The sequence below is a fragment of the Pelophylax lessonae genome (genome assembly GCF_965119305.1).
Source record: "Pelophylax lessonae genome assembly, chromosome: 4".
Lineage (NCBI taxonomy): Eukaryota > Metazoa > Chordata > Amphibia > Anura > Ranidae > Pelophylax > Pelophylax lessonae.
In genome coordinates this window covers 89996974-90285331 of record NC_138771.1, presented here as the reverse complement: position 1 = coordinate 90285331, position 288358 = coordinate 89996974, and the positions used below count along the sequence as shown (strand labels likewise).

The following is a 288358-nucleotide window of genomic DNA, read 5'->3' as shown; positions in this document are numbered from 1 at the left end:
TCTATCGAACAGTGAAGACTGGGGTATCCTCAGATGGTGAATCCTTGGTTTTATGGCTCCCAGTAAGGATGTATTATGAAATAATAAAGGAGATCTCCATAGTGTAAAATTTATTGAATGATAAAAACAATCCACTTACATATAAGAAAATTGCAGTCTGCCCCTAAAATCATGTGGTGAACGCTGCCTTGGCGTGTGTTCCAACCACCAGAAGTGACGTCAGATGCTAGGTTCCTACTTTACGCGTTTCACCCCTCCCACTGGGCTTCAGATGATACCTTCATGATTTTCTTATTTGTAAGTGGATTATTTTTATCATTTAATAAATCTCCAATTTTACACTATGGAGATCTCCTTTATAATTTCATAATACATCCTTACTGGGAGCCATAAAACCAACGATTCACCAGTCTTCATTGTTCGATAGATACATATCCAATTCCGCCAGGAAGGAAGGAATACAAGAACACAGACCCTCCCAATGCTTATATTGCATTAGATGTCCATCTTTCCCATTTATCTGGTGAGTGGGGACACAGGAGGAGAGCACTGAGTGACTCACGAACACTTGGATTCCTAGAACTGGCAGGTCATTGAACTCATTTATTGCATTCACATTTTATCACAAGGACTTTAATGGCACTTTATGAATTTGTATATATTTATTGATATTACTATTTTTGAACGATTTTGATATTCACCAGTACAAATATTGTCACTTTTTACTTGCACTTGGTATTTTATGTATTTATTAGATTGAGGAATTACATTCATATCATATGAGCAGCCGCCTATCACTAAATATGCTTTTTTCCTAAGCGGGGGCACATTCACATTTTTAGCTTACAGACACTTACCATGGGCTGTCCAGGCGTGGGAGGCTTTCCTTCTCCATCACTAGAAGAAATATCATCCGCATCACCAAAAAGATCAGCAGCTTCTTTTTTCTCCCCTATTAAAAGAGAACATTAACTGATCAAAGGGGAATGATCTAGAATTGTGTAAGGGCCTATGTCAGCTGACTTTTATTCACGACAGAACTGCTTCCCTCCCCATACATATTGAAGAATTCCAGGCATGGCTCTATTATACATAGTTGCATTGGACCAGCTTGGATCGATGGAACTTTGTATATACCAAACCTGGCAGATGCACCTGGAAATCACTGAAGCAGACACCGCTATTCCAATGCTCTCACTTGCTTCCGAGTCCCACTCTGAGCGGCTGCACACCTGCTTACTGAACGATGGAGGTTGGCCACTCAGCATGGATGCCATTCTGAGAATGCTTTGCATTTTCTGAATGATTACAAAGCATTTTCTGATTGGACAAGCAGAAATGTGGGGTGGTAATGTCACACTCTTCACCTGGACCAAGAGCACACTTTGCTTTCATTCACAAAATGCAAAGCATTCCCTGGATGGTGCCTGTGCTGAGCTTCTGCATTCAGACTGCATCAGGCCTGCAGCTCAGCAAAGGACCCAGAAGCAAGTGGATATCACTGGAGCAGTAGTGTTTTATTTCAGTGATTTTCAGCTTCCAGGGGAACAAGCCAGGTATGGTATATGCCAGGGCTCGATAATTCCCAGGCGCCACGGTGTCTAGAAATTGCATCCCTGCGTCCAGGCTCCCGGCAGCTGATCCACCGATGGCACAAGGGCTAAGAACTCCCACCGCACCAGACCTGCAGCTCCAGGCGCCGGCTAGACAACTCCCCTCCATCCAGTGGCAGAACTACCAGGGTTGCAATGGTCACACTTGCAACCGTACCCTAGAGTTCTGCCATTGTGGAGGGGGTTCCCCTAAGACAGCTATATCAACTTTCAGCACTGAGCTCAACTTCTGTCAGCTGTGCCTGCCTTCTCCCCCGCCAGGCGCTTCCCTTCTGCCTTTGCATTCCAGTCATTGGTTGCTGGGACCACCGGGTGTGCTAGCAAACAATAAGACGGTGCACACATTGTAGGGGAGGAAAAAAGCCCTAGAGCCGCAGCTGCTCCACCTCCCAGCTCTGCCCCTAAACTCCAGTTCCCAGCTTCAGACACTTACTGGCTTGCAGCAGCTCCCGAGTCCCGCCGGTAAAGCAATTTATTAGCAGGGGCGCTGATATAAGGGGGGCCGTACTGATCTAATGGAGGACTCTAAGGGGCAGGGGCGCTGATATAAGGGGATTGTGCGCTAAAAGGGGTCTCTAAGGGGGGGGGGGGGAGGGTTGCTGACTGCTACTGATAAGAAGTCAGCACTCCTCACCATTAGATCAGAGTCCCCCTATATCAGCATCACCCCTTTAGAGATCTCCCATTATATCAGAGCCACCTTATATTAGCACTCCCCCTTGCAGGCCCCCATTAGATCAGAGTTCCTTTATATTACCCCCCACCCTCATATCAGAGACCCCCTTTAAGGATCAACGGTTGGCCCCGCCAGTCAAAAAACTGGCTCCTAGATTCAAAGCAAAGTTACATAAGTCCAAGCTGGACCAATCTGAGCCGCCTAACACACACACACACACATACACACACAGGTTTCCCCGGGACGAGCGGGGGCGGGAGCGCGTAAAACACAGCCGTCCGTCCTTCTCCCTGCAATGATCACAGAGACTATGCGATCCTGCTATATAGGATCACATGTCTCTATGATCATTTCAAAAGCCCAACCCCCCCCCACAGTTAGAATCACTCCCCTAGGCTTACAATTAACGCCTTGATCACCAAAAGTATTAACCCCTTTCCTGCCAATGGCATTATTACAGTAACAGTGCATATTTTTTAGCACTGATACTGTAGTAATTTCACTGGTCCCCCCAAAAGTGTCAAAAATGTCAGTTAGGGGTCCGATATGTCCGCCGCAATGTCGCAGTCCCGCAAAAAAAAAAAAAAAAAAAAAAACGCAGATCGCCGTCATTACTAAAAAAACAATAAAATGTCGCAGTCCCGCTAAAAATATTGGCGCTAGTAAAAAAAAAAAAAAAAAAGACATAAATCTTTCCCGTAGTTAGTAAACGCAATAACTTTTGTGCAAACCAATCAAAATACGCCTATTGTGATTTTTTTTTTTACCAAAAATATGTAGCAGAAAACAAATTGGCCTAAAATGCTAAAAAAAATTTGATTTTTACATTTTTTTGGGAATGTTATGTAGCAGAATGTGAAAATATTGTTTTTTTTTTTTCAAAATTGTCGCTAATTTTTTTGTTTATAGCGCAAAAAATTAAAAAAAAAAAAAAATCGCAGAGGTGATCGAATACCACCAAAAGAAAGCTCTATTTGTGGGGAAAAAAAAAGGATGTCAATTTTGTTTGGGTACAGCGTCGCACGACCGCGCAATTGTCCGTTAAAGAAACGCAGTGCCGAATTGCAAAATAGGGCTTGGTAATTAAGCAGCAAAATCTTCCGGTCTTAAAGGGGTTAAAGATACAGTGCCGTCAGTGAACACTGTCTCCTAAGGATAGATAGTTTGTTACTGGCAGGATCACTAGGTGAAAAAGTAAAAAAAAAATCCCTCCAGAGCAGTGGGTTCTCAAGTACCCCCAACAGGTCATGTTATCAGGATTAAAGAGGGGCGCCAGACTAAGTGCAGTATTAAAATCAATAGCTTAATAAAAAAATAAAAAAGACAATTGGCAACTCATGTAACCAGCCATCAGCTGCTTCCTGCTTTACTGAACAACACAGCCAGTGCTCGAGGCTGCCACTGCACCAAGACAGCTTGGAGAGGCTCAGAGATCGACAGTTTTATCTATTGTGCCTGTAATACTCATCTATTTCGTGAGTTCTCAATTGTCTATTAAACGATTGATTTTAATCGCTTGCCGACCGCTGCACGACTATTTACTGCGGCAGTCAGCCCCTCACAGGCAGAGCGACGTAGTACTACGTCGCTAGCCTGTGAGGGTCTAGGGAGCGAGCGCGTGTGACCGGCGGACCCGATGTCCGGCGATCGTCGGTGCAGAGGGAGAAAGGCAGGCGGCTGATGTAAACAAGCCGCCTGTCATTCTCCCCTGTGTAGAAACAGTGATCATACGGTTCTACTATGTAGGACCGTTGATCACTGTTCCTACACCTCAAGCCACAGCCAATCACAGTTAGAATCACGCCCCTAGGGACACACATAACCCCTCCCTCTCAAAAAAAGTTAACCCCTTCACTGCCAGTGTAATTTTACAGTAACAGTGCATATGTATAGCACTGATTACTGTAGAAATGTCACTGGTAACCCCAAAAGTGTCAAAAATGTCAGTCAAGGGTCCGATCTGTCCGCCGCAATGTTGCAGTACCGCAAAAAAAAAAAAAAAACGCAGATCGCCGCCATTACGCGTTAAAAAAAAAAAACAACAAAAATGACAAAAATCTTTCCCTTTGTAAGTAAACGCAATAACTTTTGCGCAAACCAATCAAAATACGCTTTTTGTGATTTTTTTTACCAAACATATGTAGCAGAAAACAAATTGGCCGAAAATGTTAAAAAATTTAGATTTTTACTTTTTTTTGGGGGGAAATTTCATATAAAAAATGTGAAAAATATTATTTTTGCAAAATTGACGCTCTTTTTTTGTTTATAGCGCATGATCAAAAACAAAAAAAAAAAAAAATTAGCATCCTTTTATTTATGGACTCTCATCTTGGGACTGATTTATTACATCAGGATGTTCTATTGAGCATGTTATCAGGATACCCCTTACCTTGCACAGGTGCTTTAACCATATCAATTACTGGGCACTTTTACCCCCTTCCTGCCAAGTCCCAATTTTCAGCTTTCAGTGCTGTCGCACTTTGAATGACAATTGCACAGTCCTACAACACTGGACCCAAACTCAATTTTTATCATTTGTTTCACACAACTAGAGCTTTCTGATGCTGGTATTTAATCACCACTGGGGTTTTTTTTTTTTCCCCCATTTCAAAATTTTGCAAATAATTGTTCTTCATAAATTTAGCCCAAATGTATTTTGTTACATTTCTTTGGTGAAAATAACACAAATCAGTGTACATTATTTAGTCTAAGAAATCTAGAGTGTCCACAAACTATGGTATATATCTTGAAATCGATCAATCCAGATGTACTGATGGCCTATCTCATTTTTTTGAGGCCCTAAAATGCTAGGACAGTAAATATACCCCTCAAATTACCCCTTTTTGGAAAGTAGACAGTCCAAGGTATTTCAAAAGAGGCATGGCTGGTTTTTGGAAGTTTTAAGTCACTTCTGGGAAAATTAAGAAAAATAAAAAAAATGTCACCATTTTTTTTTTTTTTTTTTTATACTGTCATCAGTGCAGTACAGCGTTATCATAACTGGTGGGGCATTGATCAGGGACACTGACTGGTGACAGTATAAAAAAAATACATTTTTTTTTTACAATTTTTTTGAACACACTGTGACCAGAGCAATATGTTACCACAGTAACATTGTACTACTCTGGGAAAGCAGTCAGGATTTATTATTTTTTTTATACACGTTTGCTTATAGCCGTGAATTGCATTGCTATAAGCAAGCTAGGGCTGAAACAACTAATCGACTAAATCGATAATAGATAATTACAATCGTTGTCATTATCGATTAGTTGCTCCGTCGATTAGTGGTGCTGCGTTCTGGACTTTCCCCGCCTGTCAGCAAGCTCAGTCTCCTCTGTGAAGCCGCTGGCTGCACTCACTGTCTCTCTCACAGCTCGACACTTCCGTGACCTCCCCCTCCCTCCTCCTTTCCTCTCTGCCCTTCCTCTCCGACTTCTTGCTGACGTCAGTGAGGGAGTCAGTCAGATCGAGGTGAGGGAGAAAAGAGAGAACAGAAGCAGCAGAACTTGAGTGTCGAGCTTAGTGATACAGTGTCCTGTCCATGCAATGCAGCCCGCCAAAAAATATAATAAAAGCTTATCCAGATAAAAGAGTTAATATTCCTTATAAAGTGCAATATTAGAATAGAAAAAAGAGTGATTAAAAACGTCCATATAACACATATAGGTGGTCTTTCTATGCTCCCTATTTCATATCTATGGCTGACAGGGATGTTTTTATTCACTTATTTTTCTATTATAATATTGCACCTTATAAGGAATATTAACTCTTTTATCTAGATAAGCATTTATTATATTATTTACAGTATATAGCAGCTTAATTGAAAAAAAAAAAAAAAAGTTTTGGTATTAGGCTCGGTTCACATTTCTGCAATGTGGGGACGCTGCGAATACGCAGCCTGTTCCCGCATCGCATCCGCACATCTGGCAGTTCACACTGCCATATGCGATACACAGGGGGTGTCAATTAAATGTTAACGACACCCCCAGTTTGATTGCATATCGCAGTGCGATCTGCAAGTTCGCACAGAATCGGATCGCACAAGTGTGAACCACTGTGCGATCCGATTCTGAGGCAGCTCAAAAAAAAGCCTCATGTGCGAGTTTGCGGCGGATGCGCTGCGAATTCAGCCATACAAAGTGTATGGCTGAACTCACATCCGTACATGAAATCGCATGTAATTTAGGAGCAGTGCATTCCGAATTACATGCGATCTCGCAAACCGCACAAGTGTGAACCGGCACTAACACTCTGTTTGTTCATTATTATTTTAAATAAATGAAAAAAAAGGCATATTGAGTTTTTTTATGATTTTATCCGATTAATCGAAAAAATAATCGGCAACTAATCGATTATTAAAATAATCATTAGTTGCAGCCCTAAATTCACTTTACTGAATGAAACTGAATCAGTTTGTTTTGTTGCGATTAGCTGTGATTGGTCAAAGCTATTCACATGGTACAGATGGGCTGTGATTGGCCCTGTCTGTATCATATGATTGAATTGACCAATCACAGCTAGCAACACAATTGTACACAATGGATGGCATGAAAGGAAGCCATCCATGGAGTACAACTAATGTGACCTGCTGTGAATGCTCACAGCGGTCACATGGTACAGGCAGCAAGTCGGTACACCGGGGATCTCCAAACTACGGCCCTCCAGCTGTTGCAGGTACTACACGTCCCATGAGGCATTGTAAAACTCTGACATTCACAGACATGACTAGGCATGATGGGAGTTGTAGTTTCTGAACAACTGGAGGGCCATAATTTTGAGACCACTGCAGTACACTGGTCATCGGCTGGGTCCTGTGGACACAGCTGGTGACCGATCGTGCTGCTACGCGGTCCCGCGATCTGCGCTTTCACATGACGTCCAGTCAGGATGGAAAAGGACCTGCCAGGGCAGGCTGACAATTGACAATACGCTGGGCAGGAAGTGGTTAAATTATTGTCAATGGTTTGGTATTTATGACAGTTCTATGAGGGAAATTTCTAAACATGGCCTGTTGGGGATGGGCTTGCTTGGTCATGCTTTTTAGCTTGTTTTCTGCAGTTGTATCAAGCCTCTATAAACAAATTTTATTAGCTCAATGCTGAATGTTTTATATTCCAATAACTGCAAAAAAATAACAGAATAAAATTAATATATTACATCAGAGGGTCATTTTAAACAAATGCCGACATTTAATCTGAAGCTCATCACCACACCTGGTTTTTAAAAAGAATAAGAGGAATATACCTTTACCACCTTCTGCATCACTATCCTCATCAGAATCCGAAGCTATTGCCTTCTTATGTCTATGTCGAACAATCTCCTCTTCACTGTCACTTCCTTTTCCAGACACTGCAAAGGATACCAAGAAATCGAAAACATAGCTGAATGATCTCAAAGAATTTTACAAACACCGGGACATATGTTCCAATTACAATCAACCCCCCCCCCCCCCCCGAACACTTATACATACTAAGCAGTGTAAGAAAGATGTAAATACTCACCTATATTCAACCTGCTCCAGTGCAGTCATGTGATCCGGCTCCCCTGTGTCAGCCAACTGCACAGGAGAGAAGGGCACGCTGACAACGGATGGGCCATAGTAAGCCTATGAGTGATTACACCACTCCCAGGCATTGCCATGTGCTCTTTCCTCTCCCCTGCAGCCACTGTTGGCTGACACAACGGGGGATCATGTGACCTGAATGGCTGGAAAATAGGTAAGTATATACATCTTTCTACACAGGTTAGGAGGGAGGAGACAGGATTTTTAAGAATAATGGGATTTTTGAATTACTGTAAAATCCATTTCTCTGATGTTCATTGACGGACACAGCTCTTTATCTTTTTGACCATTGGGGCGTCCCAATACAGTGTCAAACATGAGGTGTGGGAACAGCAAAAAAAATTCCCAAGGAATCTTCCGGAAAAGGTTCAATTGAAAAGGAATAAATTGCCAGGACCAAAGAAGCCAGCAAGGAATTAGGTCCTTACTCCTGACTAGGCAGAAAAAAAAATTGAGTGCCTATAGCTTAGAGTGGGAGCCCCATAGGCCCTAGTCAAGCTTTTTCCTACCTAGTGTCCTACTTCTGTAGGGGGCAGTATAACCAAATGGTCAAGAAGATAAGGAGCTGTGTCCATCAATGAACAAAACTGAATTTTTGTAAAATCTTACCTGTAAAATTCCTTTCTCTGAGTCCTCCGACAGTCGTCGCCTCCTCTAAGTCCTCACTCTTGGGTATTGTCTTCCTATCCGTAGGAATAGCTAGGCATATAGACTTAGTCCAAAGACAAAAGGCATTAGCATATACACACCCACGGGGGCTGTCCCATCCGGTCAATACCCCCCCTGCATCACCACTCCCAACTCAGTTTGGTAGCATAGCAGTAGGTAATAAGAACCCCAAAAGAGGGGCGGGGGCGGCGACTGTCGGAGGACTCAGAGAAAGGAATTTTACAGGTAAGATTTTACAAAAATTCCGTTTTCTCTTACGTCCTCCGACAGTCGCCGCCTCCTCTAAGTCCTCACTGTTGGGATGTCCCAAAGCAGTATAGACATGAGGGGTGGGAGACGCAACCGTAGAAAAGGCAACGCAGTACCCACATCAGAGAAAGGAATCTTGCATGCACCGTAAGATAACCAAATGGGCAACAGAAAAAAACAATGCTCAACAGGAGCAACAGCCCAGGAAAGCAAATGCCAGAGTCCAGAACCATTCCCAGATAGGGAAGGCGAAGCGACGGAGACAACGCTGATTTTTGAGCGTTGATGGTCCACCCGAACTCCTGGAGCGTCTGTACCGTGATGGACAGATCGCGCACAAGGTCCTGACTGGCACGCGATCTCAGAAGTAGATCGTCCAGGTACCCCAGGACCGCAATGCCCTGGGCCCGCAGCAGGCCCAGAACCGGTGCCAACACCTTGGTAAACACCCTGGGTGCTGAAGCGAGACCGAACGGTAACGCCACAAACTGGTAGTGGTCCTCTGCGATAGCGAACCGAAGGTACTGCTGATGACCCTCGAAAATGGGGATGTGCAGGTACGCATCCTTCAGATCTATCGAAGCTAGGAACTCTCCCAGACTCAAGGAGGCCACTACCGAACGGAGAGACTCCATTCGAAACTTCCGAACACGCACAAAGCGGTTCAGTGCTTTCAGGTCCAGAATAGGACGCACTTTGCCCTCCTTCCTGGGCACAGTGAACAGATTCGAATAAAACCCCCGAAACCTGTCCCAATGAGGCACCGGTACAATCACCCCCTGAGCAAGCAGGTCCTGCACCGCTCGATGCAAGTTCTGCAAACGCCCCGGAAGCAGATGGAGATTGGAGGGAAAGAATCTGTCCGCCGGCCTGGAAAGGAATTCGATCTTGTAACCTGATCGAACGATTTCCTGGACCCACCTGTCCGAGATCCGGAGCAGCCAAGGCTGGAGGAAACCACGCAAACGTCCCCCCACCCCAGAAACGGGTGAGGGCGCCCTTTCAAGCAGAGGCGGAGTGACCCACCGAGCCGGCATTGCCGGTCTTCTGCTTACCCGCCCAGGGTTTCTTCTGGTTGCCCTGGGCCTTGAAGGGCCTGCCCTTGGATTGGTTCCGAAAGGCACGAAAGATTAGATCTAGACGCAGAACCCCGCTTGCCACGGAACGACTTGTTCTTCGGGTTCTGGGGTAGCATAGTGCTCTTGCCCCCCGTGACGCCTTTTACCAAGGTATCCAACGCCTCGCCAAAAAGGCGAGAGCCAGCATAGGGAAAATCAGCAACAGTTTTCCGCGAGGACTGGTTGGCCGACCAGCTCTTCAGCCATATCAGTCGCCGGTTAAGTACCGCGACACTCGAGAGGCGAGCCACCAAGGGGGCCTCATTCAGGGCTGCATCACACAGATACATGACTCCTTGGTGGATCTGGTCCACCATTTCCAGTCGTGCAGGCGGCACGTCATCAGACACTAGGTTGCTTCTAAACATCTTAATCCAATCAGCCACCGCATGAGCCACCATAACGGACGCGAAAACGGGTTTGAGCAACGAACCCGCCACCGTATAGGAATGGCGGGCTAGAGACTCCAACCGCCGGTCCGTGGGATCCCGGAAAACTGGGGTATCCTCAGTAGGAACCAAGGTAGCCTTGTTCAGCATGGCCACAGTGTGATCTACCTGTGGAGGCACACACCATCGCAATTCCATAGCCGGCGCAAAAGGATAATAGCAATTTGAACCGACTAGGTACCAGGAATGGACGTTTTAATGTGCGCCACATTTCATTAACAGTGTAATGAAATTCAGCAGGGCAGGGAAAAACCTGCACAGACTTGCGGGCCCTGTGCGTCCCAAAAGAGGACACAACGCCCGGAGGACTTGGCTTGTCCTCCAAATGTAAGGTATCCTTAACCAAAATAATCAACTCATCCAAGGTCGCCCGTTCTTCAGGTGACCCTGGGGAGGATGTATCAACACCCTCCACCTCAGCCTCCCCCTCAGACCCTGAAAAGGGCACGCTCGCAGCAGCAGCAACAGCAGCCATATCCCCATCTGAATCAGAAGAGAGAGACAGCCTGGGCCGTTTTCTTGCAGCCCGTTCAGACATCAGCATTTCCAGATTTGCCACTAAAGTCGCAATTACAGCAGCCAGATCAGGTCGCAGCGGGGCCACAGGAGAACTGGGGCCCCCCACTAAAGCTGGAGGAAACTTGCTTTCCTGAGAATCCATGGCTCAAGACGAGAAAAAAACCACAGTGCAAAAAAGTAGTGTACTGTCCTCTTAAATAGCGCTGCGGAGTGCGCAGCCCACCGCTACTGTCACAGCTATGAAGACCCCCAAAAGGAGAAAGAAAACTGAGCCAGAAGCAGTATACAGAAGAAGACAGAGAGATAAACTGCAGAGCCTGCAGATCGTTGTTACCTGTGTCCTAGCTGCCTGAGAGGAAAAGGAAATGCTGCTGGAGGGGGCTGGCTTTAAGCCAGGCCCCAGGGAAAATGGCTGCCCCATAGGGATGCATAGGAGGCTACGCCAAGATGGCCGCCGACATGCGGCCGAACCGATCGTTCTACCGCCCACAAAATGGCGGCGGATGGCGCCAAAATTACCTGTATACTCGCCCCAGAGGGGCCATACACGTGTGCATAGTAAAAACATGGCGGACCGCGCAAATTTACCCCCGCAGCGGTCGCCGCACAACACACAAGTCTGTACCCCCAAACATGCACCAAAGGTGACACAGGGACCCCCAGCAAACATACAGATCTGCACAAAGCGAACCCCGCAGGGATCGCACAGGGAGTCACACAGGCACATACATGGGGACACACAGCAACATAGACTGCCACCCCAGGCAGAGGCCCCCACACAGAAAAGTACTTACCTGTACCCAATGGCGTGGGGGAGCCTCCATGCACGGATAAACCTCTGTCCTCATCTGACAGGGAGTGCCGTGAGCCAGGGACATGACACTGCAGCACCGCAGACGAGTCCTGTGAGGTAGCCACCTCACGGCTGCATCCCTGCAGCGAACAGGGAGGTGTCGTTCTTAATGCCAGAGCGAACCATAGCTGAACGCTCGATGGCGGGCTGGGGGTCCATCTGACCCTCTGTGCCCTGGAGAACCAGGGCGGCCAGTCCGAATCCCAGCACCGCATGATCCATCTTCATCCGAAGAATAAACTAACAGTAAAGCTGACAAAATAAACAGCTAGTAAAGTGAGAGAAAAAACTGACATTTAAAAGAAAATCAAATAAAAGATTTAGGAAGGCTGAGACTGAAGCCCCAGCACAAGATAGCCTGACTATTCCTGACGCTAGGCAAATTAAAACTGAGTTGGGAGTGGTGATGCAGGGGGGGTATTGACCGGATGGGACAGCCCCCGTGGGTGTGTATATGCTAATGCCTTTTGTCTTTGGACTAAGTCTATATGCCTAGCTATTCCTACGGATAGGAAGACAATACCCAACAGTGAGGACTTAGAGGAGGCAGCGACTGTCGGAGGACGTAAGAGAAAGAGAAATTTAGGTCTATCCTGGAATATTACTTTAAAAAGGGAGCTCAGTACAACTAACCTGATTTGTGCTCTTGTTCTTCACCATCAGAATGCTGTAGCTCATCGTCTGATCGATGCCGCTCAATTTGTTCATCATCAGAATGTTGAGGACGTTCATCATCAGAATGTTGAGGACGTTCATCATCAGAATGTTGAGGACGTTCATCATCAGAATGTTGAGGACGTTCATCATCAGAATGTTGAGGACGTTCATCATCAGAATGTTGAGGACGTTCATCATCAGAGTGTCTGTGCTCCTGATCTTCATCATCCGAGTGTTGCTGCTCGTCATCTGATCTCCGTCTCTCCAGTTCATCATCTGAATGTTGGATCTTTAGCTCCTCATCGTCTGATCGTGGATGGTCATCTCCATCAGAGTGCTGCCTCTCATAATCAGAATGTCTGTGTTCATTGTCATCATCTGAGTGCTGCCTGTGATCTTCGCCATCAGAGTGGTGGGTTTCACGGTCTTCTCCATCAGACTGCCTGTCCATCTCATCATCTGATCGAAGGTTACCTTCCTCATCGGAATGTTGGACCTCATCATCGGAGTTCTGCATTTTTTCCTCTTCGTCTGATTGATCACTTTTATCATCCCTGGCCCACTTTTCATCCTCAGAATGGGCTTCTTTTTCTGAGCCCTCAGCATCTGAGTGACGGCTACTGTGATCGGATTTGTGCCCCCCATCTTCATCGTGATAATTTTCAGAACCACTATGCTGTTCAGCATCTGACTGATCGTTTTCCTGATCGGAGTGAACATTACCTTCAGACTGATTATCCGATCTCTCTGAACGATTGTAACTACCACTGTGCTGAGAGCCAGCTTCGTCCTCACTGTCATCCCCAAACAATTCTTTATTGCTGGGTTTCACGGCGGAATGTCCATCGTCATCACTGTCACTTCCAGAGGGATTACTAACCGAGCCAACGTTCCTTGGTTCTGAATCAGAGCCGGACCCAGAATCAGAGTCTGGAATAAAAAAAATAAATAAAAAAATTATACATTTAAATTTTCTAATAAAAATAGGTGATCTAAATGTGTAGTAAATGGTGATCTATAATCTCATAGGAACTCTCATTGCAACCGTTCACAGATAAGCCCAGTACAGCAGACATAATATCAACCAAAAATCTAGAAAAACACAGGATAAAAATTATAAATTGAGTTGCAGTTCAGTGATTAAAATAGGTATTTGATCCCCAAGCAAAACACGACTTAGTACTTGGTGGAGAAACCCTTGTTGGCAAGCACAGAGGTAAGATGTTTACCAGGTTTACACACATCTCAGGAGGGATTTTGGTCTACTATTCTTTATAGATCTTCTCTAAATCCTTAAGGTTTCTTGGCTGTCACTTGGCAGCTCAAAGTTTTCAGCTCCCTTCATAAATGTTCTATGGGATTAATGTCTGGAGACTGGCCGGGCCACTCCAAGACCTTAATGTGCTTCTTCTTGAGCCACTCTTTTGTTGCCTTGGCAGTAGGTTTTGGGTCATTGTCATGCTGAAAGACCCCATCCATGACCCATCTTCAATGTTTTGGCTGAGGGAAGAAGGTTCTCACCCAAGATTTTACAATACATGGCCCCATCCATTAGCCCCCTCAATGCGGCAAAGTCGGTCTGTACCTTTAGCAGAGAAACAGTCCCAAAGCATGTTTCTACCTCCGTGCTTGACTGTAGGGATGGTGTTCTTAGAGTCAGTCAGCACTTTTCTTCCTTCAAACGCGGGGGAATCCCCCTCCTCAAGAAGGCACGTGTACTGTTATGCCAATGAACCTCTAAATGATTTAGAGAAGGATTGGGAGAAAGTGCTGTGGTCAGATGAGACCAAAATTTAGCTCTTTGGTGTTCACTCGACTCACTGCGTTTTGAGGAAGAAAAATGCTGACTATGACCCTAAGAACACCATCCCTGCAGTCCAGCCCAGAGGAGGAAACAATCCTATAGAAAATTTATGGAGGGAGCTGAAACTTCGAGTTGCCAAGAGACCCTAAGGATTTAGAGATCTGTAAAGAAGAGTGGCCCAAAAACCCTCCTGAGATGTGTGCAAACCTGGTAACTAACTACAAGAATCATCTTACCTCTGTGCATGCCAACAAGGGGTTTCTCCACCAAGTACTAAGCCACGGTTTGCTTGGTGATCAAATACTTATTTTACTCACTGAAGTGCAACTAAATTTAAAGCATTTGTTTTGTGTGTTTTTCCTGGATTTTTGGTTGATATTCTGTCTCTATCATTTAAAATACACCTATGGTAAAAAATGTAGACCCTTCATTTCTTTGTAAGTGGGCAAACTTACAAAATCTGTAGGGGATCAAAAAATTACTTTCCCCACTGTATATTTCTTTGGATAATTTGAATGATTATCCCTAAGCAGTGATCAAAAAGCTATAAATAATATACATCTCTCTTCTTTGTATTGATCTTTTCCCAAATAAAAGTGCTACGTGCAAAATGTATTTCTAGGGACCCCTAAATTCATACTACTGCAGGAAGAAACAGTGAGGGACCTTCTCTTTCCACACTGTAATGCATCGCAGTGATATAAACAGCCCATGCAGGGGTTGTAAATGTGCTTACAATCCTAAAACTAAGTATCACTTACTGGTAGCTATTCTTCCTTCACCTGTCTCAATGTGTTAGTTTTAAATTTTTAGGAAAAATGAAGAGGCAAATTAACACCTTATACACTCGCTGTACTTACCTCTGTGGGTGATGAGCTGTGTGTGCCCACACAGCTGGTGTAGTAGCTCAGGGATTTAAAACCCTGCTCTTATTCCTCTTATTATTGTAGGGCTTCCAGGGACAGATCCAAATGGATTCCAAATGGTCAAAGTGGACACATGACCATTCTGATCCATCCCAGAAGCCATAAAGAAGAAGGGGAAGAAGAGGGGGACTTCAAAATCCCCGGACTGCATGAGCAGAGCCAAAAAAGCGCCGGCCCCGCTCGTCACTTCCGGTGCGGGCATGTCATCCCTCCACAGCTTATGGGCATGCCCAGAAGCTGTTTAGAAGGGAATGACGCGCCCGCACCGGAACTGACGTCGGGGCCGGTGCAGGCGCATGGATTCCTGGGAGCGATGATGTTCAGCTCGCAGGAATCAATGCAGAGAGGAAGTGACGTCGCGGGCCGCGGCCGCAGAGGGAGGAAGTGGAAGAAAGGTGAGTATATTTTTCTTCAATAACAAGGTAAGTAAACAAAAAAAAAAATTGTAACTATCCATTTATTTTTCAGGTGACAAAAAGCAAGTGGATGGCCCAAAACCGACTATTTTGTGGCCGGAACTTGGCTTTAAGGAGGAACTTCACACCTATGTATTTTTATTCCTTGGCAATTGTTCCTGTGTGCAAATAAAAAAAAATAAAACACAATAATTACTCGTCAATGGAGTCCAGTGTAGAGCTCCTTGCAGCTCAGTGTTCTTTTTTGTCAATGTGCTCTCACCCCACCATCGTGGCCAAAGACCTTGCAGGTCTCTGCCAGGTCTTTAGGCACTCTTCTCTACTGTCCCTTGGCATCCTCCCATTCAATACAGGCTCTGTGCTGTACTTGATGTCAGTGGTCCTCCCACTGACCGAATGCAGGGGAGAAGAGGCTGCAGAGACCGGTTCTAAGATAGCCATAGATGGATCAATATTTGGCAGGTCCAGCAGAGACTAGCCACATTTTGATCCACGTGTGGCCACTGCAGTTGATCGATTGACTTCTGTTCAGCCGCTCTGTTGGATAAAACCTGCTCGATCACTGCTGCAGTGCTGATCTGTGTATTCTGAGAGAAGTCTCCCTATTGTCAGGCTACAATAGCGCAGCAGAGAGGATTCCCCATGCACCTTGACTTTGTGGATGGGGAAATCAGTTCCACTTTTTTTTTTTCATTAAGCCTACGGGTTGAAAAAAAAAAAAAAAAACTAAACCAAGTACAGCAAACAAGCTTTACAGCCTGAAAGGCGCTTGTTGGAGTGATAGATTCGGTGAGTAAAATTGCTTTCTCTTCCCTAGACCTAAACAAGTATTTAGTGATCACATCAGTGACCCCCGCGATCTGCCATACGGGATCGGATCAGTGACCCCCCCCCCGGGATCTGCCGTACGGGGATCAGATCAGTGACCCCCGGGATCTGCCGTACGGGGATCAGGTCAGTGACCCCCCCGGGATCTGCCGTACGGGGATCAGGTCAGTGACCCCCCCGGGATCTGCCGTACGGGGATCAGGTCAGTGACCCCCCCGGGATCTGCCGTACGGGGATCAGGTCAGTGACCCCCCCGGGATCTGCCGTACGGGGATCAGGTCAGTGACCCCCCCCCCCGGGATCTGCCGTACGGGGATCAGGTCAGTGACCCCCCCCCCCGGGATCTGCCGTACGGGGATCAGGTCAGTGACCCCCCCCCGGGATCTGCCGTACGGGGATCAGGTCAGTGACCCCCCCCCCGGGATCTGCCGTACGGGGATCAGGTCAGTGACCCCCCCCCCGGGATCTGCCGTACGGGGATCAGGTCAGTGACCCCCCCCCCGGGATCTGCCGTACGGGGATCAGGTCAGTGACCCCCCCCCCGGGATCTGCCGTACGGGGATCAGGTCAGTGACCCCCCCCGGGATCTGCCATACGGGGATCAGGTCAGTGACCCCCCCCCCCGGGATCTGCCGTACGGGGATCAGGTCAGTGACCCCCCCCCGGGATCTGCCGTACGGGGATCAGGTCAGTGACCCCCCCCGGGATCTGCCGTACGGGGATCAGGTCAGTGACCCCCCCCCCCCCCGGGATCTGCCGTACTGGGATCAGGTCAGTGACCCCCCCGGGATCTGCCGTACGGGGATCAGGTCAGTGACCACCCCGGGATCTGCCGTACGGGGATCAGGTCAGTGACCACCCCGGGATCTGCCGTACGGGGATCAGGTCAGTGACCCCACAAGATCTGCCGTACGGGGATCAGGTCAGTGACCCCACAAGATCTGCCGTACGGGATCGGATCAGTGACCCCACAAGATCTGCCGTACGGGATCGGATCAGTGACCCCACAAGATCTGCCGTACGGGATCGGATCAGTGACCCCACAAGATCTGCCGTACGGGGATCAGATCAGTGACCCCCCGGGATCTGCCGTACGGGGATCAGATCAGTGACCCCCCGGGATCTGCCGTACGGGGATCAGATCAGTGACCCCACAGGATCTGCCGTACGGGATCGGATCAGTGACCCCACAGGATCTGCCGTACGGGGATCAGATCAGTGACCCCACAGGATCTGCCGTACGGGGATCAGATCAGTGACCCCACAGGATCTGCCGTACGGGGATCAGATCAGTGACCCCACAGGATCTGCCGTACGGGGATCAGATCAGTGACCCCACAGGATCTGCCGTACGGGGATCAGATCAGTGACCCCCACAGGATCTGCCGTACGGGGATCAGATCAGTGACCCCCACAGGATCTGCCGTACGGGGATCAGATCAGTGACCCCACAGGATCTGCCGTACGGGATCGGATCAGTGACCCCACAAGATCTGCCGTACGGGATCAGATCAGTGACCCCCCGGGATCTGCCGTACAGGGATTGGATCAGTCATATGTGATCTGATGCCCCGGAACTGTCTATCCAGCTGGATAAGGATAGATACCCTTCTATCATCCTCCTGTAAATACAAATTGAGGGCAGAGCATGCTGAGAGTTGTGGTTCCATGATGGTTACAGAGTCCCTACAGTGTGATCACAGAGGGACCCACTATGTACTCCCCATGGAAGACAAATACCAACCACACCGCCATGGAGATGTATGAGAGTCCATATCACCTCCCAGCACCACTCACCCTCCGCTTTCTGCTCGGGCTCAGACTCGGCATCACTACCGAACAGACCCTCCAACGCGTCCATGGCCGCTGCCGCAAACCAAAGGAAGCGTCGTAAAAGCGGAAGTAGCTACCCGGAAGTTGGTAGAGGCGGAAGTGTGGATGACACTCCAGAGGATGTGTGTGTCTCCACCAATCAGCTCTGGTATGTCTGTCCGGGAACATTTCTAGGGACTGATCATTTCTGCATAAAATGTGTTTACAGACAAATATTTCCCGATCTATAATACAGGACCAGGGTGTGATCGGTGCTGTACCCCAACTCAACACATGGGGCGATATAATGACCGATTCTCTACCATAGCCGTCATCCCTCTGTCCTTCCATCCCTCTGTCCTTCCATCCCAAATCCCTCTGTCCTTCCATCCCACATCCCTCTGTCCTTCCATCCCAAATCCCTCTGTCCTTCCATCCCAAACCCCTCTGTCCTTCCATCCCACATCCCTCTGTCCTTCCATCCCAAATCCCTCTGTCCTTCCATCCCACATCCCTCTGTCCTTCCATCCCAAATCCCTCTGTCCTTCCATCCCAAACCCCTCTGTCCTTCCATCCCAAATCCCTCTGTCCTTCCATCCCACATCCCTCTGTCCTTCCATCCCAAATCCCTCTGTACTTCCATCCATCTGTCCTTCCATCCCTCATCCCTCTGTCCTTCCATCCCAAATCCCTCTGCCCTTCCCTAATCCCATCTCAAATCCCTCATCCCTCTGCCCTTCCCTACTCCCATCCAAATTCCTCATCCCTCAGCTGTTCCCTACTCCCCTCCCTCATCCCTATATCCTTCCCTACTCCCACCCCTCTGTCCTTCCCTACTCCCATCCTTCATCCCTCTGTCCTTCCCTACTCCCATCCTTCATCCCTCTGTCCTTCCATCCCAAATCCCACATACATCTGTTCTTCCATCCGAAATCCCTCATCCCCCTATCCCTCTCCTTTCATACCTAATCCCTCTGTCCTTCCCTACTCCCACCCCAAATCCCTCATCCCTCTGTCTTTCCATCCCAAATCCCACATACCTCTGTTCTTCCATCCCAAATCCCTCATCCCCATACCCCTATGTCCTTCCATCCCAAATACCCCATCCCCCTATCCCTCTATCCTTCCATCCTAATTCCCTCATCCCCCTCTCTCTCTCTGTCCTTTCATCTTAAATCCCTCATCCCTCTGTCTTTCCATCCCAAATCCCTCATCCCTCTGTCTTTCCATCCCAAATCCCTCATCCCTCTGTCTTTCCATCCCAAATCCCTCATCCCCCTATCCCTCTGTCCTTCTATCCCAAATCCCTCACCCCCCCTGTCCCTGTGTCCTTCCATACTCCAATCCTTCATCCCCCTATCCATCTGTCCCTCCACCCCAGATCCTACATCCCCCTATCCCTCTGTCCTTCCATCCTAAATTCCTCATCCCCCTATCGCTCTGTCCTTTCACCCCAAATCCCTCATCCCCCTATCCCTCTGTCCTTCCATCCTAAATTCCTCATCCCCCTATCGCTCTGTCCTTTCACCCCAAATCCCTCATCCCCCTATCCCTATGTCCTTCCATCCCCCTATCCCTCTGTCCTTCCATCCCAATTCCCTCATCCCCCTCTCTCTCTCCGTTCTTCCATACTCCAATCTCTCATCCCCCTATTCCTCTGTCCCTCCATCCCAATCCCTCATCCCCCTACCCTCTGTCCTTCCCTACTCCCATCCCTCCATCCCAAATCCCTCATCCCTCTGTCCTTGCATTCCAAATCCCTCATCCCCCTATCCCTCTGTCCTTCCATCCCAAATCCGTTATCCCCCTATCCCTCCATCCTTACATCCCAAATCCATCATCCCCTATCTCTCCGTCCTTCCATACTCCAATGCCTCATCCCCCTATCCCTAAGTCCTTCTGTACTCCAATCCCTCATCCCCCTATCCCTCCATCCTTCCATACTCCAATCCCTCATCCCCCTATCCCTCCATACTCCAATCCCTCATCCCCCTATCCCTCCATCCTTCCATACTCCAATCCCTCATCCCACTATCCCTTCGTCCTTCCATACTCCCATCCCAAATCACTCATCCCCCTATCCTTCCATCCTAAATCCCTCATCCTCCCTATCCTTTCATCCCAAATCCCTCACCCTCCTATCCCCCTTTTCCTTCCATCCTAAATCCCTCACCCCCCTATCCCTCTGTCCTTCCATCCCAAATCCCTCACCCCCCTATCCCTCTGTCCTTCCATCCCAAATCCCTCATCCCGCTATCCCTCTGTCCTTCCATCCCAAATCCCTCATCCCCCTATCCCTCTGTCCTTTCATACATCAATGCCTCATCCCCCTATCTCTCTGTCCTTCCATCCCATTTCCCTCATCCTCCTATCCCTCTGTCCTTTCATTCCAAATCCCTCATCCCCCTATCCCTCTGTCCTCCCATCCCAAATCTATCCCTCAATTTCTCATCCATATGTCTCTCTATCATTTATCTCTTTGTCCTTTCATCCCTCAGTCTCTACCTCCCAAAACCCTCCTTTTCCCACCTGTCCTTTATCTCTCTATTCCTCATCCCTCCATCCCAGATCCCTTGTCTCTTATCCCCCCCCCCTCCCTTTGTCCTTCACCTCTTCACCCCCTATCCCTCATTCCTCCTTCTCTCTATCCTTTCATCTTTTTGTCCCTCCGCAACCCCCACGTTTCTCTGTCGTCCTATCCCTTTGTCTCTCCATCCTTTATCTCCTGTTTATCATCCCTCTTTCCCCCAACCCACATTCCTCTGTCCCTCATATCCCCCAATCCCTCATCCCTATGTCTCTCCATTTCTATCCACAAACAAACATAACTAGCTGCAAGAAACATTTGAGGAGGAGTGGTAGAAAAACATCTAAGCACTTCTGCCATTTCTAAGATGTACAGTGTAGTTTCTGGCTGCTGGGACAGGGCCTGGTGTTGATTGCCTTTTGTTTCCTTCAGTTGGGTTTTGCATTCCTATACAAGTTTACACAAATGGAAAAGACACTTAAAACAGGTTGCATACGGGTCAGAAAAAGGTCAGCTGCAGGTCAAATGCACATTTTAAATCTGAATGATTTCAGAAGTATCTAGAATGGATGCCAAACTCATGCCATTGGTACAAGCCCACAATGTAGTGGGTGGCAGAAAACCTCCTGCACATAGTCACATCATCAGTGGCTACCCCTGGGCTAAAGGAGAACTTTGGTTGCAGAAGAGACAGAGAAGATAGGAGCTTTGTGAATAGTATATACAGCTGAAAGAAAAAGTATGTGAACCCTTTGGAATGATATGGATTTCTGCACAAATTGGTCATAAAATGTGATCTGATCATCATCTAAGTCACAACAATAGACAATCACAGTCTGCCTAAACTAATAACACACAAAGAATGAAATGTTTCCATGTTTTTATTGAACACACCATGTAAACATTCACAGTGCAGGTGGAAAAAGTATGTGAACCCCTAGACTAATGACATCTCCAAGAGCTAATTGGAGTGAGATGTCAGCCAACTGGAGTCCAATCAATGAGATGAGATTGGAGGTGTTGGTTACAGCTGCCCTGCCCTATAAAAAACACACACCAGTTCTGGGTTTGCTTTTCACAAGAAGCATTGCCTGATGTGAATGATGCCTCGCACAAAACAGCTCTCAGAAGACCTACGATTAAGAATTGTTGACTTGCATAAAGCTGGAAAGGGTTATAAAAGTATCTCCAAAAGCCTTGCTGTTCATCAGTCCACAGTAAGACAAATTGTCTATAAATGGAGAAAGTTCAGCACTGCTGCTACTCTCCCTAGGAGTGGCCGTCCTGTAAAGATGACTGCAAGAGCACAGAGCAGACTGCTCAATCAGGTGAAGAAGAATCCTAGAGTGTCAGCTAAAGACTTACAAAAGTCACTGGCAAATGCTAACATCCCTGTTAGCAAATCTACAATACGTAAAACACTGAGCAAGAATGGATTTCATGGGAGGATACCACAGAGGAAGCCACTGCTGTCCAAACAAAACATTGCTGCACGTTTACAGTTTGCACAAGAGCACCTGGATGTTCCACAGCAGTACTGGCAAAATATTCTGTGGACAGATGAAACCAAAGTTGAGTTGTTTGGAAGAAACACACAACACTATGTGTGGCAAAAAAGAGGCACAGCACACCAACATCAAAACCTAATCCCAACTGTGAAGTATGGTGGTGGGTGCATCATGGTTTGGGACTGCTTTTCTGCGTCAGGGCCTGGACGGATTGCTATCATCGAAGGAAAAATGAATTCCCAAGTTTATCAAGACATTTTGCAGGAGAACTTAAGGCCATCTGTCTACCAGCTGAAGCTCAACAGAAGATGGGTGTTGCAACAGGACAATGACCCAAAGCATAGAAGTAAATCAACAACAGAATGGCTTAAACAGAAGAAAATACGCCTTCTGAAGTGACCCAGTCAGAGTCCTGACCTCAACCCGATTGAGATGCTGTGGCATGACCTCAAGAAAGCAATTCACACCAGATAGCCCAAAAATATTGCTCGACTGAAACAGTTCTGTAAAGAGGAATGGTCAAGAATTACTCCTGACTGTTGTGCACGTCTGATCTGCAACTACAGGAAACGTTTGGTTGAAGTTATTGCTGCCAAAGGAGGTTTAACCAGTTATTAAATCCAAGGGTTCACATACTTTTTCCACCTGCACTGTGAATGTTTACATGGTGTGTTCAATAAAAACACAGCAACATTTCATTCTTTGTGTGTTATTAGTTTAAGCAGACTGTGATTGTCTATTGTTGTGACTTAGATGATGATCAGATCACATTTTATGACCAATTTGTGCAGAAATCCATATCATTCCAAAGGGTTCACATACTTTTTCTTGCAGCTGTATATATATATATATATATATATATATATATATATATATATATATATACATACATTTTTTTTTTTTGGTGGCACTCACTCCTATTTCCTCATTCCTAACTAGGAGATAATGAAGTACCCTTGGCCATCCGCAGGTCTCTTGCATGCAACATTGCGCACATCCAAAGAGGGTACGGGACCAGTCTCTGTGTTTGGAGAATACCTCAGTGCACATGCAGATGCTTTTTACAACTCTTGGTGCACCATCCTGTACAGCTGCCTCTTCTAATGCATCTCAATGGACAGCTGTGGGTCCCTGGAATGTCATTGTGCAGGCACTTCACACTGTACAGCCAAGTGCATGAGTCCTAAGAGTAGCACTGTGCCAGTGGAAAACAAGCATTGTATCCCTACTAAGGTGTTTTATATTCAATGGTAACTTGCGTTTGCTTTTTTATGTTCTTTCTATAAAACTGTATAGATTTTTCACTAGAAATATACAGGGGGAATTCAATAAGGATTCTGCACCACTTTTCCGGTGTTCATTTTCCTTGTTAATGTCCTACACCTAATTCAAGAAACATCTGCAATGGTTTTTGTTCTGTTTGCAACTCATGCACCAAATTCAGGTAGTTCTGATTTGCTCGACTTCTACATTGTGTCACAACACCTTTACCAATAGTGGGCAAAATAATTATTCAATCCCCTGCAGATTTTGTACGTTTGCCCACTTACAAAGAAATGAAGGGTCTATAATTGTTATCATAGGTGTATTTAAACTAAAGAGAATATCAACCCAAAATCCAGAAAAAATCACGATACAAATGTTATAAATTGAGTTGCAGTTTAGTGAGTAACATAAGTATTTGAACCCCTACCAACCAACAATAATTCTGGCTCCCACAGACTGGCTACAGTATGTGCTACACAGATTATTCCAGACAATTTAAGAAGGTGCTCCGAACGGCAACTAGTTATGTGTATAAAAAACACCTGTCCACAGAATCTCTTCCATTCAAACCTCACCATCATGGGCAAGACCAAAGAGCTGTCAATGGACGTCAGGGACACGATTGTAGACCTGCAAAAGGCTGGAATGGTCTACAAGACCATCAGCAAAAAGCTTGGTGAGAAGAAGACAACTGTTAAAGCGTTTTTTTGCAAATGGAAGAAATCCAAAATAACCATCAATCTCTCTCAGTCGAGCTCCATGCAAGATTTCGCCTCATGGGGTAAGGATGATCCTGAGAAAAGCGAAGGATCAGCCCAGAACTACAAGAAAGGAGCTTATGAATGATCTCAAGGCAGTTGGGACCACAGTCCCCAACAAACCATTGGTAACATAACACGCCACAATGAATTAAATTCTTGACGCAACCGCAAGGTCCCCCTCCTAAAGAAGGCACATGTACAGACTTGTCTGAGGTTTGGCAGTGAACATCTAAATGATTGGGAGGAAGTGCTGTGGTCAGATGAGGGCTAAAATTAGGCTATTTGGCATCGTCCCGACTTGCTGTGTTTGGAGGAAGAAAAATGCTAACTATGACCCTAAGAACACCATCCCTACAGTCAAGCTTGGAGATGGAAACATTATGCTTTGGGGCTGTTTTTCTGCTAAATGTACAGACTGACTTTGACGCATTTAGGGGCAAATGAACGGGGCAATGTATTGTAAAATCTTGGATGAGAACCTTCTTTCCTAAGCCAGAACACTGAAGATGGGTTTTGGATGGGTCTTCCAGCATGACAATGACCCAAAGTATACAGCCAAGGCAACAAAGGAGTAACTCAAGAAGAAGCACATTAAGGTATTGGAGTGGCCTAGTCAGTCTCCAGACCTTAATCCTACAAGAAATGTATGGAGGGAGCTGAAACTTCGAATTGCCAAGCGACAGCTAAGAAACCCTAGGGATTTAGAGAAGATCTGTAAAGAAAATACATACATAGTAGTTGAGGTTGAATAAAGACAAAAGTCCATGTGTAGGCACGCGTGGCTGTAATAATCTCTCATTGTAATGTTCCGGTACCTCTGGTCCATATTTCTCCTCTCTTAATTGCGTCCCATCTTGTATAACAAAGGACGCATATACCTTTAAGACCGGATGACATCACTGCCGAGCGCCGCTATGAGCGGCTATTTCAATCGCCGGTTTGCTCTCACTCATCGCTCGTTCAAACCCACATGTTCATCGCACCTACGCCTGAGAAGTCGGAGCTGCTGACATACCTTCCTTGCTGAACTGAAGCCGGAAACCTCGCTGGTGATCCGTATCTCGCTACGGGATCACCCCTCTCCAATGGACACTGTTATTCCTAAACCTATCTAAGTGATAAGTACCCCGCAGGGGATTCTTGCTAACCAATCTCCTACTGTCATCTACTGCAATTACCAAGACTATCTGTACCTATCTATTCACTATCATCTGCATAAGACTGTTAGCTCTTGGGACTACCTTGAACTATCCTTGCACTAGGTTACTCTGTCTAAGTATACTCCATCTGTGTCCTCTTACCATCTGCACTATACTTGACATCAGAACCTATCTGCTTTACCATCACCTGCAACTCTCCTAATACTACTTCTAGTGCTCACCATACAATAGCCCGTCTCTCATCTATATATCCTCATATACTCTATCCCTCCATTAAACATCTATTAATACATATATAGTATATAACAGGCTGTACACGGTGATGAAGTCCTGAGAGTTGGATATGCTGTTCAACAGATTCTCTACAAGGATACTGAGTGTAATAATTCTGCAGCTGTAAATCCATCCACAACCAAAAACGCATGAACGTTACAGATTGAATGAGCCTTTAAAAAAAATATGGATTCAGCAGAATTATCCACTCATGTACTACAATTAAAACAGCAAGTAGATGCATTGATCCATGCGCTTACAGAGGTAAAAAATGACAATCAAACCTTGAGACAGCAGCTTGGCCGTCTCACACAGCCTCCTGCTGCTCAGCCCCGTGAGCCTAAGATAAACCCTCCTATAGTGTTTTCTGGTAATCGGAGCAAATTCCGTGAATTTAAAAACGCATGTCAATTGTTTTTTTTGTTAAAACCTCTAACCTACACCACTGACCAAATTAAGGTTTGTACCATCATCTCCTATTTAACGGGTGAACCCCGGGCCTGGGCAGATGCTCTCTTTGAAAAGGATGATCCACTCCTTAATTCTTATCCCTTATTTCTAGCACAACTTGCTACTTTATATGAAGACCCCAACAAGCAGAGTACCGCTGACACCCAATTACGGGCCTTAAAACAAGGAAGGAGACCTGTTGAAGATTTCGTGGCGAATTTTAAAAGATGGTGCCCTGATTCAGGGTGGAACGACACATCTTTGCGAACGCAGTTTAGACTCGGCCTATCTGAGGCCGTTAAAGACGAGCTCGCCCGAGTTGATTTACCTGGCACTCTAGAGGGACTGATCCAGACCAGTATCAATATTGACAGACGACTACGAGAAAGAAAGGCTGAGAAGATGGGCTCACCATTTTCCAGTCCTTCTCGGATGTTGCCTGCTGACCCTACTCCTATGGAAGTAGGAATGATACGTCCACCTCTGACCCTTTCTGAACGTGCCAGGAGGAAAACCGAAGATCTTTGCATGTACTGCGCATCCCCGAATCATTTGGTAAACGACTGTCCTCTTGTCCGCAGAAAAGAGGGTGAGTGTTCAAATATCTTGCTAGGGGGACTCACAACTTCCTTTTCTAATCCTTATCTTTTTGTTCAATTAACATTGCAGTGGGACCAAACTAGGATCACCACCAAGGCTATGATTGACACAGGATCTTGTGGAAACTACATTGACATTTGTTTTGTCTCCCTTAATAATATACCTATTGTTTCAAAACCCAAACCTGTCTCTGTTAGTTTTATTAACGGTACCTCTTTATCCTCTGGTCCTATCACCAGTCAGACCCAGGCACTTCTTGTAACTGCTGACGAGTCTCATGTGGAGACCACCACCTTTGATGTATTAACTTCACCACATTTTCCAATCATTTTGGGACTTCCCTGGTTACACATACATCAACCAATCATCGATTGGAAAACAAAAACGTTAGCCTTCTCTTCTCACTATTGTGAGACGACATGTAACCTCCCCACACATGATAGGATCCTGTCTGTACTGCCGGATGACATTATTCCCAAGTGTTATCAAGATTTATCGGAGGTTTTCCTTGAGAAAAACGCTCAAATGCTACCTCCTCATAGGGACTATGATTGTTGTATCGATCTGCTCCCTAATAGCAAGTTGCCTTACGGACATGTATATCCTCTCTCACAGGATGAACTCTCTCACCTTAAGGAGTATCTGGATGAAAACTTGGCAAAAGCAGACATCTCAAGTCTCCCGCAAGTCGCGGGAGACTCCCGCTTTCCGCCCTGAGCTCACGGACACCCGCGAGCTCAGGGCAATATCCCGGCTGTGTGTGTGAGTCAAGTGAGTCAGGTGACTCATCGATGCAGGCAGAAGAGTCAGTGTGTCAGCTGTCAGCAAGCTGAGCCTGCACAGAGAAATCACGTCGGAGAAATAGATCCGGCTCACAGGCGGAGTGATATGAGTCATGCACTCCGCCTGTGGGAGGAGCTGCAGAGAGCAAGCTGCGGCTTTGCTCTCTACTACAGCCACATCTTCTACTCCAGGAGGCATTTTGGCACCAGTGACCAGGCCAGTACCAGCACCAGTGACCAGTACCAGCACCAGTACCAGTGACCAGGCCAGTACCAGCACCAGTGACCAGCACCAGTGACCAGTACCAGTGACCAGCACCAGTGACCAGTACCAGTGACCAGCACCAGTGACCAGTACCAGCACCAGTAAACAGTACCAGCACCAGTGATCAGGCCAGTACCAGCACCAGTGACCAGTACCAGCACCAGTGACCAGGCCAGTACCAGCACCAGTGACCAGCACCAGTGACCAGCACCAGTACCAGTGACCAGGCCAGTACCAGCACCAGTGACCAGCACCAGTGACCAGGCCAGTACCAGTGACCAGTACCAGCACCAGTGACCAGCACCAGTGACCAGGCCAGTACCAGCACCAGTGACCAGTACCAGTGACCAGCACCAGTGACCAGTACCAGCACCAGTAAACAGTACCAGCACCAGTGATCAGGCCAGTACCAGCACCAGTGACCAGTACCAGCACCAGTGACCAGCGACCAGCACCAGTGACCAGCACCAGTACCAGCACCAGTACCAGCATCAGTGACCAGTACCAGCACCAGTGACCAGGCCAGCACCAGTGACCAGGCCAGCACCAGTGACCAGTACCAGCACCAGTGACCAGCACCAGTGACCAGGCCAGTGGCCAGCACCAGTATCAGCACCAGTGACCAGGCCAGTACCAGCACCAATGGCCAGCACCAGTGACCAGGCCAGTACCAGGCCAGTACCAGCACCAGTGATTAGTACCAGCACCAGTGACCAGGCCAGTACCAGCACCAGTAACCAGCACCAGTGACCAGCACCAGCACCAGTGACCAGCACCAGTACCAGAACCAGTGACCAGTACCAGTGACCAGGCCAGTACCAGTGACCAGCACCAGTGACCAGGCCAGTACCAGCACCAGTGACCAGTACCAGCACCAGTGACCAGGCCAGCACCAGTGACCAGTACCAGCGCCAGTGACCAGTACCAGCGCCAGTGACCAGTACCAGCACCAGTGACCAGCACCAGTACCAGTGACCAGTACCAGCACCAGTGACCAGTACCAGCACCAGTGTCCAGGCCAGTACCAGTACGAGCACCAGTGACCAGTACGAGCACCAGTGACCAGGCCAGTACCAGCACCAGTGACCAGGCCAGTACAAGCACCAGTGACCAGTACCAGTGACCGGTACCAGCACCAGTGACCAGTGCCAGCATCAGTGTCCAGCACCAGGTATACTGATTACATTTCATTTTATTATTCTCTGGTAGTGTTAAATTGGAAAGGGGGGGGGTGCGGCGCAGGCGTGCGTGGGGGGGGGGGGGGGCTCACCTCCCTGAAATGACTTTGCCACCTCCCTGAAATGAGTTTTTGCAGGTTGGGATGTCTGCAAAAGGATTCATCCGACCTTCTACTTCCTCCACTGCTGCTGGTCTCTTCTTCGTCTGCAATAAGGACTCTAGCCTTAGGCCTATCATTGATTTCAGACAATTAAATGCCATCACAATAAAGGATCGTTATCCTTTACCTCTTATTCCTGAACTTATCGAACAGGTGCGTGGGGCTTCTTTCTTTTCAAAATTGGACCTAAAAGGGGCATACAATTTAATTCGAATCCGTAAAGGGGATGAATGGAAGACGGCATTCAGAACCAGATACGGACTGTTTGAGTACCTTGTAATGCCATTTGGGCTATGTAATGCCCCCGCAGCCTTCCAACGGTTTATAAACGAGATATTCCGAGACTTGCTTGATGTTTGTGTGGTAGTTTATTTGGACGATATACTTATCTATTCTCATTCCTTACCTGAGCACATAAAACATGTGAGACTTGTGTTGTCAAGACTACTTGCACATAACTTATATGTTAAATCGAAGAAATGTTTGTTTCATAAAGAGGAGGTACTATTCCTGAGATATATTATATCTAAAAGTGGAATCAAAATGGACATGAGCAAAATATCCTGCATTCTGGATTGGCCTGTGCCAACCACTCGCAAAGCATTACAAAGGTTCCTAGGATTCTCTAATTACTATAGGAAATTCATTAAAAACTTCTCTGCGATTGTGAAACCTCTCACACAACTTACAAGCACGAAGAGACCATTTAATTCGACAAAAGAAGCAAATGGAGCATTCTCTCTGCTGAAATCAAGCTTTACTACTGCCCCCATACTATGCCATCCAGACCCATCCCTTCAATACATCTTGGAGGTAGATGCGTCTAATATGGCAGTAGGAGCAGTTCTCTCACAACGACCAACAAACACCTCACCTCTTCACCCAGTTGCTTTCTTTTCAAAGTCATTAAGTAGCCCCGAGGTGAACTACCCAGTAGGTGAGAAGGAGTTATTAGCCATAAAACTGGCATTAGAGAATTGGAGACATTTACTCGAGGGCACTCAATTGCCAATTCTGATATATACTGATCACAAAAACCTCCAATACCTTCAGACTAATAGAACTCTTTCCCACCGGCAGGTACGGTGGTCGTTATTCTTTCTGAGATTTAATTTTTTAGTAACTTACACGCCCGCAGACAAAAATAAAAAAGCGGATGCACTCTCACGACTAGCCGAGAAAAATTGCACTGAGGTTCCCTCAGTTCCTATAATACCACTTGAACGCATTATCGGAGTCGTTCGCTCACTGAAGGAGGAGATTTTGCACAGCATAGGGTTGGCTTCACCTCCACCACAACTAACTACTGACGCAGAAGGCTTCCTCTACTACAACGATAAATTATACATACCCCCTACTATGCGAACCAAGATCTTAGAATTGTCGCATGATGTACCTATGGCAGGACATATGGGTATGACTAAAACTCTCAATCTACTCACTAGGCAATTTTGGTGGCCAGACATGAAGACAACAGTAAAAAAGTTTGTTTCATCTTGTGATATCTGTGCAAGGTCAAAAATTGACAACACGAAACCATCAGGATTACTTTGTAGTTTACCGATACCCCAGGTTCCGTGGGAAGTGGTATCCTTAGACTTCATAGTGGAATTACCACCTTCTAAAGGATTCAACACCATCTTGGTATCAGTGGACCATCTGACCAAGATGGCACATTTCACCCCTATCCGAAAACTACCTTCATCCAAACAAACAGCGGAATTACTTGTGAAACATGTCTTTAAGTTACATGGTATTCCAAAAACACTGCTGTCTGACCGTGGTTCACAATTCATCTCGAAGTTTTGGCTAGCTCTATGTCAGATACTACGAATAGAGCGTAAACTTACTTCTCCCTACCACCCTCAGACCAACGGACAGACAGAGAGAGTTAACCAGTGCATTGAACAGTACCTGCGTTGCTATACTTCGTATCTACAGGACGATTGGGCAGATCTCCTCCCACTGGCGGAATTCGCCTATAACAACGCTACTCATAGCACTACTAAGCAAAGTCCGTTTTACCTGAATTATGGGTTTCATCCCACACTCCTTCCTCCACGTATCTTGCCATCAAGTAATCCAGTAGCATCTGATTATCTTGCCCAGATAAAGGATTCTCTGGGATTACTCAACAATACCATATCTCATGCTCATAGCCAACAAAAAAAATACTACGTCCTCCGTAGGAAACCCTCTCCCCAATATGCCATTGGGGATCTTGTTTGGCTTTCTACAAAAAATCTGAGACTAAAGATCCCTAGTAAAAAACTTGGACCTCTATTTCTGGGACCTTTTCCAATAGAGAAGCTTATTGGAAAAGCTGCAGTACAACTCACATTGCCAGTAGACCTCAAGATACATCCTGTCTTCCATGTGTCTCTACTGAAGCCCCATGTTCCTAACCAAGAAATAAGGCCTACTATCTCACCTCCACCTCCTGTACAAGTGGAAGGTGGAGAAGAATTTGAGATAAAAGAAATTTTGGATTCCCGTTTCAATAGAAGAAGACTTCAGTATCTTGTACGATGGAAGAATTATGGGCCCCAAGATGACACCTGGCTGGATACCTCCGATATACATGCCCCTAGACTGATTCGCAATTTCCACTCGAAATATCCGGAAAAACCAGTTCTAGAGGCCTTCCGGAGCCGGCCTTAAGGGGGGGTACTGTAATGTTCTGGTACCTCTGGTACCCTTGTTTCCATATTTCTCCTCTCTTAATTGCGTCCCATCTTGTATAACAAAGGACGCATATACCTTTAAGACCGGATGACATCACTGCCGAGCGCCGCTATGAGCGGCTATTTCAATCGCCGGTTTGCTCTCACTCATCGTTTGTTCAAACCCACATGTTCATCGCACCTACGCCTGAGAAGTCGGAGCTGCTGACATACCTTCCTTGCTGAACTGAAGCCGGAAACCTCGCTGGTGATCCGTATCTCGCTACGGGATCACCCCTCTCCAATGGACACTGTTATTCCTAAACCTATCTAAGTGATAAGTACCCCGCAGGGGATTCTTGCTAACCAATCTCCTACTGTCATCTACTGCAATTACCAAGACTATCTGTACCTATCTATTCACTATCATCTGCATAAGACTGTTAGCTCTTGGGACTACCTTGAACTATCCTTGCACTAGGTTACTCTGTCTAAGTATACTCCATCTGTGTCCTCTTACCATCTGCACTATACTTGACATCAGAACCTATCTGCTTATCCTCATATACTCTATCCCTCCATTAAACATCTATTAATACATATATAGTATATAACAGGCTGTACACGGTGATGAAGTCCTGAGAGTTGAATATGCTGTTCAACAGATTCTCTACAAGGATACTGAGTGTAATAATTCTGCAGCTGTAAATCCATCCACAACCAAAAACGCATGAACGTTACACTCATACCCCTTAATGTTCTGATCCTTGAGATGTACGTCCAAGAGTCTTTTGAAAGTAGTCATACTTCCTCCAGAAACTACCTCTTGCGGTAGAGAATTCCACAATCTTGTAGCCCTAACAGTAAAGAACCCCCTGCGTTGCCTAAAGTTAAAACGCTTCTCCTCTAATCGCATTGTATGTCCTCGAGTCCTCATGCAATCCTTGCGACTGAATAGCTTTTTTCTATGCTGAGATCACCATTGAGGTATTTATAAATTGCTATCATGTCCCCTCTCATGCGTCCCTTCTTCAGGGAGAATAAATCAAGCGATTGCAGACGCTCTTCATAATTAAGGTCCTCCAATCCCCAAATTAGTTTAGTTGCCCTTCTCCGGACTCTCTCCAGCTGCAACACATCCCTCCTGAGGACTGGCGACCAGAACTGGACAGAATACTCCAGATGCGGTCGGACCAGAGTTTTATAAAGTGGTAGGATTATAGTTTTATCTCTGGAATACATCCCTTTCTTTATGCATACTAATATTCGGCCGGCTTTGGCAGCTGCCGCTTGACATTGCATACTATTGTTTAGTTTATCCTCTACCAAGACTCCCAGATCTTTCTCCATTTTTGGTTCCCCCCCAAAGTGTATGTGCTTTTATGTTTTTAGTCCCCAAGTGCAAAACCTTACACTTCTAGAGATTAAACCTCATTTGCCATGTCGTTGCCCACTCTGTTATTGTGTTCAGGTCATTCTGCAGGATATCTGCCTCATCTGCAGTTATTGCCCTGCCCAATTTTCTGTCATCTGCAAAAACTGATATAGAACTAATGATCCCGTCCTCAATGCTGTTTATGACTCATTAAGGGTTGCTGTAAATCCGTAAGAATCATTAAGGGTTGCTGTAATCCATGGTAATGTTGAAAAGGATTTTTACGGATTTACAGCAACCCTTAATGAGTCCAAGGATTACCATGACCAACATTTCCTGCTTTTTATAGCCACATTGTGGTAAGTAGATCTACAAAGGGAGAAACCCCACAAGCAGCACGGAATAAGCACCAGCACTTTTATAATTTGGAAAAAAGGACTATTATATGGACTTCAGTATAGCACTTTTTTGCACTTGTTTTTTGTGATATTTAACAAGTAATTTTGCACATTTTTTAGCACAGCATAGATATTTGCACTTTATGGAATATTATTTTAATTATTTATTATTCATGCATTAGAGAATTTTATGTTATTTATGCATTTGTTTAATATGTTCCTAAAGCATTCCCATTTTTCCTCCGTGGTCAGTGTTCCTAGGGTTTGGTCCCAGTTTACCCTTTCCATCATTGAGCACAATTTGGAAAAGTTTGCCCTTCTGAAGTTTAGGGTTCCTCTCTTGCCCTGTTATATTGTATTTACGCTAAATGTGATCATCCTGTGATCGCTAGAGCCCAGGTTGCTCTGGACTCCTACCTCCGAGATTAGGTCTGGGTCATTAATGATCAATAGATCCAGCAGTGCATTTTCTCTAGTAGGAGAATCCACCAACTGAGACATGTAGTTGTCCTGTAAGGTTTCCATGAAGAGACGGGCCTTCTGTGAGTGTGTAGTCCCCTCTTCCCAGTCAACGTCGGGATAATTTAAGTCCCCTAATATGATGACTGATCCCAGCTTTGCTGCTTTACCCAACAGTGATATAAATTCCAGCTCCACCTCCTCCCTTTGGTTGGGTGGTCTATAACAAACCCCCACAATTACTTTTCCCTTTTATTTCTTCCCTATGGAGTTCTACCCACACGGATTCTAACTCCATACTCATCCCTTCCATAATATCGCTCCTCTCTATCACCCTTACATTATTCTTGACATAGAGAGATACCCCTCCCCCTCTTTTTCCTACCCAGTCCTTCCGGTACACCGAATACCCTTGGATATTGGCCTGCTAGTCATGTGAGGGGTCGAACCAAGTTTCTGTTATTCCCACAAGGTCAATGTCCTCCTCATGTACTAACATTTCCAACTCATCCATTTTATTGGCTAGGCTCCTGGCATTTGCATATACCCCTCTTAAATTTGTGGAAGTTGGTAGTGAATGGTGCTTATTTTTATTCCTGTTTGGTCTGAGGTTTGCCTGCACAGACCCCCCAATTGACTTTTCGGATCTACTGTCGCTGCTGACCCTAATAATACCTTTAGTCCTTTGCTTCCTCCTGACTGACTCTACTTTTGAGCCCTCCCCCCGTCTCCTAGTTTAAAAGCCCCTCCAAAAGAGCTCTACCGTCCCCATTAAGGTGCAGCCCGTCCTTACTAAAGAGCCGGTAGCCAACTGAGAAGTCAGCCCAGTTCTCCAGGAACCCAAACCCCTCCTTCCTACACCAGTTCCTCAGCCACTTGTTAAGTTCCCTAATCCCTAATAATAGACCAAAATCCCTCCTGAGGTAACCAACCTGGTAACCGACTACAAGAAATGTCTTAAGTACTAAGTCATGTCTTTTGGCTTACAGAGACTGCCTTTGTGAAAGTGTTCAGCTTGCGGTCCAAATATGGCGCACCATGCGCCAAATTCAAGTGTAAGGTACATGAATTTGGCTCACACTGCAGCACTTGTATAAAACATGTGAAACACTTTTACAAAAATCTGTCTGGACCAGTCTTCGTGAATTCCAGGGAGTGGGTTATGTATTTTCTACCAACCCTTGTATGTATCTCTTACCTTGTCTGGTCAGGGGCAGGGCTACTGTTAGAAACAATGGGGCCCCATACAGCCAATGCTTCAGTTATGAATGAACATAGTGATGATCGGTACTGATCAATCATTGTGTTTATTCAGGAAAGGAAGGGGCTAGTAAATATGACATATTTACTGAACCATTTCCCCACTCTCCATCTTGAAGGAAAACTATCTTGTGCTTGCAGCTGCCAGTGAGGAGGAGAGAAGCCTGGCAGCATTGTGGGGGTGGGGGGCACACAGAGGGGCCTGACAGCAGGAAGAATCGTATAGTGCACAGGAAGGGTGAACGGCGTAGCGAGGGGGAGGGCAATTACTGGAATTGCTGCTCTCCTGTCTGGCTCTCTGCAGCAGCTGAAAGCCAACAGGAGGGAGAAGAGAAGAAGCCAGCTTTCAGCTGCTGCAGAGAGAGCCATACAGGGGATCGGTTCCAGTTATTCCCCCCCCTCCCGCATTGACCAGCCACCCTGCCTGCATCCAATTCACCCTGCTGCCTGGGCCCTGTACAGGAGGACCGGTGGTACCCCTTTATCCACAGCCCTGGTCAGAAGAGTTAATACATCTATAGATATGTTTGCAGAAGTGTTGCAGTTGTTAAGACTGGCAGACTGTATAAACATATGTAGCAGGATTTCCAGGCATTGGGCCTGATGTAGGTCTGCCATTGTTACCGGTAGCACTTCCAACACATTTAAGTTGAAAACCCAAGTGTGAGAGCTGAGACAATGACCATTCTGGCATCTTTGGTTTTTTTTTTTTTTTTTTTTTTAATGGGGGTGGGAGAAGGGAATGAGTGGGATACTCCTCTGGCTCAACTAGGTCTAACTGGGACACTTTGTAGGAAAATGCCTGTTAGTGCTGTCCTGATGCCAGCTAAATGCCGACTAACGCTTCCTGGCGCTTGAAAATAATGTTTTGCGGAAATATGCTGAAACTTCGACTTTAACTCCTTGGTTAACTCAGAAGATCCAGGACTGTAGTAACTCTTGCACTCTGCCTAGCTCAAAAGTCCTGCAAATGACTCCCTCCAGCCCTTCACTGACTGAGGTAGCTCCTTGTGCTGCTGCAACCCTTAACACTGTACACTTGACTCTTCAGGGCCCAACCGCTGGTGCCCTCTCTACACTTTCAGGGTCCTCTCACTAGGCAACCCCCTTGACACTTGCTGGTTCCTGGATCTCTGGGACCTTCACTGGAGTGGTCCCCTCTATACTAGGCAGACCCTCAAGGGCAATTCACAGTACTCACAAACTTGGAATGCTTTCCTGGAACTGAACCCCTCAATCTCCACTGGTCCTCGGCACACCGGATCCTCTCTGCAGCTCAGCTCAGCTCTCTCTCTGGATTCGCAGGCAGCCACCCGAGACACCCGATCCTACTGACAGGAGGAGAGACAGCCGTACCCTCCCTCCTGGGACTCTGCTTCCCGCCAAAGAGACTGCGTCATGCGTTCCCCTCAAACTTATACCCACTCCCAGAATCCTCTGCGGTAGAATCTGCCTTCTGGGGTAGATACAGGCATGAATGTGCCTCTGATGGGGTTTCCTCCACTGCCCAATGAGAATCCTCTAATGGAGCCAGTGAGGAGACTCCCCTCTCAGCAGCTACACCTGGGAGACATGACAGCCCAACTGAAAATCCTGGCCCTGCTGTTAGGCAGCCAAGGCCCACTATACTTTTACCTAGCACCTACCTTGTAGGGTGCTACACATGTTACACTTTTACAAAAATGCAAGATACAATAGCTTGCTATGAGCTAGAATAGGGGTCTCCAAACTGTGGCCCGTGGGCCAAATCCAGTTCACTGAAAAATCTTATGTGGCTTTCTGATGAGGACTCTGATGTAAATTGGGACTCTGATGGGCTCAAGTTTATTTGGAATGTATTTGCTTTCTTTTACCAAAGTGTTTTTCTGTCTAAACTCATCTCATGCCAAAAAAAAAAAAACCTCCCAAGCAAAACTTAATTCATTTAAATTTATTCGTTCCTGTATAAAACTGATTTCTGTTGGCCCACGAATATTTGTAAGTTAGTCAATATGGTCCTTGGTCCTTGTACTGAAACATTTGGAGGCCACTGAGCTAGAAAGACAATCCACATGAATGCCTTTTTTCAGTTTTAATTGCTTTTATTAAATGTTTTCTGAAGAAAAAGCAGTAACAATACAGAGCAGAGTGGCGAACAATCCTCACAAAGCTCTCTCTGTACGTACAACAAAGTAGAAAAAAAAAAAGGGAGGGGGGAACCTAAAAGAACCATGACAAATGCCATATACAGTGCCTTGCGAAAGTATTCGGCCCCCTTGAACTTTGCAACATTTCAGGCTTCAAACATAAAGATATAAAACTGTAATTTTTTGTGAAAACTCAACAACAAGTGGGACACAATCATGAAGTGGAACGAAATTTATTGGATATTTCAAACTTTGTTAACAAATAAAAAACTGAAAAATTGGGCGTGCAAAATTATTCACCCCGTTTACTTTCAGTGCAGCAAACTCTCTCCAGAAGTTCAGTAAGGATCTCTGAATGATCCAATGCTGACCTAAATGACTAATGATGATAAATAGAATCCACCTGTGTGTAATCAAGTCTCCGTATAAATGCACCTGCACTGTGATAGTCTCAGAGGTCCGTTTAAAGCGCAGAGAGCATCATGAAGAACAAGGAACACACCAGGCAGGTCCGAGATACTGTTGTGGAGAAGTTTAAAGCCGGATTTGGATACAAAAAGATTTCCCAAGCTTTAAACATCCCAAGGAGCACTGTGCAAGCGATAATATTGAAATGGAAGGAGTATCAGACCACTGCAAATCTACGAAGACCTGGCCGTCCCTCTAAACTTTCAGCTCATACAAGGAGAAGACTGATCAGAGATGCAGCCAAGAGGCCCATGATCACTCTGGATGAACTGCAGAGATCTACAGCTGAGGTGGGAGACTCTGTCCATAGGACAACAATCAGTCGTATACTGCACAAATCTGGCCTTTATGGAAGAGTGGCAAGAAGAAAGCCATTTCTTAAAGATATCCATTAAAAGTGTCATTTAAAGTTTGCCACAAGCCACCTGGGAGACACACTAAACATGTGGAAGAAGGTGCTCTGGTCAGATGAAACCAAAATCGAACTTTTTGGCAACAATGCAAAACGTTATGTTTGGCGTAAAAGCAACACAGCTCATCACCCTGAACACACCATCCCCACTGTAAAACATGGTGGTGGCAGCATCATGGTTTGGGCCTGCTTTTCTTCAGCAGGGACAGGGAAGATGGTTAAAATTAATGAGAAGATGGATGGAGCCAAATACAGGACCATTCTGGAAGAAAACCTGATGGAGTCTGCAAAAGACCTGAGACTGGGACGGAGATTTGTCTTCCAACAAGACAATGATCCAAAACATAAAGCAAAATCTACAATGGAATAGTTCACAAATAAACATATCCAGGTGTTAGAATGGCCAAGTCAAAGTCCAGACCTTAATCCAATTGAGAATCTGTGGAAAGAGCTGAAAACTGCTGTTCACAAACACTCCCCATCCAACCTCACTGAGCTCGAGCTGTTTTGCAAGGAGGAATGGGCAAAAATTTCAGTCTCTCGATGTGCAAAACTGATAGAGACATACCCCAAGCGACTTACAGCTGTAATAGCAGCAAAAGGTGGCGCTACAAAGTATTAACTTAAGGGGGCTGAATAATTTTGCATGCCCAATTTTTCAGTTTTTTATTTGTTAAAAAAGTTTGAAATATCCAATAAATTTTATTCCACTTCATGATTGTGTCCCACTTGTTGTTGATTCTTCACAAAAAATTACAGTTTTATATCTTTATGTTTGAAGCCTGAAATGTGGCAAAAGGTCGCAAAGTTCAAGGGGGCTGAATACTTTCACAAGGCACTGTATGAGCCATATATAGGTCCCATATAACCACAAACAAATAGGGAGATTATACCTGTGATGAATAGCTGCATATCATAGACCAGTAGCACCATTATAAATGGAAGAAAGCCATTGCAAAGTCCACTTATCGGGTCCGCCTTTGGTATACAGAAGGTTCATGAGGTTTAGAACATAAATAATATGTAACCTCTATGAAGTGGTATGCAAAATGGTAGAACATTTAACTTGTGTTATAAGATTTCAAAAGCTCTCCCCATTGTCAAACAGCATTTTAGTCGTTTATGGGGGACACAACTCCCCACAGCTAACAGTATTGGTAACAGGTGAGGAAGGGGAAAGGAGGCGAAGAGGGCACAGTGACATGACTGCGACGAAAGAAAAGAAGTAGAGAGAAAGTAAGGAATAGAGAGAAGGTGAGTCTGTCCGGGGATCTTTCACCAACCATCCTTGTAGTCAGCTCCGTATCTCTGGAGCCAGCAAATAGGCAAGCTAGGGGGAACATATATTTTTTAATGCCTTTTTTTAATTCAAAGAAGGTTTTACTTGGAACTACAGCACGCCAACCATTTGGCGCATGACTGCAACGCAGTCCCATTCACCTCCATGATTGGCAAAGGTGACATGCTGCAAAATTTTTGCGGTGAAGCATCACGCCCGCAGCAATGTGTATAGCACTGTCCGGGTGCAATGCTAACTAGTCAGTGGGCAGCTGGAAAGCAGTAAAAATGCACATCAACTGCCTGGTTTGTTTTATTGCCAGAATCTAGTAGGCCAAGTAATCACCCGGATTCTTCCATCTCCAGATGTACATCCTAGATTCCTAACACTGTTTTTGTCCAGCCAGGACATTCTTCCTGTGGTGTTCTCTGTGTACAAAAGCCATGCCTAATGCCAGCAACATATTTGCAGACCGGGGAAGTTAATAAAGCCTTACTAGTCTAAAGTCGGACAAAAGTAGTGCAGAGACTACTTTGAAGTCGCATAGATATGAATGGTACCCATTGGAAATCATAGGGTACTACTTGTCATGTGACTTTGCAGTCCCAAGTCACACAAGTGTGAAAGGGGCCTAAAGCCCACTCTGGTACAGTGATATGATCAGGCTCCCCTGTGTCCCCTGCGGTGGCTGCAGGGGAGAGCTGACAACTGCTGCAACATGGGAGCCTATGGGTAATTACATTGCTCCTGGCTTTCCCAGCTGTTGTCGGATGCGCTCTTCATTTCCCTGCAGCAGCCACTAGCTGGCAGTGAATCGTGTGACCAGTGCGGGTTGAAAATAGGTGCGTATATGCATCTTTTTGACACAGGTTAGTTAGTATAAGTGTTTTAACATTTCTTTTGATATAAAATGTAAAAAACATTAAAAAAATATATATAAAAATGTAAAAAGATAAAATAAAATAAAAAATATATATATTATTTCATTACCTAATTTGATCACAACTATGTACCTGATAATAGCAGCCTTAGCCGGGACTTCCCGAAATATAGATGCTCTCCTCGGCGTGTTCCCAAGATGGACTACAATAGTACATCCCAATGCATCCGCCATTGGCATGTGTAGCCCTGGTTCACACTAGTGCGGCTTTGAAATCGCGCTACTTCAGCACGATTTCATTGAAGCGTGCATCTTCATTTAACAGGGGTCTAATGCAAGGGGCAATGAAATCTCAAAAACCTAGTGCAGGAACCCTTTTCAAAGTCGCTGCAACTTGAGCAATGATTTTAATGGTTCCATTCCCGGCAATGGGGTGCGACTTGTTATGAGATTTTGAACTGTCAAATCACACCAGTGTGAATCAGGGCTTAAATAATTTACCTATTCATTAAAACTTGATCCAAGTAAAACTACCCACAGGATCCCTAATTAAAAGAGGGGCAAAATAAAGAAGTGGCTCCTTCTGCTGTCTAGTTATCTTTGGTTGAGACCCATGCACATTGTAACAGGCAGGAGCAAAGATCCCTGGGAGTTCTAGGATGGGGAAAGAAGTGCATGGGACTGCAAAATAAGTCTACTGCTCATACTTTGAAAGAAGAAGTGAAGGGGAAAAGAGTCCCATGCGGAGCACATGGAAAAATCATAAAAAAAAAATAAAATGAACAGTATATTATAATCATTTACATATTGTAATGGATTTCAATAAAGTATGCTGATTGAGATGTTATTTTAAAATGGAGCGATTAGTGATACTTTAGGATCTGTGTTTAACATTCTCAAACTGGAGCAAGTCTCCTGCCGCATGCTGTGGTTCCACCAGCTAGACCCTATGGCACACTACTGTGTCTTGTGGTAACCTAGAGAATGGCAGAAACCACAGTGGCAGCCAATGTTGTGGGCAGCAGGAGAGGTGAGGATTAAGACCCCATTCACACTGCCGCGACCAGAAAGTCGCCTCATAAGGGGCGACTTGTTAGCGCGACTTTCAGCGCGACCTGTATGATAGACGACTTTGTACGACTTTGTATTTGGCCAATCAGAATATGATGGTTCTGGGTCATGCTCAATCACACAGAAAAAAGTTCTTAAAAATTTTCGTTTTTGATAGAGAGCCAATTATTGAAAAAAAAAAAAAAAAAAAAAAAAAAAAAAAAGATTTCTTTGGATTTAGTGTCTGGGGGGTCTAAAAAGTGTACCTGTGAAGTTTCAGCTCTGTAGCATGTCCAGATCCATAAAAAAAGATAATTTTTCTTAGAATTTTTAGTAGCACAGGGATGGGGCTCCGCTCCTTTCACACCTGGGCGTTTTTGTTGCAGGCATTTATTGGGCATTTTTTGGCCGTCTTTGGAAGCAGGCATGACATCTGAACTTCTGTATAGGGGTATATATACACACACACACATAATATATATATATATATATATATATATATATATATATATATATATATATATATATACACACATATAGGTGTGAAAGGAGCGGAACCCCATCCCTGCAAATAATTTCATTAGCGCAGGGATGGGGTTCCGCTCCTTTCACACCTATATGTGTGTATGTGTATATATACATATGTGTGTGTGTGTGTGTGTCTGTGTGTATATATATATATATATATATATATATATATATATATATATATATACCCCTACACAGAAGTTCAGATGTCATGCCTGCCTCCAAAGACGCCCAAAAAATGCCGATAAACGCCTGCAACAAAAACGCCCAGGTGGAGCGGAGCCCCATCCCTGCGCTACTAAAAATTCTAAGAAAAATTATCTTTTTTTCTGGTTCAGGACCATTTTAACCACTTTACTACCAGTCACGTAACCTCTACGTCGGCTGACTTTGAGTGGTTATACCGGGATGATGCCTCTAGCTAGAGGCATCATCCCGGTACCGTTGTTTGAAGCCGACGGTCGGCTTTCCGTCGGTAACGATCGATGCGGCTCGGGAGCCGCTCGATCGTTACCCGGGGGGGCGGGAGGGGACGTCCCCCCCCTCCCGCCGCCTTCCGCGGCTTTGCTCGGGGCTACCGTCCCACCGGGAGCCCCGAGCACCCAGCCGGCACGTCCGCTGGCTGGATGGAGTCCCGATGAATGCCGGAAACGGCATCGATCGGGTCTCCGATGACGTAACCCGGAGGCGGCGTCCATGACGTCACGTCCGGGTTACTGTGCTGCAAAAGGCGGCAGATTTGAAAAACGGCTGTATGCAAAAATGCCGTTTTCGGCGTTTTGCATACAGGGAAGTGTAGTGGAGGGGTCTAGGGTCGATCCCTCCATAAAGTGTACCTGTCACGACATATTGCTGTCACCAGGGATGTTTACATTGCTTGTGACAGCAATAAAAGTGATCAGATTTTTTTTTTTTTAAAAAACCTGTAATAAAGTTTAAAAAAAAAGAAAAAATAAATAGGAAAAAAAAAAAAAAAAAAATTTAGCCGTCCCCGTCACCGTTAGCTCGCGCACAAAAAAAAACGTATACGCAAGTCGAGCCGCAAATGAAATCGCTGTTCAAACCACACATGTGAGGTATCGCCGCGATCGCCAGAGCGTGGGCAATAATTAAAAAAAAAGAGCTACACTCTAACTCTAAACTGGTAACCGTTAAATAAATTTAAAGCGTCGCAGATTGAGATCTCTATTGACCGTAGTTTGTCGCCATCCCACGGGGGGGCGCAATTTTAAACCGTAACATGTTTGGTATCTATTTACTCGGCGTGACATCATCTTTCACAATATACAAAAAAAATGGGCTAACTTTACTGTTTAGTATTTTTTAAATGCAGTGAAATGTGATTTTTCAAATTTTTTCCAAAAAAATGGCGTTTTAAAGACCGCTGCGCAAATACCGCGTGACAAAAAATTTTGCAATGACCGACATTTTATTCTCCAGAGTCTTTGCTAAAAAAATATATATAATGTTTGGGGGTTCTAAGTAGTTTTCTAGGAAAAAATACTGGTTTTAACTTGTGAACAAAAAGTGTCCGAAATAGGGCTGGGGCTAAAGTGGTTAATGGAAAGTCGGATCACAAGTCGCTTCAAATAAGATAAAGATGCGACTCCTATTGAAGTCTATGGGACAAGTCGGATACAAGTCACCTCAAAGTAGTACTGGACCCTTTTCTGAAGTCGGAGCGACTTCAGTAGTGCCAATTAAGACGGCACTCATTGATTAACATTGCTTTTGTTATGTCAAGCGACTTGGGACGACTTGAGGGCACACAAGTCACCTCACAAGTCGCGGCAGTGTGAATGGACTCTTAAGATCTTGTATGCAGGAGGCACTCACTAAAATACATACTTGTCCCAACAGCCTAATAAATGGCAACACGTAGCATTTTCTTTTCAGAAGTTCCCATCCTCAGCAGTGAACAGAGCATTTGAGTGCACTCATCTCCTACACATCCTGTCCACTCTACAATATCTCCTATATCTATTCTGCTAGTCTATAGGTTTTACCTTTGGTTCGGAGTATGCCCAGAATTACTAGTCCTTAAGTCCCGGTTCACATATATGCGATGACAGACATTGAATGTGATTCGGAGCACACTGCTCTGCAAATCACATGCGATGTCTGTGCAATGCAAATTCAGCCATACATATTGTATGGCTGAATTTGCATTGCATTCAGACGCTATTCGCACAGAGACCTTTTTTGGGTCTGCACCAGAATCGGATCGCATGGGTGTTCACACCTTTGCGATCCGATTCATGTCTGAACTGACACTTCACACATGCAATATGCAAACTGATCTGGGCGTGTCTTTAAGTTTGTATTGACACCCCCAGCGATTCGCATATGGCAGTGTGAACTGCCTGCGAGTTGAATGCGATGCGGGAACCCGCAGTGGATTTGCAGGGTTCCCGCATGGCATATATGTGAACCGGGTCTAAAGGGTTAGTTCACCTTTTCAGAAAAAATAAATAAAAGGTAAACTAACCCTGTACACCCTCCACTGTACTTACCTGTGTGGGTGATGAACTGTCAGTGCCCCCACAGCTGGTGCAGCAGTCCAGGGTTTTGCAATCTACGCTCTTCTCCCTCTTCTTTCTGCAGCGCTTCCTGGCCAGATAATAGCTATTGCTCTGTGCCGTCGCTGACCTATCAGAATTGTTCTGATCCATGTTGGAGGTGCTGCAGACAAAAGAGCAGGGATTGTAAACCCCCCCAGACCGCTGCACTGGCTGTGTGAGCAATGACAGCTAATTACCAATCAAGGTAAGTACAGAGGGGACTGTATAGTGTTCGCTAAACCCCTGTCAGAATAATAAAAAGGGGAACTAATCTTGACTCTATACTTGAAGTGTTACTAAACCCAGGAGCCTGCATTCACTATATCTGATCTCCCACAGTACACAGAACATGGAAATTAAATTATTTTAGAAAATATAAACTGATAAAATATCTTTCTTTTCCTACATAATGGGACACAGAGCCATAAATCATAACATATGGGTTATATAGCCACCTATAGGTGAAGGACACTGGCAACCAATCAGAATTAATAACCCCCTATATAACCCCTCCCAAGCAGGAAGTACCTCAGTTTTTTCACCAGTGTCTAAAAGGTGAAGGTTGCTGTGGAGAGGTGCTCCACATGTTTATGTTTTAAAGAAGAAGAAAGAATATTATGCTACATACCCCAATCAAAGATCACTGGATCTAAAGGGTTAGCTATCAGATCAATCTAAAACAGTCAATTGACTAAAAAGATGGTACCTGAGCCTCGGGGAGCAGATACGAGATTTTGCCTGTAATGCTGTCCTTTTTAGGCACTAAACCCTGGGATCCGGACCCTTGGAACACCAAACCCCAAAGACTCTCCGTGCAGGGTGCTCTACAGGTCCAAGGCCGTGTCCCCCTCCTATATAGGGAAACCAGTCCTTGAAGGTCTCCAAGACGAAGCTCACCGTGATGGGTGAAGATTGGATTCTTGCTTATAGCAGATTCCTGCGGTGGGACTGGTGAGTTCATTTTAAATATTTACCCAGCAAACAAACCTTAAAGGTAAAAATTGCAGACTGGAAATATTTTATGCACTGTTCCCTTTAATAAGATTACAGAGACTTGTGCCAAGTGTGTTTCTGCTTATGTTTACATCTATTGTAGCAGGTTTGTGAAAAAAGTATGTTAAAGCATGTTGTTATTACACGGTTTCTTACCCTGAGCTGATCACTTCAGTAGTATAAGCTGTGACAAACAAGATTTAGCCTAAGCTGCTTTCACCCCTTTTGTTTGTCGTGTTCGCCCTGGAGCATAAGCGTCCGCATGTTGGTTTCTGCCTTGATCGCTTGTCTATGGCGTAGGTCTATTAGCGCGGGAATCTTGGTCTTTAAGTACAGGCTTACGCCACGTGGTGGGCGTGCTCTAATGCAATTTGGCGTGCACGCGGATGCCACGCAGCATAAAACACATGCATAAATGGACATGTTCTGCAAGGAACTGTCTCCAACACACTAGCCTCAGGCTGAAAGTGAAACAGAGCAGAAGCAGCTGGGTTGCGTGAGTCACTGTGGGTGTATGTTACTGCAACAAACATGTCCTGTATCTGGGGATAATCAGTGCTGTGTGCATTAGGCTGTATAAGCTTAGCACAAGCATTGAGTCCCCTTCAAAGTTAGTACCTCAAGTTTGTCTTGCTATAAAGCAATGTCTGCCCGTAAAAAAGGGCTGGAGGGAGCACAGGTGGGAAGGGCACTATGATGCCACCGTCAGGCCTTGAAGGTCCTAGTCGTACTTCCACTGTGTCTACTCCTCCTGATAAGCCAGAGGCATCTAGCCAATCTGAGCCATTACGGTTGTCAGGCATAGTAGCTATTCCATGTACTTCTGCCACAGCCTATGTTACCAAGGATGATTTGGCATTGGCATTAGCCAGCCTGGAGGATAGGATTGCTAACATGATTGCAACACCACACGGAGTAAAGAAACAGAATAGATCCCCCTCTCCTGAGCCACCCCCTGAATCAGTTCAGGATTGGGCAGAGGATGTGGAAGATGTAGCTGTTGGTGACACTATGGAGGGTCAAGCTGAAGTTTCCACTTCTGGGGAGTCAAGAGTCAGAGGAGTCTCAATCAGCCTCTCAATTCCAGAGATTGTTTATTCAGTCTCTTACTGAGACAGTCCGGTCTGGATATAAATTTCCTCTCCTAGAGACAAATGAAGCCTTTTTTTCCTCTCTAGGCTCATTGCGCCCTCCTCAGAGTCCTCAGACATTTCCCAAACACCCGCTTTTGGAGCAAAAAGTGTATAATGATTGGGATCATCCTGATAGGATTTTTGTTCCTCCTAAAAGGTTCTTATTGTTATATCCTATGGAGGAAAAGTTTACTAAGAAATGGAAAGTTCCCTCTGTGGATGTGTCCATTTCCTCAGTTAACAAGAGTTTAACCTGCCCTGTGGATAATGCACAGGTTTTTAAAGATCCAGCTGATAAAAGGTTGGAGCCTTTATTGAAGGCCTCCTTTGCGGTTGCAGGTTCTGTAGTACCACCAGCAGTAGCGGCCATAGGAGTATGTCAGTTCTTGAAAGACCGCATAAAAGCGAGTGTCCAAGACAGTTCCTTCTCAAGTAGAATGTGGAAGGTCTGTCAGATCTACCTCACACTTTGTGTTTCGCAGTAGATGCTCTTACATGCTCCATAAGACAAATGTCACGGTTTGCTCTGATGACAGTGCACATGCGCAGAATCCTTTGGTTAAAGAGCTGGTCTGTGGAATTACCATGAATAAGATTATTGGCTAAATTCCTCTTTCAGGGAGAACGTCTTTTTGGTGATGATCTTGATAAGTATATGCAAAGGATCTCGGGGGGGGGGGGGGGGGGTAAAGAGTACGTTGCTACCTGTAAAGGAGGAAGAACAGGCGTCCTTCCTTTAAGATCCCCAGCACTCATAATACCAGTGCATCTAACTCCAGGCAGTGGCACCGGCCTCAACCATCTGCATCCGGACCCAAGCCTTCAGGACAAGGTCAGAAAAAGTCCTGGGCCCAGAGATCAGCCAAGTCCTATAAACCCTCTCTGTGAGGGGGCGCCCCCACTCACCTGGGTGGTGGGAAGGTATGGGCCGTTCTCAGGGGTATGGGTGGGGTCCATCCAAGACAACTGGGTTATCTCCACCATTTCACAGGGGTACAAGCTGAAATTTCGGGTGTTCCCGCATCCTTGGTTCATAAGGTCAAGTATACCATCAGATTCCCTAAAAAGAAAGACTCTTTGTCGGGCATTGGACCAGCTGAGAGCTCAAAGAGTGATAACTGTGGTTCCGGAGAACGAAAGGTTCAAGGGTTTTTACTCAAACCTGTTCATAATTCCCAAACCAAGCAGGGATGGGAGACCTATTCTGGATCTCAAAGCTTTAAACCAGTTTCTGAATGTTTGTTCTTTCTGCATGGAGTCAATTCGTTCAGTCATAGCCTCCCTACAGGGAAATGAATTTCTAGCATCCATAGACATCAAGGATGCATATCTTCATGTGCCTATATTTCAGGCCCATCAAAGGTTTCTTTGTTTTGCGATAGGAAACCTTCATTTTTAGCTTGTGGTCCTGTCCTTCGGGTTAGCTACAGCTCCAAGAGTGTTCACAAAGATCCTAGCTCCTGTATTGGCTGTCCTAAGGTTCTGAAGGATATCTGTAATAGGATATCTGGACGATTAAAGGGCAGATTTCAGCTTTATCATTTTTTTTTTCCAGGAACCGATCGATTCCCATTCATTGGTCCAAACCTTCATCCGGGGAATTTTGCGTTTGCTTTCACCTGTGAAGCCACCACTGTGTCCTTGGGACTTGAATTTGTTATTAGCAGTTTTACAACTTTTGATTGCGATAACTTCAGCTAGAAGGGTATCAGAACTAGCAGCTCTTTCCTGTAAAGAGCCATTCTTGATATTTTATCAAGCTAGGGTCATTTTATATCAACACTCAGATTTTTTGGCCAAGGTAGCGTCCACCTTTCATTTAAATAAGGACATTATACTACCTTCTTTTTTTCCAGATCCTCACTCAGAGGAGGAAAAGTTATTGCATTCTCTTGATGTAGTGCGTGCACTTAAGTTTCACTTTATGGGAGACTGCTCAGATTCGGAAGACCGAGAGCTTGTTTGTGCTGCCAGAAGCGCCCAGAAAGGGATTGGCAGCATCTAAGTCTACGATTTCTTGTTGGATTTGTCAGGTTATTACCCAGGCTGATGGTTTAGTAGGAAAGGTTCCACCTTTTCCTGTAAAGGCACATTCTACCAGAGGAGTAGGTGCCTCTTGGGCACATCACCATTGAGCCTCTATGGCTCAGATTTGTAAGGCCGCGACCTGGTCGTCGGTACATACGTTAACTCATTTCTACAGAGTGGATGTTGGGACCCAGGAGGAGTCTGCTTTTGGCCACAGTGTTCTGCAGGCGGCAGTGTAATCCTACTTGTGGGGTCAGACGGTTGTATTTTTTGGTGTCCCCCTCCCCTCAGATGCATTACTTTGGGACATCCCATATGTTAAGATTTATGGCTCGGTGTCCCGTGATGTACGAAAAGAAAAATGGATTTTTAATTCATATTTACCTGTAAAATCCATTTCTTGAAGTACATCACGGGACGCAGAGGTCCCTCCCCTCTTCTATGGGGTCTTTTATCGCTTGCTACAAAACTGGGGTACTTCCTGTGTGGGAGGGGTTATATAGGGGGTCATCAATTCTGATTGGTTGCCAATGTCCTTCACCTATATAGGTGGCTATATAACCCATATGTTATGATTTATGGCTCTGTGTCCCATGATGTACTTCAAGAAATGGATTTTACAGGCAATTATGAATTAAAAATTATTTTTTTCTCATCAGCAGTATATAGCAGTCTTGTGACTTTATCGTGTCTGGTTAAAGCATGTAGGAGGAATTTTAATACACTCTGACTGACCTATGAGGCTGCAGGACCCCTGACCCTCTGTCTTGACAGTGCTGATTGGCCCTGTGCTGATCACCTGCACCCTCCCAAGAAAAAGAAAAAAAAAAGTAAAAGAAAGCGTGACATAAGGAGCCATTAAATTGAGGAGAGCCCAGCCCCGAGTAATGTGGAAAAATATAAAAAGCCCAATCTCACCACCAGGAGAGAGGGGCAAGAAAAAGGTTTGGCCCTCGAAAGAGAAATGGCCCTTTAAAGGACTCCCCCCCCCCCCCCCACATAAATGCAAACTACAAAGTATATTTAAAAATATATATATATATACATAATTTTTATTATTACAAAGATCAATACAATATACTAGCATACATTACACCAAGGGACCAAATAACGCCCCAATAGGAAGATTGAACACACATAAAAAGGACAAATTTTTCACAAATATCTGTGAACTGAAAATAAAAATATTATTTTTAGTTAACCGATAGTTGTGAAATGAATGTGGACAAATAGTCCAAAAGAAGCAGGTCAGATGTGCCGCGAAACATGTCGACAGCAGTTTTGTCCTAATTTCCATTAATAACACAATATGTGTATTCAATCTTCCTATTGGGGCGTTATTTGGCCCCTTGGTGTAATGTATGCTTGTATATTGTATTGATCTTTGTAATAATAAAAATTATTATGTATATATTTTTTTTATACTTTTTAGTTTGCATTTATTTGGGAGTCATCATTTAAAGGCCAATTTCATGCCGAAACCGCTTTCTTGCCCCTCTCTCCTGGTGGTGAGATTGGGGGTTAATATTGTTAGCTGAGCATCTGTAGAGTGACTCCAAAGGCTGTCTTATCAGGGGATGGATTGGGGAGGATCAGAGGAGACAGGATCAAACATCCTTTTTATACAGTGCGAAGAATTAATCCCTTAGGTACCACAGTAAGTATAAGCATGCTTTACTGCATATACATTCTGATTTTACGGTTGTGGGTTTAGTAACACTTTAACGTATGTGTAACCACTTTTTTTTTTTTTATCTTTGGAAAATTATTTTTATGTATTCATGTAGAAAAGAAGGCAAAGCTGGTTTAACACCACCTTTCCCTATGTATTTATACACACACAATACACATATTGAAAAAAAAAAATCTTTATTTATAAATGCTGAAAACAAAAGGGTCATTTGAAGACAAAACGTAGTATATATTTTACATATGATTTTCTTCTACCACAATACAGTGTTTGGCACCCTTTAATGATGTATAAAGTATAACAAAAAATACAGCCAATGTACATAATTTCAGCATCTAAATTAGGAATGATAAAGGAAATAAAATGTTTTTTTTTTTTTTTTTTTGTTTTCTACTCTCATAACTATGAAAGTAAACATGGAGTTCGGACAATGAAATCTAAATGACAGCAATGTTTACTGGGGTTATCCCTTAATTCATGAGCATAGTTAAGACATATTCCTGCTTTTGTACTGTAAAACCGCAGGCAGAAGCGGTTAAGACATAAAATAGCATACCCAGATATATACCTGCCTGGGCCGTGATATTTGGTATATTCTGTTTCCCTGAAGTAAGTAAGCAAAATAGTAAATAGCTCCTTTTTTGTATCTTGTACAAATTAAGACATTTCTGCATAAAGGATTTTATTAAACCGATGGAATTCATCCAATACCTTGTATTACCGAAGAAGCCATCTTGCTGAAGGAGTGCTTTTCATAAAGTCTGCGTTGAGTTTGATAATTAGGAACAAAATCCAGCACTTGAGTATACAAAAATCTAGTTATCACTTCATGTCACCAATCAACAACATGTCCTTAGGACTAAAACATACATAAAAAGTGGATCAGGCACCCATTAAAGTTCAAGTCTCAACTTTTAAATAATGGAGTATAGTGGCTTGCTACAGGAACCAGCTGTAGTTTTTGTTTTCTAAATTAGTCCCTCAAAATTTAATCTAAGCCTGGCCACAGAAACTAGACAATAGTTGGATATCAGAAAATGGGGTAACAGTAGGCCAGGGAAGCACAACTCGACTCCTTAAGAGCCTAAAAACCCTTTAACTTGTGGAGTCGCACCCTACTTAAAGAGGTTGTAAACCTCCAATTTTTTTTTAAAATAAAGAACACCTGAAAGAAAAACACATAATGAGCTAGTATGCATCGCATACTAGCTCATTATGAAATACTTACCTAAGAACGAAGCCCCCGCAGTGCCGACCGCTTACCTGTCCATGGGCGACATGTTCTGTTGCCCTTCTTCTGGGTTTGCGGCATCCGGCCATCTGACTGGCTGGAGCCGCGATGACGTCACTCCCGCGCATGCGCGTGGAAGCCAACGGTAACGGCACGGGGCTCTGAAGGAACGGCACAAGCAGCCGTTCCTTCAGAGCGCATGCGCCAGTGATGTCACTGGCTGCACGCAAAGTAAATATCTCCTAAAGGGTACATGTTTAGGAGATATTTACAGTACCTATAGGTAAGCCTTAATATAGGCTTACCTATACATACAAGTTGTAGAGGAGGGTTTACTTCCTCTTTAATTCACTAATATGTATTAGAGAAAACTCTGTTTGGAACCTGGCTGAGCTGGGCAGCCCTGCATTAATCTGGGAGCAAAAAACAAAAAAAAAATCCAACTCAGACAATCGTAATAGTGTCTGCAGAGGTGATGATTACCTCACAGACTGCCTAGCTGCTTGCTGCTACTAATACAAATTGAAAGTATGAATTGATGGAGTCTAATGGCCACAACAAGGCTCCCCCACAGTGGACTCTATACTACAACTGAATGCTTCCAGTTTAAAATTGCTTGTACATGGAGGTTTTCCATTGTTTCTTTACCAACTATTCAACCTCTTAAATACAGCTGTATGCCACTTACACCAAATAGAGGGATATAGTCTTCAGTGCATATTGTACCCAACCAACTGCACACAATGCATTTTGAGTGCAGGATCTACATTTCTTCCAATGTTTCATACCCAAGCTATCTGTTATGATCAGTCTCAACCTACACACTAGGGTGTGATTGTCATGCAAGGTGTGTATTCTATAACATTTTAAGACAAACTATGTATGGGTACCTTTAGCCAAATGCTAAGATATATATTTATTTTAATCAAAATTACGATAATCTGTCAAGTGAAGGTATCATGGAAAGTTACACCATGCCCACAAAGTTCTGGTTCTATTAGGGAAATGCTTTATATTAATATATATGCCCTTTCTAGGCAAATTTCCTCTAAAGTCACCAATTTATCAAATAAAATAGCAGTGAGATGGACTACTATCGCTATAACAACTCTGACGTAACAGTCTTCACCATTTATTTCATCGATTATATTTTGGGACAGTTGTAAATTCATGACAGGACATAGTATTGAAGTTCCTTGCAACCAAGACATTCCCTTTTTAAAGTCCAGCAAATGATGCTATTAAGCTTCTGTCTCCATACTCCACATCTCTTTACGATGGTCTTCATAACAAAGATTTTTGGATGATAGGTATTCCCATAATTTCATAGGCAAACTTTAAATTGCAAATATCCAATATATGGCTCTTCAGTTCATCATCTAATGAGTTTAAACTATGTTTAATAAAAAAGAAGCAAAGGTTGTCTAATATAGTGAAAAGAATGATCAGATAATGGTTTTGCGGTTTTCCAGTATCTTCCCTTCTTCCCAGCCAGGTCTGAGACTCTGATTGCCCAAACAGAGCTGATATTTTCAGCAATAGGTTGCGCTCTTCAAATAATAAATAAAGCTTACTCGCAGTCCCCTTCCACTCTGCGCTTACGGACTGTAAAGAGAATAGAAAACTTAAATAAATCACATTATTAAAATAGTCTTCAACTAAAGCTCCCCCTGCCTCTATACATTAACAGCATGGCACAGTCCTAACTCCTGAATTACCTTCCCATTGTGGTTAATAATAATAAAAAAACTCCAAACCGCTTTAATAAATAAATCAGTGCAGAAGACTTTCACTAACTAGTTTATACCAGCAGGTGGCGCTGTAGGTGATGAGAAATATCAGCCTCTAGTACCACTGCAACCGTACCCCACTAAAAAGAGGTGTATCAAGGGGATTGAATCTTTATAATTTCTTTTCTATCCACACTCTGATTTTTCTGTATAATTTCCATACCTTTACAGGAGATAGATAAATAACTAAGCTAGCTTATCTACTTGGCCTCCAAAAAAAAAATCCCATTTAATAAATACAGTGGATATGACAACCTCCATATGTATATAGTATTTTAATCATTAGACTATAAACCATAAAGTGTGCCATGCTTCACTGATAACGGGAACTATTTAAACTGGTATACAAAATACACCACATTATTAGCCAAAAAACTGTGTTTTATACCATACTAGTGTTAAATCAAAGTGCAGTTATAGGATGGAAATTAAGAATTAAGAAAAAATATTTATTTGCTCCTCTGCAGATGTTGCAGAAGTTTTCCCACTTACAAAAAAAAAATTAAGGGTCTATAATTTTTATAATGGGTGTATTTTAAATGATAGAGACAGAATATAAACCAAATATCTAGAAAAAAACACCTGGTACAAATGTTATAAATTATTTAGTTGCAGTTCAGTGAGTAAAAGACTTAGTACTTGGTGGAGAAACCCTTGTTGGCAAGCACAGAGGTAAGATGTTTCTTGTATTTCATGATCAGGTTTGCACACATCTCAGGAGGGATTTTGGGATTTTACAGATCTTCTCTAAATCCTTAAGATTTTTTGGCGTTTGGCAACTCAAAGTTTCAGCTCCCTCCATAAATTTTCTATGGGATTAAGGTCTGAAGACTAGCTAGGCCACACCATGGCCTTAAAGTGTCTCTTCTTGAGCCACTCATTTGTTGCCCTGGCAGTATGTTTTGAGTCATGGTCATGCTGAAAGACCCTTCCATGACTCATCTTCAGTGTTCTGGCTCAGGGAAGATTTTACAATACATGGCCCCGTCCATTGGCCCCTCAAGTCAGCCTGTACCTTTAGCAGACAAACAGCCCCAAAGCACAATTTTTCCACCTCCGTGCTTGACTGTAGGGAAAGTGTTCTTAAGGTCATAATCCGCATTTTTCTTCTTCCAAACATGGCAATAAGAGTTATTGCCAATGAGCCCAAATCTTCCTCCTCTCTGGTCCCTCTTCTGTACTTCTGGCCCCTCCCGCCTGTTGAGTGCCCTAACAGCAACCAGCTTGCTATGGGGACACCCGAGCCACAACTTCGTGTGTCCATTAAGACATCAAGTCACAATTCGCCCCGCCCCTTTTCTCTACTTATTGGCTAACTAACTTTGATTAACAGCAGCAGGAGCCAATAGCGCCACACTGCTTTCTCACCCAATGAGGAGGGGAGTCCCGAACAACCGAGTCTCTCGTGCAACATTGCTGGATCGAGATGGGGCTCAGGAAAGTATCAGGGGGGCTGCTGCACACAAAAGGTTTTTTTAAAATCTTAACGCATACAATTAAGATAAAAAAAAACCCTTCTGCCATTACAATCACTTTAGCATTAGTATGATATCAAACACTGTTTTTTGGCTATGAATGTGGCGTATTTCATATAACAATTTAATTTGTTCACGTTATTAATAAAGCACGTCACAATTTATGGTTTATATGATACTGAGACACATGCATATGAAAGTGTGCAGCGTGTGAGCGATTCACAAATAATATTTTGTAGTTGTTTTTATTTACATTTTTTCATAGCTGCTCACAAGGGCTTATTTAGTATTTTTATCATTGCACCATAAATCTGACAGATCACATATGGTAGTAGCATACACGACAACTAGTGTACAAAATGTTGGCTATTAGAATAACAATACAAAAACACACATACAGCAGATCTTAAAATTAGAACTTAAGCCAAAACCCTTTTTTATTTTGACTATAGTAGGAGAGGGTTACAACCCCAGTCAGTTTATTTTTTCCCCTATCTGTGCCCCTTTGGGCTTATTGCCCTTTACTTCCTGTCCCATAGCCAAAACAGGAAATGAGAAAATCTCTCCAAAGGTGAGTGAAATCCATAGTTGTCACCAGAACTCGGGTCCCTATTTGAAGATTTCTCCTCTACTACTGTTCTGGTGACAACTCAGAATTTGGGGTATTATTTCACTTGATAACGGTCTTTAGGACAAACAGAGAGGGTAAATCTCCAATACGGGGGACAGACACCAATATAAACCTGACAGCCGTTCTAACCCTCTCAACTACATCCAAAACTAAAAATGAAAGTTTTGCCTTTAGTTATATTTTAAAAGTAACATCTCTAATTGCAGATGAATGCAGCTAACACATTCAACTGAGCTCAAGGACACACCAAAATTCTTGTGGATAATTAAGCTAGGTTTTATAAAGCAGACAAGCAAAGCATAACACAAGGCAGACAGGACAATGGAAAGAGATGGTGCATTTGGCAGCAGTATAACCTGTGTCCCAGCAGAGTGAAGTTTGAAGAAATGCCAGTAGATGGGAAGTGACAAAGACTGGTAAACTTCACACTGAGGAATGTAACACATTAGAAAGACAAGATCAGCAGAAAAGGCTTCGCAAACAGCTGGAATTAGGTCACTCCCTTTCTCTAATAACAGAGTGAGATTTTTGATAACAAATGAATACAGAATAATGGGATTTTTTACTTACCATAAAATCCATTTCTCTGATGTTCATTGACGGACACAGCTCCTGGTATTCATAACCATTGTGTTATGCTGCCCCCCTACAGGAGTAGGATACTAGGCAGAAACAAATTTCTGGCTACACCCATGGGCACACTCCCTCTCTCTGCTATAGCCACTCAGTTTTGTAACAAGCAGTGTCAGAACAATAATAACTCCGCATAGGGGGTGGGTGCTGTGTCCGTCAATAAACATCAGAAAAAAGGATTTTACAGTAAGTCAAAAATCCCATTTTCTCTTTCATTCATTGACAGACACAGCTCCTGGTATTCATAACTATTGGGGCATCCCAAAGCAGTGTTAAACATGAGGGGTGGGAACAACCCAAAAATTCCCAAGGCTAAACATTAGCCAACCAGACAACGGGCTCAACCAAACAACTGGAGCCCACCCGAAAAAACAATACACCCTCAAAGAGGATCAGGTTCTCTTAAACAGCAGCCTGCAAAACCTTGTGACTAAAGGAAGCATCCGCAGATGCCAACACATCCTCTTTATAAAATTTTGTAAAAGTGTGCACCGACAACCAGGTGACCGCCTTGCAAACCTGCGTCACTGATGCCTGATGACGGAAGGCCCAGGAGGTACTAAGCGCTCTAGTAGAGTGCGACTTGACAAGGAAAGGAGGAACCTGACCCCTGATGGAATAGGTCTAACCACCGTCTGTCTGATCCATCTGGAAATGGTTGCAGAAGAAGCGGACAACCCTTTTCGAGGTCCGCCCGTGAGCACAAATAGAGAGTCTGACTTCCTGAAAGATTCCGTAGCTGTCAAGTAGACCCTAATTGCCCAAATCGCATCCAAGGCATGCAAGGCAATTTTCTTCAGATGTTTAGACTTGGGGCAAAGGGAAGGAAACACAATGTCTTCATTCAAATGAAAATCAGAGACAACCAGAGGAACGACGGACATGGGCGAAGAACCACCTCATCCCTGTGAAACACCACGTAAGGTGAACGACAGGATCACGCCGCCAGTTCCAACACCCTGCATGAAGAAGTGTAAGCCACTAAAAAGGCCACCCTTTGAGACAACGTAAGCAAGGGAATCTCCTGAATACTTTCAAAAGGAGGGTCCTGCAGAGCTGAAAGCACCAAATTAAGATCCCAAAGTGGCAACGGAGCCCGCACTGGAGGAACCAGGGAGTGTGTGGCCAAAGGTCGAAGGAAGAAGCCAAAGCTGATACCTGGCCCTTGATGGTACTCAAGGCCAATTTCTGTTCAACTCCCCATTGAAGGAAGGTTAAGATCCGAGCCACTGTGAAGGAATGAGGAGGAACCCCAAGACTCACACCACACAATGTACGCCTTTCACATACGATGGTAGATCTTCCTAAAAGTAGATTTCCTAGCTTTCAACAGGGTAGGATTTACCGACTCAGACAAACCCCTATCCTATAGCACCTGGCGTTCAACAGCCAAGCTGTCAAAGCCAGCGACCGTAAAACAGGGTGGAAGATCGGTCCTTGGGACAGAAGATCCTCCCTGAGAAGAAGCTTCCAAGGAACGTCGGTGATTAGCCGCACCAGATCGGCATACCAAGCCCTGTGAGGCCAGTCTGGAGCCACTAAGATGCCCGGAATTCCTTCTGCCTCAATACTGCGTAGAAGTCTGGGCAGAAGCTTGAGAGGAGAAAAGGTGTAAATCAGCTGATACTGACCCCATGGGACCACAGAGGACCACTTGACCGAGCCACAAATCTCTGCATCTTTCTGTTGATCCGAGACGCAAACAAATCCACCTCGGTAGTGCCCAACTGAAGACACAGCTGATGAAACACCTCCGGATGAAGGGACCACTCCCCGTGGTCCAACACCTGTCGACTGAGATAATCTGCCTGCCAATTTTCCACCCCGGGAATGTGTACGGTGGAGAGGGCTGGAACCAACCATTCTGCCCACCTTAGAATGCCTGCTACCTCCAGAGCCGCTAGGACACTTCTTGTGCCCCCTTGATGATTGACATAAGCCACAGACATGGCATTGTCCGATTGAATGTGCACTGGACAACCCTGAAGAAAGTCCGTCCAATGATCCAGACACAGTCTGATCACTTGGAGTTCCAAGACATTGATTGGAAGTCTGGACTCTTCCAGTGTTCAGATCCCCTGACAGAATGCTTGCCTAGGACGCCTCCCCAGCCAGACAGGCTGGCATCCGTGGTGACCACTGTCCAATACAGGGGGAGGAAGGATTTTCCCAGCCAAAGCGTGGGAGAACGAAGCCGCATATCAAGGACTCCCTCGTTCCTGAACTCAGCTGGATCTGATATTCCAGAGACTGGGGAGTCTTGTCCCATTTGGTCAGAATCTCATTTTGCAGGGACCTCGTATAGAACTGTGCAAACGGAACCACCTCGAAGGTAGACACCATTAAGCCCAGAACCCTCATGCAAGTCTGGAGGGACGACCATCTGTTGGACACAGGAGACAACTTTCAGCCTGCAATTTTGAGTTTGCCCAGAGGAAGGAGCACTCTGGCTAAGGTTGAGTCCAGAGTCAGGACAGAACCATAGCAGACTTCTGAAGGTTCAGAAAGTTCAGAATCCAGCCGAACTCCCGCAGAGTCCGTATTGTGATCTCCATGGTGTCCTCCAGAGCAGAGGGAGACTTTGCTCGCAGAAGGAGATCGTCCAAGTAGCCTAGTACCGCGATCCCCTGTTGGCGTAGCAAAGCTAGCACCGGGGCCAACACCTTTGTGAAAATCTGACGAGCAGAGGCGAGACCATAGGTTAACGCCACAAACTGATAATGCTCCTTTTCCACTACAAAACGGGAGAAAATGCTGGTGACTGGCACATATTGGATTGTGAAGGTAGGCATCCTTGATATCGATAGAGGCGAAGAAATCCCCCTAACGCAGGGCTGCCACCACCGTTCGAATGGACTCCATTCTGAACTTCTGTACCTGCACAAAGCAGTTTAGCGCCTTGAGGTCCAGGATTGGACGCACTTTGCCTTCGCTCCTGGGGACTGTGAACAGGTTTGAGTAAAAACCCTAAAAATGTTCTGAAGTCAGATCCGGGACAGTCACCCCTTGAAGGAACAGGTCTTGTACCACCCCAAACAGGCCCTGTAAGCGGTCTGGGGACAGGCGTAAGTTAAAAGGAAAAAACCTTGCCGGGGAACGAGCAAAACTCGATCTTGTAGCCAGACCGAATGACTTTGTTGACCTACTTGTCTTGCACTTAGGAAGCCCACAGGTCCAGAAACCTTTAATGATGTCATCCAGGGTAGCTCCAAACATGCGATTTCCTTAGAAAGTAAGATCAGTCAAGGCCTCTTTTGAAGTCTGATGCGCAGACCAGCACTTAAGCCAAAAAACATGCCGAAGGACCACTGCCAAAACAGAGACGCAAGCCATCAGGGGAGCCGCATTCAAAGAGGCATCATGGATAAACTGCAGCCCCTGGACCAGCTGGTCAGCCAGCTCAGCAAAGGCGGGGGGGAGCTGCCCCCCCTTCAGGTCACGGCGTAAGAGCTTAGCCCACTCAGTCAGCGTTTGCGACACTAGGGCAATGGGAAATACCAGCCTCATTGCCGAACCAGCCAGAGTGTACATATGGCAGGCCACAGCCTCAGCCGGATCCTTAAAGGTCGGGGACTCTTCAACCGGAATCATGGTTGCCTTGTTAAATCTGGAAACCGGAGGGTCCACTACCGGTGGCACAGTCCACTTCTTAAGAAGGGACTCCTCATAGGGGTAATGCCTAGTAAAGTGCTTAGGGACCCCACGGGGACTCTTTAAATGTCCCCACTCTTTAGCGACAATTCTGTCAAAATAGGCAGGGAAAGGAAACTCCTTTGCCACTCTGGATGGCTTGTAAATGCCAAAGGGTACCTGCGCCTCCGTCTTAGCTTCAGCTGCCTCCTCCATCTTTAGGGTCTAATGCACAGATACAATCATTGCATCCACCAGCACCTTTTTGTGTGCGGTCGCAGACATGGCGGAATTATCCTACTATCAGAGAATTTCAGGCGCGTGGTTGCAGACCCAGCAGGGTGACCCACATCGACGGCGGTTGAAACAAATTCAGCATCTGATGAGACAGATGAGGTAGGGAAAGGAAGGGAGTGCTTTTTGCTAGCCCGTCGCCTGCAAGCCACCTCCACCCAGGACACAAAAGACTCCAGGACTGCTGTCAAAGCATTGATGGATTGTTGGGATCCGGAGGGCCCCACAGCCTCAGAGGATCAGGTGGGGAAATGTGCTCCAAAGACTCCACGAGTCACCAAAAAAAAAGTGTAACACTGCTAAGGGACACCGCACTGGCAGTACCACCCGGTCACCAGGCACAAAGCACCTAGCACCAAGCGTTTCTCAGCAGAGAGGGAGAGGGCCCCAGCAGACTCACCACCCGCAGAGACAAGCACCTGCAGCCACCAGGATAATCTGTACTACCATGTGCGGTGATCAGGAAGTAAAATGATCCAGGAGTCAGCACCAAGGAATGAGGAGGGGCTCCCACCGCCAAAATTGCCGCCGCTCCACTGTCATGGCCACCGCTATTTTCAAAGGCAAACCACAGCAAAATGACTGCCAGACTACACAAACATGGCTGCTGTGTAAAGAACATACAAGCTACAACAAAATGGCGGCGGCACCACAAGGCATACAGGGACCCAGGATTGAGAGACCAGGCCTCAAGGACAGATCCAGGCAGGACCGGGGGCCCTGGCAGGAGTACAACCCCCCACACAGTCGATCATTCGGTCGCCGGTGGCACCCCCCCCCCCCCAGCCCCCATTGCCATTCAGCACTCTGCCCCACCCCAGGAAAGTGGCCAGACAAATAGCCCCGGCATATGTGGAAGGGGGGGGTGCCTGCGGGAGGGAGGGAAACCCATTGGTCTGACCTTCCCAAGAAGGGAGAGGGGGGACAGCTACTCACCATACCAGGAAGTAGGCGGGAACCTCTCAAGACAGCACCACTCTCAATCAAAATGGGGGGCTGTCAGGCCAAGAGGAACACTGCTACTCGGGCCTGAGATCCGGTCGTATGTGACCTTGCGAGGCATTTAACTCGCAGGCCAGCCCCAGTCTAGTGGGGCTATGGCGCAGCCGACCTAGCGTGGAGCTGAGGTCTGCGTGCGCTCGCTGCCCAGACTGGGGTGACCACTGGATCTAGATTATACAGCCCGTCGCCCAGTCCCGCAGTTTATTGTAGATCTCACAGGAAAAAACCAGGAAGAAAAAAATTCTATGTAAAATATTTTGCCAGGACCAAAGATCCCAGCATGGAACTAGGTCCTTACTCCTGACTAGGCAGAAAAAACTGAGTAGCTATAGCAGAGAGAGAGAGAGGATCAACTTGGTACATTCAGCCTGCCCATTAACGGTTCAAATCTCAGCCAGTTCCTGCTGAACCAGCCGAGATTCAAACCGTGTATGGCTGACCTAAGCTTTGTGAACAAGGTGTCTTGGAAGAACTTTAAAGTATCTGACTGTGATGAATTGTTAGAAAAGAAGGGGTTAACTTGCTTTTGAATAAATTTTTTTAATTCATTTTTTAGTCCGTAAACTCACAGACAATTGTATTTGTGGAGTAAGCCGTGTTCAGGTTTCAATATATACAGTAGTATCTGCAGTGCATAATTTGATAAACTGTGAAAATAATTGGCACCAGCCAGAATAAAAAGTAGGATTAAGTAGTACACATCTTGACTTACCAAGATCATTATTTTTTGTTATGGCATTGGCTGCCCTTGTCCGTGGACCTTGCTGTGTGAAGTGATAGCCAAATTTAATAATCGATGTACTGTCCTCAAGCAGTTTTGCAATCTTCATCTCCACTTCAGTTCCCAGCTGCTGTCTCTGTTGAAAAATGGAATAAAAAAAAAAGACCAGGATAGTCAAGATGAAATGGAAATTTATATTAATCTTTATACCTTGCAGTTGTTTTTGTACTTATTAAGAAATAATGCAAGTATCAATGTCAAAATATTAAATAACCCAGTCTTGTGCACTATTTTCCTTTGGAAAAATTAATATGAGGTCAAGAGGTGACCTAAAACTGTCATACTAGAGTGCAGGGCTGTGTTCAAGTTAAAATTGTACCGGTTTACGGGTTATTTTATTATTACTTCAGATTGCAGTACTGGATTCCGTGGCAAGCAGTTGTGAACCCTTTTCTACAATTAAATGATTAGTTAGGAGTGAGTACAAGTACCAATGTTTTTTGTGCTGATGTCAACGTAAGTGGTTTCTGCCTCACATTAAGGGCCCTTTCACATTGTTCTGTAGCAAAATCGTGGTAAAAACACGTGTGTTTTTACCAAGATTTTGCGGTATTTCAGATGTGTTTCCTGTGCGTTTTTTGGGTTGTATGCACCTGTGAAAAATGGGCGTGACTCAAAAGCGCACCAAAATTGCAGTGCGTATTTACTGCGATTTCTATTTCAATGAGAAGCTGCGTTTTTGGTGCGGTTTTAAAATGTAACACATCTGTAACGCATTTGTGTGAAGCGTTCCATAGAATTTAAAGGGAAACATTTTTCTTGCAAGGTAAAAACGCAGGAAAAATGTATAGGACCTTAAAGTTGTACTCCCAGCAAACAACTAAATGCACAAATAAAATACATATAGGTGAGCCTGTTTTGCCTACCAAATAATTTGTATTTCTTTCCATCTAGTCTTGAGATTTACACAGCTCTGCAACACAGCCCAGCCATGAAACAACTTAAAGTTTATAGAGTTCTATGGCCACGGCATACAATTTCAGTTCATTACATCAGCACTGAAATAACAATACAAACCATTGTTATTTTTGACAATCCAGTATAAGCTTACTTTAACATTGTGAGTTCTGCCTGTCTAATGGCCATCACCATCCACAACTTTCTGGATTCCCTACATGCTTGGCAGCTTTCCTCTCTGCTCATTCCTTTGGTTTACTTTCACACACTAAGAACGAAATATCCCATGGTACCTTTGCTGCCTATTATATTGCGTTTTTCATTCTAATTCCTAAAATTCCTCCTCCCAGCACCTCTGTAGTACAGAAGGCAGGCTCTGTGAAATGTGTGACACAGCAGTATTGTCTCACAGGGCATAGTGACTACATGTCAGAATTCAAGGATGTGAATGTGAGGGAATCTTCACAAAGTAAGTTTACAAGCTTCAAGATAATTCAGATTTTTAGGAGTAGGCTAGAAATAATTGAAATACAGTGTGAAAATTAATATATGAATTTACATTTTGACCACAGATACACTTTAAGGAATACAGTTGTGTCCTCTCTCCACCCCACCATGCATACTAGACAGTGAAAGAGCAGTAGCTCTCTCCCCCTTTTGGCATGTTCCTTGTATATGGGATTCCAAGGGGCTGATACCATTTGGAATTTAGATATGTAAGCTGGACACGCATGTCTGTAAAACCCATGCATTTAGCTGAATAAAGAGTTGTAAACAAAAATACACTGATCAGCACTGTAGTCAATTGGTTGCGGCCACTGATTGAGAAAAATGTTCCAACATCTCGTTAGATTGATTTCTGTCGAATGGGAATGGCCATAGTTAGATCGAAATTCATCCAGTCCCTGCTGAACCAGCAGAATTTTGATCCATCTATTGCCAGCTTTACACTTCCTAAATTTTCTAAAATACTTTAGACAATTTATCAATGAAGCAACAACCAAAATGAGCCAAAATATATATTAAATATCATGAAAAATAACATAAAGCATGCCAGTGGCCTAGAATGCTTTAAAAGTTCCTGTTGTGGTTAGCGCTAACCTGATCACTTGGGGGCACATCCTGAATATGACCACTCATGCCCACCATTAGCTTCAATATAAAAACAACAGATACTTTTCATATGGGAAAGTATCTGAAGACAAATCGGACACATCTATGAAGGGTTTTGCCATGTCTGGGGTGCTTCCCCACAATGGCTTGTGCTATTAATTTGCCATTGTAAGTATGGCATGTTTAACCACTTCCGGCCCGCGCTAAAGCCGAAGTACGGCTACAGCGCGGACTCGAATTTCCAGGAGGCCGTCTTTAAACGGCCTCCCAGTAACAGGCTCCCCGCGCGCTCCCGCGAGCGCGCATCAGGGGAAAATCTGTGTCGGCCGTGTCCCTTGCACACAGCCAATCACAGATCGTGGTGAATGGCCAATCACAGCGGCCATTTACCACGTGATCGGACCGTGCAATGAGAGGTGATCTCATATGTAAACATATGAGATCATCTCTCATCGCCAGCTCTCTTCCTCACACGGAGACTGCAGTGTGAGGAAGAGGAGAGCAGATCACCGGGAAGGGGACACAAAGGAATGTAATCAGGGCACTGATCACCAGTGCCCTGATTACAGAAGAGGGGAAAAAAAATGCCACAACTGCCATCAGTGCCCCTCATCAGTGCCCACAGTCAGTGCCCATAGTGCTGCCAGTCAGTGCCCATCAGTGCCTGCTCATCTAGGCACTGATGGGCACTGACTAGCAGCACTATGGGCACTGAGTGTGGGCACTGATGGTGCTGCCCATCAGTGCCACCCGTCAGTATCCATCAGTGCCGCCCGTCAGTATCCATCAGTGCCGCCCATCAGCGCACATCAGTGAAGGAGAAAAATGTATTTATTTTCAAAATGTACTCACAGAAAATAAGAAAAACTGAAGGGAACGGGGCCGGCCCTCGCGCCGCTGAAAAGGGAACGGGGCCGGCCCTCGCGCCGCTGAAGGGAACGGGGCCGGCCCTCGCGCCGCTGAAGGGAACGGGGCCGGCCCTCGCGCCGCTGAAGGGATAGGGGGCCGGCCCTCGCGCCGCTGAAGGGATAGGGGGCCGGCCCTCGCGCCGCTGAAGGGAACGGGGCCGGCCCTCGCGCCGCTGAAGGGAACGGGGCCGGCCCTACTGCAACTGTTTACATAGCTGCCTGAGCAGCACTGAAGGTGTGTTTGGGAAACAACAGGCAGCCATGAGGCTTCATAATTACTGTGCGGCAAATGGCAGCAAAATACACCAAGAAAGCCTTACCTGATTGTCAATTTTAATTTCTCGTAAAGTTTCATTGTCTCTTAGTGCCTCCACCAAAGCCAAGATGCCTGTTCCAGTGACAAAATTGGATTCGATATTTAAACTCTTCAGACTTTGGTTTACTTTCAACATGTCAGCAAATGCCTTAGAACAAGAAAAAAATGAAAAGAAAAAAAAAAGACACAAAATTATACATTTACCTTAAAGCAATATATTAAATAAAATGTACCTTGTAAGTGCAATAGCTAAAACAACAATATTCCCTTGCCAACTGCCTAACTGGGAAATTACGTCATTACTTTGACATTTAATACCGGGGTTATGGCTGCAGCTAGATGCCATAAGCTTGGTATGAGTGATGCATTCGCCGCTGGATCACTTTTAGAAGTTGTGGTTTCTGGTCTTACCTAGTTGATCAGTAGCTCAGGGAACCAAATCTGTGCTGGCCGCGGCTGGGCACAGAGATGAGCAAATGAAAGATGGCCTCCACTCATCTCTATAGCCTAGGAGGACCGGAGTGATGTCATGACGTCACTTTCGGTTCTGCCACAATGTAAACAAGGCCTTTTTTTTTTTCCTCAAAGCTAAAGATCAAAACTTTTTTTTTTTTATCTTTTGCTTTTAAGGGTAAAGGAGAGATTTGGGGACCCCAGATCTCTCCATAAAGAGGACCTGTCATGCTGTATTATAGCAAGGGATGTTTACATTCCTTGCGATAATAAAAGTGATCAAAAATATATTTTTAAAAGGACAGTGTAAAAATAAAAAATGTAATAAAAATAATTTATGATAAAAAATGTTTAAAGCGCCCTGCAGTGGTGAAGGCATATGTAGGTCACACCCACATATGTAAGCAGTGTACGCACCACACGTGAGTTATCACCGTGAATCTCAGAGCAATAGCAATAATTCTAGAACTAGACCTACTCTAACTCTAAACTAGTAATCTGTAGAAATTTTTCAAGTGTCGTCTATGGATACTTTTAGGTACCATAGTTTGGCCCCATTCCACAAGCGTAGGCAATTTAAAAGCATGACATGTTAGGTCTTTATTTACTCGGCGTAAAATCATCTTTCATATTTTACAAAAAAAGGGTCTTCAAAACCAAACTGCAGGTTCCCCCATGTCTAGATTATCATTGGGTCTAACAACATAAAGAGTCGCCAAAATTTTTAACGTTTTTCTCAAAATTGTGCAATTGTGTAACATTTGTGGCCCTTTTGCCAATTACTGTATATATATACATATTGTGTTCATTATAAATAAATATTCTTCTTTTTTATACCTTCCTGTGCCGTTACCCGTTACAGTCCCAATCTGGGGGATTCTGTCCATATATATGCTTTAAACTAGCTAAAGGGATGAGGGTTTAAAACGATCCAGCAATGCTTTAAACCTATCCAACTCCCACACTCCTTGTTATTTTACAAAAAATTGGTATCTATATTGTATTTAGTTTTTTTTTTTATTAAATTAAAGTGGATTTTTTACAAAAATTGCAATGACCGCCATTTTAATCTTTAGGTCTAGGGCCTCTGCTATATATATATATATATATATATATATATCTATATATTTTTTTTTTTTGATACACACACACACACACACACACACACATATTTTGTAAAATCTTACCTGTAAAATTCCTTTCTCTGAGTCCTCCGACAGTCGCCGCCTCTTCATATTCGTCACATATGGGGTATTAGACTTTGCTCCGAAGGAGTAGCTAGGCAACAGAATATGTTAACAATAAAGCTTTAACATATCCCACCCTCAAGGGGTGGTCCCCTCAGTCAATACCCTCCTACTTCCTGCAACCATATCTCAGTTTTAGTGGAATAGCAGTAGAGTATACATTCAAACCCCAAAAGAGGGGCGGGGGCGGCGACTGTCGGAGGACTCAGAGAAAGGAATTTTACAGGTAAGATTTTACAAAAATTCCGTTTTCTCTTACGTCCTCCGACAGTCGCCGCCTCTTCATATTCGTCACATATGGGGACGTCCCAAAGCAGTGCAAACATGAGGGGTGGGAAACGCATCCGCGCCGAAAGGCAACGCAGTCTCCACATCAAAGAAAGGAACCTTACCAAAGGAAGGAAACCAGCTGGGCAACAGCAAAAATAAGTGCTCAACAGGAGCAACAACCCAGGAAAAGACAAAAAAACCAGGGGATACAAAAAACTATCCCAACAGCCAGGAGTCCCCAACAAGGGACCCTATGGAACAGCCGCACTAAGAACCTTGCGGCCAAAGGAAGCATCCGCCGATGCCTGAACATCTACTTTGTGGAATTTTGTGAAAGTGTGTACGGTCGACCAAGTCGCCGCCTTACACACCTGGGCTACAGAAGCCCCATGACGGCAGGCCCAAGACGTACTCAGTGATCTAGTAGAGTGCGCCTTCACAGGCACAGGGGGAACCTTCCCCTGCAAGGCATAGGCCTGTTCAATGGTCTGCCTGATCCATTTGGCAATGGTAGAGGCGGAAGCCGCCATGCCCTTCCGAGGACCCTCTGGAAGAACAAACAAGGAGTCAGTCTTACGAAAAGACTCAGTCGATTTAAGGTAAACCCTTATCGCCCGAACAACATCCAGAGAGTGCAATCTCACCTCCTTCGGATGTTTAGGCTTCGTGCACAACGAAGGCAAAACAATATCCTCGTTAAGATGGAATTCCGAAACTCGTTTCGGTAGAAAAGAAGGATTAGGTCGCAAGACCACCTTATCCAAATGAACAACCAGGTACGGAGACTTGCAGGACAAAGCCGCCAGTTCCGACACTCTGCAAGCCGAAGTGATCGCCACCAAAAAGGCGACCTTTTTGGACAACATAGACAACGAGATCTCCCTGATCTGTTCAAAAGGAGCACGTTGTAACACAGATAGAACTAGATTCAAGTCCCAAGGGGGCAAAGGATCCCTCCTAGGAGGAACCAGATGCCGCACACCCTGAATAAAAGTGCCAACCAAGGAGTTGGAAGCCACGGGACGTTGAAACAGAACGGCCAGCGCCGACACCTGACCCTTAATCGTAGCCAGCGCCAAACGCTGATCGACACCCGTCTGAAGGAAAGACAGCACACGGGAAACCGAGTACGTGCGGGGTGAAAACCCCCTGGACTCACACCAGGCAAAATAGGCCTTCCAAGTACGGTAATAAACCTTCCCCGAGGAAGACTTCCTCGCGTTGATCAAAGTATGAACGACCTCTGGAGAGAGACCCTTCTCCTTCAGGACCTCGGTCTCAACAGCCAGGCCGTCAAAGCCAGCGACTGTAAAGCAGGATGGTAAATCGGTCCTTGAGACAGTAGATCGTCTCGAAGAGGCAGACGCCAAGGAGCGTCGACCGCCAGATTCACGAGGTCTGCGTACCAGGACCGGCGAGGCCAGTCCGGTGCCACAAGAATCACCGTGCTGCGTTCCGAGTGCAACCTGCGAAGGAACCTGGACAGCAACTGAATCGGTGGAAACGCGTACATCAGCCTGTACTGATGCCACGGGGCCACTAACGCGTCCGACGCGTCTGCCCGAGGGTCGCGCGTCCTTGCCACGAACCTCTTCACCTTGTAGTTGAGGCGAGACGCGAACAGGTCCACATCTGGAAGACCCCACTTCGCGCACAACATCTGGAAGACAGCCGGGTGGAGAGACCATTCCCCCTGATCCAGGGTCTGGCGACTCAGATAGTCCGCCTGCCAGTTCTCCACTCCCGGAATGTGAACCGCCGTTATCGCCGGGACATGAGTCTCGGCCCAAGACAGAATGTCGGCCACTTCTCGAGCCGCTCGGGCACTCCTGGTGCCCCCTTGGTGGTTGATGTAGGCCACCGCCGTGGCATTGTCCGTCTGCACCCGAACCGGGCAGCCCTGCAGCCGGTCCGTCCAGCGATGAAGACAGAGCCTTATCGCACGCAATTCCAGAATGTTGATCGGAAGGGAAGACTCCCCCTCCGACCAGGTCCCCTGGGCGGACAGAACGCCCAGAACACCACCCCAGCCCGACAGGCTGGCATCCGTGGTGATTATCGTCTACGAGATCGGACGAAACGACTTGCCCCCGGACACCAACGGGGACTGGAGCCACCACAGAAGGTTTTCCCTGGTGCGATGACTCAACGAGATCTGAAGATCCAGAGATTGAGGTCGCCCGTCCCACCTGGACAGGATCTCCGCTTGGAGACCCCGCGTGTGAAACTGCGCGAAAGGAATCGCCTCGAAGGCCGAGACCATCAATCCCAGACATCTCATACCCGTCCGCAGAGACGAGTGTGGAACGTCCCTGAGGGACCTGACTTCCTCCTGAAGAGTCCTGAGTTTGTCTTCCGGCAGGAAGACCTTCGCCTGCACCGAGTCCAGTATCATTCCCAGATAAGGGAGACGAACCGACGGGCTCAGTGTCGACTTTGGAACATTTATCGTCCAACCGAACTCCTGCAGAGTTTGCATTGTGACAGACAGGTCCTTCTCCAGACCCTGTCTGGTCGCAGACCGAACCAGAATGTCGTCCAGATACCCCAGGGCAGAAATGCCCTGGGCTCTCAATAATGCCAGAACCGGTGCAAGCACCTTGGTGAAGACCCGCGGAGCCGAGGCGAGCCCAAAGGGCAACGCCACAAACTGGTAGTGATCCTCCGCAATGGCAAATCGAAGGTACTTCTGATGACCCTCGAATATGGGGATGTGAAGGTACGCATCCTTCAAATCGATGGAGGCCATGAATTCCCCCGGAACCAGGGCAGCCACCACCGAGCGCAGGGATTCCATGCGGAACTTGCGAACTCGCACAGAGCGGTTCAGAGCTTTCAAGTCCAGAATCGGACGAACCTTGCCCTCCTTCCTGGGCACGGTGAACAGATTGGAATAAAACCCCCGAAATCTGTCCCGATGAGGCACCGGAACCACCACTCCCTGAGCCCTCAGGTCCCGCACCGCCAGGTGCAGATCCCGCAGGCGCTCTGGAGACAGTTGAAGATTTGAGGGAAAAAATCTGCTCTCCGGCCGAGAGAGAAACTCGATCTTGTAACCAGATCGAACGATTTCCAGAACCCATCTGTCCCTCACACGGGCCAACCAGGGCTGAAGAAAACCGAGCAAGCGTCCCCCCACCCCAAAACTGGGTGAGGGCGCCCCTTCAGGCCGAACTGTTATGGGCCGCAGGTCCGGATTGACCGGACTTCTGTTTCCCAGACCAGGGCTTCTTCTGAGAGCCTTGGCCCTTGAACGGTTTGCCCTTGTAGTGCGGCCGAAAGGCACGAAAGGACCCCTGAGGGGGCCGAAAATGAGCATGCTTCTTCCCAGAAGCCCCCTTAGCCTTGGGGAAATGGGGCAAGAGAGTGCTCTTACCCCCGGTAATCCCCTTAATCAACACATCCAGGGACTCCCCAAAAAGGCGAGACCCATCATAAGGCAGATTGGCCAAGGTTTTACGTGAAGATTGGTCCACCGACCAACATTTCAACCAAACCAAGCGGCGAGACAACACCGCCACGCTGTGCACACGCGCGGCCAACGGAATCAGGTCCAGGTCCGCATCACACAGATACATGACACCCTGGTGGATCTGATCCACCATATCCAGGGTCGCCGCCGAGGCCGAATCGGCCACTAGGACGCGCCTAAGCATCTGCGTCCAACTTGCGATCGCCTGGGCCGCCATGAGAGAAGCAAACAGAGCCTTAAGCATAGAACCCGTAACAGAATAAGTATGACGGGCAAGAGACTCCAGTCTCCTATCCGTGGCATCACGGAAAACAGGGGATCCCTCTGCAGGGATCGCAGTGGCTTTGTTCAAAACCGCAATAGCATGATCCACTGGCGGAGGCACACACCACCGTTCATCAGTGGCAGGCGAGAAAGGATAACGCAGCTTAAATTTACTTGGTACCGCAAAAGGCTTGCGCAAATCGCGCCATTGGCCTTAACAGCGCGCTGAAAATCAGCATTGCAGGGAAAAACCTGCGGCGTCCTGCGTTTTCTCTGCGTCCCATAAGCCGCCAAGGCAGCTGGGGGACACACCTCGTCCTGCAAACGTAGCGTCTGCTTAATGGAAGCAATCAACTCATCCATGATTGCAAGCTCTTCAGGCGAGCCAGGGGGAGAATTATCAACCCCCTCAACTCCAGCCTCTACCTCAGACCCCACTAGATCAAGAGAGGAGCGGGACCCCGATAGGGGGGTCCCCGCCAGAACAGCCCCATCACCTTCACCCTCAGAATCAGAGGACAGAGCAACTCTGGGCCGTTTAGTAGATTGAGCAGCCACCAGCATTTGCACCTGTGCAGCAAGGCCAGCCACAATAGTGGCTAAATCCCCCCCTGGGGGGGAAACAGCGGTCCCCTGGCTTTCCACCAATACTGTGGGAAACTTGCCCTCCTGAGAATCCATTGCCCCTGTATGCCAGACAACCAAGGGTTAACTGCCCCCTTACAGCAAGCGCGGCAAGCGCAGCCCACCGCACCACACTCAGGCACAATGAGACCCCCACAGGGAATATACAGACTGAATACAGGCAATGGAACACAGGAATAGAAGGATAAAACCTGAGGAGACTCCGCTGCTGCTGCTGCCTCGATCGGTGCTTCCAGGAGAGAGGAAGTGATGCTGCCAGGGCGCTCTATGTAAGCCTATGGAGGCTACAAGAAAATGGCCGCCGTGCATGTAAACCATGCGGCCTGAGCGGGCGCCGGTAAAATGGCGTCGTTTGGCGCCGAAATCGCCGCTCCACAGTGCATAAAATCACACACAATATTATCCCATTATATGGATACATGTTAGATCGCCGCAGCGATCGCTGTATATGCCCCAACATGCCATTAAAAACATGCCCCACAGCACACAGCTCCTCACACTGCCCAGCCTGACATACTCAGTGTCATACAGCTCCCCCCCCCCCCTTGCAGCCCACAGCATGCAGCCGAGAGATAGGGAGACAAGCAGTGTGATTAAAGGCAGGTTACACAGTCCCAGACTGAGACCCCCCCCAGACAGACAGGTCCCCACATAGATACACTTACCTCACATGGCGTGGGGAACCCGCACAGACGAACAAGCCGCTGCACATGAGGCAGGGAGAGTCGCAATTCAAGACGCACACAATGGCGGTTCAGAAACCGCACAGCGTCCGGTGAGGTAGCCACCTCACCAATCATCCCTGCACCGAACAGGGATGGGTCGTTCACTGTGCCAGGAGCGTTACCTGGCTGAACGCTCGATGGCAGACTGGGAAGCCACTGACCCACGACCTGCGACCAGGGGGATCAGCCCGAGACCCAGTCCGCATGATCCTCTTCGTCCGAAGAACTAACTAATGCTGACAAAAATAACAGCTAAGTAAAGGTAGAGAGAAAACTCAAACAAAATATCAAAAAGAAGAAAGAGTCTGGGACAAAAAGTCCCAGCACAGAGAGAGCCAGCCACTCCTGACAAGCTAGACATTAAAACTGAGATATGGTTGCAGGAAGTAGGAGGGTATTGACTGAGGGGACCACCCCTTGAGGGTGGGATATGTTAAAGCTTTATTGTTAACATATTCTGTTGCCTAGCTACTCCTTCGGAGCAAAGTCTAATACCCCATATGTGACGAATATGAAGAGGCGGCGACTGTCGGAGGACGTAAGAGAAATATATATATATATATATATATATATATATATATATATATATATATATACACACACACACACACACACACACACACACACACACACACACACACAAAGCTGCATTTATTTATTTTAAACTTACACATTTATGACAGAGCTACAGATATCCAAAATGTTTTCTTGTCTTTTTTTAAACCATATAGTATGGTTTTTAAATAAAAAACATAACTAAATTAATATGTAACAAACCAATGTAGAGCCATATAATGCATGCTTGCAAGTAAGCAAATACAGGGGAAATCCTCTTTCATTTTGAAGTGACAATATAGTCATAGACCCCCTTCACACGGGCGGATCTAGTTTTGCTTAGCAGAGGATCTGTCCACCGATCCCCTGCTGAGCTGAGTGGAGCAACTGCATGACAGGTCTGTGTCTGCTCTGCTTTTGACACAGCCCCCTCTGCTCTATGGGTAGCCGGATGTAAATACACTGGCTGTTTGTTTACACCCAACTGCCCCGATCAAAGAGATCCCTCTTCTGTTTGTTTTAGCTGGATTGAATCAGAGGTAGGAGGTGTAAAAGTCTGCCTGCCCATAGAGGAGAATGGAGGGTTCCGATCAGGTCCATCTGAAAAATGGACACGCAGACCTGACTGGATGGGCTGTGTGAAAGGGGCCTGAAGGCATTCCCCTCCCTTGTATGCCAAACTAACATCATATTAAATGAGTTCAGAAAGAAAAAGAAATACAAAATATTTACCACTGCAACAGGATCATTGCTTCTTGTTGCTGCAATACTGAATTTTTTAACATGCGTGTTTTTTTCCAAAGCCTTTGCAAATTCTTTTAAGGTGGGAATAGGGATATTCTGGAAAGAAAAGGTTAGATGTAATGCCCAGATAATCAAAGTAATAATTTTGTGGTGAAATATTAAGAAGAAATACTGCATTCATATATGTAAGCAGTGAATACATGTAATGACAGAATTTTGTACATAAATTTCTATTTTAAACCATGCAGACCAAGGTGTCCAGTACAAATTACAGTGCCAGGTTTTGGGACAAACCATAACACTGACAGGGGTGTTTAAACAGTTATATTTCTTTGAGTGTAAGTGGCAAAATAATTAATACCGCTTCAGGCTGGTCCACACTTCCAGCTGACCACAGAGTGCCCTTTAAATAGACATCATATGATGGCAGAATCCACCATATGATGCAAAGTTCTCTATTATGCTATGACAGTACATACAGGTAGCAACAGATCCCCAAAGCAATTCACGTTTAACTGCTGTGGAGATCGGGCGCACAGGAAGTACTATTCTGTGCTTCATATTGGTGAATGCTAATAAATCTCTTCATGGTATGTCCACCAATCCTCTACAGGTGAGAAGGACAAAAAGCAGGAGTGGGCGGGAGCAAGTCTCAGGTGCATGAAGTGAAGTAGAGCACAGGAGAGTGCCGTCCGTTAACTCGTTCCCACACAGGAACATGGATTATTGATGATATACGCAGCCAACATTTTAGTTAAAGGAGTTGTAAAGTCAGAGGGTTTTTTATCTTAATGCATTCCATGCATTAGGATAAAAAGCCTTCTATGTGTAGCAGCCGCCCTAGCAACCCCTAATACTTACCTGAGCCACATTTCTATCCAGCAATGTCCACGAATACCTCGGCCATCCAGGACTCTTCCTCTTGATTTGCTGAGACAAGCCATTGGCTCCCGCTGCTGTCAAAGTCAGTTAGCCAATCAGGAGATAGAGGGGGCAGGGCAGAACGGCAGCTCTGTGTCTGAATGGACACACGGAGCTGCAATTGGGCTTGGGTGCCACATAGCAAGCTGCTTGCTGTGGGGGCACTCAACAGGAGTGAGGGGCAAGGAGCAGCGAAGAAGGACAGGAGAAGAGGAGGATCCGGGCTGCTCTGTGCAAAACCAACTGCACAGAAGAGGTAAGTATAACATGTTTGTTATTGGAAAAAAAAACACACAAGACTTTACTATCACCTAAATTTTAGCAACAAAGTTTAGGCAGACCATGCAAAATATATAAAATTTATACTGCAGATTTAGGGCCGCTTCACACTGTGAATCATGCAGGAATATACTGCGTACTCCTGTGCAATTCTTATGCGTCCGGGGCTCAGTGCGATTTCAGCCTATTCACTTGAATGGGGTGGAATCGCACTAGGCTGCAGCAAAAATAGCGCATGCACTACTTTAAAAAATGCACAGCAACCAGATCACATGGCACTACTGTACAATGCGATCCTGCGCAGGAAAATGCACTGTGTTTGTGATCTGAGTTTGGGGTGTAACTAAGTTCACATTGACAACCACCGCAGATTGCAAATGTAGTGCGTTTTGAACGCGGCGTGGGAAACGTGCATGAAATATGGGTTTGCTGCACTGCATTCTGGTGTGAACTGACCCTAGGCGGTTTAAGCTGGCCATACATTATACAGTTTTCTTAGTCAATTTAATTTAGATTCTCCTTCAACTATGTAGTGCAGGGGCGTACCTGACTGCATAAAAATTAAAAGTGTTTGACCTCATATTTTATGATTTTGGTAAATGTAAAGGGAAATTGTACAAGAAAATTGTATCAGGTATGGCCAGCTTTAGACTTTAAAGCAAAGTGCAGTTGTGTTAACTTTAAATCCTAAACATCTTAACAATGCATCCAAAATATTACCTTTATGTTATTCAGGTTAACATCAGTTAATCGTGGATCATTGTTTTTAATTCTTTTTAAACTCTCTTCCACATTGGTGGGATTTGGAGGTTCATCAAAGACAGGCATTAGTGGCTCTGCTTTCACCACATCTAAAAAGTAAAAAGTACACAAATTTAGAAAACAAGAAGAATGAAAGTATTTAGGAGATAAGCAGTTTGGTCTGTTTATGGTGGAGAGTATCCTGGCTATAATAGGAGACAGGGTTAACTATTAGGATTGATTACTAGTTCTGTAGAATCACTTGGAAGGTTAGAATTACTCATAATCAAGAGGAAGCCAATAATGTGTCGCACTCATGTGCAGCTTTGAAATCGCACTGACCATACTGGTGTGAATGGGGGCTAATAGCCAGACTGATTTAGTTATTGTTCCCCTAAGGCTCATGATGTCAGGCACCAGCATATGCACGTAGTACTGTATTCTGTCCACATTCACACTATTCCCATAGAGCCGCCCATTCATTTCATTTGGCTGCTCTACATAAGGCAAAGTAGCTCTTGCACGTTTCTGTGCTCTGACATTTAACTGCACATTTTGGGGCTCTGGTCACATGAAAACTGCATGTCTGCTTGCTGCATTTGGGGTGTCATTAGCAATGAATAGCACTACAAGCACAACATGGTATTTTGTGCATTTTATGAAGACGTTAAGGCGCTGCTAAAGTGTAAATGCAGCCTAAAATAAGATCAGCGCTGTGATGCCTGCTAAGTATAAATGTTGTGAAGTCCATTAGACATTTTCTAAAATGAATAATCTCTTGACAACCAAGCCTATTCTTTAGTTCCAATTTTTTAATCATCAGTAAATGTACACAAGCCTTTACTACTTACTTGGAAATCCTTGCGCATCATAGCCATTGCTGGTGTTATTTGGCAGCAGATTGTGCATTCCAAGGATTGCTAAAAATATATAAACAAATACAGTATGTTTTAAGAATCCACATTATGACTTTGCCATAAATGAACTGTCTTATTCACATGTGGTTATCAGCACTTACTCTATGCATAAAATTGTTCAGCCTGTACAAAGCAATTCGTTTTTACATTTCATATAAAAAGGCATCTGCATTGCTGCTCGCATTTTACCTTAAAGTGGAACTTTAGTCAGAAAATTAATTCCTGCATTGATCACTTCAGATTGGCCCCTTTTGCAGGTATAGCTATGTAAAACATTAAAAATAGGTGTCTATACTGTTTAAAATCCAGTAATACACTGTCTCACACTGCTCTGCACATGGTCAATTGTTCTCCATTTTTAGGCCCTTTCAGACACTGCCCAATTTATAGAGGCCAATCTGCAAAATGGAATTAAACCATCCTATCCTTTACAGGCAAGGAAGCTGCTTCTGTTTGATCTGCAACTACCATGGTGCTGCACATGTGACCAGTTATGACACCAGCCATTTGATGGTTTGACAGCTTAGTTGAGGACACAAGAAAATGTGACAGTTAGCTATTCCGGCATACTAGGAATGTAACTGTTGAAATCATTAAATTAATTGGTTTAGTCCTGCTTTATGATTTACTGCTGTTCAGGGGCTCTGGGCTTCAGCAAAGAGGCAGCCTCCAGCAAGATGAAATAGGAGCAACGCTGGAAGCAATTTTCAGCACACAGTCATTTTTGTAGCATAATTATTAATGTGTAATGTATGTTCCTTGCTAAAGAATATTATTTTTTATCAAGTTGATATGGATAAAGTTCGGCTTTAAAGTGATACTAAAGTCACTTTTTTTTCCAAGTTAAAAATAATAAACATGTTATACTTACCTCCTCTGTGCAGTGGTTTTTCACAGAGCAGCCCCAATCCTCCTCTTCTCGAGTCTCTTTGGCTCTCTTGGCCCCTCTCTCCAGTTGAGAGCCCCCACAGCAAGCAGCTTTCTATGGGGGCACCCAAGCCGAGCCACAGCTCCCTGTGTCCTGGCCCAATCCTCTGTCTCTCCTCGTTGGCTGACTGACTTTGATTGACAGCACCAAGAGCCAATGGGGCCATGCTGCTGTCTCAGCCAATGAGGAGGGGAGTCCTGGGCAGCCGAGATACTCCTGCAGCATCCTTGGATCTAAATGGACCTCAGGTAAGTATTAGGTGGGCTGCTGCACACAAAAGGCTTTTTATCTTAATGCATAGAAGGCATTAAGATAAAGAACCTTTTGCCTTTAAAACTACTTTAATGTAATTAAAACCCCACTCTGGGCTTGACCTATCATGATATTTATTTACACAACCCCCCCCCCCCCCACTCCTGGGAAAGGCAGACCTAAGTACCCCGACCAGGTCCCTTACCACCACTGGCTCAAATGTGGGGGACTGCTGTTCCAACACTGGCAGATATCCAACTGGAAGTGTTCACAACTCACATACAGTGATGTGGACACCCATAGAAGGACCCTTCCTTCTATGGGTGTCCAAACAGAGGAGGAAAAGACTTAGGCCAGCGATGTCACATGATCACAGCTTCTAGCAGGTTAAAATGCAGCTTTTTTATGTTTTTTACTAAAAGGATAGGTTAGAAGGGGAGTGTGAAAGGTATAGTAATATATATGTAGCACCCGCCTTTTTTTTTTTATATTTCTCTGCTTAACAGGCAAATTTATGTGCTGTCTGCTTAACAGAGAGCTCAGATAGTTTAGTGAGATCTGCTCAGTGTGCTCTGGTGCTACTCATACTGTCTTGATGTTTCACACTGATCCAGTAGCAATGGAGTATACTGAATAGTGGGTGGGGACCTGGCAGATGAGAACATGGATGTCTATACAGCTCTGGCCAATTAGAAGGGGATGCGCCCCAAGGCATGCTGGGTATCTGTATTTATATCTAAAGAGCACATGGGCTAGGGGTCTTCCTCTACAGAGAAAGGTTCAACTAGGGAAGGAGGCTGTGGCCTATCCCTAGCATAGACTGCCATGCGGGCCTCAAGGTAGGCAATCTAAGGGGCCGAAACACTGAAGCTGAAACCCATGGCTCTCTGGCAAGCTTACTGAGGGATGATGTCCACGGATCCTGTCTTATTTCACAGAGGAAGTTGACCTGCAGCCAGGGCCTTTTGAGTAAAGACCCCCAAAGGGATCCTAGAGACTGTTGTTGCTAAAATCCCCCTCTTTGTGTTAGAAGTCCGCATACTGGGTGTAAGCTAAAGGGGACACTGGCTAGTGTCTTGAAGAAGCAAGGTCCATTAGATTCCTTCTACTACAAAGGGACTTGCTTTGTTCTGTACAGTCTGCTGCATAGTGCTACTGAACGTCTGCTACACAGTCCTAATAGGAAGTTGTCCTCGCTTGTGAATAATTTGGAGAATCCTACTAAATCCCTTCTCTTAGCAAAGTTCTCCAAATAAAATACAAAAACACACATCCCCTAGACTGGTCATTGGAGACAACAAGCAGAAGAGTGTGTGCCCCTGTATGAAAATACCTTGTGACTGGCTGTGGATCAATGGGAGACCCAGGCACAATTATTGATGCGGAGCTAACGCTACATATACAGGTTAAACTCAACAAATGAGATATAAAAAAAAAAACACACCAAAACTGACTAAGTACAGCAATTTGAGGGAGAATAATGCCTCGTTTCCACTGAGCCGATCGGTTCGGGTCGGTTCGGTGCGCTAATTTGAGTGTTTCCATTATGAAAGTGGCACATACAACCGAACCAAACCGAACCGAACCATTCCTGGTCCTGCTTCAGATGTAGGGCCATAGGAAATGGTATGGTAAGGTTAGGGTGGAGCTACTGGCGTCACACGATAGATTCCACTGATTGGCGGACAGGAAAACTTCAATGCTCACGTCAAATGAAATAGAAAAACAAACACCTCATTTGGTGTAAACCCCGCATGGTCCCTGGTGGCCCGACTTGCAGTGGAAACGCTCACCTGAATAGACCGGACCATTCTAACCCTTCCAAACTGTACCGATCCAAACCATTCCGCTCAGTGGAAACGAGGCATAAGTGACTTCCCATGGACCCAGTTTAGGCCCAGTTAATGGAGGTACTGATGATATGATTGTGCCTTACTACTTCTGGGAAAGCCAGCAGCTTGAAATCATGTGATAATACTCTCCCGTGATGTACTGGGGCACATTTTTTGGGGATTTCGAGCACTCTGCTTTCCTAGAAGGTGGCAATGATATCATGGGCACCTTGAGGAAGTGGGGTGGGGGCAGTTAAAGTGGAGTTCCACCCATTTTAATAAGTTTAGATGTACGTAATCCCCTTTAAAAATGCTTTTACCAATGTAAACTATTTATTTTTGCAAGGAAATACCTTTTTTTTTCTTTATTCATCCGCACTTCCGGGTCCGGCCGCCTATAGGCGATTACGTCACTAGGCGATTTGCAAGGACTGCTGGGATCTATCCCAGCAGCACTTGCGAATCGCCTAGTGACGAAATCTCGCATTATTACACCGGCACCAGCTGTACTCAGGGATGTATTGATTTGAGTCCGCACTCAGCCCCGGCCCCTCTCAATGAGCGCTACGGGATGTATTGCTTTGAGTCCGAGCTCCGGGGCGGAGTGCGGACTCAAATCAATACATCCCTGAGTACAGCTGGTGCTATAATGCGAGATTTTGTCACTAGGCGATTCGCAAGGACTGCTGGGATACATCCCAGCAGCCCTTGCGAACCGCTTAGTGACGTAATCGCCTATAAGCGGCCGGACCGGAAGTGCGGATGAATAAAGAAGAAAAAAGGTATTTCCTTGCAAAAAAATAAAATAAATAGTTTACATTGGTAGAAGCATTTTTAAAGGGGATTACGTACATCTAAACTTATTAAAATGGGTGGAACTCCACTTTAACAAGGCAGACTTTAAAATTTTTATGAAAGTTCCACCTTAAGTTAAAAAAAAAAAAAAAACACATGTAATTACATTCATTTAAGTCTAATGCAATCACATTCATTAACTCTAGATGCAGTTACCAAGCCGTTCATTCTAGTTTAGAAGTATTAACTATTTATGAGCCATTTTGCCTTTTAAATGCTAACCTGCAAGGTCACATAGTTCTGTGTCTGTGGCACTGCTCAATGCCTCTTCCAGCTCCGGATCAAGTGACAACTTCTCCTCAGTATGGAAATCTTTGGGCTTTTGTTTAGGAATAAATACTTTTCCTGCAAAAAAAAAAAATACATTTTGATGTAAAAGGTCAACCTTGAGCTAAACAGTTTTTCATTCCTACAAAAGAAAGCGTGCAAAGTCTTTGTCCTGTCATGCACTGTGTGTGATTTTTGCACACCTGGCTAAATGCAACACACACAAACGCATGTGCAATAAGAGTGTATAGAGCATTGGAGTACCTTGTTTCAGAACACAATCTTTTTACTCAGACTATTCTTACCAGGTGAAACATAAATATAAAAGGCCTTTACTGCAGAATATTGAATACTAACACTAATGCGCCTTTATAATTATAAGTCAAGTTGTTAGGCAGTCCATTCAAAATTAATGAGTAAGCTCCCTAAGGACCCTTTCACAGAAGTAAACTGGTGTGGTCTGCCTGTCAGTTGTTCAGACGGATCCGATTGGACCCTCTATTCTCCTCTACAGAGCGGCAAATGTGTAAACGGACCGTTTACAACCGCCAAAATCAAATCCGATAAAAATAAATGAATGGGAACCCATTCCCCATCCATCTGGTGGATTGGATAGCTGTCAGGTGTAAATGGACAGATGGTCTGTTTACATCTGACCGCCCATAGAGGAGAGCGGGCCATGTCTGTGTCCATTCTGCATAAGCAGATCTGACACGGACCAGCACATAATCCCCCTCTGAGCAAGCAGAATCCTGGCAGAGCCCAACCCTTTACACAGGTGTCATCTGTTCAGTCATGTTTTTTCAAAGGAAAAACTGATTCAGTTTATGTCAGATCAGTTTATATAGTCTACATCTGTTTTTTACAACCATTTTTTTACTTTGTTGTTGCAGACACCAAACAGAGGTAACTAAAGTATAAACAAAAAATGGATTTTTGTAAGATCTTACCGTAAAATCCTTTTCTCTTAAGCTCATTGACAGACGTAGTCTTCTTGATTCTCAAGAGCTGGGTTATGTTGTCTCCGCAGGAGTAGGACTAGGCAGAAAGACAAAACGTTCTGGCTCCACCTTAGGGGCAGTCCCTGAGGGTATATCCTCCCTCTCTCTGCTACAGGGAATCAGTTCTGTTTTAAAGCAGTACAGAGAATTTAACCCAACCCAACTCAATGATAGAGGGGCGGGTACTACGTCTGTCAATGAGCTTAAGAGAAAAGGATTTTACGGTAAGATCTTACAAAAATCCATTTTTCTCTATCGCTCATTGACAGACGTAGTCTTCTTGATTCTCAAGAGCTGGGACATCCAGAAGCAGTGCCACAAAATGAGGGGTGGGATTGACAGAATCAAAATCCAATCTAGAAGGCCCAACCGGAGCCAACCAGAAGTATCAAAGGACTCATCGAGTAAACAGATGAGACCTACCCCACAAATCCTCGAGGTAGACCAACAGTCTCCTCAAACAGTGGCCTGCAGGAACCTTGCAGCCAGAAGAGGCATCTGACGATGCCATCACATAAACCTTATACAATATTGTAAAGGTATGAACCGACTACTAAACAGTCGCCTTGAAAACCTGAACCACTGACGCCTGATGGCGGAAGGTCCAGGAAACTCTAAGCGCCCGAGTAGAATGCGCCTTAACAGGGAACGGGGGATCCCGACCTTTAGATAAAATAAGCCTATACCACCGTCTGTCTGATCCATCTAAAGATGGTCGCAGCAGAACAGGCAACCCCTTCTTAGGGCCATCCGTGATCACAAACAGTGAATCCGTCTTACAAATTGAATCCGTAGTATTCAAGTATATCCTGATCGCCCGAACTACATCCAAGGAAAGCCATGCAAATTCTCGAGGATGATTGGGCTAAGGACATAGGAAGGACAATACACTGTCCTTATTCAATGAAACTTTGAAACCACCTTAGAAGGAAGGATGGATTCGGATGAAGAACAACCTTATCCCTATGAACCACCAGATCTGGGGAACAACAGTATAATGCAGCCAGTTCTGACGCCCTGCGTGCAGAAGTGATAGCCACCAAGAAGACCACCTTCTGGGATAAAGTAGGCAAGGGAATCTCCCTGATATTTTCAAAGGGAGGTGTCTGAAGAACCGACAGCACCAAATTAAGATCCCAGGATGGTAACGGCGCGTGCACTGGCAGAGCCAGGTGTCGCACCCCCTGGATGAAATTCCGCACCAAGGAATGAGTAGACAAAAGCTTCTGAAAGAAGATAGCAAATGCTGAAACCAGACCCTTGATAACACTCAAGGCCAGCTTCTGCTCAACTCCCTGTTGCAGAAAGCCAATATTCGGACTACCGAATAAAGATGTAGATGGAACCCAAGGGATTCACATCACACAATATAAGACTTCCATGTACGATGATAATCTTTCTGGAAGTCGCTTTCCTGTTTTAACTAGAGTAGGAATAACTGAAGCTGACAATCCCTTGTCCTTCAGCACCTGGGTCTCAATAACCAGGCCGTTTAAAACCAGCGATCGTAAAGCAGGATGGAAGATCGGTCCCTGAGACAGTAGATCCTCCCTGAGAGGAAGTCTCCACGGGACGTCCGCCATCAGTCTGACCAAGTCGGAGTAACAAGCTCGACGAGGCCAGTCCGGAGCTGCCAGGATTACTGGAATTCCTTCCTCCTCTATCTTGCGAAGAAGTCTTGGCAGTAACCCAAGAGGAGGGAAGGCATACATTAGCTGGTATTGCCCCCACGGGGCGATCAGTGCGTCTGCGGTTTCTGCTAGAGGATCGCGGGAGCGAGCCACGAATCTCTGAACTTTCCTGTTGAATCGAGATGCCAACAGATCCATATCCGGGGTGCCCCATCGTAGGCACAACTGGTGGAAAACGTCTGGATGGAGGGACCATTCCCCTGATCCAGAGTCTGACGGCTGAGATAATCTGCCTGCCAATTCTCCACCCCCGGAATGAACACCGCAGAGATTGCTGGAACAAATCGTTCCGCCCAGCGAAGAATGCAAGCCACTTCTTTGGCCGCTCGGACACTCTTGGTGCCCCCCTGGTGATTGACATAAGCCACGGCCGTGGCGTTGTCCGACTGGATCCGAACCGGGCTGCCCTGGAGCTGCTCGGTCCAGTGAATCAGACAAAGTCTGATCGCTCTCAGTTCCAATACATTTATCGGTAACCTGGATTCTTCCGGGGACCAAGAGTCCCTAGACAGATAACTGACCGAGAATTCCTCCCCATCCGGATAGACTGGCATCCGTGGTCACTGTCGTCCAATATATTGGCAGAAATGACTTTCCCTGGCTGAGCATCGGAGACCGAAGCCACCAGACCAGAGACTCTCTGGTCTGTTTGCTCAATCGGATCTGATTGTCCAGGGATTCCGGATTCCGATTCCATCTGAGAGGAATCCCTTGCTGAAGAATTCGGGTATGGGACTGGGCAAATGGGACTGCTTCGAAGGAAGCCACCATCAACCCCAGACCCCTCATGCAAGTCCGAAGGGAAGACCAGCTGTTGGTGGACTGCTGATTGAATCTTTCGGAGTTTCCCTACCGGAAGAAAAAACTCTTGTCCTGACTGTGTCTAGAATTAGACCCAGATATTCGAGCCTCTGGGTGGGAACCAGAAATGACTTTTGCTGGTTCACCAGCCACCCGAATTCCTGTAAAGAAATCATAGTAATTTCTATGTTTTGTAGCAAGGTCTGAGGAGACTCTGCATGAAGATCGTCTAGGTAACCTAGAATCGATATGCCTCTTTGGCGCAGAAGTGCCAACATTGGGGCCAACACCTTCGTGAAGACCCGCGGAGCCGTGGCGAGACCGAGAGGTAACGCCACAAACTGATAGTGGTTCTCTTCTACGGAAAAACGTAGAAACCGCTGATGTCCTGCGAAAATGGGAATGTGAAGATATGCGTCCTAGATGTCTATGGACGCTAGGACATCCCCTGGATGCAGAAAGGCTGCTACTGTGCGAATGGACTCCATTCTGAATCTTCTTATGTAGACAAAAGAATTGAGTGCCCTTAAGTCCAGAATTGGACGCACACTTTGCCCTCTTTCCTGGGTATTGTAAATAGGTTTGAATAAAAAACCCCTGAAAGCGTTCTGTCCAAGGAACGTGGACTACCACTCCTTGTTGTAGTAAATCTGTGACTGCTCTCCACAGATCGTCTAAACGATCCGGGGATAGTCGGCTATTGGAAGGGAAGAATCGCGCCGGTGGGAGAGATCGAAGCTCGATCTTGTACCCTGACCTTATGACTTCGCAAACCCATCTGTCCGGGATTCTGGAAAGCCATGGATCCGGGAACCGGCGAAGACGTCCCCCCACCCCAGTTATGGGTGGGGGGCGCACCTTCAGGCTTTGGACGGTTTATCTTCAGGTCTAGAGGGGGCGGGCTTTTGCTTGCCCGACCAACGACCCCTGACGCCTCCTGCAGGAGCTTTGGAGGACTTAATTTTTTCACCCGCGGGACGAAAAAAACCTCTTGTGAGCAGAAAAAGAAGGCCCTCGTCTTTGACGAGTTCCTTTACCTTTAAAATTTTGCGGTAAAAAGGTGCTCTTTCCACCCGTGAGATCCTTAATGATCTCATCTAAGTTGGCTCCAAATAGACGCTCTCCTAAAAAGGGGAAATTAGCCAATGCTTTTTTGGAACCTTGGTCGGCTAACCAACCTTTTAGCCACAGTGTACGCTTGAGAACCACCGCTGAGACAGATGCTTGCGCCAATAATGAAGTGGCGTCTAACGCCGCATCACACACAAACTGTAACCCCTGTATCATCTGTTCCAACAAATCTGATACCGCCTGAGGGACCTCTTCTAGGTCCCGGCGTAACCACTTGGTCCATACAGTTACAGCCTGCGAAACCAGACCAATAGCAATTATTGGTCTGAAAGCTGATCCAATCAAGGTAAACATGGTGCGAGACATAGCTTCTATCTTGCGATCCACTGGATCTTTAAAAGATGGAGCGTCTTCTAGAGGAATAACCGTGGCTTTATTCAATCTAGCAATTGGTGAATCCACCACAGGTGGTTCTGTCCATTTCTTAATGAGGGTTTCCTCAAACGGATAACGCCTGTTAATGCGTTTAGAAATAGTAGAAATGCGTTTTGGCAGACTCCATTCTTCTTTGATTGGATTGCCAAAACATTTGGGCAATGGAAAAAACCTTCGCCACTAGATGCGTTTTTAGTCCCAAAAGGGATTTCAGTTTCAGCTATTTCTGACGGAATACCCTGTAATCTTAAGGTCTCTTGAACAGATACCATGAGTGCGTTTACCAACGCTTCCTCTCTGGCTATGGCTGATGCCGAAACATCCTCCTCACTGTCTGAAAAGACAGTACATGAGACACCAATACCAGATGAAGTACCTGCAACTGCAGAAATAGGCTCAGAGTCTGAATCCGAGGTTTCAGATAATAAGGGGTTAGGCGGGGGTCGCTTACTTGCGCCCTGTCCCTGACAAGCCACTTCCACCCGGGACACAAGCTTCCATAATAGCGGACAATGATTTAATCGTCAGTGGGGTGCTGGAGGATCCCGCAGACCCCTCGAGGGGATCCGGAGGAGATACATAAGTGGCAGGGTCCATGATAATTCAGGACACCTTTGCCAGAAAACACAAAAAAACTTTTTTTTTTTTTTTTTTTTTTTAAAAATTGTTTTTTTTTTTTTTTTTTTATGTGTCTCCCCCTAGCGCAATAGCGCCCCTCAGAGTACCTGCTTCTCGATCCCACAGAGAGAGAGAGGGACCCCCAAGGCTCACCAACCGATGCAGTGAAGTTTCCAACCAACTGCAGTCAGCGTCTGTCTTTACAGACTGGAAGGAGCTGTTGCTTTTTCCCGGGTAGAAGGACGTGGCTCCGCCCCCTGTGTACGCCTTCCGGCGTTCCCAGCTCTCCACGAGGTAGCTGGGCTCATGAAACATGGCCGCCCCCATATAGGAGACATTAGACTCCAAAAACATGGCGGCCGGCGTGACCTGAGGACATGCATGCACCTGGTCTACGGCAAAATGGCGGCGGACCGCCGAAATCGTTTTTCCCAGCACATCCACCTGCATCTCTGCTGAGTGGCGATTGATAGATCTACAGGAGATACACTACAAATAAGGTAGGATTATACCTCCTATGTCTGCTGTAATGCTACAGTCTGCTGGGTAGAGTGTTAGCTCTTAAACCAAGTCCACTTCCCACAAACACATGCTGTATTTACAAGGGGGACTTTTAGTGTCAGATATATACTGACCATGTATGGAGGGGCCCATAATTCATACTGCCTCATAACGAGGAAAGAAAAAAGGGAACGTTTACTCACCATACCGAACCGACAGGCACCCTCTCTTCACAATACCCTCTCCACCGGGGTGGGGGTTTGTGGACCACTCCGGACGCCTCGACTCTCAGGTTCCTGGCGTCCAAGCGAGACTTTTAACTCGCAAGGTCAGTCCCTCCACTGGGACTCCGTCGCGGCCGACCCAGCGCAGAGCTCTGGTCTGCACGCGCTCGTAGGCAGAAACCGGGGTGACCACTGGATCTCAACATCCAGCCCGTCGCCCGGCCCCGCATACTTACTTGAATGTGTCGCGGCCGACCAAGCGCAATGCAATGGTCTGCGCGCGCTCGTAGGCCGGCTGGGGTGACCACTAGTGTCGCCCAGTCCGGCGTTTTTTGCTTGAAGATCTCACAGGAAAAACACTGGAGAAAAAACTACCTAAAAAATATTTCTTCTAAAGAAAAAAACTGATTCCCTGTAGCAGAGAGAGGGAGGATATACCCTCAGGGACTGCCCCTAAGGTGGAGCCAGAACGTTTTGTCTTTCTGCCTAGTCCTACTCCTGCGGAGACAACATAACCCAGCTCTTGAGAATCAAGAAGACTACGTCTGTCAATGAGCGATAGAGAAAAAAGTTTGTTGCCTAAAAACTGACATGAACGGAACAGATGCCATCGGTTTACATCCGTTCCATTTCAACTGGTCTGGACGTAACCCTTGTCCGTTAAAAAAAATGGACTGCAACAGGCACGGATGGGTAAACAAGTGATCATTGCTGTCTGTTTTTCATCTGTTAACGGTCCAACCGTGAGAAAGAGGCTTGATGCAAAAAAATAAATAAAAACAAAATATCATGCTGCATTTTTTGTCATTTTTGCAGTACATCAAAAATGGTGTATTGTGGTGCACTATACCACATTGAATAGATGAGTTCACCATATGCACTAATGCCTGCACTGTGAATTACCATGACTCTAAATCAGACAACTTAATTATTATTTTTTTTAATATCAAATAAAAACTACTGTCAGCAAAAACACCAAAAAAAAAAAAAAAATCATAGTTTTATTACACCACGGTCTAAATTATATCCATGAAGCATCAGGAAGGTCAAATCGTAGACTGAAACATGCTGTCAGCATTTAAATATTTGTATGGTATGCATGGCTGTTTATACTGGAGCTCTGGATATATACATTGTGTTTTGTAATAACCCCATTAAGATTCTGGCACATGAGAGAAACAAAAACAGGAGCTGAGGAACACACAGTACATAGAAATACATAAAGCATACAAGTGGTTCATCATTATATAATAAACATACAATCCAAATAGAAGGCTGAGCCTCCTTGGAGACCAGGGCTGAGTGTACAGGAAGTAAGCAGCAGTCATCAAATCCGGATAGAAGACATGGCAAGCTTCATGTATTTACTAAGCAATTTGTCTTTTAGTCAATGCTCATCAAGATATTCCTGTTCTATAAGATCAGCTAAATCCAGTGCTAGCAATGTGAAATCTCCTACTGACAGATGTGTGTGTGCTGGCATTCTATTCATGGCATTAATACTGACCAGACAGAAAAGTCTCCTGGCTGTGTCACACAACCATAGTGTACTCTAGCCGTCACACTCTTATAACAAGACTGGCAATCCTAGATTTCATCCCGACAACATAGACAGAGTCTAAGAAAGCCAGTTAATAATGAGGGCTCATTTACACCACAAACCCTGCATGCAGTTTCACATGTGTAGTTACAGCCAGGGCCGCTGATAGGGGGGGACCACCAGCCCTCTTGTAGGGGGCCCTGGCACACAGGGGGGCCCACACAGAGAGGGGGATTAGTGATGGACAACAATTACAGAAATCTTCCTTCAGCACCTGAATCTGATCTGTCCCTCTCCCTGCTATCAGCTTTTATCTGTTGAGAAAGAGACAGTCGTCCCTCACTAATCCCCCCCCCCCCAGCACTTATCTCTGCTCAGGAGTTTATTTGTAAATTGTAACTTTGTTTCTCTCTCTCTGTCTCTCTGATCACTGAACTCCAACTGCCCAGCCTGTATATTTTTCTCATCTCATCTTCTTTTTTATTTAACATAGTTTTTTTTTTTTTTTTAGATTTTCAGAAATTATGCGAGTTATGTTATATTTGTGTCTGCTAATAGTGATTTTGTTGTAATTTTAGCTAAATATATCTTTAATATTTTTCTTGAGGGGGCCCTGCCAGGTAGTCTGTACGGGGCCCCGCGATTTCTAACAGCAGCCCTGGTTACAGCACATGCATTTCTGGTGTGTCTGCAGTTTGTTTTTTGCCATTACTGAGGTTTTTTTTTTAAAGTAAAAATTGTATTTATATGGGGATTGCAGTGCATTCCAATATTACAGTGCCTTTAAAAAGTATTCATACTCCTTGAAATTTTCCACATTTTGTCAAGTTACAACCAAAAACGTTAATGTATTTTATTGACATTTAAGGTGATAGACCAACACAAAGTGGCACATAATTGTGAAGTGGAAGGAAAATAAAAAAAAAATTGAAAACCATTTATCAACAAATAAATATCTGAAAAGTGTGATGTGCATTTGTATTCAGTTCTTTAGGGTCCTTTCACATGATGCGCCGTCTGGCACGGTCCATTCTCTGTTCAGCGGGGATCGATCCGCCGATCCCCGCTGAGCAGGCAGGTGACCGCTCCGTCTCGGGAGACAGAGCAGGCAAATCCCCGCTGTCCTCAATGGGGGAATCAGATGAAAAACGGACCACCTGTCCGTTCCCATCCAATCCGAACTGCTGGACGGATGGAAAATAGGGTTTCCATCCAATCCAGATTTCACGGACAGGATCGGAATCGGATAGCAGTGGAGATGTCTCTGCTGACATTCGCTGCCCCATAGGGATGCATGAAGGATCCGATCAGGTCCACCTAAAAAACTGACAGGCAGATCTGATCGGGTTGTTCATGTGAAAGGACCCTTACTCTGATCCCCCTAACTAAAATCTAGTGGAACCAATTGCCTTCAGAAGTCACCAAATTAGTAAACAGAGTCCACCTGTGTGTAATTTCTTCTCAGTATAAATACAGCAGTTCTGTGAAGCCCTCAGAGGTTTGTTAGAGAACCTTAGTGAACAAATAGCATTATGAAGGCCAAGGAACACACCAGACAGGTCAGGGATAAAGTTGTGGAGAAGTTTAAAGCGGTTGTAAACCCTATAAAAAAAAAACCTGCAAGACAAAGGCATAATGAGCTAGTATGCATCGCATACTAGCCCATTATGTTTAACTTACCTTAAAACGAAGCCCCGACACGGACCCCCGGACATCGATGCCGGCGCTGCCATGATCCCTCGTCGTCTCTTCCGGGTTCGGCGGCTCCGGCGCGCTGATTGGCCGGAAGAGACGGCTCCAGCGCGCTGATTGGCCGGAGCCGCGATGACGTCACTCCCGCGCATGTGCGCGGGAGTGATTTTTCCGGCAAGCTCCCGGCAACTTAATTGAAGGTCCCCCCGGACCTTCAGAGCGCATGCGCCGCTCGCGCGAGCGGCTGCATGCACTGTAAATATCTCCTAAACCGTGCCGGTTTAGGAGATATTATTTGTACCTACAGGTAAGCCTTATTATAGGCTTACCTGTAGGTAAAAGTGTCAAAAAGCGGGATACAACCGCTTTAATGCAGGGTTAGTTTATAAAAAAAATATCCCAAGCTTCGAACATCTCACGGAGCACTGTTCAATCCATCATCCAAAAATGGAAAGAGTATGGCACAACTGCAAACCTGCCAAGACATGGCCGTCCACCTAATCTGATAGGCCGGGCAAGGAGAGTATTAATCAGAGAAGCAGCCAAGAGGCCCATGGTAACTCTGGAGGAGCTGCAGAGAACCACAGCTCAGGTGGAAGAATCTGTCCACAGAACAACTATTAGTCGTGCACTCAACAAATCTGGCCTTTATGGAAGGGTGGCAAGAGGAAAGCCATTGTTGAAAGAAAGCCATAAAAAGTCCCTTTTCCAGTTTGCGAGAAGTCATGTGGGGGAAACAGCAAACATGTGGAAGAAGGTGCTCTGGTCAGATGAGACCAAAATTGAACTTTTTGGCCTAAAAGCAAAATTATATGTGTGGCAGAAAACGAACACTGCACATCATCCTGAACACACCATCCCCATCGTAAAACATGGTGGTGGAAGCATCATGTTGTGGAGATGTTTTTCTTCAGCAGGGACAGGGAAGCTAATCAGAGTTGATGGGAAGATAGATGGAGCCAAATACAGGGCAATCTTAGAAGAAAACCTGTTGGAGTCTGCAAAAGACTTGAGACTGGGGCGGATGTTCACCTTCTGGCAGGACAACGACCCCAAACATACAGCCAGAGCTAAAATGAATGGTTTCGATCAAAGCATATTCATGTGTTAGAACGGCCCAGTCAAAGTCCAGACCTAAATCCAATTAAGAATCTGTGGCAAGACTTGAAAATTGCTGTTCACAAACACTCTCCCCTCAATCTGACAGAGCTTGAGCTATTTTGCAAATAGGAATGCAAAGATGTCACTCTGTAGATGTGCAAACCTGGTAGAGACATACCCAAAAAGACTTGCAGCTGTAATTGCAGAGAATGGTGGTTCTACAAAGTATTGACTGAGGGGGGCTGAATACAAATGCACGCTACACTTTTCATTAAAACATTTTGAAAACTATTTATCATTTTCTTTCAACTTCACAATTTTGTGCCACTTTGTGTCGGTCCATCACATAAAATCGCAATAAAAAACATTTAGGTTTTTGGTTGCAACATGACAAAATGTGCAACATTTCAAGGGGTATGAATACTTTTTCAAGGCACTGTATGTATCTTTTTTTTTTTTTTTAATAGCTCTTTTACACCACAATTCCTTTTTTTAAGTGTGCAGTTCCACATACACATTTACATGCATTTGTAATGTGTTTTTGGTGTTTTTTTTGGGCAATATTAAGAGTTTGTTTTCTTTTTACTGAGCTTTATTCACATAGGTTTGTAGTATTTACGTGCATCCTCTTACCTGAGAAAAAAATGAATAAACGTGCTTGACTGCATATAAAACACATGTAAACATTGCAATGTTATAAACTAGGCTTAAAGGGAAACTCCAGTCAAAAAAAATAGATTTTTTACTTACTGTAAAATCCATTTCTCTGATGTTCATTGATGGACACAGCTGCTCATCTTCATGACTATATGGTTCTACTGCCCCCTACGGAAGTAGGACACTAGGCAGAAAAAGAATCTGGCTATGCCTATGGGCAGTCCCAGGGGGTATACTCCCTCTCTGCAATAGGTACTCAGTTTTGTAACAAGTAGTGTCAAAAGAATTACAACTCCACAGAGGGGTGGGTGCTGTGTCCATCAATGAACATCAGAGAAATGGATTTTACGGTAAGTCAAAAATCCCATTTTCAATTTCTTTCATTGACGGACACAGCTCCTGATCTTTATAACCATTGGAACGTCCCAAAGCAGTGTTAAACATGAGGGGTGGGAAAAGCAAAAAAAATTCCCAAGGGTAAACAATAGCCAACCAGGTAACAGAAGCTCAACCAAAACAACTGGAGCCCACCTGAAAAAAATAAAAATGACCCTCAAAGAGGATCTGGTCCTCTAAACAGGTGATAGCCATCAAAAAAGCCAACTTCTGTGACAGCGTAAGCAAGGGAATCTCCTGAAGGTTCTCAAAGGGAGGCTTCTCGAGGACCAAAAGCACCAAACCAAGCTTGAGGTCCCAAGGCAGCAATGTAGAGTGCACTAGAGGAACCAAATGTCAAACACCCTGAAAAAAGGTACGCACCAGGGAGTGTGTGGCCAAGGGTCATTGGAAGAAGACCACCAAAGCGGACATCTGGCCCTTGATGATACTCAAGGCCAATTTCTGTTCAACCCCCCCATTGAAGGAAGGTCAAGATCCGAGCCACCAAGAGGAGCAAGGATGACCCTCAAGAGACTCGTATTACGCAAGGTACGTCTTCCACGTACAATGTTAGATCTTCCTAGAAGTAGATTTCTTAGCTTTTACCAGTGTTGGAATCACAGACTCAGATAAACCTCTATCCATCAGCACCTGCAGTTCAACAGCCAAGCCATTAAAGCCAGTGACTGTAAAGCAGGATGGAAGATTGGTCCTTGGGACAGCAGATCCTCCCTGAGAGGAAGTTTCCAAGAAACGTCGGCCAGCGGTACCAGATCAGCCTACCAAGCCCAGTGAGGCCAGTCCAGGGCCACTAAGATGACCAGAATCCCTTCTGCTTTGATCCTGCATAGAAATCTTGGCAGAAGCTTGAGAGGAGGGAAGGCATAAATCAGACGATACTGACCCCACAGGGCCACCAGCGCATCCGTGGTGTCTGCCAGAAGATCCCGTGACCGAGCCACAAACCTCGGCACCTTTCTGCTGAGCAGAGACACCAATAAATCCACCTCTGGAATGCCCCACCAGAGACACAACTGATATAACCACTCCGGATGAAGGGACCAATCTCATTGGTTCAACGCCTGCTGACTGAGGTAATCTGCCTGCCAGTTTTCCACCCCGGGAATGTGTACAGACAGGGCTGGAACGAACCATTCTGCCCACCTTAAAATGGCGGCTACCTCCAGAGCTGCCAGGACACTTTTTGTGCCCCCTTGGTGATTGACATAAGCCACGGCCGTGGCATTGTCTGATTGAATGTGCACTGGACATCCCTGAAGACAATCCGTCCAATGGTCCAGGCACAGTCTGATCGCTCTGAGTTCTAAGACTGTTTCAGTAGTCTGGATTCTTCCAGTGTCCAGATCCCCTGAGCAGAATTTTTGCTGAGTATGCCTCCCCAGCCAGACAGGCTGTAATCCATGGTGGCCACTGTCCAATACAAGGGGAGGAAGAATTTGCCCAGCCGAAGCGCCGCAGAACGAAACCACCATACCAGTGACTTCTTCATTCCCCGGCTCAGCTGGATCTGATTGTACAGATACTGTGGGGTCTTGTCCCATTTGGCCAGAATCTCCCTTTAAAGGGACCTCGTATGGAACTGCGCAAATGGAACTGCCTGGAAGGTAAACCCCAACAGGCCCAGCACCCACATGCAAGTCCGGAGGGATGAACATCTGCTGGACAGCAGGAGATGAATCGCAGCCTGCAATTTCTGGAGTTTGCCCAGAGGAAGGAGCACTCTGGCTAAGGCCGAATCCAGAGTCAGACCCAGATAGTAAAGCTTTGTGGACGGAACCAGAGCAGACTTCTGAAAGATCCTTAAAGGCAGGGAACTCTTCAACCAGAATCATGGTTGCCTTGTTCAATCTGGAAGCCAGAGGGTCCACCACCGGTGAAAAAGTCCACTTCTTAATAAGGGACTGCTCATAGGTGTAACGCCTAGTAAATCGCTTAGGGACCCCAAGGGAACGCATTAGTCAACCCCACTCTTTAGTGACAATTCTGTCAAAATAGGAAAAAAAAAAGGAAACACCTTAGCCGCTCTAGATGGCTTGTGATTGCCTAAGGGAACCTGCGCCTCTGTCACAGCTACGTTCTCCATCTTCAAGGTCTCACGCACAGATACAATCGGTGCTTCCACCAGCCCCTTTGCGTGCGCGGTTGCAGATGTGGAGGATCTGAGGATTCAGGCCGCCTGGTCGCAGACCCAGCAGAGTGTCTCACGTTCGCGGCGGCTGAATCAGGTTCAGGATCTGATGAGACAAGGGAAGGTGGGGGGCCCTTTTGCTAGCCCGTCGCCCGAAAGCCACCTCCACCCGGGACACAGGACCGCCATCAGTGCATCGATGGATGGTTGGGACCCAGCGGACCCCGAAGCCTCAGAGAGGGGATCAGGTGGGTAAATATGCTCCGAAGACTCCAGGGGGACCAAAAAATTGTAAAACACTGCAAAGGGACAACCCCCACCGCGCTAGCAGCACCACCTATACTTCTGCTTGAAAGTGGCCGCTGTAGGCAAAGCGACGCACCAATACAAGGCTGCCTACTTCTGGGTCTAGGGCGCACCCATGCACTTAGAGATCAACTAGTAAAAGAAGCACACATTACACATTTAACCCCTTGATCGCCCTAGATGTTAATCCCTTCCCAGTCAGTATCATTAGTACAGTGACCGTGCATATTTTTAACAATGATCACTGTATTAGTGTCACTGGTGATATCCGTGGCAGTTAGTGTCAGATTTTCTGCCACAAAACTAAAAAAAACAGTGGTGACCAAAAAAAGATCTATTTGTGTGAAAAAATAAATAAATATATTTAGTTTGGGTACAGTGTTGCACGACCACCGAAACTCTAGTTGAAGTAGCGCAGTGCCAAATAGCAAAAAATGGCCTGGTCATGAAGGGTGTAAAACCTTCCAGAGCTAAAGAGGGTATGATACATTAAATTTTCTTGCATATGCATTCATACTTCACGCTGAAACAAAAAAAATAAAAAAATCTCCTGTAGTGGGAACCCCCGCACTGCAATAGTTAAATGCCTGTTGTGTCTAGGGGTGCTGGAAAAAGTAGTACTCACCTTACTGGCACTCCAACAGGCTCCCTCTATTCGTGTTTACCACGTTGTTCTAGTCTCCTCTCTAAGGTGCTCCCAGGCATGGATACATGCACGTCCCGCTCCCCCACATACAGTGCAGGGTAATGGCTCTGCATTGTATGTGATGACTTAGGGATCAGAGCTACGGGGAGAATAGAAAAGCGCTGGAGCCAGCTGGCACAGAGAATAGGGCAAGTCATACAGATTTCTCTACCCCCCTCCGGGAAAAAAAAAGGGAGAATTGAACTCTTGCAGTGCAGGGGGACCACCTTCAAGGATAGGTTTGAGATCAATCCGGGGTGCAGCTTTAAATCTTGCTGTGATATCACTTTTGCTTACAATGAGAGCAGACTGAAAAACAGGAACCGGCTATTGTAGGCAAACTCCAATAAGTAAACACAGCTCAGTTTTCCATTGTTTAAAACACATGCAGATATTCTCACATGTATCAAATTGTTGGCCATTATACATGTGCATCGCTTTGAACAGTCCCGGTCTATTATTCAGCTGGTTTTGTTTCAAACAGGAACTCACAATACAGTCCTGGGTCTGATCGAATTTACCTCTGGATCTGGGTGAACCATTCAGTGACACAAGGCAGAAATTAAATAATAAATTAAAATGTACACAGACATAAAACAAACTACTCACGGTAGGTGATTTTATAGCAATTATTGTAAATATTAATATCTTCATTCAAAGAACTCACAGTTCATGACATTCTTTCTAAGGCCCCTTTCACTCATGCGACTTGTCCTGTGACTTGGGACTGCAAATTCGCATGTCAAGTCGCACCCCATGATTTCCAATGAGTACCGTTCATATCTGTGCAACTTCAAAGTAGTCCCTGCACTACTTTGGTCCAACTTTGATGCAACTTGAGGTCCACAGACCTAAAGATCACACAGGCATTCCTTCAAGTCGTGTCAAAGTCGCATTACTTTCAGGTCGCACAAGTATAACAAATTCATAGAGCGAATTGTTCTGTGAAACTACAGGTACATTAATGCGAATAAATTAGACTATTTCCTCCCCAGGTCAAATGTTATACATGTGTTAAAAATAAAAGGGTATCAGGAAATATTGCATTATGGCTATTAGATGGAGCAGACAATTATATCATCACTTATTTCCTATGATCATCATCTCCATTTAGTGGCCATAATGTAGTATTTTCCCGATTCACTGTATTCTGTATGAAGAAAAACATTCGACTAGGAGAGAAAATAGCCTCATAACACTTGATTTTGCCCCTATTCCCATGGAATGAATATACATGCAGCTTCAAAGGACAAATAGCTCTGTAAATTTTTTTTATGTACACCCCTAAGTGTGACTGACCAGTAAATAAAGAAACTGTAATGAGTTGTATGGCAGATACAAGGGAGTCTACAAAAAAGTTTTGCATGAACAGGATGAAAACATTGAGCTCATGTCATGTTATTCTTCAATGTCTTTAGCAGTGTCCCATTGCAGCAAGTATGAGAAATCTAAACAAATCAAGCTGTAAGATACAACTTTTGATTGGCTGATATGTTACATCATGACAAAGGTTTGTACTTGTTGCATAGTTATAAGAAAGCAGGATAAATTGATTCAACCTAATCTGAACATGGAAAAATCGAACCAAGCTAATCTGAATAAGGCATTAGCTCTTAGCGACTAATAGACTAAGGTTTCATTGATCCGTGGACAGAAATCGCAATGGCTGCCAGTGGTTTAGTGGTTGGCAGTTCTGCCTGGCAGCACTTTGGTCATTGGGTACTCCGGAGCCCTTCCACACATGCTGGTAGGCTAATTATCTCCTATCCACAATGACCCTAGAATGTGTATGCATGTAAGCTAGGGGCCTTAGAACGTAAACTCCTTACGGGCAGGGACTGATTTGAATTTACAATTTATGTAAAGAGCTGCCTAAACTTTCTGCGCTATACAAGTACCTGTAATACCTACAGCAGTCTATACATCCAATAATGTATATTAAAAAAGAATAGCGCACACATGCTAAATAAATGACTATCAAATATGGAGACAATCCATAAATAAAAATGGGGATTTGGTCCCACCATATGGCCATATCGTGCTCAAGCCCACCACTGCGTCAAAGTACCCCATTGTCAGTGGGTCCTACACTATCCATAAAAAAGCACGATATGGCCATATGGTGGGACTAAATCCCCATTTTTATTTATGGATTGTCTCCATATTTGATAGTCACTTTCTTTAGCATGTGTGCGCTATTCTTTTTTAATATACATGTTGCTTGGTTCATAGCTGCACCGGCTTTAGATATACATGTTCAGGGTTTGCTCCCCCAATTTTTTGCTTCTTTATACATCCAATAATATAGAACTATTCTTTCTGGCAGGAATATCTAGCAACAATCCTTTGTGGACTTTCAAGTAGTCTGCAGGCAGAGAGCAATCTAAGACATCACTTTTTATCGTGTTATTGTAACCTACCAATGCAAACATATGATTGAAATAACTGGAATGACATCATCTAAAACAAACCAACTCAGTATTTATTGTTCTGAAGGGTTTGGACTTGTAGTATGTTACACAATGTTCACACAAACACTCCCAAAACCTCACCTAAGTCACCAAACACATACAGTGAGATGAGAAGAGATGGGAATGCATCTCTGCTGTTATATTTTAAGTCTTAACTGAATCGCAAAACAAAATCATTTGCATACCATGATCAACAATGGACTCCATCAAACCAAATCAAACACTCTTTAGCATAATGTAGAAGCAATTTTTTAAAGCATTTTTATCACAACTCTGCCCTAGAAAGCCTTACATACACTTCAAGCCCCATGTACAGTGGGCGACTCCAGTGTTTAGGTGTGGGTGGAAGGCACAGGTGCACCATCCAGCTCCACTTCTTGGAAAAGTCTAAGGAATGCTGACCGCTACTGCGGCTGGACGGTGCACTAATATTTAGAACAGAATGCACCCAGGGATGAATTTCCAGAACACTAGCAGTTTGCATTGCGGGCATTGGCTCATACTGCCCTAAGCATTAGTGCCACTTGACAGAATGTTCAGCCGCAGCAGCTGTCGTCAGCCTCTTGTAGACCTATACAGGTTGCCAGCAGCAGGGCTGGACGATGCGCTTGTGGCCCCTGCCTGCATCTACACACTGGAGTCTCATGCACTGAGGCTAAATACAGAGTGTGCATGAGGCCTTAAAGCAAAGCGTCACTCAAAAAGGGGAAGCTAAACTTGTTTGCCCCTCCCCCCCTCCACATTTGGCCCTTTTTTGGGGGGGGGGGGTACCTGGTTTTGACATGTACCCGCTCCAACTTCCAGGTCAGATTGCCACGGCAATCTACAACCATATCTGGCCCCTCCTCCTTCCCCCCGCAGCCTTCAGAGACACACACAGGTCCCAGAAGACTGCAGGACCATTCAAAGAGCACATGTGCAGAAACCGGCTGTGAAGCCGGAAGGCTTTACTGCTGGGTTCTCTTACATAAGATGCCCCGCGTCTGCACCCGAAGCCGACTGAAGAATCGCTGGATCCCTGCATAGGTAAATTTCCTTATATTAAAAGTTAGCAGCTACAGTAATTGTAGCTACTGACTTTTAATTTTTTTTAGGGGATACCGGAGCTCCTCTTTAAGGCTCGGTTCACGCTATAAACCGCATGTGAATCGCACAGGAACTGCACTGTATTAACGTTCAATTCACATGGGATTTTGAACGGACTCAAACTGAACCAAGAAGTATTGAGCAAAAGCTGTGAATACTTATGCACATGTGAATTTTTTGAGGCTACATTCACACCTGAGCGTAGCGTTTTTGGGCGTTTTTTACCGCGATTTTTACCGTGATTTCAAGGCGTTTTTACAGGCGTTTTTTGTGCAGGGGTTTTTAGATTGAATAGAGACCAATGGAAAACGCCTGTAATCTGCCCAAAAAGAAGCTCAAGTACTTTTTTGAGCGTTGGGCGTTTTGCTCACAGCGTCAAAACGCCCAGATGTGAACAGGGGCCATTGCAATGAATATGATTTGTCTTGTTGGGCGTTTTGAGAGCTGATCCTAGAGCAGAAAAACTCCCCAAAAACGCCCCAAAACGCCTACATGTGAACGGAGCCTTAGTGTTTGCAATTTGCAAAGATTTCAAAGAAACTTTTTTCATGTTGTCATTATGGGGTATTGTTTGTAGAATTTTGAGGAAAATAATGAATTTAATACATTTCGAATAAGGCTGTAACATAAAATGTGGAAAAAATGAAGCATTGTGAATACTTTCTGGATGCACTGCGAATTAATTCTGTGCAAAGGAGTCAAAATCAAATGTTCCTTATGGCCACTAGTTAGAGCATACTTGTTTCCTATGATAGTCAGCACCGTCTAGTGACCTTAATGCGGTATGTTCCGAATTCACACATTTGAATTGCAATTCGAATCGAGTAAATAGCCTGAGAAAACTTGATTTGCCCCATTCATAGAGAAGTCATTTACATGCAGTTTCGATGAACAAACATTTTCTTTATAAATACACCCCTTGGTGTCAGCTAGCATGCAGACACCTCTTGCTGTTCTATTGTCAGCTCCACTGACTTCTCAACGGCCTGGTGTGTCGAGCACTTCAAGTTTCTTCTTTTTAAAGGCAAAAAAAAAATCAGACAACATTCTTGTAGGACAGTGATTCCAGTGCAAACTAATTACACAATAAAATCTCTATTTGACTATAAATACCTTTGTAAACATGACAGCACAATAAAACCTTGGGGAAAATCTGACTATTACCACATCAAAGCTCAGGAAAGACATATGCTTCAGAAAAGATTGAATAAAGCTTTTCTGGCAAAATAAAATTTTCTGTGGTTTTCTGTTAGTCTAAATACACTAAATTCTTGGTGTAAGTAAATGTAATGAACAGCCATATAAAAGCACCATGCAGCTCCCGACTCCATTGTGAGCATTCTGCTGTTCCTGGCATGTGATCATTGGGAGTTTATGGTATTATATATTAATCTGTTTATTCAGGCCACATTGCTTTCTAGGGACTAAGAAATATGAATAACCTGCCAATTTACTGTAAGCAGAACCAGTGCCATCTTAAGAGCATTAATGGGCCCCAGACAATGCAGTGCACTGGGGCCCTGCCTAGACAATCACCCACGAGAATAAAAATGCAAATTATCGATAAGGCGATATTTATTGGTACAGCAGTGCCAGGGTAATGACAGCTTCCAAGTTCAGCAGCTGGGTCCGGTGAACACACACGGATGGGAATCAGACTCTACTGTCCTGTGTGTGCCTGTTCCCGTGGAGGCCGACAGGCATTCCTGCAGTTGTGGGCTCCCCGTCCACGGCCCAAGAGGCCTGACAGCAGCGCAGGGCCGACAGGCGCTTGCCACCTACTAAGTTCGGCAGCTGGATGCACACAGGAATCGGGACTAATGCTTGGTTGGGGCTGGGTGGCTGGGCAAGTGGAGCCCCAGGGCAACTGCCCAGCGTGCCCATTTGGTAAGATGGCCCTGAGCAGAACATTCCCTCAGCCAGGCAGTCAAAGGCTGGCTATAGATGGATCAGTTTTTTCAATTAGCCAGCTGGACTCCTCTGCTATCAGAATACAATGATCAGCGCTGCAGCTGACCAACTGAAACTGCTTAAAAGACAAATTTCCCAACAAACTCGTTTGTGAGAAGCTGATTTTTATATTGACTTCTCTAGAATAGGAACAGCCATAGAAAAATTGGAATTCGATCAGTCCCTGCTGATCCGGCTGAATTTCAATCCATTTATGGTCAGCTTAAAGTGGAGCTTTAGGCTAGGAAATAAAAATGGTCGGACAGGCAGGATTTTTAATGCAGAAGGGACATGCTTTGTCTCTTCTTCATTAAAGCTACTTACCTGCCTGTCCGCCCCTGAACAGTGAAGCGCAGTTCACTGCACAAACTTAGCAATGCCGAAGCTGATGGAGCTCCCACACATGCGCAGGAGTGAAGTCATCTCAGCCTGGCCAATGACAGTGGCCGGCAATCGAGACCAGGAAGCATAGTCATAGGAGTATAGTCCCGCTTTAACCACTTTCCACCTGCTACAGCCGAAAGACGGCTACAGCGCGAGCTTCCACTGTCGGGAGGGCATTCCTTCTGTGCTTACGCGTGGCACACACCGTTGAATCCTTCGGACTCGGCTGATCACAGCAGCCCACTACCACCTGATCAGCTGTCAACCAAGGACAGGTGATCACGGAAATAAACAGAAGCCGGTTATCGGCTTTTTTTCTCCTCACGCTGATAGTTACAGGTTACATAAACATTGGTCCCAACATTGCCCATCAGCGCTGCTAACCAGTGCCCATCAGTGCCGCTGATCGGTGCCCATCAGTGCCGCCCATCGGTACCACCTCTCAGTGCCGCCTATCAGAGCCCATTAGTGCCCATCAATGCCACCTATCAGTGCCCACTAGCGCACCTCAACAATGCTCATTAGTGCAGCCTCATCAGTGTCCATCAGTACAGCCTCATCAGTGCCACCTATCAGTGCACATCAGTGAAGGAGAAAAATTACCTGTTTGCTAAATTTTAAAACAAACTATGAAAACATTTTTTTGTTTTGTTTTTTTTTCTTAAATATTTTCGGTCTTTTGTTTAACAAAAGACAAAAAAAAAACAAAAAAACAAACAAGTGGTGAAAAAAATAATACCAAAAGAAAGCTCTATTTGTGTGAAAAAATGATAACAATTTTGTTTGGGTACAGTGTTGCATGACTGTGCAATTGTCATTCATAGTGCCACAGCGCTGAAAGCTGAAAATTGGCCTGGGCAGAAAGGGGGTATAAGTGCCCTGTAAGCAAGTGGTTGAACACCTAAAACATTACATAACAGCTAAATTCTTGGAGACTTTTGTTGCTGTTGAAGCACGTTCTCTGGTTACTCACAGTTACCTACCAGAACTCAAGATTCAACTGATCATCTGACTTGTACAATAATGCATTGGCATGACCAAGCAAGATAAGTCATTAATAACAACCGCAATACATAATATACAGTATATACATACATTTTATCTTCAGAAATATAACAATTCTATGTAGAGTAGAGAGGCTTTTAGGTGTATTAGACAAGGTGCCCAAGGAGCTGTGTACGTGTGAGGTTGTTTTTTTTTTTTTTTTTTTTTATGTTTTTTTTTTCTTTTTTTTTTTTTTTTTTTTTTTTTTTCCTTGCATCGTGAAAAGAAGAAAAAGAAAGAAAAAAAAAAAAAAAAAAAAAAAAAAAAAAAAAACCCCAAAAAAAAAGGTGAATTAATGAAAAATTTACTACTTCTATGATCCTCGCATCTTGAGGAAATTACCTTGCATCGTGAGAAAAAAAAAAAAAAAAAAAAAAAGGGAAAGAAAAAAAAAAAAAAAAAAAAAAAAAAAAAAAAAACCCCAATCGTGTTACAATTCCTTCCATTGTATTCCTCCTGCATATATATATATACTGGAGTTATTAAATTATTGTGCTCTGTGAGAGAAAAAAAAAAAAAAAAAAAAAAAAAAAAAAAAAAAAAAAGGAGAAAAGGAAAAAAAAAGGGGGGGTAATCCCCCCCCTGCACCATCTTAAGTGACATAATTATTATGTGCCACATCATGATACTCCCCCCTACCCTCCCCATCCAAATTCAAAAACACACATATAAATTACTTAACATCCCCCCCCCACTTCATGCCAAAAAAAACACAATACACACCCCAAGGAAAAAAAAAAAAAAAAAAAAAAAAAAAGAGAGAAGAACGGGGAGGGGGGGGCAGATGAAAGAGAAGAAGAAAAAAAAAGAAAAACCCCCCGCCTCCCCCTCGCCCTAGAGGGTGGGAAGCTCAGCCAATTTACCACTCTACAATCATCATTCTATATCATCCTCATGTATTCCATCTATACTGTCCCTCCTGACGCGCACGTCAGGCTTCTAAGGATCCCTCCACTGACACTCCGTAAGGGGGGCGGGATCAGGGGGAAAAGGACATGAAAAAAAAAAAAAAAAAAAAAAAAAAAAGAAAAAAAAAAAAAAAAAGGGGGGGGGAATAGAGGAGACGGGGAAAAGCCCCTTCCTCTACTCTCTAGTCCCCTTCCCTCTCTCCAGTCCACCTTCCTCTGTCCCCGGTCTCCTGGACTTCCTATTTCCGTATTTAGCTTATCAGTCGTAAATATTCCTCTGAGCACGTATATTGTGACCATGCCTGCCATCTAAACCTACAACGTTCTTCCCTGCATGTACGTGCGGCTGTTAACATTTCCATCCTATGAATTTCCCCAATTTTGGCAACCCATAGCCGCACAGTAGGCGGCTGTGTTTGTCTCCACAATGCTGGTATGCAGGCTTTAGCCGCATTCAATAAGTGCGGCAACAAAGAGTTCCTATAATTCTTTACTGAGCTCCCCGTGCCATGTAATAAACACAGCACGGGGTCATCCCGTACCTTGGTCGAGGTTAGGTTCTCTGTTATACGAGCCACCTCATCCCAGAAACTCCTTATTGCTGGGCACGTCCAAAAAATATGCACCATTGTTCCACCCTCCTCTCCGCATCTCCAGCACCTATCCTGATGTTTCCTATCCATTCTGTGTAGTGTTGCTGGAACACGGTACCATCTAGCTAACACCTTATAACTGATTTCTTGATATCTACTAGCTATGGATACCTTATGAGTCAGTCTCAAGATTTTATTTATTTGTCGCTGATTAAAGGAGATACCTAATTCTCCTTCCCATTTTTGCAGGAATTTAAGTGGTTCCGAATCACGCGATGTCCCCAGAAGTGCATATATATGTGATAGTGCATGTGGTATTCTCTCCTCTGCTCTACATAAAGTCTCAAATGGCGTTAGGGGGCGTGGGATATAGCCTGTCTTCTGCATTTGTTTTAAATAATGTCTAACCTGGTAGGCACTGAATGCATCTAAATTTACTTCGGGCCATGCTAGCATTTCTGTCATCGTAGGTGGTTCCCTGTGGGTCCATATGTCACACAATCGTCCTCTACCCCCATTAATTAAACCTATAATTTTAGCATTCGTTCTACCAGGGGGAAAGTTTATGTTATCCCCTAAGGGGGTCATTGGTGATATTGTTGGTGCTACCGAGCTATTTTTTTGTGCTTTAATTGCTTCGCTTACCGTCGCCCCTATCGTCGGATGTAAATGTATTTTATCATTTTTTAATATCGGAGTCCATGGGGCTAAGGCCACTGTTGTATTCATGGCCTCCCTTTCCAATTGCACCCACTGTTTAAAGGTCCCACTGCCGTGCCATTCCATCACTCGCGTCAGGTGCGCTGCTCTATAATACCGCAACAGATCCGGTAACCCTACTCCTCCTCTCACCTTCGGGAGGGTTAAGATCTGCATCCCTATTCGCGGGGATTTTCTGGCCCACACAAAATTTCTGAACACTGCCCTTGCCTGTACAAAATATGTCATCGGGATTGCTATCGGAACAGCCTGGATAGCATACAGTAACCTAGGTAATACGTTCATTTTCACTGCGCTGCATCTCCCAAACCATGACAAAAATAGTGTCTGCCATCTTTGTAGATCTGCTTTAATAGATTTTAAGAGTGGAATGAAATTTGCCTCAAACAAGTCCTTCGGATCTGCTGTAATGTGAATCCCCAGATACACCACCGATTTCTTATTCCACTGAAAGGGAAAGGAAGATCTCATATGGTTCCATCTAGTCCCTAATATAGACACATTCAATGCCTCTGACTTCGACACATTTATTTTGAAGTACGATACTTCCCCATACTCTCTGATAGCCTTTAGGATTGATGGTATTGTTCTGTCAGGGTTTGTAACATAAAAAAGCAGGTCATCTGCGTAGGCTGCCACTTTATGTTGACCTCTACCCACTTGTACGCCCTCTATTTCTGCACTTTGACGGATTTTGCACAGTAAAGGTTCTAACGCCAAGACAAAAATCAACGGCGATAGGGGGCAGCCTTGTCTAGTGCCATTTTTTATCTTGAAAAAACTTGAGCACCAACCATTTGCCCTTACTGCCGCCGTAGGACCGGAGTACAATGATAGGATACACGTCATCATCCATTCCCCTAGGCCTAAGTGTGACAGGGTGGCCCGGATAAAATTCCATGCCACCCTGTCAAACGCCTTTTCCGCATCAACTGATAGCAGCATCATCGGGATTCTCCGCAAACGCACATTATATATCAAATCTATTGTTCGAATAGAGTTATCCCTTGCTTCTCTTGTAGGGACAAAGCCGACCTGGTCGAGATGTATTAATTGTGGTATATATGGCAGGAGTCGATTTGCCAATATTTTAGAAAACAACTTGGTGTCTATATTTAATAATGAGATTGGGCGGTAACTCCCGCACACCGCGGGGTCCTTCCCTTCTTTCTGGATCAATGTGATGTAAGCTCTCAGAGAATCTGTCGGCATGACCCCTCCCTCCCCGATGTAATTTAGATGTTCCAAAAGGGGGGTCTTTAAATTTGAAAAAAATTGCTGATAGTATAACAGTGATAGTCCATCTGGACCTGGGGCCTTGTGTGGTTTTAACTGAGAGATAGCTGTTTTTAGTTCCTCTTCTGTTATCTTTCCTTCTAATGCCAATGCCTGTTCTGCATCCAGCGATGGCATATCTGTCTTTTTGATATAATTGATCGCCTCATCGAAGCCAGCACCCCCCCTATCAACTGATTCCGATGAGGCGATGTCATATAACTTCTGGTAGAATTTGCTAAATTCTTCGGCAATCTCTGATGATCCATATTTCATTTGTCCCCCGCCTGTTTGAAGTTGTGCAATTACCGTCCGTTTCTGGGGCCCCCTACGTGTGAGGTTGTTAATGCTGTCTTCTGTTCCGGTGGACCCTGTTCACCCTATTCCCTATTCTAGTGTCACAAATATAAAAAGTAAACCTCCTCCAATGGAGTCACCAACAGAATAGAATTGTGAAGTTCTAAGCCTTCCCTGCCTAAGGTTTTGTCTGGCGTTGGATACACCTGTATGTAGTTTCCTAGTACAAAAGAAATACATCATACCCATAACTGAAAGCAGTTTCTTGTTGTACTCTCTCAGGTTCACACAGAAGTGAAAACTGGAGACAGCCAGGCAATTCTGAAACACTGCCCAGGCCAGAGCTATGTGCCATCTCCATTAACTGAGACCTGTAAAGTATATTTCCTCTAAAAAAATATATCAAGGCAATGATTAAAAACAGAAGCAATGAATTAGTATTCCCAGTGGTTGTTACACCACTTCCCAAATTTCTTTATCCAACTTTTTCACGCATGAAACACTACACAGGTAAAGTATTATACAATAAACTAATCACCTAGTGAGTTGTAAGACATTTACTAGGACTCCAGTATATGGGTGCCTGTATCCGAACACCTGGATACACTGGTATATGTAGAGCTGTCAAAAGATTCCAGAAAATGTTAAATATATGCTTTCGTTTTTCAAGGATCCCACTATCTGACCTATTAGCAGTCCTTGTTCTTTTATCAGCGTTTGTGAACTCTGCCCAGGATTCTTAAGAAAAGATTGGGGAAAGCCACCTAAAACCTCAATTAACAGCCATAGAACTCAGTGATCAGTTTTAGTTTTTTATGCCTTCCTTATAAAGACTTTTCTGAGTGAATCAATCGTCACCAATACCGATGTGCACTAAAGATTTCCTCAGAAACAAATTATTAATATACAAGATTTATATAGCGCCAAAAGTTTGCGCAGCACTTTACAATGTTAGGGCAGACACTACAGTTACAATACATGTGTTATAATGAGAAAAGATTTGGTTAAATAGTACAAAATACAGAATGCTGACTAGGTGATCGTCTCTTAGGCATGCTGCCTTTATCGAGCCAAGGAATGAGAAAAGTAACTCACATAACCAATCAGACATAACTTTACTAAAGTCCAATTCACTAAGATATGCAATCTGAATGGTCACTATGGGATACTACACATGGCACATTACACCTGCTCTTTACTATGTCTTACAGAATACTTAAAGTAGAACTGAAGGCAAAACTTGTTATTTATAGAGAGTAAGGGAGGGTTATCGCCCCCGTCAGGTTATTGTTGCTATCTGTGCCTCGTGTAATTACAGTGATCAGTAGAAGGATTACAGGTGCATCATTAGGAAGCCTAGGGGCCATGTCACATTACAGAGTGTCACTGGAACCTTCTGTCCATTCACCTTTTTCTATGGTGTAATCTTGTCACTCCTTAGCTAGGAATCAATATTATATCTAGAGATGGAGCAACTATCACCAAGTAAAGTGGAATTCTACTTTGGTGATCCTTTAGCATTATCGCGGAAGTGTGACTTCAACCTTAGGCCCCAAAAATCACTGCAGTGCACAAAAATATGTATACTCATTGTAGCTGAGCTGCAGTGCCATTCATGGTTAATGGCACCACTATGTCCTAGCGCACCAGAAGGCATAGTAACAAAGTACCATGGATTTTGGTGCAATGTGTTTCAGAAAAAAGGTGCAAGTACTTCTTTGGTGTGATGTTAGTGCACTGGGTAGACCTTTCAAATGAATAAAGCTGCCCTAGCACAATGAAAGTGATCATGCATAAAATTCACATTTACAGCATGCACTGTTGCACCTGCCTAGGATGTAGACCTAGGCATTATTTCAGGTGATGTGGCTAAAAGGACTGATATTCATCTGGCCAGTAAGGTATTGCAAATAATTTCAAAACACTTTTTTACTGAATGACCTAAACAATTACAGTACAGGAAATAAACCCCAACTGTCATATCAACTAACAGCTTTTTAAATAAATGCTACATTCTCACCTATTTAATTTTTACGTTTTTAGATGCTTGGGGTTTCATATGTCATGAATACATCTCACTTACATTTGTATATTCGTCCCCTAGTGGCTGGGTATCTGGATACCAGGCAGTAGAATCAACATCCCCATAACACCGTGAGTATTTTTGCTTTCTTTAGGACGAGTGACAGTGAATGTCATACCTGTCTATATCTACCACCTGCATCCAGATTTACGTTTAAGGTAGTTAAGCACAAAGGTCAAAGATGTATTTCATTGTGCTATTGTATTTGATATACTGTCTACATAAAAAAGGAGGAAGGTAGACAAAGCTGGCAATGAATCACAGGATTCAACACCAAACATTCGGCCTGACTTGGTAAACACTGTGCTTCCATGTAAGCAATACTCTGAATATTTAAGGCTGATGCAAATGTGGATAGTGTTATTACTGGCGGCTCCACCACTGTCAGGACATTTAGGCAAAACAAGAAGTGTTTGGGTTATCTTTGACGAGTAAGGACAGGATCCCAGCAGGCGAGGACAGCTATCCGATTTCATGTACGCACAAGGTGTAATACTTATCGGTTCTTCTGAATTGGACATGTAATGACACAGCCTGAGACAGTTTTCATGTTCCTCATAGCCCTCTAGTTCCTCCTGTTTTGAATTGTATTGTAACTGTATTGTCTTCCCTCACATTGTAAAGCACTGCGCAAACTGTTTGCGCTATATAAATCCTGTATAATAATAATAATGGCACAATACCACAAGAATCCTGTTCCCAAATCAACGTTCATAACATTTACAATGCCACAGCCTAAAAAAAACATTGTTATCGGAGAGCAGGAAGCCGCAAAGGACAAATCAGATTACAATTCTCAATTTAAAACTGAAACAAAAAAATCACCACACCCTCTCCCCACACTGCAGAGATTAAATGTTCGGTACGTCTAGGGGTACCGGAACAAGGAGACATAATTGCCTTATTCTGCACTCCAGCAGGTTGTGTGACCGGGTGTTGCTGCTGCCTCTTCTCTAAGCCATTCATGGCTTTGGTCATACAATGGATCACCCCTCCAAATACAATGTGGGGCTAATAGTCCTGCATTGTATGTGATGGTGCCAAGGAACAGCCCACCGGCTGGGGCTTCAGGAAGAAGAGGATAGGGCTAGAGCCTGCCATAACAGGTATTCGAGTAATACAGCCTTTATTCCATAGAGATAACAAACATTTAACCATTGAAGTGCAGGGTGACCCACTGTAAGTGTTCAGCTTTAACAAACTAGGTGATTGATAAAATGTTGTTGCTTACTACTGCAGCAAAGGTCTAACTACATTTTTATGTCTGGTAAAAAAATAAAAAAGTCAAAAGAACCAGAATAGTGTGGAAGGCTTCACCCTTATAAAAGGAACGATGGTGGATCTGCTTTATAGAATGCTGTACAAAGGTTAGAAGAGTGCCATAAAAGTCATAAACCATAATTCAGCCTTGGTAATGTATTGTGGGGACATGAAGGACACTGACAATGATATAGAATGTAGCATAATTCACTAAAACAATGGGGCACAACCAGCGGCCCTTTGACGTTTACGGAGTGGCCCCTGGAGACACTATATATTTTCTTTACCCAAGTGTTTACTCAGGCCAGTAAAAGGAAAAATATTTAGACTGGATTCCAGTAGTTTATTTATTAGACACTATGTTACTTTTTCTGTATTGTACATTCCTTTTCACTGTAAGGACGGTTACACACTGCAGCACAGTGTACTCATGGTTGTCCACAGAGTTCTATTAGATTGCGTGTTTTTAGTGTGTTTTCTGAAAGCACAAAAAGCATGCGTTTTCAGAAAAAAGCACCAAACCAGACAATCTAATAGAAGTCTATAGAAAACCACAGGATTTGGCAACACTCCACCTGGGACAGGAACCTTTCTAACAGGCAGCAAAGCCAGCAGACACGGATAGATAAAAGATGAGTTTCTTTTCCAATAATTTCTATTGAAAATTTGAAGGAAAAATACAAAATTCCAGTACTAGTAGAAAAAAAAAAAAACCCCAGTACGCTATAGATATACATTAAGATACCAGGGATCATAAAGGTAAATTAGAGATAAACAGGTGCTTCTCAGAAGATTAAAATATCACCAAAAAGATCATTTATTTCAATTAATTCAATCCAAAAAGTGAAACTCATTTATAACGATGCATTAAATACAGAGTGATGTATTGCAAGCATTTCTTTCTTTTAATTTTGATGATTATGGTGTACAGGTAGTGAAAACCCAAAATTCAGCGTCTCAGAAAATTAGAATATTACATAGGATCAATAAGAAAAAAAGTATGTCCATGTACAGTATAGTATGCACTCAATACTTGGCCGGGGCTCCTTTTGCATTAATTACTGCATCAATGAGGCGTGGCAAAGAGGCGATCAGCCTGTGGCACTGCTGAGGCGTTATGGAAGCCCAGGTTGCTTTGATAATGGCCTTCAGCTTGTTTGCATTGTTGGGTCTGGTGTGTCTTATCTTCCTCTTCACAATACCCCAGAGATTCTGTATAAGGTTTAGGTCAGGCAGTTTGCTGACCAATCAAGCACAGTGATACCATGATCATTAAACCAAGTATTGGTACTTTTTTGCAGTGTGAGCAGGTGCCAAGTCCCGCTGGAATCACCATCTCCATAAAGATGGTCAGCAGATGGAAGCATGAAGTGCTCTAGAATTTCCTGGTAGAGGGCTGCACGGACTTTGGACTTGATAAAACACAGTGGCCCAACACCCAATGACATGGCTCCCTAAATCATCACAGACTGAGGAAGATTTTGCATTTCATTTGGAAATCAAAGTCCCGGGGTCTGGGGGGAGAGGCCACAGAATCCAAGTTGCATGATGTCCAGTGTGAAGTTTCCACAATCAGAGATGATTTGGGGAGCCATGTCATCTGCTGGTGTTGGTCCACTGTATCAAGTCCAAAGTCAGCACAGCCATCTACCAGTAAATTCTAGAGCACTTCATGCTTCCCTCTGCTGACCATCTTTATGGGGATGCGGATTTCATTTTCCAGCAGGACTTGGCACCTGCCTACACTGCCAAACGAACCAATACCTGGTTTAATGATCAGTATCACTGTGCTTGATTGGCCCGAAAACTCGCCTGACCTAAACCCCATAGAGTGTCTGTAGGGTATTGTCAAGAGGAAGATGAGAGACACCTGACCCAAGAATGCAGACAAGCTGAAGGCCACTGTCAAAGCAATCTGGGCTTCCTACAGGCTGATCGCCTCCATGCCACACCGCATTGATAAAGTAATCAATACAAAAGGAACCCCGACCAAGTATTGAGTGCATACTATACTGTACATGGACATACCTTTCATTAAGCCAACATTTCTGTATTAAAAATCCTTTTTTTTTTTTATTGGTCTTATGTAAAAATCGAATTTTCTGAGGTACTGAATTTTGGGTTTTCACTAGCTGTAAGCCATAATCATCAAAATTAAAATAAAGAAATGCTTGAAATATATCACTCTGTGTATATGCATCGTTATAAAATATAGGAGTCTCACTTTTTTAATTGAATTACTGAAATAAATTAACTTTTTGATGATATTCTAATTTTCCGAGATGACCCTGAATATCCCAGCAAGCATGCCTTGTACTTAAAGCGGAGTTCCACCCAAAAGTGAAACTTTCACTCATTTGCTTCCTCCCCCCCTCCGGTGCCACATTTGGCACCTTTCGGGGGGGGGGTACCTGTTTTTGACCGGTACCCTTCCGCACTTCCGGGAGACGGCGCAGCGGCGCTGTCCCTCAGAAGTTTGGCCCCCTCCTCCTTCCCCCGCCCCAGAGCCAATCCGAATGCGCAGCCCACTTCGAGCATGCGCATTAGGGACCCGCCCGTGAAGCCGGAAGGCTTCACTGCCGGGTTCCCTCACCGGCAATGGTGGCAGCAGCACCCGACAGCCTATGGAAACATCGGCTGCGGGGCCGACATCGCTGGACTTCAGGACAGGCAAGTGTCCTAATATTAAAAGTCAGCAGCTACAGTATGTGTAGCTGCTGACTTTTAATTTTTGGAGGGGAAAGGGGAGGCTGGAACACCGCTTTAACTTAGCTCATCGAGCAACAACAAAAAGGAACAAAAGGGAGAGAGATAGGTATCTTCCTCATCTCTCTTTTTGGCTTAACATAGTGCAGTTGGTTTTGCACAGAGCAGCCTGGATCCTCCTCTTCTCATGTACCTCTTCTGTGCTTCTGACCCCCCCCCCCTTTTGCTGAGTGCTCCCACAGCAAGCAGGTTGCCATGGGAGCACCCGAGCAGAGTCACAGCTCCGTGTCCATTCAGACACAGAGCCATAACCCAGCCCCCTCTCCTGATTGGCTGAATGATTTTGATTGACAGCAGCGGTAGCCAATCTGGCCGCGCTGCTGTCTCAGCCAAAGTAGAGGGGAGTCCAAGGCAGCTTAGACACTCCTGCAACATCCCCGGAAAAAGACAGGCTCAGGAAAGTATTAGGAGGGCTGAAGGGGGGTGCTGCACACAGAAGGTTTTTTATTTAATCCTAATGCATAGAATGCGATAAGAAAAAAACCTTCTGCCTTTGCAATCCCTTTAAGTGTCCCCGTCGCTCTTTTCAGCTCAACATTAAGGGAAAGAGGGAAAATGGGATAAAATAACCATGTAGTGATCCTATATATACCCATAGGCCAAAGAATTGGTGGGGATAAGGAGACCTAATAAAGATCAGTTTATTAAACTAGCAATGGTCATATTATGTATTAAACATCATAGTTTTGCAATGGGCATTTACACTGATCTTCCAGTCCAGCACAGTGCACCTGCGGCTTTTCTGAGGGTTGGCTGCACCGAGCCATAGTTTTCTATTGTATCCTGAGGCTGAATAAAGAGTTTTGGTGCACTTTCAGAAAGTACACCACACCTGCAAGATATAATAAAAGTCTATGACAATGCGCAGCGAACCCGGAGGAAAGTCGCAGATTCACTGCACTGCAACTGTGGTGTGGGTAAAGTGCAGTGCATTAGCGTGAAAGCACCCCTGACCTATAGCATGCCTGTCATCTATATCCAGGGTTCATACACATTTTCACCAATGAAATTCCATGACTTTTCCATGACTTCACGTAAATATTCATGACCTAATGTTTCATGAAATGTCTATGTATATGTGTTAAATAAGAAGAAAATCTATGTCACACCCAGCATATTTTTACTAATATAAATGACAAGCTTTGTAGTGTACAGTGGAATATGAAATATTTATTTAAATAACGCTTGCACAGTAACGACGTTTGACGCACGGGTGAAAAAGCCAGCGATCGGATTGGAAGCTGTCGAGCACGCAGCTGCAGACTGGTGCTTTGCACCTTTAGCGTGGCTAGACAGCGCTGCCTCTCCCATGTTCGAAATGTCAAATGTTTTACGACACACTGTACATTTAGCACGTCCCGGGTCCTGATCTTTCTCCAGCCACCTCTCATACTTTTCGTCATGAAGCCTTACATTTTTAAAGCTGCATTTCCCTGGTATTGCTGTAACTGTGAACGGACTGGTATGGATGGCACAAAATGCAGCACTTAAATCTTTTTAGGCCCAAGCAACAGTCATAAGGTGCAGGCGGACTGGTATGGATGGCACAGACAGTCAGATGCATAAAATGCAGCACAGTAATCTTTTTAGGCCCAAGCGACAGTCATGAGGTGCAGGCGGACTGGTATGGATGGCACAGACAGTGAGATGCACAAAATGCAGCACAGTAATCCTTTTTAGGCCCAAGCGACAGTCATGAGGTGCAGGCAGACACAGATATGGATGGCACAGATCTGATGGTGTACAAATGCGGCACTTACTTTTGGGAGAAAGAACAGTGGTGCTCCTGCTTGCCCAAATAAAGCTGTTCAGGTGGCAGTGAGTCATGAAGGTGCAGCTGGACAAAATGCGGCGCTTACTATTCTTAGGCCGAACCTAACAGTCCCATGAGGCAGAAAAGAGTTCTCACAGAAACTAAGGCGACTCAGGATTGGATGCTTAATTATTTATTTACATTTATTTTTAACATTCCCGTAGGACTGGTACAGTAGGTGCTCGCAGTTTGCCCTACGGTCGGTCACTGGCCAGCAGCAGCCGAGGAAATGATCGTGCGCCAATGACAGGCAGCGGGGAGGGCCGGGCCGCGGTTTGCCTGGATGTGACTGGCCAGCAGCAGCAAACCAATCATAGGCAGCGGAAGCGTCACTGGAGAGCGGGCCGGCCGCATGAACGTGATGACGTGGGGGTGCGGTAACTGAAACGGTTACCGCCCCCTTCCGCGTCATCATCACGTTCATGCGGCCCGCCCTCCAATGACGCTTCCGCCGCCTGTGATTGGTTTGCTGCTGCTGGCCAGTCACATCCAGGCAAACCGCAGCCCGGCCCTCCCCGCTGCCAGCGATTGGTGCTTGGTGCATGATCTACTCCTCGGCTGCTGCGGACCTGGAAATCAATGTGCACAAGCATAAAATAAAATAATTATACATTTGCAATAATAAAGTTTTAACCATCCGCTCCCCCCGCCGCTGCCCGCCGCTCCCCCCCAGATTTCCATGACTTTTCCAAAACATTTCTAAAATCGTACTTTTCCATGACCTTTCCAGGCCTGGAAAGTGTCATCTCAAAATTCCATAACTTTTCCAGGTTTTTAATGACCGTACGAACCCTGTATATCTCCCGTAGCATGTCTCCAGTCCCTGACCATATTCTGTCTGCAGAAAGACAATCACTGAACATTACATGTGGCCCTTTGTTGCTATTATATTTTAATGCCCCATACAGGAGATGTGACAATACAACAGTTAAAGGGAATAAGCAGCATACAAAATTATACATGGTAATGAAATATAAATCAGGTCTGTGTTATGATTAAAGGGCTCCACAGGGGTTACAGATAACATGTACCGTAGGTACAGAAAGGACCCCCCCCCCCTTTTTAAAATAGTCACATTTTGTTGCTTTGCAGCCTGAAATGAAAACAGTTTTTGTTTCTTCAGCTGTATTTACTTATAGCACCCAAGTGAAAGCTATAACACCATGTCAGAAAAATAGAAATTAGAATCACTGAGTTGGAAAAAGGATCACCCCCCCAAAAAACGACTTGCAAACTCAATCAGGTGTAGCTAATCACCTTCTCAATGGCACACAAAGCCACTTGACTTTCAACTGTGATCAGCTGCAGTGATTTTGATTAGCTCAGCATGAAAAGAGCTTTCCTGGTGTATTTCAGTCCCTGGCAGTGTAACTGAAGCAAACAATCAACTATGGGTAGCAAGGGATGGTCACCAGGATCTCCAGGATAAAGTTGTAGACAGGCACAAGTCAAAAAGATGGATACAAAAAAAATTCAAAAATTCAAAGGCTTTATCAATGCCTAGAAGCACAATAAAGTCTATTATTAAGAAGTGGAAGATATATGGTTCAACACAGACCCTCCCTGGAAGAGCCAGGAGGAAACCGGTCAAATCAAGAGGACTATAGCAACTATGAAGCAGTTGCAGGAATTTATGACAAAGAGTGGTCATTGTGTGCATGTGACAAAAAAAAAAAAATCAATCACAAATTCTCCACAAATGTGGTTTTATGGGAGGGTATCAAGAAAAAAAAGTCACTCCTCAAGAAAGATCACATGCAGTCACAACTGAGCTTTGCCAAAACGCACCTTGAAGATTCTGAGGTCACATGGAAAAAGGAGCTATGGTCCATGTCGGGGAGACAAACTGAATTATTTGGCCTCAACACCAAATGATATGTGTGGCAAAAAACCAATGCAGCTCACCATCCAAATGACACCATTCCTACAGTAAAGCATGGAGATAGTAATATCCTGTTATGGGGGTGTTTCTCTGCAGCAGGGACTGGAGCACTTATCAGGACAGAAGGAAAAATGGATGAGGCAAAATACTACCAAATTCTTGAGGAAAATCTGCTGCCCACTGCCAGAAAGTTGTCAATGGGAAGAAGGTTTACCTTCAAACAGGACAATGACCCAAAGCACACAGCAAACAACCAGATGGCGGTTTAAGGAGAACAGGGTGAATGTCTTTGCATGACCCAGTCAGAGCCCAGACTTAAACCCCATTGAAAATCTGTGGAATGACTTGAAGACTGCAGTCCACAAACGGTCACCATCAAATTTAACTGAACTTGAGCAGTTCTGCAAAGAAGAGTGGACAAATATTGCAAAGTCTAGATGTACCAAGTTGATAAAGACATATCCCAACAGACTAATGGCTGTAATTAGAGCAAAAGGTGGTTTACCAAAACACTAACACGGTGGGGGGGGGGGGGTGATCCTTTTTCCAACTCAGTGATTCGATTTTTGGATGTTGTTTTTATTGTTTTTCTGACATGTTGGTGTTTTATCTATAACTTGCATGTTATAAGTTGCAGCTGGATAAAACAAAAACTGTGTTTCCTTATTTCAGGTTGCAGAGCAACAAAATGTGATTTTAAAGGGGGGGGGGAGATCAATTTCTATATTAACTGTACATTCACATCAATCACTTGTTACAATCTAAGGTCCCAATCTAACATACATCCATATAAAGTACAAACACATTCTCAAGGGCCAATTTGGACAGGGGACAATTAACCCACCATCAAGTCTTTGGAGTGTCAGAAGAAACTTAAGTACCCAGAGAGAGAACATGGAAGCCACAAGCAGATCCTGACTAGGATACTAACTGGGTCCCCATTGCTGCCAGGCATTAGTGCTAAAAACAGAGTCACTTTGCTGCTGTGTATTTACCTTCTTTGAAGCAGGAAACCATTTAATATTCACAAAATTATTCTCACAAAGGTTTTATCAGTACCCCACCCCAACACTATACCTTACAAGAAGCAAAGTGGGCCAGGGTATGCATGCACTGCATCATGGCTGATTAGCCATTTCTCCTTGCTCATGCTGAATGGTCATGTCGAGACACAAACCATCACAGTTGTATAATTTCAGAAATATTAATGGGAATATATAATGGATCTCAGATGTACATGGGACAGATCTGGCCCTTTTGCTTGCTTTTATCCATCCCTTGGGGCACCATTTTATCCATGGATACCAACAATGGGGTGTAATTTCCCCCACCGACCCCATTGAAGGGGGCATATTTTCTCCCAATGAAACATAGAATGTGTCGGCAGATAAGAACCATTTGGCCCATCTAGTCTGCCCAATATATCTGAATCCTATGAATAGTCCCTGGCCCTATCTTATATGAAGGATAGCCTTATGCCTATCCCATGCATGCTTAAACTCCTTCACTGTATTTGCAGCTACCACTTCTGCAGGAAGGTTATTCCATGCATCCACTACTCTCTCAGTAAAGTAATACTTCCTCATATTACTTTTAAACCTTTGCCCCTCTAATTTAAAACTGTGCCCTCTTGTGGTAGTTTTTCTTCTTTTAAATATGCTCTCCTCCTTTACCGAGTTGACACCAACACTGAGGCACAATTCCTCCTAATGACACCAAAAATGAGGCACAATTCCTCCTAATGACACCAAGGATGGGACACAATTCCTCCCACTTACATCAATAATGGGGCACAATTACTTTCGCTGAAACAAACAATGGGGCATTATTTTTTCCCACTGACATCAGAACCTTTTCTACTTCCACTGGCCACAGTCCAACCCTCAAAGTCTATAGGACAGTAAACTGGCCTTTTGTTCAGAAAGTTTGGAGATCCCTAAAATAGGGCCTTAATGAGGGACAAGAGTAGCTTGTAGGCTAAAGAAGAGTTTTGGGTATCCAGCTATCAAATCCAGTGGTGCTCATACAAAAGAATGATATCGGTTCATTACATTTTATTGGGATTATCTAAAATACTGCAATATCTAAACTGCAGCCTTTTAAAGAGGTCTGCCATCTAAAACCGTTAAAGTGTAACCATGGGAAAAAAATGACATCTATGACGCAGCCTGTCACCAGCATTACCACAGAAGTTTTGTTTTTAGAGTCCTTCCAAAACCGTTTTATTACCTGTTCACCCTGCAAGTATAACTGCTATTTTTCCACTTCCTGTAAGGGAGTGACAACACTTTGTTCTGCAGTGAAGTCACTGCAACATGGTCACGCTGTAGCCATGGTATGGATGGAAACTTCTACACTGACTTTATTTTGGATCAACCAAACAAAAGCCTAACTCTAGCTATCGCTTTTTAAGCATTTACAGCAACATTTTTCTTTTTGGAAAGAAGAATTAGACCCATAAATTAACTGTTGTAAGCATCCTTGTCATTGATAAATTATGTTTGAACCCGGTATATTCCACTTCTGCTAGACTGCTTGGCCTGACAGAGGAAAGGAAAAAAAAAAAGCATCTACTGGCATGATCAACAGATAATAAAACTATGTTATATGGGCTAATGCTAAGGACAACATGCATCATCATCAGCATATGCAATGGGAGAGTTTGCCCATAGTTCTTGCAACCTCTTTGCGTATGCGATTTCCTCCAGGCTGATTACTCCAAAAAAATCAAATTGGACTGTCAGGTGCAGCAGCCATGGAACATAAGGACCTGCATAAACTAACTCCACTAAATGCAAACAGCGAGGCTACATAAATATTTTAGCTACGTCTTATTTCATACTTTATAATAAATCTACAATAAATCTTCAGTTACATATAGTAATATGTTCTAAAATCAAGCATATATACATTTTTTTAATGTAATCTTTATTTTGGGTTTTACAGATACAAAAACAAACAAAAAAAAAAAGTCAGTATCCACGCGTGAACATGATGCGCAGTGCTTACAAATTAGAAAACTCCACAATCTTGACAACCACAAGCGTCTCTATGCCTCAAACTCCTAGCCCAATAGGCGTTAGGTAGAAAGCTAGATTAACAAAGAACACAATAAAAGGAAAAAAAATGAATTTTTGTAAAATCTTACCTGTAAAATTCCTTTCTCTGAGTCCTCCGACAGTCGCCGCCTCTTCATATTCATCACAATGGGGTATTAGACTTTGCTCCGAAGAAGTAGCTAGGCAACAGAATATGTTAACATTAAAGCTTTTAACACATCCCACCCTCAAGGGGTGGTCCCCTCAGTCAATACCCTCCTACTTCCTGCAACCATATCTCAGTTTCAGTGGAATAGCAGTAGAGTATACAACCAAACCCCAAAAGAGGGGCGGGGGCGGCGACTGTCGGAGGACTCAGAGAAAGGAATTTTACAGGTAAGATTTTACAAAAATTCCGTTTTCTCTTACGTCCTCCGACAGTCGCCGCCTCTTCATATTCGTCACAATGGGGACGTCTCAAAGCAGTGCAAACATGAGGGGTGGGAAACGCATCCGCGCCGTAAGGCAACGCAGTCTCCGCATCAAGGAAAGGAACCTCACCAAAGGAAGGAAACCAGCTGGGCAACAGGAAAAAAACTTGCTCAACAGGAGCAACAACCCAGGAAAAAACAAAGAACCAGGGGATAAAAACTTATCCCAACAGCCAGAGGTCCCAACAAGGGACCCTAGGGAACTGCCGCACTAAGAACCTTGCGGCCAAAGGAAGCATCCGCCGATGCCTGAACATCCACCTTGTAGAATTTTGTGAAAGTGTGCACGGTCGACCAGGTCGCCGCCTTACACACCTGGGCTACAGAAGCCCCATGACGACAGGCCCAAGACGTACTCCGAGATCTAGTAGAGTGCGCCTTCACAGGCACAGGGGGAACCTTCCCCTGCAAAGCATAGGCCTGTTCAATGGTCTGCCTGATCCATGTGGCGATGGTAGAGGCCGACGCCGCCATGCCCTTCCGAGGACCCTCTGGAAGAACAAACAAGGAATCCGTCTTTCGAAAAGACTCATTCGATTTAAGGTAAACCCTTATCGCCCGAACAACATCCAAAGAATGTAGTCTCACCTCTTTCGGATGTTTAGGCTTCGCGCACAGCGAAGGCAAGACAATATCCTCATTGAGATGGAATTCCGAAACTCGCTTCGGAAGAAAAGAAGGATTAGGTCGCAAGACCACCTTATCCAAGTGAATAACCAGATACGGAGACTTGCAGGACAAAGCCGCCAGCTCCGACACTCTGCGAGCCGAAGTGATTGCAACCAAAAAGGCGATCTTTTTGGACAACATAGACAACGAGATCTCCCTGATCTGTTCAAAAGGAGCACGTTGTAACACAGATAGAACGAGATTCAAGTCCCAAGGGGGCAGAGGATCCCTCCTAGGAGGAACCGGATGCCGCACTCCCTGAACAAAAGTGCCAACCAAGGAGTTGGAAGCCACGGGACGTTGAAAAAGAACGGCCAGCGCAGACACCTGACCCTTTATCGTAGCCAGCGCCAAACGCTGATCGACACCTGTTTGAAGGAAGGACAACACTCGGGAAACCGAGTACGTGCGGGGTGAAAACCCCCTGGACTCACACCAGGCAAAATAGGCCTTCCAAGTACGGTAGTAAACCTTCCCCGAGGTAGACTTCCTCGCGTTGATCAAGGTATGAACGACCTCAGGGGAGAGACCCCTCTCCTTCAGGACCTCGGTCTCAACAGCCAGGCCGTCAAAGCCAGCGACTGTAAAGCAGGATGGTATATCGGCCCTTGAGACAGGAGATCGTCTCGAAGAGGCAGACGCCACGGGGCGTCGACTGCCAGATTCACGAGGTCTGCGTACCAGGACCGGCGTGACCAATTCGGCGCCACAAGAATCACCGTGCTGCGTTCCGAGTGTAACCTGCGAAGGAACCTGGACAGCAACTGAATCGGTGGAAACGCGTACATCAGCTTGTACTGATGCCACGGGGCCACCAACGCGTCCGACGCGTCTGCCCGAGGGTCGCGCGTCCTTGCCACGAACCTTCTCACCTTGTTGTTGAGACGAGACGCGAACAGGTCCACATCTGGAAGACCCCACTTCGCGCACAACATCTGGAAGACAGCCGGGTGGAGAGACCATTCCCCCTGATCCAGGGTCTGGCGACTCAGATAGTCCGCCTGCCAGTTCTCCACCCCCGGAATGTGAACCGCCGTTATCGCCGGGACATGAGTCTCGGCCCAGGACAGAATGTCGGCCACTTCTCGAGCCGCTCGGGCACTCCTGGTGCCCCCTTGGCAGCCCTGCAGCCGGTCCGTCCAACGATGAAGACAGAGATTTATCGCACGCAATTCCAGAATGTTGATCGGAAGGGAGGACTCCCCCCTCCGACCAAGTTCCCTGGGCGGACAGAACGCCCAGAACACCACCCCAGCCCGACAGGCTGGCATCCGTGGTGATCACCGTCCACGAGATAGGACGAAAAGACTTGCCCCCCGACACCATCGGGGACTGGAGCCACCACAGAAGGTCCCTTCTGGTGCGATGGCCCAACAAGATTTGAAGATCCAGAGATTGAGGTCGCCCGTCCCACCTGGACAGGATCTCCGCTTGGAGACCCCGCGTGTGAAACTGGGCGGAGGGAATCGCCTCGAAGGCCGAGACCATCAATCCCAGACATCTCATGCACGTCCGCAGAGACGAGTGCGGAAAGTCCCTGAGGGACCTGACTTCCTCCTGAAGAGTTCTGAGTTTGTCTTCCGGCAGGAAGACCTTCGCCTGAACCGAGTCCAGGATCATTCCCAGGTAGGGAAGACGAACCGCCGGACTCAGTGTCGACTTTGGAAAATTTATCGTCCAACCAAACTCCTGCAGAGTTTGCATCGTGACAGACAGGTCCTTCTCCAGACCCTGGCTGGTCGCAGACCGAACCAGAATGTCGTCCAGATACCCCAGGACAGAGATGCCCTGGGCTCTCAATAATGCCAGAACCGGTGCAAGCACCTTAGTGAAAACCCGCGGAGCCGAGGTGAGACCAAAAGGTAACGCCACGAACTGGTAGTGATCCTCCGCAATGGCGAATCGAAGGTACCTCTGGTGACCCTCGAAAATGGGGATGTGAAGATACGCATCCTTTAAATCGATGGAGGCCATGAATTCCCCTGGAACCAGGGCAGCCACCACCGACCGCAGGGATTCCATGCGGAACTTGCGAACCCGCACAGAGCGGTTTAGAGCCTTCAAGTCCAGAATTGGACGAACCTTGCCCTCCTTCCTGGGCACGGTGAACAGATTGGAATAAAACCCCCGAAATCTGTCCCGATGAGGCACCAGAACCACCACTCCCTGAGCCCTCCGGTCTCGCACCGCCAGGTGCAGGTCCCGTAAACGCTCTGGAGACAGTTGAAGATTTGAGGGAAAAAATCTGCTCTCCGGCCGAGAGAGAAACTCGATCTTGTAACCAGATCGAACGATCTCCTGAACCCACCTGTCCCGCACGCGGGCCAACCAGGGTTGAAGAAAACCGAGCAAGCGTCCCCCGCCCCAAAACTGGGTGAGGGCGCCCCTTCAGGCCACACTGTTATGGGCAGCGGGACTGGACTGACCGGACTTCTGTTTACCAGACCAGGGCTTCTTTTGAGAGCCTTGTCCCTTGAACGGTTTGCCCTTGTAGTGCGACCGAAAGGCACGAAAGGACCCCTGAGGGAGCCGAAAATTAGCATGCTTTTTCCCAGAAGCCCCCTTAGCCTTGGGGAAATGGGGCAAGAGAGTGCTCTTACCTCCGGTGATCCCCTTAATCAACACATCCAAGGACTCCCCAAAAAGGCGAGACCCATCATAAGGCAGATTGGCTAAGGTCTTACGTGAAGATTGGTCCACCGACCAACACTTCAACCAAACCAGGCGGCGAGACAACACCGCCACGCTGTGTACACGTGCAGCCAACGGGACTAAATCCAAGTCCGCATCACACAGATACATGACACCCTGGTGGATTTGATCCACCATATCCAGGGTCGCCGGCGAGGCCGAATCGGCCACTAGGACGCGCCTAAGCATCTGCGTCCAACTTGCGACAGCCTGGGCCGCCATGAGAGAGGCAAACAGAGCTTTAAGCATAGAACCCGTAACAGAATAAGTATGACGGGCAAGAGACTCCATTCTTCTATCCGTGGCATCACGGAACACCGGGGAATCCTCTGCAGGAATCGCAGTGGATTTGTTCAAAACCGCAATTGCGTGATCCACCGGGGGTGGTACACACCACCGTTCATCAGTGGAAGGCGAAAAAGGATAACGCAGCTTGAACCTACTTGGCACAGCAAAAGGTTTGCGTAAATTGCGCCATTGTTCCTTAACAGCGCGCTGAAAATCATCATTGCAGGGAAAAACCTGCGGCGTCCTGCGTTTTCTCTGCGTCCCATAAGCCGCCAAGGCAGCGGGGGGGACACACTTCATCCTGCAAACGCAGCGTTTGTTTTATGGAAGCAATCAATTCATCCATGATTGCAAGCTCTTCAGGCGAGCCAGGGGGAGAATTATCAACCCCCTCAACCTCAGCCTCCACCTCGGACCCCACTAGATCCAGGGAGGAGCGGTACCCCGATAAGGAGACCCCCGCCATAACAGCCCCATCACCTTCACCCTCAGAATCAGAGGAAATAGAAACTCTGGGTCTTTTAGTAGATTGAGCAGCCACCAGCATCTGCACCTGAGCAGCAAGGCCGGCCACAATAGTGGCCAAATCCCCCCCTGGGGGGGAAACAGCGGTCCCCTGGCTTTCCACCAAGGTGGCAGGAAATTTGCCCTCCTGAGAATCCATTGCCCCAATATGATATGCCGGAGAATAAAGGGTTAACTGCCCCTTTAACAAGCGCGGCGAGCGCAGCCCACCGCACCACACACAAGCACAATGAGACCCCCACAGGGACAATAAACTGACACAGGCAATGGATATAGCAAGAACAGAAGGATAAAACCTGAGGAGACCCTCGCCGCTGCTGCTGCCTCGATCGGTGTACCCAGGAGAAGAGGAAGTGGTGAGACCAGGGCGCTCTATTAAAGCCTATGGGAGGCTACAAGAAAATGGCCGCCATGCATGTAGAACATGCGGCCGGAGCGAGTGCAGGCAAAATGGCGCAGTTTGGCGCCGAAACCGCCGCTCCTACAGTACAGTAATGCACATAACACCATCCATATAAAAAAAAAATATGGCAGATCGCCGCAGCGATCGCTGTATTGTGCCCAAACATGCCACAAAACATGCCCCACAGCACACAGCTTCTCACACTGAACAAGGCTGACACAGACAGTGTCACACAGCTCCCCCCCCCCTTGCAGCCCGCAGCATGCAGCAGAGAGATAGGGAGACAAACAGTGTGAACAGAGGCAGGTTACACAGTCCCAGACTGACACCCCCCCAGACAGACAGGTCCCCACATAGATACACTTACCTCTCAATGGTGTGGGGGACCCGCACAGGCGAACAAGCCGCTGCACATGAGGCAGGGAGAGTCGCATACAAGACGCACAAAATGGGGGTTAAGAAACCGCACAGCGTCCAGTGAGGTAGCCACCTCACCAATCATCCCTGCACCGAACAGGGATGGGTCGTTCACTGCGCCAGGAGCGTTACCTGGCTGAACGCTCGATGGCAGGCTGGGAAGCCACTGACCCACGACCAGGGGGATCAGCCCGAGACCCAGCCCGCATGATCCTCTTCGTCAGAAGAACTAACTAATGCTGACAAAAAGAACAGCTAAGTAAAGAGAGAGAAAAAACTCAAACAAAAATCAAAAAAGAAGAAAGAGTCTGGGGCACAAAGCCCCAGCACAGAGAGAACCAGCTACTCCTGACAAGCTAGACATTGAAACTGAGATATGGTTGCAGGAAGTAGGAGGGTATTGACTGAGGGGACCACCCCTTGAGGGTGGGATATGTTAAAAGCTTTAATGTTAACATATTCCGTTGCCTAGCTACTCTTTCGGAGCAAAGTCTAATACCCCATTGTGACGAATATGAAGAGGCGGCGACTGTCTGAGGACGTAAGAGAAACAATAATATGGGACTAGCAGTAAAATCGTTGGCCTGCTGGTGATAGCAAATGTTATAAATACAAATTTAAAATGCTTCAAAACCGTACATTTTTACACCCTTCCTGCCCAGGCCAATTTTCAGCTTTCACCGCTGTCACACTTTGAATGACAATTGCGCAGTCATGCAACATTGTACTTATATGAAATTTTATAATTGTTTTCATACAAATAGAGCTTTCTTTTGATTTCTTTAATCCACTTGCCGACCGCTCACTCGAGCTCTACTGCGGCAAAGTGGTTAGTTATCGTCCAGCGACGTAGACCTACGTCGCTGGACTCCTCCCCTTGTGGGCGGCGCTCGCGCGCCGCCGGGGGCTCGCTCCCGCTGTATTCATTCACAGCTGGGAGTCGGGCCAGGGGAGGAGCGGCGGCGATCGTCGCTGCTCTTCCCCGATTGTCAGGGAATCGAGTTTGGAGATCCGCCCGCTTTTGTAAACAAAGTGGGCGGATCTCCTAAGTGACAAACAGTGACAGATTGCAGGGTTCAGCATAGCTGAACATGCGATCTGTCCCTGTGTCACTCAGTCACCTCCCCCCACACATGTTAGTGAGCACCAGGCATACATTAACCCCTCCCTCTCCAATAAAATTAACCCCTTCCATGCCAGTGTCATTTTTACAGTAACAGTGCATATATATAGCACTGATTACTGCAGTAATGTCACTGGTACCCCCAAAAGTGTCAAAAATGTCAGTCAAGGGTCCAATCTGTCCGCCGCAATGTCGCAGTCCCGCAAATAAAATCGCAGATCGCCATTACTCGTTAAAAAAAAAAAAAACACCAAAAATGACAGAAATCTTTCCCTTAGTTAGTAAACGCAATAACGTTTGCGCAAACCAATAAAAATACGCTTATTTTTTTTTTTTACCAAACATAGGTAGCAGAAAACAAATTGGCCAAAAATGTAAAAAAATTTGATTTTTACTTTTTTTTGGGGGGAATTTCATATAAAATGTGAAAAATATTGTTATTTTTTCAAAATTTACGCTCTTTTTTTGTTTATAGCACAAAAAGTAAAAATCACACAGGTGATCAAATACCACCAAAAGAAAGCTCTGTTTGTGGGAAAAAAGGACGTAAATTTAGTTTGGGTACGGCGTCGCACGATCGTGCATTTGTCCATTAAAATCGCACAGTGCCGAATCGCAAAAAGTGGCCTGGACGTAAGACAGCAAAATCCTCCGGTGGTAAAGTGGTTAAACCCCGGTTTTATTTTTTGCTAAACAAAAAAAAAAATACCCCAAAAGTTTTAAAAATACACACAACTTGTTTTTGTTTTTTTCTGTTACAACATTTTGTAAATAAATACAGTAATCCTTCTTCATAAATTTAGGCCAAAATGATTATTGCTACATTTCTTTGGTGAAAATAACCCAAATTAGTCCACAAACTATAATATATACACTATATTGTCATAAGTATTGGGAACCCTGCCTTTACACGCACATGAACTTTAATGTCATCCCAGTCTTAATGGCCATACACACTTTAAGATTTTCTGAAGACTTTTTCCTTCAGATTTACCTTTTCTATGTAGTGCAAGGGCCTGCCAGATTGCATACAAATTGAAAGTGTTTAGATTTACCAAAACCAAATAATATTAGGTCAAACCTAAAGGAAAAATTCTTCAGAAAATCTTATAGTGTGTATGGCCCATTAGTCTGTAGGGTTAATTATTGAGTTGGCCCAACCTTTGCCGCTATAACAGCTTCAACTCTTCTTGGAAGGCGGTCCACGAGGTTTAGGAGTGTGTCTATGGTAATGTTTGACCATTCTTCCAGAAGCGCATTTGTGAGGTCAGGCACTGATGTAGACAAGAAGGCCTGGCTCACAATCTCCACTCTAATTCATTCCAAAGGCATTCTATAGGGTTAAAGTCAGGACTCTGTGCAGGCCAGTTAAGTTCCTCCACCCGAAACTCGCTCATTCATGTCGGTTATAGCTGCAAAGGGTGGGCCAACTCAATATTGAACCTTACTAAGAGTGGGATGCCATTAAAGTTCATGTGTGTGTAAAGGCAGGTGTCCCAATACTTTAGACAATATAGTGTATATCTGAAAGTTGATCAGTCCTGATGTACTGACGGCCTATCTCATTTCTTGAGGCCCAAAAATGCCGGGACAGTAAAAATATTCCTCAAATAAAAAGGTACACAGTCCAAGGTAAGAGACCTGGCAAATTTATTGAAGTTGTAATTTTTTTGTCAGTCTTTTTGAAAATAAAATTTAAAAATTCACAATTTAACATTTTTTGCATACTGTCACCAGTGCAGTACAGCATAATCATATAACTGGTGTGGCAGTGAACAGGGATAGTGACTGGTAACAGTATGTAAAAAAAAAAAAAAATGTATTACTTTTCTTCTTTTGTTTACATTTACGTTTTTTTTTTTTTTTTTTACATAGAGGACCAGAGCAATACAGTGTTACCATAGTAACACTACTACTCTGGGAAGATGATCAGGATTTGTTTTTTGTTTTTTTTAAACACACCATGATTGCTTATAACTGTGAATTTTTCAGTTATAAGCAACTATTTTTTTCCAAAATGAAAACAAATCATTCAGAGTTCACTATTGTAATTAGCTGTGATTGGCCACGGTTAAATTACATGGTACAGATGGGCTATGGTTGGCACAGAGCTCATCACAATAGTACACAATGAAAGGCATGAATCAAAGCCTTGCATTGTGTACAACTGCCATTTGATGTGCTGTGATTGGCCGGTACAGTGATCTGCCTGAATCAAGGCCTGTGGGGTATATATACATTTTCTCATAAGACTAAACACTGCAATTATTTAAAAAGAAAAAAAATCAATTGGCTCCCATCTTTAGCTTGTTCATGTAAGCTTTGAAAAGGAAAAAGGTAAAAAAAAACGCATTGGTTACCATACACAACTGCTCCAAAATTTCATAAATTCCCCTGATTGTGTGCCATAATTTATGAACATTTGTGACCTTATTTAGCCAGATATCACTTTTAGTGTTTTAACAATTACATCAGCAAAAGAAAGTCATGTGTGAACTTTTTCCCATGTATGAACTACATCTGTGCAGGTATGAACGCAGCAAAGTAAAATGATTCCATTTAAGGTATTCGAACAAAATTGTTCACCATATCTCTATATTCGTTCACGTCTGAGTCACAGGCCTATCAGCTGGGACACAAGTTCAGTTAATCAGTTACCAATATGTAGGCCTGCTCTGTTTATTACACCTAAATACGTGGTTTACAATTTGTTTTGTCATTAACATTCCCTAGGAAACTCCATATACTTTCAACCCCAATATACAGACTGTATACCAGAAAATCAGATTTCCATACATAGACACAGATATATGTACTGTTTGTAAATGTATGTCTATATTCATGGTTTGTCCATGTTATTGAACATGCTGCATTTACCTGTGGATGATCAGTCCTGGACGCAGCCTCTCATTGCTTTTAATGGAGCTTTGCACCCGCAGCTGTTTGCAGAAACCCAACTGAGTCTCCCACAGCAAATCATGATCTGCCACTAAATGTATATGTAAATGGGGTCTAAATATTTTCAACCATGGTTAGCTTTACATGTTAAATGTTACACCTACAAAATAATTAGGGTGTAACGTAACATGCTCTAAGCGCACCACCTCACCTCTTAACCCCCCCCCCCCCCCCCACAACTCCCTGTGACACCGGGCGGGGGTTCCTCTTCCTGTACCTGCTGTCACAATTCAAAATCCTTGCAGCTGTGCATTTATTCATTCAAAGTAATCTGTGAAGGAGAAAACTAAAGGTCTGATTTTCCACCACGGCTGACAAAGTTCTCAAGGAACGGTGAGGGAGCCTTTGTAGTTCATTCACCAGCCCTGCAGCTTTCAAACGGACAGCAGTTACAGAGGTACAGGCAGAAAGCATAGGATTGTCTGCAGAAGACTGACTTTGCACCCGTGATCCACTCATCGTGGGTGCAATGCTTGCAGACTTGTTAGGGAAAAAAATAATGTTTTTCTGCAAAAATATGTGATTCTTTTTTTTCCCCAAAGATGTACTTGGCCTTTATTTATTAAACTCACTTTTATGGACACGTTTTCCTGAGACGCACAAAATTCTGTTTGTTTTGTAAACTATATATTGTAGACAATGAGATCAAGCACATCTAAAATGTATTTTTTTATATACAAACTTGGGATGCACTTGTTTTTAGTGTCAATTGACAGTTCTTTTAGACCAATGAAAAATTATTACCGTTCCTTTATACCTATGAAGAACTGTTACTCAAAAGACAGTATGAAACAAATAAACCATGTTTTAATTTGCTTGTCACAAAGCTGCGAAAGCTCAACTTTCACAGAACATGTTTCAATTATTGGGTTATAAATATGCCTCCCACAGAATGTATGAACTGTTCGCAGCAGGTGGATGCATGGATGGGCTCAATGAGCTAGATGTACATGCACAGGTGGAGCTGCTGGGTGTAAGCTTGGATAGATGGGTGGATGATCAACTCCTCTGCTGTAAATCAGTGCAGTATTGAGTGGGTGTGTGAGCTGCTATCCCACAATGGATGGATAAGATGCAAGCTGACCATAAAGTAGACATAGTACAGGACTCAATGCATGAGCTAGATAAGCCGTGATAGTGAACAGTCCTAATGGCATGTACAGTACTGTAGGTCTAGTGCAATAAACATAGACAGTCCAAAGCAGTAAAAGCTGCATGTGCCATCCTGTGCGATAATAACCATAGGTACAGCAAGAGGCATGCGAGATATGTAACAGGACTCAACGTCATTTGGGGGGGGGGGGGGGCATAACTTTATCCCCCCCCCTAAGCTGACGTCACTTCAGGTATCGGAGCATTTGCCCGAGTACCGATACTCATGCCAATGCTTAGTATTGGCACCGATTTCGGTGCAACCCTAATACAAATGTGACCAATAATATCTTATTTGCAATTCTATCCACTAATTAAAGGTGATTTTTTTCAAGATCATTCTCTGTATTTTTCTCATGTTAGTTACATTTAAATTTTGGTTTTGGAATGTGTTATAAGTGTAAAACATTTTAGGATATTTTGTTGGGAGTTCCTAAAGGGGCCATACATTTATAGTTTTTATTAAAGTTTTTAAAATATTTGTTCTAATGCATAAAAGGTTCAAGTGTATCTAAACCCACAAACAAAAGCAAATTATATTACAGGTAAACAGTTCTTAAAGAGGTTGTAAACTCGTTTTTTGTTTTTTTTTTGTTTTTACACCCTGCAAGAGAAAGACATAATGAGCTAGTATGCATCGCATACTAGCTCATTATGCAATACTTACGTTAGAACGAGCCCCCGCCGTGCCGCTCACTCACCTCTATGACGGGCGACCAGTCATATGTCCAGTCGCCCGTCTTCCGGGAACGCGGGATCCGGCCATCTGATTGGCCGGAGTCGCGGGAGAGCCGACAGTCGCGGCACGGGACTCTGAAGGAACGGCACGAGCGGCCGTCCCTTCAGAGCGCATGCGCCAGTGACGTCACTGGCTGCATGTAAGGTAAATATCTCCTAAACGGTACGTGTTTAAGAGATATTTACAGTACCTATAGGTAAGCCTTATCATAGGCTTACTTATAGGTACAAGTGTCAGAGGAGGGTTTACTTCCTCTTTAAGCCGGCCATATATGGTTAGAATCTTGGTAAGGTTCAGCAGGGACTGGCCGGGATTCTAACCTAGGGCTGTGCATCTTCACTTACCTCACGATTCGATGCGATTACGATTATTAGGGTCGCGATTCGATATGATTCGATTCCACGATGCATCACGATTACTGCCCAATGCCCATGCCCAGCCCACTGTCCAATGGTTTTCAAAACTTTATCAAAAAAAACAAACAATCAAGCAGTCACAAATAAAATAATCCTTTTTATTTTCATTTGCTTCAAAGGACACTTTCCTGGACCCTGTCATGGCCTGCAAGCCCTGCATACTTTAGTGCACTTGCACTGCAAACATATAGGAAGGTCTGAAAATGCAAACAGCATAGCAGAGACAGACACCACTAGTATTTTACTAGAAGTAACAGTAAAATTAGTAAAAAAACTGTAGTAGTGCAGTTTACTGCTTCATAAAAGAAAATATTAATATAAGCCAGGCCTACCACCATTTAAAGTACAACTAAAGGCCAAACTTTAAAAGAGTGAGTGAGTCCCCCCCCTTGCCCAGACCCCCACACTGACAGAGACCTGGAAGTCCCACACCTTCACCAATCCCCCACAGCACTGACAAACACTTGAGTGAGAGTGAGTCCCCCCCCTTGCCCAGACCCCCACACTGACAGAGACCTGGATGTCCCCCACACCTTCCCCAATCCCCCACAGCACTGACAAACACTGAGTGAGTCCCCCCCTTGCCCAGACCCCCATAGCTGACTGACACTGACAGAGACCCCCAGGCCCCCACTGACACTGACTGACCCCCCTGGCTGCCAGACTGCCACAGCAGAACAGTACCCCCGGGCCCCGACCGACCGTCCCCTGTCCCAGGCCCCCCCCCATCACAGACATCCCCCAGAGATACAGACGAGAGACCCCCATGAATGATTACACAATTATTTGTTCGGACATACCTGCTGTGTGACTGTGTGGGTTGTTGTGCACTGCATTGCAGAGGAGGACAGGTGCTGTGCTGCTCTCTGGGCTCTGTGGCGGGCGGCTGGCATCACTGGGGACGCACTTGGGGCTCCTCGCTCCTGTGTGTGGACTCACTGGACTGGCGGCTTCTGGCTTGGATGGCTGGCTGGCTTCTAGGCCGCAGGTGGGACGCCGATACATGCGGGGGATGTCTTGCTGTGCCACGGCCCGGGTCAAAGAGGCGGAAGGGGAGGGGCGGAGCCTTTTTATTAAGCTCCCGCCACTAACCCACCAATCAGCTGCCGATCCTGCGATCTTGTGATTTTTTTTTTCCCTTGCGCGATAGGGCGTGGCCGCGGCTGATGACGTCATTTCGTATAATCGATTATGCCGGCAGCCCGCATCGATGCAGAATCGCGAAGGGTCGAATCGCGATGCATCGATCTTTCGATTATATTCCCCAGCCCTATTCTAACCATCTATGGGGGCTGATTAGATCCACTTGGGTACAATCAGCATGTCGTATTTTTAAATGTGATTTTTGCAAGCGGCTATTGTAGACGCTAGCAGTAATCACTGTGTTCTCCCAGCGGGGACGTCTTCCCCCACCTCAAGAAGACAATGGCTCTGTGGTAGGGATTCCCCTATCAACATTGCTGATGGGGGAATCGAACGATTTTCTTTACGGCAACCGGTGGTTGCAAGCTTTAGCTGTGGTGGTTGCAATTGTTTTCTGTCTTTTCAAGCATTTTTTTACCTTTGTTTTCATTGGATTATGCAGCATCCTATCAACATTGATAACATTCATCCTACTATATAAGGACAACAGAAAAAAAAAAAGGCAGGACTATAGGGTTCTGTAGTCTTAGATAGCACAACAAAGTAACTGATAAGAATGCAGCACAAGCAAAGAGCAGATACAGTCATTTATCAGCTGACAAGATTTCTGGCAAGATCAACTTCATTTGCACTGTCAAACAGAAATAAAAACATGCTTTCAACAGGGACAATATAAGAAAATTTTTATTGCTAGGGTTTACCCTTTAAGTGTTAGCCTCCATGCACACTGGGCTTTTAAAAATGGCAGTCTCTTGGCAGAAAAAAAAAAACTGAGTTTAGCAGAGTTTTGCATGCTCCAATCAGAAGCGCCTCTAAACGTTGAGCTCAAAATATGTCTGCAATCGTCCTAATGTGCATGGACACCCAGGATAACATTGGGCTGCGTCGATAGGCAGAACCCAAAACTCCTGTAGAAGCAGTGATTTGTAAGACAGCGTGCATGGAGCCTTAATGCCTGTGACCCAGGCTAGTGGTTTAAAGCTGGTCATCTACATTTGCTAATCACTTTTTACATACCTCCTGTAGCACTTTCATTTTGCCTATTTCTCTTTTGCTGGGAGCTGCAATGCTACAAATAAAACCCAACAGACAGACAGTCCAGTCAGTTCTAATATAATATGCTCAATGGGTTCAATCATATCAGAACCCATTAAGCATAATATTAGAATACAGTGGATCGCAGAAAAGAAAACAGTGGGTGAAAGATGGAAGAAAGGGTGAGGTGAGGACAACTATGCAATAACATAAAAAGGTTTTTGACATTAAAGTGGTTCTAAAGCCTCAAGGTTTTTCACCTTAAAGCATTACTGCAGAATCCTCCCAGAACCCCACCCCCGTCCTTACCTGAGCTTGATCCAATCCAGAGATGTGCATGTGAGCAGGGTATCTCACCGCTGTCTCCCTCTTCCCAGAGCAGATCAATAGCAGATTAATAGCAGCAGGAGCCATTGGCTCCCACTGCTGTCGATCAAATTCTGTGCCAAGCCAGCAGGGCAGAGCCGACCACTCTGTGTCAATAGACGCAGACAGGGTGGCTCGAGAGCGAACCCGCACAGGTGGTGCATACAGATGGCCACAGAAGTTCATGACTGTATGCACATGGATTCCTGTATAGGCTTATGCTCTTTTGAATCAGTTTGTACCCTTCCATGTGTGTATGATGTGTTTCACTTATAGGAAAATACTTTATACACAGGTAAACACTGATGCAAAAGCACATCAGAGTTTACAGGAGTAGTAGCACATACCACAATGTACTTCTTTGGCCAGCTGTAAATGCAGCCTGGGGCACCCAGATGCAGGAAAACATCAGGAGTTTTACACTGGAGCTTCCTTGTGTGTGCAAATTCTGTGTGCCTAAACCCTTAGTTTGAGCTGCAGAAAATCTTGAACGTCAATCAATTTTTTGGTACTAAAGCAAACTAGTATAGATGAAGTGCTGTATGTATCATACCTTTTCTTTCTCCTGTGAATGGCACATAGTCCTCCCGGTCCTTCTGTGCAAGTGCGTCCTTTTCCAAATATTCCAACAGACGCTCCCTATCAAAAGGACCTGTGGCTGTCTTCCCTGTCTGGTCCTTCTGTCGAAATCCCGCTGGCAGCAGTGCATTCTGTTATAGAATAATAATCCATTAGCTGATGGTGTTCATGACATCCAGATGCTTCCAAACAAATTCCAAAAGCACTTTATACAAGGACAGGTTCAAAACACATTTATCAACCCCCACTTTTTTAGCAGACTGTATTTTTCCCCAATAACTCAGATGGAAAATAAAGTGTTAGTAAAGTCAAAAATAAAAAAAAATCTAGTTAAATACATGTGATTTCTCATGTGTGCACTGTATTTCCTGCTGCCGATGCTGTAATATACCTGGTTGATCCTGCCTGTGCTGCTCCTCCAACAAGTATACTGACCACAGTAGTATGGCAGCTGATCCAAGGTAGCTTATGTCTTGTATCATCACGCCAAAGATACAAGATACTTCCATGGTCAGTGAGAAGCAATGCCAATCCCTGGTCACGGATGGGGAGGGAGGGTTTGTCTCCTCAGCCAATTTAGAGGAAGCCTTTGTATTCAATTAAAAAAATACAAGGCTTCTCCTGAATGGTGGAGAAGCATTCAACTCGATTTGAATTCGCTCAAGCAGCAGAAGAGTCGCCCATACTGCTGCCGGAACACAATGTTGCACCCTGTATGTGGCTGTTACTACAGTTCATTACAGCACACCATGGCTGCATAGTTACTTAATCAAAATAGGTTTTTTTGAGCCAGCTAGGCCCAAACATACGATTTAGCCCGCATTCACACTGCAGCGGCACGACTCTGTACTACTTCGGGGGCGACTTGTGAAGTCCCATGCACCGCGACTTCTGCGCGACTTGCACGGACTTCATATAATGAATGTCTATGCAAGTCGCCCCGAGGTCGCCCCCCGAAGTAGTACAGGACCCTATTTCTAAGTCGGAGCGACTTGTGTCGCTCCTATTAGAACGGGTCCTGTAGCAGTCAAGTGACCGTGAGGGACCACAACTTGTCAGGCTGACAAGTCGCGTTAGGGTGAATGGACTCTTAAAGTCGTATTCTACTTTAAAGTAAACCTGTCCTGATGAAACCCATAGCATAAGCATTGCAGCCAGGGAACTAGCAATCTATAAAAAAATAAGCCACTTAAGGCCATTCCTGTATTTCTAAAAGGTTAACTATTCTCTTCAAATGAATAAGCAATTTAGAGGCCCACAAACAGCTTTTAATTTGAACTTTAAAAAAATAAAGTACCAGCAGTCAAAGCAGGGACAGTCAAATCTGAACTCAGGAGCTCTAATTGTGGCCATAAACACTACAATCAGATTATGCAATCCCCATACAATCTTCTTTTACTAGATATTTCCACATGGTGAAATACCTATAAAGGGAGGGAGGGAAGCTGTATGCAGCAAGTCCTGCAGTTACAGGACTTGCTGCATACAGTTTATCAGAATGGAGGTTTTGTATGTTCCTACTGCATAAGCAATGAAGGCATTACAACACCGGCATAGCCTGATAATCTGGGAAACCGCACGCTACACACACACACATTACTATAGATGAAAAGAGTTTGTCTAAGCTTTTACTGCACACAATAAGATGCAGCTTCAAACAGCGAGACTTCATGTTCTTTCTTGCCCGAAGGGCCAGAACTCTCAGAACAAACCCCGGGGAGGGACCATCATCTACAGGAAATGCAAAACACAAACCAAACAGAAACTGCTTGGCACACAGGAGCTCTGATGACAGGAGCCCAGAAAAGTAGAGAAGACAGGCCGAATCTCTATGTGCTGGGCTGAAGGGATTGAAAGATTAATTAGATTGCTTTCTAAATTCTGATATCAAAAGCTCCTATGAGAGTTATGTTAAACCATAAAGTCACAGCTTTGAAAATATTCATATACAGTGATCCCATGCTGATTTTGTAAGTTTGCCAACTGACAAAGAAATGATCAGTCTATACATTTAAAAGTAGGTTTATTTTAACAGTTAAAGACAGAACAACAACAAAAATATCCAGAAAAACTCATTTTAAAAAAGTTATAAATTGATCTGCATTTCGATGAGTGAAATCAGTATTTGATTCCCTATCAATCAGTAAGATTTCTGGCTCCCATGTGTCTTCTATACAGATAATGAACACTCTCTAATGTTGGCCATACACTAGCCAAAAAATCGTTTGAAAATCTGTCATTTGGTCCGTTTGTTCGTTTTTTGTCCAGTTAATGGGCACAAATAGAAAATCGGTTTTAACTTTTTAGAGATGAAAAATCGAAGGAACAGTTTGGAAAATTCCACCAAACGAACGATAAATTGAAAGGTTAAAGTGTTTCTCACCCAAACTGTTTGCACTAGGAATATGTGACCAAAAACTGATTCATTTATGTTCATTGAATGATTTACCGATCAAAATTCAGTCATTACATGATGGCAAAATGGTTTGCTCTCACGGCCGAGTGTTTGTTATTCAAAAACTAGTTTGAACAATTTTTCGGCTAGTGTATGGCCAGCATTAAAGGGAGTGCTCCTAATCTGAGCTTATTACCTGTATAAAAGACTCCTGTCCACAGAAGCAATCAATCAGATTCCAATCTCTCCACAATGGCAAAGAACAAAGAGCTGTCCAAGGATGTCAGGGACAAGATTGTAGACCTACACAAGGCTGGAATGGGTTACAAGACCATCGCCAAGCAGCTTGGTGACAACAGTTGGTGCGATTATACACAAATGGAAGAAATACCAAACAACTGTCAATCTCCCTTGGTCTGGGGCTCCATGTAAGATCTCACCTTGTGGAGTTTAGATAATCATGAAAACAGTAAGGAATCAGCTCAGATCTACACAGGATAATCTTGTCAATGATCTTAAGGGAGCTGGGACCATAGTCACCAATAAAACAATTGGTAACACACTACGCCGTGAAGGACTGAAATCTTACAGCGCCCGCAAGGTCCCCCTGCTCAAGAAAGCACATGTACGCCGTCTGATGTTTGCTAATGAACATCTGAAGGACTCAGAGGAGAACTGAGTGAAAGTGTTGTGAGTAGATGAGACCAAAATCAAGCTCTTTGGCATAAACTCAACACACTGTGTTTGGAGAAAGAGGAATGCTGCCTATGACCCCAAGAACACCATCCCCACATGGAGTTGGAAACATCATGTCTTGGGGGTGTTTTTCTGCTAAGGGGACAGGACAACGTCACAAAGAAGCACATTAAGGTCCTGGAGTGGCCTAGCCAGTCTCTAGACCTTAATCCCATAGAAAATATGTGGAGAGAGCTGAAGGTTCCAGTTACCAAAGTCAGCCTTGAAACCTTAATGACTTGAAGAGGATCTGCAAAGAGGAGTGGGACAAAATCTCTTCTCAGATGTGTGCAAACCTGGTGGCCAACTACAAGAAAGGTCTGAACTCTGTGATTGCCAACAAGGGTTTTGTCACCAAGTACTTAGTCATGTTTTGCAAGGGGATCAAATACTTATTTTACCCATTAAACGACAAATCAATTTAACTTTTTGCAATGCGGTTTTCTGGATATTTTTGTTTTTATTCTGTCTCTCACTGTTGAAATAAACCTACCATTAAAATTATAGACTGATCATTTCTTTGTCAGTGGTCAAACGTACAAAATCAGCAGGGGATCAAATACTTTTTTCCCTCGCTGTATAGTAATCATTACTGTTTCACTAAAACGTATACACTCCTATAAACCCTGCTTAGTCTGGGACTATTATCAGACTGTACTCTGCAGTAAATTGTCTTCATCAGCTCTTATAACTAGCAAATATGTGCCTGTTCAAGAACGGGTAAGGGTGGAGAGATTACTAATGATGGTAAAGAACTGTTAAAGCAGACAGTATGTACAGGAGAGGAGTGCAGAGGGTAGGATAGAAGGCAGTATGTACAGGAGAGGAGTGCAGAGGGTAGGATAGCAGGCAGTATGTACAGGAGAGGGGAGCAGAGGGTAGGATAGCAGACAGTATGTACAGGAGAGGAGTGCAGAGGGTAGGATAGCAGACAGTATGTACAGGAGAGGAGTGCAGATGGTAGGATAGCAGGCAGTATGTACAGGAGAGGAGTGCAGAGGGTAGGATAGCAGACAGTATGTACAGGAGAGGAGTGCAGATGGTAGGATAGCAGGCAGTATGTACAGGAGAGGATTGCAGATGGTAGGATAGCAGGCAGTATGTACAGGAGAGGAGTGCAGAGGGTAGGATAGAAGGCAGTATGTACAGGAGAGGAGTGCAGAGGGTAGGATAGCAGGCAGTATGCAGAGGGTAGGATAGCAGGCAGTATGCAGAGGGTAGGATAGCAGGCAGTATGTACAGGAGAGGAGTACAGAGGGTAGGATAGCAGGACAGTATGTACAGGAGAGGAGTGCAGAGGGTAGGATAGCAGACAGTATGTACAGGAGAGGAGTGCAGAGGGTAGGATAGCAGACAGTATGTACAGGAGAGGAGTGCAGATGGTAGGATAGCAGGCAGTATGTACAGGAGAGGATTGCAGATGGTAGGATAGCAGGCAGTATGTACAGGAGAGGAGTACAGAGGGTAGGATAGCAGACAGTATGTACAGGAGAGGAGTGCAGAGGGTAGGATAGCAGACAGTATGTACAGGAGAGGAGTGCAGATGGTAGGATAGCAGGCAATATGTACAGGAGAGGAGTGTAGAGGGTAGGATAGCAGACAGTATGTACAGGAGAGGAGTGCAGATGGTAGGATAGCAGGCAGTATGTACAGGAGAGGATTGCAGATGGTAGGATAGCAGGCAGTATGCAGAGGGTAGGATAGCAGGCAGTATGTACAGGAGAGGAGTACAGAGGGTAGGATAGCAGACAGTATGTACAGGAGAGGAGTGCAGAGGGTAGGATAGCAGACAGTATGTACAGGAGAGGAGTGCAGAGGGTAGGATAGCAGACAGTATGTACAGGAGAGGAGTGCAGATGGTAGGATAGCAGGCAGTATGTACAGGAGAGGAGTGCAGAGGGTAGGATAGCAGACAGTATGTACAGGAGAGGAGTGCAGAGGGTAGGATAGCAGACAGTATGTACAGGAGAGGAGTGCAGATGGTAGGATAGCAGGCAGTATGTACAGGAGAGGAGTGCAGAGGGTAGGATAGCAGACAGTATGTACAGGAGAGGAGTGCAGAGGGTAGGATAGCAGACAGTATGTACAGGAGAGGAGTGCAGAGGGTAGGATAGCAGACAGTATGTACAGGAGAGGAGTGCAGATGGTAGGATAGCAGGCAGTATGTACAGGAGAGGAGTGCAGAGGGTAGGATAGCAGACAGTATGTACAGGAGAGGAGTGCAGAGGGTAGGATAGCAGACAGTATGTACAGGAGAGGAGTGCAGATGGTAGGATAGCAGGCAGTATGTACAGGAGAGGAGTGCAGAGGGTAGGATAGCAGACAGTATGTACAGGAGAGGAGTGCAGAGGGTAGGATAGCAGACAGTATGTACAGGAAAGGAGTGCAGATGGTAGGATAGCAGGCAGTATGTACAGGAGAGGAGTGCAGAGGGTAGGATAGCAGACAGTATGTACAGGAGAGGAGTGCAGATGGTAGGATAGCAGGCAGTATGTACAGGAGAGGATTGCAGATGGTAGGATAGCAGGCAGTATGTACAGGAGAGGAGTACAGAGGGTAGGATAGCAGACAGTATGTACAGGAGAGGAGTGCAGAGGGTAGGATAGCAGACAGTATGTACAGGAGAGGAGTGCAGATGGTAGGATAGCAGGCAGTATGTACAGGAGAGGATTGCAGATGGTAGGATAGCAGGCAGTATGCAGAGGGTAGGATAGCAGACAGTATGTACAGGAGAGGGGAGCAGGGGGAAGGATAGCAGGCAGTATGTACAGGAGAGGAGTGCAGAGGGTAGGATAGCAGGCAGTATGTACAGGAGAAGAGTGCAGATGGTAGGATAGCAGGCAGTATGTACAGGAGAGGAGTGCAGAGGGTCGGATAGCAGGCAGTATGTACAGGAGAGGAGTGCAGAGGGTAGGATAGAAGGCAGTATGTACATGAGAGGAGTGCAGAGGGTAGGATAGCAGACAGTATGTACAGGAGAGGAGTACAGAGGGTAGGATAGCAGACAGTATGTACAGGAGAGGAGTGCAGAGGGTAGGATAGAAGGCAGTATGTACATGAGAGGAGTGCAGAGGGTAGGATAGCAGACAGTATGTACAGGAGAGGGGAGCAGAGGGTAGGATAGCAGGCAGTATATGTACAGGAGAGGAGTGCAGAGGGTAGGATAGAAGGCAGGATGTACAGGAGAGGAGTGCAGAGGGTAGGATAGAAGGCAGTATGTACAGGAGACGAGTGCAGAGGGTAGGATAGCAGGCAGTATGTACAGGAGAGGAGTGCAGAGGGTAGCGTAGGATAGCAGGCAGTATGTACAGGAGAGGAGAGCAGAGGGTAGGAAAGCAGGCAGTATGTACAGGAGAGGAGTGCAGAGTGAAAGGTAGGATAGCAGGCAGTATGTAAAGGAGAGGAGTGCAGAGGGTAGGGTAGGATAGCAGCAGTATGTACAGGAGAGGAGTGCAGAGGGTAGGATAGAAGGCAGTATGTACAGGAGAGGAGTGCAGAGGGTAGGATAAAAGGCAATATGTACAGGAGATGAGTGCAGAGGGTAGGATAGAAGGCAGTATGTACAGGAGAGGAGTGCAGAGGGTAGGATAGAAGGCAGTATGTACAGGAGAGGAGTGCAGAGGGTAGGATAGCAGGCAGTATGTACAGGAGAGGAGTGCAGAGGGTAGGATAGAAGGCAGTATGTACAGGAGAGGAGTGCAGAGGGTAGGATAGCAGGCAGTATGTACAGGAGAGGAGTGCAGAGGGTAGGATAGAAGGCAGTATGTACAGGAGAGGAGTGCAGAGGGTAGGATAGCAGGCAGTATGTACAGGAGAGGAGCGCCGAGGGTAGGGTAGGATAGCAGGCAGTATGTACAGGAGAGGAGTGCAGGGGGTAGGATAGAAGGCAGTATGTACAGGAGAGGAGTGCAGAGGGTAGGATAGCAGGCAGTATGTACAGGAGAGGAGTGCAGAGGGTAGGATAGCAGGCAGTATGTACAGGAGAGGAGTGCAGAGGGTAGCGTAGGATAGCAGGCAGTATGTACAGGAGAGGAGAGCAGAGGGTAGGAAAGCAGGCAGTATGTACAGGAGAGGAGAGCAGAGGGTAGGATAGCAGACAGTATGTACAGGAGAGGAGTGCAGAGGGTAGGATAGGAGGCAGTATGTACAGGAGAGGAGTGCAGAGGGTAGGATAGAAGGCAGTATGTACAGGAGAGGAGTGCAGAGGGTAGGATAGAAGGCAGTATGTACAGGAGAGGAGTGCAGGGGGTAGGATAGAAGGCAGGATGTACAGAAGAGGAGTGCAGAGGGTAGGATAGCAGGCAGTATGTACAGGAGAGGAGTGAAGAGGGTAGGGTAGAAGGCAGTATGTACAGGAGAGGAGTGCAGAGGGTAGGATAGAAGGCAGTATGTACAGGAGAGGAGTGCAGAGGGTAGGATAGAAGGCAGTATTTACAGGAGAGGAGTGCAGATTGTAGGATAGCAGGCAGTATGTACAGGAGAGGAGTGCAGAGGGTAGGATAGAAGGCAGGGTGTACAGGAGAGGAGTGCAGAGGGTAGGATAGAAGGCAGTATGTACAGGAGAGGACTGTAGAGGGTAGGATAGAAAGCAGTATGTACAGGAGAGGAGAGCAGATTGTAGGATAGCAGGCAGTATGTACAGGAGAGGAGTGCAGAGGGTAGGATAGAAGGCAGGATGTACAGGAGAGGAGTGCAGATGGTAGGATAGCAGGCAGTATGTACAGGAGAGGAGTGCAGAAGGTAGGATAGCAGGCAGTATGCAGAGGGTAGGATAGCAGGCAGTATGTACAGGAGAGGAGTACAGAGGGTAGGATAGCAGACAGTATGTACAGGAGAGGAGTGCAGAGGGTAGGATAGCAGGCAGTATGTACAGGAGAGGATTGCAGATGGTAGGATAGCAGGCAGTATGCAGAGGGTAGGATAGCAGACAGTATGTACAGGAGAGGGGAGCAGGGGGAAGGATAGCAGGCAGTATGTACAGGAGAGGAGTGCAGAGGGTAGGATAGCAGACAGTATGTACAGGAGAGGAGTGCAGAGGGTAGGATAGCAGGCAGTATGTACAGGAGAAGAGTGCAGATGGTAGGATAGCAGGCAGTATGTACAGGAGAGGAGTGCAGAGGGTCGGATAGCAGGAAGTATGTACAGGAGAGGAGTACAGAGGGTAGGATAGCAGACAGTATGTACAGGAGAGGAGTGCAGAGGGTAGGATAGCAGGCAGTATGTACAGGAGAGGAGTGCAGAGGGTAGGATAGCAGACAGTATGTACAGGAGAGGGGAGCAGGGGGAAGGATAGCAGGCAGTATGTACAGGAGAGGAGTGCAGAGCGTAGGATAGCAGACAGTATGTACAGGAGAGGAGTGCAGAGGGTCGGATAGCAGGCAGTATGTACAGGAGAGGAGGGCAGAGGGTAGGATAGAAGGCAGTATGTACATGAGAGGAGTGCAGAGGGTAGGATAGCAGACAGTATGTACAGGAGAGGGGAGCAGAGGGTAGGATAGCAGGCAGTATATGTACAGGAGAGGAGTGCAGAGGGTAGGATAGAAGGCAGGATGTACAGGAGAGGAGTGCAGAGGGTAGGATAGCAGGCAGTATGTACAGGAGAGGAGTGCAGAGGGTAGGATAGAAGGCAGTATGTACAGGAGACGAGTGCAGAGGGTAGGATAGCAGGCAGTATGTACAGGAGAGGAGTGCAGAGGGTAGCGTAGGATAGCAGGCAGTATGTACAGGAGAGGAGAGCAGAGGGTAGGATAGAAGGCAGTATGTACAGGAGAGGAGTGCAGAGGGTAGGATAGAAGGCAGTATGTACAGGAGAGGAGTGCAGAGGGTAGGATAGCAGGCAGTATGTACAGGAGAGGAGTGCAGAGTGAAGGGTAGGATAGCAGGCAGTATGTACAGGAGAGGAGTGCAGAGGGTAGGGTAGGATAGCAGCAGTATGTACAGGAGAGGAGTGCAGAGGGTAGGATAGAAGGCAGTATGTACAGGAGAGGAGTGCAGAGGGTAGGATAGCAGGCAGTATGTACAGGAGAGGAGTGCAGAGGGTAGGATAGAAGGCAGTATGTACAGGAGAGGAGTGCAGAGGGTAGGATAACAGGCAGTATGTACAGGAGAGGAGTGCAGAGGGTAGGATAGAAGGCAGTATGTACAGGAGAGGAGTGCAGAGAATAGGATAGCAGGCAGTATGTACAGGAGAGGAGTGCAGAGGGTAGGATAGCAGACAGTATGTACAGGAGAGGAGTGCAGAGGGTAGGATAGAAGGCAGTATGTACAGGAGAGGAGTGCAGAGGGTAGGATAAAAGGCAATATGTACAGGAGATGAGTGCAGAGGGTAGGATAGAAGGCAGTATGTACAGGAGAGGAGTGCAGAGGGTAGGATAGCAGGCAGTATGTACAGGAGAGGAGTGCAGAGGGTAGGATAGCAGGCAGTATGTACAGGAGAGGAGTGCAGGGGGTAGGATAGAAGGCAGTATGTACAGGAGAGGAGTGCAGAGGGTAGGATAGCAGGCAGTATGTACAGGAGAGGAGTGCAGAGGGTAGGATAGCAGGCAGTATGTACAGGAGAGGAGTACAGAGGGTAGGATAACAGGCAGTATGTACAGGAGAGGAGTGCAGAGGGTAGGATAGAAGGCAGTATGTACAGGAGAGGAGTGCAGAGAATAGGATAGCAGGCAGTATGTACAGGGGAGGAGTGCAGAGGATAGGAAAAAAGGCAGTATGTACAATATAAGATAAGTGTGGAATGTATGATAGTATGGCGCAGTATGTAGTAGAGAAGTGTGAAGGGTGTTACAGTGGGCAGTATGTGGAAGAGAGGAGTGTGGGGAGTATGACAGCATATAGAGTGTACAAAAGTGAGGGGGGTATGTCAGCGGGCAGCATGTACCGAAGAGGAGGGCGGGGGACAGCACAAAGGTCACTGCACAACTGGCCGTGTAAAATTATGTGGAATTGGGGGTATGCGAAGGGCTCATCTACTTTAACTATTGTTGTAGATGCCTTGTTCCCAGCCATGCTGCTCCTCATACTGTCCTGTGCAAACTGCAGACTGACTAACCAAAGAAAGCAAGGCTTATAGTAGCGTGGCCCGGTGGTGACAACTTTAAATACATCAGAAAGGAATAAGTAAAAAGTAAGATGTTATATCTGAAAAGTATCTAAAAAGTTATATTGTGTCTCTAAATATAGGCAGGGAGCAAATGTGTTTTAAAACCACAGTTACCCTTACAGAAGAAATCCAAGTATGGCTATTTTATGCAAGGTTCCATTGGTCCAGTTTGGACAAATGTAACTATGTATATATACCATACTTTGCCAATGCCACCGCTATTTCAGTGATCTCCACTTGCTTTCAGGTACCGTCCCAAGCAGCTGCCCTGCTGCATTTTTCCCACAGGAGGTCGACTGCTCAGCATGAGCGCCATTCAGAGAATGCTTTGCATTTCCTGAATGGATGCAAAGCGTTCCCGGACTATACGAGGTAAAGAGGCGGAGCCAACATTGAGCACTTTGCATTTATTCAGAAATGCAAAGCATTCGCTAAATGGCACCCCTGCCAAGCAGCCAACCTCCTGTGTTCATTACACAGAATTACAGCTGCTCAGTGTTGGACCCAGAAGAGAGTGGAGATTACTGAAGTAGTGGTGTCTATAGTATGGTGTATGGTACAAACATAGTAACCTTGGTCCAAGAGTAAGCAATGTAACTATGTATAACATTGCCATACCTGGAATTTCTATTTATTATTCCATTTAGAGCCGGTTCACATAGGCGCGATCCTACTTGCCGGGGCGACCTGTGAAGTCGCGGTGCGCAGCTCGCACCGTGACCTCGGAGCAGCATGCACGGACTTCATATCATTGAAGTCTATGCAAGTCGCTCCAGGTCGCCCCAAAGTAGTACAGGACCCTTTTTCTAAGTCGGAGCGACTTGTGTCGCTCCTATTAGAACGGGTCCTGTGCTAATCTATGGCAGGTGACCCGCAGCGACTTGTCGCCCCAGTGTGAACCGGCTCTTAGACAGAAAAGGAAAATATTCTACAATTGAAACACTGTATATTAAAAACTAAATTTGTTTAAAAAAAAACATTCCCAGCCAGCAATAGGAGAAAAAATACTGCATCTGCATGCAACTCTAATCATGTTCATGTCTCTTCTTAATACCAAAAATGACTTTTTAGCATTTAGAATTTCACTTAAAGTTTTGGTTTCTCCCATGATTTGCCTTGATTACTCAGTGCTCAGAAAATAGATTTTCTTTTCCCTTTAAATGTTTAATTCTTATCGGTGTACCAAGCCTTCCTTTGTTGACAGCCCTTTCCTAACACAGCGGTTGGGTCATTACTATTAGAACGTTAAAACAGGAAGGAACATTTGTAATTATGCTTTCATTTGCCTACAAATGAGCAAGTCTAAAAATACACAATTATAATAATTATAATAGTTAATATTTTAACACTGTACTTCATACTAATCTCTGTCCTATCCCATTATATCAGCAAGCTGCCTTAGAAAGCTACTTTGCTTCTTTTTTTTTTTTATATAAAGAATAAGGCTTGCATATCATTTTCACAAGATTTAGGCCTCCTTCACATGGATGGCTGGGGAAGAGTGGTAAAAACAGGTGGCCAAGCCATGGTTTTACTGCCCCCAACCAAACGTGTAAAACACAGCCAGAGTAGGCTGTTCACATGCCACGGGTGGGATGCTTTGTGCCATGGCAAAATTAAATCAAACTTGGCTATTCCATGGGTTGCAACACATAAGTGCCATTTTATTTTTAATTCTTTATTTAGGTAAGGATCAGGTAGAATTCACGGTTACATTCAGCATGATGAAGTAGCACTACTATTACATGCACATATAAATATGTGTCCAAAAATTACAACCAAGTGTATTCCCTAAAAAGTAGACAATCATTCTTCTGTATACACTTGTAAGCACGTCATGACATTCTAAATGATGGAAACTGCTGTTCCCCTCAGCTTTCGTTTCAGAAAGGGAGAAATGAACTATGGTACATAAAACTGTAAGTGAAATGGGGGGGGGGGGGGTAACAGGTAAACAGAGTATAAAGAACAAAGAAGAGGGGTAAGGAAGAACTACATTTGTGGCAAGAAAGGAATAAAAAAATAAATTGGGGGGGGGGGGGTCCCCTTTTCTCTGGTGCGGGCTGTCCTTTCATATAACCTCAGTCTCACTTGGCTCAAGAAGTTTTGCGGGTGCTATGGACTCCGAGTAAGGAGTCTTTGTAGAGAAACCATGGCAGTCCCATAAGAAAAAACGCATTCAAAAGAGAAGTAGGGTTGCCTCCTAAACACCTAACAGCGCCTGCTTTGCTGCACTCTGCAAAGCGATTCATCATAGATTACTTTTCAGAGCACTGGCTAGTTTGAACCCAGTCTTAATGGCTGAATGCCATTTATGTCCCTGCTGTTTTCGAGCCTATTACTAGTTACTACTGGACTAGTTTATTAACCATTAGCAGCCAATCAGAATGTATCTTTACTAAAATGACTGCAGAAACTAAAACCTGATGGGATTCTGCACTTTGCACATCATCATGAGCCCATGTAAGATGAGACAAAGCCTGGTAAGCATCTTGACTAGCAATCTAAAAAACAGGTCCTATCTGCTCTTACCTCTGGATCAAGTTCTTCCAGGACATTTTCAAGTTGTTTTAGATCAGCTTCAGAGAGATTCCCAAGCAGCTCATCCTCATCCATGTCCCTGTACTTGTCAAAGTCTTTTCGAAATGCCGTCGTCATGGCTTCAGCTAAGCGTCTTCCACACCTGATTGCAAGTTTATCACCTTCTTGTTAATGGAACTATCACTCTATAAATAAAGAGGACAATAAATAAATTGTTTAGGTCGTTACAAAATAAAAATTGTAAAAGTGTCAGTAATGTAAATGTTGGCTTGCTGCAAATGGAGTATTTTACAGTCTGTGACTTTTTTCCCCAACATAGGGCTACATACAATGCCTTGCAAAAGTATTCACCCCCTTGACTTTTTACCTATTTTGTTACAATACAGCCTTAAATTCAATGTTTTGTTAAAGTGGAGTTCCACCCTAAAATTACACTTCTGTCCATCTTCTCGCTACGGGTCACCTTAAAAAGAAATGGATAATCGCATTTTTTTTTTTATTTTTACTTAACCTGGATTAGAAGAAAATATACTTACCTTACTTCCTCTTCCTCCCCTTGGCGGCCATGGCCCGTCGTCACTTCCTGGCTTGCAATGATTCCTGGGAGCTGAACGTCATCGCTCCCAGGAATCAAAGCGCCTGCACCGGCCCTGACGTCAGTTCCGGTGCGAGCGCGTCATTCCCTTCTAAACAGCTTCTGGGCATGCCCAGAAGCTGTGGAGGGATGACGCGCGTGCACCGGAAGTGACGGCGGGGCCGGTGCATTGTGGGACCGAAGAGGACACAGAAGAGGATCGCGCTGGCTTCAAGCTGCCCACACCTGAGATGGCAGCACTGGACAATACATTTTCAAGGTAAGTATTTGTTCTTGCAGGTAAGTGCAACCCGGGACAGTACAGAGGCTATCCATTGTGGAATGCACTAGCCCTGACTGTCCCGGGGGTATTTTTATGTCATTTTTTTTTTTTTTTTTTTAGGTGGAACTCCGCTTTAATCTGAATTGTATGTGATGGATCAGAACACAATAGTCTAAGTTGGTGAAGTGAAGTGAGAAATATATATACATAAAACTATTTTTTAGAAAAAGAAAACAGAAAGTTGGCACGTGTGTATGTATTCACCCCCTTTGTTATGAAGCCCATAAAAATCTCTGGTGCAACCAATTACCTTCAGAAGTCACATAATTAGTGAAATGATGTCCACCTGTGTGCAATCTAAGTGTCACATGATCTGTCATTACATATACACACCTTTTTTGAAAGGCCCCAGAGGATGCAACACCTAAGCAAGAGGCACCACTAACCAAACACTGCCATGAAGACCAAGGAACTCTCCAAACAAGTAAGGGACAATGTTGGGGAGAAGTACAAGTCAGGGTTAGGTTATAAAAAAATATCCAAATCTTTGATGATCCCCAGGAGCACCATCAAATCTATTATAACCAAATGGAAAGAACATGGCACAACAGCAAACCTGCCAAGAGACGGCCGCCCACCAAAACTCACGAACCCTGGAGGAGCTGCAGAGTTCCACAGCAGAGACTGGAGTATCTGTACATAGGATGATAATAAGTCGTACGCTCCATAGAGTTGGGATTTATGGCAGAGTGGCCAGAAGAAAGCCATTCCTTTCAGCAAAAAACAAAATGGCACGTTCTGAGTTTGCAAAAAGGCATGTGGGAGACTCCCAAAATGTATGGAGGAAGATGCTCTGGTCTGTTGAGACTAAAATGTAACTTTTCGGCCAAAGAAAACTCTGTCTGGCGCAAACCCAACACATCCCATCACCCAAAGAACACCATCCCCACAGTGAAACATGGTGGTGGCAGCATCATGCTGTAGGGATGTTTGTCAGCAGCAGGGACTGGGAAACTGGTCAGAGTTGAGGGAAAGATGGATGGTGCCAAATACAGGGATATTCTTGAGCAAAACCTGAGGAGTCTAGGACAGCAGGACAATGACCCCAAACACACTGTAAACAGTGCGTGTCAGTGTATTATTTTTATTTTTTGTGCTCAAGCATTTACTACAATTTCCTGAGCAAACTTGAAATCCAGACTGCACAGGGCACGTCGGGTCTTTGCCCATCTGACATTCAGGGAACGTGAGCAGAGTTGAGCAGCAGTCCAGATCTCCAGCATGATGCCAGCAAAGAGAATTTTAGTAAAACACTTCAGCACCCAGACATTAGAAAAAAAAATAAAAAACACCAATGACACATCCTTTACTGTTAATGAAGCCTGACTATATTACAAACACAATGAGGTTCAAGTAGGCTGTAACTGCCATTTAGGATTGGCCAAGCAGACATGGTAATGCAGTGGAAGATAGAAGGATGAAGCTCCAATCACCTTGTGCGGCTTGTCGTTCATGCGACTGTTGCAGCCCATTGTTTTTGGTGGCACCCATTTGGATCTATGCAACTTAAAGTAACAGCGACTTTGAATAGTTTATTGCACTAATTGGTCGCATTGAGAGTCGCACAAGTGTTAACAGAGCCTGAAAGGCCAAATACTCCTAGACTCTAGAGGAAACATTACAATTTACAATAAAAAAAAACCCAAACAGGCCAATTCTGTGAAAAGGATTGGGTGAAGACCATCCTCTATTTATGGCTACTTTTAGATCTATAGGATTGATTTTGCAACCCAACAATAAAAGAGATCCATCTGTACACAGCTAATTAGTGTAGCATTTTAAACATTGCTTTACATGAATTCTTTATTCACTTTTTGTAAAATCAATGTTAATGGGCTTAAAGCCATTAGCAGCAATGAAAACAACGGAAGTGCATGCATTATTTCTTACCTATAAGAAGCTGATACATGATTAGACAACAGAAAAGAAGATTTTGTATACTGCAGATGCAGCAAGCAACTACTTGTTTGTCACCAGCTGCTGTGTAACCACAAATCCTAATCCTTGCCATATCCCTGAATAATCTTATATATTCTTTGCATATTGTGCTATGAGAAGTCTACCAGTTGCCAGTCCCTTCTTTACTCAGTATACAATAATCTGACATAACTGCCAGCCCACCAACACCAGCGCAATGGGACTCTGGCAATACTTACTACAAATGTCTTTCCATTTAGAGAATTCAGTCAGTTTAAAATTCTAAAATGTCTAAACCCTGATATCCGGTAAATACACTGAACAAAATTATAAACCCAACACTTTTGTTTTTGCCCCCATTTTTCATGAGCTGAACTCAAAGATCTAAGACCCAGTTCACACAGGGGCGACGCCACTTGCTGGGGCGACCTGTGAAGTAGCGGTGCACGCTGTGCACCGCAACCTCGGTGTGACATGTACGGACTTCATATCATTAAAGTCAATGCAGGTCGCCTCCAGGTCGCCCTAAAGTAGTACAGGACCCTTTTTCTAAGTCGGAGCGACTTGTGTTGCTCCTATTAGAATGGGTCCTGTGCTAATCAATGACAGGCGACCCACTGCGACTTGTCAGACGACCAAGTCGCCTGACAAGTCGCGCTAGTGTGAATGGGGACTAACACTTTTTCTATGTAAACAAAAGGCCTATTTCACAAATATTGTTCACAAATCTGTTAGTGAGCTCTTCTTTACCAAGATAATCCATCCCACCTCACAGGTGTGGCATATCAAGATACTGATTAGACAGCATGATTATTGCACAGGTGTGCCTTAGGTTGGCCACAATAAAAGGCCACTTTAAAATGTGAATAATCACACAGCACAATGTCCCAAGTTTTGAGGGAGCGTGCAATTGGCATGCTGACTGCAGGAATGTCCACCAGAGGTGTTGCTAGTGAATTGAATGCTCATTTCTCTACCATAAGCCGTCTCCAAAGGCGTTTCAGAGAATTTTGCAGTACATCCAACCGGCCTAACAACTGTAGACCACGTGTAACCACAGACCAGCCCAGGACCTCCACATCCAGCTTCTTCACCTCCAAGATCTGAAACCAGCCACCCGGACAGCTGCTGCAACAATCGGTTTGCATAACCAAAGAATTTCTGCACCAACTGTAAGAAACCGTCTCAGGGAAGCTCATCTGCATGCTCGTCGTCCTCATCGGGGTCTCCCACCTGACTGCAGTTCATGGCCGTAACCGACTTGAGTGGGCAAATGCTCACATTCAATGGCATCTGGCACTTGAGAGGTGTTCTCTTCAAGGATGAATCCCGGTTTTCTTAGATCTTTGAGTTCAGCTCATGAAAAATGGGGGCAAAAACAAGTGTTGTGTTTATAATATCGTTCAGTATATTATTTTTGCAATGTACCAACAAATTGCCTCTCGTTATTTGTGTCCCCTGAGTGGATGGTTGCTGCATTAGTTAGAACTCAATGTGGGAGAAAACTCCCATGTATGATTTTTACCTATAGGTAAGTCTATACTGTATAAGTCTATATTAGGGCTTACCTATCGGTACTGTAAATATCTCCTAAGGTGCACAGTTTAGGAGATATTTACTTTAGATGACGTCAGTAGCGCATGCACTCCGAAGGAACAGCACGCTTGTACCGTTCCTTCAGAGCCGTGTCATAAACAGCGACTCCTGCGCATCCATTTATATTGCGGAAGCCTGCAAACCTGGGTGAAGATGGAAGAGCCTTCAGCAGTGACAACATGCCGCTGGAGGGCTTCACTTTCAGGTAAATTTCTTTACCAGTCCTGAATTTGTAATATGGCAAAATGAAAAAGGAAATCTAATTTGAAGGCATTTAAAGACATACGTAATTAGATTATTCCTTTATTTCCCATAACAAGGTTAAAACCGAAGAGTTCATTATATTCATTTGTTCTCCAAGTTTGTAAGTTTCCTTCAAGGAATGTGGAAAAGTGAAGGCTGAGAAGCTTGATAAATAACTTGCGCTAACGATAAATGTAAACCTTTAGCTTCTGAAACATGGGGGGAGAGGGAGTTTTTCCGGTCCTCTGTAACACTGGAAACATTAAACAGTCATCAGCGCAGTATCAGGCAAGGAAACTCCTTCCTGTAACTAATAACAGTACACTAGAGCCAAGGACTTGGCTGAACAAACAACCTTGCTATTATACTGTGCTGAGAAATCAGCGGCTCTTTCTTTTCTGTTCTTCATAGAAAGCTCTGCATCCTATGTCTACAGAAACCTCTGAATGGTCACTACATTCGAAGCATCTATATGTCCTGTGAGTCAACAAATACATGGGAAAAATATTTATGCTGTTTACAAATTATTCTAGACTTTATTGTTGCTGCATCTCATTTAATTATTAATGTACCAGTAAAATGTTCTTTTTCTCAGGATTACCATACAACACATTTATACAAATACATCTACAAAACTATGAATCATCTGCCACTACTTCATCCCAAGGAAATATATCTCTATCATGTGCAAACGAGATATGACAAGGAACATACTTTCCTAAAGAGGAGAGCCAAGCATGTGAGCAGACAAAACATCATGAACATGGACAATAGGACCATTGAATTACGTAGGCGGATGGTAAACATGGTCTCTGGGAAAGAAGCCTGTCTGCACTTGCCGAGGTGTTCAGGCATGTCAGGGCCTTCCTTTCCAGAGATGTATAGTAACGAAGTAGAACTACTTAAGTACTGTACTTAAGTACCGAAATGCGGTATCTGTACTTTCCTAGAGTAGAATTTTTTTCTCCTACTTCTACTTCACTACATTTTTTCGATGATTTCGATACTTCTACTCAAGTATTTTTTTTTTGTGCTGCATAGTTACTCGTTACTTTTAAAAAAATTACCACTGCCAGAACAGTAGATGGCAGGTTGCATAAAGCTAAAAAAAATGTGTATAATGTCATTTGTAAATCAGCGCATACGAAAATAAAGGCTGTGTATAATAAAAGCTGCTATACCAAATCTTTCCAATAAAAAGAAAATATGAAACAAACAAATAAATGGTGCTACAGCGCTTAAAGTGCATCAAGAAACTACTAACAAACACAGGTTAATCATTTGAATAAATCATTTGAAATAATAAAAACCAATATGATGTTCAAACTTTTGACTTCTTTCTTTAATAACTACATAACACAGTACTTGTACTTCTACTTTCAGTACTTGAGTAGAAATTTTTTTTCAAAACTACTGGTACTTTTTACTTTTAGTACTTAAGTAGCAAATTTTTTGAAAAAACTACTTGCAATACTTAAGTAAAAAAAATGTTGAATACTTTAGTACTTCTACTTAAGTAACTTTTTCTGCGAGCACTTCCACTTCTACTCAAGTCACTTTTTGATCGAGCACTTGTACTTTTACTCAAGTAGAAATTTCGAGTACTTTATACAAGTCTGTTCCTTTCTCAGAGCATTGCAGATCAAACCTATGCTAGACACAGGAAGACGGCAAAATAGGTTCTAAAGGAGATAGACTATCTAAATTACAGGTGCTGAAGGCAGTGTCAAACTGGCGGCCCTCCAGCTGCTGCAGAACTACAAGTTCCATCATGCCTATGCGAGTCAGTAACTGTTAGCCTTGCAATGACTTAAGGGACTTGTAGTTCAGCAACAGCTGGAGGGCCGCCAGTTTGACACCTGTGCGTGGCTAGACTATCTAAATGAGTACTGAAGGCCCTAGACTTTCTAAATGACGGGTGCTGATGGCGCTAGACTATCTAAATGACAGGTGCTGAACTTTCTAAATGACGGGTGCTGGAGGCGCTAGGCTTTCAAAATGACGGGTGCTGGGGGCCCTAGGCTTTCAAAAGACTCTTAGACTTACATCTCAAGGATCAGAACATTCAGGGGTATGGGAGATGATTACAACCACACACACCTACACAGGTTGAACTGGATGGACTATTGTCTTTATTCAACCTCACCTACTATGTAACTATGTAAAAAAAAAATGACGGGTGCTGGGGGCCCTAGGCTTTCAAAATGACGGGTGCTGGGGGCCCTAGGCTTTCAAAATGACGGGTGCTGGGGGCCCTAGGCTTTCAAAATGACGGGTGCTGGAGGCGCTGGACTTTCTAAATGACGGGTGCTGGAGGCGCTGGACTTTCTAAATGACGGGTGCTGGAGGCGCTGGACTTTCTAAATGACGGGTGCTGGAGGCGCTGGACTTTCTAAATGACGGGTGCTGGAGGCGCTGGACTTTCTAAATGACGGGTGCTGGAGGCGCTGGACTTTCTAAATGATGGTGCTGGAGGCGCTAGGCTTTCTAAATGATGGTGCTGGAGGTGCTGGACTTTCTAAATGACGGGTGCTGGAGGCGCTGGACTTTCTAAATGAAGGGTGCTGGAGGCACTGGACTTTCTAAATGATGGGTGCTAAAGGCGCTAGGCTTTCTAAATGACGGGATGAAAGAAATGTGTGGACACAGGAAATGAGGTTAAGTACATGAAAAAATTCACATCAATGGATGTCAATGCAAATAAAAATGCATGTAAACACATAACAATTTTTTATGCAATGCATTTTTTTAGCAGTAAGACCATAGCACCAGGACCACTTGTATTAGTAGCCTTTTAATTGTATTCTATCTATGAATGCCATTGCAAGCTATACTTTAAGTCAAAGAGATCACAGCACCAAATTATCACCTTGCCCAATTTCAAACAATTAGCCCCATGAGGCTAAATGAGATAGGTAAACCCATGAAGAATTAGTAGCCTTTTAAAGGTTTGGTAAAGTCAAATTCATCCCCTCTATTTCCCTACACAAAAACCATTAGTGGGACATAGACCGGAAAAAGATGTATACAAACTGATAATCCATATTCCAGTATCCGTTTTGGTCAGCTCCTAAAAATTTCCAGCTGTTATATGGAAAATGTCCTAAGTTTATTTTAAGAATGAAGGGACTTGGGCCCCCAGAGTCCCCAGGGTAAAAATTAGGGATACTGGCTACATGGTTCAAAACTCAATACTGTGCAATAATATACTTATTGGAAAACATGACTTGAGCTTTGCAAGTTCACCGACTAGTTGCCCTAATGTAAACCTGCCACAAACCTCGGTAATACAAACTGGGTAATTGCTAAAAAATGCATAAGCAGAAGTTATAGGACCTTAGATCAATTAGAGTGCACAGAAGAAGAAGGGGCTGTGGGAACTGGTCTAGCTGGAGAAGCCTGCAGAAGTGGAGGAACTGCTTTTCCCTGCCATCTCCCCCAGACTAAACCAGCAGTTGACCTTTGTAGTGTGGGTGCAGTCCCACCTCCAGGGAGGACTTTTACTTTTCCCTGAGTTCAGCTTTACCTTTGGTGAAAACCCCATATCAAAAATGATCACAAGAACCATCCAAAAATAGGTAGCCAATCATGTAAATTTTGACTTTTCCTGTAAAAGTCAAATCTGCCTTGGCCCTGGCTTCTAAATATTAGGCCTCATGCACACTGAACCTTTTTACAGCGGCTGTTTTTGGTGTCAGACTTTTTTTCTACAGCCAGTAACCTCCCCACCATGTTAATCTAGGTGTCCATGCACCCATAGTTATGAGCAGTTTTTGGCAGGGGCGTTTCCTGGCTGGAAAAAGCCCTCAGAATTACTGAGTTTCGAGAGGCGTTTTCAGGTGCAAAAACGCTCTAACTATGATAAAAGCTTAAAAAGGCTGAAAAACATGGCTATTTGGCGTTTATCTACGTTTTTGAGCCATAAGCTTTTGTGGATGTATAGTTTTGCTAAAAAACGCTACAGCTGAAAAAAGTTAAACGCTGAAAAACGCTACAGGAAACAGGCTGAAAAACTCTTACCGCTACAGCTTTCTACTGACATTTTTATAACGTCTAGTGTGCATGAGGCCTAATGGGCAGTCACAATGACCAATAAGGGTGTAAAAGAAGTAATAAGCACAGTAAAGCTTAACGTTGCTTCTGCCTAAGGGTCCTTTCACACGGCCCGCATCCGCCGACGGAGTCCGTTCTACTCAGCGGGGGATCATTCCGCCGATCCCCACTCTCCTCTATGGGGAGATCGGATGAGAACGGACCGCCTGTCCGATCCCATCTGATCCGCCAGACGGATGGAAAATAGGGTTTCCATCCATCCGGAGTTCACGGATAGGAAGCGGATGTCAGAGGAGATGTCTACGCTGACATCCGCTGCCCCAAAGGGATGCATGGAGCATCCGATCAGGTCCGCCTAAAAAACTGACAGGCAGATCTGATCGGATCGTTCGTGTGAAAGGGCCCAAAAGGTGAATAAATTCATAAAATGACAATCGTACATCAGACTTTACTCTCTCACATGAAAAAATGAACATTTATTCTTCAGTACTTGGAGTAGTAAAACCAGGGACATGGAGTATGTACTTCAGAGCACATGTCTGCTCTCATTGCGCCTTGGCATACACTTTGCCCTTTGCAAAAGTGAACACCACTGCAGACTTTTGAATTTCCAATTACAGGGATTAAGAAACATTCTACCCCTTTGTCTGAGCTGCCAAATGCTGAGAGTGCTCTAATGCTGGCAGGTGAGACCTTTCACAAGAACGATAAAAATATCCAGATATTCTCTCCTCCTGCAATCTCTGAGCAAGCAAACTGGGCGATGAAAACACTTCTTACACAGAAACGTCCAGTTCTTCCAAGGAAAATGGTCTCAAACACACTGTTGACCTGAGGAAAGACTTCACTTGCTCATTAACTTTCTCAGCAATATAATGATCCCTGAGGATAATGCTTTTAAATTCCATCAGTAAATTATACAAGGGTTGCCTTTATATAAAAGTGATAATAATATTAAGTTTGTAATAACTTCTACACAAAACTTCCTATGTAATAATTTCTATCAAAAAACTAAGATAATGGGGTTAATCTACTAAAGGAAAAAAAGCAAAAGACTTATGTAGCCTTAAGCCTCGTACACACGCACCGATTGTCGGACGAACGATCGGCCATCTTTTGTCCAGTGTTGTTGTGTTGGTTGAAATGTGCTCTAGAATGCACACGAATTTTGTCGGCCAACAACAACCAACTTCAGAAGTGATGTCATGTGATGGTTTACTTTCCGTGTGTTTTTTCTTCACTGAGCATGCCCAGTCTTGATCATCACATTTTTGTCGGCCGAAATCTGTACTGACTGAGGAACAATCGGCCGTTCTGCTGACGGCCAACAAAAATTTTATAGCATGCACACCAGATTTTGTTCGGCCGAAAAGTCGCAGTTGGTTGTCGGAAGCATCATACTAACAAGCCGAAAATCGGCCGATCGGACGTTGGCCGAAAATTTACGGCCAACAATCGGTGCGTGTGTACGGGGCTTAAGTGAATGAGCTGACGTTCAACTGACTTCCAAACATGTGTGAGCAAAGATACCATTTTTACTTTCCTTGCCCATGATTGGGTATTCTTTTCAGTGTGAATTTTCACCACATTCACTAAGCTGAGGGAAAATGCCTTTACAAAGTGAAAGGCCTGTTTTCCTTTAGTAAATCAACCCACGAGTGGTCATAGTCTGATATCACCCCCAGCTTCTCAAAGGTCTCTTGAAGAATCCTGAGGTCACCCTATTGCTATATCCAGAGTTATCCCTGCCTGCACTGGAGTCACAGTCCTGCTAAAAACCTGGCTGTTCCCCTCCACGTGCCACATTCTCCATAATCAAAATACATTTTAAAAGCCCAACGGGACAGTTAAACAGCAACTACACATCTAGAGAACCGGGAACTCAAACAACAGACATCAGTTGAATTCACAAAGATTTGGATAATATTTTTAGACAAGTGACTAAAGCAGCCCATTGATGATTCATTTTTTTCCATTCGATCAGTGGGTGAATGACAAAAAAGAAAAAAAAGACTTGATTCCCCCATCCACACATACAAAGTGGATCCTCCTGCTGAGTGATTGCATTCTGACAGCAGGGAGATTCTCCCTCCATCAGAAAACACTGATAGCCCACAGTGCTGATCGAGAGGCAAAAATCTGACAGGACAGCTGTACAGAAGTCGATTGGTAGATCAACATTTATACAACCTCCCTGCCTACACATTTTATTTTATTTATTTCAGGTACTTATACTCCCCGTTCACACTAAGGCGACCTGTGAGGCGACCTGGTCGCCTCACAGGTCGCCGTAGGTCGCCTTCCATAGGGAAGCTGCGGACCCGTTCTAATAGGAGCGACACAAGTCGATCCGACTTAGAAAAAGGGTCCGGAGCTTCTTTGGGGCGACCCGGAGGCGACCGCCATAGACTTCAATGTTATGAAGTCTGTGGCGGCCGCTCCGAGGTCGCGGCGCGCTGCTCGCACCGCGACCTCGGAGGTCGCCCCCCAAGTCAGATCGCGGCAATGTGAACGGGGCCTTATAGCGCTGTCGCTAACAGTTTTAGATGAACAGAACCTTTAAATGACTATTGTATAACTATAACTTGATATTCATGTTAATTTTATATCCTTTTGTGTCGCTCTAGTACGATATGCTGCATATAGAATATTCCAATGAGAACACCAGCCCAGATGTCTATTGCTTTTCCAGTAGCTACTACTAGGCATACAGCCCCAGGGAGACCTTGGTACTTGATCTGTAAGATAATTTCCTCGGACTTCACTGCAAATTTACAAAGCACATCAAAAGCAATCTACAAAATACATATTGTAACATGTTTTACATCTTACATATTCAGACGACAAGATGAGTCAGTTGCTCTGGGTTCATGCACATCAGTCCCAGGGGCGTAACTACAGGGGTTGCAGGGGTTGCAATTGCTACCGGGCCCCATGCTCCAGGGGGCCCAGGAGCAAACCAGTGGGTGAACTTCCAGGATCTCAAAGGTCACACTTGCGACCGGGCCCTGGCATTGCACCACTGTGGGGAGGCCCCAAGATTGCAGGAAGGGGGCCCACTGCAGAACTTGTGAAAGGATCCTGCTGCGGGACCATAATAAAATGCCATGCAACGAGAGTAAAGAGCCCCAGGATTAGTGGGAAGAGCCCCGGGCTTGAAGGGAAGGGCCCTGGCCAGGGGTCTGGGGGGCCCTTCATGGTTTCTTGCATCGGGGCCCTGAAGGTTCTAGTTACGCCTCTGATCAGTCCTCAAAATTGACATATATATATATATATATATATATATATATTTATATTTATATATTCTATACACACAGTGTATATAGAATATATTTATATATTTTTTTCCATAGATCTAAGACTACGATAATGGCTTGGGCACAAACCAACAGCCTGCTACTGATCTGCCAAAATATCAACGCAGTTCCTAAATTCCTATAGTGTGTTGACATTGCATAGCATTTTTGTGGACTAAGTGGTGTCAGCCCTGCCCATCATCTTCTGCTCAACTACTCAGCCACTTCCACTAAAGACTAATTGATTTGTAGTCCAAAAGAAGAACAAGGAGGACCAAGTAGTCTCTTTAAAGTGGGAGTAAAGTCAGTTGGTTGATTTTTACCTATAGGTAAGCCTATAATAAGTCTTTTCTACAGTACGTGCACCGTTTAGAGATATTTACTGTAGATGCAGCCGTTAGTATGTGCTCTGAAGGCATACCTGTGCCATTCCTTCATATCCTCCAGTCGTAATAAACTGATGGCCCTATACAAGTATCTGAAATAAATAAACTAACACATTACACCCTCCCTGCTCCGTCTGCATTTCCCTTAGTGGAGGACTAGCTTTCACTGACCAAGCAGCAGCAGTCTTGGGATTCGAAAGCTGCTATCTTCTCTCTCTAGTGACACTGGGATGGATCAGTGTCATTCTGACTGGTCAGCGCTGGCACGTGACTACTTTGACCAATGGGAATTGATCTCATCCGATACTAGAAAACTAGACGACAAACAGTAACTATACAGTATGCTGAGCAATCATTGGTCATCATTACACTTTATTAAAAACTGTTTTTAGAGAATGATCTTCCAACAAGTTGACCAAATCCTCCTATTATCCCTGAAAAAAAAATTGTTGCTGCAATGATATTTAAGGGTCCATTCACACTAGCGCGACTTGGTCGCCTGACAAGTCGCGGTGGGTCGCTCGCCATTGAATAGTACAGGACCCGTTCTAATAGGAGCGACACAAGTCGCTCCGACTTAGAAAAAGGGTCCTGTACTACTTTGGGGCGACCTGGAGGCGACTTGCATTGACTTCAATTATATGAAATCCGTGCAAGTCACGCCGAGGTCACTGTGCCCCGCGACTTCACAGGTTGCCCCACAAAATCCTGTCGCGCCAGTCTGAATGGGCTGCAAGTATTGATGAACTATTCTTCAATCCTACAAAGAATCTGCTGACCAAAAATAAATATAGCCAATGTGTTGCCAGCCTTAAATATTTGGTAGTTGTACCATTTAGTAGCACTTACCAGCAAATGTTTGTTCCTAACAGTTTTCAAACAGACCAGAGAAGAACCTTTATCAGGCTTCAACAAAGGGACTGAAACATTCCAAACCAGCAGGGTGAGGTCACCGGTTAATTAAGATCTGAAGACATAAAAGCTGCCAAATTCCGCTTTGTGATTCCTTGCCTTCCGAATCAACAAAGCACGGTGAAAACTTGTTTTTCCGTTCAGTGAAACTTGTTCTAAAGTATACTTTTTTTGTAATGACAAAAGGTATGCATAAGTGACAATCAAGAGCATTGTGCTAAGCTGACCATCAGAGGAAATCAGGCAATGCTATCTTAGAGGAGCTCCTCATAGCTAACTATGCACAACGACCGCTTATCTCAGCTGGATCAAAATACAATAAGGAATATATGTCTGCATTCTGCAAATCACTGAAACTCTTTGTTATACAGAGCCGTCCCTCAGAGATACCACCTGCAGACACAATGCCACCACATACCTTTTCCTCAGCGCCATTCAGAACATACAAGAATCTCCTGTATTCGAAGACACACAGTAAAGCTGGCCATTAGGGATGCACCGAAATGAAATTCTTGGCCGAAGCCGAAGAATAATGAAATGCTTGGCCGAAGGCCGAATACCGAACGCGGTGTTTCGCATTTTTTCCATTTATTTTGCCAATTTTTAGGGGGCACGCTGATGGGCACATTTTATGTTAGGGGGCACGCTGATGGGCACATTTTATGTTTGGGGGCACTCTGATGGGCACATTTTATGTTAGGGGGCACTCTGATGGGTAAAACAAAACATTTAAATCAGCGTTGCTCTTAACATAAAATATGCCCATTAGCGTGCCCCTTAAAATAAAATATGCCCATCAGAGTGCCCCTTAACATAAAATATGCTCATCAGCATGTCCCTTAGCATAAAATAAGGGGCGCGCTGATGGCCACATTTTATTTTAAGTGGCAACAACATATGGCAGTCTGCACACTAATGCTTGTGCAGCTGCCAGCTACCGTATTCTCCCCCAAATGTGCTCAGCTCCACATCACATACCTGAACTGCAGCCAGAGCCAAAGCCGCGAACAGGGGGCGGGGCGTGGACCTAGTGTGAAGGAGCCGCAGTCAGGAGCAGAGGGCGGGACGCGCGCGTGACGTCACACCCCCTACTCGCGGCCGGACAGGACACCGGCGGCGTGTGAGAAGGGAGCCGCGAGCCGCAATGAGGAAGGTGAGCGGTCAGGGCGGAAGCTGACATTGTTCGGCTCAAAATTATTCGGCCTTTTGACTTATTCGGCCGAACGCCGAAAGTGCTCTTTTCTCTATTTTCGGCCGAATAATGTTCGGCCGCCGAATATTCGGTGCATCCCTACTGGCCATACACTATTCCAATATTTATTAGAATCATCCCAGAATGCACACTCACATTGTCATAAATGTGAAGAAGCAGTATAAGAGAGCCTCAAAAACATGTGACATCACTACGCACGCCAACAATGGAAGCAGCATCCTGAAGGAGACAGCGGCTGATTGGGTGGTATTGAGGCTCTGTTACATTTATAACAATGTGAGTGTACATTCTGGGATGATTTTATTAATAAATATGGGATTTAGTTTGACTACACTATGAGAGTTTCCTTCCTTATATGTAATCTTTTATTGCCTGGATTTCTGGAGTGCATGAATGTGTCATCTAATTAGAAGATCCTAACGCCTGCATGCTTAGAGCACTGTTTGACCCTCTCCTCTAACATGGTCACGTTTTTTGGTAAGGTACCCTGTGTGCACATAGGGGGAACACGCAGTGTGTAAAGGGTCTTCTGATGTATAATATGGTGGAAGATTAGTGGTTGTAATTTGGTAAAAGTTTCCCCCCCCCAAATGCGTTTTATGCAATAAGGTAAAAAAAACCTTTCAAGTGCAGCTTCTCCCCGCAGCCAACCTAAATACCTGAGCCCAATCTCCGCACAATGCTGTGCACTCTGCTGCAGCTCTTCTTCCCTCTCCTGACTCTCATAGGCTTGACTGAAAGCAGCGGTAGCCATCGGCTCCTGCTGCTGTCCGTCAAAACCAGTGAGCAGAGAGCGGGCCGAGCCATGCTGTGCATCTGAATAGATACAAACAGCCTGGCTCAGGGCCCCCCCATGGGAAGCAGCTTCCTATAAGGGTACTTGGTGGAGGAAAGGAGCCAGAGGAGAATTGTGGCTGCTCTGTGCAAAACTGACATTTGTTATTTTAATTTAAAAAAAAATGAAACTTTATTTTCACTTTAATGTCATTTTAGCGTTTGCACGGAACACTTGGAAATGGACTTCCAATTTTCATTGTATTTTTCCATTTTGTTCGATGAGTGTCTTTTTTGTTTTTTCGTGTATAAACACCCTCCTAGGTAGGTGCTAGAAGAGAGAGTATAGTTTTTGGGTCTTTCTGCTTACCAGAGAGATTGCCAGGTAAATGTATATTGCTCTCTGCCTACCAGAGAGCAGGATCCATTGGTAGGGTCTTCTCATGGTGCTCAGGCGCAGTTCAGCGTGTCTGAAATGTTTCACACTGGTCCAATAGTAAGGCATATTGGACAGTGGGAAGAAACCTGACAAGCGAGGGTACAGGCATTATTACAGCCATGGTGATTGGCAGGGGAAAGTGCCTCAGTGCATGCTGGGATACTGTATAAATGCCAAGGGTACATGTGCTCAGGGTCTTTGGCTGGAGAGCCGGGCCCCGGAGGGAGGAGGCAGCTGCCCCTCCTCTGTAGAATCTGCCATGCGGCCTCTGGTGGTCGACCTAAGGGCCTGAGAGTCAGAGAGGAGCTGAACCCAGATGTCCTGCAGAGCTGACTGGAAGGGAGACACTGGAAATGATCTGATTTTGCCTACAGTGAGCACAGATCTGTGTCATGGGGCCTGTCCTGAGAGGGCCATCCCTTCAGCTAGAAGAGCCAGTGGACGGGTGTCAGTCAAGAGGATGTTAGAAAATGTCCTGAAGAGAAAGAAGTCGGCATCAAGTCTACTGCTGAAGAGAGCAAGAAGACTTAATTCCTCCATACAAGTGGCAGTATGGTTAAAGCAGTGTGACTGCTTCCACAAATAATCTGGTGAGGCCAAGTGAGAGTCGTCCTTATCAACTGTAAAATAGTTCAGTTGGAGTATCCCACTTTTCCTTTCTTCTATCCAAGTTCCACAATGAATTAAAAACCAAATCCCCTGGATTGTTTATTGAGTAACGAGCAACTTGGAGTAAGGATGGATGTGTGAAAAATCCCCTAGAGACTCTCTGCAGGTAATCAGGAGACCCAAGAAGACATCACACAGCAAGCCCTATGGGGACAGTGCTAGACATGTATTATTTATAAGCACTGCAATTCTGTATATTATTTTTCAGGATTTGGTATCACAGATTTTAGTGCTGGCTGCTCCTTTTTGATCCTTCTAAGCACAGAGTTGCCCCTATTATATTATGCCAGGTAATTATTTGGGGAGGTAGGGCTGGGGGGGGGGGGGGAGCTCATAATGGAAGGCCTTTAGAACCACTTTAAGCCCCAGTTCACAGTTGAGATTAGTGTAAGTGATTTTAAGGTGATCATTTTGTGCATTGTTTCCCACATTTTTAGAAGCCTCACATATAATTATACTGGGAGTGCTTCACAATTGTGTTTCACTTTTTTTTCCATGTATTCCTATTAAAGTCAATGGGGGCAAAAACACCTCACTCTGTTCCAAAAGCAGCTTTTGTATCTTTTGGGGCGTGGGAAGTTGAGCTACAAGCATTTGAACGCTCAAATGTGAACAGGTGTAATTTGAAAACTTAGGATTTGGATAGAGCATTTTAAAGCTTTGAGGTACAAGCAACAAAACACTAAGGGTCCTTTCACACGGGCTTTCCGCCCGGCGGACTCCATTTTGTTTAGCGGGGATCGATCCGCCGATCCCCAATGAGTAGGCGGACGACAGCTCTGTCTCCGCTCTCTGTCCTGAGACGGACCTGTCCGATCCCTGCTCTCCTCTATGGGAGATCGGATAAAAATGGACCACCTGTCCCTTTTCACCCAATCCTCCAGATGGATGGAAAATAGGGTTTCCATCCATCTGGATTTTACAGACAGGATTGGATTGGAGATATCACCGCTGACATCCGCTGCTCTATAGGGGTGAAAGGAGAATCCGATCAGGTCCGCCTGAAAAACTGACCATGATTGGAAAGCCCGTGTGAAAGGACCTTTAGGTGTGAATAGGAGTCAAGACTTTAACAATATTCATTAAAGCGGAGTTCTGGGCACAGATGTCATTTTTTGATGAACATACCCCCGGGACAGTCAGGGCTAGCACATTCCACAATGGCTAGCCTCTGATCTGTCCCGGTTCGCACTTACCTTTTAGAAGAAATACTTACTTAGAAAATTTCTTCCACAGCGTTTCCATCTCTCTTGTGGGCAGCTGAAGCCGGCGCGGTCCTCTTCTGAGTCTTCTTCCGCGTCTTCTTCTCCCAGAATGCGCCGCACCGGCCCCTCTCGTCACCTCCGGCGCGGCGCCGCATTCCTAAACAGCTTCTGGGCATGCCCAGAAGCTGTTTAGCAGGGGAATGCGGCATCGCCCGGAAGTGACGAGCGGGGCCGGTGCGGCGCATTGATTCCTGGGAGCGATGACGTTTAGCTCCCAGGAATCATCGCAGCGCAGGAAGTGACGGGGTGAGCCGCGGCTCCGAGGGAGGAAGCAGTCAGAGGTGAGTATTTACGATCTTCAATAAAAAGGTGAGTAAACAAAAAAAATAAAAATAACTATCCAATTCCTTTTCAGGTCAGGTCTACCTAGCGGAGGGGCACAAAAAAAAAAAATCGTTTTTGTGCCCGGAACTCCGCTTTAACTGCAAAATCTGCCAGAACTATGTTACTGAACCTTCTAAATTCATGTGTGCTCTGGCCACCTGAACAGTGTCTGCATCTTCCACCTGGACTTCTGGTTGAGCTGGGTGGTGTCTATTAATTTCAGAACATTCAGTAGGAATCGGCTGAAATTCAATCCATGCATGACCAGCCTAGCTTCACATATTTTCCAAATGCTTTGAAGCATAAGTTCACCTTTCGTAAGAAGTTACACCCATATTCAGAGTGTAACATGTTTTGAATGGGCTGACCCTCGATCCCCAGCTTGGACAGCTAGTAGGGATCTTCTCCTCACCCCCTTCTCCTGCCCCCCCCCCCCCCCGCTCTGACAGCTAGCAGGGACAGCTAGCGGGGTTCTAAAGACAGAATGTTTTTGGTTTTAAGAAGTTGTAAATCCATACATTTTTTTTTTGCAACCTGTAAGAGAAAGACTTAATATGCGTCGCATACTAGCTCATTATGCAATACTTACCTTAGAACGAGCCCCCGCCGTCCCGCCCGCTTACCTGTATGATGAGCGACATGTCCAGTCACCCGTCTTCCGGGATCATGGCATCCAGCCATCTCATTGGCCGGAGCCGCGGTGACGTCACCCCCGCGCACGCGCGCAGGAGCCGACAGTCACGGCACGGGCTCTGAAGGAACTGCACCAGCGGCCGTTCCTTCAGAGCGCATGCGCCAGTGACGTCACTGGCTGCATGTAAGGTAAATATCTCCTAAACGGTACATGTTTAGGAGATATTTACAGTACCTATAGTACCTATAGGTAAGCCTTATCATAGGCTTACCTATAGGTAAAAGTGTCAGAGGAGGGTTTACTTCCTCTTTAATGCATTCTATGCATTAAGATAAAAAACCAGTGTGCTGCAGCCCCCCTAATACTTACCTGAGCCCCATCTTGATCCAGCAATGTGCTCGAGTGCCTCAGCAGTTCCGGAATCTCCCTCTCGATTGACTGAGACACAGTAGTGGCGCCACTGGCTCCCACTGCTCTCAAAGTCAGTTAGCCAATGAGGAAAGGCGCAGGGTGGGGCCGAATCGTGGCTCTGTGTCTGAATAGACACACAGAGCTGCGGCTCGGCTTGGGTGCCCCCATAGTAAGCTGCTTGCTGTGGGGGTATTCGGCAGAAGGGAGGGGCCAGGAGCATCAGCAGAGGAACTGAGAAGAGTAGGATCCAGGCTGCTCTGTGCAAACTGCAAAACAACTGCACAGGGCAGGTAAGTAGAACATGTTTTTAATTGTTAAAGAAAAAAAATCAAGACTTTAGTATCACTTTAAAGAAAAAAAACTCATTCACAGTCTTCTGTGAATGGAAAACTACAAGTCCTGCCAGCCTTTGCAGATGTTCGCTTGTGGTTTTCAATGGCACCATGGAGCACTGTGGTGGTTCATTCATGCTTCCTGTCAGATTGTATCTGCTTACCGTGCGATGGATGCTTTAGATGCTCCAGAAACAAAAAATAATAAATGCACATCTTTTTACCTGGAAAAAATGTGTATCTTTTTCTTTTTTTGTTAAAAGGTGAACTTATCCTTTAAAATTTTTAAAAAGTAGTGATTAACTAAAGATTTGTTTTATCTTCTTTGACCCTCGGAGGTTACTATAATAGGCAGCTTTCATTTATCATCACAACTGACAGGGATCAGCGCTGTAAGACAGCTTAACGGATCTCAGGAAAGATTACAGCCTACACCTTCACATTTTTAAAGTAAATCTTTTGTGTTATTTTCACAGAAGCCAAAAATAGACAAACATTTCTGAACTAGCTACATCTGATTATCTACCTATCACCATACTAACTAAATAAAATGCCAGATCAACTCGTCTTTCCTGCTGGAACAACAGTCACCGCTAGTGTGACCTCATATTTTCATATTATTCCAGCCTGACTGGAATATTTTGACATTAGAATGTGACCCACAGGATTTAACTGTATCAGGTATTTTGACATTTTGCTCAAGCTCTAAAACAAATGATCACTGTAACATGGAAACCCTACACTACTCCGATCATCTTCACCCAACTACAACCTCTTCCAGGCAGACTACACTAAAGCTGGTCATACACTAGTAGAGTTTCATTTAAAATTTCAGTTTTAAGAACTATTGTCAGATTGTCTAATTGTTAGTGGAGACAAATCGATGTTCATTTTCAACCACAGTGATTAGAAAATTCAAAGCAGTAGGATGGAAAATGTTTACTCAAATCAACAACTTTCTTTTTTTTTTTTTAAATTCTTTTTATTTCAGGTTTTATAAGATCGTACAAAACAGAGCCTATCGGGCAACAAATTTCTATCAAAGCATGTGATTGAAGTTTGGGAAAATGCATTCACTGCAAAATCAAAATGTTTAAAACAAACTTGTTGAAGTATTTATTTGGGTTGTAGTCCCTAACACAGCAGACACCAATATAGTCATCAGTGGAGGAATGGTATCTCCTCTATCCTAACTGCTTGACGAGCTGCTTACATTTTTGGATGGCACAAACGTATCATTGGCCTATACAAAAACACACAATAGACTGCTATGTGTACCAATAGATATCAGATGGCAGTACCCGATTTGGTCAGGCAGATAACAATATGTCTAGGTGGCACTCACAGGTATTACCAACTGAGTCTTTTTATAGTAAACATTTGATTAGACAGGTAAGAAAAACTATGTGTGAACATACAGTAACTTAGGAACATATCTTATAAGCCAGTGCCAGAGGGTTCTGTAGTGTGGCTTCCTCATCTAGCTCTAAAGACAAGCACAAGCCATCATCTAGGGCCGTGGTCCTCAACCCTGGTCCTCAGGGCCCACTAACAGGCCAGGTTTGCAAGATAACTGAAATCCATCACAGGTGATATAATTTGCTGCTCAGTGATTGCAGTATTCTAGTCTGCATCTCCCCAAGGTAATACTTAAAATCTGGCCTGTTAGTGGGCCCTGAGGACCACTGATCTAGGGTGCCCCATGTGCAAGAACCCACTAGAAGACTTAAGCCGGCAATAGAAGGTTTGAATCTTGGCCAGTTGAACAGGGATCAGCCAAGATTCCAGCCATGTATGGGCAGGCTTGGGATCAACCCAAGTTGATCGATCAACTTTAGCAAAATCAGCCTGTTGGATTTAATTGCAATTATTGCTAGTGGCTATTGTAGCCGCTAGCAATAATCACTGCTTTCCCCTGTTGGAGAGGGCTTCACCCACCAGGAGAAGACAATGGCTCTGTGGGGGGTTTCCCCCATTAACACTGACTGTGTTCATGGGGGAATTGGACAATTCAGGAAAGAAAAAATGCTTAGTCTATGGCCGCCTTCAGAAATCTGAAGGTGGTGGAATTGTGCCTGCAAGTCCAACCATCCCCTACTATCAATGATCAATGTTAGGGTACCCACAAACAAGTCTACAGGACGCCTCTATTCCTACACATCTTCTGTTGGATGAGGAATGTATCAGTCGAAAACAGAAGCTAACCTGCCCCCAACATCCATGCCCCCCTGAAATAAGCAAAACTGTCAGGACCACAAATCTTCTGCCACGCTATTCTCTCCAATAACAGAAACAACTGATTTATGATCCTGCTGTTCCGATACCACTGTCTGAGGGTGATCATATGGTGCATCCACCCTTGTAACCAATGTATCGGCAATGTCATTTTGATTCTGTTTTCTGATATACGTGTACCAAACCTGACAAATCTAGTCTGCTCTTTGAGAAGATAACTTCATAATAATTACCCATAACCTACACATTCTAGATACCAGTATGGGATCTATTGTCTTGATTTGCTACTGTCAACAGACAAACGATATGATTCATGGCTTATGTTACGACACTAAGAAAATTAGAGTAAATATCAAGCATACACGCATTAGGCCAATTCCTTATGAATGACAGCATTTTGACATTACCAAGTCATATTTCATTGAGGATTTACACCAGCCATTCTCAATCAGAGGTTGCTAGGGCTTCCTTGAGTAGTGAACAGTGGAAAAACTGCTCTCCTGTCTTATTGTGGCTGTATAGTTCTAGAGCCAACATTCCCTGGTGTAAGTGGTGTGGGATCGGCAAAGTCTCTCCCCTTAGAGAAGTAAACTCTGACACCAATGATTTCTTAGATGTTTGTAAGGATGACATTTTTCTCACTGACCCACACTTAAAGGGGGCTGTTTCCCACTGACCACTAGTGTAAGGGAACACTACCACTATAGTTCTAGGGTTCTTCATCCATCCACTGACCCCCAATGTAAGAGGGCCCTTTGACCACCAGTGTGAGGGGACGACTTCACTGACCTTTAGACCCCGTTCACACTGGGGTGACCTGTCAGGCGACCTGGTCGCCTGCCATAGAGAAGCTGTGGACCCGTTCTAATAGGAGCGACACAAGTCCGGAGCTTCTTTGGGGCGACCTGCATTGACTTCAATGTTATGAAGTCCGTGCCGGCCGCTCCGAGGTCGCGGTGCGAGCTGCGCGCCGTGACCTGTGAGGTCGCCCCGGCAAGTCGGATCGCCCCAGTGTGAACGGGCCTTAGTGTGAGGGAACACAAACATTCTCATTGTCTGCTTTTATTTTTAGCCTGGTATTATTCTTCTCACATCAATTTTATGATTGATACTAAAAATAGAGTTGGGGAAGGGCTCAAAGGATGATCCACCTTTATGTCAAGTCTATGTACACCATGTTATACCTACAATGTACTGTTCAGACTTTTCCCTGAGACCTGGAGATCATTTCAAAGGTTCCTCCAAAGTGAAAAGGTTAAGAAAGGCTGATCTAGACCATCTTTTTTTTTCGTTTAATTTCTGTTTATTGAAAATTTTTTCAAGAAGACAAAGAAAAACAGAACATAAACCGTACAATCCGACATGAAATACGGTAAGTAACCATGGAACAGTATCAATGAGTGCTTGAACATGATCTAGACCATCTTCAACGTAACCTCTAAAGAATTTTAATAATAGACGCACCCTAAAAACGCGCCGCTTTAGACGAGCAAAGTTGAGTCACAGCATAATGTACAACGCTGATAAAACTCATTGATGTTCCTTTTAACTGTTAGCTTTTAAAATTGGGTTTCCAGTGTTCCTATAAATCTTGCTGAATACACATTCCTAATACATAAAAAAATTAACAGCCTAAAAGAAAGCTATAAGCAAAGCGGTAGTGAGAGGTGAGGTCCTTTCATCTATGGAAACAACAACAGGCTACAGTAAAGGATTGTTGTCAGCTGAAAGGGATAAGATCTTCCTTCCAGCCAGCAATATTCATAGACATGTTCAACAGGCTGATCAGCTCACAGAGATAAGAGCAGCACCCATCTATGGAATTACTGTCAACAGCACTTTCTTGTTTACAGCTGAAGTTTATAATTTTTTGTGCACCAAACACATTAGTTATGTGTATATGGTGTGTATTATTAGTCCCGTACTCTCCATGTAAATATCCTTCCTTCGTTCTGCCCTAAGGGGCGATCTTCCAGTGTAACAGGGGCAAACAGAGGCCAAAGTGTAAAGAGTTCAGTCACTGACCCCGCCCCCTTCCACTCTCTCTGCCATTCAGAGACCTTGTACTATTATTGTCCCAAAATACAATGTGTTCTATGAATGAGGAGAAGCTCAACGAATGGAGGAGGGCAGAAGGGGGCGGGCCCAGTGACAAAACTACCAGAGTCACAAAAGTCACACTTAGGACTGGGCCCTGGTGTTCTGCCTCCATTAGGGGGCCCAAGACGGCAGGAAAGAGGCCCCATGCAGAACACATAAAAGGCTTGTTTCACAAGCTGTGACCCCAAATTAATGCGCCTTGTATGCGACCTTTGTGATTCAGTCTATAGCATTTAAATTTAGTCACAGAAAGGTAGTGGAGGAACCTTTTTTTTCGCTGCAGGCACCCATTGAAATTAATCTATTTTGCAGCATTATGAACCGGGGCTTATAAAAGGGCCCCACAACAGGAGTAATGGGTCCCGACGGTCAGGGGGGCCCTTCATTGTTTACTGCACCAGGGCCCTGAAGGATCTAGTAAAACCTCTGGGCGGGCAAGTGACTCAACTGTTCACACTTGCACTGGCTGTAGTTAACCCCTGCAGCACTGGAAGACAGCCACTCAGGGCAATATCTAGTGGCATTATGGAAGGGTTTTTTCATGAAGCAGCAGCCTGCAGGACATGGTGCACATGCTGTATCCCAAAAAAGAAAAAAAAATACTATACTTCAGTTAGAAGCAATCACACATTGGCTTCAATAGGGAATGACTAGGCCCGTGGCTTACTGGAATAGATAAAAGCAGGAGTTTGGGGTTCAGGTTGGAAATGAGTTCTGAAGACACACAAGCTCATCTCTAGATGCCAGTACTTCACAGCATTCTACCTGCAGGAGAGCTGATAGAAACAGCTATGAGTCACTATAAACTATTATCTAGTATAAAAAGAAGAAAAAAATATTAAAGCAGTGTTCCAGCTGTGGAAAAAAACACTGTAGCTGCTGACTTTTAATATATAGACACTTACCTGTCCAGGTATCCCGCGATGTCAGCATCCCAGCTGATTTTCGGATGAACTGCCTGGTGCTGCCGCCGCCATTTCACTCTAAGGAAAACCAGCAATGAAGTCTTTCGGATTCACAGCCGGTTCCCTACTGCGCATGCACAAAGCTTGCTATGCTTTCTCATTGGCTCAGTCGACGGGGGAAGGAAAAAGGGGACGGAACTTCCGAGGGACGGCGCCGCTGTCTCCCGGAAGTGGGGAAAGGTAACTGTCAAAAACAGGTACCCGTTCCCCCCTCCCCCTTGAAAAGTGCCAAATGTGGCGCCAGAGGGGGGGGGAAGCAGATGAGCAGAAGTTACACTTTTAGGTGGGACTCTGCTTTAAATAGATCATTGGACATGTGGGCACAGCAAGCTGAATCAGGCCTCACTCACATGGGCATATTTAAACATATACCCTGTGAGGGCCATGTTTTGCCTGCACGGAATGCCCAGATGTCCCATGGCATCTGGTGCAGGCAGTGACCCCATCCATGTCTACTGAGACGTACCCACTAATGCCAATTTGACATCAATGTGGGTGCATGTGCATATCCCCGAACCCTCAATGTCAGCATTCGGGGACACGCACCCACATATAGGGGCACTCGTGCAGGCTCGCTCCCTAGTCCCGCTGCTGCGTCCATTGACACAGGCAGCGGGACTCAGCCCCATCCCCCGCTCCTGTGTCTCAGGATTTGATTGACAGCAGTGGAAGCCACTGGCTCCTGCTGCTCTCAATCTGTCCAATGGGGAGAGACAGCGGCTGCAGCCACTGCGCTCATGCCCATCGCTGGACTGGATCGGGCTCAGGTAAGAAAAAGGATCCAAAGAATGCATTAAGGTGAAAACTCTTGAGGCTTTACAAGCACTTTAGGCCTTATTGCTTCTTTACTATGCTGCAGATCAGTGCTGGATTCCAGTCAGGGTATGATTTGCATGGAAGTTGTGATATCACCTTGTCTGTATGGGCTTTCTCCTGGTGTTCTAGTTTCCTGCCATAATGTAAAATGTGCTGGGCTTCTGTCCAAGCTGCCATGTGTCTATGAATGCGGCAAGGACATTAGACTGCAAGCTCTTCAGCATTAATGACTGATGTGTACAGCCCCAGGACTCTGTGGAAAATGTCTGTACTAAGAATAAGTATTTTTTACTGCCTAGATGCACAGACTGAGTTTAGTAGTATCACTATGTGCCAGTAAACTTGACAACAACATTGACATTGTCACATTGTGCCTGAGAACTAGGAGCACACACAGTTGTGCATTTCTAGTTCTCTGCTGCATGGTTATCCTTCTCACAGTGGAATGTTTTATGTGGACTCAGCACAGTGGTTTAGTGAGCAGCACTTCTGCCTTGCAGCACTGGGGACCCTAGTTCAAATTCCAGCCAGGACATTATCTGCATGGAGTTTGCATGTTTTCCCTGTGTGCGGATTTCCTCTGGGTACTTCGTTTTCTATCCACGCTACAAAGACATCCTGGAAGGTTAATTGGTTCCTGTCCTGAATGTATGTATGTAGATAGGGACCTTGAGAATGTAAGAGCCCTAAGGGCAGGAAGTGATATCAACAGTTTATAAAGCGCTGTGTAAATTTTTGGCACTTTAAATACTTGTAATAAATTATATAGACTTAAATAGGCATACTGTGATCACATAAAATAACTAAAATCATATAAAAAAAAATGATCTTCAGAGCAAATACTCCAATAGGGGAACGCAATCCCTAGTTACTTAAGGGCTCTTTCACACAGGCGGACCGTTCAGATCCACCGATCAGTTTTTTTGGTGGATCTGAATGGTCACCCCATGCATCTCTATGGGGCATCGGATGTCAGCGGAGACATGTCCACTGACAACCGATCCGTCAAATCTGGACGGATGGAAACCCTATTTTCCATCTGTCCAGTGGATCCATTCCCATCCAATTCCACATAGAGATGCATGGGGAACTGACAGCTGTGTCTCCGCAAACAGTGTGGAGAACAGCTGTCATCCTCCTGCTCAGCGGGGGAAATCGGCGAATCGATCCCCCGCTGAGATAAACGGAGTCCGCCGACGGACAGAGTGTGTGAAAGGAGCCTTGACCCTGCTTAGAAGTATAGTGCTTAAAGCCCGTACACACATGCTGAACATCAGGCGCCATCAGCCAGTTCAATAGAAACCGGCCAACAATCGACCCATGTTACTGACCGAAAAAGGTCTGCCGACCGCCTCCACATCAGTGATCTCAGCCAATGGCTTAAAGCGCTGACCAGAGTGTTCAGGCGGAGAGCTGTCCCTCTGTCAGAACACAAGAGAACAGGGATCCTCAAACTACGGCCCTGCAGCTGTTGTAGAACTACACATCCCCTGAAGCATTGTAAAACTCTGACATTCACAGACATGACTAGGCATGATGGGAATTGTAGTTCCTGAACAACTGGGGGGCTGTCGTTTGGGAATCCCTGCAACAGAACAGCAGGGAAGATCACTGTACTAACAAGATTGTTAGTACAGTGGCTCTGACCTGAGCTGTCAGTTTTTTTTTCCGTTCAGCCTTCTGGGTTGGATGAATAAAAACTGCCTGCGTGTGCTAGGCTCAAGGTTGACTGCGTACACCATCCTAACACCTATAATATACCACCAACTGGTGCCCAGTTATCCCCGCCTAATCCCAATCTTTTTTATGCTTTTCCCTGTATTCCTATTAGTTGCAATTTTTTTTTTTTTTTTTTATTATAATAAATATTGTGTTAGTACATACTGTATAACATAGTAAGACCCCATTCACACTAGCGCGACTTGTCAGGTGACTTGGTCACCTGACAAGTCGCGGTGGGTCACCCGCCATTTAATAGTACAGGACCCGTTCTAATAGGAGCGACACAAGTCGCTCCGACTTAGAAAAAGTCGCGCCAGTGTGAATGGGCGCTAAATATTATGTGCCTTGCTTTGCTGATCTACAAATGTTTATAAAATGCCTTTAATTAAATGTTATGGAGCAATAAAATAAATAAAATACATCTTCATTGTATTATCATAAGAATGTAAGATACACAAGCATATACAAATAAAACTTTCACATCTAGAAATCATTAGGAAAAAAACCCCACAAATTGCTAATTGAGGAAACAAAGTAACACATTTGTATGATCTGTAGTGTATTACATAATACAGACACATGTGTCCCTCATACTGCAGAGAGCGGATACACATGGAGCAATGAATCACACAGTCCACACACCCAGATAAGAGGCGCTATTCCACACTGCTCTTTAAATGTCTGCTCCTTACAATGCAAACACTTCTATAGCCCACAACCAATATAGACTACTAGATCTTCTACAGTGTGTGTGTGCACAATATATATATATATATATATATATATATATATATATATATATATATATATATATATATAAAACACACATCCTACAGCCTAAATCCTATTCAGACTCGATCTTTAGACAACTAGATCATCTACACAGCATACATCTAATATCTGGAGATCTGGAGACTTTGGGGGCCATGTCAGCACCTCACACTCAAACCATTCCTAAATTCCTCGGACCAGGCCACCTCCTTCTATTGCTCTGTGGTCCAGTTCTGATGCTCACGTGTCCATTGTGGGCGCTTTTGGCTATGGACACGGGTCAGCATGGGCACTCTGACTGGTCTGGTGTATACAGCCCCATACACAACAAACTGTGTGTTGACACCTTTCTATCAGAACCAACATTAAAGGGATTGTAAATTCAGAAGGTTTTATCTAAATGCATTCTATGCATTAGGATAAAAATTCTTCTATGTGCAACAGCCCCTCTAACACTTACCTGTGCCTCCTCTCGACCCAGCGATGTTGCAGGAGAAGACTCTCCTGTACGGGACTCTCCTGATTGGCTGAGACACAGCAGTGGTGCCATTGGCTCTCCCTGCTGTCAATCAAAGCCAGTTAGCCAATGAGGAGAGAGGTGGAGCCGTGGCTTGGGTGCCCCCCATAGCAAGCCTTGGGGGCACCCAACATGGGGAGCTCCAGCCAGGGACCCAAGAAGAGGAAGATCGAGGCTGCTCTCTGCAAATCCACTACACAGAAGAGGTAAGTTTTTAAATAAACAAAACATGAGACTTTACAATCACTTTAAGACTCCGTTTACACTATGTCGGATCCGACTTCGGGGCGACTTGCACGGACTTCATAAAATGAATGTCTATGCAAGTCGCCCCGAAGTAGTACAGGACCCTTTTTCTAAGTCGGAGCGATTTGTGTCGCTCCTATTAGAACGGCTCCTGTACTACACTATGGGACGCGACGGACCGCGACTTGTCAGGCTGACACTTCGCGGGCCAAGACAGATCAGTGTGAATGAGCTGTAAAGGAGTTGTAAAGGCAGAAGGTTTTTTTTATCCTAATGCAGCATCGGCCATCTGGGCTCTCCCTCCTGATTGGCTGAGACACAGCTGTGGCACCATTGGCTCCCGAGGCTGTCAAAGTCAGTTAGCCAATCAGGAGCGAGATGGGGTGGGGCCGAACAGCAGCTCTGTGTCTGAATGGGTACACGGAGCAGCAGCTTGGGTGACCCCAAAAGCAAGCTGCTTGCTGTGGGGGCACTGGATAAGAGGGAGGGGCCAGGAGCAGCACTGAGGGACCCAAAAAGAGGAGGATCCGGGCTGCCCTGTGCAAAACCAACTGCACAGAGGAGGTAAGTAGAACATGTTTCTTATTAAAAAAAAAAAAAAACACAAGACTTTACAATCACGATCACATCTTTAGCAATTTGATGTACAGAGGCTCTTCTATTGGATCGGACTACATGGGCCAACCTCTGCCCCCCCCCTATCAGTGAGCCCGGCCATCCGTCACCTTGTCACCAGTCCCCCTTCCTTGGACCACGTTTGGTCGGTCCTAACCGCTGCAGACAGGGAACTTCCCACAGGTCTGACCCAGTCGTCTTCCCATTACAATCCGGCCCTGATCACTCACTCAATCCTTCCTCCTGACCATTGTTTCTGCTTCCAACAAATTAACTTCAGGGACAACATGTTCACTTTCTGCCCAATACACCCCACCCACTTCCAGGTGTCATTGTCAGCAGATCATCATTGTTATTCACTTTATGGTAATAATGTTATGGCTGATCCATGTATACAATGACTGATCTGCTTCACCAGCCCATCTGTAACTAATCAGTCAGATCCATGAACTACATACATGGCTGGGAGATCGTCCAATCAGATTGTAGAGTGTGTGTCCAGCTGTATACACACCAGATCCACAGCAATGACGAACTACAACTCCCAGGAGCCTTGTAGTTCTACAGCAGCAATGAATGTACAGGTGACTTCCCAGTATGGGAGGAGGTGACCCCCTATCACCCCAATGACTGCACACTTCCTGGACTGCGCCGGGTGTGGAGAACTTCTTCCTTCCTCACACTCACCCACCCACTGCTCTTCCCTTCCTCCACCCTCCCTCCCGGTACACCGCCCTTCCCCCGACACACACCGTCTGCTCCTACCTGTCCGCTCCGTGTCCCGGCTCCGCTGCCAGGAAGCCGCCAGCACCCACCAACAACTCACACCGCTCACTCCGGTGTCCTCACACACTGCGCCTGCGCAGACACTCCCTGGAGGCTGAGCGCGGGGGAGTCTGGGAGTTGTAGTGAGTCAGTCAGTCACTGAGCAGGAATGTGTGACTGAGCTCTTCTGTACTGACATCAACACAACTCCTAGGAATAAAGGAGTGATATCAGCTTATACTATATATACAGTACACTGTGCTCTGCTACACTTCTATCAAATATATAATATGTAGGAGATGTTATAAAATATAAAAATCAGGGGGTGCTGTAATAAATGTATAGTGAATCATTTATTGATAACTCTATTATTATTATTATTCAGGAATTATATAGTGCTGACAGTTTACACAGCGCTTTACAACTTGAGGGTAGGCAGTACAAATACAATACACTTTAATACAGGAGGAATCAGAGCTCGTTAGAGCTTACAATCTAAGAGGAAGGGTCAGGAGATACAAGAGGTAATAATAACTGTGGCATACTTGCCAACTGTCATGTTTTTGCCGGGACAGTCCCGGCAAATAGGAGCCTGTCCCAGGTAATTTACATTGTCCCAGCAAGCACCCGTTAATCAGGATGCCCATGGGCAGCTGGTGGCCGTAAAAAAAATAGTTTCGGGCCGACATCGTAACTGCACATGCGCCATTCCAATGCCTACCGGGCTCGGGAAAGCTTGTACAAGCTCGGCCGATTGGGCGCATGCGCAGTTACGTAATGGCGCCTAACACTCATCTCTTTAGCCCTCTAAAGAGATGAGTGTTCAGGGAACGTCTGAAAGTGGACAAAGTAGGAGATAGTCTGATAGATTGGGGTAGAGCATTCCAGAGGTGGGGAGAGACTCGGGAGAAGTCCTGGAGGCGAGCATGGGAAGAGGTGGCGAGGTTGCTAGAGAGCAGGAGGTCCTGGGAGGACGATTTGGTTGGTATTTTGATATCAGGTTAGTGATGTAGCTGGGGGCCATATTGTGGACGGCTTTGTAAGTTATTGTTAGTAACTTGAATTTAATTGGTAGGTTGAGTGGCAGCCAATGGAGGGATTGGCAGAGAGGGGTAGCAGACACAGAACGGTTTGTGAGGTGGATGAGCCTGGCAGCATCGTTCATGATAGACTGAAGGGGGGATGGCCTATTTAAAGGTAAGCCAATGAGAAGGGAGTTGCAGTAGCCAAGGCAAGAGATGACCAGGGAGAGGATTGGAAGCTTTGTGGCATCATCGGTTAGGAAGGGGCGTATCTTGGAGATGTTGCGGAGGTTTAGGCGGCAAGCTTTGGACAGTGATTGGATGTGGGGGCAAAAGGATAGTTCATAGTCCAGGATTACACCTAGCACCTTGGCATGGGGGGATGGGTTGCTAGTTGTGCCTATGATTTTGACAGGGAAATCAGGGGAAGATGAACGTGGGGGTGGAAATATCATGAGCTCGGTTTTGGATAGGTTGAGTTTGAGGAAGTGATGTGACATCCAGGCAGATATGTCTGTTAGTAAGTTGGTGATACATGAGGAAACTGATGGAGTGAGCTGAGGGGTGGAGAGATAGATTTGGGTGTCCTCAGCGTAGAGATGATATTGAAAGCCATGGGAGGCAATCAGCTGACCCAGGGAGGAGGTGTGGATTAACCGCTTGCCGACCGCCGTACGACTATTTACTGTGGCGGTCAGCCCCTCACAGGCAGAGCAACGCAGTACTATCGTCGGTGCAGAGGGAGAAAGGCAGGCGGCTAATGTAAACAAGCCGCCTGTCATTCTCCCCTGTGTATGAATGGTGATCATACGGTTCTACTATGTAGGACCATTGATCACTGTTCATACACCTCAAGCCACAGCCAATCACAGTTAGAATCACGCCCCTAGGGACACACATAGCCCCTCCCTCTAAAAAAAGTCAACCCCTTCACTGCCAGTGTAATTTTACAGTAACAGTGCATATTTATAGCACTGATTACTGCAGTAATGTCACTGGTAACCCCAAAAGTGTCAAAAATGTCAGTCAAGGGTCCGATCTGTCCGCCGCAATGTCGCAGTACCGCAAAAAAAATTGCAGATCGCCGCCATTACGCGTTAAAAAAAACAACAAAAATGACAGAAATCTTTCCCTTTGTTAGATAACTTTTGCGCAAACCAATCAAAATACGCTTTTTGCGATTTTTTTTTTTTTACCAAACATATGTAGCATAAAACAAATTGGCCAAAAATGTTAAGAAAATTAGATTTTTAAATTTTTTTGGGGGGGAATTTCATATAAAAAAATTTGAAAAATATTGTTATTTTTGCAAAATTGACGCTCTTTTCTTGTTTATAGCGCATGATGAAAAAATCGCACAGGTGATCAAATACCACCAAAAGAAAGCTCTGTTTGTGGGACAAAAAAGGACGTCAAATTCGTTTAGGTACAGCGTCGCACGACCGCGCAATTGTCCGTTAAAGTCACGCAGTGCCGAATCGCAAAATAGGCCCTGGTCAGGAAGGGGGTAAAATCTTCCGGGGCTTAAGTGGTTAAGAGGTCCGAGAACAGAACCTTGGGGAACCAACCCTGATGGAGAAAAGAAGAGGAGAGGAGGTAGTAGAGTTGTAATTAGCACTGAAGGTGCGGTGGGATAGGTAGATGAGAACCAATAAAGAGTACAGTCACAGGGACCAAGGGAGTGGAGTTTTTTGAGGAGGAAGGGGTGGCTCACTGTGTCAAAGGCAGCAGAGAGGTCCAGGAGGAGTACAGAATAGTGTCCATTGGTGTTTGCTGTTAGTAGGTCGTTTGTGAGTTTAAGGAGAGCAGTTCCAGTCGAATTGTGAGGGCGAAATCCTGACTGAAGGGGATCAAGAAGTTTGTTCTTAGTCAGATGGTCACTCAGTCGGTTATAGACCAGTCATTCAAACTAAACGAACAAACTAAAAAAGGCATTTTTTTCACCATTTAAAGTAGTACATTAGGTTCAGTGCTTTTTACCTCAGGGCTCGTTCCCACGAATTTGTGTAGGTGGGTGGGCGGTAGAGGTAGGAGGCTAAGCAAAAGTTTTAATCCCCCCCTCCAAGAGCATTCACACTGGTGAATAAACCTGCTCTCCAACAATAAGGGGCCAGAACCCATGCAACAAGTTTGGAATCAACAGATTCCATTCATAGAAAGGGACTTTATCATCCTCCACAAGATTGAGCCCCCTTTCACAATTGTGCAACTTGTCCTTCAAATTGGGACTGCCAAGTGGCATGACAAGTCGTACTCCATGATTTCCAATAAATACCGTTCATATTTGTACTACTTCAAGTCACAGCGACTTCAAAGCCGTCCCTGCAATGCGACTTGACCTCAAGTCCATAGACCTCAAGGTTACATGGCCTTGCTTCAAGTCGCGTCAAAGTCACAATACAATTTCAGGTCGCACAAAATGAAAGAGGCCTTACCCCCCTCCATGACGAGGCCATTGTTTTCTATGTAAAAAGTAAATCCGTGCAAACAGTGAATACAAGTAAAAATGGCAGCAGCTGAACACAATCTAGACACCAGATTAATACAAAATAAAAAAACAAAAGTGCAGCGCTAATTAATAGGTAAATGTTGAACCTGTTAAAGTCCATACAATAACAGTTCCATTAAAGCGGAGGTCCACCCAAAAGTGGAACATCTGCTTATCTGTCTCCTCCCCCCCCTCTGGTGCCACATTTTAACAGGTACTCTGTCCCCATTTCCGTCAGACCTTGCCGCAGCGAGGTACGTCAGAAGTGCGGCCCCTCCTCCTTCTTCCTCCTTTCTCTTTCCCGTGCTGCTAGGGCAGTAAGAGAGCGGAGCGCATTTCATGCATGCGCAGTAGGGACCCAGCCGTGAAGCCACAAGGCTTCACTGCTGGGTTTCCTTACTGGCAATGGCGGCGACAACAACCGACAGCTGATGGAAACATCGGCTGCAGTGCCGACATCGCTGGATTCCAGGACAGGTAAGCGGGAACACCACTTTAACCACTTTACCACCGCCCACAGTAATATTACTGCGGCAGAGTGGCTCGTTATCGTCTGACGACGTAGTACTACGTCGTCAGACACTCCCCCTTCTGGGCGGCGCTCGCGCGCCGCCGGAGGCTCGCTCCCGCTGTTTTCATTCACAGCGGGAGTCGGGCCAGGGGAGGAGCAGCGGCGATCGCCGCCGCTCTTCCCCCGATCGTCGGGGTTCTAGTGTGGAGATCCGCCCGCCTGTGTAAACACAAGCGGGCGGATCTCCATAGTGACAGGGAGTGACAGATCGGACTGTTCAGCATAGCTGGACATCCGATCTGTCCATGACTCACACAGTCCCCTCCCCCCCCACACTTCAGTAAGCACCAGGCATACATTAACCCCTCCCTCTCCAATAAAATTAACCCCTTCCCTGGCAGTGTCATTTTTACAGTAACAGTGCATATATATAGCACTGATTACTGCAGTAATGTCACTGGTACCCCCAAAAGTGTCAAAAATGTCAGTCAAGGGTCCGATCTGTCCGCCGCAATGTCGCAGTCCTGCAAAAAAAATCGCAGATCGCCGCCATTACGCGTTAAAAAAAAAACACCAAAAATTACAGAAATCTTTCCCTTTGTTAGTAAACGCAATAACTTTTGCGCAAACCAATCAAAGTACGCTTATTGTGATTTTTTTTACCAAACATAGGTAGCAGAAAACAAATTGGCCAAAAAATTTAAAAAAAATTGGTTTTTACATTTTTTTGGGGGGGAATTTCATATAAAAAAATGTTAAAAATATTGTTATTTTTTCAAAATAAACGCTTTTTTTTTGTTTATAGCGCAAAAGGTAAAAATCGCACAGGTGATCAAATACCACCAAAAGAAAGCTCTGTTTGTGGGAAAAAAAGGACGTAAATTTTGTTTGGGTACGGCGTCGCACGACCGTGCAATTGTCAGTTAAAGTCGCACAGCGCCGAATCGCAAAAAGTGGCCTGGACGGAAGATAGCAAAATCCTCCGGTGGTAAAGTGGTTAAGGTGCCCATCTAATAGTTTTTTGAAACTATCAATGCTCCCTACTGATACGACTGTTTGCAGAAGAGAATTCCCCATCCTTACCGCTCTCACAGTGAAGAACCCCCTGCGTATTTTAAGGTTAAACCGCCTTTCCTCTAGTTTTAGTGAGTGGCCACGTGTCTTATTGTATTACCTTTCTCTGAATAGGTTTTTCCATATGCTAGGGTCATATTGAAGATTTGTGCTGGAATCGCTGTGTAACAGTCACCTATATCACATGGTGAAGGGATACGTTGTGATATATTATACATATTTCAAAGGAATTATTTGTGTTTATATAAATGGTTTTACTTTTTAGGTGGTCTTACCACTAAACACCTTTTTATTACCACCTGTTTATTATGTTTAATATATAGACGGATTAATAATTTGTCACCTGTACCTACTTTCCCTTGGTTTGGCGGGTGTCTAACTATATATTTTATTGAACAATTTGTATTTATAGTTCACCATTTCAAGTATATAATATATCACTACAGTATTGAGGAATTTGGTATTTATGCACTTTGTATTATTATCTAATAGCGAAGCACCATACAGATTTTTATTTATTACTTTATTAGCCACAGGTTAGCTAAGTCGGTGATGGACTACTGTTAATTTATCTCTATAACTTAAAGTGATAGCATGGGGAGCCCTCACAATTTCATACTAGGAGATTCATGCTTACTTTGGAATTAGACATGAACTTTTATGTGCACATATATGAGAGCATGAACATGCAGGAACATGTTTTGAAGACCTCACATGAATTTAGGACACGTGTGCATGATCTAAGCCCCTGGTGCAAAACCTGCAGCCCTTTGGTATATGGTGTGTGGCCCTCGGGCCTCAGCAGTTTGTAGTGGGAACATTGATCAGGGTAAGGGCAATGATCTCTACTTGCCTTATGTGACATATCCCCAGCCAAAAATGTAGCATGTCCACACTCTCTGACCCTCATTTCCATAGCTCCCAACTGTCTCTGATTTTGAGGGACTGTTCCTGATTTGGGGCAATGTACCTCTGTACCTTTTTCCTCTTTACGTGTCCCTCATTTTGGTCCTGAGGCCCTCTTTAGCTCAAAGGTTGACAACCACTGGTCTAAGCCCTCTCTGACAGTACGTTGATCCAAGAGCAATTAAGCCTCATTTACACGATCAATCAGTCATGCCGGCAGATGCTGTTGGTGCAACCTATTTTTGGCTAACAACAGTGATTAAGGCAGAAGTTATGGGCTCCCCAGAGACATAATGCCATATTTGGCAGGATTACATGACTTTGGGGAGCCCATAACTTCTGCTTGTAACACCTACACAGTTTAACAGATATTGACAGATGGGACAAAACACTACTTACTTGCTAATGACCAATGAGGTCTCACCAAACAAATCAACCTCCTAGCTGTTATCTTATGCAACAGGTGTTGGTCTCCCACCTGAGCTCCTGTCAGCCACATCCACTTCATACTCAGAAATGTCAACACTGGAGTCCATACATAATCCACAGAGTGTATTTAATAAAAATCAAGTGTTCCAATATACAGCAGAAGCCATTGCGCTTCAGCTTCAAAAGCTTTACTATTAGCTTTGTAAGGCGAAAAGTGTTAGCTTTCTGCTGTATACTGGACCACTTGAATTTTAATAAATAAACTCTGATGAGTAAACCTCAGAACTGGAAGGATAAAAATACAAATCCATTGACAGGAAGGACAGCTCTCTATATATTGTATGCAGCTCATCTGTGTATTTAGCTATCTGCCAAGTTTTGTTTTACAAGTTATATATTTTATTAGGCTTTATAAATAAAAATAATATACAGGAGGTGCTCTGTGCAACTATCAGGGGTTAACATATATTTGATCCAAATTCAAATATAGTTCTGCAGAGAGGAACACAAACTTTATTACTGTTTCATATACAGCAATCATGTATGCAGTATTTGCTTTAATTTACAGTCAAAGCAAGCAAGTTGGAAAATTGTATTTTCTCTACTGTTCATTCTTTCCATTTCCCTAAAGCTGATACTTCTATACAATGGAAACATTTTTCCTGTATTTTTACTTGCTGATACTCAGTTGCTACCAGTGTGAGAAGACAGTTTATGGGAAAGTTTATGAGTCGGTTGCCCAGTGAACTAATGTCATTACTGCTGTTTATGCCAGGATGGATGGTGCCATGCCCAAACTGTAGAAAGACGAGCTCACATTTAAGTACAGTTTATAAATCAGTTCTAATTCCAGGTAAATCACAGTGAGTGAATCTACTGTATACCACCAATTCTGAGTGTCATGGGAAGAAGCATTCAGCACATTAGCCCAAATAGGGCAGGTAAGAGAAGAAAAATCAATATCCTTTCGAAAAAAACAACACCATTTTAAAATGAGAAGGTATTAAAATCACCAAACATGACAAATAGCTTTTTCCCATTTTGCTTGCAACTAAAAAGCAGCTACTCTGCAGTACAGGATTCTCATAAATCTATTGCACACACCCTTTACTGGTTAACTTGAAAACAAAGCTCAGCAAGAGCAGAGTACACCAAGTCCCAATACATGATGGGAGGCATTTTCTCATCTATAGCTGCTCAATTATTGTATCTAAGACTTCTTGCCTCCGCCTCTCTTTTAATCAAGGTTTTCTTAAAAATGTACTTCAGGCAAACAGCCAAAAAATGAAGATAATCAAATAAGGTTTCTGTTTTACTGCCAGATTTGTATTTTTGTTCATCCAATCCTGAGGTTTGCACAGCTTTGCCGCACACCATTCTATTTTTAACCACGTAAGCCCCAGAAGATTTTACCCCCTTCCTGACCAGGGCCTATTTTGCGATTCGGCACTGTGTGACTTTAACGGACAATTGCGCGGTCGTGCAACGCTGTACCTAAACAAATTTGACATCCTTTTTTTCCCACAAACAGAGCTTTCTTTTGGTGGTATTTGATCACCTGTGCAATTTTTACTTTTGCGCTATAAACAAAAAAAGTGTGTAAATTTTGCAAAAATAACAATATTTTTCACATTTTTTTATATGAAATTCCCCCCCAAAAAAATGTAAAAATCTAAATTTTTTAACATTTTAGGCCAATTTGTTTTATGCTACATATGTTTGGTAAAAAAAATCACAAAAAGCGTATTTTGATTGGTTTGCGCAAAAGTTATTGCGTTTACTAACTAAGGGAAAGATTTTTGTCATTTTTGTTGTTTTTTTTAAAGCGTAATGGTGGCGATCTGCAATTTTTTTTGCGGTACTGCGACATTGCGGCGGACAGATCGGACCCTTGACTGACATTTTTGACACTTTTGGGGTTACCAGTGACATTTCTACAGTAATCAGTGCTATACATATGCACTGTTACTGCAAAATGAAACTGGCAGGGAAGGGGTTAACTTTATTGGGGAAGGAGGGGTTAAGTGTGTGCCTATTGGCGTGTTTCTAACTGTGATTGGATGTGGCTACTGGTGTAGGAACAGTGATCAACGGTCCTACATAGTAGAACCGTATGATCCCTATTCATACACAGGGGAGAATGACAGGCGGCTTGTTTACATTAGCCGTCTGCCTTTCTCCCTTCACGGCGGACGATCGCGAATGACCAGCGGTCCGCCGGTCACATGCACGGACTTCCCAGGGAACGAGCCGGGGCGCGCGCGCGCTCGCCCGCTATTGGCTCACAAGCAAGTGACAGGCTAGTGACAGGCTAGTGACGTACCGGTACGTCACTTTGCCTGGCCGGGGCTGACCGCCGCAGTATATGTACTTGCGGCGGTCGGCAACTGGTTAATAATAAGTTCTGTCAGGGGACAAGGTACACGTAGTACTTTGTCCTAACTTTCTAGGTACTCTCGCAGGCTATCTGTGAGGTTGCATAGGGCGCCTGCCATCCGACAACACAGCTAGCAAGGAGATGGTTGTTTGACAGATGGACCTTTTCTCTGTCTCCAAGCACTAGACTCATTGACTGGAATATTTTAGCTGACAAACCCCCTCCCCTCTAGGGCAAGTGCTTGGTTAGAAAAAAAAAAAAAAACTATCATTGTATGACCATCTTCAAATAGCACATAAGAAGATAAGACAGTGTACTATTTTCAGGTACTTACACTAGGTACATACAAAAAAAAAAAAAGATTTATTGTTTTGACATTTCTAACTGCTAACTGGTCCCCTAATAAATTCGGGAGACATGTTAAGGAGGATATGCCATATCTAGGAATAAAATGTAACATTTTCATGCATTCCACAACTGTCCCAGATTCCATTGGATTGTCCCAAGATCTTAGTCCGATCCTGGTGTCCCCAAATCTGGGCTGTGTCCCAAAGGTGAGCAACACTTGTTTAACCACTTGCCGACCAGTCACGTTGACTGTACTGCGGCAAAGTGGCTCGTTCCCGTCCAGCAACGTAGACCTACTCCTCCCCTTGTGGGCAGCGCACGCGCGCCGCCGAAGGCTCGCTCCCACTGTATTTAGTCACAGCGGGCCAGGGGAGGAGCAGCGGTGATCACCGCCGCTCTTCCCCGATCGTCGGGGAATCGAGTCTGGAGATCCTCCCGCTTGTGTAAACAAAGCGGGCAGATCTCCTAAGTGACAGACAAAGTCAGATTGCAGGGTTCAGTATAGCTAAACCTCCGATCTGTCCCTGTGTCACTCAGTCACCCCCCCCCCCACCACATGTTAGTAAGCACCAGGCATACATTAACCCCTCCCTCTCCAAAAAAATTAACCCCTTCCCTGCCAGTGTAATTTTTACAGTAACAGTGCATATGTATAGCACTGATTACTGTAGTAATGTCACTGGTACCCCCAAAAGTGTCAAAAATGTCAGTCAAGGGTCCGATCTGTCCACCGCAATGTTGCAGTCCTGCAAAAAAAATCGCAGAACGCCGCCATTACTCGTTAAAAAAAACCCACCAAAAATGACAGAAATCTTTCCCTTAGTTAGTAAACGCAATAACTTTTGCGCAAACCAATCAAAATACGCTTATTGTGATTTTTTTTACCAAACATAGGTAGCAGAAAACAAATTGGCCAAAAATTTAAAAAAATTTTGATTTTTACATTTTTTTTTGGGGGGGGGGGAATTTCATATAAAAAATGTGAAAAATATTGTTATTTTTTCAAAATTTACGCTCTTTTTTTGTTTATAGCGCAAAAAGTAAAAATCGCACAGGTGATCAAATACCACCAAAAGAAAGCTCTGTTTGTGGGAAAAAAAGGACATAAATTTAGTTTGGGTACAGCGTCGCACGACCGCGCAATTTTCAATTAAAGTTGCACAGTGCCGAATCGCAAAAAGTGGCCTGGACGTAAGACAGCAAAATCCTCCGGTGGTAAAGTGGTTAAACACAGAGCTCTAACTTCTTGAACAAGCTGATCACTAGAGAGATCTTCCTGCTAAACAGCAGGTGTAAAAACCCAGCAGCAGCAGGAGTACCAAGAGAAGCAGAGTGGGGCACTCACTACAATGTAGTGCTGTACAGTGCCCTCTCTCCATTGGCCATCAATGTCTTCCTACCCACCCATCCTGACCAGCAATGCCCCCTGTCCACCACCCCACTGACTGGCAATGATTTATTTTTCCTCCACTGTCTCCAATGCAAGATGTCAAAAACTATTTACCATAAATAAGAATATGGATTTTCACTATTAGAATTGTGAAAACCCACTAATGAAAGGTTTATATTTTTCTACCTATTCACTTAACTCACTTCTGCTGAGTTTTCCGATTGAGAGTCGGGGTGAGAGCTCATCTGAGGTCTGCCAACTGCTATCCTCGCACATTCACAGCTTCACACACTGTCTCCTGAGTGCATAACAGCATAAAATTAAAGTAGAAGTCCACCCTAACTCTAAAATCCCTGCATCTACAGACATCCACGATCTAACACTAACCTATCTAGCCCTGTAAGGCTCCTTTCACGCGGTCCGCCTCCGTCTGGGCATGCCCAGAAGCCGTGCAGGGATGCCGCGCTTGCACCGGAAGTGACGAGTGGGGTCGGTGCAGTGCATTGTGGGACTCCGACGTCACCGAAGAAGAGGACGCGCTGGCTTCAGCTGTCCACACCTGAGATGGCAGCGCTGGAGAAGAACTTTTCAAGGGAAGTATTTCTTCTTACAGGTAAGGGCGACCCGGGACAGTTCAGAGTCTATCCATTGTGGAATGTACTAGCCCTGACTGTCCCGGGGGTATTTTTATCTAAATTTGACCCCCGGGGCCGGAACTCCGCTTTAAGTCAGACTTAAGTCACCAGTTTGAGGACTTGAGACTTGCTTGACTAAAATTAATAAAAGACTCGACTTGACTTTGACTTGGTATTCATGACTTGACTCTTGACTTTGACTTGAGACATATGACTCGAAATGACTTTACTTTTTTAAGTTATTAAATATTTGCATTTTCTCAAGATGTGTTAAAGCAAAATTAATGTGCCTGTTATGTTTTAAGTGACTGTTGTGTCAGAAACATCTCAGTGTGTTCTGATTTTTAGGACACTGGCTGTTTAATAATGGAAATACTTAACATGTTTTTAGTGACCGTGGTGTTGAAACATGACCGGACGAAGGATTTTGAGCTGTTTGGGCATTCAAAGTGTTTCTTTAATATGCCAAAAAAAAAAAACACTAGGCAGTTTTGTTAATGTTGAAAATAAAACAAAACCTTTCCTGACCACTGACTTTCAACTGATTTAAAATTGTGAAAATTGGGGTAGATCGGTATTTTGACTTGATTTGTGACTTGACCAAAATAAATGACTTGACTTGCTTGACTCCTAGCAGGGACTCGACTTGACTTGCTTTTCGCCACAGTAACTTGGGACTTGCTTGAGACTTGAAGGTTAAGACTTGAGACTTGCTTGTGACTTGCACATGTGTGACTTACTCCCATGTCTGCATTACACTAATGGGCCATACACACTATACAATTGTCTTTAGACTTTTTCCTTTAGATTTACCAAAACCATGTAATATGAGGTCAGACCTAAACACTTTCAATTTGTATGCAATCAGGCAGGCCCTTGCACTACATAGTTGAAGGTAAATCTAAAGGAAATCTAACAACAAAAGTTGTATAGTGTGTAATAAGCTTAACACACACATGGTGGTGTGAACAGGGCCTAAGGAATTTATTTACACACTACTGACCTTTTTTTCTTTTCTTTTTTTTTCACAAACTGACACCAATGCTTTTTTTCCCCCCTTGCTGACCAACTGACTTGAAGGCACTGATGACAACCTTTTTTTTGTCTGGCTGATCACCAACGCTGAGCATTTGACTACTGACAACCAGGCTTTCTGTCCTCCTAATGATGGAAGGAAATTTCGTTTTTCTCCCACTGACCCCTGATGCTCTGCATGTTTTGCTTATAATGTACCATTAACTAAGCCATAATCTCCTCGTGCTGACCACTAACACTGAAGCCATGCATTCCAAATCAACCCCCCCCCCCCCCCCCCGCTGACACTGGGGTAATATTTATTTTCACACCAGAGCTGAGACTTTATTGATCAGCAATGTAAGAGGCCCTAGTACACATGCTCATACTGCAGCATTCTATACATTATGTTGTACATTGTATATTCCTGATAGCAAAACTCAGTGTGCTATGACCTAACCCCTACTCTATTCATGATGTTGTGTGTTTTTTTTTTCTCAATAGTTGCTCGCTAACGTGTATTCTGTAACTACTAAGTTAAGTTTTTCTTTAAAGCAGGCTCCTACAAAGTGTTATCTGTTTCCTGCCAGGGCCGGCGCTACCAGTAAGGCGACGTAGGCAGCCGCCTAGGGCGCAACTTAGCAGGGGGAGCCTGTGGAGCTACACCCGAGGCAAGTGACTCACCGTAAGTCCCTGAAGGGGTTTTAACCAGTGGCGGCCAGCCCGTCCATTAGGGAGGATGAATGGATTCCAATGAGGGTTTTTCTTTTTTTTTTGAAGCACGTGATTAGAGCCAGAGGCTCTAATAGGCTTCAAAAATGGGTGAGCTTGGGGCGCAGAGTACTGCGCCCTGAGCCCACCCAGTTGTTTGACAATAGTGAATGAATATTTTCTATTGCCACACTGATTCTCCTCACGGCCAATCAGGAAGCGGGTCCCGAGACCGGTTTCCCAATTTTCCAAAGGAGAAGGCATCCTATTGGCAGAGGAGGAGGGAGGAGACTGAGGGGGAAGCCGTCGCCATCCGGAGGAACAAGGTAAGTGAACTGGCGCACGGGGGGGATATGGTGTGGACTGGAGCGAGGGGGGGCTCCGTGGCCAGGTCCGTTTGAGGCCCCCCCTGACCAATGGAGCACCAGCCGCCACTGGTTTTAACCCCTTCATCAACTTGGAGGGGGGGGGGGAGAATATGGGGGGTGGCAATTTTTATTTGGCCTAGGGTGGCAAAAATCCTTGCACTGGCCCTGTTTCCTGCTTGGTTTTATTTAAAATTGGCCTTTAGGCATTTGTGTGTGTTTGAGGTTCTCTTTCATAGCACAATAATTAAGGGGTATTTCATGGCTACAAGAAATATGGACCATGAACAGTGTGTGCTAAAAGGCCGCAATTACATTTGGGTGATTGGGAATCGCTGGCAGAATCAGCACGATTCTGCCCGCAATTTCAAATTGCAGCAAAACGTGCTACGCATGTTTGGGTGCCATTCATCTTGCAACTGTGCTGCGATTGTCATGTGGCAAAATGCGTTTGTAAAAATGTGCCTGGCTCAGAGCCAAAATTTGGTCCCTGAGCTACTTTGTCACAAGTGTGCATAGGGCAGCCCATTCAAGTGAACAGGTTACTTTATGCACAACACACGCAGAAACAAGTGTGAATGGAGCTTTTAAAATTGCTAGTGGAAACATAGAAACATAGAAACATAGAATGTGTCGGCAGATAAGAACCATTTGGCCCATCTAGTCTGCCCAATATATCTGAATCCTATGAATAGTCCCTGGCCCTATCTTATATGAAGGATAGCCTTATGCCTATCCCATGCATGCTTAAACTCCTTCACTGTATTTGCAGCTACCACTTCTGCAGGAAGGTTATTCCATGCATCCACTACTCTCTCAGTAAAGTAATACTTCCTCATATTACTTTTAAACCTTTGCCCCTCTAATTTAAAACTGTGTCCTCTTGTGGTAGTTTTTCTTCTTTTAAATATGCTCTCCTCCTTTACCGAGTTGATTCCCTTTATGTATTTAAAAGTTTCTATCATATCCCCTCTGTCTCTTCTTTCTTCCAAGCTATACATGTTAAGGTCCTTTAACCTTTCCTGGTAAGTTTTTTCCTGCAATCCATGTACTAGTTTAGTAGCTCTTCTCTGAACTCTCTCTAGAGTATCTATATCCTTCTGGAGATATGGCCTCCAGTACTGCGCACAATACTCCAAGTGAGGTCTCACCAGTGTTCTGTACAGCGGCATAAGCACTTCTCTCTTTCTACTGCTTATACCTCTCCCTATACATCCAAGCATTCTGCTGGCATTTCGTGCTGCTCTATTACATTGTCCTCCCACCTTTAAGTCTTCTGAAATAATTACTCCTAAATCCCTTTCCTCAGATACTGAGGTCAGGACTGTGTCAAATATTCTATATTCTGCCCTTGGGTTTTTACGTCCCAGGTGCATTATCTTGCACTTATCCACATTAAATTTCAGTTGCCAGAGTTCTGACCATTTTTCTAGTTTTCCTAAATCCTTTTCCATTTGGCTTTTCCCTCCAGGAACATCAACCCTGTTACATATCTTTGTGTCATCAGCAAAAAGACAAACCTTACCATCGAGGCCTTTTGCAATATCACTTATGAAGATATTAAACAAAATTGGTCCCAGTACAGATCCCTGAGGTACCCCACTGGTAACATGACCTTGTTCTGAATGTTCTCCATTGACTACAACCCTCTGTTGTCTGTCACTCAGCCACTGCCTAATCCACTCAACAATATGGGAGTCCATGCTCAATGACTGCAGTTTATTGATAAGTCTTCTATGTGGGACAGTGTCAAAAGCCTTACTAAAATCTAGATATGCAATGTCTACTGCACCTCCACCGTCTATTATTTTAGTCACCCAGTCAAAAAAGTCTATAAGATTTGTTTGACATGATCTCCCTGAAGTAAACCCATGTTGTTTTTCATCTTGCAATCCATGGGATTTAAGATGTTCCACAATCCTATCCTTTAATAGGGTTTCCATTAATTTGCCTACTATTGATGTCAGACTCACTGGTCTATAGTTGCTCGATTCCTCCCTACTACCTTTCTTGTGAATGGGCACGACATTTGCCAATTTCCAATCTTCCGGGACGACTCCTGTTGCTAATGATTGGTTAAATAAATCTGTTAATGGTTTTGCCAGCTCACCACTAAGCTCTTTTAATAATTTTGGGTGTATCTCATCAGGACCCTGTGACTTATTTGTCTTCACTTTAGACAGCAATCTTAGAACGTCTTCCTCTGTAAAGACACATGCATCAAACGATTCATTAGTCATCCTTTCAAGTGGAGGTCCTTCTCCTTCTTTTTCTTCTGTAAAAACTGAACAGAAGTATTCATTAAGGCAGTCGGCTAGCCCTTTATTCTCTTCTACATACCTTCCGTCCTTTGTTTTTAATTTAGTTATTCCTTGTTTTAATTTCCTTTTTTCATTTATATATCTGAAGAATGTCTTATCCCCCTTTTTCATAGACTGAGCTAGTTTTTCTTCTGCCTGCGCTTTAGAAGTTCTTATAACTTGCTTGGCCTCTTTCTGCCTAATCTTGTAGATTTCCTTATCTTCATTGCTCTGGGTTTTTTTATAATTACAAAATGCTAGCTTTTTATTTTTAATGATTTGGGCCACTTCTGCTGAGTACCACAGTGGTCTCTTCCTTTTTTTGCTTTTACTGACAAGTCTAATGCACTTTTCTGTTGCCTTCAATAATGCACCTTTTAAGTAGTCCCATTTCTCCTGGACTCCATGTAATCCGTTCCAGTCTGATAAGGACTCATTTATGACTAATTTCATTTTTGAAAAGTCTGTTTTTCTAAAATCTAAAACTTTTGTTTTTGTGTGGTGCGACTCTTTCACAGTTCTTATATTAAACCACACTGACTGGTGATCACTGGATCCCAAGGTTTCGCCTACAATGACATCATATACCGAATCCCCATTTGTGAATACCAGATCCAAAATGGCCTCCCTCCGGGTTGGCTCCTCAACCACTTGTTGCAGAGACAACCCCAGTAGGGAATTTAGAATATCTGTACTCCTGGTAGAACTTGCTATTTTGGTTTTCCAGTTTATATCTGGAAGATTGAAATCTCCCATAATGATAACTTCTCCTTTCATTGTCATTTTAGCTATTTCTTCAACTAGTAGATCATCTAGTTCTTTAACTTGACCAGGTGGTCTATATATCACACCTACACGAGTTACTGCATGATTAGCAAACTGCAACGTAACCCAAACTGACTCTATGTTGGCCTCACCAACTTGTATTAGGTTAGATTTAATGCTATCTTTCACATACAGGGCCACTCCTCCTCCTTTCTTGCCTTCTCTGTCTCTTCTGTATAAAGAGTACCCTGGTATGGTTATGTCCCAGTCATTTCTTTCATTAAACCATGTCTCCGTAACAGCCACTAAATCTACATTCTCAGATGCCATAATTGACCCAAGTTCATTGATTTTTTTACCTAAACTGCGAGCATTTGTAGACAGGACTCTGAGCTTATCATTTCTTAACCTCTGTGCTTCTGACCTGTTCTGGCATTGTTTCGGGGGGCAATTGGACTCTTGTAATTCCACTCTTTTGCCCCCCCTTCCTAGTTTAAATACTCTTTAGCAAATTCTTGGAGTTGTTCACTAAGTACATTTGTTCCTTTGAGAGAAAGATGCAAACCATCTTTTTTGTACAGTTCCTTTCTATTCCAAGTAGAGCTATCATGAGAAACAAAGCCAAATCCTTGCTCTTGACACCATTTACTAAGCCATATGTTGAACTCCTTTATGCGCCTCTGCCTATCATTCTGAACATTATGCACAGGCAGAACTTCAGAAAATGAAATGGTGGATGCAAAATCCTGTACGTCATTTCATTACGTCAGTGTGATAAAAGATTTTTTCACCTCTGACACTTCATTGCAAGCCAGGTCATTTGTCCCTAGATGGACAAGAACATCCACGTCCCCTTCCTGCTTTGCTTGCTTAACAATATTAATAATACGTCTTCTATCTCGTCTAGCAGTAGCACCAGGGAGACATCTCACAAAACCATTTTCTTTAAGCTCCACACTTCTTATGATTGAATCACCCAGCAACAGCTGCTTCCTTTGAGACTTCACTTTATCTTTTTTGTCCTTGGCTGCAGTCTTGCATACATTAGACATAGGAGTCGATGGTTTCTCACCCTCTGTGCTTGAGTCCATATCCATGTTGTCCTTACATTCTGAGAGTGCTGCAAATGAATTTTGGAGAACCACCGACTGTGGGACATATCTTCTATCCACCACTCTAAGTCTTCCTGAACCTACAGTAACCCATCTGCCATTTCTGGGGGTCCTCTGTGGCAGTGGCATTGCAGCAGTCCCAGATGGAGTTTGTTTAACAGATAATTTAAATATCTCTGATTTCAAAAATGCAATTTCCTGCTGCAGTAAGGAGAATTGTCTACAGATCTGACAGCATCCGAATCTCCAAAGAGTGGAACATGAAATAAATGCAAAACAATTCCTGCACTGAACCAAGTCTGCCATTTTAAAGAGGAGAGAAAAAAAAAAAAGAAAAGAAGAAAATTTGTAAATTTAAGTCAAACAAATCTTACCTCTTTTTATTTTTTTCCCACCTTCCAGCCTACCTCCTGACTATCTCCTGCAATATCTCATTCACTGTACTTAAAATGGTGTACTTGCAGACCCGAATTCCTGCTAAGCCATATGTGAACAGGGCCTACGTAGGCTCAGACTGAGCTCTATTAAACCTTGCCTCTCTAGTCATTCAGTGTAATAAAGCTACGCCTGCCATTGTCATAGAGAACTGTTTATGGTGCAGGTTTTATCCATTTCAAAGTGTTTTTTCTCAAGTTTCAGGATTGGGAGGAATGTTTATGCATTTTTTTTTTTTTTTTTTTACAGAAACTTCTATCTTTGCATTATTTAACAAAATTCAAAGACAGAGCCAAGCTTTTAAGGGTGCATTTATAACTGCAAATGGGGCAGCACAGTGGTGTAGTGGTTGGCACTTTCACCAAGCAACAAGAGGGTCGCTGGTTCGAATCCCAACCATGACACTACCTGCCTGGAGTTTGCATGTTCTCCCTGTGCCTGCGTGGGTTTCCTCCGGATACTCTGGTTTCCTCCCGAATCCAAGGACATGCTGGTTGGTTAATTGGATCCTGTATAAAATTGGCCCTACTATGTATGTATGAATGTGAGTTAGGGACCTTCGATTGTAAGCTCCTTGAGGGCAGGGACTGATGTGAATGTGTATGTAAATAAATAAATGTACTCACACTCTGATTAGATGTGAGAACCCCAGCAGAGATTCCCAGGATTAGCTGCGGGAGCCCCATAGAAAGCAATGGGAGGCTGAAGGTTCCCACAGCTAATTGCAGCCATTAACATGTATTTACTCATGCAGTGATCCCATGCAAGTGATGGGCCCTGGATGCTGACCGGCCTTCTGGGGTTTTATCATATAATCAGAATGCAGGTGCATGTACAGGTGTGAATGCACCCTAAAACAGAAAAAAAGTATATTAGGTTTAAAGAGGACTTCCCCCGTCCCTTTTGTAGATAAATTCATGAGGATGACCTAAAACATACACAAGTACACTCACTTACCTACATGCTACCTTTACTTCTTCTTTCATCTTCTCTATGGTGCCTCTCAGTCTTAGTGCGCATGCACTAGATAGAATGCATGACGTTATGTGGCTCATCTTGGGCATGCAGTACTTACATATTTTTTTTTTTGTTTTTTTATAAAAAGCCTTCCCCCTTCTTTCCTCTCACTTCTTAAAATAACCCAAATTGATTGTAAATTTCTCCAGCAGCAACATAGACTTAATAAAAATTATAGTAGGGCTTCTGACAATGTTTTTATTGTCGTTTGTGCCTTCATGTCCTGATGATGACTCCAACCTTGCTTCCCATTTCCCATTATAGAGTAACGGGACAGGAAATGAGGGGACATCATTCCAACATGATCACAGACATAGATTAAAATTAATTTTAACTCTTGACTGCTCTATCCAAAACTGGATAAATAACTGTCTACAAAGTATAAAAATTGTTCATCCCTGACCTCCACCAGCAGCAGTCACAATCATTGCTGAAGCCTAGTACACACAGGCCAAATGTCGGGCGTCATTGGCCAGGTAAATAGAAACCAGCCGACAACAGAACAGCAGGGGAGATTGCTGTACTAACATCAGAACAAATACAACGGCTCCAACCTGAGCTGTCAGTTTTTTTTTTTCGTTTAGCCCACAGGGTTAAACGAAAAAAAGCTATTAGTCTGTACTAGGCTTTAGGGCCATCACTGTCCATCTGTTGGGTGACCTCACTATCTGCCTGGTTCTGTGATTATGCCTGTCTGCCTCCCACCCACCCACCTACCATAAGCTGGCTTCCAGCGTAAGCCTGTGTCCTGCCCTGACCTCTGACCTCCATGTCTGCTGAAGGTGAGCTAGAGGATTCACCGATAAAAGTGACTTCGTACTTTGATATTGATATAACTTTATCCACGAGCTGCAAGTTTGATGTGTGATTGTAAAAGAACATTGCAGTAATGTGCAGGTGAGGTGATAAAAGCACAAAAATATATAGCAACTTTCCTTATGTTGGCATGTATGCCCATGCAATCATTTGTGTTCACAAAGAAAGGCCCGGAGTCATATAAGCAAAACAATAGACAAAGGGCCGGCATGACGGAGGTTAAAGGGACTGGGACATAGGAAAGGTCAAAGAAAGTTAAAGTGGAGTTCCACCCTAAAATGTGACTTCGGTCCATCTTCATGCCCGGGGTCACCTGAAAAACAAATGGATAATAGCATTTTTTTTTTTACTTACCTTATTTAGAAGATAATATACTTACCTTACTTCCTCTTCCTCCCCTCGGTGGCCACGGCGATTCATCACTTCCTGGCTTGCAATGATTCCTGGGAGCTGAACGTCATCGCTCCCAGGAATCAATGCACCTGCACTGACCCCGACGTCATTTCCGGTGCAGGCGCCGTCATACCTTGCTAAACAGCTTCTAGGCATGCCCAGAAGCTGTGCAGGGATAACGCTGAAGCACCGGAAGTGACAGTGCATCGTGGGACCGAAGAAGACGGAAGAGGACCGCGCTGGCTTCAAGCTGCCCACACCTGAGATGGCAGCGCTGGACAAGACATTTTCAAGGTAAGTATTTCTTCTTGCAGGTAAGTGCAACCCGGGACAGTTCAGAGGCTATCCATTATGGAATGCACTAGCCCTGACTGTCCCGGGGGTATTTTTATGTATTTTTTTTTTAGGTGGAACTCCGCTTTAAGGTTGTGATATAGTAGGTAAAGAGAATGAATTGGATTGGGGAAAGTTTGGGAAGGGAGGAGTTTGGGAGGAAAGATTGAGCTAACAGAGGGGGTGGTCTTCAGCTGGAGGACAGACAGCAAAGAGCAGTTTCCCACACTCCCGCCCTAGATTTGGTGGTTGATATGCTGTGTTGGGTATATGAAGTGGTGAGAAGCCGGGTATGGAGTTTGGCGGGGTGCAAGGTCCTTTTAGGTTAATATGGGCTCAAAAGGTACAGTGTAGGGACCCGTCTGAGGTACGGATCCCTAGTGGTGGGATGTATATCTGCGAGTTGTCTCCGAGCTGGTGGTATTGCGGCTGGAAGCCTGAGAAGTGTCACGCAGGTACTGTCCTTTGGTTTTGACGCCTATTAGGACCTTGTGGCTCCATTTTCTTTCTGCACTATGTATTCATGTTATGTTATGTATTGTTATGATTTGTGATTTATGTTTTGGTTAATAAAAGACTGCTATAGCCAATTAACTCCAATCTGTGGTATGTGGTTTTATTCTAATGGGTGGAGGCATTGGTATAGCAGAATGTCACAAGCCATATTTAAAACCTTAGTCATGTACATTTTTTAAAGCGGTTTCACATATACTTCTTGTACAATTCTATCACACATTTAACTTTTTTACATATTCATTAAAACATTTTTTAATGCAGTGCTGTCTGAGGGCCCAAAGATCAGGGGCATCCAATATTGAGTTTTGGCCTTGTCCCTTGCCCACAGAGATTTTTCCGGCTTCTCTGACATCTTTTGAGGACATCATGTACTATAGATGATGATACATTTAGAACCTGCAATTTTTCATTGAGGAACATTATTTTGAAATTGTTTGACAATTTTTAGACACAGCTTTTCACGGACTGGTGAACCTCTGCCCATCTTTACTTTTGAGACACTCTGATTCGCAAAGATGCCCTTTTTATACCACATCATGTTACTGACTTGTTGTCAATTGCCCTAATTAGTTGCAAAATGTTCTTCCAGCTATTCGTGTTGCTGTCATCAATTTCAAAATTACTTTATTGTACTTCATTTTGTTTTTTTGTAGATTCTACATATCGTTCCAACATTTTTGAAATTTGGGTTGTAGTGCTGTATATATAAAAAAGTAATAATGGATCCACACAATAAAAAGCCATTTACTCATGTCTACAAGAATGCCCATTCACATGACAAATGAAAAAGGTGTAGAAATGTGTACCCCAACTGGGCTCAGACAAATAATAGAAACATTTTCCACACAGCACTCTTTACACTAAGCAATGCATTTAATGGCAAAATACATGACCACATCTTCAACTTTTTTTCTTTCATACGGTTTTTGGCATTAGCTCCAGCAATCACATCAATTACATCCAGTGATCACATTGATAACGTCTTTCACTAATATTTTTCAATGTTATTTTGCACTCACACCTGAAGAAGTGGTGATGAAACATGTCGTTTTGTTGATAAAGTATTTAAAACTTAGAGGAGATTATTATGCTACTTGTGTCCTCTGCATTGCCAACCTTCTATTTCGACTGTCAGATGGATATGTGTTTTTTATAATCGAACCACCTAACACAACACCTCCCATATATAAACAAAGTGAAGCTGTGCTATATATGACCAGACATATATAAAAAAATGTATGTTCAACTGATGTATAAACATGCACACTAAGGCCCCATTCACACTGGAGCGATCCGACTTCCCGGGGCGACCTCACAGGTAGCGGCTTGCACCGCGACCTCAGAGCGGCCGGCACGGACTTCATAACATTGAAGTCAATGCAAGTCGCTCCAGGTCACCCCAAAGAAGCTCCGGACCCTTCTTCTAAGTCGGAGCGACTTGTGTCGCTCCTATTTGAACGGGTCCACAGCTTCTCTATGCCAGGCGACCTGTCAGGCGACCAGGTCGCCTGACAGGTCGCCCCAGTGTGAACGGGGTCTGATAATAAACAGTGAGGTGACAACCAAAATAAATGTGTAATTAAATGATAACAAAGGATAAATAAAGGGTAGTAAAGTCCCAAAAGCAATTGGTTGTAAGATTCTGGTACCTTTGGTACCCTTATTTACCATTTTCCTTTCAAAACATTGCGTCCCACCTTTCTAGTTAGGTGGAACGCATCCACCTTTGAGACGGATGACGTCATCGCTGAGCGCCGCTGAGCGGCTATTTCAATCGCCAGCGTTCTCTCTCACGTTGTTCGTTCAATGTGTGTCTACATGCTCACAAGCCTTGTCTTGCTGTCGGAACCTCCAGCTATTTGCCTTTACCTGGAACAGACCGGAACCTCGCAACTGATCCCGTATCTCGCTACCGGATCACTCCCTTACTACTGGACGCCTCTACTTACTAAACCTTACTAGTGATAAGTACCCCACAGGGGAATCCTCCATAACTAACTTACACTATCATCTTCTGCACATTAAGGACTGTTACTATCTATGCATACTAATTCTACCATCTGCACTGTTACATAGATTGCTAGCTCTTGAGTCTACTACCATCTATCCTTGCACTGGGTAATGCCCCATACACACGTGCAGATTATCTGAAGACTTTTGTCTGCAGACTTACCTTTTCTATGTAGTGCAAGGGCCTGCCGGATTGCATACAAATTGAAAGTGTTTAGGTTTGACCTCATATTATATGGTTTTGGTAAGTCTGCAGACAAAAGTCTTCAGATAATCTGCACGTGTGTACGGGGCATTAGTCTATCCTGTCTATGTCATCTGCTGTCCTTACCACCTGTTACCATACATGATTACTAACCTATCTGCATTCTACCTATTACCATCTACTACTCTCCTGAACATTACTATCAAGTGCTTACCATTACTGTCACTGCTCACACCTGTCCCTTCAGCACATCACCTCCATACTATCATATACATCCTATCACTCCAGGAACATCTTATTGAGTGTGTGTATATCTGTATGCTGAAGCAGACAAGCCCACAGTGATGAGTCTGGAGAGTTGGATCTGGTATTCCAACACATCTCTACATGACTACTGAGTGGAGATTCTGCAGCTGCAAATCCAGCTTACAATAAAAACGCAGGAGCGTTACAGATTGAACGAACCATAAAAAAAAAAATGGATTCAGCAGAATTACCCACTCAAGTGACACAATTAACACAACAAGTAAATGCATTAATACTTGCTCTTACTGAAGTAAAAGAAGACAATCAGACTCTGAGACAGCAGGTAACCCGTCTTTCCCAGCTTTCCCAGCTTACTGCTGCTCAGCCCCCTGAACCCAAAATAAACCCTCCTCTAGTGTTTACAGGTGATCGGAAAAAATTTCGTGAATTCAAAAACGCATGTCAATTGTTTTTTTTGCTAAAACCTCGTACTTACCCTACTGATCAAATTAAAGTCTGTACCGTCATTTCATACTTAACGGGTGATCCACGGGCCTGGGCAGACTCTCTCTTTGAGAAAAATGATCAGCTTCTCAACTCCTATCCTTTATTCCTAGCTAGTTTATATGATGACCCCAATAGGCAGAGTACTGCTGATATCCAATTGAGGGCTTTAAAACAAGGAAGGAGACCTGTAGAAGACTTTGTAGCAGAGTTCAAAAGATGGACCCTTGATTCAGGGTGGAATGATACATCTCTGCGAACTCAGTTCAGACTCGGGTTGTCAGAAGCCGTTAAAGACGAGCTCGCCCGAGCGGATTTACCTGGCACTTTGGATGCCTTAATACAACTCAGTATCAACATTGACAGGCGACTGCGAGAAAGAAAGGCTGAGAAAATGGGAATGCCATTGTCTAGTCCTTCTCGGATTTCGGCTGTTGACCCTACTCCTATGGAGGTAGGAACCATACGCCCACCTTTATCAACTACTGAACGAGCCAGGAGAAGATCCAGTAATCTCTGCATGTACTGCGCATCCCCGGATCATTCGATAAGCGTCTGTCCCCTTGTCCGCAAAAAAGAGGGTGAGTGTTCACATGTCTTGCTAGGGGGATTAACGACTTCCTTTTCTAAACCTTATCTCTTTGTTCATTTAACATTACAGTGGGACCAGACTAGGATTACTACCAAGGCTATGATCGACACAGGATCTTGTGGGAACTATATCGATACACATTTTGTTACTTTAAATAAAATACCTATTATTTCAAAACCTAAACCTGTCTCTGTTAGTTTCATTAACGGTATACCGCTATCTTCTGGTCCAATCACCAATCAGACACAAGCACTCCTTGTCACTGCTAACGAGTCTCATATGGAGACCACCTCCTTTGATATACTATCTTCACCCCATTTTCCCATTATTTTGGGACTCCCCTGGTTACACACACATCAACCAATCATAGATTGGAAAAGACGGACTTTAACTTTCCCTTCTCACTATTGTGAGATTAAGTGTAACCTCCCATCTTATGGAAAGATCCTGTCTGTGGTGTCAGACGAGATTGCACCACTATGCTATCAGGATCTGTCCGAAGTATTCCTTGAGAAAAATGCTCAAGTGTTGCCTCCCCATAGGGATTATGATTGCACTATCGATCTACTCCCTAACAGCAAATTGCCTTTCGGTCATGTTTATCCTCTTTCACAGGATGAACTCTCTCATCTCAAGGAATACTTGGATGAGAATTTGACAAAAGGGTTCATCAGACCCTCTACTTCTTCCACAGCTGCAGGACTTTTCTTTGTCCGCAATAAGGATTTAAGTCTTAGGCCTATTATCGATTATAGGCAATTAAATACCATTACAATAAAGGATCGCTATCCTTTACCGCTTATCCCTGAACTCATTGAACAAGTGCGTGGGGCTACTTACTTCTCTAAATTGGACCTAAAAGGGGCATACAACCTAATCCGAATCCGTGACGGAGATGAGTGGAAAACAGCATTCAGAACCAGATACGGATTATTAAAATATCTTGTGATGCCATTCGGGTTGTGTAATGCTCCCGCAGCTTTTCAAAGGTTCATAAACGACATCTTTAGAGACTTACTTGATGTCTGTGTTGTGGTATATCTGGACGATATACTTATCTATTCTCGATCTCTGTCTGAACATATAAAACATGTAAGACTTGTGTTATCCAGATTACTCGCACACAATCTATACGTGAAATTAAAAAAATGCCTATTTCATAAAGAAGAAATATTATTCTTAGGATACATCATATCCAAAACCGGAATCAAGATGGATATGAGCAAGATATCCTGTATTCTGGATTGGCCTATACCAACAACTCGTAAGGCATTACAGCGATTCCTTGGATTTTCAAACTTCTATAGGAAGTTCATCAAGAACTTCTCTGCTATTGTGAGACCTCTCACACAACTTACAAGTATAAAGAAACCATTCAAATGGTCAGAAGAAGCAAATGGAGCTTTCCGCTTGTTAAAATCAAGCTTTACTTCTGCTCCCATACTACGCCATCCAGACCCATCCCTCCAATATATTCTGGAGGTAGATGCGTCAAATATGGCAGTAGGAGCAGTTCTCTCCCAACGACCAACAAATACTTCACCACTCCACCCAGTTGCTTTCTTCTCAAAATCACTAAGCAGCCCAGAGGTGAATTACCCAGTGGGTGAAAAGGAGTTGCTTGCCATAAAACTGGCACTGGAGAATTGGCGACATCTACTTGAAGGTACCCAATTACCAATACTCATATATACAGATCATAAAAACCTTCAATACCTCCAGACTAACAAAACTCTTTCCCACCGGCAGGTACGATGGTCATTATTCTTCCTAAGATTCAACTTCCTAGTGACCTACACGCCTGCAGACAAAAATAAAAAAGCGGATGCGCTATCACGATTAACCGAAGATAACTGCGCCGAAATCCCTTCTTTTCCTATAATACCCTATGAACATATTATTGGTGTTGTTCGTTCCCTGAAGGAAGAGATTTTGCACAGTATAAGATTGGATTCACCTCCACCACAACTAAGTACTGATGCAGAAGGCTTCCTCTATTACCACGACAAACTCTACATACCCCCTACTATGCGCACCAAGATCTTGGAATTATCACATGATGTGCCCATGGCAGGACATATGGGTATGACGAAAACCCTTAATTTGCTTACCAGGCAGTTTTGGTGGCCTGATATGAAGACGTCTGTACAAAAATTTGTTTCTTCATGTGACATCTGTGCAAGGTCCAAAATTGACACTACAAAACCATCTGGTCTACTCTGCAGTCTACCAATACCCCAGGTCCCATGGGAAGTTGTGTCCTTAGACTTTATAGTAGAACTACTACCTTCCAAAGGATTTAATACCATTCTAGTGTCAGTGGACCATCTGACAAAGATGGCACATTTCATTGCTATTCGCAGACTACCTTCATCAAAACAAACAGCGGAACTACTAATGAAACATGTGTTCAAGTTACATGGAATTCCAAAGACTCTTTTATCCGACCGTGGTTCACAGTTCATCTCCAAATTTTGGCAAGCTCTATGTCAAATACTACGGATTGAGCGAAAGCTCACTTCTCCCTACCACCCTCAGACCAACGGACAGACTGAAAGAGTCAACCAGTGTATAGAACAATATCTGCGTTGCTACACATCATACCTACAGGATGATTGGGTGGACCTCCTCCCTCTGGCGGAATTTGCTTATAACAACGCAACCCACAGTACTACTAAGCAAAGTCCGTTCTACTTGAACTATGGGTTTCATTCCACACTTCTTCCACCACACATCTTACCATCAAGTAACCCAGTAGCCTCGGATTATCTTACCCAAATAAAAGACCCTCTGGGTTTACTTAATACCACCATCACACACGCTCATAGTCAACAAAAAAGGTACTACGACCTTCGTAGAAGACCTTCTCCGCAATATGCTATTGGGGACCTCGTTTGGCTATCGACAAAAAATTTAAGATTAAAGATCCCTAGCAAAAAGCTTGGACCTTTATTTCTGGGACCCTTCCCAATTAAGAAACTCATTGGAAAAGCTGCAGTGCAACTCACCTTACCGGCAGATCTCAAAATACATCCCATCTTTCATGTGTTGCTACTGAAACCACATGTTCCTAACCAAGGAATAAGGCCTACCATCTTGCCTCCACCTCCAGTACAAGTTGAAGGCGGAGAAGAATATGAGATTAAGGAGATTTTGGATTCTCGTATCCACAGAGGAAGACTCCAATATCTCATAAGATGGAAGAACTATGGACCCCAAGACGACACCTGGTTGGATACCTCTGATGTTCACGCACCTAGGCTTATACGAAGGTTTCACTCGAAATACCCGGAGAAACCAGTGCTATAGGCCTTCCGGAGCTGGCCTTAAGGGGGGGGTACTGTAAGATTCTGGTACCTTTGGTACCCTTATTTACCATTTTCCTTTCAAAACATTGCGTCCCACTTTTCTAGTTAGGTGGAACGCATACACCTTTAAGACGGATGACGTCATCGCTGAGCGCCGCTGAGCGGCTATTTCAATCGCCAGCGTTCTCTCTCACGTTGTTCATTCAATGTGTGTCTACATGCTCACAAGCCTTGTCTTGCTGTCGGAACCTCCAGCTATTTGCCTTTACCTGGAACAGACCAGAACCTCGCAACTGATCCCGTATCTCGCTACCGGATCACTCCCTTACTACTGGACCCCTCTACTTACTAAACCTTACTAGTGATAAGTACCCCACAGGGGAATCCTCCATAACTAACTTACACTATCATCTTCTGCACATTAAGGACTGTTACTATCTATGCATACTAATTCTACCATCTGCACTGTTACATAGATTGCTAGCTCTTGAGTCTTCTACCATCTATCCTTGCACTGGGTTAGTCTATCCTGTCTATGTCATCTGCTGTCCTTACCACCTGTTACCATACATGATTACTAACCTATCTGCATTCTACCTATTACCATCTACTACTCTCCTGAACATTACTATCAAGTGCTTACCATTACTGTCACTGCTCACACCTGTCCCTTCAGCACATCACCTCCATACTATCATATACATCCTATCACTCCAGGAACATCTTATTGAGTGTGTGTATATCTGTATGCTGAAGCAGACAGGCCCACAGTGATGAGTCTGGAGAGTTGGATCTGGTATTCCAACACATCTCTACATGACTACTGAGTGGAGATTCTGCAGCTGCAAATCCAGCTTACAATAAAAACGCAGGAGCGTTACATTGGTGTGACAAAAGTGTATAGGGAATAAGCAGTCCTCCACCACAACGATTTAAATAAATATTCTCCTCCACGGTGTCAGTAAGGAGTGCCTGTGAGCTTACCAGATAATGGTAATCAATGAGCCAATCAAATCAATCCTGTTGGATCCAGATCGAGATGCCGGTGTAAATATGAATTACCAGGGACCATCAATAGGGTGAAGGTTCCACCATATATCAGACTCAGAGCACATAAGCCAGAAGCAGTATCTATCCAGAGGTTAACATATAGAGAATACAAAAGCCTCCTTGTGTAGTATGTAAACACTCAACACTTTATTAATGTAAAGAAAGGAACTCCCATTTAGTAGAATTAAATGTGCTAAAATCAATACAGCCGGCCTGTTACACTGTCGCCGTCCTTCCGGGTTTTGCGTGGTGACGTCAGCATGCCGGTACCGACGCGTTTCGTCACAGCTGACGTCATCCTGGGGGTACACCTCACATGTATACTTCCCCATTACAATAGCTTTTGTCTATACAAATAAAAGCCGGTCAGTTCCCTCACCAACCAAGGCCACAAGGGCCGACACAGGATAGTGTATTGATTATGTTTGATAACTATAGTAACTATAAAGTCCCAAATAATTACCTATGAAGGGTTGTTCTTTTCTGTTATACTTAATGGATGGGATGTGGGTACATTCACTGAATGGGTACATTTCAGATAAATTATGCTTCTTATTTGAATATAAAAAATGTAAACAGTTTCAAATATCTGGGAACACAAGTGTCCACTACATTAACAAAATACCTTTAAACATTGAACTACTGTTAGCCAAAGTTAAATCTAGTTGTGGGATTTGGAGTTGGCTACCATTGTCTGTCATTGGCAGGGCATACCTAGTGAAAATAACTTGGATTTCCCATCTGCTTTACATCCCACATAATACCCCAGTAGGGATCCCCTTTTAAATGCATTGGCTCCCTATTTAGGGGTCTCATTTGTAAATTAAAACAAACCAGAATTAAATACAAAACTCTTCAGTATGCAAAGGGTGAGGGAGGCCTAGCAGTGTCCAACACTAAACTTTATTCTGTGGCATCCCAGCTTCAACAAGTGGAAGGGTGGAGTATATTAGACATCACTGATCCATTCCAGAAGGTAAAAGTATCCATTTTGCCCACAATCCCCTTATATCTCTCTTGGAGGCCAGCAACTTCCTAAAGGGATCACAGCATCCTACACTTAATTGTGCTTCTACAACACTGCTTCTACATCAAGTGATCTACTGTGAAGACTATCACCAAATATAAAGGATTCACACAACATATGCCAATATGAAACAACCTGGGTTTGACAGAGCTATCCAAGTTAGATGGCTTTAGGAAAAGAAATGGGACTGCTATAACTTTACTTCACAAAATCCACCAGGGTAAAGTTCTAAAACCCTACCAATTACTGCAAGAGGAATATGGTCTCACTAGATAATAATTTTTTCAATATTTGCAAAAGCCATGCATTACAGGCCTAATCCCGCCTAATTTCTTTAAAATAAGCCTCTTCCTAAATTCTCTTCCTAGTGGCACAATTCACAGATACCAGGAAAGGGCAGATAAATGATGTGTATTAGGGATGCACCGAATGTTCGGCCACTGAAATTATTCGGCCGAAAATAGCAAAAAAAGCACTTTCGGTGTTCGGCCGAATAAGTAAAAAGGCCGAATAAATTTGTGCCGAATAATGACGTTTTTAATGACGCGGATGGTGGGTCGGTAAGCCCAGATTGCGGGTCCCCGACCGGCGACCCGCCATCCCCGAGCATCACTGTAAACATAGCCGGAGGCACTACAGGAAGCAGAGCGGATGCTTCCTGTATAGCCGCTTAGCGCCGGCTTCTGTCACAGGCGGAGTGATACCAAATGTACTCCGCCTGTGACAGGGCACAGGAGCCATACAGCAAACATCGACTCTGCAGATGGGAGGGAGGGAGGTAAGGAGAGACATGAGAGGACAGAGACACGAGAGGACAAGAGAGAGAGACACGAGAGGACAAGAGAGAGAGTGAGAGGACAAGAGAGAGAGTGAGAGGACAAGAGAAAGAGAGAGAGGACAAGAGAGAGAGAGAGACACATGAGAGGACAAGAGAGAGAGAGAGAGGACAAGAGAGAGAGAGAGAGAGACATGAGAGGACAAGAGAGAGAGAGAGAGACATGAGAGGACAAGAGAGAGAGAGAGAGGACAAGAGAGAGAGAGAGAGACATGAGAGGACAAGAGAGAGAGAGTGAGAGGACAAGAGAGAGAGAGTGAGAGGACAAGAGAGAGAGAGAGAGACATGAGAGGACGAGAGAGAGAGAGAGAGACATGAGAGGACAAGAGAGAGAGAGAGTGAGAGGACAAGAGAGAGAGAGGACAAGAGAGAGAGAAAAAAATTGGCAAAATAAATGTAAAAAATGCGAAACACCGCGTTCGGTATCCGGCCTTCGGCCTTCGGCCAAGCATTTCATTATTATTCGGCTTCGGCCAAGAATTTCATTTCGGTGCATCCCTAATGTGTATTCTATCCTCCTCCCATCTTTCAAATTCAGGATTTACCTACACCGCTTAGAATATTGGAATAAGGACCTTGGTCCCTGGATCCTGACCAACGGGACTATTATACTTCTAAACGTGTACAGCACCGCTGCATTTAGGCCTAGGCCGACAAGGCCTAGGCCGACAAGGCCTAGGCCTAGGGCGGCACTTTGTAGGGGGGGGGGGGTGGCAAAAAAGCCGCGCCCCTCACATGAAAAAAACACTGATCGGCTAATAAAACCTGAAAGGAAATAAAAATGGCAGCGGCCGGCCCGACATGCGCACTGCGCCGCCGCTCGGGAAAGCCCCTACATGTTCGGCTATTCCTGGGCAGGCAGCGCATGCGCGGTGACGTAATGGCGCAGAGCAGTGCCATTTTTAAATGTAAGGCGCCTCAAGGTAAGTGAGACTCCTCCGCAGCAGATGCAGGTGCTGCGGGCATGGTAGGGCAGGAGATTCTCCTGTACCATGCTGCCCACCGCCCTGCATCTCCTGTACCATACTGCCCAGTGCCCACAGCCCTGCATCTCCTGTACCATGCTGCCCAGTGCCCACAGCCCTGCATCTCCTGTACCATGCTGTCCACAGTCCTGCATCTCCTGTATCATGCCCGCAGTACTGCATCTCCTTACCATGCTGCCCACAGCCCTGCATCTCCTGTACCATGCTTGTATCATGCCCGAAGCACTGCATCTACTGTACCATGTCCACAGCCCCTGCACCATTCCGCAAACCCCTGCATCTCCTATACCATGTCTGCAGCCCCTGCACTATGCCTGCAACCCCTGCATCTCCTGTGCCATGTCTGCAGCCCCTGCACTATGCCCGCAACCCCTGCATCTCCTGTACCATGTCTGCAGCCCCTGCACTATGCCCGCAACCCCTGCATCTCCTGTACCATGTCTGCAGCCCCTGCACTATGCCTGCATCTCCTGTACCATGTCCGCAGGCCCTGCACCATGCCCGCAACCCCTGCATCTCCTGTACCATGCCTGCAGCCCCTGCACCATGCCCGCAGCCCTGGAAGATTTCCGCCCTTAATAACTAGGCCATTTTTTGCGATTCAGGACTGCATTATTTTAAAGGACAATTGCATGGTCGTGCGAGACTGTACTCTAAAAAAATTAGTGTCCTTTTTTTCCCACAAATAGAGCTTTCTTTTGGTGGTATTTGATCACCTGTGCGATGTTTATTTATTGCGTTATGAACAAAAAAAAGAGCATCAATTCGGAAAAAAAAATATATTGTTTTTCACATTCTGCTATATAACATTCCCCCATAAAAAATAAAAAATCAAATGTTTTCATCCTTTTAGGCCAATTTGTATTCTGCTACACATTTTTGGTAAAAACAAAATCCCAATAAGTGTATATTGATTGGTTTGCGCAAAAGTTATTGTGTCTACAAACTAGGGGAAAGATTTATGTAATTTTTTTTTTTTTTTTTTTACTAGCGGCAATCTGTGATTTTTAGTGGGACTGCGACATTACGGCAGACAGATCGGACCCCTAACTGACATTTTTGACACTTTTGGGGGGACCAGTGACATTACTACAGTAATCCGTGCTGCAAATATGCACTGTTACTGTAATAATGATACTAGGAGGGAAGGAGTTAACCTGGGGGTGATCAAAGGGTTAAGTGTGAGACTAGGGGGTGTTTCCTAACTGTATGGGGGGGGCTTGTGAAATGACCATAGAGACCTACGTTCCTATATAGAAGGATCACTTCAAAGAGAAGAATGGTCAGCTGTGTTTACAACAGCAGACCATCGGGGAGCGATCGCGGGTGCCCGGCGGCAATTGCGGCCGCTGGCCCTGTGGATTGGCATCCCCGCTGCCTAGTGGGGGCCCCCAGGAGCGTTCCCACGAACCAATGTACCCATACAAAACAACAAAATATACAAGTAGGCACTTTGTACCCACTTTTAATGTACAGAGAGGAAGAGGTGGAGCCTAAAGAGGAAGGGGTGTGGTTTACAGATGACAGGATGGATCTGAAACAGGAAGGGGTGTGGCCTTGATAGGAAGGGGTGGGTCATAGGTAAATTAGGGGGTGCACCACGAGTTTAGTCCGGCCTAGGGCAGCACAAAACCTAAATATACCACTGGTGTACAGTATTATACCAATTGGGGCCATGCTGACTCACATACTTGTACTAGATGCTCTGGAGACACAGGTACACTCATCTGTTGTGGTGATGCCTACAATTATTTAGATATTGGATTTCCATAGTTCAAATGTTGAACACGTTGTACTTTTTACAACTTCTACAGAATTCAAATGTGGGTATAATAAGCACCCCCCCCCCCCGAATGTAATTCCTTAGTCTCTACAACTGCCACTTACAAGGCTATTTTTTTGTGACTTTTGTGAAACTGCACAGAAATGGACCTCTCCAGTTTGCCCAAAAATCACTCAATGGAAAGATTCTGTCAACTTCTTGTTGAAAAGAGAAACTTATACTTATCAGTATAGAGGATGCCCCCAAAAATCCATTAATCTATGGATGTCTTGGGTGCCCCCCCCCCCCCCATTTTGGCCCCCTCATCCATTGCTTTGGCCAGGTTGCTATACAAACAATCCGAAACTTGCATACTTCCAGGAAAACATAGGATCAAACTGCATGTGACAGCTCTTACTGTATTTTCAGTTTTCTAGCACTTTGCATACCTCATTGTTAAAATTGTTTTTTCTTTTACGTGAGAACTTATAGTAATTTTGACTGCTTTAACATGCCATCAGATTTCTTAATAGAATATGTATTTTCTTGCTTATTTAACTATTACAGATATTTGTATGTGTTATTTGCACAGTTTTACTTCCAGCTGCCTGAAATACATCAGTGTTGCTTCTCATGTCTTGCTACACTAGAGTGTAGTATTTAGAATTCCAGCGGAAGAATTTGCCAGACCAATCCCAACACAGCTGCAAATGATGAGTTCAAGAGATTGTGTGTATGTTGGACAGAGCCTGGAAACCTTTCTCCTAGACCAGCGGCAGAATCGGCAATAACCCCCACGTTCTGCAGAGGAAATGCAGACATTTGGAATTCATTAAATTTTAGGCACTCATAGCACAATAAACTGAAAGACAAAAATGCAGATTATGTTGTTGATACTTTGCATGTGAATTTATTGAGAACTTTCATTGTTATGTTTTTACATTGTTAAATTTTAAAGGTAAATTTATTTATAATAAACAGTGTTTATCTACACATGTAAAATACATAATCTTAATGTAAATAAAGTTAAAAGTGAGATTTAAAAGCCTTGAGCATATTTTGTGTTGTGTTCCGGTATTACACTGAAGTTGCACTTTACTGTTACCTGTGAGAAATATGCAATGTACAATACAGTATATAGAGTAAAGGAGTCTGTAAGGCCCAGAGTGCAGGTGTGTGTAATGCAAGGGTAATGTGGGTGCAAGGGTCATGAGTACATAATGCAAACAGTGCAAGTGTCAGGCATAGGTAACACAGAGTCAAGAAGTCAGGCGCGTATAATGCACAACCAAAATTGCAACAATTCCCCTCCCTAGTCTCTCCTCTCAGTACAAATTCTTGTCTCCCATATCCCCCTCCTAGTACAAATCTTCTCTCCCCCCAACCTCCAATCTCTCCTCCCAGTACAAATGTTCTCTTCTGCTAAAATCACCCCTCCCAGCACAAATCTTTGCCCCTGCCACTCCCCCCCCCCCCCCATCCTCCTTTCAAGCATAAATTCTCTGTCATATCCCCTTCGCCTCCCAGCACAAATTCCCCCTCCCAGTAAATCCTGCTCTCCCCACAAATCCCCCCTCCCAGCACAAATCCTTTACCCCCTACAAATCATTGATGTGTGTGTACTCCCTTGGGTGTTGGTGGTAGGGTTGCCACCTCATCCCTTTAAACCAGGACACACATTAATAACACAGGTTCTGTGGCTGATTAAGGTGGTAATTAAACTTACTTAGTGCCTTATGTGCATTATATCAGCATCAGAACCTGTGTAATTCATATGTGTCCTGTTTTAAAGGGATGAGGGGGCAACCCTAGTTGGTGGTCAGAGTAGTGTGTGCCCCCTTATGATGGCCCTACCATGTTTGAAAAAATTTAAACAAACCCATTTCAAACCAACCGACAGGAATTCATATATTCGATAGCTGTCACTATGCCCCTTGGTTATGGGCTATCCCAAAAGGACAATACCTCCGCATTAGACGGAATTGTTCAGATATTCGGGAATTTGAAACGCAGGCACAAACCTTAACCACCAGATTCCTTGATAAAGGGTATAACGAGGAATTTCTCCAACATAATCTGTCTGAAGTGAGAACAACAGACAGACAACTTCTTCTGAGCAAATCCAGAAAACAAGAACAGGTTGGCTCTTTTGCCTTACCCTTTGTGACTACATTCTCCAGCCAACATATGAGTATAAAAAATCTAATTACACGTCATTGGCATATCTTGAACAATGACCCTGTGCTTCGGGATAATCTACCCAATAGACCGAGGGTGGTTTTTAAGGGGGTCCCCTCCTTGAGAGACAAGGTTTCCCCTAACATCCTAGAACCCCCCGTTGCTAAACCAAGCTTTTTACAGCAACTCACTGGCTATTACAGGTGTAATCGGTGCCAAATCTGCACTCTGAGTTCCAATAAAAGAAGAAGAGTGCAAGATTTTGTGTCTAAGAGCACAGGACGTAAACACACCATCGAACCATTTATCTCTTGTACAACAACTGGGGTCGCTTATCTCCTTCATTGTCCATGTGGGCACCAATATATAGGTAGAACTAAGTGCCCCCTTAATGTGAGATTAAACGAACACGTGGCAAATATTAGGAAAGGCTTTGCTAACCACTCTGTCTCCTAACACTATGCCGCTGTCCATAATAAAGATCCAAGACACACATTATTTTTAGGCATAAACAGATTTGTGCCACATTGGAGGGGCGAACCTCTTATAAGGGGCATCTCTAAACTTGAGATGTCCTGGATACATCGTGTAAAATGCTATGTGCCTTATGGCCTTAATGTCGATGTAGAGATAAATGCATTTCTGGATAATTCTTAGCCCTTTACATTCCTCCTCTCCTAATTCTTCTTTGATGTCAACACTGGAGTTTGGCACTGATGGATGTACTTCAGGCGGAACTCATATTTGGGGTGGGCCCGTCTGACGTACTTCTGTTAGTGAAGTTTGATATGGAAGCAACATCGTCCAAACCCTCTTTATTTATTTATTTTTTAATTTTAAATTTATTTAAAATATTATATTCAAACTTAAGAGTTCATATTACCATTATATATGACGATTTATTGTCTGCATTATCTATTTATAGTATCACCCATCTTCTGTGGATATGATTGTGGAAGAAGTGAGAATAACAATGTATTACTCACTCTGATGGCCTGCTATAGGGTTTATAGCAGGTTTATAGTTCAATTTATTTTATTTAATTTTATCCATTGGAGTTATTCCCATTTGGGAGTTTTCACTTCCTTTAGAATGGATTCTAGTCATTTTGTGCAGAGGGTTTGGATTGGTCTCGGATACAAGTTTAAATCCATTAATATTAGGATTTCCTATTGTAATATGTGCATACTGATGACCTATACCGATTCCCTGACAAGAATTTAGTATGTCCATAATGGTTAATGTATAAAAACATGTAATGTAATGTATGTGAACTGGCTGTTCAGGTTCCCATAGGATCCATATGGCGGCTCGATCTGACGTGTTCCCTTATCGGAGCGCTAGATGGCGCTGGGACCTGATGAGTCGAATTCGCTGGAATTGGATTTTTAGAATTATATACGTAATTTAATAGAGACACACTTTCCCATGTTGTGCACTGACTCAGTATGAGACTGGGCTGTTGCATAAGATGCGGTTTAAGAGTGTACTGTTTCAATGTTTTGCCTCCAGTAAAATGGCAGGGTACTTTTAGTTATTCCCGGACATCCGGTTGTTTTGTCTCCAACATAATGGCGGAGTTGTTTACCTCCTTCCGGATATCCGGTTGATCGGACTATAATAGATGGCGTCAGCACGCCGTCCGCACCTTTGATAACGTCTCCTTGGACGAAACGCCGTTAGGTCACGGCGTGCTGACGTCATCCCCGGAAGCGTATTGAGGGAGCGGATGCGCCTTGCCGTCGGGCCGGTGGCTTCACATCCCTTTGCGAATTTTATCATCTGTTTGTAAGTACATTACTTTTTATAATAAAATGTGTTAGAAGATTTTACACTATTGGCGCCTTTCTCTTTATTGGGCTGGTCTGCCGGCACACCCTGGCTATTGAGAACATACAGCGGCTCAGCCTTCGGTACTATTGGGTCCTTGAGGCTACCTGTCTACATGTTGGGGGAGTACATCAAGTGTCTACAACGTGCAATATATCTGTGGTCTGGTAAGAGGCTTAAGGCGTCTTTGGGTGTCTTGCTGGCATCTGGTGTATTTGGACCTATTATACTCTGCTGATTCTCTATTTCAATCTGGTAAGAGGCTTTACGTTTGGTGGCGGTTTCCTCTCCTTCTCTATCTTTGGGATAGAAACACACGTTTATGCTGATTTCTATTTTTATCTGGTAAGAGGCTCTACGTTTGGTGGTGGTTCCATCTTCCTTTACCACTGGGATATAAACAAACTCGTTACGCTTATCCTTTGGTAAGCGGCTGCACAATTGGTGAAGGATATTCACACTATATGTGGTGGAATATAATTTGATTAATTAGACACACTTTCCTGTACGGTATCACGCTATGGAATGTTTTCTCTTTTCTCCTATGTGATATACGGCAATATACATTGAGTATCCAACGCAGGAACTCCATTTGACTACCTTGGCATGTGAACTTACCTCATCATATGAATCTTGCAATTTAAAATTGCCCTTCCGGTAAGCACAATTCCTAGGGGACCTTTGGAGGCTGTTCAAGATCCTCAAACACTATTAGTCACAATCTACGTTTAATTTTGGGACATTCATTTTGTCGGACATTTATTTGTTGTTCTTTGTCACACAGCGTGACTTATTGTATTATATATTGTTTAGGGGTGTGGTCACACTTGAAGTCGCTGCTCTCAATTTTCTGTCACCTTTAGCGCGGTTATTACCTTTTTTCTTACCTCAGTGACGAGGACGGGCTGTCCCTGAGGGACCTGAGCTCGTCCTGCAAGGTCCAGAGCTTGTCCTCCGGCAAGAACACCTTTGCCTGAGCAGAGTCCAGAATCATTCCCACATAGGGAACAGGACGCACTTTGCCCCCCTTCCTGGGCATTGCGAACAGATTGGAACAAAATCCCCGAAACCTGTCCCGATGAGGTACCGGGACAATTACCCCCTGAGCAAGAAGGTCCTACACTGCTTGATGCAGGTCCTGCCGACGCCCAGGAGGCAAGCAAAGCTTCGAGGGAAAGAATCTGCCCACCGGCCGGGAAAGGAATTCGATCACTTCCCCTGATCGAATGATTTCCTGAACCCACCTGTCCAATATCCGGAGCAGCTAAGGTTGGAGGAAACCGCGCAAGCGTCCCCCCACCCCTGAAACGGGTGAGGGCGCCCCTTCAGGCAGAGTTGGACTGACCCGCCGAGCCGGCATTGCCCGACTCCTGCTTGCCCTCCCAGGGCTTCTTCTGACTGCCCTGGGCCTTGAAGGGCTTACCCTTGGATTGGTTCCGAAAGGTACGAAAGGACCCCTGATTGGATCCAGGCGCAGAACCCCGCTTGCCACGAAAGGACTTGTTCTTCGGGTTCTGGGGCAGCATAGTGCTCTTGCCCCCCGTGACGCCTTTCACCAGGGTGTCCAACGCCTCGCCAAAAAGGCGAGAGCCAGCATAAGGAAAATCCGCAACTGTTTTCCGTGAGGACTGGTCGGCCGACCAGCTTTTCAGCCATATCAGTCGCCGGTTAAGTACCGCGACACTAGAGAGGCGAGCCACTAAGGGGGCCTCATTCAAGGCCGCATCACACAAATACATGACCCCTTGGTGGATCTGATCCACCACTTCCAGCCGGGCAGGCCGGACCCCATCAGACACGAGATTGCACCTAAGCATCTTAGTCCAATCAGCCACCGCCTGAGCCACCAAAACGGAAGCGAAAACTGGTCTGAGCAACGAACCCGCCACCGTATAGGTATGGCGAGCTAGAGACTCCAACCGCCGGTCCGTGGGATCCCGGAAAACCGGGGTATCCTCAGTAGGAACCAAGGTAGCCTTGTTCAGCACGGCCACAGTGTGATCTACCTGTGGAGGCACACACCATCGTGATTCCGTAGCCGGTGCAAACGGATAAAGCAATTTGAACCGACTAGGTACCAGGAACGGACGTTTTAACGTGCACCACATTTCATTAACAGTGTAATGAAATTCCGCTAAGCAGGGGAAAACCTGTGCAGACTTGCGGGTCCTGTGCGTCCCAAAAGAGGACACAATGCCCGGAGGACAGGGCTCATCCTCTAAATGTAAGGTTTCCTTAACAGAAACAATTAACTCATCCATGGTCGCCCGTACTTCGGGCGACCCCGGGGAGGAGGTATCAACCCCCTCCATTTCAGCCTCCCCCTCGGACCCCGGGGGGTCCAGGGATGAGCGGGACCCTGAAAAGGGCACGCTCACAGCAGCAGCCATATCCCCATCTGAATCAGAAGAAAGAGGCAGTCTGGGCCTCTTTTTTGCAGCACGTTCAGCCATCAGCATTTCCATATTTGTCACTAAAGTCGCTACTACAGCGGCCAAATCGGGTCGCAGCGGGGCCACAGGAGGAAGACAATACCCAATAGTGATGACTTAGAGGAGGCGGCGGTTGGCGGAGGACATAAGAAAAATCGGATGTGAATGGACCGTCTGTCCCTTCTCTTCCGATCCCATCTGATCCGATCCGCTGGAAAGATGGAAAATAGGGTTTCCATCCGTCCAGATTTGACGGATCGGATCGGATTTCAGCGGACATGTCTCTGCTGACATCCGATGCCCCATAGGGATGCATGGGGGGACCGTTCAGATCCGCCAAAAAAACTGACAAGCAGATCTGAACGGTCCGCCTGTGTGAAAGGGGATCAGTGATATAGACAGCTGGACAGGTAAATGCACATCAATTTCCTTTACAGGCTGGACTTTAATTTTACTGACTGCTCTTGATGGTGTGCCTCCTTACTGGTGTTTGGTGGTGTGCCTCCTTACTTGTGGTTGGCAATGTGTGCCCCACTACAGCAAGTTGGTATTGTGTCCCCTTAATGCTAATTGGTGGTGTGGACCCCCTTATTGCTGGTCATCAGGTGTGTGCCCCCTAACTGCTGGAAAATAGAGAAGTGGTCCCCCTTTCTGTTTGTCGCTGATCAGTGATACAGGTCCCCCCTTGATATTTGTCAGTGTATAAGTACCCCCTTGCTTGCTGGTCACTAGAGAAATGCCCCCGTGCTATTTCTATTTTGCAGTCCTGTTTCCCTCTTATCAATATCCTCATGGATAGAAATTTTGGAAGACAAAGGTGGGGCCTCAATGCAGGGAAAGAGGAGAGCTGGCACAGATGAGAAGAGAGTTGAAAATCGGAGAGACAGTTCAAGTGATTCTAAATTCAAAAGGTTTTTAATTTTAAAGGGCTCTTTCACACAGGCGAACCGTTCAGTTCCGCCTGTCCGTTTTTTTGGCGGATCTGAACGGTCCCCCCATGCATCCCTATGGGGCATCGGATGTCAGCGGAGACATGTCCGCTGACATCCGATCCGCTCTGTCAAATCTGGACTGATGGAAACCCCATTTTCCATCCGTCCAGCGGATCGGATCGGATGGGATCGGATGAGAACGGACCAACGGTCCGTTCCCATACGATTTCCCCCATAGAGATGCATGGGAACTGACAGCTGTGTCTCTGCACACAGCGCGAAAAAACACAGCTGTCATCCTCCTGCTCAGCGGGGGATCGGCGGATCGATCCCCCACTGAGAAAAACGGACTCCGTCCGGCGGACGGAGTGTGTGAAAGGGACCTAATCCCCCGCTGAGCAGGAGGATGACAGCTGTGTCTCCGCGCTGTGTGCGGAGACACAGTTGTCAGTTCCCCATGCATCTCTATGGGGGAAATCGGATGGAAACGGGCCGTCAGTCCGTTCTCATCCGATCCGATCCGCTGGACGGATGGAAAATAGGGTTTCCATCCGTCCAGATTTGACGGATCGGATGTCAGCGGACATGTCTCCGCTGACATCCGATGCCCCATAGGGATGCATGGGGGGGACCGGTCAGATCCACCAAAAAAAACGGACAGGCGGTCCGCCTGTGTGAAAGAGCCCTAATGCATCATCTACAAATAAAGGACAGGTTCACCTACTCCGCCCAACCCCCCCCCCCCCCCCGCAAAAAAATGTGCACCTATTATTTAAAAAAAAAAAAGCGAACTTATCCTTTAGGGCAAAAAAACTTTCACTTGCTGCCCCCCCCCCCAAGCCATCTCTCAAACCAGTGCTGTGCCCATCTGCAGCAGCGCTAGTCTCTTTTCCTGCTCTGACAGGACAGGCTGAGAGCAGCAGCTATGGCTCCTGCTGCTAAGTCAGTCAATTTCAGTGAGGGAGTGGACTGAGCAATGCTGTGTGTCTCTATAGAAGCACACAACCGAGCTTGGGAGCGTGCCTGCATGTGTACCCCTATAGAACAGGGCCTGCTATGGGGACACACAGAGAAATGGAAGAGTGGAGAGCACCAATGGGGGACCCCAGAAGAGAAGATAAGGGGTAACTCTGTCAATATCCCTGCACAGAGCAGGTAAGTAGAAACATATTTTTTTTGCTTTGTTTTAGGAAAACAAATAGGAGCCTTTACTATCACTTTCACTTGTTATCCCACAGCCATCATAACAATCCCTGTAATTTACCTAATATGGTTATTTCCTATTATCGGTAAATCCATCTAAACATAATGTGATATTTTCCTGAAATACCTCAAATCAGGAAAATATGGCCACTAAATGGAGCTGATGATCACAGAAAATAAACTTATTAGTAAAAAATACAAAGATTATTCATGACAACTGTGTAAAAAAACAGAAGCCTAAAGCCTCGTACACACGCACCGATTGTTGGCCGACCGATCGGCCGTCTTTTGTCCAGTGTTGTTGTGTTGGTTGAAATGTGCTCTAGACTGCACACGAATTTTGTCGGCCAACAACAACCAACTGCAGAAGTGATGTCATGTTCTGGTTTACTTTTCGTGTGTTTTTTCTTCTCTGAGCATGCCCAGTCTTGCTCATCAGATTTTTGTCTGCCGAAATCTGTACTGACTGATGAACAATCGGCCAACAAAAATTTTATAGCATGCACACCAGATTTTGTTCGGCCGAAAAGTCGCAGTTGGTTGTCGGAAACATCATACTAACAAGCCGACAATCGGCCGATCGGACGTTGGCCAAAAATTCACGGCCAACAATCATTGCGTGTGTACGAGGCTTTAGGCCCCTTTCACACAGGCTGACCGTTCAGATTCGCCTGTCGGTTTTTTTGGCGGATCTGAACGGTCCCCCCATGCATCCCTATGGGGCATCGAATGTCTGCGGAGACATGTCCGCTGACACTCGATCCGATCCGTCAAATCTGGACGGATGGAAACCCTATTTTCCATCCGTCCAGCGGATCGGATGGGATCGGATGAGAACGGACCTACGGTCCGTTCCCATCCGATTCCCCCATAGAGATGTATGGGGCTCTGACAGCTGTGTCTCCTCACACAGTGCGGAGACACAGCTGTCATTCTCCTGCTCAGTGGGGGATCGGCGGATCGATCCCCCGCTGAGAAAAACTGAGTCCATCAATGGACTCAGTGTGTGAAAGAGCCCTTAGAGTCACTAATCCAGAAAATGCAGATGGGGTTCTCACGCTGACTCCTGATCTCCATACTTTCAGGTCTATTAAAGACATCGAACATTAAATATTTGATCTATACATGGAGTAATCTGTATAATCTTATATTGAATTGCTTTTGAAGTTCTGAATATTCTCCTTACTATGCTTATTCCCTAGATGGGACTCCCTCAGGACCTTGGGGGCCTCTAGGTGTGAGGGGGTGTGCCTCCCTGTCTGCGTTCCGAGGGTGCGGGACACGGCACTTTTCCCTGTCTCTACGAAGTGAGGATTTAGGGGTGCTAACCCTGAGGTCCTCGCTCGGTTGTATCCCTCCTGCACATGGCCCTCTATGTGGTGTTTAGCACAACCGATGCCTTTGGTTTCTTGTCCGTGCATTTGCAGCACTAGCACATAGGTGAGCATCAAGTAGTTGTTTTGTAGGACTTAGTCCAATATAAATGTTTGCTTATACAAATATGTATATATTTCCTTAATGAATATTGTATGTAATCTGCTTTTGTCTCTTCTTCTTATATATATTTTTTCTCTTGTGATAGTTAACCGAGGATTATCAAACGGTCTTTGAAAAAGCGCCATTCATGCGAAACGCGTTAGATCCATCCTCACCGGTTACTAACATTTAGTGTGTATTGCTCAATGCAAGACAAATGATGTCAGGTTATGGAGTTGGCTCCATTTTTATCTTTTTGTATATCTTAAATTAAAATCCAATAAATTCAATTTTTATATAACATTGTTTCTTATTTTGCTGGAGTATGTTGTTTTTGATGCTCTAACTAACTGGTTATGACAACCTCCTTACCATCCCTTTCCCTTTTATAGGCGTAGCTGGGACCCCACTCCCCAGGAGGGGTATCCCACTATCCCTGTTGTATTTTAATTAGGTCTATTAAAGATATTAACCCCATGAACAGACCCAATAAGCAGACAACTAGCATTTTCATAGAAGCTGAGCAATGACAGCCTCCATATTCCACTAAAGAAATACTTACTTAAAAAGATACATAATATTTCCCATTATTCATTATCCAGCACTTACTATATTCATTGCTGATGCCAAGTCTCTCCTTAGATTCTGATTTCTGGATTTCTTCTCTTCTGCTGCTGTTGGAGGAGGGGGACAGTCAAAGACAGCAATATAGAACCACTGTCTCCCTAGAAGAACATCAATAATAATAATAAAAAAAACAGTGGAGGAAATAAAAAAGGAATAAAGGAGAAAAAGATACAGTAAAAATGTCATGCACCTGGGAAGTTAAAGCTATTTAAATGAAAATAGAATGAATATATACCAAACAATGGGGTTGATTTACTAAGACTGGAGAGTGTAAAATCTGGTGCAGCTGTGCAAGGTAGCCAATCATCAGCCATTGACGAATAAACTGGAAGCGGATTGCTTTCTATGCAGAGCTGCCCCAGATTTTGGACTCTGCAATTTTAGGAAATCAGCCCCAATGGGAAAAATTCACTAAGCGATGTGTTACCACATCCGAGTATGCGGTAACATATTGCACAATGTTTATAAAAAACAAACTGGGCAATTTAGAAACGTTATACAGCATAAAATTGTGTATGGTAAGTTATCACAAGCATCTCGTATGAAAATTACAGCAACTAAAGCCCCGTACACACGCGTCGAAAATTTGCAGGGAATTTTCGTCCAACGTCCGATCTGGCGAGTTTCGGCTTGTTAGTATGGTGCTTCCGACAACCAACTCCGACTTTTCGGCCGAAAAAAATCTGGTGTGCAGACTATAAAATTTTTATTGGCCGTCAACATAACGTCCGATTTTCGTGCAGTCAGTATAGATTTTGACAGAGAAAAATCTGATGAGCAAGACTGGGCATGCTCAGTGAAGAAAGAACACAAAGAAAGCAAACCAACACATGACATCACTTCTGAAGTAGAATTTTGTAGGGCGAGAAAATTTGTGTGCAGTCTAGAGCACATTCCAACCAACAAAACACAACTTGGACAAAAGTCGGACGATTGGTCGGCCGATAATCGTTGCGTGTGTACGGGGCTTTAGTCATGATATGGAATGACTTCTCTGTGTGTAGGGCTTAAAGTGATACTAAAGTTTCATTTTTTTGCTTAAAAATAACAAACATATTATACTTACCTGTTCTGTGCAGTAGTCACGATCTTAATCCGGCATTTCCACAATTCATGTTAAACAAGTGCAAAGAGCTGTCAAAAAAAAAAAAAAAAGACAGCCGTCAAAGTTTATCACAACATTGCTCAGCACTGAGATAAAAAGAAACATTGTTTAATTTGTTTCTTTTAGATCAAAGAGATGAACTTTGGTCTGCAAATGTGGTCAGTTTAACATATATGCGATGTGGGAATCCTGCAAATCCACTGTGAGTTCCCGCATCGCATTCAAATCGCTGGCAGTTCACACTGCCATATGCAAATCGCTGGGAGTGTCAATACAAAGTTAACAACACACCCAGATCAGTTCTCATATCGCAGTGCAAACTTTCAGTTCGGACATGAATCGGATCTCATAGATGTGAACACCCATGCGATCCGATTCTGCTGCGGACCCAAAAAAAGGTCCTGTGTGTGTTGTGTCCGAATCCAATGCGAATTCAGCCATACAATCTGTATGGCTGAATTTGCATCGCACAGACATCACATGTGATTTTCAGAGCAGTGCGCTCCGAATCACATGCAATGTCTGTCATCGCACATATGTGAACCGGGGCTTAAAGACTAAGGCTTTTTCTGACACTTGTTGCTTACAAGTTAAAATTTGTATTTTTTGATAGAAAATTACTTAAAACCCCCAAACATTATATATATATTTTTAGCAAAGACGCTAGAGAATAAAATGGCAGTCGTTGCAATATTTTATGACACACCATATTTGCGCAGTAGTCTTTTAAAAGCAATTTTTCGGGAAAAAATACACTTTAATGAATTAAAAAAAAAAAAAAAACTAAACAGTAAAGTTAGCCCGTTTTTTTGTATAATGTGAAAGGGGATGTTACGCTGAGAATTGTGATCTTTATTCTAAGTAAAAAAATCATGGTTCTCATTTTATCCAGAATAGTGCAGCTCTAATATATATATATATATATATATATATATATATATTTTAATGGTGTAAATATAGTATAAATATAAACACCACTGGATGACTGTAGCCAAAGCGTCATGTAGTAAGTCTGTGTAGAAATTACATAACAAATTCTAAAAATCAAAGCGCCATCTAGTGGCCATATTACAGTTCATATAATCCAAAACAACTATCTTGAAAGACCATTTGTTTGCATTAGACGCAAGGGCTTTACTCGGTACACACAGGCCGAATATCAGACGGCATTGGCCGATTTAATAGAAACTGCCAACATTTGGTCCGTGTTTACGGCAGCTGGTCTGACCAAGCCAATGGCTGAGAGCGCTGACCGCTGTGTTCTGGCAGGGGGGAGCCATCCCGCTGTCAGAACTCAATAGCTCTGTGGGGGAGATCGCTGTACTAACATTGCATAGTTCATACAGCAGCTCCTTCTCAGCTCTTCCTCTATCATTCAGCCCATGGCTATAACCCCACCAATAAATGTGGCAGGCTGTCTGGCAATCTGAAGATGAAGGGCTAATCAGCCCAGGACCAATTGTCCCTATAAATGAAATATATGCACCCCCTTTCCTGCCTGGAGCACTCCATACATTAAGAAGAGGTCATTCACTGCCACCTCCCAGGGCTTCTAGACCGTGAACATTAGCATCTCTTGAACTAAACTAGTACATGGATTGCAGGAAAAAACTTACCAGGAAAGGATAAAGGACCTTAACATGTATAGCTTGGAAGAAAGAAGAGACAGAGGGGATATGATAGAAACATTTAAATACATAAAGGGAATCAACTCGGTAAAGGAGGAGAGCATATTTAAAAGAAGAAAAACTACCACAAGAGGACACAGTTTTAAATTAGAGGGGCAAAGGTTTAAAAGTAATATGAGGAAGTATTACTTTACTGAGAGAGTAGTGGATGCATGGAATAACCTTCCTGCAGAAGTGGTAGCTGCAAATACAGTGAAGGAGTTTAAGCATGCATGGGATAGGCATAAGGCTATCCTTCATACAAGATAGGGCCAGGGACTATTCATAGGATTCAGATATATTGGGCAGACTAGATGGGCCAAATGGTTCTTATCTGCCGACACATTCTATGTTTCTATGTTTCTATGTTGAATCGCAAAGAGAAGGTTGACTCCTGTTCTGTTTGAAGCCACTCCTGTGTAGACGTAGATCCATCACACCTAATGGTGAACATACATATTTATATAAAATTGGAAAGACGCCAAGGAGAGGATTGTTGCCTTTCTAAATGCGACTTTCTGTTCAAGAGGTTACAGTAAGGGTAAACCTATAAGCCCTGCCATTGGTGACGCAGTTGGGACTCTAAAGTATCGGATCCAGTGCAACTAATTGTCTATGATATCTGTATACGAATTCATATTGGAAATACGGAAGCAATATCTTCCAAACAGCATCTGTCATCACTACAACCTTGTCGCTTAGTATGAGTCACTACCAATAAGGAAACACCGGTCTGTTATGGTCTCTCAGGCCCTGAGGAAGCCTTGAGCGAAACGCGTCAGCTTGCTGGGGACCTACATTGACCGAATCCAACTTGAGACCCATCTTCCATCCTACACAGGCGTTTGTGGTCATATCCCCTTTGGGGATTGTTTCTGTACTGCTAGTGACTTTATATGTTTTTACCAATACATGTTAGTCTGTCATTTCCAAGAATGCATGGTTGTCCATGCGTATTTTTATTCTATGTTTATCAATAAAATGTAATTTTGGTTTTACAAACATTGGTTTTGCTTCTGATCCTTCTGCTCCCACCGGCCTGTAAAGCCCCATCTTTTTCTTTCCTTAATTTTTGTTCACCAATAAATGTGCACAAACAAAAACAAAAAATAAATAAAATTTTTTATTTTGTTTGAGCACATTTATATATTTAATTTAATAGCACCATATTCCTTACCTGAGGGCAAAACATGTTGGTTTGGTGGGGCTAAGGCTACGTTCACATCTAGGCATTGCTATTTCTACAGGCGTTTTTTTCGGGCGTTTTACAGGTGTTTTTGTGCCGGCGTTTTTACGTTGACAAGTGACCAATGAAAAAAAAATAAAACACCTGTAATCTGACAAAAAATAAGCTCATGTACTTTTTTGAGCGACAGGCGTTTTGCTTAAGACGACAGAATGCTCAGATATGAACAGGGGCCATTGAAATGAATGGGATTTGTCTTGTTGGGCGTTTTTAGAGCTGAGGCTTAGAGCAGAAAATCGCCCAAAAATGCCTAGATGTGAACGGAGCCTAAGGCTCCATTCACACCTGAGCGTATTGTTTTCAGGAGTTTTTTTGGTGCCTTTTTTATCAAGCGTTTTTTTCAGGCATTTTTTGCAAGGATTTGGAGGTAGTCATTGACATCTAGAAACGCTGGTAATCTGCCAAAGAAGAAGCTCATGTACTTCTTTTGAGCTTCATGCTTTTTGCTTCAGGGGACAAAATGCTCATATGTGAACAGGGGGTAATTGAACTCAATTGGAGTTTGCTTGTTGGGCATTTTGAGACTTCAGAAATGAGTGTTTTACGAGCTGAAACATGCTCATGTGTTAACAGGGCCTAAGAGTCGGTTCACACCAGGGCGACTCAAAGTCGCCCTGACTTTGAAGTTGCCCATGCAGCACGACTTCATCGTGGCTTGCAAACGACTTCTCATGATAGAAGTCAATGCAAGTCGCTCCAACTTCGCACAGAAGTAGTGCAGGAACCTGTTTTCTAAGTCGGAGCAACTTGAGTCGCTCTGATTAGAACGGTTCCATTGCACAGAATGGAGCGCTACTTGTCAGGCGACCAAGTCGCCTGACAAGTCGGAGTAGTGTGAACCGGGTCTAAGGGTTTTGTTGTTTGTTTTTTTGGGCTAAATTTTATCAGGACTTGCAGAGAACAGCTTATATTTGAGGAGGTGAGAGAGAAACACTGGTGTGGACAGTTCTGTAGATGTTCTTGCTCGGAGCTTTAGCCTGAGTAGTCTTGTCTCACCCAACATTTTTCAACACCTACACATCCCTGTAGAAACTAAAAAGTTTTCTATTTGCCAACCTTTATTTATGTATTTTATGGAGTTATAAAAAAAATTATGTTTTAGGGCCCTGTGGATTCCATGCACACAAGCACACAGCTCTAGGTGTAATTTTTCAGTTGGGATTCCCATATACACCGTAAGCCCAATTTTTTGGATAGATTGTTCTAAGATAATCAGCATTTTTTTATGGATAAAAACACTGAATCATAGGGATCACAGGAGAGAGGGAGGAGGTGAGTGAGAAAGAGAGAGGGGGCTGAGAGTAGGGGATTGAGAGGCAGGGGGTAAGAAAGAGAGAGGAGGGCTCAGAGAGAGGGGGCTGAGAGGGAGGAGGTGAGAGTGAGAGAAAGAGGGGGGCTGAGAGAGAGGGGGAGAGATGCAGGGGGTAAGAAAGAGGAGGGCTGAGAGAGAGAGAGGGGGGCTGGAAAAGAGAGGTGTGGCTGAGAGAGAGGAGGGTTGAGAGAGAGAGGGGGGCTGAGAGAGAGAGAGAGAGAGAGAGAGAGAGGGGGGCTGGAAAAGAGAGGTGTGACTGAGAGAGAGAGGAAGGCTGAGAGAGAGAGGGGGGCTGAGAGGGGAGATGAGAGAGAGACCCCTAGCCCTGTCCCTATCTGCAGTCCCTCTTTTACCCCCCTATCCTAATCTTTGTCTGCAGGTATGTCTGTGTATCACTGTATGATGTTAGTACCTTCAATGCTAGTCTCCTTGATCTGGGGGTGCTTTACTCCCTTCAGTGGCTCCCTGGCAGCCTGTGCCTCCAGCCCGTCCTTGTCCTCATTGCTGATGTTGGAGCACAGAGGAGGTTGAAAGAGACAGAATCTAGACTTTGGAAGGTGTCGGGATGCTGCGCCAAATCGGGGGTCAATGAGGCTGTGAAGCTTTTCTTCCTCCTGGGCTCCCAGCCCAGTGTTCACTTTCCACGTGGCGAAGCTTCCGCGTTCCACCGGGGCTCGCCTAAGGTGGAACGCGGAAGCTTCGCCGGCACTGCCTGCACCTTGTCTGACACGATCTGCTGCACATAATACCTAAGTGTGAGTTATTACTAACCCTTTGAAACTCCATATCATATGCCACACTAAGAGGTCCTTTTTCTCCCTTATACCCAGATGAGATCCATCGGTCCGTAAGGACCTTTTTGGGGACAGGTCTGAGAATTTTTTATACCCTATACTAAGTCTATGAGAAGTATCTTGATGTGGGGTAAGTGCGACCTCTAGTGGTCTTATTTTGGAGTTTTTTCTCACATTAAGCCATTTCCTTCATTATTATCCCACTAATTTATTCATTGCATATATCACATTTTATCCAATATTTATTTATTTATTCGGACATAATACCATACCTTGCCACATTTTTAAATATTTATCCACATTTTGCCTATTGTTTTTAAGCATTATATTTACATTTGGTACATGTATAACATTTACACATTGCTATATGGGCACCAAGTTTATTGTATGTAATTTGCACCGAGCACTTTTTTCCTCAAAATGACACCCACTTATTTTGTGTATTCACTATACATCAGGGGCGTAACTACAGGGGTTGCAATCGCTACCGGGCCCCGTGCTCCAGGGGGCCCGGTAGCAAACCAGAGGGTGAACTTCCAGGATTGCAAAGGTCACACTTGCGACCGGGCCCTGGCATTGCACCACTGTGGGGAGGCCCCAAGATTGCAGAAAGGGGGCCCACTGCAGAACTTGTGAAAGAATCCTGCTGCGGGACCGTAATAAAAGGCCATGCAACGAGTGTAAAGAGCCCCAGGATTAGTGGGAAGAGCCCTGGGCTTGAAGGTAAGGGCCCCGGCCAGGGGTCTGGGGGGCCCTTCATGGTTTCTTGCATCAGGGCCCTGAAGGTTCTAGTTACGCCTCTGCTATACATACTCTGGGTAGCGCCATTTCCAACTCTTTCTCCCCCATATTATACTCTAACCCCTATATTTTTAGGGGTTGGTTGGTGGCTGCAACCTAAATTACTTTCAGAGGCTCAGAAGTTCACATCCATAGCGCTGGTTTCTTCCTCTCTATTTATTGTAACTTCTCCCTCACAGACCACAGACGGGGGAGGAGGGAGAGCTGCTTCTGCTCCTCCCGACCTCTCCACCTGTGCTTGCCCCGCCCACACTCCCCGACAGTTTTCATCTCAGAAGATGAGGTATGGGCGGGAAGAATTTGCAGACCAGGAACAAGAAGAGGAAAGATGGTGCCTGAATCCTGATCCCTCCATCCATCCATCTCTTCCACTCCAGTGAGTACTCTGATCCAGAGACGGCTCTAGGCTTTGTGAGGCCTTAGGCAGAATTTAGACATGAGGCCCCACTCACCCCCTTCGCAGAGGTTAACCTCTTTACCACTAGCCACTGTGCTGCTACCGCGGCACAGTGGCTCGTTATCGTCTAGCGACGTAGACCTACGTCGCTAGACTCCTCCCCCTGTAGGCGGCGCTCGTGCGCCGCCAGAGGCGCGCTCCCGCTGTTTTCATTCACAGCGGGAGTCGGGCCAGGGGAGGAGCAGCGGCGATCGCCGCTGCTCTGCCCCAATCGTCGGGGAATCTAGTTTGGAGATCCGCCCGCTTGTGTAAACAAAGCGGGAGTATCTCCTAAGTGACAGGCAGTGACAGATTGCAGGGTTCAGCATAGCTGAACATCTGATCTGTCCCTGTGTCACTCAGTCACCTCCCCCCCACACATGTCAGTAAGCACCAGGCATACATTAACCCCTTCCTCTCCAATAAAATTAACCCCTTCCCTGCCAGTGTCATTTTTACAGTAACAGTGCATATGTATAGCACTGATTACTGTAGTAATGTCAATGGTACCCCCAAAAGTGTCAAAAATGTCAGTCAAGGGTCCGATCTGTCGGCCCCAATGTCGCAGTCCCGCAAAAAAAAAAATCGCAGATCGCCGCCATTACTCGTTAAAAAAAAAACACCAAAAATGACAGAAATCTTTCCCTTAGTTAGTAAACGCAATAACTTTTGCGCAAACCAATCAAAATACGCTTATTGCGATTTTTTTTACCAAACATATGTAGCAGAAAACAAATTGGCCAAAAATTTAAAAAAAAATTGGTTTTTACATCTTTTTTGGGGGGAATTTCATATAAAAATTTTTTTAAAAATATAGTTATTTTTTCAAAATTGTTGCTTTTTTTTGTTTATAGCGCAAAAAGTAAAAATCACACAGGTGATCAAATGCCACCAAAAGAAAGCTCTGTTTGTGGGAAAAAAAAGGACGTAAATTTCGTTTGGGTACGGCGTCGCACGACCGCGCAATTGTCAGTTAAAGTCGCACAACGCCGAATCGCAAAAAGTGGGCAAGACGTAAGACAGCAAAATCCTCTAGTGGTAAAGTGGTTAAGGAAGAACCCCAAGGCCGAGCATCTAATTACTGCTGCTTGTGTGGGTGGGATGTGTACTGTGGAAATCACATGGGATGAATAGGAGAGGGATGGAACTGGGAACCATGGGGTAGGGGAGAAAGAGGAGGGGGTAAAAAGGGGGGAGTGGGTAAATGATTAGGGATGGGTAGAGGAGAACTGGAGTGAAACTGAGGATCCTGATCTGTAGACAGACAGGGGGACAGAGAAACAGACAGACAGACAGGGGGACGGACAGACAGGGGGACAGAGGGACAGACAAGGGGACAGAGGAACAGACAGACAGACAGAGAGGGGGACGGACAGACAGGGGGACAGACGGGCAGACAGAGGGACAGACATACAGACGGGGACAGACAGACAGGGGGACGGACAGACAGGGGGACAGAGGGACAGACGGGCAGACAGAGGGACAGACAGACAGACTGGCAGACAGAGGGACAGACGGGGACAGACAGACAGGGGGACGGACAGACAGGGGGACAGACGGACGGACGGACAGGGGAACACACGGACGGACGGGGGAACACACGGACGGACGGACAGGGGGACAGATGGACGGACAGACAGGGGGACAGATGGATGGACAGACAGGGGGACAGATGGACGGACAGACAGGGGGACAGATGGACGGACACACAGGGGGACAGATGGACGGACAGACAGACAGGGGGACAGATAGACGGACAGACAGGGGGACAGATAAATGGATGGACAGACAGGGGGACAGACAGACGGACGGACACACAGGGGGACAGATGGATGGACACACAGGGGGACAGATGGACGTACAGACAGACAGGGGGACAGATGGACGGACAGACAGGGGGACAGATAGATGGATGGACAGACAGGGGACAGACAGGGGGACAGACAGACGGACGGACACACAGGGGGACAGACGGACGGACACACAGGGGGACAGATGGATGGACACACAGGGGGACAGATGGACGGACACACAGGGGGACAGATGGACGGACACACAGTGGGACAGATGGACGGACACACAGGGGGACAGATGGATGGACACACAGGGGGACAGATGGACGGACAGACAGACAGGGGGACAGATGGACGGACACACAGGGGGACAGATGGATGGACAGACAGACAGGGGGACAGATGGACGGACACACAGGGGGACAGATGGACGGACACACAGGGGGACAGATGGACGGACACACAGGGGGACAGATGGATGGACAGACAGACAGGGGGACAGATGGACGTACACACAGGGGGACAGATGGACGGACACACAGGGGGACAGATGGACGGACACACAGGGGGACAGATGGACGGCCGGCAGACAGGGGGACAGATGGATGGACACACAGGGGGACAGATGGACGGACACACAGGGGGACAGATGGACGGACACATAGGGGGACAGATGGACGGACACACAGGGGGACAGATGGACGGACACACAGGGGGACAGATGGATGGACAGACAGACAGGGGGACAGATGGATGGATGGACAGACAGAAAAGAAAGAAAGGAGGGGAGGGAGAAAGAAAGGAATGGAAAGAGATGGAGGAAGAGTGCCCCTTAGATCAGACTTTTCAGATTTAAGTGTAAGGTGTTATTTCATCCTTAGAGAAGATCAAAAGGCAAGATGGAGAAAACTATTACATATATATTTTTTTCTTTTTGTATTCTTAATGTTTAAGGTGAAGCAGCATGAGCAAAGTATCACTAATCCAATATCTGGCCAGGTACAGATCATTTTGCCTTAATACACATCAGTCACTGGTGACATGCTCGTATTGTGTTGTTTGTGTCTAGTTTGTTGTATATTTGGTCAGTGATTTGATAGAGTGTAATATTGGTTTGTCCAGCAGATGTCTGTTGTAACAGCTTTGGCCAATAGCAAGAGTCTGTCAGGGGCTGCATTGGGGGATGTCATTCTTCTATTACATTGATGTACTACTGCAGGGGTCTACAAACTTTATAAACAAAGTGCCCCATCCATTGGTGTCAGTGGGAAGAACAGTGCCCCATTGTTGATGTTAGTTGGAAGAACAGTATCCCATCATTGGTGGCAGTGGGAGGAATAGTGCATCATCATTGGTGTCAGTGGGAAAAACAGTACTACGTTATTGGTGTCAGTGGGAAGAACAGTGTCCCATCATTGGTGTCAGTGGGAGGAACAGTGCTCCATTATTGGTGTCAGTGGGAAGAATAGTGCCCCATTGTTGGTGTCAGTGGTAGGAACTATGCCCCACTGTTGCTGGGCCAGATAAAGGGCCGCCTCAGGCCCCTGGGCTGCAGTTTGGAGTCCACTGTACTATTGTTACCATTGGTGCGTGAAAGGAAGATGACAAGAAATGACACCAATAAAAAGATACAGTACAAAGAAATTCTAAAATTCAAGGGAAAGTTTGCTCAAAATTTTGTCTGGCAGGTTAGATTACTTACTTCTTCTTTTTACCTAAAATGTCAATTTTTGGTGAACCAAGCCTTTAAACCTACCTAGAATTGGTTACGTCATTTTAGGTTGTAGTTGGCGTGGTCACTTGCCGGCTCTCTGAGTCCAGGCTCCACCCCAGCTCAGCTGCTTGCCATGGGCTCAGTGACTACCCAGCCAAGATCTTTTCTAAGTGGACCTACCCTTGATTATTTTATTTAAACCAGGAGAGTTTGTGACCTCCTATAGTGTCCAACCAGATTATCTTTAAGGCTGGGTTCAAACTTATGTGAATTGGATGCGGACTTCACTGCATCCAATTCGCATGACAGAAGATTGTGACCGTCTCTCAATAGAGCCGGTTCACACATCTCCGGGGCGGCTGCAGAGTGAATTGCACAGGGGTTTTGTGCATCTTTGGCTCCGATCCAGGTCTGAATTCAGCCAAAAATTTGGGCCTAAAACGGAGACCCCCTGCTGTCAGCCACAACCATTTTAAGTGTGAACCCAGCCTCAGCTTTACAGTTGTTTTTTATTTTTTTGTAGTTTTCTGTAAGGGCTTTGTTGCTAATGTGGTGCTGTCAGCCATTGAAAAACAGTTGCCTTTTCAACTCTTGGGTGATTTTTTTTTTTTGTTCCAGGGTTGGTGTTTAAATAAGAACTCTACTTAGTGGCTTTTGAGTTGTAGGGATGGGGCTGACGTTTTAAAGGGCTAGTCCATGCATTGTTTCCAACTGAGAATCAAAGAATCGGGAGACTACACTTTATAAATAGTATGTTTTCATTGTCCCTTGGCTCTCTTTGGCTATACCAGTGTGATGGACCCATGGGATCGATGACTCAGTAATGTGTTTTACCATTTTATAGGTGTCAGCACTGTAGAAATTGTATTGCCAAACCTACAATCAGTGGGATGAAGGAGGACTGGTGAAGGATGTGTGTAATTTACATGCTCCACTCACCTCCCCCCGAGTCCATATGATAGTTTCAACCTGACACTTTAACCTAAAGTTGTTCCTTAGTTGTATATAAGGGCACATACATCTGTGGTTCATGCCATTACTGTGGCTATATGTTGACAAACAAATCCCCTATCCTACCCAACGGTCAGACTTTTAGAGCAAGACATTTTGCGAATTGTCGCACGATTGGTGTCATATATCTACTCCTATGTACATGCGGATGTTTCTACATAGGAAAAACTAAGCAGGAGTTCTGGCGTCGCGCATACCGTCACATTCTTAGTATGCGCAAGTCAGACCCTGAGCTTCCCCTAGGGCGTCACGTAAAAGTAGTACATAAGGGAAAATTTCCGAGAATCAAATTCCTTATTCTGGATCGTATCCACCCCAGCCCGAGAGGAGGAGACTGGAACAAAAGTCTCCTCCAACTTGAGCTGAGGTGGATACATATGCTAAGAGCGACAGAGCCTCCTGGCCTCAATGGAGCATTGTCATTTAAACCCTTTTTAGAAGGGTTTTCATCAGGAGGGATGGAAAAATGATTTATTTCTTCTTTAATACCAAGTCTTTTACATTAATAAACTCTTTCATCGTCTGTTTTTTGAGTTTGCACAGGATATATATTTTGGATACTGCAGTTTTCTTATATATAGAACTGTCAAAGAAGTAGCTAATTTCAAGCCAGAATTTACCACATATTATATTTCCACTGCAGCATAACCGTTATCAATCATACTGATATTGAGTAAGTATCCTTTATTTTTACTATGTTGGTAAATGCACATAGTCAGCCAATTTTAGGATCCAATTCTTACATAACTAATTTTTAATATTCCCCCTATTTGTCTTCCTCGGTCTCTCCTGTGGCCACCCCGGCACGGGGAGACAGATCGCCATTATGGCGCTCGCTGTCTCTGGCTGGCCCTGCCCATTGCAGTTCTCTGCATATATGGGCGGGTATAGCCAATCGTAAACCGGATGCGCTGTTCCGCTTCCGGTTGCGTGACCCGTGCCGGTGGAACGCAGGCGTCACTTCCGGTTCCGCCCAGCGCTATGACGATTGTCATGCGCAATGTACAGCGGGGCGGTCCTGACGCTTACGATCCAGGAAGCCCCACAGACCGGGCACCAGCTGCTGCCGATTGGGTCCAATCAAGGTAAACATTTAAACTCTTAGATTCCCTGTATGTGTCCACACTTCCCAAACCGTGTCTGGTTGATACCCATATGTGGCAACTGTGGGTTCTACAGCTTTCAGGTAACCAACAAACCATCTACATTTTCTATATGACACCCCGGTCAATATTATTTTGACCTAGGTGCCTATTCTTGGTGACTATTACTAAGCCCAAGAAATTAATGAAGATATTCTTTATACATATGTTTCTTCCTTGTAGTTGATTCCCAGTGTCAGCTTCTTGGTGCTACGGCCAATTTTGGGACCTCAGGTGACCACAGGAGCCAGGATAGCGACGGGGGGCTTCCATATAAATAACATAAGTCTGACATACTGGTTTTTCCCCCCAATCTTTTGGGATATATGAACATCAGTGACTGTGGATTTCCACATATGCGGTTATTCGGTTCTTGCTTTTAGCTACTCTACAGGCTTTTCATGTATGACAAGAAGAATCATGTAAGTGTTTCCCCTTTTTCTCTGTTTAACTGTTTGAAAGGGATAGAAAGAAATAACAAATCTAACGAGTATATTTATATGACATCATGCCTAGAATGCAATAGTTACACTGTATATGATGATTTTATGTAATAGATACAATAGGCTTAACTATATTGTTGTCTTTGTTATTATTAGAAAACTTTCAATGTGACCCGTCCCTGAAGAAGGAAATTGATTTTCCGAAATATATTGGACTGATATCTTCACCATCTCACGGTCACAATTATATATTCTTGATGCATACAATTTGCCTGTTTTGTTTTTAACATTTATGATCCTATGTTTGTCACTTTAAATAAATATTATAATTTTTGCTTAGATCTTTTGAATCTGTCTATCTATGTGCCTAAAAAATCCCAAACATAGGGGAATTTTCTTCTTTTGTATTAAAGTTGTTCCTCAACCAGGGGCCTCCATTAGAAATCATGACACCCCTCCCTTTCTTTTGTCCCTCCTTCAGCCTCCATACCCTTAGATCTCTCACTTTCCTTTGCACCCCATTAGCTCCCATCCTGAGCCCTGTAGGCCCCTTAGTGCCAGTTTTGTGGAGAATGTCAGAGATCGTTCCCAAAGAACCTTCCTAACCAATCTTAATAATCCTTCTGCTACAGCACCCATTCCTGCAGTGCAAGGTCTGTTCCGTACCTTAGCCCCCACCATATGAGATCATGGGGCCCCATACAGCCTAACTGCCTGTTCCAGACCCTCTATCTCACCCACTTGGACCTGGTATGGTAGGACTGCCTAAACTCCCCTATTGGTGGCCTACCTCAACCTAAGCCTCAAACCTAACTTTTACATCTGCTTGCAGCAGTACCGCACAGTGGCATTTAATTTTAGTGACATCCGAATGCAACTTAGCAGCACACCTCAAAACACATCTGCCTTTACGTACATTGTACACCATACATCTTAACACATGGTATTTTAGGCATTAACAGACATTGGCCCAAGTACCAATATTTTTGCATTGACTTCTGTGAGGCTTTGAGTAGAAGAAGCTAGACTTGTTCTGCCATAAGACTGGAACAACTGGGGCTCGTTTATGAGACCTGTTCCTACATCAACCCAGAGGCGTACCTAGGGTCTCCAGCGCCCTTGGCGAGAAGCTGTATCGGCGCCCCCCCCCCCCCCCCCCCATCATTAAAGAGTTCGATATTCTGTTGTTTGTCTTTTTACATCAATTTCTATTAATTTTTAATCGTCTGCGTATTCATTAAAGATAATGTTTAGGTTATACAGTCCTTTTGTAATTGTTTTGACTCAGAAGCATAGTAGTCAGATGGGATTTAGGCTAAACATGTGGTATCACATTCGGAAGAAATATAAAACCATAGAAACAATGGATATTAAAAGCATAAACATTACATGACAATGTGGACTGACACGCTGACAGAATGTTACAGCTGGACATAGAAAACTTACTGATATGTATTATACATGTTTGCCTGTTCAACTGTAACATTCTGTCAGCATGTCAGTCCACATTGTCATTTCCAGGGGTGTGAGGGTGGCACGAGAATGCAAATGCGCAGTGGACTCACTGCTCCACTTACCTGCCACCTCTGCAATCGATGTCCCCGGGCCTGCTCCTTGTGTGCTGGCTGTGTCTGGCTCCTCTGCTGCGTGCTGCTGCCTCGCCTTACCGGTGACTCCACTGATGCTGTCCACACGCTCTGGGCCTTCAAATGCATAAACATGAAACATTCGTGAAAAATTGGCCAAATAAACACATAAACATGAAATATTCCTGACAAAGGGCATCAGTCACGATTCACAAATATTTCATGTTTATGCATTTGAAGGCCCAGAGTGTGTGCAGACAGCATCAGTGGAGTCACTGGTAAGGCGAGGCAGCAGCACGCAGCAGAGGAGCCAGACACAGCCAGCACACAAGGAGCAGGCCGGGGGACATCAATTTTAGAAGTGGCAGGTAAGGTAAGTGGGGCAGTTCAGCTGTAAAATTCTGTCAGCATGTCAGCCACATTGTCATTTTCAGGGGTGTGTGAGTCCCACACCCCTGAAAATGACAATGTGGCTGACATGCTGACAGAATTTTACAGTGTAAGGGACAGTATGAGAGGCAAATGTGCAGTAAGTGGACTGTGGAGACTCACTGCTCCAGTGACTCACCTCCCAGGAAGGCTGCTACACAGCCACAGTGCCGCTTTCTAAAGCCAGCCTGTTCCTCTGACTGCTGCAGTTTTCTTCTGGCAGTGTGAGTCCACAATCCACTCACTGCACATTTGCCTCTCATACCAACCTTACACTGTAAAATTCTGTCAGCATGTCAGCCACATTGCCATTTTCAGGGGTGTGTGAGCACACACCCCTGAAAATGACAATGTGGCTGACATGCTGACAGAATTTTACAGTGTGTGAGGGACAGTATGAGAGGCAAATATGCAGTGAGTGGACTGTGGAGACTCACTGCTCCAGTGACTCACCTCCCAGGCAGGCTGCCACAGTGCCACTGCTAAAACCGGCCTGCTCCTCTGACTGCTGCAGTTTTCTTCTTCTGGATATGCTGCTGGCCTGCTCTCTGTCTCTGCTCTGCTGCCGGCTGCCTTCTTGCCTCACCAAGCGATCATCGATTCAATGCACTCCAGTCAGGCCACGCCCACGCCTGTCCATTCCATGCGCGCTCTAGGCCTGGGCTGGCCCTGTGACTGGCTGGTGGTTCTTGTTGCTGGGCAGCGCACTCTCCTGCTCGTGACGTCATCCGCTGTGCACTTCCCCCTCCGCCAGCCTGTTTGCAGAGAGAGGCGCCGCGAGCGGCCAGACACTGCGGCTGCCTGCACTGCACTGTAAGTTCTTGCTGCCCTAGTCCTGCAGGAGGTCGGAGGAGCAATGGGAACAGCGTTCCCGCTGTGGAAATAGTGCGGGAACACCGTTCCCATGCGTTCCTGCAGGACTCGACCCCTGGAGCAGTATATATATAAAACTATGGGTGCAGTATAGAGGAGGCCACATCCTGTATATATATATATATATGGCCTCCTCTATAATGCACTATATATATATATATATATATATATATATATATATATATATATATACATACATATACAGGATATGACATCCTCTATACTGCACTTTTTTTTTTTATCAGTAATTTTCAGTGAAGGTTTTCATGAGAAATTGACAAACAGAAATTTCAAAGGTACAGAAAAGAGTACCGTCAACATAAGCATAACAGCTTCAAGTATCCTACTACAATTACAATGCATAAATGTTGAAGAAGAAAGTTCTGGTAGTATAGGCAGTCATTGTGTAACATATTCCATACATCGTGAAAAATTGACATATTGATATGTAGTATAACCGGGTACCTGACAATACCCAAGCAGGACCGGCAACGGGATCACGAACCTCCCAGTGCAGCAGATAAAAAAAACACAAAAAACAATACAGGTCATTCAGCCCACTGCCATAATCTGACCCCAGTGCTGCCCATATAACTGCCCATAGGGTATAAACATTGGAAGATGTAAATGAGCTAACGGTACATGCCCATAAGGCTAAAGAGATAAAAATAAGAAGGAAGGAATAGCAAGAGAGAAGAAAGAAAGAAGGTAATAGGAAGAAAATTTAGCAGGGACCACGCCCAGCACCCCCCCCCCCCCGTCCCCGAACTCCCGATGCCCCAGACTCCATTAGCCACTTTCGGTAAGATAACGGAGCCATGGCTCCCACACCTTATCAAACTGTTTCATTTTATCATTTAACATGGCCGACATACGTTCATTATCCATGTAAGTTTATGGCGGAGCTGGTCGAACGGCAGAACTGGAGATCTCCAGGATCGTGCTAGCGTTACCTTGGCAGCCATGTAAATAAACGAAATAAGCCTTCTCTGTGCCCCCGCAAAGCTTGCTGAGGGGATTTAGGCAGGTTCACTTGCGTAAGGGTGTTATACACCCGAATCCAATAACGGCGCGCCTTAGGGCATTGCCACCAGATATGGAACATGGTTCCTTCCTGACCGCAGCCACGGAAACACAAAGAAGATGCGCCAGGTACAAACTTCGAGATTCTCGCCGGCACCATATACCAGCGCAACAATACTTTGTAGTTCGCTTCAATAATGGAGGTATTGATCAATGATTTGGAGGCGGCTTGAGCCATATTTCGCCAGTCGACCAGCTCAATGCCCTCCTGCAGGTCGGCCTCCCACTGAACCATGTATGGCAGCTTCACAGAAGAGTCAGACAATATATTGTAGAGTATGGAGATATAGCCGCAAAGCTTGTCATAATTCCGGCAAAGAAATTCCATGGGAGTCATAGTAGTTAAGTCAGAAACCTGAGACAAAGTACCTAAAAAGTGTACAATTTGGTTAAAACGATAAAATTCAGATGATGGTAAAGCATATTTCTCAATCAATGCCTGTCTCGTTAGAATGCCCCTGTGGTCGCAGAGATCCGCTATCCTTAGAAGGCCCTTATTTGTCCACCATTGGAAGGAGCTGGGAGAGAGACCCGGGGGGAACCCGCTGTTGTTGAGGACAGGTGCTAGGAGTGTGGAGCGATTTAAACTTATGTGCTTTGGACAATCTGTCCCAGACGGCCAACGAGTGGGAAAGTGCCGGGCACAATACAGGGGGGCGCTCTCTGGGCGGCAGCCACAATAAATGAGATATCAATTTACCCGGGACAGAGTGTGCCTCCAGCTGCATCCAGATAGGATGGGGGCCCCCAGAGTGGAATTTAGCCAATTGGGCCAGTTGCGCCGCATAGTAATACTTCATCAGATCCGGCACTCCCAAGCCACCCCTGTTTCTAGGGGTCAAGAGCGTTCTCCTGTTCACCCTGGGTCTCTTATTCCCCCAGATGAAGGACAAAAGTTTACCCTGTAATCTTTGGATATCACGTCTACATAAGGCAACAGGCAAAGTGCGAAACAAGTATAAGATTTTGGGCAAGACATTCATTTTGATTGAGTGTAGTCTGCCAAACCACGACGGAGGGTGAAGTAGCCATCTATCCATGTCAGCCAACAGTCGAGTAATAAGGGGCGGATAGTTAGCACTGTACAGGGTGTGTAATATACTGCACTTTATATATATATTTATATATATATTATATATACACACAGGATATGGCATCCTCTATTATTATACTGCACTATATATATATATGTGTATATATATATATATATTATATATATATATATATATATATATATATATACATACACACAGTGTGTATATATATGTATATATATATATATATATTCACACACACACAGGATATGGCATCATCTATACTGTACTATATATCTATATATATATATATATATCAATATATATATATATATATATACAGTATATATAAATATATATATATATATATATATATACATATATACTGTGTATATATATATATATATATATATATATATATACACATATTATATACACACAGGATATGGCATCCTCTATACTGCACTATATATATACTGTATATATATATATATATATATATATATATATAATATACGCACAGGATATGGCATCCTTTATTATTTTACTGCACTATATATATATACACACACACACACACAGGATGTGGCCTCCTCTATTATATATATATATATATATATATAGAGGAGGCCACATCCTGTGTGTATGTGTGTGTGTGTATATATATATATATATATATATATATATATATATATATATATACAGTGCAGTATAATAATATAGGATGCCATATCCTGTGCGTGTGTATATATATATATATATATATATATATATATATATATATATATATATATATATAGATAGTGCAATTTAGAGGTCGCCATATCCTGTGTTTGTATATATACAGTATACATTTAATTTTAGATCTCTTCTTTTCTAAGTTCTCATATTAGTATTAGTACCTAGGAGCTGGGAGCCTAAGCGCTTGCTTTCCTTTCCTTACTCACGGGGTCACACTGCTGAGAGAGAGTGCAGAATTCTTCATTTACACCCGCTACCGGCAGCCTTCTGAGCCTTAGCCTGCCTGGACTCTAGAGCTGCCTTGCCGCCTAGGAGCCTGCTGATGACGCAAGATCGGATCATCATGTGGGCGGAGCCCTGTGACGAGGGGCGCCACCGGCCTGCCCATCGCACGTCCGAGTCCGACGCTGACTGTGACACACACAGCGAGCGGGCGGCTTCCGGGAATCGGGATTGAAGCGGAGCGGGGGGGGGGGGGGGGGTGCCGAACGCGGGGCCCGGGGGGGCGCAGGCTGAACAGAGGACGGAGGAGCAGTAAGTCACTGCCTTTGCTGCACTACACTGACAGTGTTTTTCCGCCCCCCCCCCCTCGGCGCCGTTCTGGCCAACCTCACGGTACGCCCCTGCCAGTGGCGTAGCGTGGGTTGTCAGCACTCGGGGCAAGGCAAGTAATTTGCGCCCCCTTACCCGTGGGATTTTGGGATTTTAGCAGAGTCTCTTCCACTAGATTAGTTAAAGAAACCCTTACCCCCTAAGCACATGTATTGTTTGTTATGGAAATACTGATGAAATTAAAGTAAAATGCATCTAAATACAAGTTTGAATGACCAGCGTGCCCCCTTTCAAAGTAAAATGCATCTAAATACAAGTTTGAATGACCAGCATGCCCCCTTTCAATGCAGAGAGACCAGCATGTCCCCTTTCAATGCAGAATGACCAGCGTGCCCCCTTTCAATGCAGAGAGACCAGCACGCCCCCTTTCAATGCAGAGAGACCAGCGTGTCCCCTTTCAATGCAGAATGACCAGCGTGCCCCCTTTCAATGCAGAGAGACCAGCGTGTCCCCTTTCAATGCAGAATGACCAGCGTGCCCCCTTTCAATGCAGAGAGACCAGCGTGCCCCCATTCAATGCAGAGAGACCAGCATGCCCCCTTTCAATGCAGAATGACCAGCGTGCCCCCTTTCAATGCAGAGAGACCAGCATGCCCCCTTTCAATGCAGAATGACCAGTGTGCCCCCTTTCAATGCAGAATGACCAGCGTGCCCCCATTCAATACAGAGAGACCAGCGTGCCCCCTTTCAATGCAGAATGACCAGAGTGCCCCCTTTCAATGCAGAGTGACCAGCTTGCCCCCTTTCAATGCAGAATGACCAGTGTGCCCCCTTTCAATGCAGAGTGACCAGCGTGCCCCCTTTCAATGCAGAGAGACCAGCGTGCCCCTTTTCAATGCAGAGAGACCAGCATGCCCCCTTTCAATGCAGAGAGACCAGCGTGCCCCCTTTCAATGCAGAATGACCAGTGTGCCCCCATTCAATGCAGAGAGACCAGCGTGCCCCCTTTCAATGCAGAGAGACCAGCGTGCCCCCTTTCAATGCAGAGAGACCAGCGTGCCCCCTTTCAATGCAGAGTGACCAGCGTGCCCCCTTTCAATGCAGACAGACCAGCGTGCCCCCTTCAATGCAAAGAGACTTACCTGCAGCGGCAGCTTCTCCTCAGTTCCCCACGTTTCCTCGAGTCCTCCCGCCTCCTCCTCTCGGCCAATCGGGAACGGGTCTCGGACCCGCTTCCTGATTGGCCAGGAGGAGGATCCATGTGACAATAGCGAATTTTCATTCGCTATTGTCACACAATGGGTGGGCTCGGGGCGCACTGCTCTGCACCCCGGGTCCACCCTTTTTTGAAGCCTATTAGAGCCTCTGGCTCTAATCAGGTGATTAAAAAAAGAAAACTCTGTGACAGCGCCAGGCTGCTGACTCACTCACTGCTAAACTGACTGAGCAGTGAGGAGAGGCGGCATAGGCAGGGCTTGGTTTGCAACGCCACCCCACCCTACACCAATGGACAGGTGAGGCACAGTCCAGCCCCTCCCCTCCCCGCCCCGACCTGCTATTTTCAGCCATAGGGCGGCCGTGCTGGACATCTCCCAGCCTGAAGATGGAGGCAGCCACAGACAGTGTGTGAACTGTGTATGTCATAGTCAGACAGACAGAGTGACACTGCGGATGCGCCCCCCCAGATGTTGCGCCCGGTGCGGCCCGCCCCCCCTGCACCCCCCACGCTACGCCACTGGCCCCTGCATCAACCTCACGTCTTTCCTTTCCATCCAAAACCAATGAGTGGAGTTTTCCTAAAATTTTTCACCACTACAAATGCTAGCGCATCTGTATGCACTGATGTCCATTAAGGTCAGAACAGAATGTTAGTAGTCCAATGTAAATAAATGAGCAAACCACGTTTGGCATCATGTACAAACATGACTCAAGGAGGAACAGTTCTTGTCATAGCAGATCATCCTTCTCACATTTCTCTCATTGACTGCATGCTGCTACATGACAACTTAGCACATCTTAGACCAATCTGTTATGATATACCAGTGTTTCTGATCTTCTGGATATGTGATTTGTAATGTTAGCAGTCTCTTTTATCCACAATCATCAAAGTTTATTTTTTTTAATCAGCAGAGGGATGGTACTTATGTTAAATGGGAAGTGTCCCTTATGCTGGTGGATGCTGCATTAGTTGAAAGTCCTCTGCCACTCCACCCCTGCAGCAGTAATCTTCCAGTACTGCAGGGGTTCCAACTGTTAGAGGCACTTGTCAAGAGTGCCAACAATGCCCACTCTTTCCTGACAGACTCCATGGCATGGCAGCATACGTTCGGGTAGGCCCCGCCTCCTCTCCTACCTCATAGGACCCCACTCCCATAAATCTTTGCTCCCTTTCAGCATCAGTGTTCTTTTTTCGTCCTCCTCATACATATAGTTTTATGTTCCTACTTTCTTCGGTCCTATATGAATCGGTGGCAGATTGAGTCATGGAGTCTCCGATAAGCCCTGGCTCTTAGCGGGGTATGGAGGGGGCAATGGAAGAGACCCTTTGCAGGAGCTCTGTGGTCTGGCCGAGAGAGCCCTGCTGCTGCGGGTGGCCCTTTTTTTGCCTGAAGATATAAGCCGGTGTTGCGTCTCCTGGACTCGATTGTGCTGTCGGCAGGGTGGTAAGCCCTGATATGGGACCAAGTTTCTTATCTCTTTCTCTATATTGTGTGTTTTTTGTACTGCCTGCTAGCGCTTTGCCATGTTCTATGTTTTTCCTGTAATGTACCCCAGTATTGCCATTGTAGTAGTGTTACCTGTTATCATGCCGGTTTCTCGTTTCCATGTCGGTTTCCGGTCGTTCACGGCCGTGGCCGCGATCGCATCCGCCGCTTCCGGGTTGTCCAGCGCCTCTGCCCATGCGCAGTGCGCGCCGGATAGGTCCTTTCGTCGCGCATGCGCAGACGCGATGTCTGACATCGCGTGCGCCTGCGCAGTACCTCGGGATCATCCCGGAGCGGTATATTTAAACAGGCTAATTGACCAGAGCTGGTGGGAAGGTCGGCAGATCGGTAGCCTCCCCCAGACTCTGGTTTACTATACTGAGGTAAGATTCTTTCCTGTCTTGGGGTCTGTTTTAGTGTGGCATGGGACTGATAGTCTTTGTCCTTCCTCCAGCTAGTTTGCAGTACAAAGTTTGCTTATGCTATGGACACTTCATCGCCGCCCCCTAGTGGCCAGCCTGCTCTTCCAAGGTATGTGCTGGTTCCTGTAGCTAGATTGATCTGAGTGTCTCTTTTTTCATGTTTCTTATGTTCTGCTGTATGTGTCTGTCTCCAGCTCTTTCAGGCCTGATCAACAGCCCCGCGCACGCAGCGAAGACAGACATACAAAATCGCAGCACCAGCGCTCCTCATCCAAGTCCAAACGCAGCTCCCCCCATAGTAGGGGACGCAATGGCCAGTCTTCCACACATTATGGCCAAATGGAACGCCAGCATGGGAAAAAATGCTGGGGATGCCTCACTTTGATACCGGACGGTTCCTCCCTGTGTAAAACCTGTTATGCCCAAGCTACGGGTGAAAAGGAAAAATCAGACCAACATATTGAGGAGGTGGTGCGCAGAGTTCTCAAGGACTCTCTCGCTGATTTTCACAAATCAAATGCTCCCGCAGGGCCGTCCCGCTCCCCTGATAGAGATCTTTTGCTTCAAGATCCGTTTGAGTCTTCCCAGCCCAGCCATCCTTCTATCCTTCCGTCAGATTCTGAATCCGATTCAGATGACTCCGGTTCTGGATTTGAGTTCAGCCTCGTTTCCCCGTTAGTTAAGGCGGTTAGAGAGGCCCTTGAGTGGGAAGATCCTGCTGTCTGTTCTCCAAAGCAGAAGAAATATTTCAAGCAGTTGTGCAAGGAGTGGTTAAACTTTCCATTTTTAGGGGAGTTGGGAGACATAATCTCTGAAGAGTGGAACAAAGTGGAGAGGAAAAATTCCATGACCACTAAAATGACAAAGATGTATCCTTTTAAACAGGAAGAGGTAAAATATCTGGAGTCTTCCCCCAGTGTGGATGCCACAGTGATGCGTCTTGCGAAGCACGTCACTCTTCCAATGGAAGATACAGCATCATTTAGGGATCCTTTGGATAGGAGGATTGATGCTGACCTTAACCACTTAAGCCCCGGAGGATTTGGCTGCTAAAAGACCAGGGGTTTTTTTGCGATTTTTTACTGTGTGACTTTAACGGACAATTGCGCGGTCGTGCGACGCTGTACCTAAACGAATTCGACGTCCTTTTTTTCCCACAAACAGAGCTTTCTTTTGGTGGTATTTGATCACCTGTGCGATTTTTTGATCATGCGCTATAAATAAAAAAAGAGCGTCAATTTTGCAAAAATAACAATATTTTTCACATTTTTTTATATGAAATTCCCCCAAAAAAAATGTAAAAATCAAAATTTTTTAACATTTTCGGCCAATTTGTTTTATGCTACCTATGTTTGGTAAAAAAAATCGCAAAAAGCGTATTTTGATTGGTTTGCGCAAAAGTTATCGCGTTTACTAACAAAGGGAAAGATTTTTGGTGTTTTTTTTTAACGCGTAATGGCGTCGATCTGCGATTTTTTTTCGGTACTGCGACATTGCGGCGGACAGATCGGACCCTTGACTGACATTTTTGACACTTTTGGGGGTACCAGTGACATTACTGCAGTAATCAGTGCTATATATATGCACTGTTACTGCAAAAATGACACTGGCAGGGAAGGGGTTAACTTTATTGGACAGGGAGGGGTTAAGTGTGTCCTAGGGGCGTGCTTCTAACTGTGCAGGGACATTGCTATTGGTGTAAAAACAAAGATCAACGGTTCTACATAGTAGAACCGTCTGATCTTCATTTTTACACAGGGAGAATGACGGGCGGCTTGACAGGAGCGATCGTAGTGTGACCGGCGGACATCGAGTTGACTTGTCTTGGGGGAGACGTCTCTAGACACCATTCGCCTCTTGGCCCGAGTTATGCTGTTTTCTGTTACGGCAAAACGTGCCCTTTGGCTCCGTCCTTGGGTAGCCAATGCTGCCTCCAAACAGGCTTGGTGCCGAATTCCCTTTGAGGGTTCTTCCCTCTTTGGGAGTAAATTGGATGCAGCCATAACTCGGGCCACGGGTGGAAAATCTGGGTTCCTCCCTCAGGATAAACGCCCAGGCGCTCAGAAGCGTTCCTTCCCAAGAAGACAGAACACTAATCGTTCGAGGGAAGCGCGCAGCTACAGACCAGGAAAATCCTATGGAAGAAGCTGGAAGTCAAGACAAACCTCCTTTCAGAAAATTCCAAGGGCTCTTCGTCCGGTGACCGGGAGGCCGCCAAATCCTTTTGAGGTTGGGCCCGTCCAGTCTGTTCCGGTAGGGGCCAGGTTGCTCCAATTTCGGGACGTCTGGGCGGCCTCGATCCAGGATCCCTGGGTTTTAAATATTGTGTCCCAAGGGCACTCTTGGGCATTCGACAACGTCCCCAAACCCAGGTTCGTTGCAACTTCCCTCCCTCCTGCAGCAGAAAAGAAGAAGGTTCTTCTCAGTTATGTGGATACCCTACTGGATCAGCGAGCTGTCGTACCAGTTCCCGAAGCGGAAAGAGGTCAGGGAGTCTATTCACCTCTCTTCCTCGTCCAGAAAAAGAATGGCACATGGCGCCCGGTAATAGATCTCACATATCTCAACAGATCTATCCATCGGGAGAGATTCAAAATGGAATCCCTAGTCACAATACAACATTCGGTCCTTCCAGGGGATTGGTTGGCATCAATAGACCTAAAGGATGCGTACTTCCACGTCCCTGTGGCAAGAGAATACCATCAGTTCCTCAGGTTTGCTGTCAATCATGTCCACATGCAATTTACATGTCTTCCCTTCGGGCTCTCGACTTCGCCTCGCACCTTCTCCAAGACGCTGTTGGTAATTGTGGCTCTCATCAGAACCAGAGGTATCAGATTGCATCATTACCTGGACGATCTTCTTCTTCTGTCCCAGGACAAGTCCCAGCTACTGATACATCTGGAGCAGGTGATCCTTACTCTTCAGGAGTTCGGGTGGATTCTGAATTTGGAGAAGAGCCATCTGGTGCCCACACAGTCCCTGGTATTACTCGGAGCACTGTTCAACACGGTGAAGTGCACCATATCTCTGCCCGAGGAGAAAATTCCAGTAGTCCAGAGCAGGGTGGCTCTTGCTCTTGCTGCCTCCCATCTCACTGCTCGTCAGTGTCTAAAGGTGGTAGGGACTCTAGTAGCTACCTCGCCCATGGTGAAGTGGGCTCTGTGGAAGCTGAGACCCTTCCAGAAAGGGTTTCTCCATCAATGGACGACAGAGAACTTGTCACAAGTCATTTACCTAACACCATTCATGAAGGGCTGCCTTCCATGGTGGTTACGCCGTGCGAATCTAACCAACTGTCACTCAATTGCTTCAATTTCCTGGGTGACGATAACCTCCGATGCCAGCAGTACCGGTTGGGGAGCCCATTGCCTGTCGGAAGTGGCACAAGGCAGGTGGAATTTCTCCAGTCACGGAGTGGTATCCAACATCCTAGAGTTACGAGCCGCCTTCAAAGCCCTTCAGGCTTTTCACCATCTGACTCAGGGAGCCTCAGTGTTACTCAGGATGGACAACACCACGGCAGTGGCATACGTCAAGAGGCAAGGTGGAACCCGCAGCATGTCTCTACTCCACGAAACAGAACCAATTATGTCCTGGGCCCAGCAACATCTGGCCAATCTCTCGGCGGTCTTTGTACCAGGAGTGTTGAATACGGAAGCAGACTTCCTGTCCAGATTTCAATTGGACAACAACGAATGGTCCCTCCATCAGGAGGTGTTCAATTGGGTTCTGTCTCTGGGAATCTCACCGGAGGTGGATCTCTTTGCGAGTCCACACAACAAGAAACTTCGGAAGTATTTTACGAGGTTCAGGGATCCTCGAGCCTTCAGAGTGGATGCCCTCACAGACAGATGGAACTTCCGGTCTGCCTATGCCTTTCCGCTGGTGCCAATAGTACTCCAATTACTTCGGAGACTGAAGATGGAAGAAGTGGAGGTCATAGCAATAGTTCCCTTCTGGCCCAACAGGCCTTGGTTTCCTCTGCTGTCCCTTCTCAGCTTCAGGGATCCGATCCCTCTGCCTCTCAGGCCAGACCTTCTATCGCAGGGTCCAACTCTTCATCCATGCCCTGCGCGTCTACACCTCAAGGCCTGGTTCTTGAGAGGGGGAGGCTGGAGGCCCTCGGATGTCCAGAAGAGGTGATTCCTACTCTTATGAGTTCAAGAAGAGCTAGTACCAACAGGGTTTATGAGAGGATCTGGGCAAGGTTTATGAGTCATCAAGCCCAGAGTTTGGGTCCAGCAGGGGCTCCTACTATTCAGCAAATCTTGAGTTTCCTGCAGTCTGGTTTGGATCTATCCCTCTCGGTTAGTTCTCTCCGGGTGCAAGTTTCTGCCATCTCTGCTTTCACCGGAATTCAGTGGGCAAGACATCAACTGATCCAACAGTTTTTAAAGGGTGCAGTCAGGTTAAGGCAGCTGAGAAAGCCAAGATTCCCGAAATGGGATCTTCCATTGGTTTTGGACTTCTTCGCTTCAAAAGAGGTTGCTTCCATGTCCATCAAGGAGCTTACGCTGAAGACGGTATTTCTGGTGGCTATCACCTCTGCTAAGAGGGTCTCAGAGATACACAATCTAGGTTGCAAAGAGCCTTTTCTGACTTTCTTTCAGGACAGAGTGGTCCTAATCCCTATGCTAGGGTCAAACCCTAAAGTAACATCTGTCTTCCACGAAAATTCTGAGATAGTTCTTCCTACCTTCAGAACAGATGAGGAGTCCTTAGTCCATCCTCTAGACGTGGGCGACACTTTAAGTCAATACTTAGAGGCCACATCCTCCTTCCGTCAATCAGATTTCCTGTTTGTTCTCCATGGGAATAAGAAAGGAATGCGGGCTTCTTCGAGAGCAGTGGCTGCATGGATTGTTCAGGCTATCCAATGGGCATATAGAGCAAAAGGCTTGGCTCCTCCAGAGGCGATTACAGCTCATTCTACCAGAAGCATTGCTACGTCCTGGGCAGTTTCTAAACACGTCGCGCCTGACATGATCTGCAAAGCAGCCGCTTGGTCATCTGTGAATACCTTCCTTACACATTACTGTGTTGAACCTGCTGCTTTATCTTCAGTTAACTTTGGCGTTCAAGTCTTGTCAGTTGACAGTGCCAATTAAAGTTTTCTTTGTTCAGCATCTTCCCACCCGGGAGTGTATAGCGAGTTATTTCCTGAACGTATGCTGCCATGGAGTCTGTCAGGAAAACGGAAAATTGATATCAAATACTTACCGTAATTTTCCTTTCCTGATGGACTCCATGGCAGCAGGAGTCCCCTCCCAATTCCTGAGTAGGCTAGTTACAGAACACTGATGCTGAAAGGGAGCAAAGATTTATGGGAGTGGGGTCCTATGAGGTAGGAGAGGAGGCGGGGCCTACCCGAACGTATGCTGCCATGGAGTCCATCAGGAAAGGAAAATTACGGTAAGTATTTGATATCAATTTTCCGTTTTCTGCCCCCTGCTCCTCCATTCAAACAAGATGTACTATAGCTTGCATCAGTGAAAAGCTCTGTATGAATGGAAGATGGACAGATTAATGCAAGGTCCACCTCCTCTATTCATAGAGCACTTTATACTGATGGAAGCTATAGTTGGGCTTCTATGAATAAAGGAGGGAGGTGGAAAGGGCGAGCATGGTTGTCACTCTTGATGAGTGCCTACGACAGGTCCAGTGGCTTTATTAACCTCTGCAGCACCAGAAGATTACTGCCATTGGGAGGGGTGGGGGCAAAGGATTTTTGACATCAGCTAACACAGCAGCCACCAGCACAATGGACACTTCTCATTGAATTTAAGTACCAATCCTTTTCCAGATTTTTTAAAAAAAAATAATTAAGCTTATACTTGAAGTCTCTTGGTGAAAAGGAAAGCAGGAGGTAATATCTTTCTATGCAGACTGTCTGAGGCTGCTCAAATATGGCAGCTCCAGAATATCATCCTACACAGGAAAATATAGGAATATCTGGATTACGCTGTAGTGATAGCAACTCCTTTATGTAACTATGTATTATGCTGAACTAGATGATTTTTGCCAATTTGGGTTTTTATGTGATTGTTAAGTTAGGCCCACTTTAAGAAATGTTTAACATATGAAGCCCGACATTTCAAACTGCAAATGGAGCCAGAATGTGAAATATTATGAGCCATAAGAATTTAAGTTTAAAATTGTATTTATACTGCATATGCTAAGTTGTGACAGGCCAGTTTTATTTATTTGCAAATTTCAATCTTTACAAGGAAGAAGATAGTTGTCCCTAAATAATCAGTTGCTGATACTTGCTATACAATGGCTATAGGCTAAGCAAGTGCTGCCTTGGTCATAGGCTTAGTTGTATACAGAGCAGGAGGACCAGGGCTGCCGCTAGAAATCCTGGGGCCCCATACAGCCTACCTGACAGGGCCCCCCCCCCTCCACCGAAAATATCAAAATTATATTATCACCCCCTCCCCAATCCCTCTTCCTAGCAGAAATCCCTCCCAATCACCCCTCACAGCGCAACCCCCCAAATCCCTCCACAAATTCACAACCCCATCCCCATACAGAGTGCAGGGGTCAGGAATGCATTACATACAGAGTGCAGGGGTCAGGAATGCATTACGTACAGAGTGCAGGGGTCAGGAATGCATTACGTACAGAGTGCAGGGGTCAGGAATATGTTCAGGAGAATGCTAGATACAGAATGCAGGGTTCTTTAGTGCATTTTGCACAGGGTTCGGGAGAGTGCTAGATAGGGAGTATTGCCTTACTAAGCTGACCAAGATTTCCCATAGATGCAAATGTTAGACAGGGAGCAGTGCCATACCAAGTTAAAGAAGATTCTCCATTGAGGCCAATGTTAAAAATCGGGATTAGTGCTATACCAAGGGGACCAAGATTTCCCATTGAGGCCAATGTTAAAAATCAGGAGTAGTGCTATACCAAGGGGACCAAGATTTCCCATTGAGGCCAATGTTAAAAATCGGGAGTAGTGCTATACCAAGGGGACCAAGATTTCCCATTGAGGCCAATGTTAAAAATCGGGAGTAGTGCTATACCAAGGTGACCAAGATTCTCCATTGAGGACAATGTTAAAAATCGGGACTAGTGCTATACCAAGGTGACCAAGATTCTCCATTGAGGACAATGTTAAAAATCGGGAGTAGTGCTATACCAAGGTGACCAAGATTTCCCATTGAGGACAATGTTAAAAATCGGGAGTAGTGCAATACCAAGCTGTACATAGTAGCGAATGTATGTAAATGCCTCTGTACTGCACCTCTTCCCAGCTGCTACAACCTCTGCAACACACACACCTCTCCTCTGCCCTTATCTTCCCCAAAGGTCCCCCATCTTCCACATAATTACCTTTCTAAAATACCTTTCTGTTGCTGGCTGCCATATCTTCCTTCTCCTTTTTCCCTATGCACGTGTTGCTTGACACAGGGGGTGGGTCTGAGTAGCAGTCCCGCCCATTACCGACACCACAGCATGAATTTGACAGGTGCAGTCTCTCATTGTGGCTGCATAGTGCACACCCAGCTGGTTTATTAGCCAATCCCTGGCTGTTCTAAATGTTCCCACTGCTGCAGGTCCTTCTGAGCTAGAAGGTAACATTTATCACCCGGACAAAGCCTCTGTACAGCGGGACAGCTGGACAGTCCTGCCCAGGTTGGGAGGTATGCTGTCATCCTACCGATCTTCCTGCTGTCTGGGCCCCCCTATGTGCCGGGGCCCCATACAGGAGTACTGGCTGTACCCCCCTGATGGTGGCCCTGAGGAGGACTGATGTGACTTGCTATAGCTCAGTGATCTGGGAATTGCTGGAAATGAAGAATCTACATCTGACATGTCAAACTCAAAAGAAACGGTTGAGAGCAAAGTTACCTTGTCTCCTGATTGAACCGCCCTCCCCAAGCACAATATGCTCACCTATCCATGTTCCTTTGTTGCCTCCCCGATGAGTAGGTTATGGTGTCTGAGCTTACCCAGGTGGATGATGTCACTGCTTCCCTCCCTTTAAATAGGGCTACAGAAAAATCAAATACAAAACTGAATCGGGTCCAGGTTGCAGAGTAGAGCCCCCACTGGGAAAATCTTTCACAGCTTCAATCTAGGTATTCCCACTCACATAAATTTTGGCGAGCCAAACCATAGAGGAGAGCTATTGGGAAAACAACCTTAATCTTTCCTCTAGGAATTCTCCAATACTTGAAGTGGTTGTAAATCACAGACTGGAAATATGAACATAGCATATCCCTCTATAGTGTGTACTTGTCTCAATCCAGAGCATTAAGTGTCATTTCTTTCTGTTGCTTCGTTCCTCTGCTATCAGCATGATCCACTTCTGATAAGTTTTTCTGACACCAAGAGAAAAATGGTAACAAGGGAGGGAACTCCAGCAGATTGACAGCCTCAGCTCTGTACCTGTGTACTCCGTGAAGGGGAGGGGGGGGGGTGTCCCTTCCCTCCAATCAGCTGTCAGAGCTCTCCTCACTGAGCTCTGCAGAGTGTAACTTCAGCTCCCCATCCCCTTTTTTTTTTCAGAACTCTCAGCTTTAAAATATATCACTTTGAACGGCTGTAGAGAAGAGAAGACTGCAGAAAAACAGGTACAATTTATGTAGGAGGATTTTTTTCATCTTTGTGCATCACCTGAGACCAGTTCCTTCACTGGGTATATGTAAGGGTTTACAACCACTTCAAATAGCCCATTGCAGCCAATCAGAATTTTACTGATCTAACCCCCCTAACCTGTAATTCGATTGTCATCGTATTGAATGGTTGCTACACGGTATACAGGTCCTGATCAGGATGGTGGCCATTTGGTGGAACTGGTCATTTTAGTAGAGATAATTTACCACCAGACTGGAGAGGCATAAGGAGCCAATGCAAACATGTGACACTAAAATGTGCTTTATGTGGATCTGGCTTTCAAAATGCCTGTTTTTATACATTTTTTAATCAATGTTCATGTTTTTTTTTTTTTTATATAATTTTAAGGCTTTGTGTTTTTAGCCATTGTTGAACTTATGCAAAAACTTTTTTTTTTCTATCAAGTTTTTATTGATAAAAAAAACGAAAAGGTTTTGGCCTGAGTTTGACTTAAAATAATTTTTCCTTACTAAACTGCTCACAGCCTATCTTTGGATATTATAGGTCACTGCGCAACATTGCTCATCAAATAAATCATTCTAAATAAAGTTTTACATGTTCAAAAGACAGAAAGTACCCAAATGACAGCACTGACTACCCATTTTCCCCACACCTGATATAGGAAGTACATTCATGCATTATATACAGTATAAATTTAAACAAGCAATAATGTATACAGAATCTGCATGCACAAATAATAGTTGCATAGATATTCAGCAGTTTATTATTTTTTTCTGTTTTTTTTTTTTATTCTTTAATTTAAAATGTGATATTTAAGTTTCTTTATATTTGATGCAAGTCTATTTGCACTGAAATATATGGCAGCTGAAATCTTATTATTTACTTTAAATAATTCAACCCCTCACCCATCTGTCCTTAAATTCCAGTGATGGTGAACACCATCACACAAAGCATTTCTAGTTATATATTGTGATCCTCATGTATATCCTCATGTATCCATTTACCACTACAGAAACTGCCTGTTATTGCTCCACAGCCACCAGTGGTATTCAAAATGGCGTTCTGCAAGTGACGTTTGATTGGTGGCCGTGGAGTATTAAAGGCAGCTCATAAGGTGCCCGCATGCATCTCAATCCATGAGTTTGATAATCAGATTGTGTTTTTTTTTTATATTTGGACTGTATCTGTGCACAAGCAACTCCAGTTAATCATCCTAAAGTGGTTTTCTAGGTCTGCTTAAGTGGGACCCTCCCACCTCCTGATTTAAAAATTGCGTGGTAAAAGCCATAAAAAAAAAAAAAATACACACCAGTTTTTAGCCTTTACCTGTAGTGACATGATTGGGCTTTTTCATGGGATCCTGGTAAAGTAAATAATACTGACCATCTCAAGTAGACACTCCACCACTATGCAGAAATGCATTGTCACCAGATTTAGTCCTCTGCTTTTCTAGGATGAGGCCCAGTGATGTCACCCTTGGTGAGAAGATAGGTATTGGTTTAGTACTGTTTACATTTTTTCTTTTACTGTTATTTTTTATTTTATTTTATTTTTTTTTATATGGCTTCCACTTAACTGTTTATAATCAGAGGTTGGGGGATTGCCATGTTCATGCAAGGTATGCTTTAATGCCAGCTATACACATTATTAAAAAAAGTTTGTTGACTGTAAATCTAATTGTAGAACACAATTGTTTGCTTGAAAATGATTGTGCAAAAAATACATTTTATTTGTATTGGTCAAATTGGGGTTGATTTACTAAAATTGGAGAGTGAAAAATCTGGTGCAGCTGTGCATGGTAGCCAATCAGCTTCTAACTTCAGCTTGTTAAATTAGGCATTAACAAAAAAAAAAAAAAAAAACTAGAAGCTGATTGGTTTCTATGCAGAGCTGCACCAGATTTTGCACTCTCCAGTTTTAGTAAATCAACTGCATTGAGTCAAATTTCAGCCAGGACTGTACATTTTATTGATTGAACCTTCTTTTAGAGCAGTCATTTGCTGAAAGATAAAATTCTCCCATCTAAAAAGTCCTGGTAGCAAAGTTGGCCATTTTCCATTTGTTTTTGGTGTGTTTGTAAAGCGTTGTGAGATAATAGAACTATTTATTCAGTCTTTTGAAAGCATGAAAAAAGTAAATTGAATGAGCATTGTAGGAATGGAAGTTGTCCTTTTAATCTTCCCCCACTCCACTGAGTGGCATCTACCTTTCAAATTGCTTACCTTAAATATTGGGTGTGCAGGGGCAGGGCAAAACAAGGATTTCAGGGGCAGGGCTAAGGGTAAGACTTCATGTAGGTGGCAATTCAAGGGAGTGGGGGAAAGAATAAAGAGACAATTTAAAGCCCAACTTTGGGAAAACTAAAAGATCTCCCTTGCAAGGGGGCCTACACTGCAAGGGTTATCGGCTTGGAAGACGGCACTCCCTTACGTTCCGGCAGTGGACTGTCCCTAAGGGTCCTCACGTGCAATGCAGGGCTGTGGGCCCTCAATTGGTCTTAATAATGTCAGAGGACTATAGACCGCCGGAGTGTAGGGGAAGCTGTAGGGACCACTCTAGCAGTGCAGAGGATCAGGTAAGTAAAACTACTGTACCTGGTTCTCCTGAACATAAACAAGCAAATAACCCTAGTGCGGGACCCCCTGCAAAGGACGACTCTTGCTTTTCCTGTTGTTCAACTTTAACTAAAAGTGAAGTTGATGAAAATTTTCGTAATTTCCATCAAATTCCAAACAAATTTTAAAACAGCAAATGAGAAAAGTAAACAAGAAATCAAGATGGCTAAAATCAACTTTGAGAGACAAATAGCGGAGGATAGTAAAAAAAACCCAAAGAAATTCTTTAAATATATCAACAGCAAAAAAACTAGGGCAGAGCATATTGCACACATAATTAACAATGATGGGAGGATGGTTACAGAGGACACTGAAAAAGCAACCGTGCTGAATGCTTTTTTCTCGTCAGTCTTTACACAGGAAACGGAGGGGTAGACTGACCATGACTGTTTGGTTAGTAGTAATACACAGGACTTGCCACTATGGCTAACAGAGGGTGAAATCAGGGAAAGGCTGGATAAACTCAACACAAACAAATCACCAGGCCCGGATGGCGTACATCCGAGAGTACTCAAGGAACTCAGTAAGGTTATATCCAGACCACTGTTCCTGATCTTTGCTGACAGTATTAGGACAGGAGATGTACCAGGGGATTGGAAGAAAGCTAACGTGATTCCCATATTCAAAAAGGGCCAGAGGCATATCCCGGGAAATTATAGGCCTGTCAGTTTGACATCAATAGTATGTAAACTTCTGGAGGGGATGATAAGGGACTATATCGTAGAGTTTGCTAAAGACAACAACATCATCAGCAGTAATCAGCACGGGTTTACAAATGGGCGTTCTTGTCAAACCAATCTATTAACATTCTACGAGGAGGTGAGCTGTGAGCTAGATAGGGGGAGACCAGTGGGTGTGGTGTACTTGGATTTCGCTAAGGCGTTTGATACAGTTCCCCACAAGCGCTTAATTTATAAAATAAGATCTGCAGGTATCGACAGCAGGGTTTGCTCTTGGATACGGAATTGGCTTAAAGGGCGTGTCCAAAGAGTGGTAATAAACAGCGCATACTCAGACTGGTCTGAGGTAGTAAGCAGGGTGCCCCAGGGCTCAGTCCTGGGACCAACCTTGTTCAATTTATTCATAAACAACATTGAGGTCGGGATCAGTAGTTCGATATCAGTTTTTGCAGATGACACAAAATTGGCCAGAGCAATAACTGCACAGCATGAAGCAGATATCCTACAGAATGACCTGGACAAAATTACAGAGTGGGCAACGACATGGCAAATGAGGTTTAACGTGGAGAAGTGTAAGGTTTTGCACTTGGGGACTAAAAACATAAAAGCACAATACACGTTAGGAGGGGAACCCTTGGGGGAATCAAAAATGGAGAAGGATCTGGGAGTCTTGGTTGATGATAGATTAGGCAACAGCATGCAATGTCAAGCGGCAGCTGCCAAAGCCAGCAGAATATTAGCATGCATAAAGAAAGGGATGTATTCCAGAGATAAGACTATAATCCTTCCACTTTATAAAACTCTGGTCCGACCGCATCTGGAGTATTCTGTCCAGTTCTGGTCGCCAGTCCTCAGGAGGGATGTGTTGGAGCTGGAGAGAGTCCAGAGAAGGGCAACTAAACTAATTAGGGGATTGGAGGACCTTGACTATGAAGAGCGTCTACAATCGCTCGATTTATTCTCCCTGGAGAAGAGACGTCTGAGGGGGGACATGATAGAAATTTATAAATATCTTAATGGGGATCCCAGCTTAGAAAAAAAGCTGTTCATTCGAAGGGATTGCATGAGGACTCGAGGGCATACAATGCGATTAGAGGAGAAGCGTTTTAACCTCAGGCAACGTGGGGGGTTCTTTACTGTTAGGGCTACAAGATTGTGGAATTCTCTACCACAAGAGGTGGTTTCTGCGGGTAGTATGGTGGCTTTCAAAAGACTCTTAGACTTACATCTCAAGGATCAGAACATTCAGGGGTATGTGAGATGATTACAGCCACACACACCTACACAGGTTGAACTGGATGGACTATTGTCTTTATTCAACCTCACCTACTATGTAACTATGTAACTATGTATGGCACCATTAATGGATAGAAGCATCTGATTGGCTATGTCTAATGGCCACTAAATTATATTGGCTAATAGAAGTGAGAAAGCGACCCACAAGGCAATTCAAAAATATCTGTGCTTCTCATAGCAACCAATCAGATTCTTCCTATCTTGCAACATCATAACAACAGACATAACTGGTTGCAGTGCGCCAACGTTGACTGTTCCTTCCATTTTGCCATACATAAGGCCCATTTCTCTTTACAAAGACAGTGACAATCCACTCGTGTCCTTCAGTGCATCGTTAGTGTAATGTAACAACGTAGCCGCTGAACAGTAGAAGAAGATGTATCTATGTAGAAAGTGAACGATATATCTTTAGAAGGCAAGTTCTATTTTTCTACGTAAAATAAAAAAAAAATAAAATGAAACTAACTGAAAGACTATTTAGTAAAAAAGAATACGTTCTTATGTAGCTGGATATTAATTCCCTAATGCAATGTAAATATACAAAAATGTGAATAATAACAAGGTTATTTGTGAGTAATATGTGACTGATGGATTTTGAAATGATCTATTAAAATACTATGTCCCAATACTGAAACCATAGCCTGCTTTCATTTGTAAACTATTTTTTTTAAATATGTGTATGTATGTTTGTATATGTCTGTGGGTCCATCCTTTCGATGCCTTTGTGTATTATGTGTCCTTGTAGTCCAATTCTGTTGGGGGGAGGGGTAGAAGGAGGCCTACACACTGATATCAGTTTGGCTGCTACATTCAGTTTCATCTAAAGCCACAAATGGGCCGGTGTTGATGGGCTTTTGTGTGCATTAAACTGGTTTTATGCCAAAGTCAACCATAAGTCAAACCTGCTAATGAATTCTGAATAAAAAGCGTCTCAAGCTGATGCCATTGAGGCAGGTCCTTTCTCAACCTTTTTGCCACAGAGGAACCTTTGAAATAATTAAAGGTCTCAGGGAACTCTTGTTAACCACTTGCCGACCGCCGTAAGTACATATACTGCGGCTGTCAGCCCCTCACAGGCAAAGTGACGTATGGGTACGTCATTAGCCTGTCAGGCTCTGGGGAGCAAGCGCGCGCCGCCGGATGCGCGGTCCCGCTCTGTCACGGACCCCCCTGCGCGTGTGCCCGGCGGACCCGATGTCCGCCAGACACTCGCGATCGTCCGTTAGAGCGGGAGAAAGGCAGGCGGCTAATGTAAACAAGCCGCCTGTCATTCTCCCCTGTGTAAGAATAGTGATCATACGCTTCTACTATGTAGGACCGTTGATCACTGTTCCTACACCTCAAGCCACAGCCAATCACAGTTAGAAGCACGCCCCTAGGGACACACTTAACCCCTCCCTCTCAAAAAAGTTAACCCCTTCACTGACAGTGACATTTTTACAGTAACAGTGCATATGTATAGCACTGATTAGGGTCCGATTTGTCCGCTGCAATGTCGCAGTCCCGCAAAAAAAATCGCAGATCGCCGTCATTACGCGTTAAAAAAAAAACAACAAAAATGACAAAAATCTTTCCCTTAGTTAGTAAACACAATAACTTTTGCTCAAACCAATCAAAATACGCTTTTTGAGATTTCTTTTTTTACCAAAAATATGTAGCATAAAACAAATTGGCCTAAAATGTTAAAAAATTTAGATTTTTACATTTTTTTGGGGGAATTTCATATAAAAAAATGTGAAAAATATTGTTTTTTTTTTCAAAATTTACGCTCTTTTTTTGTTTATAGCGCAGGATCAAAAAATCGCACAGGTGATCAAATACCACCAAAAGAAAGCTCTGTTTGTAGGAAAAAAAGGACGTCAAATTCGTTTAGGTACAGCGTCGCACGACCGCGCAATTGTCCGTTAAAATCACGCAGTGCCGAATCGCAAAATAGGCCCTGGTCAGGAAGGGGGTAAAATCTTCCGGGGCTTAAGTGGTTAAAAATGATTATATCTATAGCTCTAGGTGCAACAGTCACGAGGGTGAGAAAGGGGCCTCCTTACATTAGTGGTCATTGGAAAATATGCCCTGTACACTAGTGGTCAGTGGGAAGAATGGTCTTTAAAATAGTGGTCACTGTAGCGCATCCATACATTAGGGGACAATGGAAAGAAATGCTCCTTGCAATGCTGGTCAGTTGGAAGATTGGCCATTACAATAGTGGTCACTGTAGCATACCCATATAGTAGGGGACAGTGGAAAGAATGATCCTTACAATAGTGGTCAGCTAGAAGAATGACCATTACAAAGTGGCAGGGGCGTAACTACAGGGGTTGCAATTGGAACTGGGCCTCATGCTCCAGGGGGCCTGTGGGGCTCCCCTGTACACCTGGATAGGAGGGGGTGGGGGCAGCATGCAGAGAAATCACTGTCCTCCTTTTTCCTCCTGTAGCTGCAGGAGGAAAATGGAGAAGATTGGTTCCTCTGTATGCTGCCCCCCCCCCACTCCTCCTATCCAGTTCACTCTTGTTCTGCTGTCTCTGGGCCCCTGTGTGCTCCCCTGGTCCCCCCCTTACTGTTCTTCCCCCCCCTCCCCACTGTGCTCCCTCCCCTCTCCTGCTTGCTGCTGCAGGCGATGTGTCACAATAGAGAACCAGTAAGGGGTCGGTAAATATGTAATTTACCAGCTCCTTCCTTTTCTGAATGGACAGTCATAGTCAGTGACATTGTAAAAAAATAATACAATTAAAATACCAAAAAATAAAAACTACTGACACCAGTGGGTAAACTTCCAGGATCGCAAAGGTCACACTTGCAACCGGGCCAAGGCATTCCACCACGGTGGGGAGGCCCCAAGATGGTGGGAAGGGGGCTGTAATAAAGGGCCCCGTAATGAGAGTAAAGGGCCCCAGGATCAGTGGGAAGAGTCCCAGGCTTGAAGGGAATGGCCCCGGCCAGGGGTACGGGGGGGGGGGGGCCCTTCATGGCTTCTTGCACCGGGGCCCTGAAGCTTCTTGTTACGCCTCTGCAAAGTGGTCACTGTAGCACACCCATACAGTAGGGGACAATGGAAAGAATGATCCTTAAAATAGTGGTCAGTTGGAACAATGCCCATTACAATAGTGTTCACTGTGGTGCACCCATACATTAGGAGACAGAAGGAAGAATGTGTCTTACAAAAGTGAAGACTGCCCATGAAAATAGAAGTCACTGTAGTATACATTGAGAGACAGTGGAATAATGCTCCTTACAATGGTGATCAGTTTGAATAATGTCCATTAAAATAGTTGTCACTGTAGTACATACATTGGGGGACAGTGGAAGAACGCTTCTTACAGTGGTCCGTGTGAAGACTGTCCCCCTTACAAACAGCTAACATGATCGTTGGTTTCAGTGACCAGTTGAGTGCCATTGGTGCTAGAATTATGCAGACACCTTCTGACAGGAGGTAAATTGGTCAATGCTCAAAGAACCCTTGGCAATCTTTGGAGGAAACCTAGCTGAAAAACCCTTAAAGGTCCAAACAAAATGAGTGTAGACTGCAGTCTGAGTATTTTTTTTTGGGAGCATCAGATATGCATTATGTGATACTGTGAAGCACATTTCATAGTGTCCTTGGACAACAACATATTTGATGCTGTCGATTCCATAACCCAAACTTTCTAAGGCTACCAGTAGAATTGATGGTGTTTACCAAACGTATCAACAATCTCTTAGTTGTACGGAACTTTGTACAAATGAACATTACGTAGACATCAATGACTTTCTATTTTTTACATAGGATGCATATGTGACCATTCCATTCAATTATTTTTTTCCCAAGTGTTATTTTTTTAGTTTGGGTTTCCAGTGGGGAAAAGTTGAGACCTTTGTCAAGATATTATTGATGTCTGTATCCTTGCTGGCGCAGTGGCGGTCGGTCTATAGCCGGGGTCCTCAATAGGCGGACTCCGGGCCGCCTCCGGACCCACACGGATTAAAATCTGGACCGCCGAAGCGGTCTGCTTCCTTCTGTCTCAGTGGGGGGCAGAATGGAGAGGATCGGGAGGATTGGATTGGCTGTGTTTAGCACTGCATGATTACAAAAAGCCGAATTCTTCTGCGGCGGAGAGGATGTCCTACAAAGTCCCGCCTCCTGGGCCGGCTCTTACCTATGATAGACAGAACACTGGTGACGTCTATCATAGGAGCCGGTGTCCAGGAGGCGGGACTTTGTAGGACATCCTCTCAGTCGGGTAAGAAGAACTTGTACTCTGCTTTTTGTAATCATGCAGCGTGTAAGTGTAAAACACAGCCACTCCGATCCTCTCCATTCTGCCCCCCGCTGAGACAGAAGGAAGCAGACCGCTTCGGCGGTCCAGATTATTGGGGGCACGCACACTGGTCAATCTGCAATATTGGGGACACGCACACTGGTCACTGCATTATTGGGGGCACACACACTGGTCACTCTGCATTATTGGGGGCACACACACTGGTCACTCTGCATTATTGGGGGCACACACACTGGTCACTCTGCATTATTGGGGGCACGCACACTGGTCACTCTGCATTATTGGGGGCACACACACTGGTCACTCTGCATTATTGGGGGCACGCACACTGGTCACTCTGCATTATTGGGGGCACACACACTGGTCACTCTGCATTATTGGGGGCACGCACACTGGTCACTCTGCATTATTGGGGGCACACACACTGGTCACTCTGCATTATTGGGGGCACACACACTGGTCACTCTGCATTATTGGGGGCACGCACACTGGTCACTCTGCATTATTGGGGGCACACACACTGGTCGCTCTGCATTAATGGGGGCACGCACACTGGTCAATCTGCATTAATGGGGGCACGCACATGGTCGCTCTGCATTAATGGGGGCACGCACATGGTCGCTCTGCATTAATGGGGGCACGCACACTGGTCAATCTGCATTAATGGGGGCACGCACATGGTCGCTCTGCATTAATGGAGGCACGCACATGGTCGCTCTGCATTAATGGGGGCACGCACACTGGTCAATCTGCATTAATGGGGGCACGCACACTAGTCAATCTGCATTAATGGGGGCACACACATGGTCGCTCTGCATTAATGGAGGCACGCACATGGTCGCTCTGCATTAATGGGGGCACGCACACTGGTCAATCTGCATTAATGGAGGCACGCACATGGTCGCTCTGCATTAATGGGGGCACGCACATGGTCGCTCTGCATTAATGGGGGCACGCACATGGTCGCTCTGCATTAATGGGGGCACGCACTTGGTCGCTCTGTATTAATGGGGGCACGCACACTGGTCGCACTGCATTATTGGGGGCACACACACAGGTCACTCTGCATTATTGGGGGCACACACACAGGTCACTCTGCATTAATGGGGGCACGCACATGGTCGCTCTGCATTAATGGGGGCACGCACATGGTCGCTCTGCATTAATGGGGGCACGCACATGGTCGCTCTGCATTAATGGGGGCACGCACACTGGTCAATCTGCATTAATGGGGGCACGCACATGGTCGCTCTGCATTAATGGGGACACGCTCTGCATTAATGGGGGCACGCACATGGTCACTCTGCATTAATGGGGACACGCTCTGCATTAATGGGGGCACGCACATGGTCGCTCTGCATTAATGGGGACACGCTCTGCATTAATGGGGGCACGCACATGGTCACTCTGCATTAATGGGGGCACGCACACTGGTTGCTCTGCATTAATGGGGGCACGCACAATGGTCGCTCTGCATTGGATGGGGGCAAGTTTTGGGGAATGCTTTTTTTGTTGTTGGCGTTCTGTATTTGGAATTTGACGGTCACTTTTCCGGACCTTGGACTGAATGGAAAATTTGTAAGTCGACCTTTCAAGTTTACATTTGAGTACCCCTGGTCTATAGATATAGATCTTCAAAAAAAAAAAATTACATTATAAAGCTCACTAGGGGCGCTGGACTTATTGCAGTCTATGGGGGCGGGGTTTGGCATCTCACATGGTTGGAGCAGAGGCGCTGATTGGCGGCCCTCTGGGTGTCATCGGTGCGCCCCGACACTCCCACTTCTACACTTCTAGTCCTGTGATTGGTCCAGACTCCAGCCTGGACCAATCATTCATGGACTCCCGTCTGACGTCGTGGTGGGGGCGGTGCGTGTGTCAGTCACTCTGACTCACTCACCTTCCCGTTCCCGCCCGCCATCACTCAGAGCGAGGAGGGGCAGCGCGGTCGTGAGACGTTTCCAGTCAGCCAGGAACAGGTAAGTCCCCCCTCCCCCCCTCTCCTAGTCTCAGATCTCAGTCAGCACAGAGTTGGGTGAAAGTTGGAAGTAGTGGGCACAGCAGTGCCATCCCTGCCCCCCCCCCCCGACCCCACTCATGTGATGTGGCACCGCCCTGACCCCCTCCATCGGATCTGCCGGCCACCTGGAAGAAGTGCTGCGGGCTCAGCCCAGTCTCCCTGCTGCTGACCGGGGCTTCTGTCTCCAATCTCTCCATCAGCGGCACACAGACTAGACTGGACTCTGCAACACCGGGGGAAGAGGTGAGGGGGCTGTGAAGGAAAAACGGGAGGGGGGGGGGGCTGTGAAGGAAAAACGGGAGGGGTGGCAGGCTCCAGAGACTAAGTTGATGGAGAGAGAACTGTAAAAGGAGGGGGAGGGGTATTTGGGCAGAGAGCAGTGTGAAGTCTGTGTGGGGATTTGAGCACCGAGGAGTGCTGGGGGGGAGTTTGTAGAAAGGAGAACTGGGAAGGTGGGGGAGATTTGTGCGGACAGGAACGCTGGGAAGGTGGGGGAGATTTGTGTGGAGAGGGAGGCTGGGAATGTGGGGGAGATTTGTGCAGAGAGGAACGCTGGGAAGGTGGGGGAGATTTGTGTGGAGAGGAAGGCTGGGAAGGTGGGGGAGATTTGTGCAGAGAGGAAGGCTGGGAAAGTAGGGAGATTTGTGTGGAGAGGAAGGTTGGGAAAGTGGAGAGATTTGTGCGGAGAGGAAGGCTGGGAAGGTGGGGAGATTTGTGCGGAGAGGAACGCTGGGAAGGTGGGGGAGATTTGTGTGGAGAGGAAGGCTGGGAAGGTGGGGGAGATTTGTGCGGAGAGGAAGGCTGGAGAAGTGGGGAGATTTGTGCGGAGAGGAACGCTGGGAAGGTGGGGGAGATTTGTGTGGAGAGGAAGGCTGGGAAGGTGGGGGAGATTTGTGCGGAGAGGAAGGCTGGGAAGGTGGGGAGATTTGTGGGCAGAGGAATGCTGGAGAAGTGGGGAGATTTGTGCGGAGAGGAAGGCTGGGAAAGTGGGGAGATTTGTGTGGAGAGGAAGGTGGGGGAGATTTGTGCGGAGAGGAATTCTTGGAAAGTTGGGAGATTTGTGTGGAGAGGAAGGCTGAAGAAGTGGGGGAGATTTGTGTGGAGAGGAAGGCTGGAGAAGTGGGGGAGATTTGTGCAGAGAGGAAGGCTGGAGAAGTGGGGAGATTTGTGTGGAGAGGAAGGTGGGGGAGATTTGTGCGGAGAGGAAGGCTGGGAAGGTGGGGGAGATTTGTGCGGAGAGGAAGACTGGGGAAGTGGGGAGATTTGTGCGGAGAGGAAGGCTGGAGAAGTGGGGAGATTTGTGCGGAGAGGAAGGCTGGAGAAGTGGGGAGATTTGTGCGGAGAGGAATGCTGGGAAGGTGGGGGAGATTTGTGTGGAGAGGAAGGCTGGGAAGGTGGGGGAGATTTGTGTGGAGAGGAAGGCTGGGAAGGGGGGGAGATTTGTGCGGAGAGGAAGGCTGGGAAAGTGGGGAGATTTGTGTGGAGAGGAACGCTGGGAAGGTGGGGGAGATTTGTGCGGAGAGGAAGGCAGGGAAGGTGGGGGAGATTTGTGCAGAGAGAAAGGCTGAGAAGGTGGGGTAGATTTGTGCGGAGAGGAAGGCTGGGAAGGTGGGGGAGATTTGTGCTGAGAGGAAGGCTGGGAAGGTGGGGGAGATTTGTTCGGAGAGGAAGGCTGGAGAAGTGGGGAGATTTGTGCGGAGAGGAAGGCTGAAGAAGTGGGGAGATTTGTGCGGAGAGGAAGGCTGGAGAAGTAGGGAGATTTGTGCGGAGAGGAAAGCATCGAAAGCAGGCGACACCCTGCCCCCCAATTTGATCTGGGCCCGAGGCTGACTATAAAAAATTTCTATCCATTTACGGAAAATAGGGCCAAAACCAAACCTCTGCAACACCTCACCCAGATAAGGCCAGGCGACAGAGTCAAAGGCCTTCTCAAGATCCAATGAGACCAGGACTCTCTGACCCTGTTCCTCCGCCAGGACCTGTAGATGTGTGAACACCCTGCGGATATTGATGTCGGTAGATTTACCTGGCATGAAACCTGTTTGATCTATATCGACCAGGGACGGGAGCACCTTCATCAACCTGGTGGCAAGGATTTTCGTAAGGATCTTAAGATCATAGTTAAGGAGAGAGATCAGCCGAGCAGAGTGTGGGATCCTTACCGGGCTACAAAATCAGGACTATGTGGGCTTGAAGCAGGGAGTCCGGCAACGCCCCAGCCTCCAGGCAGGCCTGGAAGAGACTGCGCAGCCTTGGGGCCAAGTCAGCTATATACATTTTATACCAGTCTCCCAGTAAACCATCTGGGCCCGGGGTTTTTTCAGGGGGGAGAGAGCGAATAGCCGTCTCCACCTCCTCTAGGGAGAAATCCTCTTCCAGAGCGGCAGCCTCCTCCTCCGACAGGGACGGCAGGGAGAAGTCTCCCAAGTACCCCAAGATCCACCTCAGGCCGCAGAAAGGGAGGTATCGAATACAATTTGTGATAGTACTTCCTGACCTCGTCTAGAATGACAGCTGGGTCTGAGGAAGTGCCACCCACCTCCAACTGGACAAGGGGGACAACAGTCTGCATTCTAGAATCCGCCACCAGGTTAGCCAAAAGTCTCCCGTTCTTGTCCCCACTTTCGAAAATCTTAGCTTTTAGTGTTCCCACATCTGTCAAGGCTGCCGCAGACACATGCGAATGTAGTGCCCTCTGTGCCTGGGCCAGGGAGGAGTGCGCCCCAGGAGACGGGTCCAAGGCAAACTCCAAATCAGCCAGCGCCACACCCTCCTCCAATGCCTGCAACTCCGCAGCGCCCTCCACCCTGGCCGCTTTAATAGCACTAATGTAGTCACCACGTATGGTGGCCTTAAAGGCGTCCCAACACATCAAGGGCGTAGCAGTATCAACATCGTGTTCCCAGTATTGAGAAATTTTGCCCCGCACTGTCTCCTCCACTCCAGGGTCCCGCAGCCACCTGGTGCCCAGTCTCCAGCACTCACCCCCCCCCCCCTCCGGCTCCCCAGCTCCAACTCCAGTGGGGAGTGGTCCGAGAGGCCGGAAGGTAGGTACACCGCGGACACCACAGATGGGAGCGCCAGAGGAGGGCAGTATGCAAGATCAATGCGTGATCCCGAATGGTGAGGCGCCGACACATGCGAGAAATGGCGAGACTGTGAGTTCTTCCACCGCCACAGCTTAGTGAGCTGCAGTGTGGAAGCCCACCCGACAATGTCTGGGCAATCATGCCTGTTCGGGTTAGATGTGTCTAGCGCCCCATCCAGGATGCCATTGAAGTCACCAGCCAAAAAGACCTCCGGAGTAGAGAAACCAGCTAGGTGATCATAGATTTGGTACAACACAGTGCTGGAAAAAGGAGGAGGCACATATACATTAACAAATACATACAGCTTGTCATCAATTCTTAAAGCTAGGATAATATATTGACCCTTCGGGTCCGTAATGACCTGTTCAACATCTCAAGGCAGGGATTTATCAATGAGGATAGAGACCCCCCTAGCATACGAGGAGTATGTGGCATGGAAGGAGTGCCCCACCCAGCGCCGACGCAGTGCCAGAACAGAGCTGCCCATCAAATGCGTCTCCTGTAGAAATAAGATGTGTGGCTTGTGCGATTGTAAAAACTTAAACAGCAAGGCCCGCTTGAATTTGTTATTGAGGCCTCGCACATTCCACGACAGCAACCTAATGCGCCCTGCCATTGAGCCAAGACAGAGTTAACCACAGGAGAACACCGAAAGGGCAGGGGAACCTCCACACCACACACTCCCCCCCCCCCCCCCCGCCCAGGACGACCGCACCGGACCACATAGACAACAGGACTCGGCACCAACATAAGACACGCACTATCAAACCTGTGAACAAGACATTATGCATTGAACCAGCAGCCAAGACAAAATTAAAAGAAAAAAGGGATCAGCAAAAATCCAAAAAAGAAAAAACCCACCAGTCCCCAAAAAACCCCTCCCTGCTGACCAGGGAAACAAAAACAGCCTGGTACAGCTTCATCCCGTAACAAAAATGAACAACGTCCGCGGTGGAAGAGAGAACAGTCACCCTAGACCGCGGATATAGGGCCCGGCGGGGACTCCACCCGGCAACAGGTGGGTGGGGGATGACCCCCCCCCCCGCACAGTCAAATCCAATGTAGAGGGTATGGAGTGATCAAGGTTCCACAGTGCAGGCAGGAGAATAATCACCACTGAGTTTTTCAGTACAGGAGAGCTCCCAATAGCAAGTGGACACAGGAACTCAACAGGATATCTGTCAGTTAACAAAGGATGGAAAAAGCAACCCCATCCAGGTTCCCAAAAAGCAAAAGAAAATAGGAGTTTAAAAAAGAATCAAAAAAGGGGGGAAAAATAAGGCATAGGTAAAAAAAGGACAAAGGGGGGCAAAACATCTTGGTAAAGGAGGGGTCCACCAGCCCCTAGGGAAGGAAAAAAGGAAAAATGGGACACAGCAGCAGGGATCCGAGCAAAGGGGGTCTGGGGTGTCTTCACAGGCAAACAGTCCCCAGGGGCTGGTACTCACACATCTCAGCGCAGGGCCTGCAGCCAGGCATCAGCCTCGTCCGGGGTGTTGAAGAACCGCACAGATCCACCATGAGTGACACGCAGACGACTGGGATAAAGCATGCCATACTGAACCCCCTTTTCTCTCATCCGGAGTCTGACATCGGTGAAGGATTTCCTTTTCCTTTGGAGCTCCGCCGAGAAATCCGCATAGAGCTGAACAGAGGTGTTCTCAAAGCGCAGTTCCGGGTGCTTGCGCGCTTTGCCCAAAATCCGGTCCCGGTCTCTGTAGTTCAAAAAACGAACCAGGAAAGGTCTCGGGGGGGGGGGGGGGGCTCCAGGGATCATCTTGCTGGAGGGGACCCGGTGAGCTCGTTCTACAACATATGTGGGCGAGACTTCACCTAACTCTAGGAGGTGTTTGAAAAAGCCTTCCGCGAACACAGCTGGGGAGTCACCCTCCGATCCTTCGGGTAGGCCAAGCACCCGGACGTTGTTCCTCCGCATCCTGTTCTCAGCGTCGTCAGCCTTCGCCATGAGAGAGTCTACCTTGTGCTGGAGGGCATCCAGCAGTCCGGAATGGCGGGCCGTCGTGTCCTCCGTCGTGGAGACCCTGCCCTCCACCTCAGTGAGGCGACCACGGATCTTATCCAGGTCATTGCGGATGAGATTACATTCCTCCGATAGGTGGTCGATGCGGACCAGAAGGGAGGTCTTGCTCTGCTCTATAGCCTGCAGGATCACCGCCGTATCCGCCCCAACTCCTTTGTTTGGGGCAGCCGGAGGGGGACTGGACACCCAAGCTTCCCCCGTGTCCCTCAGCAAGGCCTGAAGTCGTTCGGTCAAGATGGCGTCCGGACATGGGGCGGGCAGGGCCTGGCGCTGGGTAGTTGCGCGCGGAGCCGCAGATTTCCTCCCCTTGGATGGCATAAACGTCAGGGAACGGTTACACAGCAGGTAGGATGGAAACCTGGGTAGATAGAGGCGATAAATTCTGCAGGATGGTACAGATTGAGTTCAGGATGGCGGGAGCCCTCGAGGCACACGTCCGCTCCGCTCTACATCCAAGCCACGCCCTCAACATTTATGTTTGAATGTTACTTTGATTTGTTCAGGTTGGATTCATTTGTTTTAGCGCACCTTCATCATTTTCATTTATATTCACTAGGCACTGAATATCGGTAGCAGCTTTAACCCCTATCAGCGCTACCTCCCCACACATACTTAGATAAAAGTACAGCAACCTTGTTAATACTAGTAGGGTGGAATGAGGGAAGTAATGATTGTACCTGTGGATATATATGGGTTGGTAAGTGGGGGAGGTTTCTGCACATTGGGGAGATCTCCTCGCGAATTGTATCTATCTTATTCTTGAAGTGATTGGCGATCTCCTGGGCAGTGAGCGAGTTAGAGGGTGGAGTTGGTGGAGGACAGAGTAGAGAGTTAAAGGTAGAGAAGAGATGACGGGGACTAGAAGAGAATGTTTGGATGAGTGTGGTAAAGTAGGTTTGCTTGGCAGTGAGGAGGCAGGAATAGTATTTTAGGAGGGCAGATTTATATTTGTTGAAGTCTTCCAGGGACTTAGTCTTACGCCATAGGCGCTCAAGAGCACGGCTACGTTTTCTGAGACTTCGGGTGTCGTCTGTTTGCCAGGGTTGTAGGGGTCGGGGCCGAACTCTGCGTGTAGTGAGGGGAGCGAGCTTGTCTAGGGAGGATGACAGTGAGCTGTTATAGACGGAAGTGGCTAGGTTGGGGCATTACAAGGGTGATATTTTGTCATATAGATGGTCAGTGGCAGAGTAGAGCATAGAAGGGCTAAGGTGGCGAAGGTTTCTACGGGTAACTGTTAGGCAGTTGGAGGGAGAGGAGGTGGAAGACAGGTAGAGTGAAAAACTAATAAGGTGGTGATCAGAGAGTGGGAGAGGTTTGTTGGAGGGGTTGCATGGAGTGCATAGATAGGAGAAAACAAGGTCAAGGGTGTTGCCAGTGGAGTGTGTAGGAGACTGTATCCATTGCTTCAGATCAGGAGATGAGGTTAGGCTGAGAAGTTTAGAAGCAGTAGTAGTATTGGCATTAACTGGGATGTTAAAGTCACCAAGAATGATTGTGGGGATACCAGAACAGAGAATGTAGGGTAGCCAGGCCGAAAAGTCATCAAGGAATGTGGATACTGGTCCAGGGGGCCGGTAGATGACAGCGATTTTTAAACAAACAGGAGAAAATAAACGAATGTCAGTGTGTTTTGTTGTGATTAGCTGTGGTTGACCCTGTCTGTACCATGTGATCACTGTGACCAATCACAGCTAGCAATACAGTTGTACACAATGGATGGCATGAAAGGAAGCCATCCATTGTCTACAACTGTCGTGTGATCTGCTGTGATTGGTCACAGCGATCACATGGCAGGGGGCCGGTGTGCTTTTCTGTGTTTGGCTGTTGGCTGTATCCGGTGGACAGGTAGCACCCCCAGGGCCGCCTCTCAGGAGGACGTCATATAACATCTAGTCATTTTGGCCAATAGGTGGAGCTGATGATATAGGCATTAATCTCTTACCTAAAATATGGTGACATTTTCATTCCTCTTAAACGAATGTTTTATAACCAGACCCCTAAATTACAGATATTTAACCACTTCCTGTCTGGTCAATTGCAAAATGATGGGCGGGCGGGCGGGAAGTGGTTAAATACCGGTAATTCAAGGGGTCTGATTATGAAACATTCGTTGCACAAATGTCAGAATCATTTGTTCAGGCGGAATGAAAACGTCACCATATTTTAGCTAAGAGATTATTGTCTGTATCGTCAGCTCCAGCTAGTGGCCAAAATGCGGTATAGTTTTCTGAAAACCCTCTCCTTCCAGGTACGACGAGATGGGCGTCCTGTTCACCGTGCTGGTCAGTGACGTCCTGCTGGAGAGCGGGCTGCTTCACCTCCGCAGCAGAGACACCACCATCAAAGAGACCGTCCACATCTCCAAGCTGAGCGCCTTCCTGGTGCAGCACATCACTGCTGCCGCTAAACTCTGACCCAATAAAACACTTCTTTTTTTCTTTGTTGTTGATTGGTGAATTATTGGACTGATTGAAGTGGGGGTGGTTGGGGCCCCCCAATATCCACCCCCTCTGCATATACAGAATGTGCAACTAAGGGGGCCCCCTGATAGCTATTCACTCTGCCAATACACAACTTCTGACTTAGGGGGTCCCCCATTTTCCATCCCATCTGCTAATACAGAATGTCCAACTAAGGGGGGCCCCCCCTGATAGCCTATCACTCTAATACAGATCGAACAACAAAGGGACTTCCGGCGCTAACTGTAATATCTCTCACTCTCAGGAATGAATAAAGTCAAATTACCGTGTGGTGCTGCTGCTAATTAATGCTGATTCAGCATAAGTCACTGAATGGGGGGGGGGGGGGGGAGGGGCAGCAGCACTATCCCACGGTACATAGTCTACAATGTTACTCAGGCAGGCTTGATGGAAAACCTTGAAAAGTTTATTTATAAAATATATATATAGTGATGATTAAAACATAATAGAATGTATTCCAAACCAGATCTGTGGCGTTGCTGGGGGTCACAGGATGACCGAGCCGCTGGGTGAGCCGGAACTGTGTAGATGATCACAACAGGGAACCAGGCATAAGGGAGAAGGATCTTATGTGCCAAAAGCAGACCGGACCAGCCGGTAAGGTGGCGTGGCTTCCTCCCACCCGATAGTGTGGCTGCTCGCACTGAAGCAGTGTAGACGTGCCGCGGAGCCGCCAACCAGAGGTATCCACAGCGGAGGCCGCTACTCGTAAGCGGCGTCAGCAAGCGTCGGGACCCGGCCTGGAAAGCATCAGGGTTGCCGTGACCCTCTATCACTCTAATACACAATGTCTGACTGAAGGGTCCCCCAATATCCACCTACTCTGCAAATCCAGGATGACCAACTGAGGGGGTCCCGCCCAGATGGATCAGGCCAGGCCTGGTCGATCCGAATTCGGGAAAAGGATGGGAAGACTGTGCTGATTCCCTATCCAGACTTCTATTACTGAAGAAAATATACAAAATTCAATTAAGGCTTGCTAGCCTAAGCTTTCTGTCTGGAGAAAAAAAATTATATATATATATATATATATATATATATATATATATATATATATATACTACCGCTAAGGAACATTTCAGTCCAGTTATTGTTGGGGCTTATGCCTTATGTCCATTACCTCTCCTCTTTCTATCCTTGCAGAAAGGGGTTGAGGACAATTTCAGATACCACTGGCTAGTGGACTTATAACAGAGGGCCGACCCTCTCAGGAGAACGTAAAAGACTACCAGCTGCTATTCTGGAGATCCTTTGGGCCATCAGGCCGGGATCTGGGATTACAAATTATTTGAAGTCCCAAAAGGACTATCCTTGGCCCAATGGGGCCAACAGTGGAACTTTTCCAGGACCGCCAGGAGGAAGTGGGCGGTGTCTTGGGAGTTTTTGATGGGGGGTGCCCTGGTGCCAGGGGCCCCTGAAGAGGTTGCTACAAGCCCCTACAGGGTGAATGGTTGTTAAGGCTCCAACAATCAAGTTCCTGCAGGGAAGAAAGACTGGGTGTTGGAGACTGTGATAAAAGTGATATTGCAGACGCCCACTTTGCACAATGGACTTGTTAGATAGTTAGTGACAGGATACAGAGAAACCTGCCCAGGAGGAACGGCGTGTCAAGGTTAGAAGTTAACGCCTAACAAATTTTTTAGCTAGGGATGTTGGATGAGAAGGCCGCCCCTATAAGCTAGACCTGTACCTGCCAAATGCAGAAGTGTCTAACTTCTTCTTTTCTCCTTTTTAAGATGCGCAAAACTGTTGTAGATAGTTAGCTAGAATGCTGTGTTGGCAATGGTGCTTTGTGGGGGGGGTTGCATTGTTTCAAATGCATCCCGAAAGCTGTATCATATCTGTATAGCAAATGTCTATATTTTTCTACTTAACTTATTTTGTACATTCGTTTTTCCCTTTTCCCCCTTTCCAGGTTTGTGGGATACTCCTTAGGATTTTGTTAGTTCTGCCTGTTGCATGTGTCCAGGGTGTGATTCATCTGGGCTGAGGGAGTGTCCCTGCTGTATCCAATGGGAGAGCCTGTTGGACAGTGGAGGAAACCCAGCCAGTGACACACAGGCTTTTGTGGCTGTCCCAATGGGTTGGCACAACAGTGGTGCATTCTGGGATAGGTCATAAAAGCCGGGGGCACATGTGACAGGGTGTCTTTGGGCAGGAAGTCAGGTCTCAGGAGGAGGGTGACGGCTGTCAGCAAGGAAGGTGGTCACAGGCGGTCGGCCTAGTGGACCAAGTGTTTGATGCTGAGCCAGGAGGGCCAGGATACTGACGAGTTGGGCAGAGCAACCCAGGGAAAAACAGTGTCCTTGAGTACTGGGAAGCTTGCCAGGGGTCTGCCCAGGAAGGGGACCACTCCAGTGGAGAGTCAGTGGACAAGGGCTAGCATGCATGGGAAGTGAGAAAGGGGGTGCCAGGTTAGGACCCTGAAGAGGAATTCATTCAGGTACATATCTTTTACTTCACTTAAGTGGCAAGGTGAAGTAGCGGCCTTGCCGCACACACTACAGTCAGTTTTCCTCAGAAATTGTGCATAGTTCAAGTTGGTGTATCCCACTCATCCCTTCTCCCATCCAAGTTCTAAAATAAAACACAAAAACCAAATCCCCTGGACTGTTCATTGTCTGAGCCAAGTCTTAAAGTGATAAGTTTTACAGACTGTTGCTATGGGTAACCCAGGGGAATCCACACTGAGCAGCTCCCTAGGGGGACAGTGCAACAGATATATGGGGGCAACTGATATATGAATATTTGATATCTGATATTCTGATTGGGGTTTTGGATTTCTAGGGGCACTGTTATGGGAACACCTGATGTAAGGGGGCACTGTTATGGGAACACCTGATGTAAGGGGGCACTGTTATGAGAACACCTGATGTAAGGGGGCACTGTTATGGGAACACCTGATGTAAGAAGACACTGTTATGGGGGCACTGTTATGGGAACACCTGATGTAAGGGGGCACTGTTATGGGGACACCTGATGTAAGGGGACACTGTTATGGGGACACCTGATGTAAGGAGGCACTGTTATGGGAACACCTGATGTAAGGGGGCACTGTTATGGGAACACCTGATGTAAGGGGGCACTGTTATGGGGACACCTGATGTAAGGAGGCACTGTTATGGGGACACCTGATGTAAGGGGGCACTGTTATGGGAACACCTGATGTAAGGGGGCACTGTTATGAGAACACCTGATGTAAGGGGCACTGTTATGGGGACACCTGATGTAAGGAGGCACTGTTATGGGGACACCTGATGTAAGGGGGCACTGTTATGGGAACACCTGATGTAAGGGGACACTGTTATGAGAACACCTGATGTTAGGGGGCACTGTTATGGGGACATCTGATGTAAGGGGACACTGTTATGGGGACATCTGATGTAAGGGGGCACTGTTATGGGAACACCTGAATTAAGGGGGCACTGTTATGGGAACACCTGATGTAAGGGGGCACTGTTATGGGGACATCTGATGTAAGGGGACACTGTTATGGGAACAACTGATGTAAGGGGACACTGTTATGGGGGCACTGTTATGGGAACACCTGATGTAAGGGGGCACTGTTATGGGAACACCTGATGTAAGGGGGCACTGTTATGGGAACACCTGATGTAAGGGGGCACTGTTATGAGAACACCTGATGTAAGGGGGCACTGTTATGGGAACACCTGAGGTAAGGGGGCACTGTTATGGGAACACCTGATGTAAGGGGGCACTGTTATGGGGACACCTGATGTAAGGGGGCACTGTTATGGGGACACCTGGTGTAAGGGGGCACTGTTATGAGAACACCTGGTGTAAGGGGACACTGTTATGAGAACACCTGATGTAAGGGGACACTGTTATGGGAACACCTGATGTAAGGGGACACTGTTATGAGAACACCTGACGTAAGGGGGGACTTTTATGGGAACACCTGATGTAGGGGGACACTTTTATGAGAACACCTGATGTAAGGGGGCACTGTTATGGGGACCCCTGATGTAAGGGGACACTGTTATGAGGACACTGGAAGTAAGGGGACACTGTTATGAGAACACCTGATGTAAGGGGACATTGTTATGGGAACACCTGATGTAAGGGGACACTGTTATGAGAACACCTGATGTAAGGGGACACTGTTATGGGAACACCTGATGTAAGGGGACACTGTTATGGGAACACCTGATGTAAGGGGGCACTGTTATGGGAACACCTGATGTAAGGGGGCACTGTTATGGGGGACACCTGATGTAAGGGGGCACTGTTATGAGGACACTGGATGTAAGGGGACACTGTTATGAGGACACTGGATGTAAGGGGACACCTGATGTAAGGGGGCACTGTTATGGGGGACACCTGATGTAAGGGGGCACTGTTATGAGGACACTGGATGTAAGGGGATACCTGATGTAAGGGGGTTCTGTTATGGGAACACCTGATGTAAGGGGGCACTGTTATGGGAACACCTGATGTAAGGGGGCACTGTTATAGGGGACACCTGATGTAAGGGGGCACTGTTATGAGGACACTGGATGTAAGGGGACACCTGATGTAAGGGGGCACTGTTATGGGAACACCTGATGTAAGGGGGCACTGTTAGGGGACACTGGATGTAAGGGTACACCTGATATAAAGGGGTACCTTGATTGGGGTAACTGATCTAAGACAATATTCTGATGGGGCATCTGATATGTGGTGGCAACTGATATATACAGGGAGTGCAGAATTATTAGGCAAATTAGTATTTTTGAGGATTAATTTTATTATTGAACAACAACCATGTTCTCAATGAACCCAAAAAATTCATTAATATCAAAGCTGACTATTTTTGGAAATAGTTTTTAGTTTGTTTTTAGTTTTAGCTATTTTAGGGGGATATCTGTGTGTGCAGGTGACTATTACTGTGCATAATTATTAGGCAACTTAACAAAAATCAAATATACAGTATACCAATTTCAATTATTTATTTTTACCAGTGAAACCAATATAACATGTCAACATTCACAAATATACATTTCTGACATTCAAAAACAAATCAGTGACCAATATAGCCACCTTTCTTTGCAAGGACACTCAAAAGCCTGCCATCCATGGATTCTGTCAGTGTTTTGATCTGTTCACCATCAACATTGCGTGCAGCAGCAACCACAGCCTCCCAGACACTGTTCAGAGAGGTGTACTGTTTTCCCTCCTTGTAAATCTCACATTTGATGATGGACCACAGGTTCTCAATGGGGTTCAGATCAGGTGAACAAGGAGGCCATGTCATTAGCTTTTCTTCTTTTATACCCTTTCTTGCCAGCCACGCTGTGGAGTACTTGGACGCGTGTGATGGAGCATTGTCCTGCATGAAAATCATGTTTTTCTTGAAGGATGCAGACTTCTTCCTGTACCACTGCTTGAAGAAGGTGTCTTCCAGAAACTGGCAGTAGGACTGGGAGTTGAGCTTGACTCCATCCTCAACCCGAAAAGGCCCCACAAGCTCATCTTTGATGATACCAGCCCAAACCAGTACTCCACCTCCACCTTGCTGGCGTCTGAGTCGGACTGGAGCTCTCTGCCCTTTACCAATCCAGCCACGGGCCCATCCATCTGGCCCATCAAGACTCACTCTCATTTCATCAGTCCATAAAACCTTTGAAAAATCAGTCTTGAGATATTTCTTGGCCCAGTCTTGACGTTTCAGCTTGTGTGTCTTGTTCAGTGGTGGTCGTCTTTCAGCCTTTCTTACCTTGGCCATGTCTCTGAGTATTGCACACCTTGTGCTTTTGGGCACTCCAGTGATGTTGCAGCTCTGAAATATGGCCAAACTGGTGGCAAGTGGCATCTTGGCAGCTGCACGCTTGACTTTTCTCAGTTCATGGGCTGTTATTTTGCGCCTTAGTTTTTCCACACGCTTCTTGCGACCCTGTTGACTATTTTGAATGAAATGCTTGATTCTTCGATGATCACGCTTCAGAAGCTTTGCAATTTTAAGAGTGCTGCATCCCTCTGCAAGATATCTCACTATTTTTGACTCTTCTGAGCCTGTCAAGTCCTTCTTTTGACCCATTTTGCCCAAGGAAAGGAAGTTGCCTAATAATTATGCACACCTGATATAGGGTGTTGATGTCATTAGACCACACCCCTTCTCATTACAGAGATGCACATCACCTAATATGCTTAATTGGTAGTAGGCTTTCGAGCCTATACAGCTTGGAGTAAGACAACATGCATAAAGAGGATGATGTGGTCAAAATACTAATTTGCCTAATAATTCTGCACTCCCTGTAAAGGTACTCTGATTGGGGTTCTTGATTTATGGGGAACTCAAATGGAGACACCTGATGTGAAGTGGTTCTATTTTCTTTCACTTGAAATATGGATGTGATTGGCCTACTTTTATGTTTTATTAAAGAGTTATTTCTTTGTCTTCCATCTTGTTTCTGGTAAAAATAGTTGTTTGTGGAAGGACAGAATAAAAGGGCACAGCCAGAGACACGCTGCATCTGATGGCAGGCGACAGTGGCAAATGACACGCTGCATTTGGGGACAGGCAATGGTGGCTAGTGACATGCTGCATCTGGCAGAAGGCGACCGTGGCAAGTGACACGCTGCATCTGGCAGAAGGCGACAGTGGCAATTGACATGCTGCATCTAGCAGAAGACGACAGTGGCAAGTGACACGCTACATCTGGGGACAGGCAATGGTGGCAAGTGACACGCTGCATCTGGCAGAAGGCGACAGCGGCAAGTGACACGCTACATCTGGGGACAGGCAATGGTGGCAAGTAACACGCTGCATCTGGCAGAAGGCAACAGCGGCAAGTGACACACTGCATCTGATGGCAGACAACAGGGGCAAGTGACACGCTGCATCTGATGGCAGGCGACGATGGCAAGTGACAGGCTGTATCTGGTTGATGGTGGCACGCTGTATCTGGTGGCAAGTGACAAGCTGCGTCTGGTAGCAGGTGACAGTGGCACACTGCATCTGGTGGCAAGTGACAAGCTCAGGGTTCCCACTGATTCTGCATTATGGTGAGTTGAACTATTTTATTATATATTACAATGTAATAATAGAAATAATGTGCTTCAATCATCCCGACACCAAATCAAGCATGGTGTCGGGATGATTTAAGTGCTAATACCAGCCATTTGCCCGACAAATCACAGCCACCGAATTCCCCGTCAACCTTGAAACTACATCCCCCCCCCCCCCAGTCCTTTTGTCTTCTACAAAATCAGTGCCCCATGTCAAAAAGGTTGCGGACCGCCGCTCTAAAGTGACATTGCTTCCTCCTAGCGCTCTATGGAGGGGACAGAGGAGGACATTACTGTGAGGGGAGGGGGTGAAGGGGGCAGAGGAGGACACTGATGTGGAGAGGTGAAAGGGGCACAGCAGGACACAGCAGTGGGGGGTCATGATATGAAGTGGGCAGAGAAGGACACTACTTGAGGGGACAGGGGAGGACATTACTGTAGGGGAGGGTGAAGGAAGGAGGCAGAGGAGGACACTATTGTGTGGGGCAGTGTTGCCAACCACCCGTTAATTTACAGGCTGCCCATAAATGTCTGTTACCGGCAGCGGCGCCCATAAAAAATATGGCTGTCCACAGCCTCTAACCATCTCTTGTACCATGTCCGCATCCTCTAGCCAGCTCCTGTACCATTTCTGCAGCTTCTGACCATCTCCTGTACCATATCTGCAGCTTCTGACAATCTCTTGTATCATGTCTTAAGCTTCTGACCATCTCTTGTACCATATCTGCTGCTTCTGTCCATCTCCTGTACAATATCTGCAGCCTCTGACCGTCTCTTGTATCATGTCTTCAGCTTCTGACCATCTCCTGTACCATGTCCTTAGCTTCTGACCACCTCCTGTATCATGTCTGCAGCCTCTAACCACCTCCTGTATCATGTCCGCAGCCTCTAACCATCTCCTGCATCATGTCCACAGCCTCTAACCACCTCTCCTGTACCATGTCTGCAGCCTCTAACCATCTCTTTTATCATGTCTGCAATCTCTGACCATCTCTTGTCTTTTATCATGTCTGCAGTCTCTGAGGGGGAGTCTGGAGAGGACTCAAGAGTGGGAGCGCCGTCGGGATGGTGGTCACGGGAGAAGTCAGACATGTGTGGACTGTGGAGAAGAGACTATAGGATAAAACCAGAGCCACTGGAGCGAACTGGAGCTGACTGACTGAGCCCTGCATGGTGCACCTGAGAGGAGGTCAGTGACCGTGCTGCCAGGCCAGTCTGGGGGGGGGGGGTTCACTGATGTAAAGGGGAGTGAATACAATAATGTAAAGGGACACTAATATAAAGGTTCCCCCTTATATCAGGACCCCTCACCTTAGTGCATTCACTCTGTGGAAGGTGGTCTCTGGTCACCAGAGTCCCCCTCCCCCCCACATCAGAGTTCCCAGCATTCCCCTTTACATCAGTCTGCAGGATTCCCCCTTACAGTGCAAGAGGGAACTCTGTGGACGCTGATGTGAAGGGGAACTCTGATGTAAAGGGCAATGCTGCAGACCCTGATGTAAGTGTGAACTCTGATGGAAAGGGGAACGCAGTGGACTCTGATATAAGGGGGTCTCTGGTCACCAGAGCCCCCCTTATATCAGATTTCCCCTTTAGATCATAATCTGCAGCATTCCCCTTCCCTTGTACTGTAAGGGGGATTTCTGCACACTCTGACTTAAGGAGGAACTCTGTGCTGGCTGGGTTATTTTAACCTGACCTTCATGTAAATGGAGAAATATGTTTTTTTATTTTTTTTAACTTAAACACATTGCTAATAGCGCTATCTACATGTTTATAGTTTAAATAATGATATTTGCACTGTTTAGCACAAAAAATGGCCATTTTAGGTACTTTCTTGGGTTAGTTCCCAAACTTTTTTTCCCAGGACTTGATCCCTGGGTACAGGCAGTACTTCCCATATGGTCAGCAGGGGGTGCCAACAGAGGCTGCCTGTGGATAGGTGGGGGGTGTCTGGTCAGCTCTCCAGTACCCCATCATTTCTAATGGCAGCCCAGCCTAGCCTTGTCATCTGTAGTCAGCCATTTTCTCCCTTTCACATCATTGGCTCATCACAGACACCAGCCAGCTGTGCAGAGACGGCGACCGGACAAATCTGTGATAAGGATATGAGAATATCTGACCCTTTCATAGGGTGGTTAGGGTGGTCCGTTCCTCCTCCAAGTGGGGGGTCTGCACACCCGGAGGACTGGAGGTTACACTCATTCGTTCTGATCAGCCTCCATTTCTGGAATGTGGAAATGTGGAAATTGTATTGATACAATGGAAACATCGGACACACTTCTATAGAGATGTAGTGATGAGACCTGAATGGATCCGAACGCTCGCCATTATTACTCTTCCAGGAGATTTCTATCAAGATTTTATTCTTTACAAATGAAAGATCTCTTTTCTATTTGTATAAAGATTTGTCTGATTTTTAGAACCTGAAAAGTCCTGAAGTATTACATAGTAGTTCTGATTCTTCAAAAAGCTGCTGACCCTGAAAACGGCATAGAAAGCAAACGGCGGGGAATAATGGGGAATGTATTCAGCATGGAATCCAGGGACAAATCTTCACCAATATGCCACACCTTCAGGATAAACCTTGATTGGGTGAGAGCCGCATACTTTACCATTGTGTCATTCCTCATCCACTGATCTCAATCCTGTCTTTCCCATCATCATGTGCATTAGAACATCACTAAAGAACATCTAAACCCAAACACAAAAATGTAATACACTACAGCTGAGCAGTCCTTAGATATGGTGGCTGCATTCATTTTCTTTTTCCTTTGTTTTCACCTTGTGTTTCTGCCAGTAACTCACTTCCTGTCCTAGGGTGACAACACTCACTGTACTGAATCTATGGAGAAGCTGTGTTGTCACCCTAGGACAGGAAGTGTGTTAGGACTACAGAATACTTCCCCCTGTCTATACCATAGTGAGGTGATGTTCTGCAGTGCACATAGAGAACTGGGAACAATGCTGACTGAAAACAGTCCAGAGGCAGAGAGAGACCAAAAAGTTAGCAGCTCTTTATATTTACTGCAGAACCAAAACTTACATTTTTGCACCTAAAGAACGGATATAAGAATACGGAATGTTTATTCATTCATTCATACACTATCTTACCAAAAGTATTGGGACGCCTGCTCTTTGCAGCTATAACAGCTTCAACTCTTCTGGGAAGGCTGTCCACAAGGTTTAGGAGTGTGTCTATGGGAATGTTTGACCATTCTTCCAGAAGCGCATTTGTGAGATCAGGCACTGATGTTGGAGAGAAGGTCAGGCTCACGGTCTCCACTCTAATTCATCCCAAAGATGTTCTATCGGGATGGATGTGCAGGCTTCAAGTTCCTCCACTTCAAACTCGTCATCCATGTGTTTATGCACCTTGTTTTGTGCACTGGCCCAAATCATTTGGATTTTGGTGTGGGGGTGTTTTTCAGGGGTTGGGTTTGGCCCCTTAGTTCCAGTAGTGAAGGGAACTCTTAAGGCGTCAGCATACCAAGATATAACATAGTAACATAGTAGCTAAGGTTGAATAAAGACAATAGTCCATCTGGCTCAACGCGTGTAGGTGTGTGTGGACGTATTTATTTCCCATACCCCCGGATGTTTTTATCCTTCAGATATATGTCCAAGAGTCTTTTAAAAGTAGCCATACTGCCCGCAGTAACCACCATTTGTGGTAGAGGATTCCACAGTCTTGTAGCCCTTGTATTTTTCATACAAGTTATGAAATTGTATGCGCGGTTTTCTTGAACCTTGGCTGCTCCGGATTCCGGACAGGTGGGTTCAGGAAATCATTCGATCAGGTTACAAGATCGAATTCCTTTCGAGTCCAGCGGACAGGTTCTTTCCCTCAAATCTTCGTTTGACCCCAGATCATTTGCAAGATCTCCAACGGGCTGTTCAGGATCTCCTCGCCCAGGGGGTAATCGTACCGGTGCCGCATTGGGACAGATTTTGGGGGTTTTACTCGAATCTGTTCACTGTGCCCAGAAAGGAGGGCAAGGTACGTCCGATTCTGGACTTGAAGGCTCTCAACCGCTTTGTGCGGGTTCAGAAGTTCCGTATGGAATCCCTCCATTCAGTGGTAGCCTCCCTGAGCCCGGGAGATTTCCTGGCTTCAATCGACCTCAAGGATTCTCCCTTTGAGAACATCAGGGAGATTCCTCTGCCTGTGCTGTCACGGAAGGTTGCCTTTCTGGTGGCGATCACATCTGCCCGCAGAGTGTCGGAGTTGGCGGCCATGTCTTGCCGCTCTCCTTACCTGGTTGTTCATAAGGATAAGGTGGTTTTGCGACCTCACCAATATTTTCTTCCTAAGGTGGTATCCGATTTTCAGCTTAACGAGGATATTGTCTTGCCTTCGCTGTGTGCAAATCCTAAGCATCCTAAGGAGTTTGCTTTGCATTCCTCGGATGTAGTCCGGGCGATCAGGGTGTACCTGTCGTCTACTGAATCCTTCCGTAGGTCGGATGCTCTTTTTTCCTTCCCTCGGAAGGGTACGGCTGCGTCTGCGGCAACCATTTCAAGATGGATTAGACAGACAATTGTGCACACCTACTCAATTAGGGAACGGATACCGCCCTTCCCTGTCAAGGCGCACTCTACCAGAGCCGTGAGTGCGTCCTGGGCCTTCCGGCATCAAGCTTCAGTGGCCCAGGTGTGCAAGGCAGCGACTTGGTCATCCATGCACACCTTTTCCAAATTTTACAAATTTGACGTTTTGGCATCAGCAGATGCTTCCTTTGGCCGCAAAGTCCTGTCCCTGGCCGTGCCTTGAGGGGGACATGGCGTTTACCTGTCCCTGTCTGTTGGGGTTGTTTTCCCCTTTGTTGATTTGCTTTCCTGGGTTTGTTGCTCCTATTGAGCTTTCTTGTTACCCAGAGTTTACCTTTCTGGTTCAGATAAGGTTCCTTTCTCCGACCTGGGTGCTGCGTTGCCTTTGTGACGGTTGCGCTTCCCACCCCTCATGTCTACACTGCTTTGGGACATCCCATTGGTGAAGACTATATGAGGGGCGGCGACTGTCAGAAGACGTAAGAGAAAACGGAATTTTTGTAAAATCTTACCGTAAAATTCCTTTCTCTGAGTCCTCTGACAGTCGCCGCCCCCACCCCTCTTTTGTGGGGTTTTTTGGACTATCTTCTGCTTGCTACCAAACTGAGTTGGGAATGCTGATAGCAGGGGGGTATTGGACCAGTGGGACAGCACCCTACAGGTGTGTCTATGCAAATTGTTTGTGTTTTTAACAAGTCTTATGCCTAGCTTGCTCCTGTGGATAAAAGGCCAATACCCATTGGTGAAGACTATATGAGGGGCGGCGACTGTCAGAGGACTCCGAGAAAGGAATTTTACGGTAAGATTTTACAAAAATTCAGTTTTCTCTCAGAGGTGGATCTATCCGCCGATCCCCGCTGAGCAGGTGGATGACAGCTCCGTCTCCACACTGTGTGCGGAGACAGAGGTTTCAGATCCCCGCTGTCCTCTATGGGGGAATTGGATGAGAACGGACCGCCTTTTTCTGTTCTCATCCGATCCGCCAGATGGATGGAAAATAGAGTTTCGATCCGTCCGGATTTGACGGACAGGATCGGATTGGATGTCAGCAGGCATGTCTCCGCTGACATCCGCTGCCCCATAGGGATGCATGGGGTATCCGATCAGGTTCGCCTGAAAAACTGACAAGCGGATCTGATCGGACCGTATGTGTGAAAGGGGCCTTAGGGGTGTACTCACTTTTGTTGGCAGCGATTTACACATTAATGGCTGTGTGTTGAGTTATTTTGAGGGGACAGCAAATCTACACAATTGATACAAGCTGTGCACTCACTACTTTACATTGTAGCAAAGTGTCATTTCTTCAGTGTTGTCACTGTGTGTTTGTATATGTATATACAGTATATATATATATATATATATATATATATATATATATATACACACACACACACTCTCTATATCATCCTGCACATCCATATATCTCTCTTATATACCATCCTATTCATCCATATAACTCTCTTATGTACTATTCTATTCATCCATATATACCTTTCTGGGCCGGGGGGCAGGGTGCCAATTTTCCCCCGGGCCAATCTGATCCCCCCCAGAAAAGGCCGCTCAGTTTTTCTTCATTAAGGGGTCACTCACTCACTCTCAGTATGCATTGCTTTGAAATTGAAATGGAGTCACTCACTGAGAGGACCCACCAATGCAAAGCGGTCAGCAGAGGGAGGATCTTCCTTCCTTGTCCTCTACGCCAATTACTGGCCCCCACCCACCTCCGGCTCCTCCCTCCATCCATTTTCCAACATGGGGCCGGCCGATGCAGAAGAAAGGGCCTGGCTGGTAAACTAAAGCTGCAATCCAGAATTGAAGACACTCCGCAGGTGCAGCAGCCAGCAGCAGATCCACCATCCGTAGTACCTCTCCAGTCGCCAGAGTCAACCTGCTGCGGTGAGGTGGTCAGTACTCGAGTTGGAGAAGAGCAGTGAGTGCCAAAAAAAAAAGTGTCATGTATGGACATGTGGAGCATATTTCCCTGTACTCTGCTACCCCCTGGCACTGTATACATGTATATTGATATCTAGCTGTTCCTGGCACTATATACCTGTCTCATACCTGTATTATACAGGTATGAGACAGGTATATAGAGCCAGGAGCAGCTAGACATCAATATACAGGCTGTATACAGTCCAGTTAAAGGTATTGGGTCCCTGAGGTCCCATAGGGCTCCCCCTTGTGTCATGGGAGCGTAAGCTGGCCGCAAAGGAGGAGGTCACATGATTAGATCTCAGCCAGGGTTCATGCTGGGACTTGTAGTTCTTTGCTTTTGGGGATGTAACCCCCCCAAAAGTGAAGGACTACAGGTCCCAGCATAAGCCCCTCAGAGCTCAGCATTTGTCACACACCCCCGATCCCCCAACTAGTGAAGGACTACAGGACCCACTCTTCCAGCTTAACCACTTCCAGACCGCCCACCGCATATATAGTGTTGCAGGGCGGCCTGGCTGCACAAAATCACATACTAGTGCGTGATTTTGTGCATGGGTTCTAGGGGGCGCGACACAGCGGGAGCCAATCAGCAGGTCACCCGCGATCATGCAGGAGAATGACAGAATGGCGGTCTGCCTTTGTGAACAAGGCAGACAGCTGTTCTGTCACAGGAAGATGGAGATCTGTCTTTTAGCTAAGCGCGGGTAGACAGACCGCCCATTGGCGCTTTCTGTCATTGGTCCATACCATCCGTCTCCGCCTCCTCCAGGCCTAAGACGATTTGACCAGCCGGAAACCGGATGTATTCTCATACTTCCGGCTCCGCACCCATGCCAGTGGAACGCAAACGCCACTTCCGCCCACGCCGGCGTCATGACGTTTGTCATGCGCACTTCCCCCGGGGGGGCGGTCCTGGCGTGTGTGATCCAGGAAGCCTCTCTCCATGGACGCCAGCTTCTGACCATCATGCCGGATTACAGGTACTATTTAAGCAACGCATACACTCCGTTCAGCCTTTGTGCTGTCCAGAGTTTTTGTTACATCTTTGAGGCATCCCTCTCCTGCATGACAGGTAATTATGGCTATCTTCTTGGCTGATGGACTATTTATTGGACCCTACTAGGGACATATGTCCATCAAATACAGTACTATCAAGCTTAAATATACCTTATGGCTGATATGCCCCATATATTCTTTATCCCCCTTCCTAGTTGGCTCATTCTGCCGATTGTGTGGCGTCCAACCTTTTTGGGACTTCGGGTGGCCACACTGGTTTGGAGGCACGACTGTCTATTCATATCCTATGACACAGCCGACCCAACATATAGGGTATATTTATGACCCTGCGGGATATACACTATAACAATGCGGATCCACAAACACGGTGAACCAGCTTGCTTTTAACTTGTTCAACAGGCAATAAAATATATATCGCAAGAATAACCATGTAAGTGTCTTTTTTCAACATAGATATATGTATAAGCTTATAAATCAATATGAAATGATCTACATATCTGTACAACGCTGTTTATATATACATTATATGTGAAATGCAAAAGTAATTGCTGTTATGATGTATAGTGTTGTAATTATGCTGTTATTTCGTTGTTAGAGCACCTCAAAAGAGAACCGCCCTTGAAGAAGGAAAAAGTTATTTTCCGAAATATATCGGGCTCAGGTTCCTGTCATCTACATGGTTACACCTTTATGGTTCTATTCTTGCCTTTTTACTGCCTGTGATTTTATCTATGCTTATATTTATATTTTGTCACTTTAATAAATATTATAATTTTTGCATACATTTCTGAATTGTTTCAAAATTTGTGCCTAAGAAATCCCACATCCAGGGGAATTTTTCCTATGTACATTTATACAGTAGCAGTGCATTTTTTTTAGCACTGATCACTGTATTAGTGTCACTGGTCCCCAAAAAGTGTCACAAAGTGTCAGCTTTGTCCGTCGCAATGTCGCAGTCCCACTAAAAAGCACTGATCGCCGCCATTACTAGTAAAAACAATTAAAAATAAAAAAATAATCCATAAATGTATCCCATAGTTTGTAGACACAATAAAATTTGCACAAACCAATCAATATACACTTATTATTTTTTGTTTTTTTTTTACCAAAAATATGTAGCAGAATACATACTGATCTAAATTGATCAAAAATTTTATTTTTTATAATTTAATTATGATACCACACATGTATCAAATTTGTCTTGCTATATAAGATGAATATCCGTTTTAAAACCAGGTGGGCATGGATGGTGAGTTGATTCGGTGGTTCAATGGGCCACTTGACTGGACTTGTCCCCCAGGCCTAAGGCTGCCAGCCCTCCCCTGCTCTTAGATATCATCCTGTAAATCCATATACCATGTCATAAGTCATTTTTCTTCTTCTCTGACGTGTGCTGATGAGGCTGCACTGATGGGCGCTGAAGAGGCTGCACTGATGGGCACTGAAGAGGCTGCACTGATGGGCACTGAAGAGGCTGCACTGATGGACGCTGATGAGACTGCACTGATGGGCAGCACTGATTGGCACTGATGGGGATGCACTGATAATCAGGGCACTGACCTTGATTCTCAGTGTAAACAATGTACTTACAGCCTTGCTGTTTATCGGGTCTCCTTTTCTAACACAGTCACGGCATATGAGGAAAGGAGAGATGATAACTGGTAAGTCTGTTTATGTGTAATCAGCTGTCATTGGACATAACAGATCCCATGGTAAAGGGCTGTCGTGACAGGGTGACAGGGCCTGTCACAAAGCTTATACAGCTTGAACCCGTATCTGACACGCTTGCTGGGGAGAAACTGCTTGAAAGCAAGGCGGCCAGAAAACCTAATCAGGGGACTCATCAATGCAGACAACTTGTTGGGGGGTAAACAAGGCTGCAAACCGCTGATTGAAGTGGTTTACGAGGGGCTGAATTTTGTGGAGCCGGTCATATATCTGTAAGAGATCTTCCGTGAAAAACAACTCGTAGAAGTCTAGGGAATTAAAATTGGCTGTTTCCACCTGAATTCCGGGTTGGGCAGTGAATGGGGGAAGTACGGGCGCTGTAGAATCTGTGGGCTGCCAATTAAGATATGCCAGCGCATCAGGGAGGACACTATGGGCTCTACGGGCCTGTGTTCAAATTCTTGGTGGCTGCGGTCCACAACTTGTGCTAGCCACCGCACCAGCTCTAACTGCACTTATGGGACTCATCACGTCACCAAGTGTTACTGCAGTGCTGGTTTGTCTACGACCAGGGTGTACTAGGCTGCTGGTGCTTGCCAGTTCACCTGACGTTTGAGCGGCACTAGTACCAACACTCTGCTGCATACTAGCACCCTGCGATCTCTGCACCTCAGCATCTCCAGAACGGGGTCAGGTATGCCTGACCTTAGCAGGGACCCCTCCGTTGTCGGAGCTATCTATCAGGGAGCCACTGCTCTACAGGTTCGTATACTGACCCTGATTCTGCCAGTGAGGCTTCCCCTCATCTGACATGGACAGTATCCTGTAGGCCTCTTCACTAGTGTACCTCCGTTTGGACATTTTAGCCACAACATTTATAGGTACTTAGTGTGACTCACAGTTAAAAAAGCACCTGGTTGTCCAGGACTATTTGAAACGCTACAAAAAAAGAACTGCTAGTGCTAGCAGAGATCAGGCCTGACTCTGCGATTTTGTGTGTTTTTGGAAGTGACAGTAATCTATTGATTACTGCTCTTGCCTGGGTGGAGTGGGCTGGGCGGAGGGGCTAAGCGCAGGTGCTGGCAGGTGTTGTGGCCAATCCTGCTAATGCTGCATTTTGGGAACCCTAAAACTATTGGGGATGCTAGTATAGTTCTAATCAGATAAAAGATATTGATCCGTTCATATACTATACTAGTAATGGAGGTGTTTAGTGTTTGTGTATGTGTGTGTTACTGGTAATCAAAGGGTTAAATTATATTTCTAACTATGCGGCGGGGATCTGCGCTGTC

General features: G+C 45.3%; 2 protein-coding genes across 2 annotated transcripts in view; both read right to left on the bottom strand.

Annotated features, from left to right (window-relative positions):
- Nucleotides 1-18240, bottom strand: part of LEO1 (LEO1 homolog, Paf1/RNA polymerase II complex component) — a 42108-nt gene extending 23868 nt beyond the window's left edge. Inside the window, exons 1-4 of the mRNA XM_082255971.1 lie at nt 18138-18240; nt 12343-13296; nt 7534-7638; nt 858-952 (exon numbers count right to left, since the gene is read on the bottom strand). Of these exons, the coding sequence (XP_082112097.1) occupies nt 858-952; nt 7534-7638; nt 12343-13296; nt 18138-18201 (1218 nt within the window). The 5' untranslated portion in view covers nt 18202-18240. The remainder of the gene's footprint in view (nt 1-857; nt 953-7533; nt 7639-12342; nt 13297-18137) is intronic.
- A 34295-nt stretch (nt 18241-52535) lies between these two features.
- Nucleotides 52536-176893, bottom strand: LOC309555010 (tropomodulin-3-like). The gene is made up of 10 exons (XM_082256820.1): nt 176776-176893; nt 146634-146827; nt 133844-134000; nt 80410-80532; nt 76255-76323; nt 75383-75513; nt 73451-73558; nt 65092-65235; nt 61785-61929; nt 52536-53222 (listed from the first exon to the last, which is right to left on the bottom strand). The coding sequence occupies exons 2-10, from the start codon at nt 146757-146759 to the stop codon at nt 53188-53190; spliced, it is 1038 nt and encodes a 345-aa protein (XP_082112946.1). The 5' UTR covers nt 146760-146827; nt 176776-176893; the 3' UTR covers nt 52536-53187.
- Nucleotides 176894-288358: the final 111465 nt, after the last annotated feature.

Coding starts and splice junctions, on each gene's coding strand:
- LOC309555010 (XM_082256820.1), bottom strand. CDS start 146,759: ATGACGACGGCATTTCGAAAAGACTTTGACAAGTACAGGGACATGGAT. Junction 76,324..80,409: donor AGAACTATGTGACCTTGCAG/GTTAGCATTTAA, acceptor ATATATTTTTAG/CAATCCTTGGAATGCACAAT. Junction 53,223..61,784: donor AACAAAAAATAATGATCTTG/GTAAGTCAAGAT, acceptor TTCTCTTTACAG/TCCGTAAGCGCAGAGTGGAA.